Here is a 280,621-nt window from a genome sequence, read left to right as displayed (position 1 = left end):
TTGAAGAATTGAGCACACTGGTAAGAGACTACCTGAAGCCAGCGAGCAGCTTTCACATGGCCAGACACAGGTTCTACAACTACAGATGCTGTGTGGGCCAGAGCATACCCGACTTCGTGGCGGAACTTTGGAGGTTGGTTAGTTTATGTGAGTTCTCCGATGAACTGAGGAGAGAAATGCTGAGAGACTTTTTCATTGAAGGAATAGTCCACGCAGACATATTCCGAAAGCTCGTCGAGACCAAGAACCTGACCTTAGAGGCAGCAGCACTGGTTGCACAGACATTCTTGGTTGGGAAAGAAGAAACAAGGTTGATTTACAATGCAGGTACGACAACTAACGAAATATCGGAAGAAGAAGTTCACAGCACTGAACAAGCTGCTACCCCCACACAGAGACAAAACCGGGAGAACAGGCTCTCGACAGCAGGCAGAAGCCATCAAGGGCCACAGGAACGGCCGTTCACACCTCATCAACCCACAATGCGAGCAATCAACTACAAACTGAGAGAAGCTCAAGAGCGATCAGCCAGACGCAGCTCATTCTTTGAACAATGGAACAGGTCTGTGCTGGAGGTGTGGGGGTGGGCACTCGTCAAGGGGATGTCGATTTCAGCAAGCTATTTGCAGAAATTGTGAATATACAGGGCATTTGGCCCACATATGTAAAAAAATGGCAGCTCGGCTGGTATACGAATCGGATGGGTCGGAAAGCGGACCAGAAGATGGTGGGGACAGTACCCGGGACACCACGATCAATGGCCGCTGCTCCTACAACAGGACGCCTCCTATAATGATGAGGTCCTACTCAATGGGATATCTGTCAACATGGAGCTGGATACAGGAGCGAGTCAATCTCTCATGGGCGCTCAACAATTTGAACAACTGTGGCCGCATAAAAGAGACAGACCAAAACTCACAAGGGTCAACACCACACTAAGGACCTATACCAAAGAAATCGTACCAGTCCTCGGCAGCAACATGCTCTCTGTCACACACAAAGGGACAGTGAACCGACTTCCCCTGTGGATTGTCCCCGGAGACCCCCCAGCACTGCTGGGGAGAAGCTGGCTGGCAAAACTAAACTGGAAATGGGATGATGTCCATGCCATGTCATTAGAGGAACGGACCTCCTGCTCAACAGTTATAAAGCGATTTGAACATCTCTTTCAGCCAGGTGTGGGCACTTTCAATGGGGCCAAAGTCAAAATCTACATCACACATAATGCTAGACCGGTCCATCACAAGGCCAGAGCAGTACCCTATGTGATGAGGGAAAAGATTGAACACGAACTAGACAGGCTTCTGCGAGAAGGCATTATATCACCTGTGGAATTTAGCGACTGGGCAAGTCCCATCGTCCCAGTCATGAAGCCTGATGGATCCGTATGAATTTGTGGGGACTACAAATCTACCATAAACAGAGTCTCCCTACAGGACCAGTACCCGCTGACCAGAGCGGAGGACTTATTTGCCTCATTGGCTGGAGGTAAACTTTTCTCAAAATTAGACCTCACATCTGCGTATATGACGCAAGAATTGACCAAGGAATCCAAGCTACTCACCACCATCAACACACATCGAGGCCTTTTCATGTAAAATCGATGCCCATTCGGCATCAGGTCGGCAGCTGCCATATTCCAGCGCAACATGGAGAGTCTGCTCAAGTCCACCCGGGGACGGTTGTATTTCAAGACGACATACTTATCATGGGCAGGGACACCGACTCCCATCTCCGTAATTTGGAGGAAGTACGAAAGTGGTTGGATCGGGTAGGCCTACAAGTCAAGAAATCCAAGTGCCTGTTTCTCGCACCCGAGGTTGAATTTTTGGGCAGAAGGATTGCCGCTGATGGAATCCGCCCAACAGAGTCCAAAACAGAAGCAATTCGCCTGGCACCCAGGCCCCGTAATGTCTCAGAACTGCGCGCCTTTCTCGGGCTACTCAATTACTTTGGGAACTTTATGCAGAACTTAAGCCCGCTGCTGGAGCCTCTCCACGTGCTACTCAGGAAGGGGTGCGATTGGTTTTGGGGGGACACCCAGGAACGCGCCTTCAATAAGGCAACCTTCTGTGTTCCAACAGTGTTTTGACTTTCTTTGACCCAGGTAAAAAGCTAGTTCTCACATGCGATGCGTCAGCATATGGGGTTGGGTGCGTTTTGCAACATGTCAACAGTGCGGGCAAATTACAACCCATAGCTTATGCCTCCAGGTCACTTTCGTGGGCGGAGCGCGGGTACGGAATGGTAGAGAAGGAGGCGCTCGCATGCGTGTATGGTGTCAAAAAGATGCACCAATACCTTTTTGGGGCCAAGTTCGCGTTAGAAACCGACCACAAGCCCCTCACGTCCCTCCTATCCGAGAGCAAGGCAATAAACGCCAACGCCTCAGCGCGAATTCAATGGTGGGTACTCATGCTGGCGTCCTACGATTACACAATAAGGCACAGACAACTGTGCCGACGCGCTCAGCAGGCTACCCCTGGAGACCACGGAAGGATCTGACGAACAGGACTGTGAGATAGTCATGGCAATCAATACCTTTGAGTCCACAGGTTCGCCCATGACGGCTTGCCAAATCAGAGCCTGGATGGCCAGCGACCCCACGTTATCCTTAGTAAAAATATGTGTCCTAACCGGTGACTGGGCAGAGGCTCACGATGTCTGCCCCGAGGAATTAAAACCCTTTCATAGGCGCATGCATGAGCTATCACTACAAGCAGACTGCCTGATGTGGGGCAGCCGAGTAGTCATGCCTCTGCGAGGCAGAGAGGCATTTCTCTGGGAGCTCCACCGCGAGCACCCGGGGATCGTTCTCATGAAGACCATTGCTAGATTCCACGTCTGGTGGCCTGGTATTGACGCGGCCTTGGAGCTCTGCGTCCGAAGGTGCACCATTTGTGCCCAACTCAGCAATGCCCCCAGAGAGGCTCCACTGAGCCCCTGGCCCTGGCCTACCAAACCGTGGTCGCGGGTGCACGTAGACTATGCGGGCCCATTCATGGGCAAAATGTTCCTCGCAGTTGTATATGCAATTTCAAAGTGGATCGAATGAACCATTTTAAACTCGAGCACAACCTTCACCACTGTGGAGAGCCTCGCAACCATGTTTGCAATGCACGGAATCCCTGACATATTGGTCAGTGACAATGGTCCATGCTTCACCAGCGCAGAATTCCAAGATTTTATAATTGACCACGGCATAAATCACATCAAGACGGCACCGTTCAAGCCAGCCTCCAATGGCCAGGTGGAGGGAGCAGTGCAAATCATTAAACAAGGCATGCTTAAAATCCAAGGTCCCACGCTGCAGGGTCGCTTGTCGCGACTGCTGCTGGCATACAGATCTCGTCCGCACTCACTGACTGGGATCCCCCCCGCGCAACTGTTGATGAAAAGGACTTTAAAAACAAGGCTCTCATTAATCCTCCCAGACATGCACGAAATCGTTGAGGCAAAGCGTCGTAAGCTGACTGAGTACCATGACAGAAATTCGAGGGGGAGATGGCATGAGACAGGGGACAAAGTGTTTGTACTAAACTATGGCAGGGGTCCCAAATGGCTTGCAGGGACAGTAACGGGCAAGGAAGGAAACAGGCTACTGGTAGTACAAATGGACAATGGCAAAACCTGCCGGAGGCATGTAGACCAAGTCAAAAGCAGATTTACCAACAACACTGCGGAACCAGAGGCAGACTACAATGTGGAACTCGCACCACATCTGGTGGACAGACAGAGGGAACAACCTGAGGAAAGGGCAATCCCAACAGACAGCCCAGGCGAGTCAACAACAATCACACCAATCGAAACAGACAGCCCAAGCGAGATACCAGCAACCACACCCAAAGAAAAACAGACACCAAGGCAAACAACTGAACCACAATTCAGACGCTCCACGCGAGAGCGTAGACCACCTGAGAGACTGAACCTATAAAGACAATAAGACCTTGGGGGAGGGTGATGTCATGTATCTTACATTATTATATATAACTGTATCCTAACATGCTATACATGACTGTGATAAGATATGACCTGTAACCACCAGCATACCTTACCACCAGGGGTGCACTTGCAAGAGACAGGTATATAAGGACAGGTCTCAGGCAAGTGCAGCATTCCAGAGCTGGGAAATAAAGGTGCAGGCCCAGAGTGACCTTGACTTCACTACATGCCTCGTGTGAATCTGTACTGAGGGGACAGGACTTTACAATGTTTTTGACACTTAACTGCCCTCTGTGTTCAAGAAGGCGAATCACCACCACCTTCTCAAGGACAATTAGGGATGGGCAATAAATGCTGGCCTTCCCAGCGATGCCATGAACAAAAAAAAAACCCAGCCATAATCTCAGAAGAATGCGTACTGCAGCAATATTACTAGTTCCAGCAGGAACAGTGTTTGTCTGGCAGGGGCCCTCTGCAAAGATTCGGTTCGGGGCCCTTACATTTTACTAGACAATAATAATGACCAGTACCTACTCAATCTGGTGTCAAATACGATTGTGAAAAGGCATGTTTGCAATAGGTAATATATAAATCTAATTGACAAAATGATCCGAGATCATCTATTGCCTTTCACTGGATCTGCTCAGGCCATTGAGCAATGGCATGGTTTGCACGGTCTCAATGTCACCCTCCCACTCCACTTGTAATTCCACGTCCCACGGCAACTATTCTGTGACCTCGGACAAGAGATTGCCACATAAGTAACAAATTAGGTAAGCAGTTGTGTGGTGCGGGCTGAGATGTGCCCAAACTCATTTCACAGCCGGCTTCAAAGGAAACATTCATTGCATCAGTCTGAAATGGCAATGAGCCCAGATCCCAGAGGTGAAAGGTTAGTGTCTAAATCTTATGTGCCCAAAGGAAATATTGTTATTTTACAACTCGGCACATCATAGGCCAGATTCATTCAACAGGAGACAGTGAGTGCGTTATAAATGTGACAAGTTATGTTTTGTAATGCATCTGTGACTGGAGGTTAGTGGGTCAAAAGCCAATTATGTGCCTCCAGCGACAGTCACTGTTCACGTTCTCAGTTCCTCACTCCCCTCCCCCACTTAGTGCCCGGTTTGTAACATGAAGTCCACAAAGTTTCACTCTTCCTCACTTCTATGATTGAGTGCATTCTGTTCTCAGACATTAAGGAGACTAAGGGAAAAATTTCTATCTGCGCTATTAATTCATCTATTTTGTTGTGAATGCTTCACGCATTCAGATATTGTGCCTTTAGCTTTGACCTTTTTCTATGTTTCCCTGATGTCACCTTAGTCACTGATGCCCTATTACCTTTGTTACTCTCTCTGTCCCTTCCTGACCCACTTTGCTTATTTTTACCCAAAACTCTGCTCTGCTCTCGAGCCTTGACATTTCCCTCGCTGCTTTTAAATGTGCTCTTCCCTGAATCCTCCCCCCTTCCCTTCATTAGTTTAAAGCCCTGCAACACGCAACCTCATCCTGCTGTGCCACTCATCACAACCCCATCATTCTGCCTTCCCCACCCTACTCCCACACATCCTTACTCACACCAGCTTACCTTGCACCTCCACCCATCCCTCTCGATCTACATTATCACATCTCCATTTTACCGGCCACCCCTCACACTCACCCTTGTCCAATTATATCAACAACAACACAAGGATAGGCACTTGGGCCCTTTATCCAATGCTCATGTAAAGTTTATGTTGATGTGTTGTCAAACATTGAAATCTTTATTTTCAACACTTTGCATTCTTGGACAGACTTGTAATGCACCTTGGAAGTGACTTAGTGAGTTGTAGTGAATGGTGAGACATAAGGGTGCCCCCCCCACCCCCCCCCCCACCCCCCCAGTGGTGAGGATTGTGAAAGAAATGGCTTGGACATTGCAGGGATGCTCTATGGAACTGATGTGGGGTGGTGCCAACCTGGTGCATCATGTGGCAGCTAGGGTCAAGTGAAGTAAATGTGGCCATGGTAAGGCCATCCTTGGCATCCCAGGCAGCAATGTGGTCGGGTGCTGATGCCCTGTGTCCTGTGCAGCATCAGGTGACTGCGGAGAAGGTTGGTTATTGTTGTTGGTGATGCTGGTGTGTTCAGTGATGTTGGTGTTGGGGCTGATCGAAGTCGGATTCTGAGGACCAAGGTGAGATTTTTTTCAAGGGCTCCAATGCTGCTGGAATAGATGGCAGGTGAGGTTAAGATAGAAGCGATCTGTCAATGGTCAGAGAGGTTGCTCCAAGGAGGTGACAATATGTTTTAGTGCTGTTGATTGAGGAATAAAAGTTCACTGCAAACATTTCCAAATTGCATACAACGCAAAAGTGTCTTCCAAATCCTGAAGGCTTCAGCTTCTGACATTGGAAAGTGAACAGCTGTGAAATGGTAGCTTTTATACCACTTCTGCAGGTGTCAACTAGTCGAAGCAATGGAGAGTCATTGAGAACCCGTCACACTTACTTGGTGTGTTCCCCGGGGACGGCAAAATCGTCAAAAGCTTGGTAAAATGTTAAAAGTGCCTGGTTAAAATCCTTTTAAATACCTTTAAAGTATCTGTTAAACATCTTAATTGACTGGCCCGCCGCTTGCTGTTGGGTCTGCGATCTGCACGCAGACCTGCCACTCGAGAAACTGACACGGAGGCGGGTTCACAGCGGACATTCAACCCGCTGTCAATCAGGGCTACTTTGATAGCAGGCCTGCCTCCAAAGCTGCACTCGCAGGGCTGGTAAGGTTCCGGCCTGTGTGTGGTGACCAGTGTTGTGGTTTATGTTCTGCCAGGATCACTGGGCAGTAACCAGGAAAGCTAACTGATTTTTCTTCCCCCCACCTAGTTTAGGGATCCTGAAGGTAATAGTAGCCCAATAATTATGCAGGAGAGATCAGCTAACTTAGCATTGTCTGGAAATTGAACCTCGGACATTCTGGGCCGAATGGTACCAGCTTTACCAGCTAGGCGTGTGGCTGTAACAATCTTCATTCTAAATTTATCTAGATACACCTATGAATTTAACATAAGAATTCTACTCTAACGCAGGCACAAATAATTTACATAATTTGGCCATATTTTAGCTCAGTGGTAGCATTCTCACCTCTGAGTCAGAGGTGATGGGTGTCACTCCAGAGATTTAGCACATAAACTGACACTGAGAGATGTAGATTTTAAAATGAGGCCCTGTCTGCCTGCTCAAGTGGACGTAAAAAATCCCATGGCACTGGTAGATGATGAGCAGGGGAGTTCTCCTATTGTCCTAACTAACCTTTATTCCTTAATCAACAGCACTAAAACATATTGGCCTGGATTTTATGGTCAGCGGCAAAGGTTTGACCCTCGCCATTCACCTCGCTGACAGCAGCCCACAAAGCTTTTGCAGGCTTTAGAGCAGAGACTTGCTCTCATCTTCTAAAGGAATGAGACTCCACACTTGTAAAATAAATTTTTCAGGGCCAGAGAGGTTGTTCGGCAGAAATTATCACACCGTTAAAAACTCACTTACTCCTGAATGCAACAACACTAACTTTTTCAGCTGTCTTTAGTGAGGAACGTCATCATCATAGGCAATCCCTTGAATCGAGGATGACTTGCTTCCACGTCAAAAAGTTCACAGGTGTTTCAATGAAGGACCTAAGATTCCAGGTCCGAACTAAATCCTGAAGGGTGGAAGGTGTCTGTGTGTGTGGTGACCGTTGCACACCAACCACCACACGGGCTTGACAGAGCTAGGTCTTGGTCCAGTGGCAAGGATTAACCAAGACGACTGGAGGCCAGCCCTCCTGCACGGACCTAGTGCGCACACATATCACAGTGTGGGCTGGCCCGTGCTGCCCCTGGGCCCTCGCCTCTTCTACGCCCCAAACCCACGCCTCTCCTGGGCCCCAATCACGCCCCTTTACAATCTCTCGCCGCTCCTTCGTCCTGACCTCACTGCTCCTGCTGTATCTGCCCACGCTCCAATCACCGACCTGGACCTTGGTGACGTCACTCTTCACTGCCGTTGCTCTCCTGCTCCAACACGTGCTGCTCCGATGGTGGCGGCCTAGCCCAGCAGGCTGAGCGGCCCCTGGCCTGCAAGCACCTTCGGAGCAGGCCGAGGAGCAGAAGGAGCAGCGTGGCGGCCTAGCCCAGCAGGCTTTAGTGAGAAACTAGTGGGCAAGTACAGCAAGTTCATGCTGTAGCATTGATTTCAGTACCGAGTTTATCGGCGAGGACTGCAACAGAGCACCCTGTGGAGGAGTGGGGTACCTCCGACAGCAACCTCCGGATTTCTGCATTTAACTGCCCATATGCGGATGCCAGACTTTGCTGTCTGATTTACCCTGTTATAACGGTGAATGCTGTTAGCCTCACCATTATTCTTATTGCAGAATCCGGCCTATTATCTAGTCACTTATCTCATTGCTGTATATGGGACCTTGCTGTGTACAAATTGGCTCCTGTCTTTGCCTACCTTACAACAGTGACTGCACTTCCAAAATACTTCATTGGCAGTGAAGGGCTTTGGGACGTCCTGAGGATGTGAAAGGCGCCATATAAATACTAGTTCTTTCTTACTCTTTCATCTATACTTGGTCACTTAATAATGGTTAAAATTTAGGCAGACAGTTTCATCATGAGAGCTGGGCTTACTGAATGTAGTGAAAACGTTCATTAAAAGCTGTGTAGCCATAAGCTGTCTTTAATCCTCTTCAGAGAATGACGTATGCATAAAGAGAAAAGAGCAAAAAGATGTACTGATTCTGATGTTAGGAATTATGCAGCAATCCTGAGACAAGTTTTGAGCACTGGTGTCTAGGAATAAGCAAGAAACACAGAAATGCAGCGGGTTCCTGCTGAATGAAAGGACTAGAAGTGAAGTTACCAGCTGTCCAATTTTCTGTGGGCATTCTGGAAATTCCTAAATTGTAAACCAGGCACCAAAATCTGTTCTCTAAAACAGAAGTCTGGTTATCCCACTGGAGAACATTAATTTCTAAGGCTTACAATGAATTTTCAGCACCAAATAAACAAATATCAAAATTCAAGCCATGGCCCCACACCATGCCCCATTCCTACCACATTCCCACTCTCTCCCCAGGCAACCTTTGACCTGCTAACCCTAACTGTAGGAACTGTGACAGCACTGCATGTCCAGAAAAAGTCAATTGTGATCTAAACCAGCCCAAAGCCAACTGCCTTGAACACACAAGGGCCGTTAAGAAGAGAAAATGGCAGCCAACTTGCTTCCACCCACTTCCGGTGGGTCCCACGGCAGTTGCCATGTTGGGCAGGCCAATCGCGCTGCCATTGCCTGCGCTCGCTGCAGAGATTTAGATTAGGCAGATCGTGACATCAATGAGTGTGCAACGCTGATTTGATGCGCAACCTGCCATTTGGACATCACCGCACCACTTAGAATGTGTTTGGGTGATGTGCCTGCCATGGTTGAATAGCTGCCAGCGTGTGCAAGGTGTGAGATGTGGGTGTGTTGCAGCAGTGGTAAGTGTGTGAGGGTGAAGTGACCAGCCATGTGAGGTCACTAAACCTTTTGTGGCGCTGGATCCAGGTCCTGGGGAGAACACTGGTGGCCATGACGAATTGTGCAATCTCTTCCGAAATCCTTCTGCTGATGAGCTTCGCTGGCCTCTTGCCTCCTTGAGGGTAAAGGGCAGCCCGCCGTCGTCCCACCTCCGGGATCAAGGCCTCCAGTTCAGCATCGGAAAAACGTCTCGCCCTCTCTCTTCCCTGCTGGGCCATTTTGCCTTCTCATCTGACGATGAGATGCTTCTGCAACAAAACACCTCCAGTTTAAGCAGTGCAGAGAGCCCAGGCCAAACTTTATTGGTCAGTGGACTGCGCCTGATATTGCAACCCCCTCCCTCCCTGTTGAGCGTTCCAATCATGTCAATGAGCAGGCAACATGAATTTTCCGTGCTGCCTGCACCACTTAGAAGAGGCACAGATAAATAGCTCTGGCCGGTGCCCCCGCCCCTTATCCAACTCACCCTGTTTAGACTTAGCGGCTCCCATGCCGACCGAGAGCAGGGAGGCTTTCAGCTCTGGGCCTTCCAAAGGCCCCAGACCAGGTGAGGTGCATAGGAACCCAGCATAGAAGCATGGTGGGAAAATCATTTTTCTTTATACTTCAATCTTAGGTCTGATAAGGCCTCTGGCTCCATTCCAATTTTTTTGGCCTCTCTCTTTGGGGCGGCTGCCTCTGTTGCATCTCTACAGGCGTGGGCCACCCACCCTGACATTAAAGTGATCACTTGCCTGGGATTTGGGACTGAGTCAATGACCTTGCCAAGTGGCAGACGGAAAACTCTGTGTTTCCAGTGGCAGAGCAGGAATCTGTCAATTTAGGGCCCAGGTCTCTAAGTTTACAAATCGGAGATGATCTTCCTGGACATGCCAATTGCAATTTCTGCCCCCAACTCTCCACCCCCACCCCCCAGATCCGGCAACTCCAAACTAAGGAATTGATGGAGCTGCATCTGTGCATCAGCATGCTTACATCATGTCATTAACTGAACTAAGATGAGTGTGTTCAGTGGGCCAAGGACCAGTTTGTCGCTCCAGCAGCAGATCTGGGAGCGGCACACGAAGAAGCGGGTGTTTGCTGCGGTTGTCGTGGTTTATAATTGCCTGTGCTGTGCCCGTCAGGGGTTGAGAACGCTGCATTCACGTAACACTGCCTTCTATTCACTCTATTAAATTGCTCCAATATTGCTAGACCTGCAGCCATCAGTACTTTACAGTAGTGCTTACACTTCTGGATTACAGGGAATGTTTGATTCTGGAGATTCTAGCTGGCCAGCAGGGGGCAGCATTGCTATTAACTGCTACTAAGAGCTGCCTGTGGAAGTTAATTGAGGAGGTGCCACCTTTTACATAACCAGACAGATGTAGTGAGCTGGGGAGAGGGAGGAGGCGGGTGATGGGGTGCTTGTGGCTAGGAGTATGTCTTAGGAAAGCACAAAAAATGATATTGAGGCAATTTATTTTCAACTATTGTGTGAGCTCAGCTAGTAAAGGGATTTATTGACTCAATGCAGTCCCTCTCTCATGACAGGATTTCCTGGCTTTTGCCTGTTTACCAGCTCTTTGCTTAGGAGCTGCAGATTTAGATGCAGTATCATCAACTCCCGGAACTGGCTGCCCCTCTCCTTGGTGGTGGCACTGAACTTCATTTTGAGGTCCTGATCTTGCAGTCACAGGAGTAAAAATTGGTTTGTTTTTGCTATTTTGTTGCAAGCTTCACACTACCGACAAAAGAATACTGCCAAGGACCGGATGAAAACCTGAAAAACCAACGTTTTGCTGACCAGTTTACATAAAAATAAGAAATGGTACATAAATAGATGGATGCCAACTTACCGCTTCCATTTCTGTTGTGGAACTTTGATGATTCTACTTTCTTATGTTAACAAAGCTGGAGGATTAAACTCTGCTATTTCAGCTAATGATCCATGAATGTGATTGTACATCATATTATGAATAAAACATAATTTATCGACTTTACTGTACAAGTGAGCAATATGCTGTTCCATTAAAAGAATAGAAGGGTTTTGAGGAACGTGAAAAGGCCATTAAACAAAACCATTCTGCTCACCATATCCTCAATCCCTTCTGTGTCCAGAAATGTAGACAGTTATTTCATAACCTTTTCATACTGCCCGCTTCAATGTTCTTCTCTGGTACCTTATTCCACAACTGTTAGTCTTTGAGTGATAAGTTTCTGCCTGACTTCCCTTCTTACTCCTAGATTCTTAATTTTTAACTTCTGTCTCCAGTTACTCGAACCAACCACCGCAGTGAACAATTTATACAGATCAATTTTGTCAATTTTCTCAAAATCTTAAAAATGTCAATTAGGTCATTATAAAGTCTGTTTTCCAAATAAAAAACCTGTAACTTTCCCTCAAAAATTACGAACTTTCCTCATTAAAAAAATTGTTATTTCATGTAAGTTCATCTCTTTAAATGTTCCTAATATGGTTGAGATCTTTTACAGATTTATTTGTCACAATGCAATGTTACTGTCTAGCAATCAGCTGATCGAGTGTTACTGATTGGCTTAAAAGAGGTAGTATTTTTAAGTTTAGTTAAAGTTTCCAGATTGATCTCGTTCTTTCCCAGGACCGCTCAGGTACTGACGTGCACAAACATGGCAGCAAGGGCATTGAGGTTACAATAGGTGAAAGGTCAAATTAGGACTAATGTCAGGAAGAACTCCTTCACGCGAAGAGTGATCAATACTTGGAATAGTCTTAACAGTAGGTTAGTGCAGACAAAAACCTTAGACTCAAGATCCAGATGATGGGAGGTTGGGTGAGAGTGTGGCGGGGGAGGGGGGGATGGGGACACTAGTTGTTTCCTGGATGAATGATGACGACCTCAGACTATCTTCTGATTCAAAGTACTGAATCTAAAGAAGTTGCCACATTCTCCACCACTTAAGATTGTAGAAATAGTTTGGCCCAGAAATCCCACAGGCCAATCATCTTGGTGCTAATGCCAGGATGTTGCTGACTGGTGACCTCTGGCATTGACTCCACCGGGGTCAGGAGAGGTCACCTACTTTGCATGCAAGCAACCGGCATCCACCCAACTGGCTGTAATACTAGCGTAAAGTGCCAGTTCTCCCATCCCAGGAAACAACCAAATATTACCCTCATGACTCCCTTTATAAAGAAATTGAAAATTACTTTGTGATCCTCTTTGGTCTCCGGGAGTCCTAGACCCAGAGTTCGACAACCAAGGTGGATCCCCCTTCTACCAATGAAGAGACCACTACTCCTTTTCCTCCTGTTTTTGCCAGCCTCCAAAGATAAGAACATAAGAAGTAGGAGCAGGAGTAGGCCATAAGGCCCCTCGAGCCTGCTCCGCCATTCAAAAAGATCATGGCTGATCTGATCATGGACTCAGCTCCACTTCCCTGCCCGCTCCCCATAACCCCTTATCCCCTTATTGTTTAAAAAACTGTCTATTTCTGTCTTAAATTGATTTAATGTCCCAGCTTCCACAGCTCTCTGAGGTAGCGAATTCCACAGATCCAAAACACTCAAAGAAGAAATTTCTCCTCATCTCAGTTTTAAATGGGCGGCCCCTTATCCTAAGATCATGCCCTCTAGTTCTAGTCTCCCCCATCAGTGGAAACATCCTCTCTGCATCCACCTTGTCAAGCCCCCTCATAATCTTATACGTTTCGAGAAGATCACCTCTCATTCTTCTGAATTCCAATGAGTAGAAGCCCAACCTACTCAACCTTTCCTCATAAGTCAACCAACTCATCCCTGGGATCAACCTAGTGAACCTTCTCTGAACTGCCTCACAGCAAGTATATCTTTCTTAAATATGGAAACCAAAACTGCATGCAGTATTCCAGGTGTGGCCTCACCAATACCCTGTACAGCTGTAACAAGACTTCCCTGCTTTTATAATCCATCCCCTTTGCAATAAAGGTCAAGATTCCATTGGCCTTTCTGATCACTTGCTGTACCTGCATACTATCTATTATATATGTGGACTTGTATTTACTCTGTACAGCCATCAGAGGGCTCATTCCCCGGAGTCCCAAGGGATCCCATAATCCCTTGGGAGCACAGGTATTTAAGAAGGCTTCACGGGTTGGAGAGGTACTCTGGAGGCCTGCAATAAAAGACTAAGATCACACTTTACATTGAACTCACAGTGTTCAGTTTGACTCTTTCTCCATACACTACAACTGGCGACGAGATACAAATAGCGAACCCAAAGATGCAGAGGGCATCCTGGAGAAATTTTCAGAGGGAGATGATTGGGAAACTTTTGAGGAGTGACGTGACCAATACTTCATGGCCAATGAGCTAGATGGGGAAGAGAGCGCTTCCAAACGAAGGGCGATCCTCCTCACCGTCTGTTGGGCACCAACGTATGGCCTCATGAAGAATCTGCTCTCTCCAGCGAAACCCACGGAGAAATTGTAAGACGATTTGTGCACACTGGTCCAAGAGCATTTGAACCCGAAGAAAAGCGTTCTGATGGTGAGGTACCGGTTTTACACCGAAAAAGGTCTGAAGGCCAGGAAGTGACGGGTTACGTCGCCGAGCTGAGACGCCTTGCAGGACATTGCGAAGTTGAAGGACATTTGGAGCACATGCTCAGAGACTTTTTCGTACTTGGCATAAGCCATGAAACCATACATCGCAAGCTTTTGACTGTAGAGACACCAACCTTGAGTAAGGCCATAGCGAAAGCCCAGGCATTCATTGCCACCAGTGATAATACGAAGCAAATCTCTCAACACACAAGTGCTGCTACAAGTACTGTGAACAAAGTGATGTTGTTTTCGAATCATAACGTCAAGGCAAGTCACACATGCCTGCAGCTGCACGTCCACAGATGTCTCAGAGTCCACCATCAAGGGTGATGAATGCAAGGCCATTAAAACCTTGTTGGCGCTGCGGGGGTGATCATTGTTTCCATTCATGCCGATTCAAAGGATACGTTTGCAAGGGCTGTGGAACAATGGGACACCTACAACGAGTGTGCAGGCGAGCTGCTAAGCCTGTTAAACCTGCAAACCACCATGTTGCAGAGGAGGACAGATCCACGGAGGATCACGATGAACCAGAGCCTCAGCAAGAGGAGGCAGAGGTACATGGGGTACACACATTCACCACGAATTGTCCCCCGATAATGCTGAATGTTGAACTAAATGGACTCCCGGTGTCAATGGAGCTGGATACAGGTGCGAGCCATTCCATCATGGGCAAAAAAACTTTCAAAAGGTTGTGGTGCAACAAGGCCTCAAGGCCAGTTTTAACTCCAGTTCGCACGAGACTAAGAACTTACACTAAAGAAATGATTCCTGTAATCAGCAGTGCCACCGTAAAGGTCTCCTACGATGGAGCGGTGCACAAGCTCCCACTCTGGATGGTACCGGGCGATGGTCCCACGCTGCTCGGCAGGAGCTGGCTGGGAAAGATACGCTGGAACTGGGCTGACGTCCGAGTGCTATCGCCCGCTGACGACACTTCATGTGCCCAGGTCTTAAACAAATTTTCTTCACTGTTCGAACCAGCCATCGGGAAATTCCAAGCAGCAAAAGTGCAGATCCACCTAATTCCGGGGGCGCGACCCATCCATCACCAGGCGAGAGCAGTACTGTACATGATGAGAGTAAGGGTAGAGATCGAGCTAGACCGGCTGCAACGAGAGGGCATCATTTCACCGATCGAGTTCTGCGAATGGGCCAGTCCTATTGTCCCAGTCCTCAAGGGAGACGGCACCGTCAAAATCTGTGGCGATTACAAAGTAACTATCAATCGTTTCTCCCTGCAGGACCAGTACCCACTACCAAAAGCCAACAATCTCTTTGTAACGCTGGCGGGAGGAAAGACGTTCACGAAGCTGGATCTGACTCCAGCCTACATGACGCAGGAACTGGAGGAATCATCGAAGGCCCTCACCTGCATCAACATGCACAAGGGTCTTTTTGTTTATAACAGATGCCCGTTTGGAATCCAATCAGCGACATCGATATTCCAGAGAAACATGGAAAGTTTACTGAAGTCGGTCCCGCACACCGTGGTCTTCCAGGACGACATCTTGGTCACAGGTCGGGACACAGTCGAGCATCTGCAGAACTTGGAGGAGGTTCTTAGTCGACTCAACTGCGTGGGGCTCAGGTTAAAACGCTCTAAAGTGCGTTTTCCTGGTGCCTGAAGTGGAGTTCCTGGGAAGGAGGATTGCGGCGGATGGCATCAGGCCCACCAACGCAAAGACGGAGGCAATCGAGAACACACCTAGCCCACAGAACGTGACGGAGCTGCGGTCGTTTCTGGGACTCCTGAACTACTTTGGTAACTTCTTACCGGGTCTCAGCACACTGTTAGAACCACTGCATGTCTTACTACGAAAAGAGGGCGAATGGGTTAGGGGCAAAAGCCAAGAAAATGCATTTGTAAAACCGAGAAAATTGTTATGCTCAAACAAATTGCTTGTGTTGTATGATCTATGTAAGGGTTTGGTACTAGCATGTGATGCGTCATCATATGGCGTCGGGTGTGTATTGTAATAAGCTAATGATTTCGGGAAACTGCAACCGGTTGCTTATGCATCCAGGAGTCTGTCTAAGGCCGAGAGTGCCCACAGCATGATTGAAAAAGAAGCGTTAGTGTGTGTCTATGGGGTAAAGAAAATGCATCAATACCTGATTGGGCTAAAATTCGCATTGGAAACCATAAGCCACTTATATCCCTGTTTTCCGAGAGTAAAGGGATAAATGCCAACGCATCGGCCCGCAGCCAGAGATGGGCGTTCACGTTGTCCGCATACAACTACGCCATCCGCCACAGGCCAGGCACAGAAAACTGCGCCGATGCTCTCAGTAGGCTGCCATTGCCCACCACGGGAGTGGAAATGGCGCAGCCCGCAGATCTAGCCATGGTTATGGAAGCATTTAAGAGTGAGCAATCACCCGTCACTGCCCGGCAGATCAAAACCTGGACAAGCCAGGACACCTTATTATCTCTCGTCAAGATCTGTGTGCTTAATGGGAGCTGGTCCAGTGTCCCAGTGGAAATGCAGGAAGAGATAAAGCTGTTCCAGTGGCGCAAAGATGAAATGTCTATACAGGCAGACTGCCTTCTGTGGGGCAATCGAGTAGTGGTCACCAAGAAGAGCAGAGACACCTTCATCAATGACCTCCACAGTACCCACCCAGGCATTGTAATGATGAAAGCGATAGCCAGATTCCACATGTGGTGGCCCGGTGTTGATGCAGACTTAGAGTCCTGCGTTCACAGATGTAATATATGCTCGCAGTTAAGCAATGTACCCAGGGAGGCGCCGCTAAGTTTATGGTCGTGGCCCTCCAAACCGTGGTCTAGGGTACACGTCGACTATGCAGGCCCCTTCTTGGGTAAAATGTTCCTTGTGGTTGTAGATGCATACTCCAAGTGGATTGAATGTGAGATAATGTCAGCTAGCACGTCCGCTGCCACCACTGAAAGCCTGCGGTCCATGTTTGCCACACACGGTTTACCTGATGTCCTGGTGAGTGACAGTGGGCCATGTTTTACCAGTGCTGAGTTCAAAGAATTCATGACCTATAAAACATGTCACATCTGCCCCGTTTAAACCAGCGTCCAATGGTCAGGCCAAGAGAGCAGTGCAAACTATCAAGCAAAGCTTGAAGAGGGTAACTGAAAGCTCACTGCAGACTCGCCTATCCCGAGTCCTGCTTAGCTACCGCATGAGACCTCACTCACTCACTGGGATCCCACCTGCTGAACTGCTCATGAAAAGAGCACTTAAGACAAGGCTCTCGTTAGTTCACCCTGATCTACATGAACAGGTAGAGAACAGGTGGCTTCAACAAAGTGCATACCATGATAGCGCAAATGTGTCACGCGAGATTGAAGTCAATGATTCTGTATTTGTATTAAATTACGGACAAGGTCCCAAGTGGCTTCCCGGCACTGTCGTGGCCAAAGAAGGGAGCAGGGTGCTTCGGGTCAAACTTTCAAATGGACTCATTCACCGGAAACACTTGGACCAAATCAAACTCAGATTCACGGACTGAGCAACCCACCTTTGGACCCTACCTTTTTTGATCCCCCAACACACACACCAGTGGCAACCGGCACCACGGTTGACCACGAAGCAGAACCCATCATCCACAGCAGCCCAGCAGGGCCCAACACACCAGGCAGCCCAGCAAGGCCAGCTGCACAGCAGCCCAGCGAGGGCCCAACAAATGATTCAACAACACCAGCTTTCACACCGAGACGATCAACCAGGGCAAGAAGGGCCCAGATCGACTCACATTGTAAATAGTAACACTATTGACTTTGGGGGGAAATGTTGGTATATATGTGGACTTGTATTTACTCTGTACAGCCACCAGAGGGCTCATTCCCCGGAGTCCCAAGCGATCCCACAATCCCTTGGGAGCACAGGTATTTAAGAAGGCTTCACAGGTTGGAGAGGCACTCTGAAGACCTGCAATAAAAGACTAAGGTCACACTTTACTTTGAGCTCACAGTGTTCAGTCTGACTCTTTCTCCATACACAACACTATCCTTTTGTGTTTCATGCACAAGTACCCCTCGGTCCTGCTGTACTGCAGCACTTTGCAATCTTTCTTCATTTAAATAATAACTTGCTCTTTGATTTTTTTCTGCCAAAGTGCATGACCTCACATTTTCCAACATTATACTTCATCTGCCAAAATCTTGCCCACTCACTTAGCCTATGTCCTCCTCACACATTACCTTTCCTCCCATCTTTGTATCATCAGCAAACTTGGCTACGTTACATTCAGTCCCCTCTTCCAAGTCGTTAATATAGATTGTAAATAGTTGGGGTCCAAGCACTGATCCCTGAGGCACCCCACTCGTTACTGGTTGCCAACCAGAGAATGAACCATTTATCCCGGCTCTCTGTTTTCTATTTGTCAGCCAATCTTCTATCCATGCTAATATGTTACCCCCAACCCCGTGAACTTTTATCTTGTGCAGTAACCTTTTGTGTGGCACCTTGTCAAATGCCTTCTGGAAGTCCAAATACACCACATCCACTGGTTCCCCTTTATCCACCCTGTTCGTTACATCCTCAAAGAACTCCAGCAAATTTGTCAAACATGACTTCCCCTTCATAAATCGATGCTGACTCTGCCTGACCAAATTTTGCTTTTCCAAATGTCCTGTTACTGCTTCTTTAATAATGGACTCCAACATTTTCCCAACCACAGATGTTAGGCTAACTGATCTATCGTTTCCTGCTTTTTGTCTGCCTTCTTTTTTGAATAGGGGGCGTTACATTTGCATCTGCTGGGACCTCCCCAGAATCCAGGGAATGTTGGTGAATTACAACCAATGCATCCACAATCGCTACTTCTCTTAAAACCCTGATGTTTCTGAGAGGTCGAGATTGCGGCAACTCCCAGCCTAGGAAGTCCTTGCCCCTGCCCTGGTCTTGCCCTTTCCACATCATTGGCCTTTTAAGGGACAGGTGGAAGCTGCACCTCTTACAAAGCTTTCTGGTGACTCCAAACATAGGCCAGGACCCAGCCTATTTTCTGGCCCTATCACCACACTCCTGTTGGAATTAACAGCAGGAGTGCACTGAAGATTTTTGGCCCTTTGTAACTAACACTATTTTTGTTAGTCTCCCTCCATCAATTTTCCCCACTCATCCCTGTAGTTTAATACTCATTGAACCATTGTAGCAGCATTCTCCGCCATTTAACATGGACCCTGTGCTAGACTAGTCTTTCGATCCTCCAGTTTTGTGATGGTGGCTTCATTTCAGGGGAGGTACAAATGGCCTCGGTGTCTGGGCTAGAATGTGAGGAAAAATAGCCAGGGTTCCCACTCCTAATTGCTATCTAACAATTCCTACTGAAAGGATAAAATTGGAAAAAGAAAGTCTAAGATTATAATATAAATTCAGACACATTTGGCCTCATTTGATCTCAGTTTGGTCGAGTACCAAATCTTCCAGCTTTCCTTTACACTATTAGTTGTTTCTTAAATTAGTCTAGTGCCGTGGCCTCAACCATCCTTCCTGGCAACCCAATACCAGCTTATGATCAACTTGTGTGTTAAGAAATACCTCCTGACATCTGTCCTAAACTAGCCATTCACAAACCTGAGCCTGTGCCCTCTCTTCTGCTGCTTTGGTGTATCTGAAAATGTTGTTGTTTGTTTAGTTTCTGTAACCTAATTAAATGTCTTTTAGGCTTCAAAAGGTCCCTCCGTGATGTCTTTTTTTGAAGCTGAAGAACTCCAGCCTATTGTAGTTCTTCCCACTAACACTGAAGAATGGCCTTGCTCCTCTACATATAGATTCATGGAAACTGCTTCACAGAAAGCCAAATGGTCCATTCTGCTTATTCCAACTCTTCAACTGAAGCTATGTACTCCAATCCCAACTCCCTGTCCTTTTATGTTCTTGACTTTCATATACTTATTCAATTCCCTGTTAAATTATATTATAGTCTCATTCTCAGTGGGAAAGAAATCCACTATCTAATAATTCTGTGGAAAAACTTTTCACACAAAGTCCACACTTTCCAGTAAGTGGGTCATTGGACAACAATTTGAAGCAGGAACTCTGGTTGATTCCTTGCCCCCTCATAGAAGAAATAACTTGCATTTATATAGTGCCTTTCATGACCACCGGATGTCCCAAAGCATTTTACAGCGAATGAAGAACTTATTGACGTGTAATCACTGTTGTAATGTAAGAACCCATAACCAAATGTGTTGAGGTTAATTGACCTAACTGCTGCTTTGACTGTTATCAGCTCATTCAGTACAGGCCAATGACTGACCTGGCACCTTCTAGTCTATAGAGCTCAGCTGAATGTTCAGTTTATCAACTATAACAAACTTGACTGAGTTCTTTGATGAAGTAACAGAGAGGGTTGCTGAGGGTATGCGGTTAATGTTGTGCATCTGGAATGTCAAAAGACGTTTGATGAAGTACCAAATAATAGACTTGTTAGCAAAATTGAATCTCATGGGATTAAAGGGGCAGAGGCAGCATGGATATGAAATGGGCTAAGGGATAAAAAATAGAGAGTAATGGTGAACAATTGTTTTTCAGACTGGAGCGAAGTATACAGTGATGTCCCCACAGGTCAGTATTTGCACCATTGCTCTTTTTCATATATATTAATGACCTGGACTTGGGCATACAGGGCATAATTTCAAAGTTTGCAGAAGACACAAAGCTCAGAAATGTAGTAAACAATGAAGAGGATAGTAACAGACATCAGGAGGACACAGACTGACTAGTGAAGTGGGCAGACACGTGACAGATGGAATTTAATGGAGAGAAGTATGAAGTGATTCATTTTGGAAGGAAGAATGAGAAGAGGCAATATAAACAAAATGGAACAATTTTAAAGGGGGTGCAGGAACAGAGAGACCCGGGGTGTACGTACACAAGTCTTTGAAGGTGGCAGGACTAGTTGAGAAGGCTGTTAAAAAAGCATGTGGGATCCTTGGCTTTAAAATAGAGGCATAGAGTACAAAAGCAAGGAAGTGATGCTAAACCTTTATGAATCACTGGTTAGGCCTCAGCTGGAGTATTGTGTCCAATTCTGGGCAGCACACTTTAAGAAGGATGTTAAAGCCTTGGCGAGGGTGCAGAGAAGATTTAATAGGATGATATCAGGAATGAGAGACTTCAGTTATGTGGAGAGACTAGAGAAACTGGGATTGTTCTCTTTAGAGCAGGGAAAGTTAAGGGGAAATTTAAAATTTTGAGGTGTTTTGATAGAGTACATAGGGAGAAATTGTTTCCACTGGCAGGAAGAATGGTGACCAAAGGACTCAGATTTAAAGTAATTGGCAAAAGAACCAGAGGAGGAGATGAAGAAATTGTTTTTTACGCAGCCAGTTATGATGATCTGGAACGCACTGCCTGAAAGGGCAATGGAAGCAGATTCAATAGTAACTTTCAAAAGGGAATTGATAAATACTTGAAAAGGAAAAATCTGCAGGGCGATGGAGAAAGAGGAGTCGAACTAATTGGATAGCTCTTTCAAAGAGCCAGCACAGGCACGATGGGACTGATTGGCCTCCTTCTGTTCTGTATAACAAGACTGTTATAGAACATGAGGGATATAACTGTTACTGCTGTATAAAAGTAAGGTTTAGACTAGAAACACATTGTCAAGGGTTTGCATATATCAGCATTTCAAAGAGGTGGGTTTCAAGAGCTCATTTACTGCAGTAGCAGATTAACTGCCATTCATTTCATTACTATTTGTACAATCTTGCAGTGCAGAAAAAGGCTGTTGCATTTGACTAGGTAGCAATTCACTGCACTTTAAAAAGTTATTTGTTGTATGAATCATTGAGATATTTAAATTGAGGAGGTGCTATATTAATGCAAGTATTATTTATTAAAGTTTAAACCCTGACTCTAGATTTTCAACTATAACTTGAAACTATCCCAAATACAGAGATTATAAAAGTGAAACTAGAAATACTGGAAATGGAAGTCAGTTAGTATCTTAAAGTAAAAAAAAAGGCAGTTTCATCAGAATGAGTAGGCCTGCAGCAATAATCGATCTTTTTCCTTTTCAGATCCTGTGAGACCTGCTGTTTATTATTACTATTTGTACTTACTGAGTGCTCAAGCCCTGTCCTTGAGCAATCAGACAGCAGCTCTTTCACAGTTCCAGTATGCAATCCTTTTAGAAGTTGTACCATCTATGGAAGAAGTTGGAACACAAAGTATGGCGTATTAAATATCATGAATGCTTGCCGTTCCAGATGTTTAAAATACCAGCATCAGGGCCGGCTTTCGGTGAACAACACTTTGATGGGAAACAGAACGATTATTTGCGGCCCAAAGGAATGTTGTTGCATCAAATATGACATACAAAGAAGGGCTTTGTATATGAATACAAATGAAAGAATTTACTGGGGTCATTTTAACCTAAGCTGCCCAGTGGGAAAGTTCGAATCGGACACCCATTTTACACCCTACCCAATTTTCGGCTCCCATGACCCGTGTCCCATTCCCATCCAGCGGTTCAGGTTAAAATGACCTCCTATGGTTTCTTATAGCACAGTCACCATTCCTGCCACTTCCCAATGAGCAAAAACCTAACTTATGTCAGTCTTAGCCAGAATAAATTTTTAGGAACCCAAATCAACAGAATTGGGGAACAGTGGCCACAATACATTTCTTTTTACGTTGTTTTCAGTGGTACAGGTATTTCATTACCTCCCAAATGTAAGATTTTGCCATAAGGCATTGTCTTGCTCAGTTAAAGTTTTCACTGTAACATGAACCCTATCTTAGAGACCTTGGGCTCAATTTTCCCCAGTGACTTGCGCAGTTTTTTGAGCGCGCGCGCGCGCTTTTTTTTGGCATAAGTTAGAAAATTAAAGTTTCCCCAAGGAATGTGCACCAGTGTAACTCAGTTAGTTACGATTTTTTTAGATTAGTTTTTTTTTTGTGCCATAGAACTTGATGTCTGCGCCAGTTTCTCTCAATTATGTAAGTTTGCCCCCCAAAAATTTCTTCTTGGTCGGCGTATGTGACCACTCCCGAAAAACCTGCTAGTGAGTTAAAAAAGCAGTGCACCTTGAAGAGTCGGCACAGAAAAGACACCATTGGTTTTCAGTGACGTTTTAGAGGGAGTCAAGGATACTTAAATATGCATAATAAAGATTAAAATTTTTACCTTATAAAGCAGTAAATGGAAGTTTGATGGAATTCTGTAAGTTTTCATTTTTTTTCAACTGACACACCATCTCCGAACGTCTGCAACAGAGCTCGAGGGTCGGAGCGTCTGCCGGCAGAATCGGTCCCCTGCCCGGACAAAGAGGCTCAGGGCTCGGCTGCAAAAGAAGCCCGGGGGTGGGTGGGGCCTGTGGAAGGCATTCGGAAGGCATCAGAAGCCCGCACTACACATGAAATGTAGCCCGGGGGGGGGGGGGTTTGCTGACCACTGCGCTTGCTCAGACCGGGTGTGGTCCATACAGACCTTGTGGGGAGAGATAACAAATAACCTTGTCCTGCCCGCCTGCCATTTTCAGCTTCTTGCAAAGGTATAATTTAAGCATGGGAGCAATACTATCAACGCCACACCTTGTGCAAGTCTTTTGCATGATGGTGCTGCGGAGGAGACAATTGATTCGACGTCATCGCATGAGGAACCTCAGAACACGTAGGGTGATGGGCAGGAGGCCTTACCCAAATCGGGTATATCGAGACAGGCATTCGTACCTGCACCTGAGTAGTGCAGACCGTGTGAGAAGTCTACGTTTCCACAAAGAAGTTGTAACTGAGACCTATGAGTTAGTAAAAGCAGACATGCAACCTAGAAGCATTAGGAGGACTGCTTGGTCAGTTGAAGTGAAGGTTACAGCTGCACTTTCATTCTATGCATCTGGATCGTTCCAGGCCATTACTGGGGATGTGTGCGCCATTCCTCAACATGCAACACATGTCTGCATTCGACAGGTGACTGCTGCACTATATGCCCAGAGGAATGACTACATAAAGTTCCCCATGACTGCCCAGGCAATGTGTGACAGAGCTGTGGGCTTCTCCAGGATTATTGGCTTCCCAAAGGTACAGGGCTGCATTGATTGTACCCACATTGCCTTGCGAGCACCTTTAGAGGATTCCGAGATGTACAGGAACAGAAAAGGCTTCCACTCCATTAATGTACAGCTTGTGTGTGACGACATGCATCGCATCATGTCAGTTGATGCAAGATACCCTGAGAGCACCCATGGTGCATTCATCCGACGCGAGAGCGTTATATCTGACATGTTTCAGCAGCAGCCAGAAGGGCAGAGCTGGCTACTGGGAGACAAAGGGTATGGCCTCGCCACCTGACTCATGACGCCCCAAAGCTGACCGGGAATACAACATGTTGCACATTGCGATGCGCAGCATAATAGGGACCATTGACATCTTGACACAGAGTTTCCAATGCCTGGAACATTCTGGAGACTACTTGCAATACTCCCCTGAGATTGTCGGTCAGTTCACTGTTGTATGCTGCATGCTGCATAAATTAGCCATCATGAGGCAGCAGCAGCTGGTAGTAGAAGACACACCGGAGGTGAGAGTGGCTGATGATAATGATGAGGAAGATGCAGATGATGGAGGACGAGGAGGAAGATGAGGAAGCCATGTAACTCCTGAACCCAGAGTACGACGGCGGAGGAAGGCGGGCTGTTGTGCCCCTTTAACGATTGCTCGAGCCTTGCGCCAGCAGCTCATCCGTGAACACTGTGCTGCCTGAAGGCTCAGTGGCAACTATTCCACATGTACCATGTTTACTGTTTGGACCTGTTCCGTAATGTGTTGTGTTTATTGTGTTCCTAACACAGATGAGGCTGCACACAGGGAGGTTAAAGTAACAGTGACCTCAGTCTTTAATAAGACACTCCAGAGTGAGGAACAGGCCTTAGGGGCCGGCTTATATACAGTGCTCCCAAGGGATGCTGGGATCCCTTGGGACTTCAGGGGATGAGCTCCCTGGTGGCGGAACATGGGAGTGCATGCTTTACAGATACACAACATCACTCCCCCCCCCACCCCCCAAAGTCAAAGTGAAAACTATTTACAAGGTGAGGCGGTTGGGAGCTTTCTTCCCCTGGTGGACCGCCTCGGTACAAATGTCTGTTCTGGTGTGTTGGCTGTGCCCTCGCTGGGCTGGCGTGTTGTTGGCCCTGCAGGACTGCTGGGTGAGCCTGGCCTTGCTGGGCTGTTGGGTATGCTGGATTCGATTTTCTGGTTCGGGGTGGTGTCGTTGATCCTTTGGGTGTGTGTTGTGGGCTCGAAAAAGGTGGTGTCTGCTGTGGGTTGTTCAGGGCAGTCTGTGAACCGCAGCCTTGTTTGGTCCAGGTGCTTTCTGCAAATTTGTCCATTGTCTAGTTTGACTACAAACACCCTACTCCCTTCTTTAGCTATCACCGTGCCTGCGATCTACTTGGGCCAATGTCTATAGCTTAGCACATACACAGGGTCATTCAGATCAATTTCCTGTGACACAATGGCGCGACTATCGTTTACATTTTGTTGCTGCCGCCTGCTCTCTACCTAATCGTGCAGGTTGGGGTGAACCAGCGAGAGTCTGGTTTTAAGTGTCCTTTTCATGAGTAGCTCAGCCAGGGGCACCCCTGTGAGCGAGTGGGGTCTTGTGCGGTAGCTGAGCAGTACTCGGGATAGGTGGGTTTGGAGTGAGTTTTCTGTGACTCGTTTGAGGCTCTGTTTGATTGTTTGTACTGCCCGCTCTGCCTGCCCATTGGAGGCTAGTTTAAACGGGGCTGAGGTGACATGTTTGATCCCATTGCGGGTCATGAATTTTTTAAATTCGACATTGGTGAAACATGGCCCGGACTGACCAGTATGTCAGGCAGGCCGTGGGTGGCAAACATGGCCCTTAGGCTTTCAATGGTGGCGGTGGCGGTGCTTCCCGACATTATTTCACATTCAATCCATTTTGAAAAAGCATCCACCACCCCCAAGAATATTTTACCGAGAAACGGGCTCGCATAATCGACATGGATCCTCGACCATGGTCTGGAGGGCCAGGACCACAAACTTAGTGGTGCCTCTCTGGGCGCGTTTCTCAACTGAGCACATATGCTGCATTGCTGTACACAGGACTCTAAGTCAGAGTCGATACCGGGCCACCATACGTGGGATCTGGCTATCGCTTTCATCATTAATATACCCGGGTGTGTGCTGTGGAGATCCGAGATGAACATCTCCCTGCCCTTTTTTGGTAGCACTACGCAGTTACCCCACAACAGGCAGTCTGCCTGAATGGACAGCTCGTCCTTTCGCCACTGGAACGGCTTGCTTAGCTCTTACATTTCAACGGGGATGCTGGCCCAGCTCCCATGCAGTACACAGTTTTTTACTAGGGACAGCAGAGGATCTTGGCTGGTTTAAGTCCTAATCTGGCGGGCCGTGACAGGTGACTTATCATTTTCAAACGCTTCCATGACCATCAACAAGTCTGCGGGCTGCGCCACCATCAACAAGTTTGCAGGCTGCGCCATTTCCACCCCCGTGGTTTGCAATTGTAGCCGACTGAGAGCATCCGCAAAGTTCTCGGTGCCTGGCCTTTGGCAGATGGTATAGTTATATGCTGATAGCACGAGTGCCCACCTTTGTATGCGGGCTGAGGCATTAGTATTTATCCCCTTGTTTTCAGCAAACAGGGATGTGAGGGGCTTGTGATCGGTTTGCAGCTCAAATTTGAGGCCAAACAGGTATTGATGCATTTTCTTTACCCCGAACACACGCTAATGCCTCTTTCTCAATCATGCTGTAGACCCTCTCGGCCTTAGACAAGCTCCTGGAAGCATAGGCGACAGGTTGCAACTCCCCCGCAACGTTAGCTTTTTGTAATACACACCCGACTCCGTACGACGACGCATCACATGCTAGCACAAGTCTTTTACACGGGTTATACAATACAAGCAGCTTGGTGGAACATAAAATGTTTCTGGCTTTCTCAAAAGCACTTACTTGGTTTTTTCCACATATCCAGTTCTCACCTTTACACAATAACACATGTAGGGGTTCTAAAAGGGTGCTTAACCGCGGTAGGAAGTTACCAAAATAGTTGAGGAGTCCCAGGAACGACCACAGCTCCGTGACGTTCTGTGGCCTGGGGGCGTTCCTGATAGCCTCTGTCTTGGTGTCTGTGGTCCGCATGCTGTCCGCTGCAATCTTTCTCCCCAAAAACTCCACTTCTGTTGCCATGAAGACGCATTTCGACCTCTTCAGCCGCAGCCCTACGCGATCCAGTCGCTGGAGGACATCCTCCAGGTTTTGTAGGTGCTCGGCGGTGTCCCGACCCGTGACCAATATGTCGTCCTGAAAGACCACCGTGTGTGGTACCGACTTGAGTAGGCTCTCCATGTTTCTCTGGAAAATCGCTGCAGCTGACCGAATTCCAAACGAGCATCTGTTGTAGGTGAACAGTCCCTTGTGCATGTTGATGCAGGTGAGGCCCTTCAAAGACTCCTTCAGCTCCTGCATCATGTAGGCCAAAGTCAGGTCGAGCTTGGTGAACGTCTTGCCTCCTGCCAGCGTCGCAAATAGGTCGTCTGCCTTAGGTAGCGAGAAACGATTAATAGTTACTTTATAATCGCCGCAAATCCTGACCGTGCCATCACTTTTGAGTACTGGAACAATCGGGCTGGCCCACTCGCTGAATTCCACTGGGGAGATGATGCCCTCGCGTTGCAGCCTGTCCAGCTCGATTTCCACTCTCCCTCATCATGTGAGGTACCGCTCGCGCCTTGTGATGAATGGGTCATGCCTCTGGGACCAAGTGGATCCGCACCTTCGCCCCGGAAAAGTTTCCAATGCCTGGCTCAAAAAGGGAAGGAAATTTGTTAAGAACCTGGGTACATGAGGGCTCATCGACATGTGATAGTGCTCGGATGTCATCCCAGTTCCAGCGGATTTTGCCCAGCCAGCTCCTTCCAAGCAGTGTGGGGCCATCGCCCGGGACAATCCAGAGTGGCAGTTCGTGCACCGTGTCCTCGTAGATGACCTTGATCATGGCGCTGCCCAGGGCAGTGATAAGCTCTTTGGTGTACGTTCTCAGTTTCATGTGGATGGGTTTCAGGGCTGGTCTGAATGCCTTGTTGCACCACAGTCTCTCAAACATCTTTTTATTCATGATGGATTGGCTAGCGCCAGTGTCCAGTTCCATGGCTACGGGTAAGCCATTCAATTTTACATTTAGCATTATAGGTGGACATTTCGTCGAAAATGTGTGCACCCCGTGTACTTCAGCATCTGCCTCCTCTCTGAGGCTCGAAATTGCTTTGATCCACCATGGACCGATCTTCCTCTGCTACGTGGTGGTTAGCAGGTTTTGCAGAGCTTGCAGCTCGTTTGCAAGGTCGTTGGAGGTGCCCCATTGTTCCATAGCTCTTGCAAATATACCCTTTGAAGTGGCATGAATAGGCTGAATGGAAGCCTCCACAACACCAACAAGGTGTGAATTGCCTTGCATTCATCCTTTGTTGGGGACTCTGTATCATCTGGGTCATCTGAGGCCTGCTGGCAGCTGCAGACTCATGGGTTCTGCCCTGTACATTTCTGCTCGCAAACACAGTTCCAGTTAATTTATGAACATTGCTAGCACTTGTGTGCTGAGAGATTTGTTTGGTGTTATCACTGGTGGACATAAACGCCTGTGATATCGCAATGGCCTTACTGAGGATTGGTGTCTCTAGAGTCAAAAGTTTTCGTAGGATGGTCTCGTGGCCAATGCCCAGTACAAAAAAGTCTCTGAGCATTTGCTCCAGGTAGCCATCAAACTCACATTGTCCTGCAAGTCGACTTAGCTCGGTGACGTAGCTCGCCACTTCTTGACCTTCAGATTGCTGGCACGTGTAGAACCGATACCTCGCCATCAGAACGCTCTCCCACGCGTTAAGATGCTCATGAACCAGTGTATACAGCTCCTCATATGACTTATCTGTGGGTTTCACCGGAGCTAGAAGATTCTTCATGAGGCTGTAGGTCGGTGCCCCGCAGACTGTGAGGAGGACCGCTCTCCTTTTTGCAGCGTTTCCTTCTCCGTCCAGCTCGTTGGCTACAAAGTACTGGTCTAACCGTTCGACATAGGCTTCCCAGTCCTCACCTTCCGAGAACTTCTCCAGGATGCCCACAGTTTGCTGCATATTTGCGTTGGATTCGTATTCTCGTCGCCAGTTATTGTGTTCCTAACACAGATGAGGCTGCACACAGGGAGGTTAAAGTAACAGTGACCTCAGTCTTTAATAAGACACTCCAGAGTGAGGAACAGGCCTTAGGGGCCAGCTTATATACACTGCTCCCAAGGGATGCTGCAATCCCTTGGGACTTCAGATAATGAGCTCCCTGGTGGCGGAACATGGGAGTGCATGCTTTACAGATAATGGAAATTATTCTTGTTTACTTCAAAAAGTTGTGTTAATAATGGAACAAATAATGGAAATGATTCAGTTATAACTTAAAAACTATTTTATTCAAAAGGTTAATAAACATTTTTTTGTACTTAACTTGCCTCTGCCATGCATTTGCCCACTCATCTAACCTGTCCAAGTCACCCTGCAGCCTCTTAGCTTCCTCCTCACAGCTCACACTACCACTCAGCTTAGTGTCATCTGCCAATGTGGATACATTTCATTCAATTCCTTCATCTAAATCATTAATGTATATTGTAAATAGCTGGGGTCTCAGCACTGAACCTTGCGGTACCTCACTAGTCACTGCCTGCCATTCTGAAAAGGAACTGTTTATTCCTACTCTTTGTTTTCTATCTGCCAACCAGTTCTCTATCCACATCAATACATTACCCCCAACACCATGGTGCTTTAATTTTGCACACTAATCTCTTGTGTGGGACCTTGTCAAAAGCCTTTTGAAAGTCCAAATACACCACATCCACTGGTTCTCCCTTGTCCACTCTACTAGTTACATCCTCAAAAAATTCTAGAAGTTTTGTCAAGCATGATTTCCCTTTTATAAATCCATGCTGACTTGGACCGATCCTGTCACTGCTTTCCAAATGCACTGTTATTACATCTTTAATAATTGATTCCAACATTTTCCCCACTACCGATATCAGGTTAACTGGTCTATAATTCCCTGTTTTCTCTCTCCCTCCTTTTTTAAAAAGTGGGGTTAAATTAGCTATCCTCCAATCCTTAGGAACTGATCCAGAGTCTATAGAATGTTGGAAAATAACCACCAATGCATCCACTATTTCAACGCCACTTCCTTAAGTACTCTGGGATGCAGACTATCAGGCCCTGGGGATTTATCGGTCTTTAATCCCATCAATTTCCCTAACACCATTTCCTGACTAATAAGGATTTCCTTCAGTTCCCCCTTCTCGCTAGACCCTCGGTCCCCTAGTATTTCCGGAAGGTTATTTGTGTCTTCCTTAGTAAAGACAACACCAAAATATTTGTTGAATTGGTCTACCATTTCTTTGTTTCCCCATTATATATTCACCTGATTGTGACTGCAAGGGACCTACATTTGTGTTCACTAATCTTTTTCTCTTCACATATCTATAGAAACTTTTGCAGTCCCCTGTTCCCTGCAAGCTTACTCTCATACTCTATTTTCCCCCTCCTAATTAAATGCTTTGTCCTCCTCTGCTGAATTCTAAATTTCTCCCAGTCCTCAGGTTTGCTGCTTTTCTGGCCAATTTATATGCCTCTTCCTTGGATTTAACACTATCCCAAATTTCCCTTGTTAGCTACAGTTGAGCCACCTTCCCCATTTTATTTTTACGCCAGACAGGGATGTACAATTGTTGAAGTTCATCCATGTAATCTTTAAATGTCTGCCATTGCCGTCAACCCTTTAAGTATCATTCGCCAGTCTATCCTAGCCAATTCACATCTCATACCATCGAAGTTACCTTTCTTTAAGTTCAGGACCCTAGTCTCTGAATTAACTGTGTCACTTTCCATCTTAATGAAGAATTCTACCATATTATGGTCACTCTTTCCCAAGGGGCCTCGCACAACAAGATTGCTAATTAATCCTCTCTCATTACACAACACCCAGTCTAGGATGGCCAGCTCTCTCGTTGGTTCCTCGACATATTGGTCTAGAAAACCATCCCTTATACACTCCAGGAAATCCTCCTCCACCGTATTGTTACAGTTTGGTTAGCCCAATCTATATGTAGATTAAAGTCACCCATGATAACTGCGGTACCTTTATTGCACGAATCCCTAATTTCCTGTTTGATGCCATCCCCAACCTCACTACTACTGTTTGGTGGTCTGTACACAACTCCCACTAGCGTTTTCTGCCCTTTGGTGTTCTGCAGCTCTACCCATACAGATTCCACATCATCCAAGCTAATGTCCTTTCTTACTATTGCGTTAATCTCCTCTATAACCAGCAACGCTACCCCACCTCCTTTTCTGTTGTGTATGTATATACCATGTACACTCAATGTACAGTTACATAAAACCATTGAATGTATCCTCACACTGTATACAATATGCCTGTACCACCAGAGGGTGCAACTGGTGGAGACCTACAGGTCACCTGCACACCGCAGGTAACCAGGTATAAAAGGGAGCTCACCTTACTGTAACCTCATTCAGGAGCTGCAATAAATGGACTAAGGTCACAACAGTTCAAGTGCAATACCTTACCTCGTGGAGTCATTACTAGAGTGCTTACAGACACAACATTTTCCTTTCTGTCTATCCTTCCTGAATATTGAATACCCCTGGATGTTGAGTTCTCAGCCTTGGTTATCATGGAGCCATGTCTCCGTAATCCCAATTACATCATATCCGTTAACAGCTATCTGTGCAATTAATTCATCCACCTTATTACGACTGTTCCTCACATTGAGACACAGAGCCTTCAGGCTTGTTTTTTTTAACACTCTTTGTTCTTTAGAATTATGTTGTAATGTGGCCCTTTTTGATTTTTGTCTTTGATTTCTCTGCCCTCCACTGTTCCTTATCTCCTTTCTACCTTTTGCTAAACTTTTAATTTGAGAACAGCTACAACAGTAACAACAATAACAACAACAACAGCAGCAAAGAAAGGCTGCACCCATCTCTCCTCCACCTTATTCTAAGACCGCCCGCTGTGCTTGGTCTTGGTGATTCCACCCCTGCCCGCAGGCAGCATTTCTCAAGTTGGTACCAAGCTTATTCTTTCGAACAACTCGGGTAATGCGCACTTCTTGATGGGGGGGGCGGGGGGGGGGGCAGGAGGGGGCGGCGTAGGGGGCGGGGGGGGGCAGCGTGGGGGGCACACGGTAATGTGGAGGGCCTGGCTTGGGCCTCCTCAGAGGCTGGTCTGGGGATTGGAGTGGGAGTGGCAGTTGATTCTGTCAATGGGTGCGGAGTCTGGTCGTTATCCCTTATTCCAGCAGCTAACTCCAATATTCCCTCCCTCATGTTCACCGACAGTGTCCCCCCAGCTGTGACATGCCCTCCCTCATGTTGAGCAAAAGTGTCAACTACCTGCAACATTCCCTCCCTCATGTTATTGAGTGTGTTTGAACTATCTGCGACATTCCCTCCCTCATGTGCACCGACATTGTTTCTGCTGACTGAGATATTTCCACCTTCATGTTCCTGGACAGCGTTCCCATTTCTCGTGAGAGCGTTGTTACTTCTCCCAACAGTCTCGATAACTCATCACCCATCCCACTGATGGTGTCCAGGAGCGATTGGGTAAGGTGAATGCTCTCCGCACTCATTGCCATCACATGAACCACATCTGTTAGATCCTGCACCTCAGGAGAGTGCGGTCGAGCTCTCCTTCCCCTCCTCACCCTGGGTGTGTCTCGTTGAATCCCACTGGGACCCGCAGCCTCGGACGGTGGGGCCCTGGGTGTGCCTTGTTGCATCCTACTGGGACCCGCAGCCTCGGACGGTGGGGCCCTGGGTGTGCCTTGGTGCATCCCACTGGAGTCCCCAGCCTCGGACTGTGGGAAACCATGGAATGTCCCATCAACACTCAAACCACTAATCAGGGAAGGGGTAGCACCTCAGTGGGCAGCACCTGCACCTCCTCCAAAATGAGTACATCATTGCGGACTTTACTCATCCCATCCCCCTCACCCCCATGCTCTTGGTCTGGAAGGTGGGATTGGAAGATGTTCTCCTCTATAGGCTCATCCTCATCTGAATCTTCTTCTGCATCGTCAGGATTGGCTTCAATTTCTGCAAAATATAACAGAACATACAAATGGTTAGCAGCAGAGGAGGGGGAAGGGTGGGTGGCATGAGTAGGCTCACAGCGCAGGCAGCGGGCTGATTTGAAGGACCAAAATGTATGATAGCACATTGTATCAACTGAAGCGTAGCTGACGGAGACATCCCCGTGAACTGAAGCATGGCTAGCCCGCGCAGTACTTAACATTTAGGAAAGTCAGACTGGGGAATTTGCAGGACTTGCCCCCCTCCCTCGAATGTGGGCCCAGTTTGTGCAGTGGTGGTTGCTTTTCTCCAGGCAAGACTCATAAATGCAGCGACCCTCTCTTCCAAGGGTGTCAGTGGGTACAGATTTGACGGGCCTCCACCTGTTCGAGTTCTTTCTCATTTGTTGTGTGCCACTTTCCTCTGCAAAGATGAAAATATAACTTTTTAGAGAGGGTGTCTTTCTGCTGGGTGGGACATATACAGATGGTTACATTTACAATTGCAATTCCAGTGAATAAATGAAAATATTACTTCCACTAACTACTTAACCAAGGTCCTGCTGTTTTTTTTTGCACTGGCCTCCATACCTTGGAGTGGTCACCATTGCACAGAAATCTTCTGCAAGTTGGTTTCTGCATTTCATCATTTCTTTAGATGGAACTTTTACGTGACTTCTGCTGGTGTCCAGCTCGTGCCATCTGGCCTCAATTACAGTAACTAGTGCCTCCACTTCATCCTGTAAGAAATTCTTGGTCCTTGAGCCGCGTTGCATATTGTATTGTAGCTCTGATTTTCCAATGAGAATTAACGTTCTCACACAAAACTAGCTCTTTAAAAATGGTCAAATGCAGACCGAGCGTTGTACTGGCCATGTGCACCCATAGCAGTCACATCCAAAACATCCTTTTTTTTTGCGCATGCGAGAAGGGGCAGCATCATTTTTTCGGTGCAGACATTTGGCTCCACCCAGAGAGGCTACAGAACAGGCTGCGTGGCGCCAATTCTAAAAAATAGAACGGGGAAACTTGCCGCATTTATTTTTGGAGTAGTTGTAGCCTAGAAAAATAGGCATAACTCTGGCAATACGCCATAAAATGGCTTTGGGCAAAATTGAGCCCTTTGTACTGACCACCCCACATCTGTAGAGGTGCAAAATTGTTGGAAACCCCCCCCCAGTGTTTGGACTCATTGGAAAGGAAATTTAACTTGGAACTATCTACCAGAAAGTTTGAAATCCTAAAGTGCTTATGGAAGAAACTATGAACTTTAATCGAATTTGGGATTTTACAAGACAAATTAAGTCTGTGGCCAGGTCTAGAGAACTAAAGAAGCCAGTTTGATTATTGAAACTGTCTGGGGCATTGAGACTAAAGTAAATTATCTGGAAAATGGATACTCAAAAACCCTTCTCCACAAGGCACATTAACATTGCAACAATTAACTCAGAGATGGCCAGCCATCAACCTGAACCTGGAAAGCCATTTTCAGCCTATGCATAAAAACAAAAGGCCCACTCCAGCCTGCATGCAAAAACCAAGCACAAAGAACATTGCGATTACCAAGCTAATATTTCCATCAAGAAACAGATTTAGAAGATCAACCCACCTGAGACATATTAACTTTTAACAAGCCCGCCAAAATATGACAAAGAATTCTCGGGCCCGCCAAAATTAAACAAAGAATTCTGAACTGATTTGGCACAAAGATTAGGACAGCTCAAAACAGTATAACTGGCCCATGTTTCAACAAAGGGTATGCTACTGCTTATGCTACTGCATCGAGAGACACTGCTTGTACTAGTGCTAGTGCCATACTACGCCTATGCCATCAAGAAGGGAGAGAAACCAAAGCGGCAGTTGTAAACTAACTTCTCCAGCCTCGACGTCCTGAAATCGAAAAGGAAGGAAGAACATCACCATTGCGGCAGCAACCGAGCACAGCCAACATGATACCACTAAAAAACACCGAGACCGACCAACCTCGAAACAAAACTTCACAAGGAAGAAACCGAAGAATAGGAAGTTTCCACTCTACAATCTAAGCCTGACTACCAACAAGTGAAAACGTTACCTAAAAAGGACTTTGAACCCTATTTCTAACGAAAGAAAACGGGTACTTACCCCACAAATTCAAAACGCGCCCTACCGCATCAGCGGACTCAACCCAACTGAAGATTGCGCAGTAAGAAGTCCTCTCCGACGTTTGGGTACGGCAAGCAGAACGTACAGAATCCAACAAACCCTGAAACAGCGAACTACTGCTAACTGACCAGAAAGGATTGGTAAGCATAGTCCCTGTCTGCCCTGGAGTCTAACCTAGCCAGTATTAGGTATTTGGGAGGTGGGAGGTGTAATTTTCACCCCTTTGAATGTGTGATGTACTGTTCTTTATTAGTGTAATTATAAGTGTGACATTGTATTTTCTTATCCTTATTAAAATCAAAGTTCTTTTGCACCAAACCAGTGGTCTTTTGCACTTTATCACATCCCCCAAATAAATCCAGAGTCTAGAACCCAAGGGAATGGGAGTGATTCAAATCGCTCAAGTAGGTCAGAGGTTAACCTGACCCCTGAGACCACCCCCTTACACATCAGTTTCAGCAATCAACGAAGCACAGCATTTTGTACCCGTGTTTGACCACATGAAGCCAAACCCAAACCCAAAGTCCATTTTAACCCGAATATTTTCTCGTCCTATTCTGAAGGCGCTGGCTGTCTTTGGGCTATGGCTGCATGGGTGCAGGTGATACTTCACCAAGTCCTTCGTCTTTGTATGTGAATTTCAGTAATGAATATGAACAGGCTACTCTCCATTGAGAGATTCAGTGGCCAAGCCCCATGTTTTCCTCACCCAAAGTCCACACATGGGCATTTTTCATCAGGAAAATGACCGAGACAATGACACAAGACACTTAGGCTAAATGTAGTGTCCCAACGGCTGTCCTTGCCATTACAGACTGGTGATCAAACTTACCTTATAAGGGGAAATTTGGACTCAGTTTTAAGACAATAATCAACACAAGGTGTGATTTTAATTCTACCTGCCCGACAGTGAATGAGTGGGCTGGCATTCAAAATCGGTCAGGTAACTTACCACCGACGTCCTGCTCCGCTCCCATTGTCTGGAATTTTAGCCTGCTCTTCTATGCAGGCAGAAAGGACACACATTTGAAGCCAGCTGGGTCCTTCTTTAAATATGCAATCGGGGCTCAATGACATCATCGACCTGTGACTGCAATTTTAACTGATGGACTGAGCAGGGATGTTGTAGTGGCTTTCTCACCAGGTAAAGATGGCGGGAACAGAATCTGGCACCAGAAGAAGCCCAAACAGGTAAGCTGGCATTATTGGCTCTTGCAATATAAGAACAATTTGATGTATTTTTGTTGTGATGGAACATGGCTGTAAAAGCTTGTTGTAATGTGAGAAATGCAGCAGCCAATTTGTGCACAAGCAAGCTCCCACAAACAGCAATGTGCTAATGACCAGATAATCTGTTTATTTTTTGTTATGTTGGTAACAACATAAGAATATAAACAATAGGAGCAGGAGTAGGCCATTTGGCCCCTCGAGCCTGCTCCACCATTCAATAAGATCATGATCTGATCTGATCATGAACTCAGCTCCACTTCCCTGCCCGCTTCCCATAACCCTTTACTCCCTTATCGCTCAAAAATCTGTCTATCTTCGCCTTAAACATATTCAATGATCCAGCCTCCACAGCTCTCTGGGACAGAGAATGCCATAGATTTACAACCCTGAGAAGAATTTTTTCCTCATCTCAGTTTTAAATGGACCCTGTGTCCTCTAGTTCAAGTTTCCCCTATGAGTGGAAATATCCTCTCTGCATCCACCTTGTCGAGCCCCCTCATTATTTTATAAGTTTCAATAAGATCACCTCTCATTCTTCTGAACTCCAATGTGTATAGGCCCAACCTACTCAACCTATCCTCATAAGTCAACCCCCTCATCTCTGGAATCAACCTAGTGAACCTTCTCTGAACAACCTCCAATGCAAGTGTATCCTTTCTTAAATACGGAGACCAAAACTGTACACAGTACTCCAGGTGTGGCCTCACCAATACCCTGTACAGTTGTGGCAGGAGTTCTTTGCTTAATTGAGGGATAAATATTGGCCAGGACATCAGGGATAACCCCCCCCCCCCCTCTCTTCTTTGAAATAGTGCCATGGAACCTTTTACATCCACTTGAAAGAGCAGACAGGGCCTCAGTTTAACATCTCATCTGATAGACAACACCTCCGACAGTGCAGCACTCCCTCAGCACTGCACTGGGAGTGTCAGCCTAGATTTATGTGCCCGAGTCCCTAGAGTGGGACTTGAACCCACAACGTTGTGACTCAGAGGCGAGAGTGCTACCCACTGAGTCACAGCTGACACATTTACAGGCTTTTAAATGTGGGTTACCTAATCACTACTTCCTGGTACACTGCTCTTCTTTCTTGTTGTTAAAGCATGTTTTAATCTCAGTGATGCTGTGCACTGTGACCTTTGGCTTTTAATCTAGGTTTCTTAATGATAAAAAAAAACAATAAGCATGCATTTCTTGTGAGCCACGAAACAGATGAGGAACATGTGTGGCGCAGAGCAGGGAGATGTTTACACACTTAATCAGCGTGTTACCCAGCAAGACTTTTAGACCACAGCTTCATGACTGCAGGTCAATAAGCAAAACATTAATGGATCAAAATTTGGTAGCGCCACATTTGGCACTAATGGCCTCAGGGGGGCGCTGCAGGGGCGCTATTACCGGGGCTGCACCCAATTTCATTCAGCGATAATGAGGCTGCTATTCATTCCAGTTCTTAAAGGGGATGTCGTTTCAGGCAGCACCTGGTCAATCCCATCATTTGTTCACTTGATTAGGAGCACTCGGTTCAGCGACCTGGTGGGGGCAGTCGAGTGACAGAGGGAGGTATCGGGCAGTACGATGGAGGATAGAACCCTCACCCAGTGTCGCAAGAAATTCAACAGCCTCACTCGTGCGGTCAAAGTGAGTACATGTTTCCACAACTCTAACAGACCAGCCTCTGAGCCTCTGTCAGTACTTAATCCAGCAGGCAACCACTAATCATTTGTGCCTACTCACAGTCACAGCCTCATTTCACACCTTGCTGACATTCACAGCTATTTAACCACGGCAGGCATATCTTCCACCTACGTAACTGGACTCTTACTCACACAGCTTCCTTTCTTTTGCAGGCCAAGATGGCACACAACAGAGTGGAGCAGACTGGAGGTAGGGGGGCGGGGGGGTGGGGGGGAGCTGAACTGCGTGAGCTTTCCGACCTGGAGGAGCAAGTGCTGCAGCTCATTAGCCCACAGGTGGTGGGCGCCATGGCCGGCGGAGATGTCGAGCCCGCTGGGGGCACCAGTGGTATCTTTACCCCTCTTCTCATCCCACTTCTCCCTTAAACCAGAAGAGCATCACTTTCCACCTTCTCATTCTGTCTGCCTTCCTTGCTCCATTCCTGCCCCCCTGCTCTAACCTTAACCCAACTCTTGTGCCATTTATGCTTTCAAATAATGAGGCAGCAGCCTGTGTCTGAGCATCGCCCCCCACCCCCCCAATCAAGTTATGAGGGAGAAGAACAGGAGGAGGAGAAGGGGAAAGAGAAGGTCAGGAGTCATATACCTGGAGGGCGAATTCACACTCGAGTTCTGCTGCATAGGACTCAGATGAGGAGCTTGATGGAGAGGGGTTCACACATGGCCATGCATTCCGACATGATAGGTGCAATGGCAAGTGTGCCCGAGAGCCTGTCGACAGTGGTAAGGAATGTGGAGGAGTCCGCCTCCCGCATTGTACAGAGCTCTGTGCACATCATGGAGCCCGTCATTGCCAGTGTGCAGATGATGGTGGCCTCTGACAGACCGTGCGGATTTAGACCTCGTGACTCGTATCATGGGTAATGTTGCAGCTTCTATTGTGGCACAACTGGAAGCAGTGCAACATCTTGGTGCTGCAATAGAGTCAATGGTTGCTCGCATGGAAGCTCAGACTGCTCTCATGCAGTCTCAGCTTGACGCCACGCAATGTCTCGGTGATGTCATGCAGTCTCAGCTGCATGCCACGCAAGCTCTGACTGCTGCCATCGTCGCTGGGTCCACCACAGTCGACCGGGGATCACACAGTGTCACAGCAGCCCAGCAATCTGTGCTCCAACAGAGTGGTGGGGATGCTGAGATGCTGTCCCGGAGGAGTGGCAGTGGGTCAGTGGAGCAGGAGCCACTTGTCGCTGCCTGTCACCCAGGCAACCCAGACTGCCGCCCCCCCAGCCTGAGGTGCTGCAGTCTGCAGCCAGGCCTTCCAGGTCCAGAGCTGTCATTCTACAAGGCCATCTGTAGTCTCTGGCCCTGACATACAGCAGCCTTCCACCAGCCATGCTGCAGCCACAGGGCAATCACGACAGAGAAGTATTAGAATAGGTGGATGAAAAAGGGGCTGCAAGGGCGATAATATCATACATGTTATTGTTGTTTGATAAATGGTGATTGGAATGTTTAATGTTTGCTGTTGTCTCTCATTACCGTGTTGGGGATTTGGTATAAAAGGGCAAATGAATGTGGTGATGGGGACGTCCACAGGAACCGGGAATGGGATGGAAATCAGTGAAATGAGCTGTGATGAGACGGTCGCGGACCTCCCTTGCAAGATCCGATGGAGTCGCTGCCTCCTCCATCGTGGCTGTTGCTCATCCTCCTGCTCCTCCTCCTCCTCCTGAGGTGCTGTGGCAATGCCTGGTAGCAATAGCTGTGCCCTCATGATGGCCAGGTTGAGCAGCATGCAGCAGACGACGACGATGAATAAAGATACCCGCTCAGACAAGAACTGCAGGACTCCTCCCAAGCAGTCAAGGCAGTGGAACCGTTGCTTCAGCACTCCGATGATCTGCTCAATGATGATCCTGGTGGCAGCATGGCTCGCATTGTACGACCTGCTGGGCAGAAGTGTTGGGGTTGCGGAGGGGAGTTATGAGCCAAGTGTATAGCGGATAGCCCTTGTCTCTGAGCAGCCAGCCATGAGCTGGAAGAGTGCTGGCACACAGGTCTGGCACAGGATGAAGGCATCGTGGCTGATGCCAGGAGAGCGGGCAGTCACGGTCATTATTCTGCGTGTGTGGTCACACACCAACTGGAGATTGAGTGGTAGCCTTTGCAGTTATGGAAGATCTCTGGATTGTGAAGCGGTGCTCTCAAAGTGATGTGGATGCAGTCAATGGCACCCTGCACCATGGGGAAGCCCGCTATCCTGGCAAAGCCCCATGCACGCTTGTGCTGCTTCTCCCTGCTCATGGGGAAAGAGGTGTAGTCCCTCCTTCTGTTCAGAGCATCTGTGACTTCATGGATGGAGCAATGGATGCCAAAAGGGAGATGTTGGAGATGTCTCCTGTTGCTCCCTGGAAAGATCCATTAGCGTAGAAATTGAGAGGGATTGTGACCTTGACTGCCACTGAGAGAGCCGTCCTCACCCTGGTGTGAGGCTCGAGGTCCCGTTACAGCAGTTGGCAGCGCTCTGTGACCACGCCCTTCCTGAAACGCAGCCTTTGCACACGCTCAGTGAAATTAATGTCGGAGAACTGCTGGCGGAATACCCGGGGAAAGTAAGGCCTTCTCTGTTGCCAGCCCTGTGGTGCTTTCCTTCTCTGGCAACATCTCCAAGTGCTTCTCCCAGTGTTGCTGGATGTACTTCTCTCTCCCTCTCCTTCTCCCTGTGCCTCGCTCCACGAGCCTCTCCATGTGCCTCTCCCTGTGCTGCTCCCTCTCTTTGTCGTAGCCTTTCTCTCTCCCTGTCTCGATGCCTTTCCCTCTGCAATTGGCGTTGCCATTGTCTTCGGCGAAGCATCGTCCGACGGTGACTGCCAGCACAAACCCCATGAAGCGACAGAAATGGTGCAACGCCAAAAGTGCCGTGAGAGACACAGGGGGAAAGGTAGGAGGCAGAACAATGGTTGAGCAAAAGGTCGCGGAGATCGGTCCAGCAGCCACTCTCACTAACTGTTGCAAACTAGAAAAAAAACGTTGCAAGATAGCGCTGGCGCATCCAGTTCCCGACTGCAACTTGACAGCTCAAGCTGTCGTCGTCATCGCCAGGTGCTAAGATCGCTTGCGTGGGGCAATTTCACTTCCGTGGTAGTAAGGGGACAATGCACACGCCGATGACATCGTCATTGCCGTGTGCCGTCGAGCGGGACACTCTCGGCAGGAGCGGGGTGCTGTAGTGCCTCTGCAAAACCACTACCCAATTCCGCACCGGCCGATTTTTCTCGCTGTTTCAGGCAAAATCTATTTTGCACCCCATTAGCGCTAAGCAGCCGTCGCTAAAAAGGGTAATTTCGGCCCCTAAATCTTTATTACTTCGTCAAGATAGTACTACACAACTAGGCAAAATACTGCCAAGCATTGAACTGTTAGAATACATCACTGTATTATAATTTTTTTCCCCCCCCCGTTTTCTCTCATCCTGCTGTGAGGGCGGCAATTCTGGCTGGGGTTAGGTTTCATTGGCACTGACAGCCCTCTGTTACCTTGCACCTGTGGCCATTCTTCATCTGAGAGTCTAGATAATGGGACCGAAATTACCGCGGGGTTTGGGCGGCTGATTGAAAAGAATCGATCGGCCGCCACGGTCGGTCAGGTGATTTTCCCTCCCCGAGCCATATTCAGCTCGGGGTGGGGAGGGATTTGAACGGTGCGCACTTTCGCTGGAACTGGCGCTGTGAAGTCGCTGTAAAGGTAGGTTTCCAACATTGAGCTCAGCAGCGTGCGGGCCACTGAAAAGCAGCCAGGACAGGGATGGAGTTTTGCTGCAATTGAGGCCCTTTGGTAGGGAAATAGTTTTTATTAATTTTATGTGTTTTTAAGTCAGATTCCATCATCCGCAGTATTTAGCTTTTCATACAGTTTTATTAATTGTTTTGGCTCCATTAAACCCACTGAGTGCTGCTCAGAGGTTTGCACATATTTTTGTACAACTTTCAGGTCTGATTCTTTCGTGGCGGCCTGTGGGCTGCAGAGACCTGCTTGGCAGGGTTCACCCTGAGGATGAGAGGAGTATTGGGAGGGAGACACCTGGTCAGAAGCAGGGTGGCACGCAGGGGAAGGCATTGCCGTCAGCACCGTGCAGACAGGCAGCGGGCAAGGGAGGCAGCAGCCATGATTCGTTCATTCTGCACCAGACCAGTGTTCTTGTCATCTTCACCGGCCCGAATCAGGATTGCGGTTGGCTGCTTGGGAACAAGGGATATCCCCTGTCCACTTGGTTGCTCACTCCACTGCAGAACCCCAGGACAGTGCCAGAGCATGCCTACAATGACGCTCATTGTGCCACCAGGTACATCATCGAGCAGTGCACAGGCATCCTTCAGCAGAGGTTCCGGTGCCTGGACTGCTCTGGTGGCACCTTGCAGTACTTTCAATGGCTCTCCATATTCGTCATGGTCCGCTGCATGCTGCACAAGCTGGTCATCATGAGCGGACAACCGCTGGAGGTCGAGTCAGCAGTACCGCCTGAGGAGGAGGTGTCGTCGTCAACCCATCCCGCCACCCTGGAAGGGCCGGGTGCAGACTGACCAGCACCCTCCTGGGAGGGTGCGTCCTCACATATATGGAAGTGCCTGACACCTCCCCTGCAATCTCCCTCCATGCATTATGTACTGGTGGTCTGCCAGGTCTCCCCACGTCTGGAAACAGTATTCTTCTTCTGTCCTCCACACCGTCCATCAGTGTCTCCAGCTCCATGTCAGTGAACCTGTTGGCTCTCTTTGCACCTCTTACACCAGCCAGCCTTCCAACCTCCATCCCCCCTCAGGGCCTTGCTGCAAACCCCGGTCTTTAAAAAAGGCCAGGGAGCAGCTGTCTCATTAGAAATCCTTACCTGCATGCTGAATTTCTCAGTGGTGATGATGCTCAAATTAAGACAGCCACACCGCTGAAAAATCCACTTTGGAAGGATTCATTAGCCCTGGAACCCATTTGTTCACTTTGAGCTGAATATGGGATGGCCCAGCCACGAAAATTTGTTGGCGCTAATGGCCACAAAAAGGTAGGGGAGTGCCAGCTTTCCAGCGGTACTGAATTTCGGGCCCAATATGTTCTTGTCGGCTATTAAACTGTGGAGGGCATCAGATCCAAGCCCAATCCCATCTTCAAGCAATGTCCAGACATACTCATCTCCCACCAAGGTCAGCAGATAGCAATGGGAAGCTGGATGGTTTTTCCACTCCCTGGCCCACTCTGTGAGATCAGCTAATTCAGTACAGTGTTGAGGGTTTGAGTTTGGGATTCTTTGGTCTGTATAGCTCAGTATTACACTGACACGATGTTTTAACTCATTTTTAATAAAGCTTCATACATTTAAAAAAAACTTTAGTGTTCATTAGTTGTAATAAATATGGTGCTCTACAGTATTCTTCATAATGAGTAACATTTAAGGTAATTAATAGCTCTGATTAAAATGAATGCAATAGCTTAACATTTGATTCAGCACTGTACACTATACAATCATTGTTGTTCATGCAGGAATGAAGAAACGGCAATATTTTCAATTAAAAATTATAAACATCTTCTATGACATTGAGAAATGTGTACCATTGTAAAAAAAGAATCCAAATGCACTACATGATAAATGGAATGTACCAAAGCAACAGGTTTGAAAGCTGTACTACCTCGGTCTCACTGGGACTTAATAAGTCATATAAAGAGTCAGGAAAGGAAATAGATAGCTAAGCAAATAATCGCCTGGCCCAATGGCAGACATTAAGAAAAAATGAGGAATTTTTACAATTAAAAAAAAAACGTTTTCCCCTTGCTCTGCTGGGTTTACTAGGATACAGTTAGTTACACAAGTGTCAACAGTCCTCCTGTATGTCAAGTAGCCATTCTTTTTGCGTGAGCCCAGGCAATAAGTATCGCCAGGCTATTTAATCATGGATTGATTTACAACCAAGCCGAATTTTGCTCTTACCTGATATCCATGCACATACACTTTCCATAAGGAGTTACTGGATATCAAGCAGGAGCAGGAACTTTGGCTTCTCCCTAGCCTAGGGGGAATTATGCTAATTATAACACCCCAAAGACTCTTGATTTCAGGAAATCCAGAACAAATTGATAATTGAACCTGGGGCGTCTTGGTTGGCATGGCTTAGTACTATACTTTTAAACACAGAGCCATTGGGAAATCATTTTTTTTGATCAGTCAGGTGTCTGCCACATCTGATTGCTGAGGAAAATCACCACCAAGAGTCCCCAAACCAAGAAAATCTATATATGTAGAGTTTCTGATAGCCTTGTGCTATCAGAACATAGGGACACAGCGCACTTGCCAAAATCCACAGTGCTTAGGTGCAGGTTGCCAGTGTCATCACTTATGGGCCTCCAAGTGTATGCTGGAGTTTAATCAACTGAAACCCTGCAGCTTCCCAGTACGGTGCACTAGTAATCTTCCCAGTGCTTGTTCAGTTAGCTCGACTCTTTGTGTAAATCACAGTGTGCCAGGTTGGTTGGTCAATCATAAACTTCAGGCCTGCTTGGTTCAGGTATCAGAGCAGAAAATCTTTGGTGCCATCTTGGAACCAGCTCAGTATCAAAGAGACAGCACTTACAAGCTGAAGGTGTTTACGCTGGAGTGAAACAATGGAACCTGTGGTGAAACTTGTAGGATGTTTAAGGTTAAAAAGGATGCTGTGAGACAGATTATGGTGATACAAGTCTAGAAATTAATGTTTGCAATATTAGCATACACAAGCTCAGCACATTCCTCTATCCACTATTTTAACAGGCATTAATCACTTAGCTCCTCTATTAAAATAATAGATGGAGGAATGTCATACAAACATTTAGGAGTTTGTCTGCTAACATCTTAAACAGTAAGTTCTAGGCTATAGTAATAGTGCTGGTGCTCAACATACATATGTACCACCCATAGCATCTTTTATGCAGGAACTGGGTTTATCAGTAGCAAATTACGAAGGCTGACCTGGTTTACAAACGTGTGATAAAAATAACTGTTAGAAGGTTACATTTTCAGACATAAGATTCATCTGTAAAAATTATCTTTTCAAAGTCTTCTAATTGTGAATCACTGCACCGTCTGCTTTGCCATTCTTGTCTGCTCCTAATTAGCTCACTCTCCACTGTCGTAGTGTCTCTGAGGCAGTGTTTGGCCTCATTATGAAGGAAGTAGTCCTTAACAGTAGTTTGAACAGAGGGAGGTAATATAATACGAATAGTATGCCTTCTATTACTAGTGTTATTGCTGCATTGCTGAGGAGATACAGGCTGAATTGAGCAGTCCAATAACTGCTTGTCACTCTGTGAAAGAGAATCGCTGGAAGAAGTTCTTGTTAAAATATCGTCAGGTACAATGTTTTGCTGAAATGTCTTGGATCCATCAAATATCTGTCTTCGCGCAACAGATTGGAGAACCAAGGGCGAGTTCTGTCCATAAAATACAGTTTGTGGGATGTGGACCTTCAAAGTCTGCCCTGATCGTCTTGTACTTTCTTTGCTGGGTAGTGACAGCCTATAGGGACTATTGTTGTCTTGTGCAGAATTGTTAACTTCAGGGTCCTGCCTCTCTTGATCGCCCATATGCTGTATGGTTAACACCTTTCCTGGTGCCATGTAGAATGTTATTTTAGTGCGCTTAACATTCTTACTATAAGGAGGCACTACAGTTGGCTCGTTAGGTGACGGGCCAAATTGTGTTGTATTGGGAATAGTCAACCTATTCTTTCTTTCCTGAGAACTGTCTCTGTTTAACTCCTCTGTATCATTTTGGATAAAATTCGACCCAAGTTGATCATGTCCTATATGGGCCACACTTGTAAAACATTCAACATCCTTTTCAGAACTTTCAACATCCACAGACCTTTGACCTTTTGAACAAGACATGTGCTCCATTGATAGTTGGGCTGAATCCTCTTGCTCCTCATTCTCACAATCCACATCCTCTTCTTTTTCAGCTTCTTCATTGTACCAATCCAAATCATCAAGACAACAAGCCACTGAAGATGGTAACGTCCCAGGTAATTTACCAGTAAGCCTACTGGAGATACAAGGTGAGGATACCTGGCTTCTTCCAGAATTCCCAAACATACAGGGCAAAGCGTCACTGCGACCAAACACTGATGAGTCAGAATAAGAGAAGGCGCTATCTATTGAACTTAGGGAAGACTCTGAGGGTGATGTGGTGGGAGAAGACAGACTAGACAGGCTTGACCTTGTTGACAGATTCATTCTATGTGAACTAGGCTGTCTCAGCCTGGTATTAACCTGAGGGGACCTCCAAAAACTATATCTCGTTTTGTTAGAACCAGGGCCTTTCCCATCATCCAATAGCTTCTGACTTTCAATCTGAAGTCTTTTCAACTGTTGTAAGTAATCAATGTGGCCATGAGTCATGGCTGCATCACAGCTCGACTGGCGGGCCACTGGCTCATGAGACAAGGCAAGATGGTGTGACAGGCAGACACTGGGCTCCGATGAGCAACGGTCTCGTGCTGAGTCAATGCTTTGGATAGCTGCAAGTGAGGAGACGGAGGAGCAGGAATATAAAGACTCATTTTCCAACTGCTCGCAGAGGTCTCCACTGTCACTCTTCTCCAGGAATTTCTTACACAAAGCTTCTTCATTGAAGAAGCTCTGCTGGCTCCAAATATCTTTGGCTTCTTCAGTAGCATACAGTGTAGAATCATTCAAGGTGATGAAGATGGAGTTACTTTGCTGGTCTTCTTGAACTTTTTGCCTTTTTTGATCAGACAATGCCGAGTCCATATCGTCAGATGAATACTGCGGCTGTAACAAGTCCACATCTGCAAAAGTAACATTGAAAGAAAGATCAGAATTTTATAACCTTTCCACATGGTCTTATGCTCTTATCTGAAGGTGCTGAGTCTTGCTGCAATACTCCTCTGCGGGTGTTCGACGTCTCAGTCATTCACTGTGTGTGGTGTAGACAGGTGTAAAATGGTGGGCTATTCAATAGTAGAGGTCCCCCATTTGACATCTTTACATTTTGCAGCAGAAATGACTGAATAAGCATTTCGAGCAAAAATGTGTGGTACAGGGACACTCTACCTTCTTTCTAGCCAGCCTGACTGAGATCAGCAAACTCAGATCATGGATTGAACATTTGGTCCTTATGGTTTAGTTCTGCACCATACAACACCTTTACCTATTAAGGCATTGGTATAACTAGGATGAGGCATTAAAGGAATACACAGTCCAGTTTAGGTTTTGGGGACAGACACAAGAGGTTTACAATATAATCGAACAATTCAGCAATAAGAACATAAGAAATAGGAGCAGGAGTAGGCCAATAAGACCATGGCTGATCTGATCATGGACTCAGCTCCACTTCCCTGCCAGCTCCCCATAACCCCTTATCGTTGAAGAAACTGTCTATTTCTGTCTTAAATTTATTCAATGTCCCAGCTTCCCCAGCTCTCTGAGGCAGCGAATTCCACAGATTTACAACCCTCTGAGAAAAGAAATTTCTCCTCATCTCTGTTTTAAATGGGAAGCCCCTTATTCTAAGATCATGCCCTCTAGTTCTAGTCTCCCCCATCAGTGGAAACATCCTCTCTGCATCCACCTTGTCAAGCCCCCTCATAATCTTATACGTTTCTATAAGATCACCTCTCATTCTTCTGAATTACAATGAGTAGAGGCCCAACCTACTCAACCTTTCCTCATAAGTCAACCTCATTATCTCTGGAATCAACCTAGTGAACCTTCTCTGAACTGCCTCCAAAGCAAGTATATCCTTTTGTAAATATAGAAATCAAAACTGCACGCAATATTCCAGGTGTGGTCTCTCCAATACCCTGTATAGCTGTAGGAAGACTTACCTGCTTTTATACTCCATCCCCTTTGCAATAAAGGCCAAGATTCCATTAGCCTTCCTGATCACTTGCTAAACCTGCATACTTTCTGTTGTGTATCTGTAAAGCATGCACTCCCATGTTCCGCCACCAGGGAGCGCATCCCCTGAAGTCCCAAGGGATCCCAGCATCCCTTGGGAGCACTGTATATAAGCCTGTTACTCACTCTGGAGTGTCTCAATAAAGACTGAGGTCACAGTTACTTTAACCTCCCTGTGTGCAGTCTCATCTGTGTTAGGATCACAATAACTGCCGATGAGTATACGAATCCAACGCAAAGATGCAGCAAACTGTGGGCATCCTGGAGAAATTCTCAGAGGGTGAGGACTGGCAAGCCTATGTCAAACGGTTAGACCAGTACTTTGTAGCCAACGAGCTGGACGGAGAAGGAAGCGCTGCAAAAAGGAGAGCGGTCCTCCTCACAGTCTGCGGGGCACCGACCTACAGCCTCATGAAGAATCATCTGGCTCCAGTGAAACCCACAGATAAGTCGTATGAGGAGCTGTATACACTGGTTCGGGAGCATCTTAACCCGAGGGAGAGCTTGCTATGGCAAGGTATCGGTTCTACACGTGCCAGCGATCTGAAGGTCAGGTAGTGGTGAGCTACATCGCCGAGCTAAGGCGACTTGCAGGACAATGTGAGTTTGATGGCTACCTGGAGCAAATGTTCAGAGACTTTTTTGAACTGGGCATTGGCCACGGGACTATCCAACAAAAACTTTTGACTGTAGAGACACCGACCCTCAGCAAGGCCATTGCGATAGCACAGGCATTTATGTCCACCAGTGATAACACTAAACAAATCTCTCAGCGCACAAGTGCTAGCAATGTTCATAAATTAACTGGAACTGTGTTTGGAGCAGAAATGTACAGGGCAGGACCCACGAGTCTGCAACTGCCAGCAGACCTCAGGTGACCCAGAATCCGCAACAAAGGATGAATGCAAAGCAATTCACATCTTGACAAGCTGCAAGCTCTGCAAAACCTGCTAACCACCATGTGGCAGAGGAAGATCGATCCATGGTGGATAAAAGCAATTTCAAGCCTCAGAGAGAGGAGGCTAATGCTGGAGTACACGTGGTGCACACATTTTCGACAAAATGTCCACCTATAATGCTAAACGTAAAATTGAATGGCTTACCCGTAGCCATGGAACTGGACACTGGCACTAGCCAATCCATCATGAGTAATAAGATGTTTGAGAGACTGTGGTGCAACAAGGCACTCAGTCCAGCCCTGAGTCCCATCCACACGCAACTGAGAACATATACCAAAGAGCTTATCACTGTCCTGGGCAGCGCCATGGTCAAGGTCACCTACGAGGGCACGGTGCACGAACTGCCACACTGGATTGTCCCGGGCGATGGCCCCACACTGCTTGGAAGGAGCTGGCTGGGCAAAATCCGCTGGAACTGGGATGACATCTGAGTGCTATCACATGTTGATGAGGCCTCATGTACCCAGGTTCTTAACAAATTTCCTTCCATTTTTGAGCCAGGCATTGGAAACTTTTCCAGGGCAAAGGTGCGGATCCGCTTGGTCCCAGAGGCACGACCCATTCACCACAAGGCGTGAGCGGTACCTCACATGATGAGAGAGAGAGTGGAAATCGAGCTGGACAGGCTGCAACGCGAGGGTATCATCTCCCCAGTGGAATTCAGCGAGTGGGCCAGCCCGATTGTTACAGTACTCAAAAGTGATGGCACGGTCAGGATTTGTGGCGATTATAAAGTAACTATTAATCATTTCTCGCTACAGGACCAATACCCGCTACCTAAGGCAGACAACCTATTTGCGACGCTGGCAGGAGGCAAGATGTTCACCAAGCTCGACCTGACTTCGGCCTACATGACGCAGGAGCTGGAGGAGTCTTCGAAGGTCCTCACCTGCATCAACACACACAAGGGACTGTTCATCTACAACAGATGCCCGTTTGGAATTTGGTCGGCTGCAGCGATCTTCCAGAGAAACATGGAGAGCCTACTCAAGTCGGTACCACGCACCGTGGTTTTTCAGGACGACATACTGTTACGGGTCGGGACACCGTCGAGCACCTACAAAACCTGGAGGAGGTCCTCCAGTGACTGGATCGCGTAGGGCTGCGGCTGAAGAGGTCGAAATGCATCTTCATGGCAAAAGAAGTGGAGTTTTTGGGGAGAAAGATCGCGGCGGACGGCATTCGGCCCACAGACACCAAGACAGAAGCTATCAGGAACGCGCCCAGGCCACAGAACGTCACGGAGCTACAGTCGTTCCTGGGATTCCTCAACTATGTTGGTAACTTCCGACCGAGGTTAAGCACCCTCTTCGAGCCCCTACATGTGTTATTGCGCAAAGGTGAGAACTGGGTATGGGTAAAAAACCAAGTCATTGCTTTTGAGAAAGCCAGAAACATTTTATGCTCCAACAAGCTGCTTGTATTGTATAAGCCGTGTAAAAGACTCGTGCTAGCATGTGATGCATCATCGTACAGAGTCAGGTGTGTATTGCAACAAGCTAATATTGTGGGGAAGTTGCAACCTGTTACCTATGCTTCCAGGAGCTTGTCTAAGGCCGAGAGGGTCTACAGCATGATTGAGAAAGAGGCATTAGCGTGTGTGTTCCGGGTAAAGAAAATGCATCAGTACCTGTTTGGCCTCAAATTTGAGCTGGAAACTGATCACAAGCCCCTCATATCCCTGTTCGCTGAAAACAAGGGGATAAATACTAATGCCTTAGCCCACATACAAAGGTGGGCACTCGCTCTATCAGCGTATAACTATACCATTCGCCACAGACCAGGCACCGAGAACTGTGCGGATGCTCTCAGTCGGTTACCATTGCCCACCACGGGGGTGGAAATGGCGCAGCCTGCAAACTTGTTGATGGTGGCGCAGCCCGCAGACTTGTTGATGGTCATGGGAGCGTTTGAAAATGATAAATCACCTGTCACGACCCGCCAGATTAGGACTTGGACCAGCCAAGATCCTCTGCTGTCCCTAGTAAAAAACTGGGTACTGCATGGGAGCTGGGCCAGCATCCCCGTTGAAATGCAAGAGCTAATCAAGCCGTTCCAGCGGCAAAAGGACAAGCTGTCCATTCAGGCAGACTGCCTGTTGTGGGGTGACCACGTAGTGCTACCCAAAAAGGGCAGGGAGACGTTCATCTCGGATCTCCACAGCACACACCCGAGTATAGTAATGATGAAAGTGATAGCCAGATCCCACGTGTGGTGGCCCGGTATCGACTCTAACTTAGAGTCCTGTGTACGGCAATGCAGCATGTGTGCTCAGTTGATCAACGCGCTCAGAGAGGCACCACTAAGTTTGTGGTACTGGCCCTCGATCATGGTCGAGGATCCATGTCGATTATGCGAGCCCGTTTCTCGGTAAAATGTTCCTGGTGGTGGTGGATGCTTTTTCAAAATGGATTGAATGTGAAATAATGTCGGGAAGCACCGCCACCACCACCATTGAAAGCCTGAGGACCATGTTTGCCACCTACGGCCTGCCTGACATACTGGTCAGTGACAACGGGCCATGTTTTACCAGTGCCGAATTTAAAGAATTCATGACCCACAATGGGATCAAACATGTCACCTCGGCCCTGTTTAAACCAGCCTCCAATGGGCAGGCAGAGCGGGCAGTACAAACAATCAAACAGAGCCTTAAACGAGTCACAGAAGGCTCACTCCAAATCTGCCTGTCCTGAGTACTGCTCAGCTACCGCACGAGACCCCACTCACTCACAGGGGTGCCCCCGGCTGAGCTACTCATGAAAAGGACACTTAAAACCAGACTCTCACTGGTTCACCCCAACCTGCATGATCAGATAGAGAGCAGGTGGCAGCAACAAAATGTAAACGATGGTCGCGTCACTGTGTCACAGGAAATTGATCTGAATGACCCTGTGTGTGTGCTAAACTATGGACATGGTCCCAAGTGGATCGTGGGCACGGTGATAGCTAAAGAAGGGAGTAGGGTGTTTATAGTCAAACTAGACAATGGACAAATTTGCAGAAAGCACCTGGACCAAACGAGGCTGCGGTTCACAGACTGCCCTGAATAACCCACAGCAGACACCACCTTTTTCGAGCCCACAACACACACCCAAAGGATCAACGACACCACGCCGGACCAGGAAATCGAACCCATCATGCCCAACAGCCCAGCAAGGCCAGGCTCACCTAGCAGCCCTGCAGGGCCAACAACACGCCAGCCCAGCAAGGGCACAGCCAACACACCAGAACAGACATTTGTACCGAGGCGGTCCACCAGGGAAAGAAAGGTTCCCGACCGCCTCACCTTGTAAATCGTTTTCACTTTGACTTTGGGGGGGGGCAGTGATGTTGTGTATCTGTAAAGCATGCACTCCCATGTTCCGCCACCAGGGAGCGCATCCCCTGAAGTTCCAAGGGATCCCAGTATCCCTTGGGAGCACTATATATAAGCCGGCCCCTAAGGCCTATTACTCACTCTGGAGTGTCTCAATAAAGACTGAGGTCACTGTTACTTTAACCTCCCTGTGTGCAGTCTCATTGTGTTAGGAACACAAAACTATCCTTTTGTGTTTCATGCATAACAACCCCCAGGTCCCATTGTACTGCAGCACTTTGCAATCTTTCTCCATTTAAATAATAACTTACTCTTATAAGCAACTGAAAGGAAACGACTTGCATTTATACAGTGTCTTTCATGATCTCAGGATCTGCCAAAGCGTTTTATAGCCAATGAAATACTTTTTGAAGTGTAGTCACTAATGTACTGTAGGAAAATACGGCAGCCAATTTGCATTCAGCATGGTCCCACAAACAACAATGACACCAGATAAACTGTATTAGTGATGTTGGTTGAGGGATAAATATTGGCTAGAATTGCTCTTGGCCAGAAGTCTCTTGCTCTTCTACAAATAATGCCATAAGATCTTTTAGATAAACCTGAGAAGACAGGGGGGGGCCTCAGTTTAACGTCCCATTTGAAAGACGGCACCTTGGACAGTGCACAACTCCTTCAGTATTGCACTGAAATGTCACCCTGGATTATGTGTTCAAGTCTTTGCAGAGGGGCTTGAACCCACGACTTTCTGACTCAGATGTGAGATTTGTACCACTGAGCTAAGGCCTGCTAGAAAGACACCGGAGTAGAAATTAGTGTGCCCTCGTTATTGGGTCCAGACTCAGCCCTGTGCAACCAGGCCACGCCCAAAGCAAGAGGCTTGAGGATCAATAGAAATTGATTCTCGAGCTTCATCAGCTTACTTCTGCATCCGTTTCCCCCCGAGAAAACTGGCACAATGCAGACCGATTTCTACCTTTATTATTTCATTTTGTGTCAATGATAAATAAGAATGGGGTGACAAGTTAACAGATGCACAGAGGTTTATTGTGCATGAGCATTCCAGGCCCAAATTTCCATCTCAACATCTAAAGATGTGACTTATATGGTGCTATCAACTGAATCACAATAAAGCTTATATGGTAACCTCGCACATATTTAACCTTTTGTAAATGACTGCCTGGCTAACAGAAGTTCAATTATGAAATGGTGATGATAAATCTCTGGGCTCAATTTTCCCCAGTGATATGCGCCGTTTTTTTGGAGCAGGCTGCTTTTTTTGACCTAAGTTTAAAAAAAAAACAGTTTCCCGGATCAATTTGCTCAGTTAGTTATGATTTTTTTTTTTAGGTAATTTTCTTTTTCAGCCAAAGGGGGCGTAACCTGCCGCCTGCACCAATTCTGGCCAGTTAGGCAAGTTTGGCCAGCTGAGAGTTACTCCAGTTCTGTTTAGGCCGGCGTAAGTGGCCTCTGCAGAAAAACGTCCTGGAGAGTTAAGGAAATCGGCGCAGGTAAGGAAATCGGCGCAGGTAAGGAAATCGGTGCAGGTAAGGAAATCGGCGCAGGTAAGGAAATCGGCGCAGGTAAGGAAATCGGCGCAGGTAAGGAAATCGGCGCAGGTAAGGAAATCGGCGCAGGTAAGGAAATCGGCGCAGGTAAGGAAATCGGCGCAGGTAAGGAAATCGGCGCAGGTAAGGAAATCGGCGCAGGTAAGGAAATCGGCGCAGGTAAGGAAATCGGTGCAGGTAAGGAAATCGGCGCAGGTAAGGAAATCGGTGCAGGTAAGGAAATCGGTGCAGGTAAGGAAATCGGCGCAGGTAAGGAAATCGGTGCAGGTAAGGAAATCGGTGCAGGTAAGGAAATCGGCGCAGGTAAGGAAATCGGTGCAGGTAAGTGCAGCAGATGCCCGGACAGCAGCAGCAGGAGAGGTAAGAGAGAGGGAGAGAGGGTGGGGGCAAGCCATTCAGTATAGTTCGGTGTGGGGATCGGGAGGGAGGAGGCCACTCGGCCTGGGATAGGGGCGGGGGAGCGGACCGGGAGACCCATCAGCCAGGGCTAGGGGCCGGAATCGACACTGGAAGGTGGGGGGGGGGGCGGGCCTTTAATAATTGGAGGTGAGTTGCTGCAATGTATTTTAATGTGTTTTTAAGTTGCTGCAATGTATTTTAATGTGTTGTGAGCTGGCTGGATGTTTCACTTTGCAGCCTCAGCCAGCATTGTGCCCCTGGTTACCATGGCAACCTGATTTTTTTGGCGCAGATCAAGGCTCCGCCCCCAAAACTAAAGGACAGGTTAGGCTGTGCCAAAATGAAGAAATTAATTGGGGAAATGTAGAACATTTTTTTTGGTGTACTTGGGGCCCCCAAAAAATAGGTGTAACTCTTCAAGTATGCCAAAAAAAAAGCTTTGGGGAAAGTTGAGCACTACGTGTTAAGATTTAAACACATATTTTGAGGACATCTGCAGAACTTCAGAGAAAACAAAAATAAATCCACAGAATGCTTTAGTCAAAGCACTGACATGTGTAACAAGCACAGCTCTGTTCGCCTGAATATCATCTATAAAATACTAAGCCAGTTGGCTTTGATGATCACTATTCTTATTCTAAGTAGATAAACACATTTTGCTGCTGGGGCTTTTGAAGCTTTGTATTTGTTCGTATTTTGCGGATAATTATTGCATCTGGTGAAAATGTGTTTACTCTTGCGAACCAGTCAAACAGTGTCTATAAAAACATAATGAGGAAAAGACCACCAACCCAGTGAATCCTCGGAATTTCCCCGCTGGACGTCTCGTGATCCCCCAAAGAGAGAATTCAGCCCACTACCAAAGATTCGGGAAGAGTTTTCAATCATGAACTGGACAAGGATGGCCACCTGGAAAAAAAGCACAAAGTCCCAGATGCATCACCACATTCAACAACAGTAACTTGTATAAAGCCTTTAATGTAATGAATTGTCCCATTGTCTTTCACACAGGGTGTAGCGAGAGAAGAATTAGGGGAGAGTTATAGGAGCAGGGAGATAATTTGGGGGCAGAAATTCAGGGTCTCAAAGAGACCCTAGTGCCTGATTGCAGTGGCCATTCTTAAAAATTGAATGGCCGCCGCTTTGGGGTCAACAGGCCGACCCGATCTAAATTCAGGTTGTGATTTTTCGGTCTGGACCCCGTACCGCCCAAGTGGTATCACCACCAATAAATTCAATAAAAATAGGTTTCTCTGTCGATGCACCTCTGCAGAGTGACAGTGGGCCGCAGCGCGGCTGCCCTTAAAGGGGAAGGCCCACTGCCTCAGCCGCAAGAATTTTTGCCAGCCGACTTGCCGATCGGCCGACAAAATACTGGCCCCAGGTTCAGCCAGGCCACCAGCCCAGCCAAAACTCTCCCTGGTGGCCTAGTGGCCAAAGTTAATAATTATCGCATCTCTTCCCTTTAACGGAGGGGAGAGAGCGTGATGACGCACACACGCTGTGACGTCACCACGTTGATTGACAGCGGCAGATGGGCCTTGCGACCCATTTCAGCCAGTCAGCCTGGCTTTGAGCCTAAGACCCACCCCATTATGATCCATTTCCTGTAGTACTTTGAAAAAAATTCAAAGTCCTGAAAATGGATCTACAAATGGATCTACTCACCGCACCAAGGATTCCAGCGGTGAGTACCAGTTAAAAACTCATAGGGGCACCAGCTTTCAGCCGCACCTGAATTTCGGCCCCAATGATTAAGTTGTAGAAGGCAAAGGTTAGGTCACAGTTAGAGTACTGTGTACATTTTTGAGCAACCCATTAAAGAACATTAAAACCTTACAGAGCATCTGTAGATATGTGAAGAGAAAAAGATTAGTCTCTAGATACTTGAAGAGAAAAAAAATTAGTGAAGACCAACGTAGATCCTTTACAGACAGAATCAGGTGAGTTTATAATGGGGAACAAAGAAATAGCAGAACAATTGAACAAATTATTTGGATCTGTCTTCACTAAGGAAGACACAAATAACCTTCCGGAAATACTAGGGGTCCGAGGGTCTAGCGAAAAGAAGGAACTGAAGGAAATCCTTATTAGTCAGAAAATTGTGTTTGGGAAATTGATGGGATTGAAGGCCGATAAATCCCCAGGGCCTGATAGGCTGCATCCCAGAGTACTTAAGGAAGTGGTCCTAGAAATAGTGGATGCATTGGTGATCATTTTCCAACATTCTACTGACTCTGGATCTGTTCCTATGGACTGGAGGGTAGTTAATGTAACACCACTTTTTAAAAAAGGAGGGAGAGAGAAAACGGGGAATTATAGATCAGTTAGCCTGACATCGGTGGTGGGGAAAATGTTAGAATCAATTATTAAAGATGAAATAGCAGCGCATTTGGAAAGTGGTGACAGGATCGGTCCCAGTCAGCATGGATTTATGAAAGGGAAATCATGCTTGACAAATCTTCTAGAATTTTTTGAGGATGTAACTAGTAGAGTGGACAAGTGGATGTGGTGTATTTGGACTTTCAAAAGGCTTTTGACAAGGTCCCACACAAGAGATTAGTGTGCAAAATTAAAGCACATGGTATTGGGGGTAATGTACTGATGTGGATAGAGAACTGGTTGGCAGACAGGAAGCGGAGAGTTGGAATAAATGGGTCCTTTTCAGAATGGCAGGCAGTGACCCGTGGGGTGCCGCAGGGCTCAGTGCTGGGACCCCAGCTATTTACAATATACATCAATGATTTAGATGAAGGAATTGACTGTAATATCTCCAAGTTTGCAGATGACATTAAGCTGGGTGGCGGTGTGAGCTGTGAAGAGGATGCTAAGAGACTGCAGGGTGACTTGGGCAGGTTAGGTGAGTGGGCAAATGCATGGCAGATGCGGTATAATGTGGATAAATGTGAGGTTATCCACTTTGGTGGCAAAAAACAGGAAGGCAGAATATTATCTGAATGGTGACAGATTAGGAAAAGGGAAGGTGCAACGAGACCTGGGTGTCATGGTACATCAGTCATTGAAGTTTGGCATGCAGGTACAGCAGGTGGTGAAGAAGGCAAATGGCATGTTGCCTTCATAGTTAGAGGATTTGAGTATAGGAGCAGGGAGGTCTTACTGAAGCTATACAGAGCCTTGATGAGGCCACACCTGGAATATTGTGTTCAGTTTTGGTCCCCTAATCTGAGAAAGGACGTTCTTGCTATTGAGGGAATACAGCAAAAGTTCACAAGATTGATTCCTGGGATGGAAGGACTGACATATGCGGAGAGACTGGATCAACTGGGCTTGTATCCACTGGAGTTTAGAAGAATGAGAGGGGATCTCATAGAAACATATAAAATTCTGACGAGATTGGACAGGTTAGAGGCAGGAAGAATGTTTCCGTTGCTGGGGAATTCCAGAACCAGGGGTCACAGTCTAAGAATAAGGGGTAAGGTCCGAGATGAGGAGAAACTTCTTCACTCAGAGAGTGGTTAACCTGTGGAATTCTCTACCGCAGAAAGTTGTTGAGGCCAGTTCGTTAGATATATTCAGAAAGGGATCAAGGGGTATGGAGAGAAAGCAGGAAAGGGGTACTGAGGTTGAATGATCAGCCATGATCTTACTGAATGGTGGTGCAGGCTCGAGGGGCCGAATGGCCTGCTCCTGCACCTAGTTTCTATGTTTCAAATGGTAGCAGTCAGACATCTATTTTACAGTAGTGATTAAGTGTAGCTCGTTCCTTATATAATAAATAGTTTGCCACTACTATGTTAAAGTATAATATAAATAATATCCTTACATAGCAGTAGTTTAGCTTGTCTCACCATCTATGGGAGCTATCTGGCCTGACTATCTCTTTTTGAAAACCACGGACAAATTGTCTGATTTGAAATAGACAGATCAATAAATACCTTCAGTAAATTAACCACAAACCAATAAATTGAAATAGCTGTTTAATTCAAAAAGAGCTGCCAATCAAAATTATATTTGAACAAATTAATATCCTCGAGGAAGATTTTCACTGGCTCCATTGAACAAAAAAGAGGTGGTAGTGCCTCAAGAATCATGTAGAAAACTTAATATCCCGTTCCCATTCCCAATCTGGCTGATGACATTCTAAAAGCATTTACGACCATCTTCAGCCACAAGTGCCAAGCGGATGATGCATCTTGGCCTTCTTCTGAGGTCCCCACCATCACAGAGTCAATCTTCATCCAATTTGATTCACTCCAGGTGATATCAAGAAATGGCTGAGCGCACTGGATACAGCAAAGGCTATGGGCCCCGACCAAATCCCGGCTGTCAGGATGAAGACTTGTGCTCCGGAACTAGCTGCGCCTCTGGCCAAGCTGTTCCAGGACATCTACAACACTGGCATCTACCCGACAAAGAGGAAAATTGCCCAGGTATATCCTGTCCACAAAATGCAGGACCGATCCAATACGGCCAATTACCACCCCATCAGTCTACTCTCAATCATCAACAAAGTGATGGAAGATATTGTCGACAGTGCTATGAAGCGGCGTTTGCTCATTAGTAACCTGCTCACCAATGCTCAGCTTTGGTTTCGCCAGGACCACTCAGCTCCAGACCTTATTACAGTGTTGGTCCAAACATGGACAAAAAAGAGTTGAATTCTAGAGGTGAGATTAGAGACTGCCTTTGACATCAAAGTAGCATTTGACTGAGTGTAGTATCAAGGAGCCCCAGTAAAATTGAAGTACTTGGGAAATCAGGGTGAAAACTCTTCACTGGCTGGAGTCATACCTAACACAAAGGAAGATGGTTGTGGTTGTTGGAGGCCAATCATCTCAGTCCCAGGACATCGCTGCAGGAGTTCCTCAGGGCAATGTCCTAGGCCTAACCATCTTCAGCTGCTTCATAAATGACCTTCCCTCCATCATAAGGTCAGAAGTGGGGATGTTCGCTGATGATTGCACAGTGTTCAGTTCCATTCGCAACTCCTCAGAAAATGAAGCAGTCCATGCCCGCATGCAGCAAAACCTGGACAACATTCAGGCTTGGGTTGCGAAGTGGCAATTAACATTTGCGCCACACAAGTGCCAGTCAATGACCATCTCCAACAAGAGAGAGTCTAGCCACCTCGCTTTGACACTCAATGGGATTGCCATCACTAAATCCCACACCATCAACATCCTGGGGGTCACCATTGACCAGAAAGTTAACTGGACCAGCCACATAAAGGTGAAGAAGAGGAGGTGAATATGAGGGGGACAGGATGAGAAGCCATTACTGGAGATTTGCTGGCTGAATTAGGACAAGTATGGGTGGAACCACCCAAGGAGGTTTTTCCAGAGACAGAAAATTGGAAGAATGTGAGTAGTAAAGAAATTGAGGAAGTGGTTAGAGATAGTCTTATCGATAATTTACTTCCCAGACGTGAAGAGGCTGCTGAGAACAAAGGGGTGGATGTGGATGTTTTGGGTCGAGAGTTTATGTGAAGGGTGAGATTGAGTGAGAACAACAGGGTAAAGAAGTCAGGGGAGAGGAAGCTAGGAAAGTGATTTCAACAAATATCTAAATTTAGAGGCTAAGGCAGGAGAGTAGGAAAGAAGTCTCGATGTTGATGTTGTAGGGCGTGGGAGAGCAGTAGATGATATTCTTAAATAAGAGTTGGGAGAAATGACACAGGGTGAGATGCTCAAAGCAAAAAGTGCCAAAAGAATAAGGGGTGAAGCTGAGTTTGGATTGGTGATAAAAACTATTTCACTGCCATGGCATTTGAGCGGCCAAGTGATATGCTGTAGCTAAATAAGGAGGCTTTGCTGAATGGGAACAGATCACAACCCCTAAACTAGCTCTGTGGGGCCCAGACTATCAATGGATTCATCTATGATGAGGTGGGGGATGGTGAAGCCCTTGTTCATGAATCAGTAAAAATCTGGAAGATGGGAGTGAGGCAGGAGTTGCTGTAATGGTAGAATTGTAGGCCCTTCCTAGATTGGCCAGTTGGCCTCCCTCATCTGTGTCTGTCTTGTGCCTAAGAGTAGCTTGATGTTCTATTCAGTAGAAGCAGTGGAAATACATGAGTGTCTGTGTGCCAGGGTTAGGGAGTTAAAGGTGGATCAGCTATGAAAGAATGTATTGGCTCGCACAGTGAGCCACAGGATAATTCCCTGCTCTTTAAGTGTCAGTTTCATTCAGTTGGCAACATTCTTGACCTGCTATTGACTTGAGAACATAATCTAGGCTGACACTAAGGAATGATTCAATATGCTAGGGAGTCTTATGGAGAAGATGTTTATCTGAGGTCCCAACTGCCTGTTCGGATGGACAGAATTTTCATCATTTATTCATTTGTTGCTTGTGGGACTGTGCTATACGCAATTTGACTGTTGTTGCTAACTATGACTGAACTTCAAAATTAATCTATTAGAACATAAGAACATAAGAATTAGGAACAGGAGTAGGCCATCTAGCCCCTTGAGCCTGCTCCGCTATTCAACAAGATCATGGCTGATCTGGCCGTGGACTCAGCTCCACTTACCCGCCTGCTCCCCGTAACCCTTAATTCCCTTATTGGTTAAAAATCTATCTATCTGTGATTTGAATACATTCAATGAGCTAGCCTCAACTGCTTCCTTGGGCAGAGAATTCCACAGATTCACAACCCTCTGGGAGAAGAAATTGGTTGCATAGCATTTTGGAATGGTCTGAGGACAGAATAAAGTGCTATATAAATTTAAGTTCTTTCTTTAGTTGGCCATGCTACTGCTAGTACAAGCAAGCCAATTCAGAAGATGAAATAAACAAGGACAGTGATCCCAGTCAACTGGAGCACTTAAGCAGATTAAGCAGGATCCTTGTGTCCACCAGCCCAGCTGAAGCCAAAACCAAGACCAAGACAAAACAAAGTGCTCCAAATCCGATGTACCTTTGTACTCCTCCCACAAGCCACAGTATAATGAAAGCCTACGAAGTATTCACAAAATACGTGTATGCCTGGCGACACCTGCAAATGCAATGTATAAAAATAGTAATCATGTAGATTAAAAATAAATTGGTCAGGCAGGCCTGAACTGTTTACCCTTGCTAAGTGCACATAGAAATGGCCAAGGGGTCCTCGAGTTTGAAGTTATGTTGTGTGATACAGGTATTAGTAGCAAATGCATTAATGCATTTGCATGAGGTTTTTCTGTCCCCTGTCAGTGAGACATTAACACATTTACTTTAAATGGATTAACATTCTTATTAAAATAGCAGACGGATGCATATCTTACAAACGTGTTCATGAATTTGTTACTAACATCGAATAATATGATTTCAACCTATGTTTCTGGATTCAGAATTGCTTTGCAGTATCCAATAATTTTTACCAAAACATTCATTTGAACACCACCCACTAGATAAATGTATCAAATCTAACGCTTGTGTGAAATATTTACATTTCTTGTTTGTAATTGCTGGAAGGAAATGAAGACGTTTTTTGCTAGGAACTGCACCATTAATGTTGCCTATCTTACACCTGCTGCTGTCCGCTGAGAAAAAATAAACCCACTAAACAGAAAGAAGAGACTCAAGATAACACAGTCTGAAATCAGCAGCCATAAGTACTATATATTGCAATAAGGATTACAATTACGTGAGTGCTGTCAGTGCTCTGCTATCTTGCCCAAGTGGTCATTTTTCATTTGTGAGCCGAACAGTAGGGAAGCTTAGATTTTCTTCAGCCGGCCAGTCATTGTAGTGACGTGGATCAGGAGACCCGCTGTAACTTTTACATCCCTATTGCTATCCTGGCTGAGATCGGTTAACTCACAAAAATAAAATTAATAATTGGTGATTCTGTGCTGCTAGCTTTCAAATGGAGCATGGATTGACGATAGGTAGCTCTGATCTTCAGCCCACGTTCCTGTCAAATGTGCTTCCCCAATGGAAGCACAGGATTGTGGAATCAACCCATTAATCCAATCGCCGAGTTCCGAGAATCAAATTCAACCAGTGTCTTATAACCTGGATCAATTTGGATTCAACTTTATCAGGCGGTTGCAAGAAATTCCAATTTCTAATTGTAAGAGTCTTTACCAAAGAATAGAAGAGCTATAAATATCTCATGATTACAATCTACAACTGTTTTAATGATCAAAGATTATGGGGAAATGTCGACTGGACTAGTATAGACAAAATATTTTATTTTAAGATTAACAATGATAATTTGTTGTTATACATGGAGAAAAAGGCTTCCTTTCAACCACTTGCCAAGCATATGATTTATATTAAATTTATAATGTTATTGTTCGTCCTGCTCTTCCCTCCCTCCCATCTCCCCCTCCCTACAAATATTTAAGGCCTGGGTGTAGGACAAGCAGTAACATTATAACACCTGGAGTATTGTGTACAGTTTTGGTCTCCTTACCGAAGGAAGGATATATTTGCCAGAGAGAGAGTGCAACAAAGGTTCACTAGACATATTCTTGGGATGGGGGGATTATCCTATGAGGAGAGAATGAGTAGTCTAGGCCTATGTTCTCTAGCGTTTAGAAGAATGAGAGGTGGTCTTATTGAAACATACAATATTCTTAATGGCTTGACAGGGTAGATGCAGGAAGGATGTTTCCTCTGGCTGAGGAGCCTAGAACCAGGGGTCACAGTCTCAGAATAAGGGATAGGCCATTTAGGACTGAGATGAGGAGATATTTCTTCACTCAGAGGGTGGTGAATCTTTGGAATTCTTTACCCCAGAGGGCTGTGGAAGCTCAGTCGTTGAGTATATTCAAGACAGAGATTGATAGATTTTTGAATATTAAGGGGATCAAGGGATATGTGGATAGTGCAGGAAAGTGCAGTTGAGGTAGAAAATCAGCCATGATCTTATTGAATGGTATACTCGGAGGCCGAACTCCAAGCCATTGTCAACACCTTCACCGAGGCGTATGACTGAATGGGCTTTACACTAAACATCTGTAAGACAAAGATCCTCTACCAACTTGCCCCCACCACACAGCACTGCCCCCCGATTATCAAAATCCACAATGAGGCCTTGGACAGTGTGGACCATTTTCCATTCCTCGGGAGCCTACTGTCAACAAGGGCAGACATCGACGACGAGGTCCAACACTGCCTTCAGTGTTCCAGTGCAGCCTTCGGGCGCCTGAGGAAGAGTGTGTTTGAGGACCAGGACCTCAAACCAGGCACCAAGCTCGTGGTCTACAGTGCAGTGGTGATACCCGCCCTCCTGTATGGCTCAGTGACATGGACTATGTACAGCAGGCACCTCAAAATGCTGGAGAAGTACCACCAATGCTGCCTCCGCAAGATCCTACAAATCCATTGGCAGGATAGGCACACCAACATCAGTATCCTCACTCAGGCCAATATCCCCAGCATCGAAGCACTGACCACGCTCGACCAGCTCCGATGGACGGGCCACATCGCCCACATGCCTGACACGAGACTCCCAAAACAAGCACTCTACTTGGAGCCCCAGGTGGGCAGAGGAAACGCTTCAAGGACACCCTCAAAGCTTCCTTGAAAAAATGTAACATCCCCACCGACACCTGGGAATCCCTGGCCCAAGACCGCCCAAAGTGGAGGAAAAGCATCCGGGAAGGCGCTGAACACCTTGAGTCTCTTCACCGAGAGCAAGCTGAGGCACCCCACCCACCTGTTCCTTCAACCACCATCTGCCCCACCTGTGACAGATTGTAGGTCTTGCATTGGATTCTTCAGTCACCTGAGAACTTATTCCTAGTGTGGAAGCAAGTCATTCTCAACTCTGAGGGACTGCCTATGATGATGAGTGGTGGAGCAGGCTCGAGAGGCCGAATGGCCTACTCCTGCTCCTATTTTTTATGTTCTTATGTATAGAGAGACAGAGATCATAGAGCAATCAGTGAGATAAAGCTGGTAGACTGCTGCCCCATAGTCCACTCCTCCAGTCAGCACTATTGAGTCTGTGATCTGTGTATTATGGAAGGGTATTGCACAGCCTGGTGGACCCTGTATGTTCAGTTGATTTTAAGCTTAGAGGTTGATGAGTTATATACACTGAAACAGATCTTTATGCTGGAGATCCACAAGGAATGTGGCCATAGGGAATTCCATGAGGAATTTAATAAAAAATAATAATTCAAATAAATAATTGGTCTCTATTTTCATCACCTTCTAGGAAGTGTTGTTCTTAATGACTTGTAGTGTATAGGGGGACTTTCTATAGCAGGCCTGTGAATCTTTGCTAGCTTTGGGGGTTCTATGGCTCTTATTATAGAGACTACCAAACTAGGAAGAGTATTTACAGAATATGGAAGTGGGCTGAACAATAACAGATCAAATTTAAATACAGGCAAGAGTGAAATACTGTACATAAGAAAAAATAAGCGATCTGCACACACCATGTATGGCATCTGTGAGTACTGAGGGAGAGGTTAAGGGAGTACAGGAGAGCAATGAAATTAGACGAGAGAGAGCAAGACTAGTTGAGATGGAGATTGAAATGACCAAGGATGAAGAGTCGAACAGTGCAGAGATTGAGGGAGGAAAGGAAGGAGGATATCTCAGTGAGAAACCTGGTGAAGTTTTGAAGATGCAGGTGAGGATGGTCGTAGTCGACAACAAGGATTTTAAAGGAGCAGTGAAAAGGTGGAACAAAGTGAGCTGCTCAGAAGAGAGGGGGAGAGACGAAGGCATAACTTAGTGATAAAGGCTACACCACCACCGTGGCAGTTTGGGTAGGGCAGGAGATGGAAAAGTATGGTCAGATGATGAGGCTTCAGTAAGGGGCAAGGTATCGCCACCCATCAGCCAAGTTTCAGTCAAAGCCAGGATTTTAATACAACCATCGATAAAATGGTTGTGATACAAAGGAAATTCTGATGACAGGGAGGAGGGAACTATTCTAGTGTCGTGGCCAAATTTTCCCCTTAAATAACTACATCAAAAGAAGATTCACCAAGTCATTCATCTCATTGTTGTATGTGGAATTTTGCTTTTTTTTATTCATTCATGGGATATGGGCATAATTGGCAAGGCTAGCATTTATTGCCCATCCCTAATTGCCCTTGAGAAGGTGATGGTGAGCTGGCTCTTGAACTGTTGCCGTCTATGTGGTGAAGGTATTCCCACAGTGCTGTTAGGGAGGGAGTTACAGGATTTTGACCCAGAGACAATATAAGAACGATGATATATTTCCAAGTCAGGATGGTGTATAACTTGAAGGGGAACTTGGAGATGATGGTGTTCCCATCTGCCTGCTACCATTGTCCTTCTAGGTGGTAGAGGTAGTGGGTTTGGGAGGTGCTGTCGAAGAAGTCTTAGTGAGTTGCTGCAGTGCATCTTGTAGATGGTACACACTGCAACTACGTTGGGCTTGTGGTGGAGGGAATGAATGTTTAAGGTGGTGGATGGGGTGCCGAACAAGTGGGCTGATTTGTACTGGATGGTGTTGAGCTTCTTGAGTGTTGTTGGCATTGCACTCTTCCAGACAAGTAGTCAGTATTCCATCATACTCCTACCTTGTGCCTTGTAGGTGCTGGAAAGGCTTTGGGGAGGTGAGTCAAGTGCTGCAGAATACCCAGCATCTGACCTACTCTTGTGGCCACAGTATTTATGTGGCTGGTCCAGTTAAGCTTCTGGTCAATGGTGACCCCCAGGATGTTGATGGTGGGGGATTCAATGATGGTAATGCCATTGAATGTCAAGGGGAGGTGGTTGGAGCTGGTAATTGCCAGACACTTTTGTGGCGTGAATGTTATTGCCACTTATCAGCCCAAGCCTGTATGTTGTTCAGATCTTGTTGCATGCAAGCATGGACTGCTTCATTATCTAAGGAATTGTGAATGGCACTGAACACTGTGCAATCGTCAGAAAACAGCAGAACATAAGAAATAGGAGCAGGAGTAGGCCATTTGGCCCCTTGAGCCTGCTCCGCCATTTAATAAGATCATGGCTGATCTGAAGTTGGGCTCATCTCCAATTCCCTGCCCGCTCCCCACAACCCTTCACTCACTTATCATTCAAATATTTGTCTATCTCCGCCTTAAATATTCTATGACCCAGCCTCCATCGCTCTCTGGGGCAGAGTATTCCACAGATTTACGACCCTCAGAGAAGAAATTTCTCCTCATCTCAGTTCTAAATGGGCGGCCCCTTTTTTCTTAAACTATGCCCCCTTGTCCTAGATTCGCCCATGAGTGGAAACATCCTCTCTGCATCTACCTTGTTGAGCCCCCTCAGTATCTTATATGTTTCAATAAGATCACCTCTCATTCTTCTAAAATACAATGAGTACAGGCCCATTTTTCTTCATAAGTCAACCCCCTTCATCTCAGGAATCAACCGAGTGAACCTTCTCTGAACTGCCTCCAATGCAAGTATATCCTTCCTTAAATACGGAGTCCAAAACTGTACGCAGTACTCTAGATGTGGTCTCACCAGTACCCTGCATAGTTGTAGCAGGACTTCTCTGCTTTTATACTCTATCCCCCTTGCAATAAAGGCGAACATTCCACTTGCCTTCCTGATTACTTGCTGTACCTGCATACTAACCTTTTGTGTTTCATGCACAAGGACCCCCAGGTCCCTCTGTACTGCAGCATTTTGTTATCTCTCTCCATTTAAATAATAATTTGCTTTTTTATTTTTCCTGCCAAAGTGGATAACCGCACACTTTCCCATATTATACTCCATCTGCCAAATGTTTGCCTACAGCCACCAAAGAACTCACTTCAGGAGTGGAAGCAAGTCTTCCTCGATTCCGAGGGACTGCCTATGATGATGATGTCCACTCACTTAGACTGTCTATATCACTTTGCAGATTCTGTGTGTCCTCCTCACAACTTGCTTTCCCACCTATCTTTGTATCATCAGAAAACTTGGTTACATTACACTCGGTCCCTTCATCCAAGTCATTATTATAGATTGTAAATAGTTGAGGCTCCAGCACTCCACTAGTTACCGTTTGCCAACTGGAGAATGACCCATCTATCCCGACGGTAGCCCGAGGAAGAGAGTGTTTGAAGACCAGGACCTCAAGCCTGACACCAAGCTCATGGTCTACAAAACAGTAGTGATACCCGCCCTCTTATATGGCTCAGAGACATGGGGCCTGAAATTCAGTACCGCTGGAAAGCTGGTGCTCCCCTCACCTTTTTGTGGCCATTAGCGCCAAATGTTTTTGTGGCTGGGCCACCCCATATTCAGCTCCAAAAGTGAACAAATGGGTTCCAGTACTAAGGCACCCTTCCAAAATGAATTTTTCAGTGGTGTGGCTGTCTTTATTTGAGTGTTATCACCACTGAGAAATTCAGCATGTATCTAAGAGTTTCGAGCGAGCTAGCTGCTCCCTGGCCTTTTTAAAGGGCAGTATTTGCAGCAAGGCCCTGAGGAGGGGGGGGAAGGAGTTTGGAAGGCTGGCTGGTGTAAGAGGTGCAAAGAGAGCCAACAGGTTCACTGATTATGGAGATGGAGACACAGATGGACGGTGTGGAGGACAGAAGCAGAATACTGTTTCCTGACGTGGGAAGACCTGGCAGACTGCCAGTACATAATGCATGGAGGGAGATTGCTGGGGAGGTGTCAGACAACTCCACATATGTGAGGACACAACCTCCCAGGAGGGTGCCGGCCAATCTGCATCTGGCCCTTCCAGGGATCCTCCTCCTCCTCCTGCGCCTCCTCCTCCTCCTTCTCAGGTGGTCCTGCTGGCTCGACCTCCAGGGTCTGTCCCCTCACGATGGCCAGGTTGTGCAGCATGCAGCAGACCACGACGATTATGGGAACCCATTGATGCAAGGTGCCAGCAGAGCGGTCCAGGCACCGGAACCTCTGCTGAAGGATGCCTATGCATTGCTCGATGATACACCTGGTGGCACAATGAGCATCATTGTATGCATGCTCTGATGCTGCCCTGGGGTTCTGCAGTGGTATGAGCAGCCAAGTGGACAGGGGATATCCCTTGTCCCCAAGCAGCCAACCGCAATCCTGATTCGGGCTGATGAAGACGGCGGGCACACTGGTCTGGCGCAGAATGAACGAATCATGGCTGCTGCCTCCCTTGCCCGCTGCCTGTCTGCACGGTGCTAATGGTGACGCCTTCTCCTGCATGCCACCCTGCTTCTGACCAGGTGTACCAGGTGTTAGATGTCGTCCTTACTACTAGGGGCATCAAGGGGTATGGCGAGAAAGCAGGAATGGAGTATTGAAGTTGTATGTTCAGCCATGAACTCGTTGAATGGCGGTGCAGGCTCGAAGGGCCGAATGGCCTATTCCTGCACCTATTTTCTATGTTTCTATGTGTCGCCCTCCCAACACTCCTCCCATCCTCAGGGTGAACCCTGCCAAGCAGCTCTCTGCAGCCCACAGGACTCCATTAAAGAGTCAGACCTGAAAGTTTTACAAAAGTATGTGCAAATCTCTGAGCAGCACTCAGCAGGTTGAATGGAGCCAAAACAATTAATAAAACTATTAAAAGATAAATACAGTGGATGCTGTAATCTTAAATAAATATACTAAAATCAATAAAACTATTTCCCTACCAAAGGGCCCCGATCGCGGCAACACTCCAGCGGTGTCCCATTCGAGCACCGACTCGAATACCTCGCAGGGCACTGCTGGGAAAAGTCTTACCTATCTGCAGCTGAAAATCCCTGTCCTTGCCGCTTTCCAGAGGCCCTCACGCTGCAGAGCTCACCGCTGGAAAGTTACCTTGACAGCAGCTTTATCGCGCCGTTTCCGGCAGAAGTGCACACCGCTCAAATGCCCCCCATCCCCCGAGCTGAATATGGCTGACCGAGGGAAATCATCTGACCGCAGCGGCCGATCGATTTTGATGGTGAATTTCGGCCCTATGGACTATGTACAGCAGGCACCTCAAAACAAGTACCACCAACGCTGCCTCTGCAAGATCCTGCAAATCCATTGGCAGGATAGGCACACCAAACGTCAGTGTTCTCACTCAGGCCAACATCCCCAGCATCGAAGAATTGACCATGCTCGATCAGCTCTGTTGGGCGGGTCACATCGTCCGCGTGCCTGACATGAGACTCCCAAAACAAGCGCTCTACTCGGAGCTTCGACACGGCAAGCAAGCCCCAGGTGAGCAGAGGAAACCCTTCAAGAACACCCTCAAAGCCTCCTTGAAAAAGTGCAACATTCCCACCGACACCTGGGAATCCCTGGCCCAAGACCGCTCAAAGTGGAGGAAAAGCATCTGGGCAGGCGCCGAACACCTCGAGCCTCTTCGCCAGGAGCAAGATGAAATCAAGCGTAGACAGTGGAAGGAGCGCACGGCAACCCAAGCACCCCACCCACCCGTCCCTTCAACCACCGTCTGCCCCACTTGTGACAGAGACAGTAGGTCCCGCATTGGGCTCATCAGTCACCTGAGAATTCATTTTTAGTGTGGAAGCAAGTCATCCTCGACTCCGAGGGACTGCCTAAGGAGTTAGCCAATCCTCTATCCACGCCAATATATTACCCCCAACCCTGTGAGCTCTTATCTTGTGCAGTAACCTTTTATGTGGCATCTTGTCGAATGCCTTCTGGAAATCCAAATACATGACATCTACTGGTTCCCTTTTATCCACTCTGCTCATTACATCCTCCAAGAGCTCAAGCAAATTTGTCAAGCATGATTTCCCTTTCATAAAACCATGCTGACTCTGCTTGACTGTATTATGCTTTTCCAGATGTCCTGCTACAGCTTCCTTAATAATGGACTCCCAGCATTTTCCCAACGACAGATGTTAAGCTAACTGGTCTATAGTTTCCTGCTTTCTCTGTCCCTCCTTTTTTAAATAGGCCGTTACATTTACGGTTTTCCAATCCACTGGGACTGCTCCAGAATCCAAGGAATTTTGGTAGATTGTAACCAATGCATCCACTATCTCTGTAGCCACTTCTATTAAGATCCTAGGATGCAAACCATCAGGTCGAGGGGACTTGTCCACCTTCAGTCCAATTATTTTACTGAGTATTTTTTCTTTAGTGATAGTGATTGTTCAAGTTCCCCCCGCCCTTGATTATCTATTATTAAGATGTTTTTAATGTCCTCTACCGTGAAGACCGATATAAAATATTTGTTCAAAGTCTCTGCCATTTCCCTGTTCCACATTATTAATTCCCCAGTCTCATCCTCTAAGGGACCAACATTTACTTTAGCTACTTTCTTCCTTTTTATATACCTATAGAAACTCTTACTATCTGATTTTATATTTCTTGTTAGTTCACTCTCATAATCCATCTTCTCTCTCTTTGTTATTTTTTTATTTGTCCTTTGCTGGTTTTTTTAAATTCCCAATCCTCTGGCCTCACACTAATCTTGGCAACACTGTATGCCATTGTTTTCAATTTGATACCATCCTTTATTTCCTTAGTTAGCCAGGGATCGTTCTCCCTTCTCTTAAAGTCTTTCCTTCTCACTGGAATATATTTTTGTTGAGAGTTAGGAAATATCTCCTTAAATGTCTGCCACTGCTCATCAACCGTCCCACACTTTAATCTATTTTCCCAGTCCACTTTAGCCAACTCTGCTTTCATACCTTTGTAATTGCACTTCTGACCTTATGATGGAAGGAAGATCATTCATGAAGTAGCTGTAGATGGTTGAGCCTAGGACACTGCCCTGGAGGAACTCCTGCAGCGATGTCCTGGGGCTGAGATGATTGGCTTCCAACAACCACAAATATCTTCCTTTGTGCGAGAGATGGCTCCAGCCAGTGATGAATTTTCTCCCTGATTCCCATTGACTTAAATTTTACTGGGGCTCTTTGGTAGCACACTCAGTCAAATGCTGTCTTGATGTCAAGGGCAGTCACTCTCACCTTACCTTTTCGTTCAGCTCATTTGTCCATGTTTGGGCCAAGGCTGTAATGATGTCTGGAGCTGAGTGGTCCTCGCAGAACCCAAATTGGGCATCGGTTAGCAGATTATTGGTGAGTAAATGCTGCTTGATAGCACTGTCAACTACACCTTCCATCATTTTGCTGGTAATTGAGTGTAGGCTGATGAGACGGTAATTGGCTGGATTGAATTTGTCCTGCTTTTTGTGGACAGGACAAATTCAAATTCCACTTTGTAAATGCCAGTGTTGTAGCTGTACTGGAACAGCTTGGCTGCAGGTGCGGCTCATTCCGGAGCACAAGTCTTCAGCACGACTGCCGGGATGTTGTCTGGATCCCTAGCCTTTGCTGTCTCCAGCGTGCTCAGCCATTTCTTGGTTGCATGTGGAGTAAATTGAATTGGCTGAAGACTGGCTTCTGTGTTGGTGGTTGATGTCTGGAGGAGGCCGAGATTTATCATCCACTTGACATTTTGGCTGAAGCTGGTTGCAAACGCTTCAGCCTTGTCTTTTGCACTCACATGCTGAGCTCCCCCATCAGAGTCTGTGGAACAGCTCTCCCAATTTTGGCCCAAGTCTCTAGATGCTAGTGAGGTCGACGCTGGGTGGCCCATCCGGTTTTATTCTGAATATACTTTTGCGTCGCGGTTGGATACAACTGAGTGGCTTGCTAGGCCATTTCAAAGGGCAGTTAAGAGTTAACCACATTGCCAATCCTACCCCTGAACATCCTTACTCACACCAACATACCTTGCACATCCACCCATCCCTCTCTCTCTATCTACGTTATCACATCCCGATCTCACTAGCCACCCTCACACTCACCCTCATCCTAGTGCAATCATACCAACTAACAACACACAAGGAGGCCGCTTGGATGTTTTAACCAATGTTTATGTAAAGTTTCCGATAATGTGCTGTCAAACATAAAAATCTAATTTTCAATACATTAGACAGATTTGTGTGCACCTTTGTAAGTGACTTAGTGAGTTGCAGTGAATGGTGAAACATAATGGTACAGTACCACCCCCCCGCCCTCCCCCCAAACCCTCCCCCTCCCCTCCACTCACAATGGTGGTGAGTGTGAAAGGAATGGCTTGGGCATTGCAGGGATTCTTTATGGTGTTGCTGTGGGGTGGTGCCAACCTGGCGCATTATGTGGCAGCCTTATGGGTGTACAGCATCAAATGAAGTCAATCTGTATGATGAGGTCACCCCTAGCCCCCGGGCAGCAATGTGGTCAGATGTCCTGTGCAGCATCAGATGATTGTGGAGAAGGTTGGTGATGGTTTTTCTGGTGTGCCTGGAGCTGCTGGTATTACGGCTCATTGTGGTCAAATTCTGAGGACCAAGGTGAGACAATGGGCCAAAAATTCTGGCCTCGGACGGACGGACGAACCGACGGACAGACCCAGCGAGGCCTTGCAAAAGCCGATTTATCTGGGTGCGATGCGCATGCTTTTCCGATCTGTCAAGATTTCTCTGTACAGATCCTCCGCATCCCCGGGAGAAGGACATCCGCGCGGCAGAGATTGGGCTATTTGCCCAACTCATGTCCTTCAAACTTTTACGCCTGGTAAAAACAGGCGCATAGCTTACTTTTACCAGCGTAGCACTTTTAAAACATATAAAAATTAAATTTAAATGCTCATTTTTATATTAAAAACCCTATCCATTAAGGTAAGTTTATTTTTAACCTTATTAAAACACATTGGCCCAGAAATTCCTCTGGGGGTCTTCCCGCGGACAATTGCCTCCTCGCTGGATATTTTTTTACGAATTTACCTGGTGGTCTAGGAGGCATCCTGATTTCTGATGGGGAGGCCTTCTCCTTCTGCACTGCAAAGCACGTTCCCGTGCAGAGGGTCCCGACACAGAAGATGCAGTCATGTGTGACTGCTCAGCCAATCAAGTAAGTATTTCACAGGTTCCCGTTAATAGCACTGAGACTCGCGTAACTACGAGTTCTCAGTTCTATTAATGGGAACAAAAGCAATCATACAAAATAATAAAAAATAAAAAACAGACCACACATATTGAAAATTAATTGAAATTAAAGTTATTATGTCTTATAAAAATAAAATATGTTCCCGATTTTTAAAAATGTTTTTTTAAATTATGGTTAAAAGTAACCTTACTGTAGTGGGGAGGGTTTTTAACAATAAACTATGTGTTTTTAATTTTATTTTACAATTCTTTTTGTGTGTTTTAAAACATTTGCACCTGTAAAAGTAGGCTATGCACCTGCTTTTTCAGGTGCAAGATTTTTGAGGACATTTGCCGGGCAAGATATGGGTAAATAGCCCAATCTTGCCTGTACAAATGTCCTCGCTCCCGATCTGGCTACAATCTGTCAAGCTCCAGTATTGCGCGCAGAAAGCCAGCTTTTCCGATGCATTCCCGGGTCCATAGAAACTTCGTACAGGCCCAGGACATTGGAAATTCTGCCCCATTAAAAAAAATTCCAAAAAAAAATTTTTTTTTTAAACATTTAATTACATTTAATTTCAATTAATTTTAAATATGTGAGGGTATATTTATTTATTATGCTGTGTTACGGTGTTTTAGGGGTTTTTCTCATTGATAGCAATGGGAACTCAAACAACCGGAGTTCCCATTTTTATCAATGAGAAGACTACATAGTGTTTGGTGATCCAGGCCCACGTGACTGCAGCATGGACATACGTACATGAACAACATCTCCCCGTGTGCTGCAAAGCGAATCTAGGCCTCCGACTGGAATCCTATGTTCCTCCGTGAGCACCAGGTACTTTGATAGATTTTTTTCGGGTCGGAGGTGTTTGTACGAAGGAAGCCTCCGACTGCAATTTTCCCCCCACTATAAACGGCACCCATGCTGATGGACTAGATGGCAGGTGAAGCAGAGCTGACAGAAGCAATCTGTCAATGGTGAGAGAGGTTATTCCAATGAGGTGACACTGGATAGAGACTTTGCTGGAAAGATTGCAGTCTGCAGGATCAATGCAGGGAATGCAATGAGAAACAGGCTCTGCTGAGGAAAGTGATCATCTGTCAGGTGGGAGCTTTTATATTACATTTGATACTGTCAACTAATCAGCTGGAGCAATGGCCATTGAACTCCCACCTCAGGTTGACAGACGTGGTTCCCAAGCAGCATGTTTCCTGTGGCCATGCAGTTGCATTTAAACTGCTAAGGTGAAAACCGCTCTTAAGAGTCTGACAACTAGCTACTAAATAATTTAAATTGAGTCGCCCGCTTCAGCTGGTCAGGTCACTGCCGCACTGACAGACACGCCTGGGAGAAAGGCGTGTGGGAGTGGGATGACAGCCAGTACCAGACCCGCTCCCAAAAATAACAACTTTCTCACCAGACCTGCCTCCGATCACACCTGCTACTACCCCAGAAAATTCTGGCTGTAGTCTTTTAATCTAACCTTTCCTTTAAAGAAGCTAGAGACTTTGTCCCAAACTTCTGGCAGTGGAAGGACTGACACAAGGTGTAAACCATCTTAGTTGGGACAGAAGGAATTGTCAAAATGGCACAGGTCCTGTGGTATGCAGAAGTAGGAGACAATAGGCAGCATTGCCTCTCCCCAACATCATTACAACATTATATAAGTGCTAAGCACATGGCTTCTCCATAACTTATCAATTTAGGCTATGTTCCTAATGTATATGGTGGATGCAGAATGAAGAAGAATAGAAATTTAAAATTAATAGAGCTCTTTAACGACCCATAACATTTAGATTCATCTCCTTGCTAATTTATCATCTAATAAGATCTTGTGATTACTGAACAGCCTGCAGAATTATGAAAGTCCAAAATGAATAGTTACCTTTCTTGTGCACTTGCTCTCCTCCTCTGGGCCCATGGGACTAGGAAGCCATAGCATGTTTGGAGCAATGCAAAGAGCCAGATTAAAAGCCGTCATCTGGTTTTCTTCTGCGTTTTTCTCAATACGATGTAGAACACCAAACAAGTGACGAAGAAGAAGAACATTTGCTTCAGGAAGCTCCTCCACCAACCTGCAACACATCAGAAATAATTCATGTTCTGGTTACCTTGCCCTTTTACCTTAAAACTCAGAATTCCTGTACAGTAACTATAACTCATCTAAAAATCACAATATATTAGAGTCGATTTAGTTTCTCCATTCCATCAATAACTGTTTTATACAGCACTTATTCTCCAAAGAAACTGTGGGCTAGACTTTCCACATCACATCGCCCATATATCGTCCAAAACGGCCTTTCATTGCCCATTTTGCCGAAAAAGTGGAAATTCAGGCTGGAGCATCGGCGAAAAATTATCCCCCTGATTTTCGGCTCACATCACCGAGCTGATCGCTGAGATGGTCGCCCACACATCGCCCATCCCAACTTTCGGCACATCGCCGGGCTGATAGCTCGCCGAGAACATCGCTGGAGAATAGTTGCTTTTTCCTGGCCTTCCTCACAGAACTCGGCACTACGGACGTCATTTTGAACGTCGGAGGAAGGGAGAAGGCTGCTAAAACAAGGGGCTTTTAACATCCTTTTACTGATAGATCCACTCACATTTATACTTATATTTATATCTAAATGTACAACTGTCTCATTAATGTTTTAACTTAACTTTACTTACGTTATTAAAAGACAATGCACAACAATTGTAAGATTCAACTTTATAATTAACAATTTCAATTTTAAACACCACCAGCCCCCACCCAGCCCCCCACCCCCCCCAGCTCCCATTCCCCAAGCCCCCACGCCCTCCCCATCTCCCCAGCCCCCACCCACCCAGCTCCCTTCACCAAGCCCCACCCTCAAGCCCCCACTCCCCCCACCCAGCCACCCAGCCCCCCCACACCCAGCCACCCAGTCCCCACCCACCACCCCGCCAGCCCCCCCAGCCAACCCCCCACACACACCCCCAACTCCTGCCACCAGGCCCCCCCCCCCCCAACAGTAACAGTAACAAGAAGAAAAACAGTAACACCCCCCCCTCCCTACCTGCGGCCACGTTTCCTCCAGAACCTGGACCCCCACCCCCCTGTGTCTTAACCCCACCCGCCCGTTTTGGTCCCCCGGTACCGAGACGACGCGGGCATGCAGCGGGCAACGCTAAGACTTCCTGCCGTGGTTGGGGTGATGGTGGCACGATCGGCTGTTGAGGGGGTTGTTGGAGGGGATGAAGAAGCACGGGCAGGGGCATTGTCTTCCACGTCAGAAGGAAGTGCTTCCTCCTGTCTCGCAAGTGGGCTGGGGGTTGAGCTTCAATCGATCACGGCACCTTGGGGTGCAGCGCCGAGCTCAGCCAGCAACACACGCGGTAAGGCATTGGTGGCGGCGGTCTGTGCACGCATCTCCTCCAGCATCTGCTGCATTGCCTCCGCTTGGGCAGCAGACACCCGGGAAAGTTCCTGCGCGAACCGCTGGAGGTGCTCGCGATTTATCGCGACCGCCTCCTCGCACAGGGAGATCAAGCCCTCTACCCGATCATCCACTGCAGGCGAGTGCTGAGCTCGCTGCTCCGACCTCCGTGGGGTTGGCGTGCGCACTATAACGTGCCTTGGCATTGCCGGCTGCATGCCGCTTGGTCCCGGTGCCTCTTCTGTCGCAATAGCAACTTCTACGCTGGCTGCAGGTTCATCCCCCTCTGTGGCTTCCTCTATTTCTTCCTCCTCCTCCTCCTCCTCCTCTGGCTCGGTCGTATCCTCCTCCTCCTCCTCCTGTGCGGCCTCCACTTGTGCCTCTGGTTGACCTTCAAAGCACAATTGAGCCTATTGAGCTTATTAGAACAGAAGGGTACACATTACCGACAAGACTTTACATATTAATGTATCATGTGGATTTAACTGCCCCAGAAAAGCTGCCGCGGCTGCATCGGTCTAGGATGGACACGGGTTTACGGGAAGCGCACAGAGAAGGGGACAGTTGGCTTGATGACCCTCCCCTGTTCTTTTTGCTTATGTCCTTATGTTGTCAACCTGAGAGTAACACAAAGGCTGCATTCACGACATGACATGATATCATCCGTACATTGCATTTTAATTAAATGATGTTACATTACTTTAAAACTGTTTCACACATTGCTCACGTGATGCATGGGAGGGTCCCGCAACACCACGGATGGTGGCCGAGCGACTGGTGGTCCCCACCAGTGCTGCTGCATGGTCCTCCAGCTTACTTAAAGTCTGCATGTGAGCAGGGCCCCTCCGGTGCACCTCCGCTGCGCCCTGTTGTCAGATATTTTCTTCTGCAAATGTGAAAATAGCATGGCATAAGCTAATTGACTAGGTAGTTTCTTGGAAAAACAACAGTTTCAAACGTTACATGCAAATGAGATCCACAATTGATGCATGGTTATAACAAAGATCGGCGTGTTTTGGATCTACGTATGTATATATGCGTATGTATATATGTATGTATGTAAGAATTTACAACATTTTATTCAATCCAGGAGATTTACTATTACAGTTTTAGTTACAATCTTCATCAAAACAATATAAAATGTGTACTTACTCTAGCTGACGCCACAAAGCTGTTCCAGCACTTCCGGCACTGGTCGGGATCCCTCGCCTCCTGGGACGCTGAGGAGACAACATCTGCAATCTCGGACCACAGCTTCCTGTACGCCCGGTGTGGAGGTTTGCCCTTAGCAGCCCGGGTAAGTTCTGCCCGCCTGGAGTGGACCTCCTTGACGAGGGCCTCGTTGGCCTTGTCCGAAAACGACTTTGCCCTTTTCCGTCTCCCAGCCATACTCTCGGATGATGATGGTGATGACGACATCTCTACAATTTATCCAAATCTCCCAACGGCAAAAAACTCCACAAAACTCCACAAATCTTCTCCCTCCAACAACTCTCTCCTTTACCTCTCCTCTCTCTCCCCCCACAATCGGCCTTACTGCGCATGTGTGGATGACCCCAGAGCTCCCGAAACGCGTGAAATGCTTTCAACCGGAAAAAAAAAATCGCACGCGCAGAAGCCCGTTGCGAGGGAAACCTTTGCCTTCCACATCGCTGACCTTTTGCATCGCCCATTTGACATCGCTGGCCTATCGCCGAGTGCAAAATCGCCATCCAAAAAATGGGTGATGAACCAGCGATCGATAAGACAGCAAAGTGGAAAGTCTAGCCCTATATCCCCTTCACGGTAAAAGCACTGAGCCATACAGACCAGAGGACTCCAGGTTTGATTCCAGTTCTGTGCTGAGTTGAGTGATCTCTGTCAGGTTAGTAGCTGCTGTGCTAAAGTTGGACTCAGAGTTATTTGACTAGGGAGCAGAAGGTGAGCCAGGATTCTAGTTCCAGATTGATGGAAAATGCATGTGTATGGAAGGTTGACGAAGGTAGGAGTTTTCTCCCCTTCTTTCCTGAAAGCACTGACTCTTGCTAGATTATGGTGCTGGCCACCCTCTGGTACATTATCCAAACGGCCAGTCATCATTTGTGAATCTAACGAGGAGTGCTGTGGAGAGGTGGTGTTCAGTCACACAGTCATCAAATGCTGATCAGTAGCAGGAACCCTGACTTATTTTCTCCACCTAGTCCAACAGTGCTGCAGCCAATTACAATGCCCAAATTGTTGAGATCAATTAACTCAGCTCATCACAGATTGAGAGATAGATAGCAGGCAGTCATAGGCTAGTTAATTGTCAAAATGAAATGTTTCTCTCACTTCTTCATGGACTGTATCTTTTCCTCTTCATTCTCATTTTCTATTCCTTCCATCCACTTCTCATACAGTTCTGATGACAGAACACTGCCAGGGATGTTACGTAGAAAATCCTACACAAGAAAATAACAGTTATCAAGTTTTTCTCAATCTTTATCTTAAATATTCTCTTAGGTATTTTAATTTAAAAAGTCCTCCAAAATGTTTTTCTGATTTTACTAAGCTCAATAAAAGCAAAGATGAAGAATAGCAACACTAGTGTCTTATTCGAGCAACTCTGACAAACGCAGACTGCTGCAAATACTACAAAAGCAAATGAACAAAAGTCTTAAGCTGTTCTCTAGATAACTCCCAATTCAAGTAGCTAGGTATCTGTTCTTGTTTGATCTTATTTTTAGATGTTCTGAGTCCTCACCAGTGATAGGTCAGTTGCCTCACTTTGGACAAGGACTCATAAAATCTACCTTTTCATTCTTTTTGCCTCTATTTCTCCCTTTTCATATATTTTATAACTGCCGATAACAGATTTTTATGTCCCCAAGAGAAATCATTAAGAATTATCATTTATTTCTATCTTACTTATAGTATTAGTTGCCACTAAGAAAACAGACATGAGTTCCCTGTATTGAAGGCTGAGTTCAGAATTTTTTGAGATTGCTAACTGAGTGTGTTATTGGTAGTCCTTAATATGCTACTGTTCATAAAACATGTTCTTAGTAGTTAAATATCTTGCATGAATGTGACTGAGTTGTCAAGTGCTGTGCACTAAGGGATATTGCTACCCCATTAGTCTCTCATTGCTGTTTGTGGGATGTTGCAAAATGGCTGCTGCATTTGCCTAGATAACAATACACACTACACCCAAAAGTAATTAATTTCCCTGTAATGGTGCAGTCAGTGAGTTAAAGGCAACCCGTTTGCAAAGGAAGGTTCTGGTGTGTGATAACAGGGGAGGTGAGACATATAGCTTTTGAAAACAAGTTTATAAGAGATATGCTGAGAATCAGTGACATTTGTGTTCCTGGAATGGTTCCTGGAAAGTTTGAACCACATAAGATTTAGTGTGCGAGGGATACACATTAGATGCAATAATTTCAATTAATAAATTTCCTGTGGTATTGCCCAGAGGCATTTGACAAATATAATGGGGTTTCTTTTTGTGTACTGGATGACAATGAAGTTGGGAGTGAGACTTCAGATACTCGCTCCTCAGAGGCATCTAGTGGCCAGAGCCTGTAACTACATTGTGACCACTGACATAGTAAAATTCAATGGGAAATGTTGACAGAAAAGCTTGATGAAAAACATAACAGGAAGCATGGAAAGGCCATATATAGCCAGTGCATGATCTTTACTTTTATATATATATATATATATATATATATATATATTCATACATATATACATACATACATATATATACAGATTTTCTTTCTAATTGCAATACTAATTCAATGGTACACTGGAGTTTAGAAGGATGAGAGGGGATCTCATAGAAACATATAAAATTCTGACGGGACTGGACAGGTTAGATGTGGGAAGAATGTTCCCGATGAACCAGGGGACACAGTCTAAGGATAAGGGGTAAGCCATTTAGGACCGAGATGAAGAGAAACTTCTTTGGTTCCATGCTGTAATGGTGAGCACTCTGGGCTTTGAATCTAGCGATCCGAGTTCAAATCTTGGTAAAACCTGATTTCTTGTTCAGAAGAATGAGAGGGGATCTCATCGAAACATTTACAATTCTGACGGGTTTAGACAGGTTAGATGCAGGAAGAATGTTCCCAATGTTGGGGATGTCCAGAACCAGGGGTCACAGTCTAAGGATAAGGGGTAAACCATTCAGGACCGAGATGAGGAGAAACTTCTTCACCCAGAGAGTGGTGAACCTGAGGAATTCTCTACCACAGAAAGTTGTTGAGGCCAATTCACTAAATATATTCAAAAAGGAGTTAGATGAAGTCCTTACTACTAGGGGAATCAAGGGGTATGGCGAGAAAGCAGGAATGGGGTACTGAAGTTGCATGTTCAGCCATGAACTCATTGAATGGTGGTGCAGGCTCGAAGGGCCGAATGGCCTCCTCCTGCACCTATTTTCTATGTTTTCGATGATCCGATCTACCCTAGTTCTCTTTTTTCAAGGTTAAAATCCCTGACACATATTTTTGACTGGAATGATAAATAAACTCATACCGTGATAACAGCAGCTGCCACAAAGACAGATTCTCTGTCCATATGCACCTCATTTCCAGAATTCAGCTTCTCCTTTAGCTCCTTGCAGGTCTTGGCATTCGCTGAGCGCCTGAAAATCCCTTTGGTGGAGGGGCCTTCATGGTATAATAGGACAAGCATATCCTGCAGAGAAATAGCACTAAAGTTCATTAAAACATCAGTAGCCACTTGATTAATATTAAAAGTAGTTGTGTTACTTTCACAGACAGCTATGGTGCAGTTAACAAGTGGCTTGGTAGCAAATTACTTTGTACAGCTGAACGCATTTGAAATTTTAATGAGGCGGCGAACTTCAAGCCTATCTTTAACCTGAACCCTAACCCAAGCCCAAGGAGAAGGCTAACCCTAACCTTATTATAGAATCCTAACGTGGAGCCCTAACCCGAATATATGCACATTTCCTCCCGTAAAACAACAGTCAGTAGCAAAAAGATTGAGCAACAAAGGAAGAAGAGAAAAAAAAAGAGAAGAGAAAAAAAAGAAAAGAGGAAAAAAAAAGAAAAGAAAAGAAAAAAACGTGCATTTATATAGTGACTTTCACGTCCTCAGGACGTCTCTAAGCTCTTCAGAGCCAATGAATTGCTTTTGGAGCGCAGTCAATCGGCAGCTGCATTCCTTACCATGATCGGCTTGGGAAGGGTGCCATTCTTACAGATGGAGGGGAGGGACAGACCAAAGAGTTTCCTTGGTGTAACTGGAGATTCCGAGATAGGACTGCTGTCTGACTGGTTGCTGGAGCTGCGGCGGAGAGCCCAGTCTATCAACGACTTCTTCTTTTTAAGAGTTTTTGGAGTTGATTCTGGAACAAAACATGGAAATAAAAATGGGATTACATTGACTCGAGTGCTTAACTAACCTTTAAAGTAAGGGCTGATTAGAGATCAGCAACAAGAGAGAATGGGAAGCAGCACATAGAATGCACATCAAGTATATTTTTGTCTCATCACATATTATTCAAATTTACTCGTGAATAACTGACTCTTTGCTCCTCTTGCCTGCACCTGATGAAATACTTACTCTCTTGCAGTATGTAACATGAGAAGGTTTGGGTTACGTACTGACCCGTCACTTCTGGGACCTGTATACAGATCCAACCCTAGACTAATGGGATTATCATGTTCTGTCTCTGCAGCTACAAGAGTCTCACATGGAATACACATTAGGCAGTGTCAATCCCGTTCCTGCTGGAAATGGACTCCAAGCACAAAACTGCCACAATTTGGTACTAAATCAGGTATCTCACTTAGAGAGACATAAGGAAGGACAGTGTGGGAAATCTAAGGATGTTGCAATGAATAGGGAGTGCTCTTCGGAGATTGGGGCGGCGGTATATTTTTGGGGTAGAGCATATGTTTAGGCTGCAGCTAATCTGACCGCAGAGTGTTTGATGCTGATAGAAAGTGTCTGAAACAATAAGTGTCCCATTTTCCAGCACGAGCACTCCTCAACTTAATGAGAACAGAGAATAATGTAACACAACGGGGGATAAATTACGCAAGGATTCTCACACTTGTCTGCCGTAACTTTAATGGAAAAGTCTTTCCTCATAACTCACACCCCTGACACTTGGGATTGCCTGTTATATATGTGGATTTGTATTTACTCTGTACAGCCACCAGAGGGCTCATTTCCCGGAGTCCCAAGGGATCCCATAATCCCTTGGGAGCACAGGTATTTAAGAAGGCTTCACAGGTTGGAGAGGCACTCTGGAGACCTGCAATAAAAGACTAAAGTCACATTTTACTTTGAGCTCACAGTGTTCAGTCTGACTCTTTCTCCATACACAACAACTGGCGACAAGATACAGATAGTGAACCCAAAGATGCAGAGAACAGTGGGCATCCTGGAGAAACTTTCAGAGGGAGATGATTGGGAAACTTTTGTGGAGTGACTGGACCAGTACTTCATGGCCAATGAGCTAGATGGGGAAGAGAGGGCTGCCAAACATAGAGCGATCCTCTTCACCGTCTGTGGGGCACCAATGTATGGCCTCATGATGAATCTGCTCACTCCAGCGAAACCCACGGAGAAATCATACGACGATTTGTGCACACTGGCCCGAGAGCATTTGAACCCGAAGGAAAGCGTTCTGATGGCGAGGTACTGGTTCTACACCTTCAAAAGGTCTGAAGGCCAGGAAGTGGCGAGTTATGTCGCCGAGCTGAGACGCCTTGCAGGACATTGTGAATTTGAAGGACATTTGGAGCACATGCTCAGAGACTTTTTCATACTTGGCAGTGGCCACAAAACCATACTTCACAAGCTTTTGACTGTAGAGACCCCAACCTCGAGTAAGACCATAGCGATAGCCCAGACATTCATTGCCACCAGTGACAATACGAAGCAAATCTCTCAGCACACAAGTGCTGCTACAAGTACTGTGAACAAAGTGATGTTATTTTCAAATCGTCACGTACAAGGCAAGTCACACATACCTGCAACTACACGTCCGCAGATGTCTCAGAGTCCACCATCAAGGGTGATGAATGCAAGGCCATTAACACCTTGTTGGCGCTGCGGGGGTGATCATCGTTTCCATTCATGCCGATTCAAAGGATATGTTTGCAAGGGCTGTGGAACAATGGGACACCTCCAACGAGTGTGCAGGTGAGCTGCTAAGCCTGTTAAACCTGCAAACCACCACTTTGCAGAGGAGGGCAGATCCACGGAGGATCACTACGAACCAGAGCCTCAGATAGAGGAGGCAGAGGTACATGGGGTGCACACATTCACCACGAATTGTCCTCCGATAATGCTGAATGTTGAACTAAATGGACTCCCGGTGTCAATGGAGCTGGACACGGGCGCAAGCCAGTCCATCATGGGCAAAAAGACTTTCGAAAGGCTGTGGTGCAACAAGGCCTCAAGGCCAGTCTTAACTCCAGTTCGCACAAGACTAAGAACTTACACTAAAGAACTGATTCCTGTAATCGGCAGTGTTACCGTAAAGGTCTCCTACGATGGAGCGGTGCACAAGTTCCCACTCTCGGTGGTACCGGGCAATGGTCCCATGCTGCTCGGCAGGAGCTGGCTGGGAAAGATACGCTGGAACTGGGATGACGTCTGAGCGCTATCGCCCACTGACGACACTTCGTGTGCCCAGGTCTTAAACAAATTTCCTTCACTGTTCAAACCAGGCATCGGGAAATTCCAAGCAGCAAAAGTGCAGATCCACCTAATTCTGGGGGCATGACCCATCCATCACAAGGCGAGAGCAGTACCGTACATGATGAGCGAAAGGGTAGAGATCGAGCTAGACCGGCTGCAACGAGAGGGCATCATTTCACCGATCGAGTTCAGCGAGTGGGCCAGTTCTATTGTCTCAGTCCTCAAGGGAAACGGCACCATCAGAATCTGTGGCGATTACAAAGTAACTATCAATCATTTCTCCCTGCAGGACCAATACTCACTACCAAAAGCCAATGACCTCTTTGCAACACTGGCGGGAAGAAAGACGTTCACGAAGCTGGATCAGACTTCAGCCAGGAACTGGAGGAATTATTGAAGGCCCTCACCTGCATCAACACACACAAAGGTCTTTTTGTTTATAACAGATGCCCGTTTGGAATCCGATCAGTGGCGGCGATATTCCAGAGAAACATGGAAAGTTTACTGAAGCCGGTCCTGCACACCGTGGTCTTCCAGGACGACATCTTGGTCACAGGTTGGAACACAGTCGAGCACCTGCAGAACCTGGAGGAGGTTCTTAGTCAACTCAACCACATGGGGCACAGGTTAAAATGTTCGAAGTGCGTTTTCCTGGCGCCTGAAGTGGAGTTCCTGGGAAGGAGGATTGTGGCGGACGGCATCAGGCCCACCAACACGAAGACGGAGGCAATCGAGAATGCACCGAGGCCACAGAATGTGACGAAGCTGCGGTCATTTCTGGGACTCCTGAACTATTTTGGTAACTTCTTACCGGGTCTCAGCACACTGTTAGAACCACTGCATGTCTTACTACGAAAAGGGGGCGAATGGGTTTGGGGCAAAAGACAAGAAAATGCCTTTGTAAAAGCGAGAAAATTATTATGCTCAAACAAATTGTTTGTGTTGTATGATCCATGTAAGTGTTTGGTACTAGCATGTGATGCGTCGTCATATGGCGTCGGGTGTGTATTGCAACAAGCTAATGATTTCGGGAAACTGCTTATGCATCCAGGGATCTGTCTAAGGCCGAGAGAGCTGACAGCATGATTGAAAAAGAAGCGTTAGCGTGTGTCTATGGGGTAAAGAAAATGCATCAATACCTGTTTGGGCTAAAATTCGAATTGGAAACTGACCATAAGCCACTTATATTCCTGGTTTCTGAGAGTAAAGGGATAAATATCAATGCATCAGCCCGCATCCAGAGATGGGCGCTCACGTTGTCCGCATACAACTACGCCATCCGCCACAGGCCAGGCACAGAAAACTGCGCCGATGCTCTCAGTAGGCTGCCATTGCCCACCACGGGGGGTGGAAATGGCGCAGCCCGCAGATCTAGCCATGGTTATGGAAGCATTTGAGAGTGAGTAATCACCCGTCACTACCCGGCAGATCAAAACCTAGACAAGCCAGGACCCCTTATTATCTCTAGTCAAAAGTTGTGTGCTTCACAGGAGCTGGTCCAGTGTCCCAGTGGAAATGCAGGAAGAGATAAAGCCGTTCCAGTGGTGCAAAGATGAAATGTCTATACAGGCAGACTGCCTTCTGTGGGGCAATCGAGTAGTGGTCACCAAGAAGAGCAGAGACATCTTTATCAATGGTCTCCACAGTACCTACGCAGGCATCGTAATGATGAAAGCGATAGCCAGATCCCACGTATGGTGGCCCGGTATCGATGCGGAATTAGAGTCCTGCGTTCACAGATGTAATACATGCTCCCCAGTTAAGCAATGTACCCAGGGAGGCGTCGTTAAGTTTATGGTCTTGGCCCTCCAAACCGTGGTCTAGGGTACACGTCGACGATGCAGGCCCGTTCTTGGGTAAAATGTTCCTTGTGGCTGTAGACGCATACGCCAAGTGGATTGAATGTGAGATAATGTCGGCTAGCACGTCCACTGCCACCACTGAAAGCCTGCGGGCTATGTTTGTCACACACGGCTTACCCGATGTCCTGGTGAGCGACAACGGGCCATGATTTACCAGTGCTGAGTTCAAAGAATTCATGACCCGTACGGGATCAAATATGTCACATCTGTCCCGTCTAAACCAGCGTCCAATGGTCAGGCAGAGAGAGCAGTGCAAACCATCAAACAAGGCTTAAAGAGGGTAACTGAAGGCTCACTGCAGACTTGCCTATCCCGAGTCCTGCTTAGCTTACCGCACGAGACCACACTCACTCACTGGGATCCCACCTGTTGAATTGCTCATGAAAAGAGCACTTAAGACAAGGCTCTTGTTAGTTCACCCTAATCTACATGAACAGGTAGAGAGCAAGCAGCTTCAACAAAGTGCATACCATGATAGCGCAAATGTGTCACACGAGATTGAAGTCAATGATCCTGTATTTGTATTAAATTATGGACAAGGTCCCAAGTGGCTTCCCGGCACTGTCGTGGCCAAAGAGGGGAACAGGGTGTTTCGGGTCAAACTTTCAAATGGACTCATTCACCGGAAACACTTGGACCAAATCAAACTCAGATTCATGGACTACCCTGAGCAACCCACCTTGGACCCGACCTTTTTTGATCCCCCAACAAACACACCAGTGGCAACCGACACCACGGTTGACCACGAAGCAGAACCCATCATCCACTGCAGGGCCCAACACACCAGGCAGCCCAGCAAGGCCAGCTGCACAGCAGCCCAGCGAGGGCCCAACAAATGATTCAACAAGACCAGCTTTCACACTGAGACGATCAACCAGGGCAAGAAGGGCCCCAGATCGACTCACATTGTAAATAGTTACACTATTGATTTTGGGGGGGGAATGTTGTTATATATGCGGACTTGTATTTACTCTGTACAGCCACCAGAGGGCTCATTCCCCGGAGTCCCAAGGGATCCCATAATCCCTTGGGAGCACAGGTATTTAAGAAGGCTTCACAGGTTGGAGAGGCACTCTGGAGACCTGCAATAAAAGACTAAGGTCACACTTTACTTTGAGCTCACAGTGTTCAGTCTGACTCTTTCTCCATACACAACATCGGCCACGTGGCTCAGCACTGCATTGCCTCCAATGCTCGAGTGTCTCCCTTGTTTCTTGGCAATCAGAGCTGGGCCTAGTACTAACGGTACTGTTTGACCAGAGCACTGTAAAGTTTGATCACAACTGCCTCTGTGCAAATCACTGCTCCCAGCCTCACCTCACCTGTCAATTTATCTCCCCTTCATTACCATCCAATCCTCTTTTCCTTTCCTCCTCATTGCCTCTCCTCCTCTCTCCCATTAGTGCCACTAGTGTTGTTTTTAAATGGAACTGATTCCAGCCAGTGCACACTGTAGGAGGGAATTCTTGCCGACAGTAGGCAGTGCTGGAGTCACTTGCATGAGAAGCTGGATTCAAGAGGAGCTGTATTGCGAGGAGAGGGGCTTAGCTTGCATGGACTTTTGTCTGCAAAAGCTGACATGTGGACCATGTGCTGAAACCCTGATCATTGTTATAGATGAATCTAAACTGACACTCCACTGCAATAGCGAGGGAGTTCTGCATTGTTGGAGGTGTTGTACTTTCAATGGGATGTTAAACCAAGGTCATCAATATGGTCCAGGTGGATGTTAAAGATTCCACAATACTATTCAAAGAAGAGTAGGACATTCTCCTGTTGTTCAGTCTGACATTCCTCCTTCAAACAACAATCGAGAACAGATTAACTGATCATTCATCTTATTGTGGTTTGTGAGATCATGCTGTGTGCAAAGTGATTGCCATGTGTGCCACAAAACAACAGCCTCAGTTCTTCAAACTAATGCACTGTATGGGAAATATTTGGAGGCATTTAAGAAAGATCTAATTGGATGCATTTTAAATGAAAACCTTTCCTTCTTTAAATGTTTTTGATTATTTCACTCTTCACTCACCTCTGGTCACCTGGACCTCTGGCTGGGGTCTTGGCTTCAGAATAAACTGACATTGTTTGGCCTTTGGGAGATTCTCAAAGAGGGCAGTTCTAGTGCTAGCCCGGGATTGAACGTTCGTATCAGATCGCTCGACATGCGCAGTAAAGTCTCTGAGGCAATTCATTATTACACTAAATGGCTGCTCGTGTCCTGAAACACAAATTGGAAAACTTAGTCGTTCAACTTGGAACAATAAACATTTTAAACTACTGATTGCTCTCTGATTTCTAAACAGTATTAATACAATATTAGAACCCTCAACTCACAACTGTCTAAGGAAAATAGATGTAAATGATTCCCTGGCACTATTCAAAGAAGAGCACAGAGGTTCTCCCGATATCCTAGCCAACATTTATCCCTCAACTAACAAAACCTAAACAATTAACTAGTCATTTATCTCACTGTTACTTGTGGGACTTTGATATGTGCAAATTGGCTGTCACATTTTCCTGTATATCAATAGTGACTGTTATGGAGGGTTTAAACTAGCTTGGTAGGGGGATGGGAACCTGAGAGTAGATTCAGAAAGGAGAGAAGCAAAGTTGGAAATAAAAAACAGAAAATTAGTAAGTGAGTTTAGAAGGCAGAGGAAACAAAGGCTAGACAATGGAATATACTTTAAAGTAAGGAGTCTAATGAATAAGGTAGATGAGCTGAGGGCACAAATAGACACATGGAAATATGCTATCATAGCTATTACTGAAACATGGCAGAAAGGGCAGGAATGGCAAATCAACATTCCTGGTTATAGGGTTTTCAGACAAGATAGAGAGGAATAAAAAAGGAGTGGGTCACAATATTTTTTAAAGAAACAAGTACAGTTGTGATGATGGATGTTATGTTAGAAGGAACATGAAATGAGGCCATATGGGTTGAACTTAAGATAAAAAGGGGCAATCACACTGCTGGGAGTGTACTATAGAATAGTCAGAGGGAGATAGAAGAGCAAATATATAGACACATTTCTGAGAAGTGCAAAAACAATAGGGCAGTTTAGTAGGGGATTTTCAACTACCCTAATATTAACAGGATAGAAATAGTGTAAAAAGGTATAGAGGATGCAGAATTTTTAAAATGCATTCAGGAGAACTTTTTTAGCCAGTAGGTAGCAAGCCCAACAAGAAAGGAGACAGTTCTGGATTTGGATTTAGGGAATGAAGCTGGGCAGGTGGAAGGGGTATCAGTGGGAGAGCATTTTGGTGCTAGTGATCATAATTCAGTTAGATTTAGGGTAGTTATGGAAATGGACAAAGATAGACCAGGAGTAAAAGTTCTCAGTTGGGGAAAGGTCAACTTTACTAAGCTGAGAGGTGATTTAGCAAGTGGACTGGAAACAGTTACTTGAAGGTAAATCAGTGTCAGAGCAGTGGGAGGCATTCAAGGAGGAGATAGTGAGGGTTCAAAACAAAAATATTCTCACAAAGAAAAAGGGTAGGACTCCGAAATCTGGAGCCCCTTGGGAAAAAAGGGAAGCTTATGTCAGATAGTGAGAGCTAAATACTGTAGAAACTCAAGACGAGTATAGAAAGTGCAGGGGTGAAATTAAAAAGGAAATTAGGAAAGCAAAGAGAGGGCATGAAAAAATATTGGCAGTTTAAATGAAAGAAAACCCAAAGATGTTTTATAAAATGTATAAAGAGCAAGAGGATAGCTAAAGAAAGGGTTGGGCCTATTAGAGACCAAAAAGGTAACCTGTGTGTGGAGACGGAAGACGTGGGTATGGTTCTTAATGAATACTTTGCCCCTGTCTTCATAACATAGAGGGACAATGCAGACATTGTAGTTAAGGGTGATGAGTGTAAAATATTAGATGAGATAAACATAGTGAGAGGAAATATTAAGGATTTTAGCATCTTTGAAAGTAGATCATCATCATCATAGGCAGTCCCTCGGGGTCGAGGATGATTTGCTTCTACACTAAGAATGAATACTCAGGTGACTGATGAACTCATTTTAAATGGTAGAAAATGCCTGTGCGTGAATTCTTTTAACATGGGGTGCCCGTTGCACACCAGCCACCACATGGCCTGAAGGATAAATCGCAAGAGGCGGATGAAATGTATCCCAGGCTGTTAAGAGAAGCAAGGGAGTTAATAGAAGAGGCTTTGACCATAATTTTCCAACCTCTCGGGCTACAGGTGTGGTGCTGGAGAACTGGAAGATTGCTAATGTTGTACCATTCTTTAAAAAGGGAGAACGGGATAGACCGAGTAATTACAGGCCAGTCAGGCTCACCTCGGTGGTGGGCAAATTATTGGAAAAAATTCTAAGGGACAGTATTAATCATCATTTAGAAAGGTACAGATTAATCAAGGACAGTCACATGGAATTGTTAAGGGAAGGTCGTATTTGACTAAGTTGATTGAATTTTTTGAGGAGATAACGAGGAGGTTTGTTGAGGGTAGCGTGCCTGATGTAACTAGAGCAGGGAAGTTATCCCCGGTGTACTGGCTAATATTTATCCCTGAAAGGTGCTATATATAAATCAAAGTCTTTCTTTTTTTTACATGGATTTTAGCAAGGCTTTTGACTAGGTCCCATTGGTCTGAAAAGTAAAAACCCATGGGATACTCTGGAAAATTGGCTCAGTGGCAGGAAGCAAAGGGTAATGGTCGATGGGTGTTTGTGTGACTGGAAAGCTGTTTCCAGTGGGGTTTCACAGGGCTCAGTAATAGGTTCCTTGCTTTTTGTGGTATATATCAATGATTTAGACTTCAATGTAGGTTGCATGATTAAGAAGTTTGCAGATGATACAAAAATTGGCTGTGTGGTTGATAGTAAGGAAGAAGGCTGTAGACTGCAGGAAGATATCAATAGATTGTACAGATAGACAATAAAGTGGCAAATGGAATTCAATCTGGAAAAGTGTGAGGTAATGCATTTGGGGAGATCTAATGAGGCAAGGGAATACACATTAAATGGTAGGACACTGAGAAGTGCAGAGGAATAGAGGGACCTTGTAGTGCATGTCCACAGATCACTGAAGGAAGCAGGATGGGTAGATAAGGTGGTTAAGGCGGCATTCGGGATACTTTCGTTTATGTGACGAGCCATCGAATATAAGAGCAGGGAGTTTATGCTTGAACGGTATAAACACTAGTTAGGCCACAGCTGGAGTACTGCGTACAGTTCTGGTCACCACACTACAGGAAAGATGTGATTTCACTAGAGAGGGTACAGAGGAGATTTACAAGGATGTTGTCAGGACTGGAGAATTTTAGCAATGAGGAAAGACTGGATAGGCTGGGGTTGTTTTCTTTGGAACAGAGGAGGCTGAGGAGGGACCTTATTGAGGTGTATAAAATTATGAGAGGCCTAGATAGAGTGGATAGGAAGAACTACTTCTCTTAACAGAGAGGTCAGTAACGAGGGGAGATAGATTTTAAGTCATTGGTGGAAGTGAGTTAAAGATAAATTTTTTTCACCCAGAGGGTGGTGGGGGTCTGGATCTCACTGCCTGAAAGGGTGGTAGAAGCAGAAACCCTTAACGCATTTTAAAAGTATTTGGATGTGCATTTGAGGTGCTGTAGCCTACAAGGTTAAGGACCAAGAGCTGGAAAGTGGGATTAGGCTAGCTAGCTCTTTTTCAGCTGGCACTAACTCAATATGCACTCCTTCTGTACTGTAAACTTCAATGATTCTATGGGGGAGAAATTCGGGAGCACCCCGTTGGTGCGCTAACTTTTAAAAGTTGAAAAAGTTAGCGCCGGGCTAAAGTTTTTTCAATTTTTTTTTAAATTTGGGGTTTGCGCTCCAGCAAGGAAGTGGAGCTCTAAATCAACAGGAGCAGGCGTGCAGCGCTGTACACTGAGCCATGCAGCACTGCCGCGTTGGAAAACTCCTTCCCTCCCTTAAAGGGAAGGGCCATCGCTGCAGGCTCGGCAAGGGAATAACTTACCTGGCCAGCAACCGCGATCTGGCCCATTGAGCCCGATGCACTGCAGCAGTGTGCCGGGCTGATCGATCGGGATGGAAGAGGCTTAAAAAAAAAATCGAGTTAGAATTATTTTTTTTTTTTACTTACCTTGGCTACCTCGTATTTAAGCATTGCCCCCGAAGCGGCCAGCCTCCCAATGAACGCCTGCTGCAGCTGCCAGTGTTTTCACCCGGCAATGCTGCAGGGGGCAGAATCGAAGTTCGGGTCCGGGGCGTGACCGGGGCGATGCGCACGGCGCTGGCGTCACGATCTCCGGGCGAAGGAGATCGGGGCGCAACGTCCTACCGCCACCGTAAACCTCCCGCCGAGTATGGCGGGAGTCAATCATCTCGCGGGGCGATAACCGGACGTGCTAAGGAGGCCAATTTCTAGACCTATGATTCCAACCATCTCAAGAAAAAAAAAACAGTATTAAAGAGAGCACTTACCAATCAGTGGGTAGGGTGTAGCCTCTTTTCCCGAAATCACCCAAAGCTGATAATTACTAGCTCTGTCCTGTTTGTTTTTAGAAAGAAAGTAAGGAATCAATCAATATTAGCATCAATTGTTGCCTATTCACAGAAACATGGGATGACAAACAGTACCTCAAGGAACAGGACGAGCACACAATAAATGGGGGAAATCAAGCTTAAATAACTTTAAGGAAACTAAATCCGATCCATTTTCAGGATTTAGTGGAGGGAGAGAGGGAATGTTTTTCTACCCATGTGGTGGGGTGGGGAGACAGGGGGATAACATTAGAGGGTAGATTTCAGCTCAGAGTGCAGGGTGGTTCTGAGTGTCAGCCATGGCTCAGTGGGTAGCACTTTGCCTCCCTGGGTTCAAGTCCCACTCCAGAGACTTGAGCTCAAAAATCTAGGCTGACACTCCAGTGCCATGCTGAGGGAGTGCTGCACTGTCGGAGGGGCTGTATTTCAGATGAGACGTTAAACCGAGGCCCCATCTGCGTTCTCAGGTGAACATAAAAAGATCCCATGGCACTATTTTGAAGAAGAGCCCTGAGGAACTCCTGCAGCGATGTCCTGGGGCTGTGATGATTGACCTCCGACCACCACAACCATCTTCCTTTGTGCTAGGTATGACTTCAGCCAGTGGAGAGCTTTCCAACCCCTGATTCCCATTGACTTCAATTTTACTAGGGCTCCTTGATGCCACACTCAGTCAAATGTTGCCTTGATGTCAAGGGCTGTTTGATTTCAAATAAATGTATCTATTGACTTACAATGAGCAGTCTGAGCTGCAGCCCAAAACATTTCAAACTGCAGAGTTCCCTCACCATCAACAGCTAAACTCTGAGTGACATCAGGCTGTATTTACATATATGATTGGACTTTATAGTCTTAAAGGAAGAGGGCAACAAATAGATCTCCACCACTGAAGCAAAATAAAACATTCTGTATTATTGATAGAGAATTCAAACAGGCTGCATTCAGTCAGACCCCCAGTCAAAGCTGCTACGTGCAACTCAGCATGTTGCATTAAGTCATCAATCAACTTGACATTTTAGGACCTTGGGTAGCGAGTCAATTAAAGGTTAACAGACTATCAAATGAGCCAATAAGGTCAAAGAAGGCGAGTTCTTTTCTGTAAATTGAACCAGGTATAAGTACAGCCATTTTGGCCATGTGGTCTCAGAAGGACAAAGTCCTGGCTTAAAGCCAAGAGCTTGTTGCTGCTGCCAGAATAAAGTTACATTAAAACTACAACCGGAGTTCGTATTTCATCGGGAATTAAGAGATCTAACAATTATATACTATAATACTCCGAACATTATAAATCAACACATCACTGAACAATCAGTGAGCAGCAAGCGGAGTGCAAACCACCAATCATGTTCATAGAACTATGAATCAAAATTGGTCAAACAGCAACATCTACGAATAAAAGAAAGGAAAAGCTGAAGCAATTAAAACATTCAGAAATTCAGAGCCACCACTTTGGATTTCCCATCTGTTGAAAATTGTAACATTTATAACCTCAACCTCGCCCTCTTGGGAAAGTGTAACCTCGAACTCACTGTGAGCAATGCCAAAGAAGATCTGCTGGTTTATATATAACAATTCTGCATCTAGCACCTGTCCAGCATTTATGAGCTATCACACTCTAAATATCACACTTTGTTACAGGTGCAAAATAATCTTAAAACATAATGTCACTCACTGACTGGCACCTGAAATTTACAAGTTTACAATGGCCCTTTGATAGACCTCAGACCTTAAGTGGCTACAATCTGGATTTACCTATTCAGACGAGGTTAGTAGCTAAACATCATCACTTCAGATTCAAAACCATCTGCGAGCAACACCATGGGAGACCAACTAATGCACTGTAAAGAATATTCAGTATGTAATGGTTTCTAAACAATCACAGATGTACAGACTTAAAGCAACTCAACTTACTTTTGCATTGAGCTGTTGAGTTGCCATTTTAATGACCTTTTTCGCTGTATCCGTGTTACCCACCATCAGAGTTAACGCCTAGTAAATTAAAAACAAATATCCACGTCAGTTTCATAGTTTCATCTTTGTGCTTTTAAAGGTGAAAGGTGTTCGTGCTAGGGGATGGAACACTTTCCATTGTAAGCACTCCTAGGTCAGCTGTAACACTTCTCGATGTGGTGAAGACCCCTCAACTCTGCCCCAACGATATACTTAAGGGGCTGAAATTGCCCCTCCTGATAAGGCCCCTGGCCACCTGAAAGCGGTTGCCGCTGACTCTCTGCGGAGGTGCCGCCATTTGTAAATTGCCCTTGGTGAGTTTTGGAGCAGTGCCCGGAATTGCTCTGCCTGCTTTCCCACCGTGGTATGCACGCGCTGACCCTTTACCGACTGCCGGAGACCCCCCCCCGCGAAATTGGCTCTCGAGAAATGGTCTCCTTCCCAGTATTGCCCCACGGGAGCGACCCCGCTGCCGATCGGTGCCCCTGACAGATTTTGCTGTTGGTGCACTCTCTGTAGCATGGCGGCCCGGCTGCCCTTAAAGGGGAGGGCGCACTGCCGCGGCCGCCATGTTATATTATTTTGTCCGCCGACTGCCAGGTCGGAGCCAATAATCATGCCCCCTCTTGGGTGCCAGGCCATTGGGCCTGGCCGAAACCCTCCCTGGTGGCCCAGTGGACCTAACTTAAAAGTATGCAGAGCTCGCAGCAGCCCTCCCCTTTAACTGAAGGAGAGAGACGTTGTGATACGTCAGCGTGACGCGGTACGTTCGCGTCGCGGTGATGACTGGTCGGGGCGGTGGACCTGCTGCAAGGGCACTTCGGCCCCGAGCCAAAAGAAACCTCAAAGTGCCGAATATCAACATGGGTTGCAGCGGAGAAAAACGTCAAAAACACGGAGGGTGCGTCCCGTTTCAGGCAGAGGTCCATTTCTACCACTTAAACTCCAGCTTCACTAGAGCACCAATTTGGCATTTTTACACTAGCCGCCTAATGGCTTCTCTTGACGGGAATTGTTAATTTAAGACTTAATGTTATGAAATTCCAGCGTGGAACCGTGCCTGCTGGGAATGCACATGGAGAATTTGGGCTTGTGCACCCCCCCTTCACCCTCCCACAGTTCTCCATCTAATGATTTTAATGAACAGAAACTCATGGGGACTATACACTCAAGTTCATATAGAAACATAGAAACATAGAAAAATAGGTGCAGGAGTAGGCCATTCGGCCCTTCTAGCCTGCACCGCCATTCAATGAGTTCATGGCTGAACATGCAAATTCAGTACCCCATTCCTGCTTTCTCGCCATACCCCTTGATCCCCCGAGTAGTAAGGACTTCATCTAACTCCCTTTTGGATATATTTAGTGAATTGGCCTCAACTACTTTCTGTGGTAGAGAATTCCACAGGTTCACCACTCTCTGAGTGAAGAAGTTTCTCCTCATCTCGGTCCTAAATGGCTTACCCTTTATCCTTAGACTGTGACCCCTGGTTCTGGACTTCCCCAACATTGGGAACATTCTTCCTGCATCTAACCTGTCTAAACCCGTCAGAATTTTAAACGTTTCTATGAGGTCCCCTCTCATTCTTCTGAACTCCAATGAATACAAGCCCAGTTGATTCAGTCTTTCTTGATATGTCAGTCCCACCATCCCGGGAATCAGTCTGGTAAACCTTCGCTGCACTCCCTCAATAGCAAGAATGTCCTTCCTCAGGTTAGGAGACCAAAACTGTACACAATACTCCAGGTGTGGCCTCACCAAGGCCCTGTACAACTGTAGCAACACCTCCCTGCCCCTGTACTCAAATCCCCTCGCTATGAAGGCCAACATGCCATTTGCTTTCTTAACCGCCTGCTGTACTTGCATGCCAACCTTCAATAACTGATGTACCATGGCACCCAGGTCTCGTTGCACCTCCCCTTTTCCTAATCTGTCACCATTCAGATAATAGTTTGTCTCTCTGTTTTTACCACCAAAGTGGATAACCTCACATTTATCCACATTATACTTCATCTGCCATGCATTTGCCCACTCACCTAACCTATCCAAGTCACTCTGCAGCCTCATAGCATCCTCCTCGCAGCTCACACTGCCACCCAACTTAGTGTCACCCGCAAATTTGGAGATACTACATTTAATCCCCTCGTCTAAATCATTAATGTACAGTGTAAACAGCTGAGGCCCCAGCACAGAACCTTGCGGTACCCCACTAGTCACTGCCTGCCATTCTGAAAAGTACCCATTTACTCCTACTCTTTGCTTCCTGTCTGACAACCAGTTCTCAATCCATGTCAGCACACTACCCCCAATCCCATGTGCTTTAACTTTGCACATTAATCTCTTGTGTGGGACCTTGTTGAAAACCTTCTGAAAGTCCAAATATACCACATCAACTGGTTCTCCCTTGTCCACTCTACTGGAAGCATCCTCAAAAAATTCCAGAAGATTTGTCAAGCATGATTTCCCTTTCACAAATCCATGCTGACTTGGACCTATCATGTCACCTCTTTCCAAATGCGCTGCTATGACATCCTTACTAATTGATTCCATCATTTTACCCACTACTGATGTCAGGCTGACCGGTCTATAATTCCCTGTTTTCTCTCTCCCACCTTTTTTAAAAAGTGGGGTTACATTGGCTACCCTCCACTCGATAGGAACTGATCCAGAGTCAATGGAATGTTAGAAAATGACTGTCACAGTAAGTACTCCTGTCACTCAAGACTCTGAACTGGGAGTGAAATTTCATTAAACTACCACTTTCGTGCTGAATTAAACTGTGCACATGCCTAGTAGGAACTGGATTGCATTTGCCAAAGTTCATTTTGCATAGGACCATTATAGTCAGCAGGCTCTGCTCTCCCCTTGAAGGCATTGTATTTGCTGGTGCATGTCCTATAGATCCAGTAGTGTTTGGGAGGGCACTGGCAGCCTCTGGTACGCCGCTGAAACTTTTGAGTGCCGATGTGGCTTAGGGATAGGATTGGGTTCACCGCTGATGCTCCTGACCTGACCTGCTGATCTTGGCTCCTGTATGAAAAGTGACCATTTATGAGGTACCGGAAGGCTGTCAGTTAAATATATGATTAGGTGGGGCCAAGATACTTACAGGACTGTGGACTGGATTTGATCCCAGATCCCAGAAATGAATGGCCAGTGTCCGATCAATGCCAATGAGCTGACCCAGACATGAAGTGATGAAGCCTCAGTGGTGGAAAACTTTGGGAACCATGGGCTGGATTTTTACTCGGAGGCGGGGAGGAAGCGGGGTGGGCAGCTGAATTGAGGTCTGGAAAACCGGAAGGACAGGTTTCCCTCCGAATTTAATGGCAGGACCCGATTAACATTTCCTTTCTCTGTTTCCGGGCCGCAGCCAGCCAGACTGAGAAGCTGGCTGTCTTGTTGGGCTGGTAGGCCTTTGGCACAAGGCCACAACCAGGGAGCGGAGAGGAGGGACAGAGGGATCAGAGGCCGGCGGGGTGTTGGAGATCGGAGGCTGGGCCAGGCTGGGGGTTAGGGGTGGGGGTGGGTGGGGGGGGGGGAGAGGCGGATGAAGGTCAGATATCGGAGTCTTGAGGGATCGGAGACCTCGGGGGTGAGATCAGAGGGCAATTGAAAGGGTTGGGAGAGGGGGTCCTATCACAGGGGTTTGGCGAGGCAGGTGTGCTGGATCCAGCAGGTAAGTGGATAGGCACTTCCCAAGGTCTGGGAAATCCTGCTGGCCGGAGTTAAATTTGAAATTGCAGATCAATATGAGGCTCTCAGCCTTATTATTAGATTTAAATTGTCAAACCGCCTCCTGGGAGCAGGTTGGCTACCTGCCCCCGTCCCACCTCCGTTGAAACCGAAAATGGGCGGGTGAAGGCAAGATTCAGATTTTTAACACTTTAACCTCCCACGCAACCTAACCTGCCCATTTTGGGCGGTTAACCCCTTTCCCCAGCACAGGTACAAACTCACCTGGGCCACCTAAGCATGCTACACTTACCACATTTTTCTGATTTTTTTTTTTTTGTGCATCATTTTCTTTAACTATTCCTATTTCTGAGAATCTGCACATATTTCGACCTAAGAACTCTTCCCCTCACCACCCCCTGGTGGATAAACACACTGCCTAAGCTTAGCACTAGTACTCTGTACACTAATTTCTGTGCTGAGTTAGCTGATCTCAGCTGTAGGGGCAGCAGCAGGGGAAGCTACAATTGGCCTCAGTATCCCAGGTTAAGGAGATTAAAAAAAATAAGCCAAGTCTCCGACCTCCGACCTCCGACCTCCGATCACTAGCCACTGCCTCGTTGTAAAGTGCACATGCAGATACCCAGCAAGAACGGGATCAGCCTCAGCCATGATGTCACACAGCCTCCCACCATTCACTGTGTAGACCCATACATCACAACTGGCCGCTTGGGTAAGTTGTTAGTAGCTGTGGAACCGTGCTACAACAAGCAGTGTCTCCAGGAAACAAGGGGAGACAATTGGAAAGAAAACAAATGATGGTTTACAGCATCCTTTAAAGCTTTTTCCAAACATAAGCCATTTATCTACATTTAGCAATACCCTCAAAACATTCTAAACCCCAACAAACCCAATGTTTCTTTTTATTTGTGTTTTTTATAGATACAGCATAGAAGTGACAATACATACTGAGGCGTCACTCTGTGTTGTCATCACTAGCATTTTCATAGATATTTTCTTTGGATGTTCATCCTGCTTCATCTCTTTGATTTGCCTGTACACAGATCAAACAGCCATGATTAGTATCTCTCCACATAAACTGCTAAGAACAAGCTGACATCTGTGAACAATCTGTTTTTATCTTGATCGATCAAAGAAGGACTGAAAGTGTTCCACAGGTAAAAAAAAAACATTTTTTTCAATTAAGTAATTGTTTCTTCTAACTTTCTTCCCTCTCTTCCTCAAAGGGGTACAGTTTTATTGGTGGTGGACATTCTCCAGTACCTTGACCAAGTAGCCATTCTTCATGTGTCAGCCAGCAGGCCATTTTACTCTGTCATTGGGCAAAGCTCCATCCTCTGATTATCAGATGTTCACATGAGCTTTCCAGTACAAGTCCTTGGAATCCAAGAAGGAACAGGAACCCTGGCTGATATTTCGTCTCCTTAGCCCTAGTCTAGCGCCAAATGTGCTTCAGCGGAGATCATTGCAGATCAGGGATCATACCTGAGACCTTCCTGGCCTAACAAATGATGGAGCTTTAAAAATACACTAAATACAAAGGGGCCAAAATTGCCCACTGCTGGAAACATAGTGCACCTATCCTGTTTCAGCTGTTTTTACCAGCGCGGTTGATGCGGTGGACTCTTGAGCGAAATTCGGCTCTTTGGCTTTTTTTCCCCAGCAGCTTGGAAGTCAGTCATAAAGGGGGCGGATGGGCAGTGGTGAGCGGAAGTTCGCACACTAGAGGGGCAGAAGTTGGGGGCGGGCGGACTGTCCTCTGCTGTCATTCATCAGCGTAGGGCGTTACCACGTCGCTCCCCTTCACTTAAAGGGGAGAGCCGCTGCCATTATTTAAGTTAGGGCCACTGGGCCACCAGGAAGGTTTTCAGCCGGGCCAGCAGCCTGGCACCCAAGAGGGGGGCCGAAGCCGGGGGCATAACTGCCAGCAAAAATAAGGCGGCGACACAACAGTAGGCAGTAGGCCCTCCCTTTTAATGACAGCCGCATCACCATTTTGAGCACATTCCAAGCACAAGTGCACCGGCAGAAAAAGCTGCCGGTGGCATTGAGCGGTAGGAGCAAGATTTTCCCGGCGGAATTTCACAATCGGGTGGGGGGGGGGGGGGGGGCGGGGAACATTGGAGGTGCGTGCTCTGATGATGCACTTAGGATGGATCGGCAGCAGCGGATTGGTGGGGGGGGGGGGGCGGGTCACCGCCGGGATACCGCAGGAGTGGAATTTCCAAAATGGTGGCCATTCCACGAAAAATTGGCGGCCATTGCACTCCGCAGCATGGCCGCCGATTTCTGACAGTAACAGGCCTAAAGGCAAGGGGAAATTCCGGCCCCAAAGAGTGAAGAGAATTCTCGTTACATTGATCACAGCTCACTTTTTAAATTTTTGAACTTGATTCTCTGTTACTTCATAATGTTATTGTGGTGTTCCTGCACCTTACTACAAACTCACATGAGACATGTGCTGCAGACACAGTCACTACGTGACCTTAACCTTTATTCCCAGGACCAAGGAGTGCTGATCCTGGGTGGAACCTCCCCTTTTATACCTGGAAACCCAAGTGAGGAGTGTCTCCCACAAGTTCACTCCCTGTGGTCAGGGTGTGCATTTCTAGGGTATAAGTACAGTGTACAGGAGTTGCATGAAGGTTACAGTTGCATGAAGGTTACTGTTGCATGATGGTTACATACATGACATCACCTCCCCCCTTACGTCTTTTTGTGTCAAAGGTTAAGTCTTTCAGGTGGTCGACGCTCTCTCGTGGAGCGTTGCAGTTGAAGCTCTGGTGGTTGAGCCTTGGCATGCGTCTCTGTCACCTGAGGTGATTCCAGCCTGTCCGGGCTGGCCGCAGCGAATGTGCATGCTGAGGACTGTCCTTGCTGCTCGTCCATTGGCAGTGGTGTGGGTGACATCTCTTGCTCTTCTTCAGGTTCCTCCGTGTCTATACTGAACCTTTTCTTTACTTGATCCAAGTGTTTGCGGCATATCGGCCCATTGTTTAGTCTGACCACGATGACCCTATTCCCTTCTTTGCCAATTACTGTACCCTCAAGCCACATGGGTCCCAAAGCATGGTTAAGAACAAATACCGGGTCATCAATTTCTATATACCTCCCCCTTGAGTTTCGATCATGGAACTCGGTTTGGGACTGGCGCTTGCCCTCAACAATGTCTGCCAGGGCTGGGTGAATGAGGGACAGCTGCGTTTTAAGTGTGCGTTTCATGAGGAGTTCCACTGGCGGGACTCCCGTGAGCGAGTGCGGGCGGGACCTGAAGGCCAGCAGGAGACACGATAGGCGGTATTGAAGAGAGGGTCTTTGGATGCGTAGCATGCCCTGTTTTATGACTTGGACCGCCCGTTCCGCCTGGCCATTGGAAGCCGGCTTGAACAGTGCTGTTCGGACGTGTTTGATACCATTGCCTGACATAAACTCCTGGAATTCATGGCTGGTGAAACACGGACCATTGTCGCTGACCAGGATGTCCAGCAAGCCGTGGGTCGCGAAAACCGTATGCAGACTCTCCACGGTGATGGATGTTGTGCACGAGTTTAATATGATGCACTCGATCCATTTCAAGTATGCATCGACAACGATCAGGAACATTTTCCCCATGAACAGGCCCGCATAGTCTACGTGAATACGTGACCATGGCCTGGTGGGCCAGGGCCACGGGCTGAGTGGGGCCTCCTTGGGGGCATTGCCCAGCTGGGCACATGTCATGTACCTGCGAACCCAGTGTTCCAGGTCTGAGTCAATCCCCGGCCACCATACATGTGACCAGGCAATGGTCTTCATTAACACGATGCCAGGGTGCTCGCTGTGGAGTTCCCTGATGAACTCTTCCCTTCCTTCCTGGGGCATGACTACCCGGCTACTCCATAGCAGGCAGTCGGCTTGGATGAAGAGCTCATCCATCCGTCTCTGAAATGGTCTGATTTCCTCAGGGCACGGCCCGTGTGCGGGTGCCCAGTCCCCAGTCAGAACACATTTCTTTATCATGGATATGAGGGGGTCTCTGTTGGTCCAGAGTTTGATTTGGCGGGCTGTGATGGGGGAGCCTGCGGTCTCAAAAGCCTCAACGGCCATGACCATCTCAGCGCTTTGCTCCGACGCCCCCTCAGTGGTGGCCAGTGGGAGCCTGCTGAGCGCGTCAGCGCAATTTTCGGTACCTGGCCGGTGCTGTATGGTGTAATCATACGCAGCCAGCGTGAGGACCCATCGCTGTATGCGAGCTGACGCATTGGCATTGACAGCCTTGCTGTCGGACAACAGGGATGTTAACGGCTTGTGGTCCGTTTCTAGCTCGAATCGTCTGCCGAAAAGGTACTGGTGCATCTTTTTCACACCATAAACACAAGCGAGTGCTTCCTTTTCGACCATGCCGTATCCACGCTCTGCCTGGGAGAGCGACCTGGAGGCATAAACCACCGGTTGGAGTCGGCCGTCATCATTACTCTGCTACAAAACACATCCAACCCCATAGGATGACGCATCGCATGTTAAGACCAGTTTTTTTACAGGGGTCATACAAAGTCAACAGTTTGTTGGAACACAGCAGGTTCCTCGCCTTATTGAAAGCCCGTTCTTGACAGTCCCCCAAAGCCATTCACAACCTTTACGCAGGAGCATGTGTAACGGTTCCAACAATGTGCTTAAGTTTGGCAGAAAGTTCCCGAAATAGTTCGAAAGTCCCAGGAATGATCGCAACTCTGATGTGTTGCCGGGCCTGGGCGCCCGGCGGATTGCCTCCGTTTTTGATTCAGTGGGCTGGATCCCGTCTGCGGCAATCCTCCTGCCCAAAAACTCGACCTCTGGGGCCAAAAACACACACTTGACCTTTTTCAGTCGCAAGCCTACCCGGTCCAGTCGGTGTAGCACCTCCTCCAGGTTGTGGAGGTGTTTCTCGGTGTCTCGACCCGTTATTAGGATGTCGTCTTGGAATACGATTGTTCCAGGAATGGATTTGAGCAAGCTTTCCATGTTTCTCTGAAAGATGGCTGCCGCCGAACGAATGCCAAACGGACACCTGTTGTAGATAAATAAACCCTTGTGTGTCGTGATGGTGGTCAGAAGCTTGGATTCTTCAGCCAGTTCCTGAGTCATGTAGGCCGAAGTGAGGTCCAACTTGGTGAACAGCTTGCCACCTGCCAGCGTGGCAAAAAGGTCCTCTGCTCTCAGGAGCGGGTATTGGTCTTGCAGCGACACTCGGTTGATGGTGGCCTTGTAGTCGCCACAAATCCTGACCGAGCTATCTGCTTTAAGGACAGGAACGATGGGACTTGCCCAGTCGCTGAATTCAACGGCCGAAATTATGCCTTCTCTGAGCAGCCTGTCCAATTCACTTTCAATTTTCTCACGCATCACATATGGCACCGCTCTGGCTTTGTGGTGCACTGGTCTGGCGTCCGGAGTGATGCGTATCACTACTTTGGTGCCCTTGAACGTTCCGGGTTGAAACAGTGACCCGAATTTTTGTAGGACCCGTGAGCATGAACTTCGCTCCACAGCTGAAATGGCGTGAACATCCCCTCATTTCCAATTCATCTCGGCTAGCCAACTCTTCCCCAAAAGCGCGGGGCCATTTCCCGGGACGATCCAGAGTGGCAGCCGGTTCTGTGATCCATTATGTGTTACCACCAAGTTTGCACTGCCTAGCACTGGGATGATCTCTTTGGTGTATGTCCATAGCTGCGTGTCAATGCGTTCCAGTTTGGGCCTGCTAGCTCTGTGTGGCCATAGTCTCTCAAATTGTTGGGCGCTCATAAGTGACTGGCTAGCTCCTGTATCCAGCTCCATGCGCACCGGGATGCCATTCAATAAAACTTTCATCATGGGTGGCGTTTTAGTGTATGAGCTGTGGACATCAGTCACATGAACCCGCTGAACTTCAGCATCCATGGCTTTCCCCCAGGCATCATCCTGCATTGCAGACCCCTCGTCTGGTTCCTCTGTCTCGCAGATTAGCCTCGCTACAGCCTTTTTGCACATCCTGGTCAAGTGTCCACTGACATTACAAATCCTACAGGTATATTGCTGAAACCTGCAGCTTTTCGCAGTATGTCTACCCCCGCATCTCCAGCATGAGCTGAGATTGTTGTTAACAAAAGGACTGTTACCAAGCATTCCTCTCTGATTGCCCATTTAGTTGTTTCTAAGCACTCTGATGGTGGATGTTAATGGTCCCATCGCGGGACGCATTGTTCCTCGTGATGGCGTGAATTGCCGATCCCCTTTCCATTGTCCCTGTTGCGGGCCCACCCGAGAGTCTGTTGCTGCCTGGGCGGTTTCGAAATGCCCTTGCCTGCCTGCGGGGTCCCAAGCCGTGTTCACCATGTTAATTCCCTGGTCCATCACCACGTTGGGACCAGGGCTGCGTGCGTAAATTAGCTTGGTCTCCTCTTCCCCTGCCATGAAGGTCTGAGCTATCAATGCCGCCCCTTCTAAAGTCAAGTCCTTGGTTTCTATGAGCTTCCTGAAAATCCCGGCATGATTAATGCCCTCAATGAAGAAATCCCTTAACATCTCCCCCCTGCAGGCGTCTGTGAACTTAGAGACTGGCCAAGCGCCGCGGGTCCGCAACGAAGTCCGAGATGTTTTGCCTCTCCCGACGCCGGTGTGTGTAGAACCGGTGCCGGGCCGTGTGTACGCTACTTGCCGGTTTGAGATGCTCACTGATCAGCTGGCTGAGCTCTTCAAAGGACTTGTCCGCTGGCTTTTGGGGTGCGAGCAGGTCTTTCATCAGCGCACACGTCTGTGGACCACAGCTGGTCAGTAGATGTGCCCTCCGCTTGTCAGCCGTTGCCGCTCCCAGCCAGTCCTTCGTGACAAAGCTCTGCTAGAGTCTCTCCATGAAGTCATCCCAGTCCTCAGCCACACAGTAATGTTCCTCTGTGCTCCCGGTGGCCATCCTCATGGTTCGGTGATTCCCGTTTCTCGTCGCCAAATGTGGTGTCCCTGCACCTTACTACAAACTCACACGAGGCATGTACCACAGATACAGTCACTCTGTGACCTTCACCTTTGTTGCCAGGACCAAGAAGTGCTGACCCTGGGTGGGACCTCCCCTTTTACACCTGGAAACCCAGGTGAGGAGTGTCTTCCACAAGTTCACCCCCTGTGGTCAGAGTGTGCATTTCTAGAGTATAAGTACAGTGTACAGGAGTTGCATGAAGGTTACAGTTACATGATGGTTACATACATGACAGTTATAATGCAGCATTTACCAACATGGTACTGACAGTATTTGAGCACAAATTTATTCTTTTATAAACAGGATCATAAGTGGCAGAATAATATGTCGCATTGATATTATTAAAAGTATTTATGGTGCGTGATAGCTCTAGACTGAATTCTTGGCCCGTTATGACACTCTACACAGACTATAACAGTGACCGTATTTCAAAAGTAATTAACTGTTTGTGATGTGATTTGGGAAATTCTGCATGATGTAAATTAAATGTATTTTTTTAATGTAGCAGCATAGGTTATTTAAGGGGTGCGTGTCCTACTTTGTTGCAGTAATGCATCGCTGGCCCGTAAGATTCATCTCACCCAATCTGATGGATAGGCTGAGCTGAATAATCTGGGGAATTTATTTAAAGGTGTGCAGATTCAACATTTGTCCCATGTTGTAGGTTTTTGGCCACTATGGTGACTGCAATCAACATTCTACCAGCACTGGACTTTGCAGAGAAGGAGCATTATTGCTGTTGGGGAGGGTTTAAACAAGTTGATAAGGGGATGAGCACCACGGTATAGCATTAGAAAGGAGAAACAAAATGCACAAAGGATTGGGAGTGATGGATAGCACTAAAGCAAGAAATAGTAAGGTCTTAGGTGGGGTCAGACTAAGAGAGAACACAAGATGGTCTGAGATAGGTTTACAGTGTATGTATGTGAACGTACTAAGCATGGTAAATATGGTTGGTGAGCTGCAGGTGCAAATAGCCACATGAGAATATGATGTCATGGCTCAAAAAAGGGGAGGATTGGGTATTAAATATTCCTGGATATAGGGTGTTCAGGAAAGATAGGAAAGGAAAGATAGGAGGTAGTGTGGCAGTATTGGTTAAGGAGAATGTTAGTGATGTAGAGAGAGGATATCCTGGAGGGGTCAAGGAGAGAATCTATATGGCAAGAGTTAAGAAATAATAGAGGTGCCACTACACTACTAGGTGTATTCTATAGGCCATCAACTAGTGGGAAACATATGATGGAACAAATTTGCAGAGAAGTTACAGAGAGATGCAAGAGCTATAGAGTAGTGATAATGGGGGACTTCAACTTACCTAATATAAACTGGGATAATAGTGTAAAGGGTAGGGAGGGGGAAGAAATCCTATTCAGGAGAACTTTCTTGATCAGTATGTTTCCAACCCAACGAGAAAGGAGGCATTGCTGTATCTGGTTCTATGGAATGAGGTAGGTCAAGTGGAACAAGCGCCTTCAGTGTGCCAGTGCAGCCTTTGGTCATCTCAGGAAGACAGTGTTCGAAGACCAGGATCTCAAACCTAGCACCAAGCTCATGGTCTACAGAGCAGTAGTGATACCTGCCCTCCTATATGCCTCAGAGACATGGACTATGTACAGTAGGCACCTCAAAGCACTGGAGAAGTACCACCAACGCTGCCTCCGCAAAATCCTGTAAATCCATTGGCAGGATAGGTGCACCAACGTCAGTGTTCTCTCTCAGGCCAACATCCTCAGCATTGAAGCATTGACCACGCTCAACCAGCCACATTGGATAGGCCACGTTGTCCACATGCCCGATACTAGACTCCCGAAACCAGCGCTCTACTCCAAGCCCCAGGAGGGCAGAGAAAATGCTTCAAGGATACCCTCAAATCCTCCTTGAAAAAGTGCAACATCCCCATTGACGCCTGGGAATCCCTGGCCCAAGACCGCTCAAAGTGGAGGAGAAGCGTTCAAGAAGGCGCCGAACACTTTGAGCCTCTTCGTCAGGAGCACACGGAGGCCAAGTACAAACAACAGAAGGAGCGTATGACAAACCAAGCACCTCACCCACAACCTGCCCCACCTGTGACAGAGACTGTAGATCCCGCATTGGTCTCATCAATCACCTTAGAACTCATTTTAGTGTGGAAGCAAGTCATCCTCGACTCCGGGGGACTGCCTAAGCAGAAGAAGAGTAGGTGAACATTTAGGGAACAGTGATCATAGTATCATAAGGTTTGGATTAGCTATGGAAAAGGACAGAGAGCAATCTAGAGTAAAAATACAATTGGAGGAAGGCAAATTTCAGTGGGATGAGAACAGATCTGGCCTGGATAAATTGGAATCAAAGATTGGCAGGCAAAACTGTAGTGGAACAATGGGCTGCCTTTAAAGAGGAAATAGTTTGGGTACAGTCGAGTTACATTCCCACTGGGGTAAAGGTAGGGAAACTAAAGTCAGAGCTCCCAGGATGAACAAAATAGATAGAGTAAGATGAAGCAGAAAAAGAGCACATATGGCAGATGTCACATTGAGAATACATCTGAGAATCAGGCAAAATGTAGAAAGTTCAGAGGAGAAGTGAAAAATAAAATAAGAGGGGCAGAGAGGGTATGAGAATAGAATGGCAGCTAACGTAAAAGTTAATCCAAAAGTCTTCTATAGGCATATAAATAATAAACGGGTAGTAAGAGGAGGGGTGGGGCCGATTAGGGACCAAATAGGAGACCTATGCATGAAGGCAGAGGGTATAGCTGAGGTACTAAATGAGTACTTTGCATCGGTCTTCACCAAAGGCATAGTAAAGGAGGAGGTAGAGGAGATACTGAATGAGATAAGAATTGATAAAGACAAGGTAAATAATCACTAGGACTGGATGGGATGCATCTTAGGACGCTGAGGGAAGTGAGAGAAGAAATCACGGAGGTACTGGCCATAATTGTCCAATCCTCCTTAGAAACGGGGGTGGTACCAGAGGACTGGAGAATGGCAAATGTTTCATCCTTGTTCAATAAAAGTGTGTAAAGATAAACCCAGCAACTATAAGTCGGTTAGTTTTATCTCTGTAGCAGGCAAGCTTTTAGAAACAATAATCAGGGACAAAATTAACAGTCGCTTGGACGTGTGGATTAATTAAGGAAAGCCAGCATGGATTTGTTAAAGGCAAATCGTGTTTAACAAACTTGCTCGAGTTTTTTGATGAGGTATTAGAGAGGGTTGATGAGTGAAATCCAGTTGACGTGGTGTACATGAACTTTCAAAAGGCTTTGAGAGTCCTCAACATTGACGCCGATCACCATGAAGTCTTACGGCTTCAGGTCAAGCATGGTTAAGGAAACCTCCTGCTGATTACCTACCGCCGTCCATCAGCTGATGAATTAGTACTCCTCCATGTTGAACACCACTTGAAAGAAGCACTGAGAGTAGCAAGAGCACAGAAGGTACTCTGGGTGGGGGACTTCAATGTCCATCATCAAGAGTGTCTCAGTAGCACCAATACTGACCGAGCTGGCCGGGTCCTGAGGACATAGCTGCCAGACTTGGCCTGCAGCAGGTGGTGAAAGAACCAACAGGAGGGAAAAACCTACTTGATCTCATCCTCACCAATCTACCTGTCGCAGATGCATCTGTCCATGACATTACTGTTAGCAGTGATCAGCACACAGTCATTGTGGAGATAAAGTCCCGATTTCACACGGAGAACACTATCCATCGTGTTGTGTGACACTACCTCTTTGCTAAATGGGATAGATTCAGAACATATCTAGCAGCTCAAAACTGGGCATCCATGAGGCGAGCAGCAGCAGAATTGTATTCCACTACAATCTGTAACCTCATGGCCTGCATATCCCTCACTCTACCATTACCATCAAGCCTGGGGAACAAGCCTGGTTCAATGAAGAGTGTAGAAGAGCATGCTAGGAGCAGCATCAGGCATACCTGAAAATGCAACAGGAAGTTGCAACCCAGGACTACATGCACGCTAAACAGCGGAACAGCATGCTATAGACAAGACTAAGTGATCCTACGACCAACGGTCAGATTAAGGCCCAGTAGTCCTGCCACATACAGTCATTAAACAATTAACGGGAGGAGGAGGCTCCATGAATATCCCCATCCTCAATGATGGCGGAGCCCAGCACATGAGTGTAAAAGAAAAGACTGAAGTGTTTACAATCATCTTCAGCCAGAAGTGGATGATCCATATCGGCCTCCTCCTGAGGTCCCCACCAACACAGAAGCCAGTCTTCAGCCAATTCGATTCACTCCACGTGATATCAAGAAATGGCTGAATGCACTGGATACAGCAAAGGCTATGGGCCCTGACAACATCCCGGCTGTTGTGCTGAAGACGTGTGCTCCAGAACTAGCCGCACCTCTAGCCAAGCTGTTTCAGTACAGCTACAACACTGGCATCTACCCGACAATGTGGAAAACTGCCCAGGTATATCCTGTCCACAAAAAGCAGGACAAATCCAATCCGGCCAATTACCGCCCCATCAGTCTACTCTCAATCATCAGCAAAGTGATGGAAAGTGTCGTCAACAGTGCTATCAAGTGGCACTTACTCATCAATAACCTGCTCACTGATGCCCAGTTTGGGTTCTGCCATGACCACTTGGCTTCAGGCCTCATTACAGCCTTGGTCCAAACATGGATAAAAGAGCTGAATTCCAGAGGTGCGATGAGAGTGACAGGCCTTGCCATCAAGGTAGCATTTGACCCAGTGTGGCATCAAGGAGCTCTAGTAAAACTGCAGTCAATGGGAATTGGGAGGGAAAACTCTACACTAGTTGGAGTCATATCTAGCACAAAGGAAGTTGGTCGTGGTGGTTGCAGGCCAATCATCACAGCCCTAGGACATCACTGCAGGAGTTCTTAGGCCCAACAATCTTCAGTTGCTTCATCAATGACCTTCCATCATAAAGTCAGAAGTGGGGATGTTTGCTGATGACTGCACAGTGATCAGTTCCATTCACAACTCCTCAGATAATGGAGCAGTCCATGCCCGCTTACAGCAAGACCTGGACAACATTCAGGCTTGGGCTGATAAACGGCAAGTAACATTCGCGCCATACAAGTGCCAGGCAATGACTATCTCCAACAAGCGAGAGTCTAACCATCGCCCCTTAACATTCAACGGCATTACCATTGCTGAATCCCCCACCATCAACATCCTGGGAGTCATCATTACCAGAAACTTAACTGGACCAGCCACTTAAATACTGTGGTAACAAGAGCAGGTCAGAGGCTGGGTATTCTGCGGCAAGTGTCTCACTCACCTCCTGACTCCCCAAAGCCTTTCCACCATCTGCAAGGCACAAGTCAGGATTGTGATGGAATACTCTTCACTTGCTTGGTTGAGCGCAGCTCCAACAACACTCAAGCAGCTCACACCATCCAGGACAAAGCAGCCCGCTTGATTGGCACCACATCCACCACCTTAAACATCCACTCCCTCCACCATCAGTGTACCGTGGCTGCAGCGTGTACCATCTACAAGATGCACTGCAGCAACTCACCAAGCTTCTTCAGCAGCACCTCTCAAGCCCGCAACCTCTACCACCTAAAAGGACAAGGGCAACAAGCACATGGGGACACCACCACCGTCACGTTCCCCTCCAAGTCACACACCATTCTGATTTGGAAGCATATTGCCGTTCCTTCATTGTCGCTGGGTCAAAATCCTGGAACTCCCTCTTGAACAGCACTGTAGGAGTACCATCGCCACACGGACTGCAGCGGTTCAAGGAGATGGCTCACCACCACCTTCTCAAGGGCAATTACGGATGGGCAACAATGCTGGCCTTGCCAGTGATGCCCAGATCCTGTGATGAATTTAAAAAAAAATAGGCTTGCCAGCAAAGTTGAAGCCCATGAAATAAAAGGGACAGTGGCAGCATGGATACGAAATTGGCTAAGTGACAGGAAACAGTCGTGGTGAATGCTTTATGATTTTCCAAATGTCCTGCTACTGCTTCCTTAATAATGGACTCCAGCATTTTCCCAATGACAGATGATTGGCTAACTGGTTTATAGTTTTCTGCTTTCTGTCTCACTCCTTTTTTACATAGGGCCTTTTTTACATTTGCAGTTTTCCAATCCGTTGGGACCGCTCCAGAATCCAGGGAATTTTGGTAGATTGCAACCAATGCATCCACTATCTCTGCAGCCACTTCTATTAAGACCCTAGGATGCAGGCCTTCAGGTCCAGGGGACTTGTCCACCTTTAGTCCCATTATTTTACCGAGTATTTTTCTTTAATAGTTTTAATTTCCCCCTCCCTATGGCCCCTTTATTATCTATTATTGCTATGTTTTTAGTGTCTTCTACCGTGAAGACCGATACAAAATATTTGTTCAAAGTCTCTGCCATTTCCCTGTTCCCCATTATTAATTCCCCAGTCTCATCTTCTAGGGGACCAACGTTTACTTTAGGTACGCTCTTCCTTTTTACATACCTGTAGAAGCTCTTACTATCTGTTTTTGTATTTCTTGCTAGTTTACTCTCATAATCCATTTTCTCACTCTTTCTTATTTTTTTAGTCGTCCTTTGCCGTTTTTAAAAATTTCCCAATCCTCTGGCCTCCTAATAATCTTGGCAACATTGTATGCCATTGCTTTCAATTTGATACCATTGTTTATTTCCTTAGTTAGCTAGGGTTGGTTCTCCTTTCTCGTAAAGTATTTCCTTCTCACTGGAATATATTTTTGTTGAGAATTATGAAATATCTCCTTAAATGTCTGCCACTGCTTGTCAGCCAGTTTACACTTTAATCTATTTTCCCAATCCACTTTAGCCAACTCTGCTTTCATATCTTTGTAATCGCCTTTATTTAAGATCAGGGCACGGGTTTGAGACTCAACTTTCTCACCCTCGAACTGAATTTGAAGCAGGAGGCGGCTGTCAGTCATCAGTGTTGCGCTGATAACGTCATCATGTTGCCGCATCACTGCGTCTCTCCCCTTCACTTAAAGGAGAGAGCCTGCGTGATTTTTTTAAGTTCGGTCTACTGGGCCACCAGGGAAGGTTTCGGCCAGGCCAGCAGCCTGGCACCTAAGAGGGGGTGCCAGGCTGCCTGTTGGCGGCCCGGTCGAACCCGGAGGCATAATTGTTGGCCCGACTTGGCAGTCGGCCGACAAAAAAAAAACATGGCGGTAGCGGCAGTAGGTCGTCCCCTTTAATGGGAGCCGCACCACCATTTTATCAGGACTGGAAGCTCACTGGACTGGCACAAAAAGCTGCTTTTGGCTTCGCGCGGTGGGAGCAAGATTTTTTTCGGCAGAATTTCGCCATTGTGGGGGAACCTCGGTGGTGCGCGCTCTGATGACCCACTTAGGATAGATCGGCAGCAGCAGAGCGGTAGTGGGGGGAGCAGGTCACCACCGGGATACCGCAAGAGTGGAATTTTCAAAATGGTGACCGTTACATGAAAAAATCGGCGGCCATTGCACGAATACTTAATTAGCAGCAATATCAGCAATCCAGACTGGTCGACCAGTCACCGACTCCAAATGCCTTCCATGCAATGCCAGAGCTACACTGGCCCAGAAATCCGTACGCACCCGAGAAGGCATTGCAAAAGTCAGTTTTCAACGCACAATGCGTGTGTGCTGAAAATCGGCTTTTCCGATCTGTCAAGCTCCAACATAACAGATCCTCCGCATCTCGGGAGCGAGAACATTTGCAAGGGCAAGATTGCGGCATTTACCCATATCTTGCCCAACAAATGTCTTGAAAACTCTTGCACCTGATAAAAGCAGGCACATAGCTTACTTTTACAGGCATAAGAGTTTTAAAACACACAAAAACATAATAAAACATTTTAAAAACACATTTTATTGTTAAAAACCCTGCCCACTACGGTAAGTTTATTTTAAACCATAATTAAAAAAACTTTTTTAAAAATTGGAATTTTTTTTCGAATTAATTTATTCACTTTAATTTCAATTAATTTAAATATGTGAGTTGTGTTTTTAATTTTTTATTATGGTGTTTAGTGTGTTTGTTTTTTTTTCTCATTAATATCAATGAGAACTTGTAGATACGGAATTCTCATTGTTATTAATGAGAAAGCTGTGGAATACTGTACCTGATTGGTTGAGCAGTCACATGTGACTGCACCTTCTGCGTCCGAACCTGGAGGACGGAAGCGCACTTTGCAGCACGGGAAGAGAAGGATTCCCCACTGCAATCACAGGCACTTCCGGGACCACCAGGTACTTTCATAGAAATTCTCCGGTCGGAGGCACTCGTCCGAAAGAAGCCTTCGACCGGAATTTTAGGGACACTACTTATTAAAGGGGCAAACCAAACCTGCTAAGTTAGTGTCCAAACCACTTTGACCTTCCCTTTCATGTTTAGTTCTTCAAGTACCATCTATTGCCATCTTATGTTCAGCTCCTGCTATTTTGTAACCAATAATAATATTTGAATCAATGTGAAGCATTTGTTTTCTCCACGTTATGGGTGAATATTACCAGCTAGCTTTGGCACAGTGGTGCTTGTGCTTTATTTCCGATGTGTGATATTAATCCACCGCTCCTTCCAAGTCATTCCTTTGTGGATGTAGTAAGTCTGTTGGCAAGCAACAGATGTGCACTGACAATCCAATGGGAATCTCGTAGCCCTGGACCTCAGCCAATTGAATAGCCAGTTGATACTCACTGTCTAGACTCGCTCATGAAGAATGTCCCCATGGCGAGGTAGCAGAGATTGGCCGATACCAGTGGAACTGTACCCCACTTCAAAAAATAAATCAAAAATGTTAATGTCCATTTTAAGGTGTTGTTGTCAGAATCATACCACAGAGACATCACTCTGCACCACATAAAACAGCACATGTACCATTAGATAGGATTACATAGGATATACAGCAGAAACAGGTCATTCGCCCAAACATGCATGCCCACGTTTATGCCCCAGTATGGCTTAAATAAGATTTGAACTTCTTACCATTGCAGTGCTGAAAGCCATTTTTCCTTCACTTCTGAAGAACTGAAAGATATTTAGGAAAGATTAGATAAGTTTTTGACTTGTTGCATTAAAGTCTCTCCATTACACCCTCCCAGGAAAATTGCAAAAAGACACAGAAAGTTGCAAAATGATCTTTCACCTAAAGGTGATCACGCAGTTAGTTGTGGGCCATCCGATGACAAAGGAATTTTCTGGAGTTGTTTTCCTCTCACACACTTCATCGATGCAGAAGGCTGTCCACATCTCACACAACCTGACCTGGTTCTTCAGCTTTAAGTTTGTTGATGACCTGTGAGGTATTAAGGAATGGAAAATGCAATCAAGTTTCTTGCAGATGATGGGTATCCAGTGAACTCTACTGGAAGGTATATGTGTGAATGTTGGTTGAGGGTAGGGCTTGGCTTTGATGCTCCCACAGTTGAATAGCTGGGTGGCACTCATTGTCTAGGCTCACACATGAAGAATTGATACTAGGGTAGAGTAATGGAGGGCTGCCAGTTCGCATGGAACTGTAGCCCTACAAGGAATCAGTGCTTTGGGAAAATAAAGAAATAATGGTGGTGCCTAATTGGAGGTGTTTGCTTATCTAATTTCCAGGACAGCTATGTATGTACTCTACCTCTATGCTGTTTGGTAGTCTTAAACCATAGAGGCTACCCTACTCCATGCATTTACATTCTACAGTCCTTAAGTACCAAATGTGCTTGTATATGAAAAGTAAATGTTTGTATCCATTTCATAATGAGAGTAGCTGACCCATCATATATGCAGGCTTGGCTCCAGGTGCAGTACTATAAATTTCTGACTGTACTTGCAACACTATGTTAGGGCACATTATCACAAGTTACAGTTGGCAGGTACAGTGCTGCACCCAAAGAGAGCAATGGGAGGCTGGTGCCAGGAATTAAATTATTTAGCATTTTAGATAAACCAGAGAGAGGGAAGCGGTCGAGGGGAGCTGGGGATTATCATTTATGGTGTGCTTGTAATATTGTTGTTATGTTTGTTGTTACCTTTATGGCTTAAGTTTGATAAGTTTTAAAAAGGAACAGTATACATCATTTTTTCATGCCCCTTTATGCTGTACAGATACAACATGACACTGTTGACGAGGAGGTTACTGAATGAATAAGAACATCTATCTCCAGGACTAGTCTCTCTCTGCTGGTTAGATAAGTAATTACATACTATTGAGATAACCAAGACACAAAGACCTAGAAATTTGATACCTGTGGGGCGGCCATTACTGGTTTGCTGCAAAGAAAGGCGACCACCACACTTCCGGTTGCCTCTGACGTGCGCCCTGACATCCGCCATTTTGGTAAGGATCATTGCGCTGCCATTGACAGCGCTAATCCCTGAAATGTAAATGAGCAGAGCGTGACGTCAATCAGCGTGCAACGCCGGACTTGACGCCACGTCTGCAAACTTCAAATGTTCTTGCTCTGTTTAACGCTGGGTCCTAAGCATGTTCAGAAAAACATGCATGAAGCAGCCCTGCAGAGACGCAGTCAGCGCTTCTTAAAGGGACACACACATATTTCAGGTATGTTTGGATTTAAGCTTTTGGACTTTTAAAATATTTTATTGAAGTCGTTGCTTGGTATAATAAAAGTTTTCAAAGTGTGCAGGGACTGCTGCTGGGTGCTTGCAAGGCTTTGGATGGTAAAGGAAGGACTCTGAGAAGACAGAAAATGCTGGAAATACTCAGCAGGTCAAGCAGCATCAATGGAGAGAGAAACAGAGTTCACATCTCAGGTCAATATTCTGTCTGACCTGCGAAGTATTTTCTACTTTTATTTCAGATTTCCAGCATCCGCTTACAGAGTGGGGGGGAAGCAGCAGAAAAGGAAGACGCAGAAGAGGAGGAAGCGGAAGGAAGGATACAACGCAGACAGCCCCTTTCTGGTCAGGATATTCAGGACGGCATTATCTGCCAGTGGTACACATGACACAACCCCAATTCTCCTTTCCACATTTGTCCCACACTTCACCTTCCCTCTGTTACTGACCACCTTGGCTGAAATAAAAGCCACCATAAAGCAAACTTTCCAATCCAACTTTATCCATATATGCATCCAAATGTGACATCAAGAAATGAACTAATCACCCTTATGCATTCGCTTGTTACCCCAGTGGCTACAGCATGGCTGGTGGAAGGCTGCTGACTTTCAGTGGGGGACATTGCAAATGGCCTTGCAGGCCAGCCTTGAGGAGCTGGTAGCTGGGAGTGACAAATCGAATGACAGTGTTTCTTCTTCTTCATTTACCTCTCCCTCTTCTTGGTCAACCAGTGGGGGGTGGGCAGGCTGCATTTCTTGGGTGTGTTAGAGTTGTGGTGAGGGAGGGCAGGAAAGCAAGAGCTGCATGCTTACACCATGCGCACCGTGTAAATCAGAAGACATTGAGGGATGAGGGAGAAGTGGGATGTGAGGAGGAGGATAATGTATGAGGATACCAGCACCTTGCATCCTTTTCGCCCTGCCACTGGCCAAGGGGCTAGCCGGGTCCCTGCTAAGAATAGTCAGCACCATCTCCTCCAAGGGGGTGAGGTGAAGCTAGGAATGGGAGACGTGCCTCAAGTTTGGACCAGATTGTGGGTAGGGGTGTGATGGTGGTGGGCCAGGGGATGTGTAATGAGCAGTGTGTGAGACTAGTGGAGCAGGTGGTAGGAGATAGCTTTTGAAGATTCATTCACTGACCTTTATCACTGGTCTGAGGTCAGCAAGCTTCTTTGGCCACTGGAGCCAAGTGGTGGGGACAGTGATAGTCTCGGTGATCTGATCCCACATCGTTCTTTCTGGAGGGCCTCCTGGTCCTTGTAGGTAGTGGACCTATCTTGTAGTGTTGACCTCCTGCACAAAAGCTGGAGTGTTGCATGTGAGACCTTGGGTGGCCATTCCCTGGCTTGTTGAGCCATTTGTTAAAGCACTTTTACCATTTTTTTGAATGTGCGGAAGGCACCTCAGCTTTAAGAGCTGAAGACTGCCATTTTGTATTTATTTTTAATATTTATTTCTTTTTCAGAAGGCAGTTGAACTCTAAGGGCTGAAGACTGCCTGTTTTAAATATTTTTTTTCATTTGAGTAGTCAGTTCCCCTTTAAGGGACCGACACTGCTTTTGAAAATGACAAGCTGCTAGCTTTAAAGCAATGTTGCTCTTGCTTTAGGGACCCTACGTCCATGCTACATTGGGTCTCCTATTGAGACTACTGCTGGAAAACACTGTTCTAATTTAAATTAGCAGCCAGCACCAAAATACCGGTGCTGGCTGCTCTATTAGTTCGAGCGTCCGTTAACTTTGGCCCGCGGTGGGTTTCCGGCCTACTTCAATTTCTAGGCCTCAGTTCCTTTTTTCCATATTACCTTTCACAGAGTGAGAAATGGGGATTTTGGGGTAGGGGAGTCAGCAGCTATGTAGATGATTAATCAAGGTTAACTGTTTTAAGTGTGGTGCAGATAGCAATCGGATTGAATATAAAAACATAAGCAATAAGGAGGAGTAAGCCATTTGGCCCATCGAGCCTGCTCCACCATTCAAGAAGATCATGGCCGATCTGATCCTGGCCTCAACTCCACTTTCCTGCCCGCTCCCCATAACCCTTTACTCCCTTATTGTTCAAAAATCTGTCTATCTCCACCTTAAATATATTCAATGACCCAGCCTCCACAGCTCTCTGGGGTAGAGAATTCCAAAGATTTATGACCCTCAGAGAAGAAATTCCTCCTCATCTCCGTTTTAACTGGGCAACCGCTTATTCTGAAACTATGCCCCGTAGTTCTAGATTCCCCCACGAGGGAAAGATCCTCTCCCGATCTACCCTGTCAAGCCCCCTTAGAATCTTATATTTTTCCATAAGATCACCTCTCATTCTTCTGAACTCCAAAGTGTATCGGCCCAACCTGCTCAACCTTTCTTCATAAGACAACACCTTCATCTCCGGAATCAACCGAGTGAACCTTCTCTGAACTGCCTCCAGTGCAAGTATATCCCTCCTTAAATACGGAGGCCATGGGCTCAATTTTCCCCAGTGATCTGCACCTTTTTTTGGCCTAAATTAAAATATCTAAATTTCTCCAAAGATTGTGCGTCAGCGTAACTCAGTTCGTTACAATTTTTTTAGGTTCGTTTTTTTTTTGCGTCATAGGGGGCGTAACCTGATGTCTGCGCCAGTTTTTTACATTTAAGCAAGTTTGCCCAACTTACATTTTTCCTAGGACGGCGTATATGACCACTCCCAAAAAACCTACTGGGCATTTAAGAAAAAGCAGCGCACATTAAAAAAATCGCCGCAGAAAGATGCCAATGTTTTTCGGCGAAGATTTGGAGGGAATGAAGAACACATTAAATATGCATCATGGAGCTTAATTTTTTCAAACTTAGAATGCAGAAAATGGAAGTTTAATGCAATTCTTTAATTTTGTTTCCCCCCCCCCCCACCACCCAAAGTGCCACACCACCACCGAACGTCTTCAAACCGGGCTCGAGGGTTGGAGCGTCCACCGGCAGAATCGCTCGCCTGCCCTGACACAGGGCTTGGCTTCAAAAGAAGCCCCGGGGGCAGGGGCAGGGGCAGTGGGGGGGGTTGAGGGGTGTGGTAGGTGGGGGTGAGGAAGCAGAACTGAAGGGCTGAGAACTCTTACACTATGCTGCAGCATCAAAAGAAGCCCGGAGGGGTTTTTACCGAGCCCGTGTCCGGGCGACAGAGCGATTCTGCCGGCCGACCCTTGAGCCTGGTAAGGAGACGTTCGGTCTGTGGCGGGGTGGTACTCTGAAAAAATTCTAAAATTAAAAAATTGCATAAGACTTGGTTGCCCCCCAAATGTCATTATTTGAATGCCTAGCTTCCCGTTCTAAGCAAGCCTATTGCGCATGCGCAGAGTTGGGTGTGGTCCATACTAGGGCGTCGACCTTGGGGAGAGAGAGAACAAAGAAGCTCGTCCTGCTGTTTTGAGCTTCTTGCAAAGGTATAATTTAATCATGAGGGCAATACTAACAATGCCATATCTCATGCAAGCCTTCTGCATGATGGTGCTGTGGACGAGACGATTGATGCGACGTCATCACAGGAGGAACTTCATATCCCGTAGGGTGATGGGCAGGAGGCCTTACCCACATCTGGTATAGCGAGACAGGCATTCGTACCTGCACCCGAGTGATGCAAACTGTGTGAAAAGGTTGCATTTTCGCAAAGAAGTTATAACTGAGATCTGTGAGTTAGTAAAAGCAGACCTGCAACCTAGAAGCGTCAGGAGAACTGATTTGTCTGTTAGAAACATAGAAACATAGAAAATAGGTGCAGGAGTAGGCCATTCGGCCCTTCGAGCCTGCACCACCATTCAATAAGATCATGGCTGATCATTCACTTCAGTACCCCTTTCCGGCTTTCTCTCCATACCCCTTGATCCTTTTAGCTGTAAGGGCCATATCTAACTCCCTCTTGAATATATCCAATGAGCTGGCATCTACAACTCTCTGTGGTAGGGTCAAGGTTACAGCTGTACCATCATTTTATGCATCTGGATCATTCCAGGCCACAACTGGGGATATGTGTGCCATTTCTCAACATGTAACACATATCTGCATTCGATAGGTGACTGCTGCACTATATGCCCGGAGGAATGACTACATAGAGTTCCCCATGACCGCCCAGGCAATGCATGAAAGAGCTGTGGGCTTCTCCAGGATTGCTGGCTTCTCAAAGATACAGAGCTGCATTGATTGTACCCACATCGCTTTGTGAGCAGCTTTTTAGAGGATTCCGAGATGAACAGGAACAGAAAAGAGTTCCACTCCGTTAATGTGTGTGACGTCATGCATCATATCATATCATTGGATGCTAGATATCCTGAGAGCACCCATGGTGCGTTCATCCTACGCGAGAGTGCTATATCTACTATGTTTCAGCTGCAGCCAGAAGAGGAGATCTGACTACTGGGAGACAAAGGATACGGCCTCGCCACCTGGCTCATGACGTCACTACGTGCAACCTGGATGGAAGCTGACCGGGAATACAACATGTCACACATTGTGACGCGCAGCATAATAGAGAGGAACATTGGCATCTTGAAGCAGCATTTCCGATGCCTGGAACATACCAGAGGCTACTTGCAATACACCCCTGAGATTGTCGGTCAGTTCACTGATGTGTGCTGCATGCTGCATAACCGAAGCAGCAGCAGCTGGTAGTAGAAGACCCACCTGTGGTGAGAATGGCTGATGATGATGAGGAAGATGCAGATGACAAGGAGGAGGAGGAGGAGGACAACGAGGAAGCCATGCAACTACCTGAACCCGGAGCATGATGTGCCCCTTTAATGATTGCTCGAGCCTTGCGTCAGCAGCTCATCCAATGAACGCTCTGCTGCCTGAAGGCTCAGTGGCAACTATTCCAAATGGACCATGTTCACTATTTGGACCTGTTCCGTAATATTGTGTTGTGTTAATGGAACAAATAATGGAAATGATTCTTCATTAGTTCAAAAAGTTGTGTTAATAATGGAAATTATTCAGTTATAATTTAAAATATATTTTATTCAAAACTTTAACAAATACTTGTTTGCACTTAACTTAAATAAAAATATTCTTGTATCAAACTTTAAAGTTTTCAGTTTAAACTTGTAAATTTACATAACTTACAAAAAACGTTTAATTTAAACAGTTACAACAATAACAACAACAGCAAAGAAAGGCTGCACCCATCTCTCCTCTACCTTATTCAAAGATCGCCCGCCGCGCTTGGTCTTGGTGACTCCATCCCTGCCCGCAGGCGGTGGTGCAGCGTTACTCGGGTTGGTACCAAACTTATTCTTTCGAACATCTCGGGTAATGCGCACTCCTTGATTGGGGGGGGGGGAGAGGGGGGGGATGTGCAGGCGGTAATGTGGATGGCCCGGCTTGGGCCTCTTCAGAGGCTGGTCTGGGGATTGGAGTGGGAGTGGCAGTTGATTCTGTCAATGGGCGCAGGGTCTAGGCGTGTTCCCTTGATTGCAGCAGCTAACTTTGACATTCCCTCCCTCATGTGCCCTGACAATGTCTCAATTAGCTCCAACATTCCCTCCCTCACGTGCCCTGACAATGTCTCAATTAGCTCCAACATTCCCTCCCTCACGTGCCCTGACAATGTCTCAATTAGCTCCAACATTCCCTCCCTCATGTGCCCTGACAATGTCTCAATTAGCTCCAACATTCCCTCCCTCATGTGCCCTGACAATGTCTCAATTAGCTCCAACATTCCCTCCCTCATGTGCCCTGACAATGTCTCAATTAGCTCCAACATTCCCTCCCTCACGTGCCCTGACAATGTCTCAATTAGCTCCAACATTCCCTACCTCATGTGCACCGACATTGTATCAGCTGCTTGCAACATTCCCTCCATCATGTTCCCGGACAGTGTTCCCATTTCTCGTGAGAGTGTTGTTACTTCTCTTGACAGTCCCGATACCTCATCACCCACCCCACTGATGGTATCCAGGAGTGATTGTGTAAGGTCAATGCTCTCCGCACTCCTTGCCATCATCTGAACCACAACTGTTAGATCCTGCACCTCAGGAGAGCACTGTTGAGCTCTCCGTCCCCTCCTCACCCTGGGTGTGGCTTGCTGCACCCCACTAGGATCCGCAGACTCGGACTGTGAGAAACCATGGAATGTCCCAACTCTCGTACCACTCAGGAAAGCGCCTGGCAATTCAGTGGCCGGCACCTGCATCTCCTCCAGAGTGAGCACAACAGTGTGGGCTTCATCCATCACCTCCCTCCCCCCCACGCTCTTGGTCTGGAAGGTGGAATTGGAAAATGTTCTCTTCAGGCTCGTCCAGGTCTGAATCATCTTCTGCATCGGCTGCAGCCTTGTCAGGGTTGGCCTCAAGTTCTGCAAAATATAACAGAACAGACAAATGGTTAGCAGCAGAGAAGGGGGCAGGGTGGCATGAGTAGGCACACACAGCGCAGGCAGCAGGCTGATTTGGAGGACCACGATGAATGTTAGCACACTGCATCAACCGAAGCGTTGCTGACGGAGACATCCCCATGAACCGAAGCATGGCTAGCCCGCGCAGTACTTAATATTTAGGAAAGTCAGACTGTGGAATTTGCAGACTTACCCTCTCCCTCGAGTGTGGCCCATATTGTGCAGTGGTGGTTGCTTTTCTCCAGGCAGGGCCCATCAAAGCAGCGACTCTCTCTTCCAAGGGTGTCAGTGGGTGCAGATTTGCTGGGCCTCCTCCTGTTTGAGTTCTTTCCCTTTTGTTGTGTGCCACCTCCTTCTGCAAAGATGAAAATATAACTTTTTAGAGAGGGTGTCTTTCTGCTGGGTGGGACATATACAGATGGTCACATTTTCAATTGCAATTCCATTGAATAAATGAAAATATTACTTACACTAACTACTTGACCAAGGTCCTGCCACTTCTTTTTGCACTGGCTTCCAGACCTCGGGGTGATCACCATTGCACAGTGATCTTCTGCAAGTTAGTTCCAACGTTTCTTCATTTCTTTTGGTGAAACTTTTATGTGACCTCTGCTGGTGTCCAGCTCATGCCATCTGGCCTCAATTACAGTAACTAGTGCCTCCACTTCATCCTGTAAGAAATTCTTGGTCCTTGAGCCACATTGCATCTTGTATTGCAGCTCCAATTTTTCCAATGAGAATTAAAGTTCTCACACAACTCTGGCTCTTTGAAAATGGCCGAATGCAGCCTGGGAGCTGTATTGGGCTTGCAAGCCCATAGCAATCACGTCAAAAACATCCTTTTTTTTCCCGCGCATGTGCAGAAGTGGGGGCATCATTTTTTTCAGCGCAGCCATTAGGCTCCACCCCTCCGAAGCTAAAGAACAGGCAGCACAGCGCCAAATTCAAAAAATAAAATGAGGAAACTTACGAATTATTTTTTTTTTAAGGAGTAGTTGGGGCCAAGAAAAATGAGCTTAACTCTTGCAGTGCGGCAAAAAACAGCACTGGGGAAAATTGAGTCCCATAACTGTACTCAGTACTCTAAGTGTGATCTCACCAACACCCTGTACAATTGTAGCAATACTTCCCAACTTTTATACTCCATTCCCCTTGCAATAAAGGCCAACATTCCATTTGCCTTCCTAATTACTTGCTGTACCTGCATGATAACATATTGTGTTTCCTGTACAAGGATTGGGAAATTTTTAGAAACCAGCAAAGGACAACTAAAAAAATGATAAAGACAGAGAAGATAGCCAATGAGAGTAAACTCGCAAGAAATATAAAAACAGACAGTAAGAGATTCTACAGGTATATAAAAAGGAAGGGAGTAGCTAAAGTAAACGTTGATCCCTTAGAGGGTGAGACTGGAGAATTAACAATGGGAAACAGGGAAGTGGCAGAGACTTTGAACAAATATTTTGTATCGGTCTTCACGTTAGAGTTCAGTGAGAGGCAGGAGTTCCGGGGATCGGAGAGGCCTACAAAAAGGCCAGTGAGACCGGGAGCAGCATGAGTTCGGCGAGAGGCGGGAGTTCCGGGGATCGGAGAGGCCTACAAAAAGGCCAGTGAGACCGGGAGCAGTGTGAGTTCGGCAAGAGGCGTGAGTTCCGGAGATCGGAGAGGCCTACAAAAGGCCAGTGAGACCGGGAGCAGTGTGAGTTCGGTGAGAGGCGGGAGTTCCGGGGATCGGAGAGGCCTACAAAAGGCCAGTGAGACCAGGAGCAGCGTGAGTTCGGCGAGAGGCGGGAGTTCCGGGGATCGGAGAGGCCTACAAAAGGCCAGTGAGACCAGGAGCAGCGCGAGTTCGGTGAGAGGCGGGAGTTCCGGGGATCGGAGAGGCCTACAAAAGGCCAGTGAGACCGGGAGCAGTGTGAGTTCGGTGAGAGGCGGGAGTTCCGGGGATCGGAGAGGCCTACAATAGGCCAGTGAGACCAGGAGCAGCGTGAGTTCGGCGAGAGGCGGGAGTTCCGGGGATCGGAGAGGCCTACGATAGGCCAGTGAGACCAGGAGCAGCGCGAGTTCGGCGAGAGGTGGGAGTTCCGGGGATTGGAGAGGTCTACGAAAGGCCAGTGAGACCAGGAGCAGCGCGAGTTCGGCGAGAGGCGGGAGTTCCGGGGATTGGAGAGGTCTACGAAAGGCCAGTGAGACCAGGAGCAGCGTGAGTTCGGCGAGAGGCCTGTGCAGCTACAGGGGGAAGGCAAAAAAGAAGCAGAAAGAAATAGAAAGGTGACGTCACAGCCAAGGGGGTAAGGGATTGGCTGGTGATTGGTGAGTAATTTTTCTTTTTTCTCTTCTATATCAGGAAGTAACCTTTAGCATTGTTGTTGTCAATTTAAGTTAATCTAAGGGTTAAGTCATGGCAGGAGAGCTCGGACACGTGTTATGCTCCTCCTGTACTATGTGGGAAATCAGGGACGCCTGACGACTACGTGTGCGGGAAGTGTATCCGCTTCCAGCTCCTGATGGACCGCGTTGCGGAATTGGAGCTGAGGGTGGATTCACTCTGGAGCATCCACGATGCTGAGAATAACCTGAGTAGCACGTGTAGTGAGTTGGTCTTACCGCAGGTAAAGGGTCCATAGCCAGATAGGGAATGGAAGACCAACAGGAAGAGCAGTGCAAGGAAGGTAGTGCAGGGATCCCCTGCGGTCATCCCCCTGCAAAACAGATACACCGCTTTGAGTACTGTTGAGGGGGATGACACATCAGGGGAGAGCAGCAGCAGCCAAGTTCATGGCACCGTGGCTGGCTCAGCTGCACAGGAGGGCAGGAAAAAGAGTGGGAGAGCGATAGTGATAGGGGATTCAATTGTAAGGGGAATCGATAGGCGTTTCTGCGGCCGCAACCGAGACTCCAGGATGGTATGTTGCCACCCTGGTGCAAGAGTCAAGGATGTCTCGGAGCGGGTGCAGGACATTCTGAAAAGGGAGGGTGAACAGCCAGTTGTCGTGGTGCATGTTGGTACCAACAATATAGGTTAAAAAAAGGGATGAGGTCCTACAAGACGAGTTTAAGGAGCTAGGAGCTAAATTGAAAAGTAGGACCTCAAAAGTAGTAATCTCGGGATTGCTACCAGTGCCACGTGCTAGTCAGAGTAGGAGTCGCAGGATAGCTCAGATGAATACGTGGCTTGAGCAGTGGTGCAGCAGGGAGAGCTTCAAAATCCTGGGGTCTTGGAACCGGTTCTGGGGGAGGTGGGACCAGTACAAACTGGACGGTCTGCACCTAGGCAGGGCTGGAACCAATGTCCTAGGAGAAGTGTTTGCGAGTGCTGTTGGGGAGGAGTTAAACTAATATAGCAGGGGATGGGAACCAATGCAGGGAGACAGAGGGAAACAAAAGGGAGACAGAAGCAAGGGACAGAAGCAAAAGACAGAAAGGAGGTGAGTAAAAGTGGAGGGCAGAGAAACCCAAGGCAAAAAACAAAAAGGACCACTTTGCAGCAAAATTCTAAAGGGTCTAAGTGTGTTAAAAAGGCAAGCCTGAAGGCTCTGTGCCTCAATGCGAGGAGTATTCGGAATAAGGTGGACAAATTAACTGTGCAGATAGCAGTTAATGGATACGATGTGGTTGGCATCACGGAGACATGGCTCCAGGGTGACCAAGGCTGGGAACTCAATATCCAAGGGTATTCAACATTTAGGAAGGATAGACAGAAAGGAAAAGGAGGCGGAGTGGCGTTGCTGGTTAAAGAGGAAATTAATGCAATTGTAAGGAAAGACATTAGCTTGGGTAATGTGGAATCGGTATGGGTGGAGCTACGGAATACCAAGGGGCAGAAAACACTAGTGGGAGTTGTGGATAGACCTCCAAACAGTAGTAGTGATGTTGGGGAGGGCATCAAACAGGAAATTAGAGGTGCATGCAATAAAGGTGCAGCAGTTACCATGGGTGACTTTAATATGCATATGGATTGGGCTAACCAAACCGGAAACAATACGGTGGAGGAGGATTTCTGGGAGTGCATAAGGGATGGTTTTCTAGACCAATATGTCGAGGAACCAACTAGGGGGGAGGCCATCTTAGACTATGTGTTGTGTAATGAGAGAGCATTAATTAGCAATCTCGTTGTGCGAGGCCCCTTGGGAAGAGTGACCATAATATAGTGGAATTCTACATTAGGATGGAGAATGAAACAGTTAATTCAGAGACCATGGTCCAGAACTTAAAGAAAGATGACCTTGACGGTATGAGGCATGAATTGGCTAGGATAGATTGGCGAATGATGCTTAAGGGGTTGACAGTGGATGGGCAATGGCAGACATTTAGAGACCGCATGGATGAACTACAACAATTGTACATCCCTGGCTGGCATAAAAATAAAAACGGGAAGGTGGCTCAACCGTGGCTATCAAGGAAAATCAGGGATAGTATTAAAGCCAAGGAAGTGGCATACAAATTGGCCAGAAATAGCAGCGAACCCGGGGATTGGGAGAAATTTAGAACTCAGCAAAGGAGGACAAAGGGTTTGATTAGGGCAGGGAAAATAGAGTACGAGAGGAAGCTTGCAGGGAACTTTAAAATGGACTGCAAAAGCTTCTATAGATATGTAAAGAGAAAAAGGTTAGTAAAGACAAACGTAGGTCCCCTGCAGTCAGAATCAGGGTGAGTCATAACTGGGAACAAAGAAATGGCAGACCAATTGAACAAGTACTTTGGTTCGGTATTCACTAAGGAGGACACAAACAACCTTCCGGATATAAAAGGGGTCAGAGGGTCTAGTAAGAAGGAGGAACTGAGCGAAATCCTTATTAGTCGGGAAATTGTGTTGGGGAAGTTGATGGGATTGAAGGCTGATAAATCCCTAGGGCCTGATGCTCTGCATCCCAGAGTACTTAAGGAGGTGGCCTTGGAAATAGCGGATGCATTGACAGTCATTTTCCAACATTCCATAGACTCTGGATCAGTTCCTATGAGAGTGGAGGGTAGCCAATGTAACCCGACTTTTTAAAAAAGGAGGGAGAAAGAAAACAGGGAATTATAGACTGGTCAGCCTGACATCGGTAGTGGGTAAAATGATGGAATCAATTATTAAGGATGTCATAACAGCGCATTAGGAAAGAGGTGACATGATAGGTCCAAGTCAGCATGGATTTGTGAAAGGGAAATCATGCTTGACAAATCTTCTGGAATTTTTTGAGGATGTTTCCAGTAGAGTGGACAAGGGAGAACCAGTTGATGTGGTGTATTTGGACTTTCAGAAGGCTTTCGACATGGTCCCACATAAGAGATTAGTGTGCAAAGTTAAAGCACATGGGATTGGGGATAGTGTGCTGACGTGGATTGAGAACTGATTGGCAGACAGGAAGCAAAGAGTAGGAGTAAATGGGTACTTTTCAGAATGGCAGGCAGTGACTAGTGGGGTACTGAAAGGTTCTGTGCTGGGGCCCCAGCTGTTTACATTGTACATTAATGATTTGGACGAGGGGATTAAATGTAGTATCTCCAAATTTGCGGATGACACTAAGTTGGGTGGCAGTGTGAGCTGCGAGGAGGATGCTATGAGGCTGCAGAGTGACTTGGATAGGTTAGGTGAGTGGGCAAATGCATGGCAGATGAAGTATAATGTGGATAAATGTGAGGTTATCCACTTTGGTGGTAAAAACAGAGAGACAGACTATTATCTGAATGGTGACAGATTAGGAAAAGGGGAGGTGCAACGAGACCTGGGTGTCATGGTACATCAGTCATTGAAGGGTGGCATGCAGGTACAACAGGCGGTTAAGAAAGCAAATGGCATGTTGGCCTTCATAACGAGGGATTTGAGTACAGGGGCAGGGAGGTGTTACTACAGTTGTACAGGGCCTTGGTGAGGCCACACCTGGAGTATTGTATACAGTTTTGGTCTCCTTACTTGAGGAAGGACATTCTTGCTATTGAGGGAGTGCAGCGAAGGTTTACCAGACTGATTCCCGGGATGGCGGGACTGACATATCAAGAAAGACTGGATCAACTGGGCTTGTATTCACTGGAGTTCAGAAGAATGAGAGGGGATCTCATAGAAAAGTTTAAAATTCTGACGGGTTTAGACAGGTTAGATGCAGGAAGAATGTTCCCAATGTTGGGGAAGTCCAGAACCAGGGGGCACAGTCTAAGGATAAGGGGTAAGCCATTTAGGACCGAGATGAGGAGAAACTTCTTCACCCAGGGAGTGAATTCTCTACCACAGAAAGTTGTTGAGGCCAATTCACTAAATATATTCAAAAAGGAGTTAGATGTAGTCCTTACTACTAGGGGGATCAAGGGGTATGGCGAGAAAGCAGGAATGGGGTACTGAAGTTGCATGTTCAGCCATGAACTCATTGAATGGCGGTGCAGGCTCGAAGGGCCGAATAGCCTACTCCTGCACCTATTTTCTATGTTTCTATGTTTCTATGTTCTAGAGGACATTAAAAACATCCCAATAATGAATAATCAATGAGGTATTGGAGTGGGGGAGCGGGGGGACTTAAAACAATCACTATCACTAGAGATAAAGTACTAGGCATCTAATAGAACTAAAGCTGGACAAGTCCCCTGGACCTGATGGCCTGCATCTTAGAGTCTTAAAAGAAGTGGCTGCAGAGATAGTGGATGCATTGGTTGTAATCTACCAAAATTCCCTGAATTCTGGAGAGGTCCCAGCAGATTGGAAAACTGCAAATGTAACACCCCTATTTAAAAAAGGAGGGAGACAGAAAGCAGGAAACTATAGACCAGTTAGACTAACTTCAAGTCATTGGGAAAATGCTGGAGTCCATTATTAAGGAAGTAATAGCAGGACATTTAGAAAATCATAATACAGTCAAGCAGAGTCAGCATGGTTTTATGAAATGGAAGTCATCTTTGACAAATTTTCTCGAGTTCTTTGAGGATGTAACGAGCAGAGTGGATAAAGGGGAACCAGTTGATGTTATGTATTTGGATTTCCAGAAAGCATTCGATAAGGTGCCGCACAAAAGGTTACTGCACAAGATAAGAGCTCACGGGGTTGGGGGAAATATATTAGTGTGGATAGAGGATTGGGATAAATGGGTCATTTTCAGGTTGGCAAACTGAAACTAGTGGGGTGCCACAGGTATCAGTGCTAAGGCCCCAACTATTTACAATTTATTAATGACTTGGATGAAGGGACCGAGTGTAACATAGCCAAATTTGCTGATGATATAAAGATAAGTGGGAAAGCAAGTTGTGAGAATGATGCAAAGAATCTAAAAAGGGATATAGATAGGCTCAGTGAATGGGCAAAAATTTGGTCGAGGGACTATGATGTGTGAAAATGTGAGGTTATCCACTTTGGTAGGAAAAATAAAAAAGCAAATTATTATTTAAATGGGGAGCTATTATAAAATGCTGTGGTGTAGAGGGATCTGGGGGTTCTTGTACATGAAACGGAAAATGTTAGCATGCAGATGCAGCAAGTAATCAGGAAGGCAAATGGAATGTTGGCCTTTATTATAAAGGGGATGGAGTACAAAAGTAAGGAAGTCCTGTTTCAACTGTACAGCGTATTGGTGAGACGACACCTGGAGTACTGCGTACAGTTTTGGTATTTAAAGAAGGGTATACTTGCATTGGAGGCAGTTCAGAGAAGGTTCACAAGGTGAATCCTGAGATGAAAGGGTTCTCACATGAAGAAAAGTTGAGCAAGTTGGGCCTATACATTGGAGCTAAGAAGAATGAGAGGTGATCTTATTGAAACATAAAAGATTCTGAGAGGGCATGACAGGGTAGGTACAGAGAGGATATTTCCCCTCATGGGGGAAATCTAGAACTAGAGGACATAGTTTCAGAATAAGGGGTAACCCATTTAAAACAGAAATGAGGAGGAATTTCTTCCCTCAGAGGGTCGTGATTCAATGGAATTCTCTACCCCAGAGAGCTGTGGATGCTGGGTCTTTGAATATATTTAAGGTGGAAATAGACAGATTTTTGAATGATAAGGGAGCCAAGGGTTATGGGGAATGGGTGGTGAAGTGAAGTTGAGGCCAGGATCAGATCAGCCATGATCTTATTGAATGGTGGAGCAGGCTCAAGGGGCCAAATGGCCTGCTCCTATTTATGTTCTTATGTTCTTATGTAGGACCCCCATATCCCTCTGTATCGCAGCATTTTGTAGCCTCTCTCCATTTAAATAATAATTTGATTTTTTATTCTTCCGACCAAAGTGGATAACCTCACATTTTCCCACATTATACTCCATCTACCAAATTTCTGCCCACTCACTTAAACTATCTACATTCCTTTGCAGATTCTGTGTGTCCTCTTCACAAGTTGCCTTCTCATACTGGCTCCTCGGAACTTCGATGTTGTGTATGTATGCCTGTTTACTGTGTGATGTCTGTAACCCTGTTATGCAACACTGAATGTACCCTTACACTGTACACACCTTGCCTGCACACCAGCGGGTGCTGCTGCTGGAGACCTAAGGGTTACCTGCACACGGCAAGTAACCCAGTATAAAAGGGAACTCACAGCTTGTTGTCGTCACTCAGGAGCTGCAAATAAAGGACTACAGGTCTGCACAGTTTAAGTATAATACCCTGCCTCATGGAGTCATTACTAAAGGTGCCTACATACAGAATAACTGGCGACGAGGATGACCTGGACGGGGACACACCGGCTACACTACCGAACAAACGCAGGGCCATCCTTAGCAGTTGTGGGTCCACCATCTACGGTCTCGTCAGGGACTTACTAGCTCCGGAGAAGACAACCACCAAGAGCTATGAGCAACTTGTAACAATCATACAGGAACAACTAAAACCGAAAGAAAGCATCCTCACAGCCAGGCACCGGTTCTACACTTACCGGCGACCTGAGGGCCAAGAAATTGCCAAGTATGCTGCACACTTAAGAAGACTAGCTGCACCGTGTGAGTTTGGCGACCACCTTAATGAAGCACTAAGGGACATATTTGTCATCGGAATCGGCCACGAGGGCCTCCGACACAAATTGCTCTCGGCTGACATCACGGTCACCCTGCAGAAAGCAATTCAAGTGAGCCAGGCCTACATGGTTTCGGCCAGTGACTCCAGGCGAATACTGACCCAGGACTCTAAACCAGCGAGCGCAGTGCACCGCATGGATACTTCTAAAGGCAGAATTGCTGCCCCGAGTCCTGGAACCTTGAGTCCGCCACATGGGGAAAACCGGATTGCCCCGTGCTGGTGCTGTGGAGGAAACCACAGAGTCCACCAGTGCCGCTACAAAGACTATGCATGCAAAAGTTGCAAAGAGAAAGGGCACCTTCAGAGAATGTGCAGAAAAGGCTTTATTCACCGCGTCTCTGATGAGTTGGCTGATCACCGGGGCTCCGACAGAGGAAGGTGAAGTTGCTCAATCCCTGGAAGAAGAGTATGAAATTTATACCTGCTCCACCGAAAGTTTTCCATGGGCGATGAAAGTAGACGTCGACAGGGTCCCGGTTTCTATGGATAGCGACACAGGGGCGAGCCAGTCTGTGATGAGCCAAGCGACCTTTGAAGAACTTTGGATGAATCCCGCCAATCGACCACAACGGTATCATACCCTGCCTCGTGGAGTCATTACTAAAGGTGCCTACATACAGAATACTCGATGTGACAAACCCTTGAGCTTCCTCCTAATCACACCCAACAGCACATCTCACTGAGGTGTGAGCTGGCGAACGCTCCTCCCCCAGTCAATGCAGGTCAAGGCACTTTGAAAAATTGTCCAATCCGAAACTATAGTATGCTTGCCGAGGCCCATCTAAAGCAAACTCTCCAAAATCTGGTTCCTGTTCTTGACCTACTGCAACAGGTGGCCAGCATACCCTCAGTACTTCTCACATTGCCCAAACACTGTGGGATACATGTACCAACCCACCCGCCCATGGAAATTCACAAAGGTGCACCACACAACCAAAACATTCATTAATAATCAATATTGGTGTACACTTAGAACCAATACTAATTACCAATATCACTCACCAACACTAGTCCCTTCGGTTGTTTTTAAGCTGCTTTGTAAAGATTAACCTCTACCACATATAATCAACTATATATACTGGAATTGCTTTTTCAAACAGCCAGATAGCTAGACACATACTGGAGCCCACCACAATACTTACGAGTCTCCAAACCAAAGTACTGAAAATGCACATAAGGAGGGTTCCCATTTGTCTGATACACAATGCACAATTTCTCCCTGTAGTGATATACTCCACTAACCTAAACCTAAGGCATTGGTTGTCAAGAACCAAGGCTTAGGAGACCCAAGTACGCAAATACTCACCAACAGTGTCATGTAATAGAGGAACAATGAAAATAGGTAAGAGAATCGCAGAGTTTGCCACATGGTGAAAAGTTCAACAGAACTGAGTCTGACATTCACTTACTTTAAGTGCAGCAAAATGTATAATTTGAGGTGTTATTGAGTGTGTATGAAATTCTTACTTTGATTTTGCGATCACCAAGACATCACTAAAGAGGAAGAGGTGGCGCTCCTGTGTCTGCAGTCCTGTCGTGAGCTGCACCCGTTCATCCATGATAAAGGCTGTAGTGGGGCTGCTGAAGGACCGAACAAGTGATTTGCTGTCAGGAGACGTAGGGGAAATCAGTCCATCTCTGTGCAGAAAAACAAGTTGTCAAAAAAACTGGTCGAAATGGTAGAAAAGCAAATGATAATTATAAACATTTGTTCCAAGGATTTTTGGTCCTTTTCAAGTGGTACATTAAGAAAGTATGATATACCATTTTATATTATGGCCTACATCAGAGAGCCCCTCACCATCATCTTCTTTCGTATTGTAGTAGCAAAACCAAAGTAAATATCAATATCTAAGTCAGATATCCAGGCCAAAGCTTCTGGTATAACAGCATGGATCTCTTGTAGGCTGCCTGTGAATTCCCGGAGGGCAGCGTTCCCCTTATAAAATGCCTTGGGATGTTGTGTTACATGCAAGGCACATTATACATATAAACTGCTGCAATCTGTGATATATTCTTTACGGCATCACTAAGCACACTACACACAAGATGGCTCTACAGGAACTTGTCACGTGACCTTGTCAAATGATCCTATTATATTATACATCAGTAGCTGCATTACCACCGTAGTCCAGTAGGTGGAGCTCTATATTATACTCCCTCCTTAAATGAAGACGTAATCATAACAAAATAATCATACATAACTTGTATGGTTTTACACAACAAAATATATATTTTTCCATATTTATCAAACTTAACCATTGGTTTTCTGTCTTGAAGAGGATACCTTCACTCTCAAACAGAATTGTCCAAACTTGGTGTCGAACTTAGACTCATTCTAGGCTGATCCTGAGGAGAGTTTTTCTCCAAGGGCAACTCTTGATCTACATTTTGACTCTCCACATTTTCAGACTATTTGTCTACCTGACTCAGACTTAAATTCTAACCTTCCCTTGAACTTGTTTCTAGTATGTCTGATGTAAGAATTGCAACTACTACTCTACTTTTAACAAGATTATCTGACTAATCAGAAATAATTGAATCATTCCAACTTTCAATTCCTTCCACATCTGTAGGTAAAATATGATCAATGTGAACAAAACAAACCTAAACTTTCCATGGTCAAACATCCTTGACCAAATATGTGTAAGGACCACATATCTTCACTACTCTTTGTGGTAACCATTTTAACCATTATGGTTCTTCACTCTAACCTGATTTAATTACACACTTCTCTTTCTTACTTTAGCTCTATTGAAAGGATGCAAAATTCCCGAGAACACCCACCCCCCCACCCCCACCCAGTGTTTGGGCTCATTTGAAAAGAAATTTAATTTGGGACTATCTACCGGAAAGTTTGAAATCCTAAAGTGTTCATGGAAGAAACTACAAACTTTAATCAAATTGTGGACTTTTAAAAGACAAATTCAAGGCTGTGGGCGGGCCTAAAGAACTAACAGGAGACAACTTGATTATTTGAATTGTCTGGGTGTTGGGACTAAGTTAACTTGTCTGGAGAAATGGGTATTCAAGAATCCTGCTCCACAAAAGACATTAACATTACAACAAATAACCCAGAGATAGCTAACCATCAACCTAAATCTGGAAAACCATTTCAGCATATACATCACAAAGAGGCCCAATCCAGCCTGTATGCGATAAACTCACAAAAAGACATTACCAAGCTAATACTTCCATCAGGAAACAGTTTTCGAAAATCAACCCACCCAAAACATATTAACTTTTAACGAGCCCACCAAAATATTACAAAGAGTCAAGCCCGTCAAATTTAAACGAAGAATTCTGAATTGATTTGGTGCCAAGATTAGAACAACTCAAATGGTATAACTGGCCCCCTATTTTAACAGAGGGTATGCCATACTACACCAGGTGCTATACTGCAAGTATGCCATCAAGACAAGGAGAGAAACCAACGCGACAGTTGTAAACTAACTTCTCCAGCCTCGAAGTCCTGAAGTCCTGAAGGAAGGAACAACATCACCATTGTGCCAACAACCGACCACAGTCAATGTGGGCGCAATGAAAAACCACCGTGATCGACCAAATTCGAAACAAAACTCCAATGGGAAAAAAAAACAAAGAATCGAAAAGTTTCTACTCTACAATCTAAGGCCTGACTACCAACAGGTGAAAACATTACCTAAAGAGACTTTGAACCTATTTCTAACGAAGAAAACCGGGTACTTACCCCATAGATCCAAAACACGCCTTACCGCATCAGTGAACTCAACCCAACTGAAGATTGCGCAGCTAGAAGTCTTCTCCGACATTTGGGGTATGGCAAGTAGAACCTACAGATTTCAACGAATCCCGAAATCGCGAACTACCGCTAACTGACCAGAAAGGATTGGTAAGTATAGTCCCTGCCTGCCCTGGAGTCTAACCTAGCTAGAATTAGGTATTGGGAGATGGGAGGTGTAATTTTACTGTAACCCCCTTTGAATGTGTAATGCATGGTTCTTTGTTAGAGTGATTATAGGTTTGACATTGTAATTTTCTTGTATTGTTCCTTATTAGAGTAATTATAAGATTGACATTGTATTTTCTTGTCCGTAATAAAGTCAAAGTTCTTTTACACCAAACCAGTTGTCCTTTTCACTGGACAGGTTGGATGCGGGAAGAATGTTCCCGATGTTGGGGAAGTCCAGAATCAGGGGACATAGTCTTAGGATAAGTAGGCCATTTAGGACTGAGATGAGGAGAAACTTCTTCACTCAGAGAGTTGTTAACCTGTGGAATTCCCTACCGCAGACAGTTGTTGATGCCAGTTCATTGGATATATTCAAGAGGGAGTTAGATATGGCCCTTACGGCTAAGGGGATCAAGGGGTATGGAGACAAAGCAGGAATGATCAGCCAAGATCTTATTGAATGGCGGTGCAGGCTCGAAGAGCCAAATGGCCTACTCCTGCACCTATTTTCTATGTTTCTATGTTTCTATCACATCCCCCAAATAAACCCAGAGTCTAGAACCCAAGGGAGTGGAAGCGATTCGAACCGCTCAAGTTGGTCAGAGGTGAACCTGACCCCCGGGACCACACCTTATACTATCATGATTCTCTTTATGTTTTAATTGTTTCTCTTCTACTGACTATTCCAAGTTTGGCTTTAACAACGAGAACCTGGTTCATGGCTGGCATGGAGAAACAACTCTGCTGGTGTTCTACCAGTAGTTGTATGGGGAGTATTACGATAAGTAATTCGAAAGTTTGCCAATTTATGGTCCAACGACAACTGCCATTTCTTTGGATTTGGATCCAACATTTGCTTGATGAGGGCACGTATTACAAATTGTACAGTGCGCTCTGCTGCACCATTTGAAGCAGGATGGTATGGTGGAACCTTGGTATGTTTCAAACCGTTTCTGCTCATGAACTGTGCAAATTCTTCTGAACACAATTACGGCCTGTTATTAGACAATTTCTTCTGGGAGGCCATATGAAGAAAACAATCTTCGCAAATTGTCTAGTGTTCAATCACAATGAACAATTGTTGTCCTTCTAGCTCAGCAAAATCTACATGTAACCTTTGCCACACGCTAGGAGGCAATTTCCATGGCTGTAATGGTACTGATGGTGGTTTCTTCCTTACCGATTGACATGTCGTACACTGACTTAATCACGTACTCCATATCTTTATCTAAACTTGGCCACCATAAGTAACTGCATGCAAAATTTTTGGTCAAGCACATTCCCAGGTTCTGGTCCTGAAGATATCCGAACAATTTGGACCTGAACTTATTTGGAATAACTATTCTTGCACCCCACATAATACAATCTTTATCCACTGATAATTTAATTAATTCCTACCAAGTAATGATTGATATCTTCCTCTGATACCTGGTTTGGCCAGCCATTTGCTATGTAATCATATACGTTTGACATAACTGGGTCACATTTGGTTGCTCTACCAATCTCTTCAGCTGTAACTGGCCGTTCATCAAGGAACGAAAAATAGAACACTTCTTCCCTATTGGGTGAAACTTGTGATGGGGATGGCAAACTGGACATAGCATCAGCATTACCATCTGATTCAGGTTCAACAACAATGAAGATAGCCCAATTACTTAGATCTAGCTTAAAGATTATGTTCTCAGTTTCTAGTCTCGAGTTCTTGCTCAATATTCTCCTGGAGTGTGTATGGTACGGGACGTGGCTTGCAGTAAACTGGTCTAGCGTCCTTCTGCACTCTGACACTTGCCTTGATGTCTTGGATTGGACTGCCTGTTTCATGGAACACCTTATGATATTGCTTGATATCATCTTTTGATGTAAATCTCGTTTCAACACGAAAAATCTCATTCCAATCCAGCTTCAGTGATCCCAATCAATTTCTACCCATCAAGGCAGGCTTGTCTCCTGACACTACTAAGATAGGCAAGTTCAGAAACTGATCCTTGTATTTCACTGGTATGGTGATACATCCTACAACTGGAATTTGCTCTCCTGAGTAAGCTCACAGCTTTCTCTTCGATTTCTCAAGCGGAAAGTCATGCAACTTGTCGAGATATAGTGATTCCGGTACTACACCCACAGATGCACCAGTGTCAATTTCCATGGGTATCCTGGTTCCTGCAAGGTCAACTTGGATGACGATACTTCGCGAATCGTTGTTAGATACACGTGTGCTCCTGATGACGTGTATCTCCAGAACCTCCTTTTCCTGTTGCTTCTCTTCAATGCTATGAAATCTCTGGCAATTTCTACTTATAGCATTGAAAGTCAGTTTACTCTTCAGTCGGCGTACTTTCGCAAGGTACCTATTTTCTTGAAAAAGAAACACTCTGCCTTCACATATGCACAACTTTGAGCAATGTGTTTTCCCAGGCACCGATAGCACAATTTCAATGTATTGTTACCATGGCCAGTTGCTGAGGTCTTGGGGCCCAACTGCCTTTTACTTTTAACCTGCAGGCGATTCACCTCGGTTGTCTGACGACTGGAAATGATTCGAAGTTCTCGGGAGTAGTGGTCGGCCATATCCATCGACATAGCTGTCTGTCAAGCTAAATCAAAAATCAAGTTAGAGGTTGTCAACAACTTTCTTCTGATTGCTTCATTTTTCATCCCACAAACAAAGTAGTCACGCAATGTTTGGTCCTGAAAGTTTCTGAAATGACAGTGAATGGATAGCTTTTTTAATGCTACAATGTAATCACTGATATTCTCATCAGTTAATTGATTTTGTATTCCAAAACGATAATGTTCAGCAATTTCCAAGGGCTCAGGACAGTAGTGCTGTTCAAACTTGGTTAGAATCTCTGTCAGTGGCGTGTCCTTCGGCTTGCATGGAACAAGCACATTTTTCAGGGTTTCATACACCTCAGGCCTGCTTCAGTCAGGAAAATAGCCTGTTTCCTTCTAAAACCACCTGGTTACGGTTTTCATTATCGGGGACTTCGATGATACTATTCGTGGTGAAAAACATTTCTAGCTGCTCCACGTATGCTCCGAAAGTCTCTTTGTCTCAGTGGAACTCACCCAAGCGCCCTATTATTCCTATAGGCATGGCCATCTAAAATTTACAAAAATTTCAGCTAGGGAATCAGATTATCCCATCCTATGTCGCCAGTGATATATTCTTTACAACAAGGACACCCTCAAAGCCTCCCTGATAAAGTGCAACGTCCCCACTGACACCTGGGAGTTCCTGGCCAAAGACCACCCTAAGTGAAAGACGTGCATCCGGGAGCGCGCTGAGCACCTCGAGTCTCATCGCCGAGAGCATGCAGAAATCAAGCACAGGCAGCGGAATGAGCGTGCGGCAAACCAGTCCCACCCTCCCCTTCCCTCAACAACTATCTGGCCCACCTGTGACAGAGACTGTGGTTCTCGTATTGGACTGTTCAGCCGCCTAAGAACTAATTTTAAAGAGTGGAAGCAAGTCTTCCTCGATTCCGAGGGACTGCCCATGATGATGAGACTAAGCACACTACACACAAGGTGGCTCTACAGGAACTTGTCACGTGGTCTTGTCACATGATCCTTTTATTATACATTAGTAGTTGCATTACCACAGTGTTGGAGCAGTAGTCCACTAGGTGGAGCTCTATATTACACAATCCTACCCCACTGTCATACTTGAGCACGACCCTCAGGAATGCTGCACTACAGAATGATTGCTTGTATCTATGGTTTACCATGTGATGAGCACCCAATTCTAATCGGTGCTGTAGATGGTGACCAAGTAAAGTGCAGGCACTTGCCCACAGAGGAGAGAAAAAAAATGACAGGTCGATTCTATGAAATAGATTCAATTAATCGATACTGAGTAATCATACTCACCTGTGTGTGAAATTAAACATGTAGCACTGGTGTGTTAATGGGTGCACTTCTAAAATTAGGATTAAGAACAGATTCCTACAGAAGATCGTTGATTCAGATTCAACGGACCCCTTTAAATGGAAGTCGGATTGATATTTGTTGAGAAGGGTAATGGAAGGTTAGAGAGATATTAATAGCGCTGCTTGGTTGTGTTTCAAGGGAAGTAGGGGAAGGAAGTTAGTGTTCCTTAAAATAGAGCACCAACAGGTGTTGGTAGTGGAGAAGGAGGGGGGTTGAATTTTGTGATCGAGCAATTATACATGGATTCCGAAAGGTCCAGGCTCGAGCTAAATGACCCTTTTCACTCCAGAATTTCTCAAATTCTTAAAATGGTGGAACATTGAAGTGGGAGATTTTGCTTTGCATCTAACCAATGCTATTCATGCTTGATGCAGACACTGGGATAATCTATGGAAAATGTTCCATTCCTCCAACATTGAAATATTTTCATTTGAAAATGCATTTCTCCTCAACAATTTTATTTCATGGATTGAAACGGTCACTGGGTTAACATAAAATGCAGCACCGATTCATCAAAGCTGTTCTGCAATCTCTCTTTAAAAAAATATCTATTGGCCTGTGACGGGGGAAATACATGCCTCTCTGGTTCTGTGTGTGGCACACCAGCCAGATTAACAGTTTCAGAATGTAGCACTTGCACTGTTGCATTAACTGCTAACCTACGGACAGGGTCATACCTTATGGACGTCTACCTCACACAATTGTGTTCAATTTGTCAACTGTCATCAACTTTAAACTTCCAAAGTCTGCATAAGCTCATGGAATTCACCCATTTCAACCACCACAAGAATCTGACAAGTCACTGATTGTAAATCATCCCCATCAAGTCTGTCATCTCCAGTGTAAGCTAAGCGGGCGGTGGGTGGGGACATGTACTGCACATGCCTGAAGGAATTGGTGTTGGGCCTATGCCCTATAGGCAGCTCACTGATTTGGAGGGCAAGACATCTGGTGGACTGGCTACTACATAAAGGCATCCCACAGCACCTTAAATTGGAGATGGTTTTTACGGTGGTGGGTAGTGGGCAATACGATTGTGCAGCAGCAAGTAAGATGACTTTAACCAGGACCTGGAGGTTTTTTCATGCATTGGTGGAGGTGCTAATTGACCAATTGAGCAACAGGAATGAGGTCTTCTTCCTCTTTGATGGACAACAGGTGCCAAGACAATTGGTCAACAGGCATGAGGAGAGGTGGCAAAGCAGGTCAATGGCATCCCGAGGTCCTGGCTGCAGTGCAGGAAAAAAATTAATGATCTGACCAGGTCTGCCAAAGTAAGTTTCCCTTCACCTCTCTCATACACTCTGCATAGCCGCGCACACCCATCCTTTAGATTTAGCACCATCAATCCTACCCTTTGCTGCTTCCCATGGTTCTCCAAGTCAGCATGCAACACTTCACTGCATCTCCTTTCTGCTGGCACTCAGTCTCAAAGCCTGATACTGCGCTCACAATTATTTCTCCCTCTTGGCCACATTTGATGCTTCTTCCAGTCATCAAGCACACTATCCTAAACTGCTTCATATATCTTGAAAAGCTTTAAACTGGGGGCGTGTTAAGTACTTCCAGAACAGAAACAAAAGTGTGATGGAAGAAGCTCTTAAGAGTTCAAAATGTTCTACAGTAATTATGAGCAGTGTGAAATTGTCAAAACAACAAAATATAGGCCAGAATTTTCTGTACCTGGGCAGGTCAGGCGCAGGTGATCGCCGTGGTGGGTCGACACCCCATTCTTCATTTCATCCAGCTTCTGAGATGGACTTTCTCGAATGGCACCTATTAAGGCAGTCCTGCGCGTTACCCGACCCTTTTAAATGGTGCGGATCTGATGACATCAATGATGTGTTTTCAGCTGGGATATTTAAAGGTGCCATGGCCACATTGCTTTTGAAGGTTCATCAAGGATAGTGCAGGCACTGCATCACCAAGGATAGTGCAGGCACTGCATCACCAAGGATAGTGCAGGCACTGCATCACCAAGGATAGTGCAGGCACTGCATCATCAAGGATAGTGCAGGCACTGCATCACCAAGGATAGTGCAGGCACTGCATCATCAAGGATAGTGCAGGCACTGCATCACCAAGGATAGTGCAGCCACTGCATCATCAAGGATAGTGCAGGCACTGCATCACCAAGGATAGTGCAGGCACTGCATCATCAAGGATAGTGCAGGCACTGCATCACCAAGGATAGTGCAGCCACTGCATCATCAAGGATAGTGCAGGCACTGCATCACCAAGGATAGTGCAGGCACTGCATCATCAAGGATAGTGCAGGCACTGCATCATCAAGGATAGTGCAGGCACTGCATCATCAAGGATAGTGCAGGCACTGCATCACCAAGGATAGTGCAGGCACTGCATCATCAAGGATAGTGCAGGCACTGCATCACCAAGGATAGTGCAGCCACTGCATCATCAAGGATAGTGCAGGCACTGCATCACCAAGGATAGTGCAGGCACTGCATCATCAAGGATAGTGCAGGCACTGCATCATCAAGGATAGTGCAGGCACTGCATCACCAAGGATAGTGCAGGCACTGCATCACCAAGGATAGTGCAGGCACTGCATCATCAAGGATAGTGCAGCCACTGCATCATCAAGGATAGTGCAGCCACTGCATCATCAAGGATAGTGCAGGCACTGCATCATCAAGGATAGTGCAGGCACTGCATCACCAAGGATAGTGCAGCCACTGCACTGCACCATTGGAGTGATGGAAAGAGTGGCACACATGACAGAGGGCTGCACCCTGGTTCTCAGAGTGAGGGAGTGAGAGCATGCAGGGAGGTCCTTTTCCCTTCTCATAGGAGGAAGAGATCTCATCAGCAGACCAAAGGAGCCTGGCTCCAAATAGCAGAGGAGGTCAACAGCAGAGGTTTTGTCAGGAGGACCTGGGTGCAGTACCAGGAACATTTCAATCATCTCATTGGATCAGGAAAGGGGAGTTCAAAGCCACACTCAACTTAATTCTGCTGTGCCTCTCATCACATCCCCATGACTCTGTCTTCCCAACCCTACTCCTGCACATCATTACTCACACCAACATACTCACATCCCCATCTGACTAACCCCCCCCCCCACCCCTCACACTCACCTCATCCTAATGCAATCATACCAACTAACAACACAGAAGGAGGCTACTTTGCATTGGCACCCCACTCCATCATAGTCACCCTCTAAAGATGTAACCCTTCCATTCCTCTCACTCAACCTTCTCTTCTTTCCCTCCTTGCAGGAGAAGGGAGTCCACAATATGAGTGAGAGGGAGAGAACTGGAACTGGCCAACCAACATTGGCCACTTTAACAGCAGCAGAGAAGGTGTCAGGAGTGTCAGAGTTGCACAGCAGCTGAAGGTGGGAGATGGAGAGAGGGGGACATCTCAGCAGCCTGGTGACAAACTTACATCTCATACAGCCACATGACATACAGCAGTCATTTATATGGGGATGATGTCAGCAGCAAGTGAATGGTCATTATGTGCATAATGGTATCTGTTGTATATGCAGACTATGGATGTACGCTCTGTGTAGTCACTGTGTGGTTGCATAAGATGGAGACTTGTTTACCTGATGTACTGTCAATAAGGTTTACATTGTGTATATACATGATGGCACCACTAGAGGGTGCAACTGGTGGAGACCGGGGGTTTCCTGCCCTGGTGGCAGGGCCCAGTATAAAAGGCTGCCCACCATGCTTGTGCCTCACTCTGGAGTTTGGAATAAAGGACCAAGGTCACCTCAGTTTGAGTACAACACATTGCCTCGTGGAGTCATTCATAAGTACATTGCAGACATAACAGTATCTGTGGCCATTCTTGAAGTGAGCAGGCTGCCTCTACCTCTGCTGAAGCCATAGGGGTAGCACCTCATTGAAGCATGTGTAGGAAAAAGATGAAACACAAGTAGATGCACAAGGGTAAACATTTCAGTGTTTTAATAAATGTTTGCGTAAAGTTTCTGTGATGTCACTGATAAAAATATTTATTTTCACCACTTTCTGGTCATGGACAAATTTGTGGGCAACTTTGGAAATGGCTTAGTGAGTTGGAATGAATGACGAGACATAACATTACCTCCAACAATGGTAGTCAGTGTGAAAGCAATAGTTTGGTTATTGTAGGGATGCTTTATGATGTTGCTGTGGGATGGTGCGAACCTGGTGCAGCACATGGCAGCCGTATGGGTGTAACTTGAAACTTACAAGATAATGAGGGGGCTCGACAAGGTGGATGCAGAGAGGATATTTCCACTCAGAGGGGAAACTAAAACGAGGGGACATCGTCTTAGAATAAGGGCACGCCATTTAAAACTGAGATGAGGAGAATTTTTTTCTCTCAGAGGGTTGTAAATCTATGGAATTCTCTACCACAGAAAGCTGTGGAGACTGGGTCATTGAGTATATTTAAGGTGGAGATAGACAGATTTTTGAGCGATAAGGGAATAACGGGTTATGGGGAGTGGGCAGGGAAGTGGAGCTGAGTCCATGATCAGATCAGCCATGATCTTATTGAATAGAGGAGCAGGCTCGAGGGGCTTACTCCTGCTTCTATTTCTTATGTGCTTATGTTCTTATGTAAAGCCTGGTTAAGTAAATCTGCCATTAGGAGGCCTTCCCTGGCAACAATGTGGTCGGGTGCTGGTGGGATCTGGACCTGCGGTTCCTCCTCCTTGTCTTCCTGCTGATTCGCCTCCTGCCCCTCCTCCTCTGAAGAGGCTGTGTGCAGAGCCTTGCTCCTCATGCAGCGCCAATCCTCACTGCTGAGCTATGGTGTGCAGCGTGCAGCAGACCACGACGATTCTGGAGACTGCTGCCTGGTGCGTACTGAAGAGCTCCTCCAGATCTGTCAAGGCATTTGAAGAGCATTTTCAGCATGCCCATTGTCTGCTCACAGAACACATGTGGCGGAAATGTGGCTTTCATTATATCTCTCCTGGGCCTCAGTACTTGGCCTCCTCATGAGCCAAGTCTTCAATGGATAGCTCTTGTCTTTCAGCAGCCAGCCGGAAAGTCTGTTTGGAGAAGGGAAGAGCAGAGGGAGGGTGGACTGGCACAGGACGAAAGAATCATGCAGCTGCCAGGGAATTTGGCACACACATACATGATGATCTTTTTATGGTTGCGGACAAGCTGCACATTGAGGGAGTGGAAGCCCTTGTGGTTGGCAAAGACTCCTGGGTGATGATGGGGTGCCCTGGTGACCACATGTGTGCAGTCGATGTCGCCCTGCACCTGTGGGAGGCCAACCAATGCGGCAAAGCTGAGCTCCCGCTCAGTAACACTGGCTTCATCAGTGGCAAAGTTGATATAATTGGCTGACTTATCAAACAGGGCATCGGTCATCTGGGTGATGCACCTGTGGACGGCCGACTGCGAGATGCTGTAAATGTCTGCTGCAGATCTCTGGAAGGAGCCTGAGACGAAGATGTTGAGGGCGCTGGTGACTTTGAAAGCCACTGGTACTGCATGTCCACCCACTCCTGTGGGCTGCAGGTCTCGCTCCATTAATCTGCAAATGTCTGCGACAATCTGCCGCGGTAGCCTGAGCCTCCTTTGGCACTGGTGCTCAGTCATGTTGAGAAAGCTCATCCTCTGCCTGTATACCCTGTGTTATCGACTCTGGTACAGTGCAGTCCTGCGTTGATGCCCTCTGTTTTGTGCAGAATCAGATGGTTGAGGAGAAGGTTGGTTGGTATGGTTGGTGCTTCTGGTGTGCCTGGTGCTGCAGCTGTTGGGGCTCATCGTGGTCCGATTCTTGGGACCAAGGTGAGATAGTATACAGGGCATCCATGCTTATGTAATAGATGGCAGGCCAAGTAGAGATGAGAGAAGCAATCTGTCAATGGTGTGATAGATTGTACCAATGAGGTGACAGTGGATCCCGACTTTGCTGATAAGATTTGCAACCTCTAGAAAGCTCAATCTGTGCTGACAATGAACTCAGCAGCAGCATCTACCTTAGGAAAGTGACCAGGTGTCAGGTTGGCATATTTATTGTACTTTTCATGCTGTGCCAGGTGGATCAGTGGCCACTCAACTTCCGCCTCAAGTTCACAGACGTGGTTCCCAAGCAGCGTGTTCCTGTGGTCATCCAGAGAAATTTGAAAGGTAGGATTAAAAAGAAGCTTTAAGGTTATGACAAGTACCGCCTCTGCTGTTCAGGTCACTGCCGCGCTGGCAAACGCTCCCAAGGGAAAGACGCATGGGGGCGGGATGACAGCGGGTTCCCAACCCGCTTCCAAGATATTTAACATTTCCCGCCCGACTCGCCTCCATTCGCGCCCGCAAGGACGCCAGAAAATGCCGGCCATAGTATCTGATGCAAGCAAAAATCTACAGTTTTACCCACGAGGATCCCTTTAAACATCACTGGAAATGGCTGCCCCGACTTGTACCGCCCATGGTTTGTGGACAGGAGCAGGAAGTGGTGGTAGTCTTGCAAGCAGAGACAAAAATGGTTCAGGCGATCGTAACCAGGTCATTTGTACTGATTCGTATTTATTAATGTGGCTTCTGCCTGTCTCTAGATTTTAGCCTGCTCGAAAATTGGAACAGGTGGAAACCAAGTTGTAAGTTGTAAGTTGGCACTTCATCCAAGCACACGGTTGTGCTACCGTCACGTTTTGTCGCACAAATAGGGTGGTTGCAGCTCCGATACATCTTATCTTATGATAAAATACCAATGAAATCCACACAAACCAGAAGGTCTCGGGTTCGATTACTGCTCTGTGGTGAGTTAGCAGACCTCCGCTGGGCCAGCAACTCAGGTGCTACAATTGGACATGGAAGGGCGAAAATGTGCCAGGGTCCCTGCTCTTGAGTTTTTCTCCAGTGGCACCTGCTGGAAAGTGAGTGTGTAGACATCAGGTGACGATATGATCGGAGGTTTGGATGTGATGGCCTTTAGGATGCTCGAACCTGCCAGAACATGGAATCATAGAATAGTGCAGCACAAAATTAAACCATTCGGCCCATCGAGTCTGCGCTAGCTCTTTCAAAGAGCAATCCAGTTAGTTCCACTCCCCTGCTCTTTCCTCATATCCCCATATTTTTTTCTCCTTCAAGTATTTTTCCAATTCTCTTTTGAAAGTTACTATTGAATCTGTTTCCACCACCTCATCAGGCAGTACATTCCAAATCCTAACCACCATTTCTCATCTACATTTTGCCCCTTGGCGACATTATCCGAAAACACGGCATCAGTTTCCACACGTACGCTGATGATACCCAGCTCTACCTCACTATCACTTCTCTCGACCCCTCCACAGTCTCTAAATTGTCAGACTGCTTGTCCGAAATTCAGTTCTGGATGAGCAGAAATTTTCTCCAATTGAATATTGGGAAAACAAAAGCCATTGTTTTCAGTCCCCGCCACAACCTCTGTTCCCTAGTCCCTGACTCCATCCCTCTCCCCAACTTCTGTCTGAGACTGAACCAGACTGTTCGCAACCTTAGTGTCATATTTGACCCTGAAATGAGCTTTCGACCACATATCTGCAACATAACTCAGACTGCCTATTTCCACCTCCGTAACATCACCCGTCTCCGCCTTTGCCTCAGCTCATCCACTGCTGAAGCCCTCATCCATGCCTTTGTTTCCTCTAGACTTGACTATTCCAACACACTCCTGGCTGGCCTCCCACATTCTACCCTATGTAAACTTGAGGTCATCCAAACCTCGGCTGCCTGTGTCCTAACTCGCACCAACTCCCGCTCATCTAGCACCCCTGTGCTCACTGACCTACATTAGCTCCCGGCTAAGCAACGCCTCGATTTCAAAACTCTCATCCTTGTTTTCAAATCCCTCCATGGCTCACCACTCCCTTTCTCTGTAATCTCCTCCAGCCCCACAACCACCGTGCTCCCCCTCCGCCATCCAGAGATGTCTGCACTCCTCTAATTCTGCCTCTTGAACATCCCTGATTATAATCGCTCAACCATTGGTGGCCGTGCCTTCTGTTGCCTAGGCCCTAATCTCTGGAATTCCCTGCCTAACCCCCTCCACCTTTCTTTCCTCCTTCAAGGTGCTCCTATATCAATGATTTGGATGAGGGGACCAAATGTAATATATCCAAATTTGCTATTGGTACAAAGCTAGGTGGGAATGTAAGTTGTGAGGAGGATGCAAAGGGACTTCAAGGGGATTATAGACAGGCTAAGTGAGTGGGCAAAGATATGGAAAATGGAATATAATGTCGAGAAATGTGAAGTTATTCACATTGATAGGAAAAATAGAAAAGCAGAGTATTGTTTAGATGATGAGAGATTGGGAAATGTTGGTGTTCGGAGGGACCTGGGTGTCCTTGTACACAAATCACTGAAAGTTAACATGCAGGTACAGCAAGCAATTAAGAAAGCAAATGGAATGTTGGCCTTTATTACAAGAGGATTTCAGTACAAGAGTAAAGACGTCTTACTGCAATTATATAGGGCCCTGGTGAGAGTGCCCCTGGAGTATTGTGTACAGTTTTGATCTCCTTACCTACAGAAGGATATAGTTGCCATTGAGGGAGTGCAACGAAGGTTCACCAGACTGATTCCTGGGATGGGGGGATTGTTCTATGAGGAGAGATTGAGTAGACTAGACTTATATTCATGATAGGTAATCTCATTGAAACATACAAAATTCTTACAGTGCTTGACAGGGTAGATGAAGGGAGGATGTTTCCTCTGGCTGGGGAGTCTAGAACCAGGGATCATAGTCTCAGAATAAGAGGTCGTCCAATTAGGACTGAGATGAGGAGAAATTTAGAATTTTGGATATTAAGGGAATTGATACGTCCTTACTACACAGTATAAATGCACACGAGGCCCATGCTTGAGAGAAGGTCAGTCTGTGACCTGTCCTTTATTCCTTAGCACTCAAGTGATGAAGGTGGGTGGAGCTTCCCCTTTTATACCTGAAGGTCCAGGTTAGGAGTGTCTCCCACCTAGTGGTCAGTGCTCTCACGGTGTACAACTTAGGTCAGTTTATACATGGGTTACAATGCTGGTTGAATACATGACAGGAATCAAGGGATATGGGGATAGTGCAGGAAAGTGGAGTTGAGGTAGAGGATCAGCCATAATCTCATTGAATGACGGAGCAGGCTCGAGGGGCTAAATGGCCTACTCTTGCACCTAATTCTCATGTTATGTTCTTATGTTAAAACCTATTTCTTTGACCAAGCTTTTGGTCACCTGCCCTAGTTTCTCCTTATGCGGCTTGGTCAAATTTTTTAATCTCATAATACTCTTGTGAAGCACCTAGGGATGTTTCACTACATCAAAGGCGCTATATAAATACAAGTTGTTGTTGTGTAAAATAGAATTTCCTCGTATCACCTCTGGTTCTTTTGCCAATCACCTTAAATCTGTGCCCTCTGGTTATTGATCCTTCAGCCATTGGAAACAGTTTCTCTTCCCAATACATACTTAGTCGTACATGAAGAATGGCCTCTTGAGCAAAGTGCCGGAGAGTGGCTTGTGCATGTAGAATCATACCTCAGCAAGAGTCAATGAATTTAGGACAGGAAGGGAGAGGTGCAGGGGGAAGAATAGTATTTGAGATTGAAAAGAAGAACAGGTTAAATAGACTAATGAGGCAAAATAAAACAAGCTTTTAATTTACAAGGCATACTGTTAGTTCTGGAAGGGTAAACTCCTGTTTTTTTGATAACCAAGTTTGTGCACAAAATTTGCACAAGTTTTTTTTTAATTAAAAATATTTGGGTAAAATGCCAGATCTTGTAAAAGTTAGTGATTACCAATAATGGTTCTTGCAGTTTTCCTGTGCGTCAGTACAGCATCAAATCATTGACAGTGAAAGGCTGAACCTGCTTTTACGTTGCATAAATTCTGGCTTCTGTAAACAGATCAGGAGCAAGAAAATTCCACTAATGCTCTTGTAGACTAAGCCAAACTGACAACAGTTCATTATGGTACAATATATCAAAGCAGCTGTTTAGACTTTTCAGTCGTAGTTTCCAGGATTGAGAGAAGGTTTGCACAGCCATTTGCCAAATAAAGTCAAGAATTTCTGAGAAAGCAGTGAGGACTGAAAGCTCGCTCAGAGCCTCAGCTGCTGGGGACACTGCAATGCTACTGAGCATGTGCAGTACATTCCACAGGGAGCAGGGACCCTGGGATTGATGCATTTTATAGACGGAGGACAGTTCAATGTAAACTCCACCATCAATGAATTCCAGCTTTCAATTACGCTATCTACGCACATAATCCTGATGATAGGTATATGATAGAGAAAGTCTATGCATATATATGGCTAGGTACAATACAGGACAGATATTAGATTACATGGATTGTCAATTAGTTCTTAGTGGGGAAAAAACTTTTTAAAGGGTAATTAGTAATCAATAGAAACCATAGGCAGTTCAAAAAGCTATTTTATGTCAAAGGATGACAGCCAATTCAGATATAACTCACAGATAACATAGAATCATAGAATGGTTACAGCGGGTAGACAGGTAACTTCAAAACCAAATACGTACTTTTCTCAGAATAATCAAAACACTCGTGAATTAGGAGATCCACTTTGTTTCCAATAAATATTTGAGAAGACAGAATAAAACAAAAATAACTTTACTCTGGAAGTAAGTATCTCAATAAAGGGCTATGATGGGATATATTTTTCCATTTAATTGTCCTTCCAGTTTTCTCCCTTGCTTCTCTCCGGAAGGCACTGGCTCCCTCACTGGAGTATGATTCCGTGAGCAATGACCACCCAGCGGTACATTATCAAAGTGCAGCTTCTTCACCTGCAAGCTTTGACAAAACGAATGCCAGCAACTATTTGACTTTGGAAGGCAGTACAGCTGAGCCTGAACCTCTCCTCACCTGACATTTGCAGACATGTTCCAGTAGGGTTTTAATTATGACAATCAGCAGTGAGAATATGACTGATTTTTTTCCTTTCCTCAACTCAGGAGTGCTGAGGCCAATCGTAGCTCCCCCTACAATCAGTCCAAGTCAGCATGGATTTATGAAGGGGAAATCATGCTTGACAAATCTTCTAGAATTTTTTGAGGTTGTAACTACTAGAGTGGACAAGGGAGAACCAGTGGATGTGGTGTATTTGGACTTTCAAAAGGCTTTTGACAATGTCCCACACAAGAGATTAGTGTGCAAAATTAAAGCATATTGTATTGGGGGTAATATATTACCGTGGCTAGAGAATTAGTTGGCAGACAGGAAGCAAAGAGTAGGAATAAACAGGTCCTTTTCAGAATGGCAGGCAGTGACTAGTGGGGTACCGCAAGGTTCAGTGCTGGGACCCCAGCTATTTACAATATACATTAATGATTTAGACAAAGAAATTGAATGTAATATCTCCAAGTTTGCAGATGACACCAAGCTGGGTGGCAGTGTGAGCTGTGAGGAGAATGCGAAGAGGCTGCAGGGTGACTTGGACAGGTTAGGTGAGTGGGCAAATGCATGGCAGATGCAGTATAATGTAGATAAATGTGAGGTTATCCACTTTGCTGGCAAAAACAGGAAGGCAGATTATTATCTGAATGGTGACAGATTAGGGAAAGGGGAGGTGCAACCTGGGTGTCATGGTATATCAGTCATTGAAAGTTGGCATGCAGGTACAGCAGGCGGTGAAGAAGGTAAATGGCATGTTGGCCTTCATAGCGAGAGGATTCGAGTATAGGAGCCGGGAGGTCTTACTGCAGTTGTACAAGACCTTGAATATTGTGTACAGTTTTGGTCTCCTAAACTGAGGAAGGACATTCTTGCTATTGAGCGAAGGCTCAGCAGACTGATTCCCAGGATGGCAGGACTGACATATGAAGAAAAACTAGATCAACTAGGCTTATATTCACTGGAATTTAGAAGAATGAGAGGGGATCTCATAGAAACATATAAAATTCTGACGGGATTGGACAGGTTAGATGCAGGAAGAATGTTCCCGATGTTGGGGAAGTCCATAACCTGGGGTCACAGTCGAAGGATAAGGGGTAAGCCATTTGTATAGGGTATTGGTGAGGCCGCACCTGGAGTACTGCGTACGTTTTTGGTCACCTTACTTAAAGAAGGATATACTAGCTTTGGAGGGGGTACAGAGACGATTCACTAGGCTGATTCCGGAGATGAGGGGGTTACCTTATGATGATAGATTGAGTAGACTGGGTCTTTACTCGTTGGAGTTCAGAAGGATGAGGGGTGATCTTATAGAAACATTTAAAATAATGAAAGGGATAGACAAGATAGAAACATAGAAACATAGAAAATAGGTGCAGGAGTAGGCCATTCGGCCCTTCTAGCCTGCACCGCCTTTCAATGAGTTCATGGCTGAACATGCAACTTCAGTACCCCATTCCTGCTTTTTCACCATAACCCTTGATTCCCCTAGTAGTAAGGACTTCATCTAACTCCTTTTTGAATATATTTAGTGAATTGGCCTCAACAACTTTCTGTGGTAGAGAATTCCACAGGTTCACCACTCTCTGGGTGAAGAAATTCCTCCTCATCTCGGTCCTAAATGGCTTCCCCCTTATCCTTAGACTGTGTCCCCTGGTTCTGGACTTCCCCAACATTGGGAACATTCTTCCTGCATCTAACCTGTCTAACCCCATCAGAATTTTAAACGTTTCTATGAGGTCCCCTCTCATTCTTCTGAACTCCAGTGAATACAAGCCCAGTTGATCCAGTCTTTCTTGATAGGTCAGTCCCGCCATCCCGGGAATCAGTCTGGTGAACCTTCGCTGCACTCCCTCAATGGCAAGAATGTCCTTCCTCAGGTTAGGAGACCAAAACTGTACACAATACTCCAGGTGTGGCCTCACCAAGGCCCTGTACAATTGTAGCAACACCTCCCTGCCCTTGTACTCAAATCCCCTCGCTATGAAGGCCAACATGCCATTTGCTTTCTTAACCGCCTGCTGTACCTGCATGCCAACCTTCAATGACTGATGTACCATGACACCCAGGTCTCTTTGCACCTGCCCTTTTCCTAATCTGTCACCATTCAGATAATAGTCTGTCTCTCTGTTTTTACCACCAAAGTGGATAACCTCACATTTATCCACATTATACTTCATCTGCTAAGCATTTGCCCACTCACCTAACCTATCCAAGTCGCTCTGCAGCCTCATAGAATCCTCCTTGCAGCTCACACTGCCACCCAACTTAGTGTCATCCGCAAATTTGGAGATACTACATTTAATCCCCTCGTCTAAATCATTAATGTACAGTGTAAACAGCTGGGGCCCCAGCACAGAACCTTGCGGTACCCCACTAGTCACTGCCTGCCATTCTGAAAAGTCCCCATTTACTCCTACTCTTTGCTTCCTGTCTGACAACCAGTTCTCAATCCATGTCAGCACACTACCCCCAATCCCATGTGCTTTAACTTTGCACATTAATCTCTTGTGTGGGACCTTGTCGAAAGCCTTCTGAAAGTCCAAATATACCACATCAACTGGTTCTCCCTTGTCCACTCTACTGGAAACATCCTCAAAAAATTCCAGAAGATTTGTCAAGCATGATTTCCCTTTCACAAATCCATGCTGACTTGGACCTATCATATTACCTCTTTCCAAATGCACTGCAATGACATCCTTAATAATTGATTCCATCATTTTACCCACTACCGATGTCAGGCTGACCGGTCTGTAATTCCCTGTTTTCTCTCTCCCTCCTTTTTTAAAAAGTGGGGTTACATTGGCTACCCTCCACTCCATAGGAACTGATCCAGAGTCAATGGAATGTTGGAAAATGACTGTCAATGCATCCACTATTTCCAAGGCCACCTCCTTAAGTACTCTGGGATGCAGTCCATCAGGCCCTGGGGATTTATCGGCCTTCAATCCCATCAATTTCCCCAACACAATTTCCCGACTAATAAGGATTTCCCTCAATTCCTCCTCCTTACTAGACCCTCCGACCCCTTTTATATCCGGAAGGTTGTTCGTGTCCTCCTCGGTGAATACCGAACCAAAGTACTTGTTCAATTGGTCCGCCATTTCTTTGTTCCCCGTTATGACTTCCCCTGATTCTGACTGCAGGGGACCTACGTTTGTCTTTACTAACCTTTTTCTCTTTACATATCTATAGAAACTTTTGCAATCCGTCTTAATGTTCCCTGCAAGCTTCTTCTCGTACTCCATTTTCCCTGCCCTAATCAAACCCTTTGTCCTCCTCTGCTGAGTTCTAAATTTCTCCCAGTCCCCGGGTTCTCTGCTATTTCTGGCCAATTTGTATGCCACTTCCTTGGCTTCAATGCTATCCCTGATTTCCCTTGATAGCCACGGTTGAGCCACCTTCCCTTTTTTATTTTTACGACAGACAGGAATGTACAATTGTTGTAGTTCATCCATGCGGTCTCTAAATGTCTGCCATTGCCCATTCACAGTCAACCCCTTCAGTATCATTCGCCAATCTATCCTAGCCAATTCACGCCTCATACCTTCAAAGTTACCCTTCTTTAAGTTCTGGACCATGGTCTCTGAATTAACTGTTTCATTCTCCATCCTAATGCAGAATTCCACCATATTATGGTCACTCTTCCCCAAGGGGCCTCGCACAACGAGATTGCTAATTAATCCTCTCTCATTACACAACACCCAGTCTAAGATGGCCTCCCCCCTAGTTGGTTCCTCGACATATTGGTCTAAAAAACCATCCCTTATGCACTCCAGGAAATCCTCCTCTACCGTATTGCTTCCAGTTTGGTTAACCCAATCTATGTGCATATTAAAGTCACCCATTATAACTGCTGCACCTTTATTGCACGCACCCCTAATTTCATGTTTGATGCCCTCCCCAACATCACTACTAATGTTTGGAGGTCTGTACACAACTCCCACTAACGTTTTTTGTCCTTTGGTATTCTGCAGCTCTACCCATATAGATTCCACATCATCCAAGCTAATGTCCTTCCGAACTATCGCCTTAATTTGCTCCTTAACCAGCAATGCTACCCCACCTCCTTTTCCTTTTATTCTATCTTTCCTGAATGTTGAATACCCCTGGATGTTGAGTTCCCAGCCCTGATCATCCTGGAGCCACGTCTCCGTAATCCCAATCACATCATATTTGTTAACATCTATTTGCACAGTTAATTCATCCACTTTATTGCGGATACTCCTTGCATTAAGACACAAAGCCTTCAGGCTTGTTCTTTTAACACCCTTTGTCCTTTTAGAATTTTGCTGTACAGTGGCCCTTTTTGTTCTTTGCCTTGGGTTTTTCTGCCCTCCACTTTTCCTCATCTCCTTTCTGTCTTTTGCTTTTGCCTCCTTTTTGTTTCCCTCTGTCTCCCTGCATTGGTTCCCATCCCCCTGCCATATCAGTTTAAATCCTCCCCAACAGCACTAGCAAACACTCCCCCTAGGACATTGGTTCCGGTCCTGCCCAGGTGCAGACCGTCCGGTTTGTACTGGTCCCACCTCCCCCAGAACCGGTTCCAATGCCCCAGGAATTTGAATCCCTCCCTGTTGCACCACTGCTCAAGCCACGTATTCATCTGCGCTATCCTGCGATTCCTACTCTGACTATCACGTGGCACTGGTAGCAATCCTAGATTACTACTTTTGAGGTCCTACTTTTTAATTTAGCTCCTAGCTCCTTAAATTCGTTTCGTAGGACCTCATCCCTCTTTTTACCTATGTCGTTGGTACCAATGTGCACCACGACAACTGGCTGTTCTCCCTCCCTTTTTAGAATGTCCTGCACCCGCTCCGAGACATCCTTGACCCTTGCACCAGGGAGGCAACATACCATCCTGCAGTCTCGGTTGCGGCCGCAGAAACGCCTATCTATTCCCCTCACCATTGAATCCCCAATCACTATTGCTCTCCCACTCTTTTTCCTGCCCTCCTGTGCAGCAGAGCCAGCCACGGTGCCATGAACTTGGCTGCTGCTGCCCTCCCCTGATGAGTCATCCCCCTCAACAGTACCCAAAGCTGTGTATCTGTTTTGCAGGGGGATGACCACAGGGGACTCCTGCACTACCTTCCTTGCACTGCTCTTCCTGTTGGTCTTCCATTCCCTATCTGGCTGTGGACCCTCTCCCTGTGGTACGACCAACTCGCTACACGTGATACTCACGTCATTCTCAGCATCGTGGATGCTCCAGAGTGAATCCACCCTCAGCTCCAACTCCGCAACGCGGTCTGTCAGGAGCTGGAGGCGGATACACTTCCCGCACACGTAATCGTCAGGGACACCGGAAGTGTCCCTGAGTTCCCACATGGTACAGGAGGAGCATAACACCCGACCGAGCTCTCCTGCCATGACTTAACCCTTATATACACTTAAATTGGCAACAACAATGTTAAAAGTTACTCACTGATATAGAAGAGAAAAAAGAAAAACTACTCACCAATCACCAGCCAATCACTTAAAGGCAGAGAGGTTGTTTCCACTGGTCGGGGAGACTGGAACTAGGGGGCACAGCCTCAAAATACGGGGGAGCCAATTTAAAACCGAGTTGAGAAGGAATTTCTTCTCCCAGAGGGTTGTGAATCTGTGGAATTCTCTGCCCAAGGAAGCAGTTGAGGCTAGCTCATTGAATGTATTCAAGTCACAGATAGATAGATTTTTAACTAATAAGGGAATTAAGGGTTACGGGGAGCGGGCGGGTAAGCGGAGCTGAGTCCACGGCCAGATCAGCCATGATCTTATTGAATGGCGGAGCAGGCTCGAGGGGCTAGATGGCCTACTTCTGTTCCTAATTCTTATGTTCTTATGTTCTTTACCAGCTGTTTGTGGGGTCTAATCAAATTCAGAATTTACCATTCTTCTTATCAACAATCAATAATGAACCTTTCAATTCCATTGGTTATCTTCTTTGAATTTGACCTGTAAGTTCTCTAGTCTGTTAAGTCCAATTTTAAATTTTTAGTGTAAATGTGCTTTTCTGCATGGGTGTATTACTGGATTCATTGATCCTCCGACAAATAAGCTAATACTTGAAATAGTTTCTTGCATTACCATATAAGTGCTCCATAGTCTGTTTTATTTTGAAGATCTTTACACACTATCAAGCTAAGAGGCTGCATGTGGGGGCAAATGTCCTGCTACAACTGTACAGGGTATTGGTGAGGCCACGCCTGGAATACTGGTTACAGTTTTGTTCTCCGTATTTAAGGAAGGATATACTTGCATTGGAGGTTGTTCAGGGAAGGTTCACTAGGTTGATTCTGGAGATGAGGGGGTTGACTTATGTGGATAGCTGTTTGTGGGGGTCTAATCAAGGGGCCGAAATTCCCTATCGCCCCGGTTGGGGCCTGGCGCAGAAGTCCCACCCCGGAAGCAAAATTCCGGTTACCACCCCTCACAGGAAGTGGAGCGCAATGTTGCGTGCTCCACTTCCTGTCGGGGCGGGATCGGGGGCACTGCCCAGGTGAATTGCAGAGCACTATGTGGCCTCTCTGCATAGCACTGACGCGATTCAACAGTCCTCCCCTTCCGTTAAAGTGGAGGGACGCTGTGAGCTCTGCAGGCCCTTTGATAGCCTCCACTGGGCCACCAAGACTGCAACGGAGAGGGGCTGCATGATCGCGGCCATGACCCCACGACATCCTTCAACTGTGGCTCGGCTGGTGAGACAGGGCAAAAAAAATGGCGGCGCACAGCACAGCGCACCTCCTCTTTAAGTTACGCCCCGCAATGGGTGACCGGCCCAGTTCGTGACCCACGAGACTGGCGCCCAGTTGGAAGAACAGTGGGATAAACCTGGGTCCTTCCTGCTCAGTAAGACTCAGCGAGGGGCCTAAACCTGCCACAGGAACAGCTGTAAACAGCCAGGACTTTGACATATCATGTTCCAGCCTTAAACCAGGGTCTGTGGGATCGACTTGTAGGGGCAAAGCCTTTGCCCACCCCAACAAGACCATCAACATAAGTGTGGTAGAGCTATGGGGAGGAGGAGGGCAGTGAAGACTCCCTAAGTTGGGAGTTCCTGTGTCCAGATCGTCATGTCAGGACACCTGAAGATGACCAATGGCAAAAATGTTTTATATTTTTCTTCTGAAATAAAAAAAACACAGGTTAATGTTACTGGTGTAGTTGATGTCTTGGAACCTGAGACCATCCCCTGTCTTTCTCTTTTCAAATGCTGATGGAACTGCTGTGTGTAATGATATAGTATGAACATTTATAGATGTACCCATGCTTCAGTAAATGTCAGTGTTTAAAATTAGTTTGAGTATGTAAATTAGAGACATTCTCTTAACTATTCATATCTAACAATTTATCGATTAGCCAGCCATTGTGAGGCAGATTACTCCAGTCAGAGCTAAAGATGGAGATTCTAAGCAGAGCTAAAATTGCTGAATGATTCAGTAAATAATGTTATTTTAAACATTAATAAAATTATTCTTTTTTTTTTCCATTCAATCTTGGATTATAAAGAAGCTTCAAACAAGTTCAAAATTTAAAAAAAAAACATTATTTGCTGGTAGAAATAGTTGATTAAAGAAAGTAACAGTAAAAGTACTACAAGTCAAAAACTTGTACAGTGAAAGAAAAGCAGTGGAATGGAGAAATGCAACCACTACCTAACATCTCAGTGATGGCCAATCTTGGAACAAATTGGAAAAGTTTACACAATGGTTCTAATTGCTTATATCAGCTATTGGAGCAGATGAAAAAGTGAAAAGATGAAAGCATCCATTTTCCTGAATGTTATTGGGAAGAAGCATCAGATATTTGTAATAATTTCAAGGTTGAGGAAGGAGAGAATTTGGCACTGGATGTAATGATGAATAAATCTAAGAACAAAATGTGATGTATGAAAGGGACAGATTGGGAGAAAACATTGATCCAGCTGAATGCAGCTGAATTTAAGAATCACAATAAGACATGCAAATTTGGTAAAATAAAATGACCACTGGTAATGGGCAGAATGATTTATGTAATACTGGAACATTTTCTGAGAGAAAGACTACAGCAAGTGACAGATCTGACATTAGACACAGCATTACAAATTCTTCTGAGCCATTGGTGCCAGATGTCAAATCAGTTAGTCAGCTGTCCATAAATGCATCAAGCAAGTGACAGAGAGCCCCCCATTTTAACCTCCCAGGACGGGCAGGAGAGGGGCCGGGGAGTTAAACATTCAAAAATCTGAAAGCCGATCCCAGCCCACCTATTTCTAGTTTTAGCGGAGGTGGGGTGGGAAGACGGGAGACTAACCTGCTCTCCAGAGGCTGGTGCGTCATTTAAACATTTTAAAGAGGCTGCGTACCTTTAATTTAACCACAGTTCTGGATTTAATGGGTGCACGGCCAGGCTTCTCAGGGCTCGGGGAACCTGGCAGCCGGAGTGAGGGGAGAAGAGCCGGCCGGATTTAACAGGGAAGTGCCTTTGCAGCACTGCTTGTGAGCCACAATCGGAACCCCCTCCGGCCACAGCTTTGTACCGCAGGCTTTCCCGCACAACCACCAACCAACTCACCACCTTCGTCTCTTCCCTCGCTCGCATGCTAACAAAGGCAGACAAATATTTAAAATTAATTTAGTAGCTTTACAAAAGCTGAAACAATATTTATATTCAGATGTTAAAAGCTGGGTTTTCCTGCCACCAGGGGGAGCGACCGTCGGAGGTCATTGGGCCACAGACACACACACAGGTGCAGCCCTTATATATAAAGAAAGCCTCCATGTTTAATCCTCACTTTGAGAGCTAATAGAATAGTCAGGTCGCACCTGATTTGAGTTCACGGTACTAAGCCGAACGAGTTATTGCATACGCAACATTTGGCGACGAGGCACAATACGAACTTTCACGCACAAAAAAAAAAAATGAGCACCATTGGAATCCTGGAGCGATTCGTGGAGAGAGAAGACTGGGAGGATTTTACAGATCGCCTCGACCAGTACTTCGTGGCCAACAAGATGGATGAAGACGCTGACGCAGTTAGGCGCAGGGCGGTTTTCCACACGGTTTGTGGTCCAAAAATCTATGGCCTCAAAGAATCTGCTCTCACCTGCACGTCCAACGGAAAAGACCTATGAGGAATTGTGTGCTCTGATTCGGGACCATCTCAAACCTAAAGAAGGCTTCATTATCTCGAGATATCGCTTTTACAAGCATGTTCGTTCTGAGGGCCAGGATGTGGCGGAATTTGTTGCCGACCTGAGACGTCTCGCTGGGCCGTGTAAGTTTGGAACAGCGTTGGAAGACATGCTGTGTGACGTCTTTGTAATCGGCATAAACCACGAGGTGATCCTGTGGAAGCTGCTGGCTGTGGAGACGCTGGATCTGACCAGGGCCATCACGATCGCCCAGGCTTGCCTGACCACGGTCGATAGTACAAAGCAGATATCCTCGCAGAGCCAGAACTCCACGGTAAGTACTGTGCACCAGATTGTGTCGTCGGTTGGCAGAGCTGCACCTGGCAGGGCCTACCCGACTGTGTTTGCGAAACCTGTAGCTACTCGAAGTCCGCCATTGGGCACGAATCCGATTTCACTCTGTTGGCATTGTGGGGGCAATCATCGGCCTCATCAGTGCCGTTTCAGACAGTATATTTGTAGAGGCTGTGCAAAAATGGGGCACCTTCAGTGGATGTGTCCGCAGCTCAGCAAGCGTGCTGCGACACACCACGTGGATGATGATGACCGATCCAGAGCAGATCCGGCAATGCAACCCAAGATACCCGAGGAGGAAGTGTATCGTGTACATTCGCTCCTGACAAAGAGCCAACCAATAATGATTGAAGTAAAATTGAATGGCATGCCGGTATCTATGGAATTAGACATGGCTGCGAGTCAGTCAATTATGAGCCAGAGGGACACCAAGGCCGTGAAACCCAAGCTGAGTCCAGTAAATGCAAAATTGCGTACCTACACCAAAGAGCTCATACTAGTGATTGGCAGTGCAGCAGTCACGGTGTCATACGATGGGGCGGTTCATGATCTATCGCTGTGGATCGTTCCAGGCAATGGTCCAACGCTGTTCGGCAGAAGTTGGCTCGAAAAAATTAAGTGGAAAGGGAACAATATTAAAGCTTTGTCATTGGTGGATGACGCTTCGTGTGCTCAAGTGCTGAGCAAATTTCCCTCGCTGTTTGAACCGGGCATCGGCAACTTCACGGGAGCCAAGGTCCAGATCCACCTGGACTCGGCTGCAAGACCCGTCCATCACAAAGCCCGGGCGGTCCCATAGATGATGAGGGAGAAGGTCGAAATCAAACTGGACAGACTCCAACATGAAGGGGTCATTTCACCGGTCGAATTTAACGAATGGGCTAGTCCCAGTGTTCCTGTGTTAAAGAGTGAATGGCACTGTCAGGATTTGTGGAGACCACAAGGTTACGATCAACTGAGTTTCGAAACAGGATCAGTACCTGTTACCAAAGACTGATGACCTGTTTGTAATGCTAGCCGGGGGAAAGTCGTTCACCAATTTGGATCTGACATATGCCTATATGACACAGGAGCTTGTCGAATCGTCGCAGGGCGAAGTGGGGCTCAGGCTGAAACGTTCAAAGTGCGTCTTTATGGCACTGGAAACCGAATTCCTGGGAAGGAAGATTGCTGCAGACGGCATCAGGCTTACGGACTCAAAAACAGAGGCCATCAAAAATGCACCCAGACCCCAGAATGTGACGGAGCTGCATTCGTTCCTTGGTCTTCTCAGCTACTTTGGTAATTTCTTACCTAATTGAGCACATTATCAGAGCCATTGCACATGCTGCTCAGAAAAGGCGACAACTTTGCGATGTATCTCAAAACAGGGCCTTCGAGAAGGCTAGAAATCTGCTTTGTTCCAACAAATTGCTGGTACATTACGACCCGTGCAAACGTTTAGTATTGGTCTGCGATGCTTCATCACATGGGGTTGGTTATGTGCTCCAACATTCCAATGACTCGGGCAAACTGCAACCCGTTGCATACGCGTCGAGAAGCATGTCTAAAGCGGAAAGAGCCTTCGGCATGATAGAGAAAGAAGCTTTAGCCTGCGTATATGGGGTTAAAAAGATGCACCAGTATCTGTTTGGGCTTCGTTTCGAGCTTGAAACCGATCACAATCCGCTCATATCTTTGTTTTCAGAGCATAGAGGTATCAATACCAATGCGGCGTCCCATATCCAGAGGTGGGCGCTGACATTATCTGCCTATGATTATATCATTCGCCATAGACCTGACACCGAGAATTGTGCCTTGCATTGAGCTGTTTACTGTTGCCCACACCGGAGGTGGAAACGTCACAGCCCGCACACCTACTGTTGGTCATGGATGCCTTTGAGAGTGAAGGGTCGTCTGTCACTGCTCAACAAGTTAGGACCTAGACCAGCCAGGATCCGATCTTACTGGTTGTAAAACGTGTGTCCTTAGTTGTGATTGGTCAGCCATTCCCACGGAATTGTGTGATGAGACCAAAACTTACAACCGTCGCAAAGACGAACTATCCATTCAATCTGATTGTTTGCTGTGGGGTAATCGTGTTGTTATGCCCAAGAAAGGCAGGGAGAGATTTGTACAGGATGTACACACTACCCATCCTGGTATTGTGATGATGAAGACCATTGCCAGGTCTCACGTTTGGTGGCCTGGCATTGAGTCTGATTTGGAGTCATGTGTGCATCAGTGCAACACTTGCATGCAGTTAAGCAATGCACCAGTGGAATCTCTGCTAAATCTGTGGTCGTGGCCATCTAAACCATGGTCGAGGATCCACATCGACTATGCGGGTCCTTCCCTGGGCAAAATGTTTTTGGTGGTGGTGGAGGCATATTCCAAATGGATAGAATGTGTAATCATGTCATCCGGCACATCCACAGCCACCATTGAGAGCCTTCGTGCTATGTTCGCCACTCATGGTCTGCCCAACATCGTTGTGGGCGACAACGGATCGTGCTTCACGAGTTTGGAGTTTCAAGAGTTTGAGAGTCAATAGTATCAAGCACGTAAGGTCAGCACCATTCAAACCCGCGTCCAATGGTCAAGCGGAGCGGGCCGTCCAAACCATCAAGCAGAGCCTGAAATGCGTAACTCACGGTTCTTTGCAGACTCGCTTGTCATGCATTCTACTTAGTTACAGGACGAGACCCCACACGCTTACCGGGGTGCCCCCTGCTGAACTGTTGATGAAGAGAGGTTTCAAGACCAAGCTCTCGCTTGTCCACCTGATCTTAACGATCACGTCGAAAACAGACGTCAACATCAGCAGTGGTATCGTGTCACGCAACATCTCTATTAATGATCCTGTGTATGTGCTAAATATTGGTCAAGGCCCCAAGTGGGTCACTGGCACTGTTACGGCCAAGGAGGGTAACAGGGTGTTTATTGTCAGGCTCACTAATGGGAAAACATGCAGGAGGCACATTGATCAGACGAAATTGCAGCACACAGACGAACTGGAACAGCTTGAAGAACACACCATCAATGACCAACCGATTCATATCCAGCCATCAGAAGACCCTGCTGTTGTCAATGAATCTGGACCTTCAATCCCCGACATGGACACAGCCACTCCCATTAGATCGGCTACCCAGCCTCAAGTCATGAATGACTTGGAGAGCCCACCCAGATCTGGAATTGAACTGAGACGATCGACTCGGGAGCGGAAAGCCCCGGACCGCCTCAATTTGTAAATAGGACTGATACCAAGATCTTGCAGGGGGGGAATGATGTAATGTATGTATGCCTGAGTTTACCTGCCACCAGGGGGAGCGACCGTCGGAGGTCATTTGGCCACAGACACACAGGTGCAGCCCTTGTATATAAAGAAAGCCTCCATGTTTAATCCTCACTTTGAGAGCTAATAAAGTAGAGGCAGATCGCACTTGATTGAGTTCACAGTACTAATCCTAATGAGTTATTGCATACGCAACAAAAGCTGAAACAATATTTAAGAACATAAGAAGAACGTAAGAACATAAGAAATAGGAGCAGGAGTAGGCCATTTGGCCCCTCGAGCCTGCTCTGCCATATAATAAGATCTTGGCTGATCTGATCATGGACTCAGTTCCATTTCCCTGCCCGCTCCCCATAACCCTTATCCCTCAAAAATCTGTCTATCTCCTCCTTAAATATATTCAATGACCCAGCCTCCACAGCTCTCTGGGGCAGAGAATTCCATAGATTTACAACCCTCAGGAGAAGAAATTTTTCCTCATCTCAGTTTTAAATGGGCGGACCCTTATTCTAAGACTATGTCCCCTAGTTTTAGTTTCTCCTATGAGTGGAAATATCCTCTCTGCATCCACCTTGTCGAGCCCTTCATTATTTTACAAGTTTCAATAAGATCACCTCTCATTCTTCTGAACTCCAATGTGTATAGGCCCAACCTATCCACATAAGTCAACCCCCTCATCTCCGGAATCAACCTAGTGAACCTTCTCTGAACAACCTCCAATGCAAGTATATATTTCCTTAAATACGGAGAACAAAACTGTATGCAGTATTCCAGGCGTGGCCTCACCAATACCCTGTACAGTTGTAGCAGGACATTTGCCCCCACATGCAGCCTCTTAGCTTGATAGTGTGTAAAGATCTTCAAAATAAAACAGACTATGGAGCACTTATATGGTAATGCAAGAAACTATTTCAAGTATTAGCTTATTTGTCAGAGGATCAATGAATCCAGTAATACACCCATGCAGAAAAGCACATTTACACTAAAAATTTAAAATTGGACTTAACAGACTAGAGAACTTACAGGTCAAATTCAAAGAAGATAACCAATGGAATTGAAAGGTTCATTATTGATTGTTGATAAGAAGAATGATAAATTCTGAATTTGATTAGACCCCACAAACAGCTGGTAAAGAACATAAGAATTAGGAACAGGAGTAGGCCATCTAGCCCCTCGAGCCTGCTCTGCCATTCAACAAGATCATGGCGGATCTGGCCGTGGACTCAGCTCCACTTATCCGCCTGCTCCCCGTAACCCTTAATTCCCTTATTAGTTAAAAATCTATCTATCTGTGACTTGAATACATTCACTGAGCTAGCCTCAACTGTGTCCTTGGGCAGAGAATTCCACAGATTCACAACCCTCTGGGAGAAGAAATTCCTTCTCAACTCGGTTTTAAATTGGCTCCCCCATATTTGAGGCTGTACCCCCTAGTTCTAGTCTCCCCGACCAGTGGAAACAACCTCTCTGCCTCTATCTTGTCTATCCCTTTCATTATTTTAAATGTTTCTAGAAGATCACCCCTCATCCTTCTGAACTCCAACGAGTAAAGACCCAGTCTACTCAATCTATCATCATAAGGTAACCCCCTCATCTCCGGAATCAGCCTAGTGAATCGTCTCTGTACCCCCTATAAAGCTAGTATATCCTTCCTTAAGTAAGGTGACCAAAACTGCACGCAGTACTCCAGGTGCAGCCTCACCAATACCCTGTACAGTTGCAGCAGGACCTCCCTGCTTTTGTACTCCATCCCTCTCGCAATGAAGGCCAACATTCCATTCACCTTCCTGATTACCTGCTGCACCTGCAAACTAACTTTTTGGGTTTTCATGCACAAGGATCCCCAGGTCCCTCTGCACCGCAGCATGTTGTAATTTCTCCCCATTCAAATAGTATTCCCTTTTTTTGTTTTTTTTCCCAAGCTGGATGACCTCACACTTTCCGACATTGTATTCCATATGCCAAACCTTAGCCCATTCGCTTAACCTATCTAAATCTCTTTGCAGCCTCTCTGTGTCCTCCACACAACCCGCTTTCCCACTAATCTTTGTGTCATCTGCAAATTTTGTTACACTACACTCTGTCCCCTCTTCCAGGTCATCTATGTATATTGTAAACAGTTGTGGTCCCAGCACCGATCCCTGTGGCACACCACTAACCATCGATTTCCAACCCGAAAAGGACCCATTTATCCCGACTCTCTGCTTTCTGTTAGCCAGCCAATTCTCTATCCATGCTAATACATTTCCTCTGACTCCGCGTACCTTTATCTTCTGCAGTAACCTTTTGTGTGGCACCTTATCAAATGCCTTTTGAAAATCTAAATACACCACATCCATCGGTACACCTCTATCCACCATGCTCGTTATATCCTCAATAAGAATTCCAGTAAATTAGTTAAACACAATTTCCCCTTCATAAATCCATGTTGCGTCTGCTTGATTGCACTATTCCTATCTAGATGTCCCGCTATTTCTTCCTTAATGATAGTTTCAAGCATTTTCCCCACTACAGATGTTAAACTAACCGGCCTATAGTTACCTGCCTTTTGTCTGTCCCCTTTTTTAAACAGAGGCGTTACATTAGCTGCTTTCCAATCCGTTGGTACCTCCCCAGAGTCCAGAGAATTTTGGTAGATTATAACGAATGCATCTGCTATAACTTCTGCCATCTCTTTTAATACCCTGGGATGCATTTCATCAGGACCAGGGGACTTGTCTACCTTGAGTCCCATTAGCCTGTCCAGCACTACCCCCCTAGTGATAGTGATTGTCTCAAGGTCCTCCCTTCCCACATTCCTGTGACCAGCAATTTCTGGCATGGTTTTTGTGTCTTCCACTGTGAAGACCGAAGCAAAATAATTGTTTAAGGTCTCAGCCATTTCCACATTTCCCATTATTAAATCCCCCTTCTCATCTTCTAAGGGACCAACATTTACTTTAGTCACTCTTTTCCGTTTTATATATCTGTAAAAGCTTTTACTATCCATTTTTATGTTTTGCGCAAGTTTACCTTCGTAATCTATCTTTCCTTTCTTTATTGCTTTCTTAGTCATTCTTTGCTGTCGTTTAAAATTTTCCCAATCTTCTATTTTCCCACTAACCTTGGCCACCTTATATGCATTGGTTTTTAATTTGATACTCTCCTTTATTTCCTTGGTTATGCACGGCTGGTTATCCCTTCTCTTACCGCCCTTCTTTTTCACTGGAATATATTTTCATTGGAATATATTTAAGGAAACATTCAAACTTTCAACATGAGAAATTTATGATACAGGATGCTAATGCATTAATATTTTAGTAAGTTAGTCGCATCTTCATGTTTCTTGGTAATAATCGGTAAATGCACTAACCACCACACCATTAAGTTACACAACCCAGACCTTTTCTGATTCGATTCCTTTTTTAAAAAAAAACATAGAATTTACAGCACAGAAACCAGCTATTTTTCCCAACAGGTCCAAGCTGGTGTTTATGTCCTACACGAGCCTCGTCATCTCACCCTTCATGTGGATTACACTGACTTAGCTGGATAACAGTTGCCCCCAACTATGGAGAGGTAAATTAGTTTGAGTTACTAATTCGGTGACCTGTGATGGAAAGTGCACGTGTGTGGACACTAGGTGTGGACAGCATTAGGCTTGGTTACGATGCTATCAAGACAGAAAGTGAGTAGATTAGGAGCAAAATAAGTTAGCATTCAAAATATTTGCAGCCATGTGTGTAAATTTAGCATCTCTCCTATAGTCAACAATAGGGATTGGAGTATTGGAGAAAATGATGATGATAAATAGTTCATATAGATTTGTTGTGATGCACAATTGCAGTCTGCTAACATTCAAATCCTCAAAGGGTACAGCTGGTCAGTTAATACCTAAAAGAGAATACTTGGTTAATATTTCAGGTTCAGGTGTAGTAGACCTGCTTTCGATTGGAGTTTTTTAATTGACACTTCCGGCATTGAAGACTTTTCTTTTCACCATCCTGTTAAATTTGTGACGTATTTTCTCTGGTATTCTGCGCCACTGACTCAATGACGTCAGTAAAACCACTCAAATGTTTACCATAATTTAATTATTCAGGAAATAAAAATCTCACCTGGATGGTGTTCTCGATTTGCTGAGTGCTTTACTGATGGCCATAGTGGGTGCTGAGCGTCTCCTCTCGATTACAGGCTTCATTCTCTGTCTGAGAAAAAGAGAACAATAATTACATATCGTCATCTTTGCTTTTTAAGATTGATCTGCAGTCCACAGTATAAAATCCCTGTACTATATTTCCATTTCTTATCACAACCTCATCATAAATCCAGTATTTTCTATGAAATTGCAAATTCTGCGATATATAAATGTTAACAGGAAAATGTAGAATAATTCTATGAATGATATGGTACAGTACATTCCCTTTAAGCATACAATTAATTGACTGTTTTATGAAAGATTATCGACCTGAAGTGTTAACTCGGTTTCACTCTTCACAGATGCTGCCTGACCTACTGAGTATTTCCAGTATTTTCTGTTTTTATTTCAGAATTCCAGCATCTGCAGTATTTTGCTTTTGATTAATTGACTATCAGTTTTTAAAATCCTTATACACTTAAGGTGAAGAGATGCAAAGACTATAGTTTGTAGTCTTTGCAATCGGTGGGGAAAAAGAGAGGACAGTTCAAAGAAGGTAGACTTAAATGGGGTTTATACATGGACTCCATTGTTCAATCTGTGAGGTAACACGCTTCAGTGATTATCACTGAAATGCTTTCATTTCTGTGTGCAGCCCTAGAATTCATAGGTGATTTCAGAGGTGGGCACCGGAGGGACTGGAGTGCATCATCACGCCCGGCAACCAAATTTTAATTTGATTTTACGTTTTAAAGTTTAATTTGTTTTAATTGCCGGTGCTTTTAGTGTCCCCTTCCCTTTTATAGGGGGCACTGGGAAAATTGTGATTTTAGTGCCCCAAAAAAAAAAGAAAAACACAAAAAAACCAAAAAAAGGAAAAAAAGGGCCTTGTAAATGTCTGGTGTGTCACCCAGGTCGGGTGGCACGGTTTAATGTTTTATGTTTTGTAGGTAGACTCTAAAAGAGTTTCCTAGGTGATTTCAACCCAAATCAGCTGGTTCTTCTTCAACCACAACCTATAGCAGATGAGACATTAAAGTGAGACTCTCAATGGGCTTTTTAAAAGATCTCATGGCATTATTTGAAGAAAAGCAGAGGTGGCCTTGTTAACATTTTTCCCTCAACCAACACCTAAAAAAACAGATGATCTGGTCATTTACTTCAATGTTGCTTGTGGGACCTTGCTATGCACAAAGTGGCTGCCATGTTTCCTGTTGTCTCAAATAAAGCAATGTGACTGAGTACTGTAGACTTGAGTAAGTGTGACCTTAGTCTCTTTATTCTGACTTCAGAGTGCTGGCATAGCATGGGAGACCTGCTTATATGCAGTGCTCCCAAGGGATGCTGGGATCCCGTGGGACTCCAACAGATGCGCCCTCTGGTGGCGGTAGAATGCTGGTTACAAGGTGTTGCATACATAATATCACTTCCCCCCCCCCCAAAAGTCAATAGTACACGTATTTACAGGGTGATACGATCTGGGGCTTTCCACTCCCTAGTCGATCGCCTCGGTACAAACACAGGTGCAGGTGAGTTGATTGGGCCTTGCTGGGCTGCTGGGGATGATGAGTTCAGCTTCATGGTCAACCGTGATGTCGGTTGCCACTTGTGTGTGTATCGGAGGGTCGAAGTTGGTGGTGTCCTCTTCAGGTTGCTCGTGGCTGTCTGTGAAGAGCAGTTTGGTTTGGTCCAAATGCTTTCTGCAAGTTAGTCCATTTGCAAGTTTGATCTCAAACACCCTACTCCCTTCTTTGGCTGCGACAGTGCCAGCAAGCCGTTTGGGACCATGTCCATAGTTGATTACAAATACAGGGTCATTGACTTCAATATCGCGTGACAAATTTGCGCAATCATGGTACATGCTTTGTTGATGCTGCCTACCCTCGACATGATCATGGAGATCAGGGTGGACTAGAGAGAGCCTTGTTTTGAGTGCCCTTTTCATGAGCAGTTCGGCAGGAGGAACCCTGGTGAGCGAGTGGGGTCTTGTGCGGTAGCTCAGCAGGACTCGGGACAGGCGGGTCTGTAGGTAGCCTTCTGACATGCGTTTCAAGCTTTGCTTGATGGTTTGGACTGCCCATTCTGCCTGGCCATTGGATGCGGGCTTGAATGGGGCAGATTTGATGTGCTTGATCCCATTGCGGGTCATGAATGCCTTGAATTCAGCGCTGGTGAAGCACGGCCCATTGTCGTTGACTAGGACATCAGGCAGGCCATGCGTGGCAAACATGGCTCGTAGGCTTTCGATGGTGGCCGTGGACGTGCTTACAGACGTTATTGCACACTCAATCCATTTTGAATAAGCAGCAACAGCAACCAAAAACACTTTGCTTAGAAACGGGATCGCGAAGTCAACGTGGATCCTAGACCACGGTTTGGAGGGCCATGACCACAAACTTAGCGATGCCTCCCTGGGTGCATTGCTCAGTTGAGAGCAAGTGTTGCATTGGCGCACGCAAGACTTCAAATCTGAGTCGATGCCGGGTCACCACACATGGGATCTGGCTATAACTTTCATCATTACTATGCCTGGGTGGGTACTGTGTAGGTCGCGTATGAATGTTTCCCTGCCTTTCTTAGGCAAAACCATGTGATTACCCCACAAAAGACAGTCCGCCTGTATGAACATTTTGTCTTTGCGCCGCTGGAATGGCTTGATCTCTTCATGCATCTCCACTGAGACGTTGGACCAGCTCCCATGGAGGACACAGTTTTGTACAAGGGACAGTAAAGGATCCTGGCTGGTCCAGGTCCTGATCTGGCAGGCCTTAATGGGTGACTTTTCGTTTTCAAATGCATCCATCACCAAGAGCAAGTCTGCAGGCTGTGCCATTTCCACCCCGGTGGTGGGCAATGGTAGCCGACTGAGAGCATCAGCGCAGTTCTCTGTGCCTGGCCTGTGGCGAATTACATAGTTATATGCAGACAGCGTAAGTGCCCATCTTTGGATGCGAGCAGAGGCATTGGTATTAATACCTTTGCTCTCTGAGAATAGAGATATGAGCAGTTTATGGTCAGTTTCTAACTCGAACGTAAGCCCAAACAGATACTGGTGCATTTTTTTCACCCCGTAAACGCATGCTAGAGCTTTTTTTTCAATCATGCTGTAGGCCCTTTTGGTCTTGGACAAACTCCTAGACACATAAGCGACCGGTTGCAATGTTCCCGATTCGTTTGCTTGTTGTAACACACACCCGACCCCGTACGAAGATGCATCGCAAGCTAGCACTAAACGTTTACATGGGTCATACAGAACAAGCAGTTTGTTGGAACATAACAGATTCCTGGCTTTCTCAAAAGAAGTCTCTTGTGATTTCCCCCACACTTAGTCATCTCCCTTGCGTAGCAAGGTGCTTAACCCGGGTTGAAAATTACTAAAATAATTGAGGTGTCCCAGGAACGACTGCAGCTCCATCACGTTCTGTGGTTTCGGCGCGTTCTTGATGGCCTCCGTCTTGGCGCGGTGGGTCTGATGCCGTCTGCCATGATTCTTCTCCCTAAGAACTTGACCTGTGGTGCCAGGAAAACACACCGAGCATTTCAACCTGAGTCCCACACGATCTAGCCGACTTAGAACCTCTTCCAGGTTCTGCAAGTGTTCGATGATGTCCCGACCTGTGATCAATATGTTGTCCTGGAAAACCACGGTGCACGGAACCGACTTTAGCAGGCTCTCCATGTTCCTTTGAAAAATAGCCACGGCCGATCGAATCCCAAACAGGCATCTATTGTAGATGAACAGACCTTTGTGCGTGTTGATGCAGGTGAGGCCTTTCGACGATTCCTCCAGCTCCTGCGTCATGTAGGCCGAGGTCAGGTCCAACTTGGTGACCGTCTTTCCTCCAGCCAGGGTCGCAAATAGGTCGTCTGCCTTGGGTAGCGGGTACTGGTCCTGCAGCGAAAAACGGTTAATCGTTATTTTATAGACCCCACAAATTCTGACGTGCCATCGCCCTTGAGAACTGGAACAATCGGACTGGCCCACTCGTTGAACTCAACCGGCGCGATGATGCCTTCTCGTTGCAGCCTGTCCAGCTCGATCTCCACTTTCTCTCGCATCATGTATGGCACCACACCTGCCTTGTGATGGATGAGTCGTGTACCGGGAACCAAGTGGATCTGCACCTTCGCCCCAGAGAAATTTCCAATGCCTGGCTCAAACAATGACAGGAACTTGCTCAAAACCTGGGCACATAAGGCGTCATCGACAGACAAAAACGCTCGGATGTCGTCCCAGTTCTAGCGGATTTTTCCCAGCCAGCTTCTGCCGAACTGTATGGGGCCATCTACTGGTACAATCCATAGTGGGAGTTCGTGCACCGCTCCATCATAGGAGACTTGTACCAGTGCACTGCCAATTACAGGGATCAGCTCTTTAGTGTAAGTTCTCAGCTTTGTATGAATAGGGCTCAGCTTGGGCCTTTGTGCCTTGTTGCACCACAGCCTCTCGAAGGCCTTTTTGCTCATGATAGACTGACTCGCACCCATGTCCAATTCCATGGATACTGGAATTCCGTTCAGTTCAACTTTTAACATGATCGGTGGACATTTCGTGGTGAAGGTGTGTACACCGTACACTTCTGCCTCCTCGGTTCGAGTCTCTAGTTCAGTTTGATCTGCCATGGATTGGTCTTCCTCTGCAACGTGGTGGTTTGCAGGGTTTGCAGCTCATCTGCACATTCGCTGGAGGTGTCCCCTTGTTCCAAAGCCTTTGCACGCATAGTGTTTGAAGCGGCATTGATGAGCTCGATGATCACCTCCACAGCGCCAACATTACCTCGCATTAATGCTTGATGGCGGACTCTGAGTCATCTGAGGTCATGCAGCTGCAGACATGTACGTTCTGCCATATGCATTCCTGCCTGAAAACGACGTTACATTGTACACAGTACTTGCTGATGCATCTTTATGCTGCAAAATTTGTTTGGTGTTATCGCTGGTGAACCTAAGCTGCTTTGCTTAGGTTCGGTGTTTCAACAGTCAATAGTTTGCGAAGGATAACCTCATGGCCAATGCTAAGCACAAAAAAGTCTCTTAGCATTCGCTCCAGGAATCCATCGAATTCGCAATGTCCTGCAAAGCACCTTAGTTCGGCGACGTAGCTCGCCACTTCCTGACCTTCAGACCGTTGACATGTATAAAATCGATACTTTGCCATCAGAATGCTTCAGATTTAGATGCACCCGGACCAGCGTACACAGTTCTTCATACGATTTGGTTGTTGGTTCACTGGGGCAAGATAATTCTTCATGAGGCCATAGGTTGTTGCCCCGCAGACGGTGAGGAGGATCGCCCTTCGTTTGGCAGCGTTCTCATTCCCTTCCAGCTCGTTGGCCACGAAGTATTGGTCGAGTTGCTCCACGAAGGCTTCCCAATCGTCACCTTCTGAGAATTTCTCCAGGATACCAACAGTTCTCTGCATTTTTGTGTGATGGTTCGTTATCTATTACTCGTCGCCAGTTGTTATGTCTCAAATAAAGCAATGTGACTGAGTACTGTAGACTTGAGTAAATGTGACCTTAGTCTCTTTATTCTGACTCTAGAGTGGTCGCATAGCATGGGAGGCCTGCTTATATGCAGTGCTCCCAAGAGATGCTGGGATTTCTTGGGACTCCAACAGATGCGCCCTCTGGTGGCGGTAGAATGCTGGTTACAAGGTGTTGCATATATAACATCTCCTACATTATAACAGTGATTACATTTCAAAATTACTTCATTAGCCGTAAAGTCCTTTGGGATGTCCTAAGGTCATGAAAGACACTATATAAATGCAAGTTCTTTCTTTCCTTACTTACTTACTTTTGCAAAGCATCTTTTTTTTGTCTATGTCTTTGGTATAAACAAAATACAAGTGGGGACTCACTACATACAATATTTATCTAGTGGGCTGCTGATGTATATCCTTCATGTACACTTTGGTTAAGTGGAGTGGACTTTACTGTAAATCATCTGTCTCGGTCTACTTCAAAACTGCAAACATCTAACTCTATTACAACACTAATAAATGATATACAATATCTGAATGGTACCCATTAACCAAGAGACATTGAAACTCTGAATCTCAATGGACTCTCCTGCCTCCAGAAAGAGTTGCACACAGGATCGAGATCACCCTTGGGTCTGGACATTAGCCTGACTGCTCAAATGTTCTGACACTCACCTTGCTTTCTCTCACTGAGAAAGCAAGAGACAACTATGGAGGCAGAACTATCCCAGTGGTCACTATCGTGTTACTTAATGCCCTTTATTAAAAGTATAGGTCCTCTTGTTTTATTGTAAGGTGTTCACTTTTGGGATGAAGATGGAATAGTCTTGCATCCATAACAGTCTCGCAAATGCTTTTGCTCTCGATAAAGGACAAAATAAACGGCAAGAATACTTGAAAATCTCACAGCCAGGTCGCCTGTGAAGAGACAGAGGGGGCAAAATTTGGTAGCGCTGCGTTTGAGGCGCTAAGTTTTATATGTTTGAACATTTAGCGCCCGGCGATATGGTTGGCAATATTATGGGAAATGGCCTCAGTGGGGCGCTGCAGGGGCGCTATTACTGGGGCTGTACCCAATTTCAGCTGACTTTCATTCACTGATAATCAGCCTGCTGCTCATTCCAGTTCTTAAAGGGGATGTCATTTCGGGCAGCACGTGCTCATTCTCATCATTTCTGGAGTTGACTGAGAGCTGCAAGGAAGGTCTGCGGTGGCTGCTCCAAGACCTCATGCAAGGGCCACTCGTTTCAATGACCTGGCATTGGAGACACTGGTGGGGGCAGTGGAGAGAAGGAGGGAGGCACTGTTCCCTCCATCTGGGAGACGGCCAACGCCACAGGTTTTTAGGACCATGTGGGCAGAGGTGGCTGCGGAGATGTCAGCCTCAGTCGGGTGGTCAAGGTGAGTACATGTTTCCACAACTCTTACATACCAGCCTCTGAGCCTCTGTCTGTGAACAGTCTGCAAACCAGCACTTAACCCAACAGACAATCACCAAACATTTGTGCCTGCGCACAATCACATATTCATTTCACGCCTTGCCTATATTCACAGCTATTTAACCATGGCAGGCATATCTTCCACATAGATAACTGGACTCTTACTCACACAGGTTCCTTTCTTTTGCAGGCCAAGATGGCACACAACAGGATGGAGCAGCAGCGGACTGAAGGGGGTGGGGGGGAGGAAGCTGAACTGCGGCAGCGGACTGATCTGGAAGAGCGAGTGCTGCGGCTCATTGGCCCGCAGGTGGTGGGCACCGTGGCCGGCGGAGATGTCGAGCCCGCTGGGGGCACCAATGGTATCCTCATCCCCTCTTCTCATCCCACTTCTCCCTTAACCCAGAAGGCCTTATGACTTTCCAGCTCCTCATTCTGTCTGCCTTCCTTGCTCCATTCCCGCCCCCTGCCCTCACCTTAACGTGACTCTTGTGCCACTTAAACTTTCAGATAATCAGCCAGCAGATGAGCAACCTGTGCCTGAGCCACCCCCCCAACCTAGTCACGAGGGAGGTGGAGGAGGGGAGGAGGAGGAGGAGCCGAGCACTGCGTCACTGCTTCTCTCACCTGCAGGCACCAGCTCAGATATTGGCACTACGCAGTCTTTGGAGGTTAGCTTAGTGCAGGGTTCTGGGTGATGCAGCGGGCCCATGTAGCAGGCTGCAGCACAGTCAAGGGGAAAGGGAAGCTCGGGGGGCCATCTCCCTGGAGGGCGAATTTGCACGCGAGTTCTGCTGCACAGGACTCAGATATGGACCTCGATGGGAAGGCGTTCACACAAAGGGTGATTGCCATGCGCTCTGACATGATAGGTGCAATTGCAAGGTTTCCCGAGAGCCTGGCGGAAGTGGTAAGGAGCGTCCCGCATTGTACACAGCTCTGCACAGACCATGGAGCCCATCATTGCCAATGTGCGGACGATGGACTCCCAGACAGACCGTGCAGATCCAAACTTCGTGACTCATGTCACGGGCGATGTGGCAGCTTCCATTGTAGCACAGGCGGAAACAACGCAAATCTTGGTGCTGCAATAGAGTCAATGGTTGCTCGCATGGATGCTCAGACTGCTCTCATGCAGTCTCAGCTTAATGCCACGCAATGTCTTGGTGATGTCATGCAGTCTCAGCTGGATGCCACGCAGGCTCTGACTGCTGCCAGTGTCGCTGGGTCCACCACAGTCGACCGGGGCTCACACGCTGTCACAGCAGCCCAGCAATCTGTGCTGCAGCAGATTGGTGGAGATGCTGAGGTGCTGCCCCGGGGGAGTGGCATTGGGTCAGTGGAGCAGGAATCTGCTGTCCTCTCTCAGGATGACAGCATTCCTGATCCTACAACTGCCATTCCACCATTGCACTTGTCGCTACCTGTCACCCAGCCAGCCCAGACTGACGCCGCCCAGCCTGAGGTGGTGCAGTCTGCAGCCGGGCCTTCCAGGCCCAGAGCTGGTCGAAGGTGTCCTACAAGGCCATCTGCAGTCTCTGGTTCTGACACACAGCAGCCTTCCAGCAGCCATGCTGCAGCCACAGAGGAATCACTGCGGAGAAGTATTAGAATCGGTGGACGAACAAGGGGCTATAAGGAAATGCACAAGGGCGATGAATAAATAGACAGATATAAATGTTATTGTTGTTTGATAAATGTTGATTGGAATGTTTAGTGTTTTCTGTTGGCTCTCATTTCAGTCTTGGGGCTTTGGTTTGGGAGGGAAATTGATGTGGTGATGGGGATGTCCACAGGAACCGGGAATGTGATGGAAATCAGCGGAAACGAGCTCTGATGAGATGGTCACGGACCCACCTTGCAGGATCGCGATGCCTCCTTCATTGCGGCTGTTGCTGCTCCTGCTCCTTCTCCTCATCCTCCTGTTGCTCATCCTCCTGTTCCTCCTGGTCCTCCGCCTGGCCCTCCTCTTCCTCCTCCTCCTGCTGAGGTGGTGCGGCTATGCCTGCTGGCAATGGTTGTGCCCTCATGATGGCCAGGTTGAGCAGCATGCAGGAAACAATGTCGAATAGGGACGCTCGCTCAGGCAAGTACTGCACTATTCCTCCCGAGTGGTCAAGGCAGCGGAACCGTTGCTTGAGCACTCCGATGGTCTGCTCAATGATGTTCCTGGTGGTGGCATGGCTCTCATTGTATGAATTCTGGGAAGGAGCAGTGGGATTGCGGAGGGGAGTCGTGAGCCAGGTGGCTAGCGGATAGCCCTCGTCTCTGAGCAGCCAGCCGCGAGCTTAATTTGGGAGCTGGAACAGAGCTGTCACACCAGTCTACCACAGGATGAAAGCATCGTGGCTGCTGCCAGGATAGCGGGCATTCACGGTCTGTATTCTGCATGTGTGGTCCCACACCAAATGGACATTCAGGGGTAGCCTTTGCGGTTATGGAAGATCTCAGGATTGTGATGCAGTGCCCTCAAACCGACGTGGATGCAGTCAATGACACCCTGCACCATGGGGAAGCCCGATATCCTGGCAAAGCCACATGGTTGCTCGTGCTGCTTCTCTCTGCTCATGGGGAAGGAGATGTAGTCCCTCCTCCTTCTGTACAGTGCATCTGTGACCTCGCGGATGGAGCAATGGAAGGCAAATTGGGAGATGGTGGAGATATCCCCTGTTGCTCCCTGGAACAATCCATTGGCATAGAAATTGAGCGCGATGGTGCCCTTGACCGCCACTGAGAGAGCCGTCCTCACCCTGGTCTGAGGCTCGAGGTCTGGTTGCAGCAGATGGCAGAGCTCTGTGACCACGTCCTTCCTGAAACACAACCTTCGCACACACTGCTCCTCAGTGAAATTAATGTAGGAGAACTGCTGGCGGAATACCCAGGGAGAGTAAGGCCTCTTGTTGCCAGCCCTGTGTTGCCTTCTTCCTCTGGCAACATGTTGATGTGCTTGTTGCTGTGTTGCTGCCTGTGTTTGTCTGTCCCTTTCCCTTTGCCTGTCCCTTTCCCTCTCCATGTGCCTCCCCCTGTGGTGGTGCCTCTCTTTGTCATTGCCTTTCTCGCTCCCTCTCGCGATGTCTTCCCCTCTGTAATTGGCGGCACCTTTGCCTCCGGCGAAGTATCGTCTGACGGTGAAGTCAGAGCAGGAGGTCGAGTGCCAGCACAGCCCACATGACAGAAATGGTTGAACGTTGAAAATGTCAGGAATGATACAGGGGGAAAGGTAGGAGGCAGAAGAACCTTTGAGCTATAAATCGCTGCAATTGGTCCACCAGCCACTCTGCCTAACTGTTGGAAAGCAAAAACAAGTAATGGCCGACAGAAAATAGTCCAAGGTGGCGCCTTTAAATAGCGCTGGCGCATCCGGTTCCCGACTGCAACGCGACTGCAAGCTGTCGTTGGCATTGCCAGGCCATAAGGTAGGTTGCGTGGGGCAATTTAACTTCCGGGGCGGTAAGAGGGTGATGCGCATGGCGATGACATCATCGTCGCCGCACGCAGCTGAGCGGGGCGCTGCCTCATCACACCTCCACAAAACCCTCGCCCAATTCCACGGGGGACGATTTTTGCGCTGCGCCCGGGCGCATTCTATTTAGAACCATCGATAATTTCGGCCCCAGAGAAATATAGAAAAAATCAAAGAAAGAGAAAAGGAATAGAAAGAGAACACGTCAATACAACTTAACCATCTCCTGTGCCCCTGGGACAAACACAGCTTGCTGCTTTTAACAATGGTGTAAGTGGATGTCTTATATTCCTTTGCTAGGATTCTGCCAAGATTGACAGTGTGCCTGTGCCTGTGTGCCTGTTTGCTGCTTAGAGTTTCAGGCTGAGTGTTGCAAGATCTACATTGTTGCACCACTAGGCTTGGCATCTATCTGTTAAGCAGTTATAATGATGACATTTTTTTATATTCAATTTTCTTCCCTCCTCAACATGTTTGGCTACCGACTATTCTTTGCAAAATTGTCAGAAGAAGTACCACTCATCGCTGATAATCTTGCTCTGGCAAATAACATTGAGCTCTTAAGAGGTTTTCCACTATATGTGCTGATTAATCACAAATGTATTGTAACTGATATGTTAGTTAATAAAAAGTCTATCCACCCGAAGAAGAATCCATTGTGAAACTGAAAGTTTGGGCATACTTTCATTCTTATGGTAGTAATAAGAAAACATTGGTGCTTCCCCCCATGAAAATGCTGACAGGCTATTGAACTACAATGGGCATCAGAGCTGAGTTTGATTGTATTGTCACCCAATGTCCACACAGTTGCACCTTTCAGCAGAAGTAGCTGGATAACATTCAGGACGTGGAACCCGGACTGATTTGATCTTTCACTCTGTAACCGGTTGCTGTGCTCCAGCTCCTGCCTCAGCTGAACTCTGAAAACTCAGCACAGACTGAAGGCCAAGCGTGGCATGTTCTAAGTGCATTACTGGGACATTCTTTTTGTAGTCTTTACCGATAAGACCAAAATCTTTTCAACAGACTTGATAAAGTTAAAATATCTGAAAAATCTAGAAGAGGTGTGGTCAGATTCTGAGAACGCCTTCCTATGTATCTGAAGAGACTGGCAAGGCTCTGGAAGCAGCGGAAAAAAAGAAATGGAGTACTTTCATAATGCCTTACCATATTGTCAAAATGTCTCAGGGTGCCTCGTGAATGACTCACTTTTGGTGTAGAGACCGTTACTATATAAGCAAAAGCAAAAATGTGAGGCTTGTAGGAAAATTTGTTCCTTAGAACCCAACCAGAATCAGTCACCTCATAAAAGTTCCATGTTCATAGTTCTAATTTAATCTTTTCATTTGCTGAAAATCAGTCAGCAGCGCGTGTGAAAACCACTGCGCATGCACCAATGAAAGTCCATAAACTGCCCGATTACAAAGGATTGATGGTTCTTGCCCCTATTCATCGCGCTGGTTCCCAGATGTCCTGTCTCAAGCCAAACTCAACAGCACTAAACAATTCAGGCAGGATGGACTTCTCCAGATTATGTAACATATGCACTCATTTAATTGCTTGGAAGCAATTTCTATATTTTCACAGATACATAAACTAAATTGAGATGTTATTCCTCAATAACATAAGGGAAGTTGTATCGACCTTATGACTACTGAACTTCCTCTGGATCTTGTAGCACAGATCCAATAGCTGCTAATAATGCAAAGTGAATTTCAATTCTGTATAATTAAACTAAAGGAAACAGAAATTATGAAATACAAAGATAATTTCTTTAATACCTATGGAGACATGAATGCCAAAGAACCTTCTCTGAAAGAAAAAATCATTGCAGCCTATAGAAAATGTGCTGGCTAGCTATTGGACCATGGAAGGCACATTCTGTAATCACTTGATCCTATTCTCACTCAACATCAGCACACATGTGCTTTCCAGCAGGGGTCAGTAGATCATGGTCAGGAACAGGAATATTGACGAATGTTTCCCCTCCTAACCCAGGCAAAGTAGAACACTTCACTGTCCTGAATGAGATCAGCAAATGGAATTCAATGGGAGATCGCCTGGTCTGTGTAGCTCAGTAAAACACTGGGCTCGATTCCGCCCAACACCCCTGAGTGGTGATCGGGTGATCAGCAGAATGCACCTACCAGCTGCACGATAGTCGATGGTTGGCCCAATCCATTTTGTGGGCCGGGCCTTGTTAGCATAGAGCCGACAGCCTTACATCAGAACATAAGAAATAGGAGCAGGAGTAGGCCATTTGGCCCCTTGAGCCTGCTCCGCCATTTAATAAGATCATGGCTGATCTAATCTTGAGCTCAGCTCCACTACCCTGCCCGCCCCCCATAACCCTTCAGTCCCTTATCGTTCAAAAATCTGTCTATCTCCACCTTAAATATATTCAACGACCCAGCCTCCACAGCTCTATGGGGCAGAGAATTCCACAGATTTACAACCCTCTGAGAGAAGAAATTGCTCCTAATCTCAGTTCTAAATGGGCGACCCCTTATTCTTAAATTATGTCCCCTATTTCTAAATTCCCCCACGAGTAGAAATATCCTCTCTGCATCTACCCTGTCGAGCCCCATCAGTATCTTATATGTTTCAATAAGATCACCTCTCATTCTTCTAAACACCAATGAGTATAGGCCCAACCTGCTCAATCTTTCATCATAAGTCAACCCCCTCATCTCAGGCATCAACCGAGTGAACCTTCTCTGAACTGCCTCCAATGCAAGTATATCCTTCCTTAAATAAGGAGACCAAAACTGTACGCAGTACTCTAGGTGTGGTCTCACCAATACCCTGTACAGTTGTAGCAGGGCTTCTCTGCTTTTATACTCCATCCCCCTTGCAATAAAGGCTAACATTCCATTTGCCTTCCTGATTACTTGCCGTTCCTGACCACGATCTACTGATCCCTGCTGGAAAGTGCATGTGTGGTAAAGGAGCACCCCGAGGCTGCCCGCCAGGTCCCGCTGCAATATCAGGCCATCTGTGAGCCGGAAGAAGTTAGATCCGGAAAGAGTCCTTTCTCGGGAGGGAGGAGGGACCCAATGTGGCAGCAGACCAAGTTGTTTATGTGGAGTCTGGAGGAATAGAAAATGCAGGTTGAAGTAGTGAAGCTTGCTGCATCTTTGCTGAGATGAATGAAGGGTTCCAAGTAATATGTAAACAGCCTGCTTATGTAAGACACCAGCCTCGCCTTTCCCAATGTTCCTCCTGGCTTAGGCTAATCATGTTGGATGATCCCCCCCCTGGTCTTGTTCCACTGCTTCATGTTCTGTGCCATCATGCCCCGCAGAAAGAGATGATGAGAGTTAATAAGTGGCTGTTTAAGGGGAGATGCGTTGGGTTGGTGCATGTAGTGCATGTGTCGGAGGTGTAGAAGAGGCAAGGTGAAATGAGGAATAGGGATGTGCTGAATGTGAAGGGAGGTGTGTGCAATGTGGTGAGGAAGGAGTGGTGGGAAGAGTTGGCAGTTGTGCAAGTGGTAGAATGTGAGACCGAATGGTGTTAGTGTGTGGTGTGAGGAGAGCAAAGGAAGAGGTGAGCATGCTTGTGGTAAGAAAGAGAGGTGTTGCAGTATGATAGGAAGTTGAAGGATATGATGAAGGGGAGGCAATTGTTGAGAGTTGTGGGGAGGGGGTGAAAGGAGTGTTGCGAGGTGCTGCTTGAGAGGGGTGATGAGATGAAAAAATGTACTCACCCTTGCTTCTCATGTGAGGTCATTGTACTTCTTTCGGCATTGCAGATATGTCCTGGGAGTAATGCTGGTGGCATTGACCCTGTCCATGACCTCTGTCCAAGCCTGGACCATTGTTGTCCTTGGGACATTCTTGCCGGTGGTGAGGAAGAGGACCTCTCTCCTTTTCCCGATTTCCTCAAATACAACCTGCAAGGTGGCGTCGGGGTGTGTGTGGGGGGGGAGGGGGGGGGTGGTGGGCGCCAGCTCTTCTGCTTATCTCTCTCTCTCTTTCTGTGCCAAGCACTGCAGTTTCGGGAAAGTCCTCTTCCCTCCCAGACCAATCAAATGAAGTTACACAGCAAGAAATGCAAGCTGGGATGATCTAACTCAATGGCGGAACATGTTTGAGGGGTTGAATGGTCCACTGCTGTTCCTATGAACTTCATGAATGATGGTTTTCATTCCTGTTTGCTACTTGCTGATTTGTACGTGCCCTTTCTGATTTGTGACTGTTTTAGGAATTAAATGTTTAATCCAATCAGCTGTGAGAAACCTGCATCTTCAGCATCATCATCGTAGGCAGTCGCTCAAAATCGAGGAAGACTTCCACTCTAAAAGTGAGTTCTTAGAGTGGAAGTCTTCCTCGATTTTGAGCGACTGCCTATGATGATGATGCTGAAGATGCAGGTTTCTCACAGCTGATTGGATTAAACATTTAATTCCTAAAACAGTCACAAATCAGAAAGGGCACGTACAAATCAGCAAGTAGCAAACAGGAATGAACAGTCCAATACGGGAATTACAGTCTCTGTCACAGGTGGGACAGACAGTTGTTGGAGGAAAGGGTGGGTGGGACCAGTTTGCCGCACGCTCTCTCCACTGCCTGCGCTTGTTTTCCGCATGCGCTCGGCGATGAGACTCGAGGTGCTCAGCGTCTTCCCAGATGTACTTCCTCCACTTAGGGTGGTCTTTGGCCAGGGACTTGCAGGTGTTGGTGGGGATGTTGCATTTTATCAAGGAGACTTTGAGGGTGTCCTTGAAACGTTTCTTCTGCCCACCTGGGGCTCACTTACTGTGTAGGAGTTCCGAGTAGAGTGTTTGCTTTGGGAGTCTTGTGTCAGGCATGCGAACAATGTGGCCTGCCCAGCGGAGCTGGTCGAGTGTGGTCAGTGCTTCGATGCTGGGGATGTTGGCCTGATCGAGGACACTAACGTTGGTGTGTCTGTCCTCGCAGGGGATTTGCAGGTATTTCTCCAGCGATTTGAGGTGTCTACTGTATATGGTCCACGTCTCTGAGCCATACAGGAGGGTGGGTATCACTACAGCCCTGTAGACCATGAACTTCGTGGCAGATTTGAGGGCCTGATCTTCGAACACTCTTTTCCTCAGGCGGTCGAAGGCTGTGCTGGCGCACTGGAGGTGGTGTTGAGAACCTCATCGTTGATGTCTGCCCTTGCTGATAATAGGCTCCCGAGGTACGGAAAGTGGTCCACGTTGTCCAGAGCTGTGCCGTGGATCTTGATGACTGGGGGGCAGTGCTGTGTGACTGACAAAGTACATGCTATATGATAATGCTTACAGTAAGATGGATGGAAAGGAGTGTTGTACCATGTAATGTACAATATATTTTCCTTTAAAGGCGGGCCTAATTCCCCGTAAGGCCACAGGGTCTAAATATTGTTAAGTAAGCAGAGTCATGATTAATCATTTGTCAGGAACGTTGCAGAATGTTCTTATGATTAGCAGACTGCAATTTGGAAGTTTCCAGCATTTTAAGACTCTGTGTCTGTAACAAAGTGACATCTGAAATGAGACGTAAGAAATGTGGTGCCTCCATAATAGGAATACCATTTTTAATATATTACTAGCAGATCTCCCACATTGCTCACAGTTCATCAGAGGTTTATAAGAACAGGAGTTTTGCCAAGTAGTATTGCAAGGGATATTGAGTTACCAGCATTGGGGATGGTCCTGGCTTCAGGTAAAACAGGATTAGACGTCCCTGTGATGCCCTCCATGGGAACCTGCTGGGGACACTCACTGTTTAAGCTCACATAAGAAGAATGGGCACTTTGATGAGGTACTTGATGCGCAACCAACAACAGGACTCAAGCCAGAATCAGCATCTTCTGGAGCGGATGCAATCGGGAAGAAGAGAAAGAGCAAATAGAGCCCAGAATTTTTGAAATACCTACTTTAGTTCCAAGTTATAGACAAGACCCATATTGTCCCTTGCACTATAAGCATGGTGAGATAACACAAGGAGAAACTTTCTTAGAATATTTGCAGTTTAAATGTAAACCTGGATCCTCCTACGGAAATGAAAGAAAAAAACTTTATTTTATTCATCCTCGGGATATGGGCGTCACTGGCAAGGCCAGAATTTATTTCCCATACCTAGTTGCCCTGGTTTGATACAACGTGGTGGCTCGCTAGGCCATTTTAAAGGAGAGCTAAGAGTTAACCACGTTGGTTCTGGAGTCATATTGACATTCCAAAGTACTTTGCAGCCATGAATGACCTTTGAAGTGTAATCACTGTTGTTTTGTAGGCAAGTGTGGCAGCCAATTTGAGGCCTCAGTTGAATTGTGTATTAAAATGTGATTATCAGAGATTAAAATAATTTTTCAGACGTAACTTTCGTACTCTAACACCCAATATTTTTTGCCCTGGAGACAGTATGTATATTTTACGCTAACAGTTGCATTTAAACCAGCATTGGATCATCATCATAGGCAGTCCCGCAGAATGAGGAAGACTTGCTTCCACTCTAAAAATGAGTCCTGAGGTGGCTGAACAGACCAATACGAGAACCACAGTCTCCGTCACAGGTGGAACAGATAGTCATTGAGGTAAAGGGTGGGTGGGGCTGGTTTGCCGCACGCTCTTTCCGCTACCTGCACTTGATTTCTGCATGCTCTCGGCGGTGAGACTCGAGGTGCTCAGCGCCCTCCCGGATGCACTTCCTCCACTTAGGGCGGTCTTTGGCCAAGGACTCCCAGGTGTCAGGGGGGATGTTGCACTTTATCAGGGAGGCTTTGAGGGTGTCCTTGAAACATTTCCTCTGCCCACCTTTGGCTCGTTTGCCGTGAAGGAGTTCCGAGTAGAGCGCTTGCTTTGGGAGTCTAATGTCTGGCATGTGAACAATGTCGCCTGCCCAGCAGAGCTGATCAAGTGCCTCAGGAAACAGCATTGAATAGAATGAAGGTAAAGAGCAATGTAAGTTAGATGTGTGAAGTCCTTACACAATACCACAAGTCCACACGAGGCACATTCTATGGACAAGGTCACTCTGTGACCTGCACCTTTATTCACAGGACCAAGAAGTGATGACCCTGCGTGGTACCTCCCTTTATATACCTGGATGACCAGGTAAGGAGTGTCTCCCACAAGTTCACCCCCTGTGGTCAATGTGTGCATTTCTCAAGTATATACAGTATTGCAGTGTTGTTACATGAAGGTTACATACATGACATCACCTCCCCCCCCCCCCCACCCCCCCAACATCTTATTGGGATCATAGGTTAAGTCTCTCGGGTGGTCTGCGCTCCCTCGTGGAGCGCTGCAGTTAGGGCTCTGGTTGTTGAGCCTTGGCCTGAGTGTCTGTCACCTGAGGTGATTCCGGCCTGTCCGGGCTGACCACAGGGACTGTGCATGCTGCTGAATGTTCTTGTTGCTCGTTCACTGGCGGTGGTGTGAATACCATCTCATGATCTTCCTCAGGTTCCTCAGAGTCCATGCTGAACCTTCTTTTTTACTTGGTCCAGATGCTTGCGACATATCTGCCCATTGTTAAGTTTAACCACTATGACCCTATTCCCCTCTTTGTCTATTACAGTACCTTCAAGCTATTTGAGCCCCAAAGAGTGATTGAGAACAAATACTGGGTCACCAATTTCTATACATCTCCCCCTTGAATTACGGTCACGGTAATCATTTTGGGACTGGCGCTTGTCTTCAACAATGTCGGACAAGACAGAATGAATGAGGGACAGCCGAGTTTTCAGTGTACGTTTCATAAGGAGCTCTGCGGTCGGGACCTATAGGCCAGCAGGAGGCGTGATAGGCAGCATTGAAGGGAGGGACTTTGAATCCTGAGCATGCCTTGTTTTATGATTTGGACCGCACGTTCCGCCTGGCCATTGGAGGCCGGCTTGAACGGTGCTGTCCTGACATGGTTGATGCCATTACCCGACATGAACTCCCGGAATTCGTAGCTAGTGAAGCATGGGCCATTATCGCTAACAAGGATGTCCGGCAAACCGTGGGTCGCAAAGATCACACGCAGACTCTCCACAGTGGTGGATGTCGTGCACGAATTCAAAATGATGCACTCGATCCATTTCGAGTACACATCAACCACGATGAGAAACATTTTCCCCATGAACGGGCCCGCGTAGTCTATGTGAATGCGTGACAATGGCCTGGTGGGCCAGGGCCACGGGCTGAGCGGGGCCTCCCTGGGGGCATTATCTAGCTGGGCACACGTCGTGCACCTGCGAACACAGTGTTCCAGGTCTGAATCAATTCCCGGCCACCAAACGTGTGACCGGGCAATGGCCTTCATCAGCACAATGCCTGGGTGCTCGCTGTGGAGTTCCCTGATGAAAGCTTCCTTGCCCCTCTGGGGCATGACTACCCGGCTGCCCCATAGTAGGCAGTCGGCTTGGATGGAGAGCTCATCCATTCGCCTGTGAAACAGTCTGACCTCCTCGGGGCATGCTCCGTGTGCGGGCGCCCAATCCCCAGTCAGGACACATTTCTTAATCAAAGATAGGAGGGGATCTCTGTTGGTCCAGATTTTTACCCGGCGGGCTGTGATGGGGGAGCCTGCTCTGTCAAAGGCATCAACGGCCATGACATCTCAGCGCTTTGCTCCGCTGCCCCCTCAGTGGTGGCCAGTGGAAGCCAGCTGAGCGCGTCAGTGCAGTTTTCGCTGCCCGGGCGGTGATGGATGGTGTAGTCATACGCAGCCAGCGTGAGAGCCCATCGCTGTGTGCGAGCTGACGCATTGGCATTGACAGCCTTTCTGTCTGACAACAGGGATGTTAATGGCTTGTGGTCCATTTCTAATTCGAACCTCCTGCCAAAAATGAACTGGTGCATCTTTTTCACCCCATAGACACATGCGAGTGCTTCCTTCTCAACCATCCCATATCCACATTCTGCTTGAGAGAGCGACCTGGAGGCATAAGCCACAGGTGGTAGTTGTCCCTCAGCATTATACTGCTGCAACACATACCCAACCCCATAGGACGATGCATCACATGTCAGAACCAATTTCTTACAGGGGTTGTACAGGGTCAACAACCTATTTGAACAGTGTAAGTTACGCGCCCGATTGAAAGCCCGTTCTTGACAGTCCCCCCAAAACCCATCGCAACTCTTACGCAGGAGCACGTGTAGCGGCTCCAACAATGTGCTTAAGTTCGGCAGAAAGTTCCCGAAATAGTTCAACAGTCCCAGAAATTAACGCAACTCCGATGTGTTGCAGGGCCTGGGCGCTCGTCGAATCGCCTCTGTTTTGGATTCGGTAGGCCGAATCCTGCCTGCAGCAACCCTCCTGCCCAGAAACTCGACTTCGGGAGCCAAAAACAGACACTTAGGTTTCTTGAGTCGCAGGCCTACCCGGTCCAGTCAGCGTAGCACCTCTTCCAGCTTGTGGAGGTGTTCCTCGGTGTCCCGACCCGTGATGAGGATAGCATCCTGGAACACGATCATTCCAGGAAAGGATTTGAGCAGGCTTTCCATGTTTCTTTGAAAGATCGCGGCCGCTGATCGAATGCCAAACAGTCCCTTGTGTGTGGTGATGGTGGTCAGTAGTTTGGATTCGTCGGCCAGTTCTTGGGTCATGTAGGCTGAAATGAGGTCCAACTTGGTGAACAGCTTGCCGCCTGCCAGCGTGGCAAAAAGATCTTACACTCTCGGAAGCGGGTGTTCGTCTTGTAGGGACACCCAGTTGATAGTGGCCTTGTAGTCGCCACAGATCCTGACCGAGCCATCCGCTTTTAGGACGGGAACAATGGGATTCGCCCAGTCGCTGAATTCAACGGGCGAGATGATGCTCTCTCTCAGCAAACGGTCCAATTCGCTCTCAATTTTCTCCCGCATCACATACAGCACAGCTCTGGCTTTGTGGTGCACTGGACTGGCGACCGGGGTGATGCAAATCACTACTTTAGTACCTTTGAACGTCCCAACACCAGGTTGGAATAGCAACTCAAATTGCTGTAGGACCTGTGAGCATGAACTTCGCTCCACAGATGACACTGCGTGCACATCGCCCCATTTCCAGTTCATCTCAGCTAACCAGCTCCTCCCAAACAGTGCGGGACCATTGCCTGGGACAATCCAGAGCGGCAGCCGGTTCACCGATCCATTGTGTGTGACAGCCAACATTGCACTGCCTAGCACTGGAATGATTTATTTGGTGTACATCCGTAGTTGAGTCTCAATGCGTTCTAGTTTGGGTCTGCTGGCTTTGAGTGGCCATAGCTTTTTGAATTGTTGAACGCTCATGAGTGACTGGCTGGCCCCCGTGTTCAGCTCCATGCGTACCAGCATGCCGTTTAATAGGACCTTCATCATCATAGGTATATGAGCTGTGAATGTTTGCCACATGAACCCACTGAACTTCAGCGTCCATTGATTTGCCCCACGCGCCATCCTGCCTCGCAGACCCCTCTCCTGGTCCATCCGCCTCGTAAATTAGCCTTGTCGCAGGCTTCCTGCACATTCTGGCTTAATGGTCAGTGAGGTTACAATTTCTGCAGGTGAACTGTTGAAACTTGCAAGTCCTAGCAGCATGTCTGCCCCCACATCTCCAGCATGAACTGAGATTCCCATTGTTGTGAACAAAAGAGCTGTTACCAAGCATTCCTCACTGATTGTCCTTTTGACTGCTCTTGAGCACCCTGTTAGTGGGTGTCAATGGCCCCATCCCGGGCCGCATTGTCCACTGGGGGCGCGTAAATGTTCGTTCAGCCTGCCATTGTCTGTGTTGAAAACCTGTTCTGGGGTCTATTGCTGCCTGGGGTGTGTCGAACTGCCCTTGCCTGCCTACTGGGCTCTGAGTCGCGTTTATGATATTGACCCCCTGATCCATCGCCACGTTGGAGTCAGAGTTGCGCACGTATATTATCTTGATTTCCTCCTCCCCCGCCATAAAAGTCTGAGCCAGCAATGCCGCCACTTCCAAGGTCAAGTCCTTGGTCTCGATTAACTTTCTGAAAATTCCAGCATGACCGATGCCCTTAATAAAGAAATCCCTTAGCATCTCCCCCCTGCAGGCGTCTGTGAACTTACAGAGGCTGACCAAGCGCCGGAGGTCCGAAACGAAGTCCGGTATGCTCTGGCCTTCCCGATGTTGGTGGGCATAAAATCTGTGTCGGGCCATGTGTATGCTGCTCGCCAGTTTGAGGTACTCACTGATTAGCTCGCTGAGCTCTTCAAAGGTTTTGTCCACCGGCTTCTCGGGTGCTAGCAGGTCTTTATGAGCGCGTAAGTCTTAGATCCACAGCTGGTCAGTAGATGAGCCCTTCGCTTGTCGGCCGCTGCATCTCCCAGCCAGTCCTTCGTGACAAAGCTCTGCTGGAGCCTCTCAATGAAATCATCCCAGTCCTCACCAACACAGTACCATTCCTCTGTGCTACTGGTGGCCATTCTCATGGGTCATTGATTCCCGTTTCTCGTCGCCACTGTAAAGTCCTTACACAATACCACAAATCCACACGAGGCACATTCTATGGACAAGGTCACTCTGTGATCTGCACCTTTATCCACAGGACCAAGCAGTGATGACCCTGCGTGGGACCTCCCTTTATATACCTGGATGACCAGGTGAGGAGTGTCTCCCACAAGTCCCCCCCCTGTGGGCAATGTGTGCATTTCTCAAGTATATACAGTATTGCAGTGTTGTTACATGAAGGTTACATACATGACAAGATGCACAAAAACTGCTCTGAGTGACCACGAGCTCACAAGCACGAAGCTGACATTAAAGTGTTGATATTGTGGTCCCAGTAAAGTGGAGTTGGGCCTAGAACACTCTTTATCGAGGTCCATTTTGCCAGGTCAGTCAAGTGCATAAAGTATCCCATCCTAACTTGTGCGTAGCCAGGAACTCACCAAAGAGGGGACAGAAAATCGGGCAAGCCATTAAGGGGGTACTGGGAAAATTAAAGAGAGGTGTCCTAAACTAAGTGGTTGCATGTGGTCGCAAGCATTTATTTAACCTTTGATTCGTTCGTAAATATTTAAAGGGCGAAATTCAGTATCACCTCATTCGGGGGCGGCAACAGAGCAAAGTGCCGGGCTGCACCATCGCGGCACGGACCCCGCGAAATGGGCAACGAAAGGCCGAACCGATAAGTCGGCCGAGCAAAGAAAATGGCGCCGTGCACCTCCCCTTAATTTTTCGCTGCACAAGCGGAGTGCGGCCCGGTTCGCGACCCGTGAGGCTGGCCCTGACATCGCCCCGCGGCGACCTCGCGGGGCATTACCCAATTTCCGCCGCGGGGCGAAAACAGGTCGCTGCACACGCCGATGACGTCGTCACCGCCAGCAGAGCGACCCGGGGTGCCAGCCGCAGGAGCGCGGCACGGCTGGCTTGCGCCTCCGCTAACTCCCGCGCAGCTTTGCAGGAGGCGGCAGCGCCCTCCCGCCCTCCCAGGCCAGAAAACGTTTGCGCCCCGGGATGCACGGACTATGCAAATTTCTCCCCCAACAAGTTTATATTTCAGGCTTTCCAAAGGCTGTTTGGAGCTGGACAAAAACTCAGTGGCTAGCGAAATAAAAGGCACGAGACAAATGTTTGTGGGCAGGTGAATGAGCAGCACAGCACCAAACCTTGGGGCCGAAATTCAGGCCCACCAGAAAGCTGCCGCAGTTACCATTTTTCATGTGCTTTTACCGCCGTCTCGGAAGAGATCAACTCTTGATCACTATTCATATCTTTGTCTTTTTTCTCTCGAGCGGACTGGAAGTCAGTCATAATGGGGGTGGAAGTGCAGCAGTAAGTGCTGGTGAGGGGCGGAAGTGGAGGTGCGATGGATTCTCCGCCACTGGCACTCAGCGGCGGAGCGCTGGTGACATCATTGCGTGTCTGCGTCACCATGTATCTCCCCTCCTTTAAAGGGGAGAGAATCGGCGAATCTTGAAGATCAGCCACTGGGCCACGAGGGAGGGATTTGGCCGGGCCAGCGGCCTGGCATCCAAGAGGGGGCCTGCCAGGCTGCCTGTTGGCGGCCCGGCCGAACTAGCGGGCACAATAGTCCGGCCAACATGGAAGTCGGCCGGCAACAAAAAAAAAATGGCGGCGGCATTGGACCCTTTGCCTTTAATGGCCGCCATACAGCCAGGGCTCACAGAGGGAATGAAAGGTGCACCGACAGAAAAAGCTGTCAGGGGCATCGCTCGGCAGGCATTAGATTTTTCGGCCTGAATATCGACGGAGATGGGGTGTCCCAGCGGTGCGCGCACTGATGACGCACTTACAGCCGCTCAGCAGTGGCGGGGTGGAAGTGGGGAACACCAGAAAACCTCCCCCTGCCGAATTTGGCTGGCAGCTGTCCTTCGACCAGAAATCGACGACCACCGGATTCCGCCGCCTGGCCTCCGCTTTCCGGCAGTAACTCGGGACACTGAATTTTGTCCCCCTTCTGTTTAAAGGTTGGGGGAGTGGAGGTCCTGCTGTATAAGGTAGGTGCCAGGAGAGTTATCTGCATGACACTCCAATGAACCCTCCCCAGAAGACAGCAATTCAATGGCAGGAAGTAATGGCCAGGCTCAGCACTGTGTACCCGTCCTGTGGAGCCTGAAAACAGGTGCAAGAGAACAAGTCATACTCAAAGCATAAGCCAAAGTAAGGTTGCTCAACAGTACCATATCGCCCTGGATAGCATGCCACAACATGTTGCCTGTAAACCTATTCCACATTTACTGTTTGCCCATGCCAAGCCTCCACACAATCTCACCGCTCTTTCATAACATCCCATGTATACGCATACTTCAGCAGGGCGCAGATTCAAGCTGCAACTTACAATTAAAAACCTTGTTACATTGACATTTTCACACATCAAGTCATTGTAACACAACTCTACATATTCACTGACTGACACTCAGGATGGGTGCAGGCTGGGTAGATGTGTGCACTTGTATACACTTCTTTAGTTTACACCATTTTTAGAATACTTCTCTGTTTGCACAACAAGAGGGCACACACTGCAAGAAAACAGACTAGAAGTGGAGAAGGGCTCAGAAAACAGAAGCCCTTGGCACTCTTGAAGAAGGTAACCATAAATATTCCTGCATGTAAGAGCAGAGGAAGGTGAGATACTGGCCTCCGCAATCCCTCATCGTCATGAACACAAAATGATTTCCCCCACAAAAAAAAAACTTGATTCCTGTCTTCCTGTCTTAGTTGTTATACTAAGCTTTTTCACATGTTGTTTATATTGGCCCGGTACCTCTCAGTGTCATTAACAACATCTTGAAAATGTTAACACTGCACTGGGAAAACTAATAATTGAAATAACTGGATGGTAGCTAGTTGAGCTCTGCCAGCTCACCCCCTCAAAGGCGCCTTGTTGCTAGTTTCCTACCACCAGCATTGTATATCAGAATTAAAATTATTTTTCATAGGTCTCTAAACCCCATATTGTGATTGTGCCAGATGCAGAAAAGACTTTGAATGGATTCACATAAGCGCCAATGCCCAGAATAAATAAAACAGCTAAATTATCTAAATGCATTTTTTTCACTTCAAACAAACAATTTCCATAATTCCTTCCAGAATCACAGTATTTACAAGTAAATCCTAGAATATTCTACCAGAAGGCTATCTCCCGTCAGTAGAGGCATGGAGCCCCCAGTTGAAACTGTTCTCTTTCTTTCCCCTGGTTTTCTGAATTGCAACTTCCAAGGCTAAGAGAGGAGTATCAGTAATTAGTTACTTCTGCTGGCACACAGCACTGGTCGTTTCAGAACTCAGCCCTTCCCCATCTGCTCTATATTAACCTAAGCCATTAATTACTTGTGTCTCATAAGCATCAGATCAGTGTTATAATTCTTCAGACTTGTTAAACAAAAAACCTTCAGCTAGCTAGAAATCTCTGATTTATCTGCTACAATCCGCAATGTCTTCATTTCAATGGCAGATAGTTATTGTGTCAGCACATAGTCAAACAAGCCAGTTTAAAATAAAACGTACCCTGACCAGCTTGTTTGTAATAGCCATCTTTGCTCCTATGCAGTTTTGTGAGTTGATGTTTAAGCATTTGTAAAGCCAAAGAGTGGAGTTGTCCAAGCTGAGAGCAATTGCACAAATAACATTGATGTAAAAATAAATCATGGGCTCATACCCTGAATGGTTCCATGCTAGACAGCCATTAGAAGCATAGGCACTGTTACTGTTCAGAGAGATGCCTTTGACTTCATAGATGTTCTATAAATCAAACTTATGTTTATGTTTTCAGTGCCAGATATGGACTCATGATAGACACCATGTCACCTGATTGGCCAAGTAGAGTGTTTCAGTGTACAGTTTGTGGACCTTGAACATAAATCCTCTGCTAAATAATCATGGAACAACAATAGTAATGGAATTAATGGTTCAGAAGAGGTAGCTTGGGAATGAAAATAGGACAGTGAGAGGTAAAGGCGAGGGCACTAAAAAGATGGAAATGGGAATAAGATAAGAATAAGTACATAAGAAATAGGAGCAGGAGTAGGTTATTCGGCCATTTGAGCCTGCTCTGCCATTCAATAAGATCTACCGTAACTCCAACCGGATCAATGCCACAGTACATGTTATAACAGCATTTTAAAAAAGGTTAATGACTTTACATTTTGCACTGGGAGGCATAAGAATATTTAAAGGTGATGTCTTGGAAAGACTGGATAATGCAGTGGTTAGATAGTGACCATTCACCTATGGGACTTGGGCCAAAATCAAATGCAGTTTAATAGGATGTAAGTCCCTTTTATCTGCTGGCTGTGAGGATCCTACCTAAAACAAGATTGGAGAGTTTCAATCCAGTTCCTAGGCAGCACTGACATTGGGGTATAGTAGAGAGAGCTTTACTCTGCATCTAACTCTAGAATAATGAACTAAGGGTGATTGCCACTAAACTGGGAGCTTGAAATGGGAAAGTATTCCACTCACCAACACTGACATTTCTCACCTTGATTAGCACAGCATTCACAAAAAGGGTTTTAGAAATACTGATTTCTTGACACTGACAACCAGGTCTGTTGTCAATGACTAGGAGTAGATCTATTTTGCTTGGAAGGTAGGTTTTCTAATACTACTTAAAAATATGAAAATAACATTGCAAAATACAGCTGCAAAACCCAGAAGTAACAGAGGTCAATTGTTGTTTGTTTGTTAATCTGAACTTTCATAAATCAAAGGTCGAAAGGAATGTGATATTTCTGACATTGGATAAGAAACTAGAGACTCAGAAAATAGTGGTGAGTTCAAAAGGTTCTGAAACGTGCATAACATGTGGAGCAAGAAAGAACAGATGTTTCAATCTTGATGTCTAACAAACCAGAGAGCCTTTGTGTATGACATAAAAACAAAGAACGAAACTTGAGAATAGTTTGGATCCACAGCAACATCTCATGAACATTGATTGCAATGCACTATTCCAATAACTACTCTGGTTAAGTGTTAGGTAACAATAAATATTTGCTCTGCCCCAATCATTTAGTGTGTCAATGCACGAGTCAGTAACAAGACCTCTGGCTGCAGCTGCAATTTGTATTAAGTTAACTGGTCTGAGGCAGGGCAGTGGTTGAGGTGAGGTTAGGGTTAAAGCCTCAGGAGGTTTTGGCTCGGGAGGGAACAAATCAGCCAGTGCTCCCAATCCTCACCTAGTGATCCCAGCTGGAAAGCAACAGTACGTGAGTATCAAACCAGGTCAGGTTGGACTCAGCTGTGCATAGCTTGGGTACACTCACAGATTTAGGTTGACACATAAAGAATGTCAAAGCTACCGAAGGATGCTGGTACCAATGGAACTGTACCTCAGGAAGAAATCAGCATTTAAAGTCAATAGAATCATAGAATCATAGAAATTTGCAGCACCGAAGGAGGCCATTTCGACCCATAGTGTCCACGCCGGCCAACAAGAGGTTATCCAGCCTAATCCCACTTTCCAGCTCGAGGTCCGTAGCCCTGCAGGTTACAGCACCTTAAATGCACATCCAAGTACTTTTTAAATGTGGTGAGAGTTTCTGTGTCTACCATCCTTTCAGGCAGTGAGTTCCAGACCCCCACCACCCTCTGGGTGAAGAAATTTCCCCTCAAATCTCCTCTAAACCTTCTACCAATTACTCTAAATTTATGCCTCCTGATTGTTGACCCCTCTGCTCAGGCAAATAGGCCATTTCTATCCACTATATCTAGGCCCCTCATCATTTTATACACCTCAATGAGCTCTCCCCTCAGCCTCCTCTGTTCCAAGCCTATCCAATCCAATCTGTCCTCATAGCTAAGATTCTCCACTCCCAGCAACATTCTCGTAAATCTCCTCTGTACCCAACTCCAGTGCAATCACATCCTTCCTGTAATGCAGTGACCAGAACTGCATGCAGTACTCTAGCTGTGGTCTAACCAGTGTTTTATACTGTTCAAGCATAACCCCACCCCACCTCCTGCTCTTGTATTCTATGCTTTAGCTAATAAAGGCAAGCCTTCCGTATGTCTTCTTAACCACCTTATCTACTTGGCCTGCTACCTTCAGGGATCTGTGGACATGCACTCCAAGGTCCCTCTGTTGCTCTACACTTCTCAGTGTCCTACCATTTAATGTGTATTCCCTTTCCTTGTTAGCCCTCCCCAAATGTATTACCTCACACTTTCCAGATTAAATTGCATTTGCCACTGTTCTGCCCACCTGACCGGTTGATTGATATCTTCCTGCAGTCTACAGTTTCCTTCTTCATTATCAACCACACAGCTGATTTTAGTATCATCTGCAACCTTCTTAATCATACCCCCTACATTCAAGTCTAGATCATTGATATACACCACAAAAAGCAAGGGACCTAGTACTGAGCCCTGCAGAACCCCACTGGAAACAGCCTTCTAGTCACAAAAACACCAATCAATCATTACCCTCTGCTTCATACCTTTGAGCCAATTTTGGATCCAACTTGCCACTTTGTCCTGGATTCCATGGGCTTTTACTTTCCTGACCAGTCTGCCATGTGGGACCTTATCAAAAGCCTTGCTGAAATCCATATACTCTACATCAAATGCACTACCCTCATCAACCCTCCTTGTTACCTCTTCAAAAAATTCTATCAAGTTAGTCAGACACGACCTTCCCTTAACAAATCCGTGCTGACTGTCCTGATTAATCCATGTCTTTCTAAATGAAGATTTATCCTGTCATTCAGGATTTTTTCCAATAATTTTCCCATCACTGAAGTTAGGCTGACTGCCCTGTAATTACTCGGTCTATCCCTTTCTCCCTTCTTAAACAAAGGTATCACATTAGCAGTTCTCCGGTCCTCTGGCACCACACCTGAAGCCAGAGAGGATTAGAAAATGATGGTCAAAGCCTCTGCTAGTTCCTCATTTGCTTCACTTAACAACCTGGGATACATTTCATCCGGGCCTGGGGACTTATCTATTTTCAAAGCTGCTGAACCCCTTAATACCTCCTCTCTCACTATGTTCATCTAATATTTCACCCTCCTCCCCGATAGCAGTGTCTGCATCGCCCCTCTCCTTTGTGAAAATAGACACAAAGCATTCATTAAGAGCCATACCCAAATCTCCCACCTCCACACACAGATTACCCTCATGATCTCTAATAGGCCCTACCCTTTCTTTAGTTTTCTTCTTGCTCTTAATATATCAAGGATGAGAAAGGTTATTCGGTCTATCAAAGCTTATACATCTAGTACTCTATCTCTCCAGGCAGCATCCAAATGTACAGTGAACACTCCTAGCATGTTTGACATTACTAACATGCCAAGCAGATTACTCCAAACATTTATCACTCTTTAAATAAAGATGTTCCTCCTAAATTTAAATTTATTTCCTCCGGTCCTACATTCCTGGTTTAACGTGACATATTAACCAGGGCTTACTTTATCTGTACGAGTATTATTTTTGGTACACGGATGAGACTTCACCGATAACCTTTTCTGTAGACCTTGAGCTCTCTAACTTTTTCTCATAATTTCTCTTTCAATTTGGGATAATTCTTGATGTTCTTCTCTGTGTCCTTTCCAATACATGTCCTTGCTTTTTGTGGTGTTATGAGCAGAACTGAATGCAATACTCAATAAAAATGTTCTAACTTTGTACAGTCTCAGTATTTCTGTAGAGCTTAGCTGTTATGGCTATATATCCCAGTTTTGTTTAACTGTTTCCTCACATTGCCGTTATATAGGTGTTAAAAGTGATGTATAATTCAATTTCATTCATTGTATGACTGAAGAAAAAATGGAAGAGCAAGGAAAAAGAGAAACATAAAGCAACGTCTAACTGGAAGAAAAAGGAGTGTAAACAAGAAAGAAAATAAATAATTGAAATCAAATGGGATGATATTAGGGGAACGTTTGAATTGAATTGAGATCGCCCAGTTACGCTGCAGAGTTATATTGAAAAACAACAACTTCCATTTATGTAGCACTTTTAATGTAGCAATTAGGTCAGGTGATCAAAAGCTTGGTAGAAAAGATTGATTTTGAGAAGGTTCTTAAAGGATGAGAGAGAGAAGTTGAAAGGCAGAGGGATTTGGTTAAAGAGTTGTGGAGTCGGGCCGAGGCTGCTGAAGGCTCTGCTGCCAATGGTAGAGCTAAAGGAAGGGGATACACAAAAGACGAGAGACAGAGGATCTAAAGACACAAGAGACGGTATAAAGTTGGAGGTAGGGCCAGAGTGAAACCATGAAAGGATTTGAAGAAAATGTATTTTTGATCCACTGGGAAATAGGAAGGCAATGGAGGTCAGTGAGGAGGAGGGTGATGAGTGAGAAGGAGGTGGTCAGTGAGTGGGGGGGCAGTGAGGGGGGTCAGTGAGGGGGGGGTCAGTGAGGGTGGGTCAGTGAGGGGGTCAGTGAGGGGGGGTCAGTGAGGGGGGGGTCAGTGAGGGGGGTCAGTGAGGGGGGCAGTGAGGGGGGTTCAGTGAGGGGGGTCAGTGAGGGGTGTCAGTGAGGGGGGTCAGTGAGGGGGGAGGGAGGGGTCAGTGAGGGGGGCCAGTGAGGGGGGAGGGAGGGGTCAGTGAGGGGGGTCAGTGAGGGGGGTCAGTGAGGGGAGGTCAGCGAGGGGGGTCAGTGAGGGGGGAGGGAGGGGTCAGTGGGGGGGGTCAGTGAGGGAGGGGTCAGTGAGGGGGTCAGTGAGGGGGGATCAGTGAGGGAGGGGTCAGTGAGGGGGGGCAGTGAGGGGGAGGGTCAGTGAGGGGGGTCAGTAAGGGGGTCAGTGAGGGGGACAGTGAGGGGGGGTCGGTGAGGGGGGTCAGTGAGGGGGGGTCAGTGAGGGGGGTCAGTGAGGGGGAGGGAGGGGTCAGTGAGGGGGGTCCATGAGGGGGGAGGGAGGGGGGTCAGTGAGGGGGGTCAGTGAGGGGGGGATCAGTGAGGGGGGTCAGCGAGGGGGTCACTGAGGGGGTCAGTGAGGGGGCAGTGAGGGGGAGGGTCAGTGAGGGGGGTCAGTAAGGGGGTCAGTGAGGGGGGCAGTGAGGGGGGGTCGGTGATGGGGGTCAGTGAGGGGGGGTCAGCGAGGGGGGTCAGTGAGGGGGGAGGGAGGGGTCAGTGAGGGGGGTCCGTGAGGGGGGGAGGGAGGGGTCAGTGAGGGGGCTCAGTGAGGGGGGTCAGTGAGGGGGGAGGGAGGGGGGTCAGTGAGGGGGGGGTCCGTGAGGGGGGTCCGTGAGGGGGGTCAGTGAGGGGGGCCAGTGAGGGGGAGGTCAATAAGAGGGGGGAACAGTGAGGGGCGTCAGTGAGGGGGGTCAGTGAGGAGGGGGTCAGTGAGTGCGGTCAGTGAGGGGGGGGTCAGTGAGTGTGGTCAGTGAGGGGGGGTCAGTGAGGGGTGGAGGGGTGGTCAGTGAGGGGCGTCAGTGAGGGGGGTTCAGTGAGTGCGGTCAGTGAGGGGGGGTCAGTGAGTGCTGTCAGTGAGGGGGGGGTCAGTGAGTGCGGTCAGTGAGGGGGGGTCAGTGAGGGGTGGAGGGGTGGTCAGTGAGGGGGGGTCAGTGAGGGGGGCGGGGTGGTTAGTGAGGGGGGGAGGAGGGGTCAGTGAGTGGACTCAGTGAGGGGGGGTCAGTGAGGGGGAAGGGGGGTCAGTGAGAGGGGTCAGTGAGGGAGGAGGAGGGGTCAGTGAGGGGGCTCAATGAGGGAGGGTCAGTGAGGTGGGGAGGGGGTGATGAGCGAGTGGAACTTAGTGCTGAACAAGATACAAGTAGCTAAATTTTTGACAATTTGGAGCTTATGGAGGCTGGAGGGTGGGAGGCTGGCAAGTAAAGTGTTGGGGAAATTGAGCCTCGAAGTGACAAAAACGTGAATTGCGGTTCCAATGACAGAGGGGCTTAGGTCGGATCAGAAAGGGAAGCAACGTTGCAAAGGTGGGAGTGAGTGATCTTGTTGGTGGAAAGGATGTGGGGCTTGAAGTTCATCTCTGGGTTAAATATGACACCAAAGCTTTGCATGGTCTGGTTCAGCCAGAACAAGACTACCGGGAATGGTTGAAGACAGGCAAGGCAGCAAAGTTTACGGTGGGAATGTAAGATGATGGTTTTTACCTTCCTGATATTCAGTTGACCTAAGTTTTGACTCATCCATGAGGTCATGTTGGACAGGCAGTCTGACAGCATGAAGGTGGTCATGAGATTGAAGGAAGCAGTGGAGAGCTGGGTATCATTTGCTTATATATGAAAGCTGACCCTGTGCCTGTGGATGATGCCACGCATAGCAAAGGATGAGGAGAGGCCCACGATAGATCCTGGGGGGACTTTAGGTGAGATAGTGTGGGAGGTGGGAAGAGTTGCCATTGTCATTCAAAATGCTCAGAGAAGCAACTCCTAAATTTGATTTTTACTAGATTAAACCTTTGACCCATTGTCCTACTCTTACAATTTAGTGTGAAGTAATTTTCTGGATTTACCTTTAAAATACTGAATTACTCATGGGTTTTGGTGACATCACCCAGTCGCCCTCCTCGAAGCCGTCGTCCTCCTGGAACGGCATGCACTGTATCTTGAAGTGGCATGCTACTCCTCTTATACCCCCGACCTGGTGTTTCCTCGCAGGTCGGGGTGCCATGCTGATCGCCGATTGAAGCATGGGCAGGAACTTTGGCAGGGCCCAGGTACAGCAGAGGTGCGGCAAATGATCGTGGCAGAGATGCGGTGAATGACCGAGGCAGAGGAGTGGAGAGAGATCGGGGCCCAGAAGAGGCGAGGGCCCAGGGGCAGCACGGGTCAGCCCACACTGCGATATGTGTGCGCACTAGGTCTGTGCAGCAGAGCTGGTTTCCAGTCGCCCTGGTTAATCCTTGCCACTGGACCAAGACCTAGCTCTGTCAAGCCCGTGTGGTGGCTGGTGTGCAACGGTCACCACACATTAAGAAAATCCACATACAGGCATCTTCCACCCTTCAAGATTTAGCTCGTGACCTGGAATATCAGGTCCTCATCGAAACACCTGTGCACTCATCTCTTTTTGGTGTGGAAGCAAGTCATCCTCGATACGAGGGACAGCCGAAGAAGAACTGTATTACTGTGTTATATACCTCAGGAATATCAGCTGTCAGACATTTCCTTTCTAAGCTGAAAAGCCCCATGATTCCCCAGTCTTTTCTCACAACTCAGACTATAACACTGGGGATCATCCTTGTTGGTGTCTCAGTGACCCAGAATCAGAGCCAGTCTACGAGGTGTGACCTGAACAGTGCATTATACAGTTTGAGCATGAATTCCATTCTACTAGTTCAGCTCTCTATTTGCAGTGTTGATTGTTGCTCTTCAGCAAATGGACAAACTAAATATCTTAGGCCTTATACTTAGCTATTTCAACACCATTCGTAGGTTGCGTGTGCCACCCATTTTCCACTCTTACCTGCAGTACATTACACTTGCCTATGCTAAATTTTATCTACTGTTGTTCTACCCACTGTTAATTATAGCTAGACCAAACTCATGAGGAAACGATAAACATTAGCGTGTACAACTTAAAAGCAATTCAGCACTGAAAGTGATTGCCACTGAATGCGATAGGTCAGGGATGTCCTGTCTTTTGGGGCTAGGGAGATGGATACACAGAGCACAACCAATGAGTGGATTGTATGTGATTATGTAGAAATGTAAGAACCCATAGACAAAAATACAGGAAGGTACATTCACGAAATTTGCTATGGCCATTGATTTTAGTACTGTTCCGGCGAGGATAATGGTAGAACGGTGCAAATGACCCAAGAGGTTTTGGTGTGGCATAAGTAATGGCATAAGTCACTTACACCATAATTTGCTGAAATATCTGCACTAGAATAAGGACCAGAGATGCCCCGTTACTATGGTGAAAGTTTTCAGGAAGTTAAAGGCCATCATTTTTTTCACTGCTGATCCAAAATCAAGAAAGTCCTATTGAAGCAAAATAGCATGAAAGGTAAAAAGTAGAATAATTTGCCTTTTTTAAATTATAACATATTTTACACTGAACAATCTACTACCTATATGTGATTGTGTATCTGAGTTATTATTACAGCATATGAACTCTGTTTTTAACACCAGAATGGACTTCACTGGTGTAATGTATGCACCTGTGAGTATGCTCACAGGTTTGTAGAGCTGTTGGTTTTAGTGTCCCCCTCCCCTTTTATAGGGGGCACTTGTAAACTTTATGATTTTATTGCCCAAAAAAATCACCAAAAAAAAAGTCCAAAAAAACCAACAAAAAAAAAGAGGGCTGGTATAAGTGTCTGGAGTGTCCCCCAGATCGGGGGGCACTCGATCTAATGTTTGTTTTGTACTCCCTAAAAGAGTTGTAGAGCTGTTGGCTCTCTATGCGGGAGTCTTCCCTTTATTTATTGGGGACTTGGCCTGGAGGGTGGTGCACGGAGCAGTCCCGTGCAATAAGTTTTTAAGTCAGTTCACGGGCTCCCAGGCCGCCTGTAATTTCTGCGATCTAGAGGAGTCCGTGTTCCATGTTTTTATTGAATGCACGAGGTTGCAGCCCCTGTTCCATTATTTAAAGGGGCTGCTCCTCAAATTCTGGCTGCACTTCAGTCCCACACTCCTGATCTTTGGGCACCCTGTGCGGAGCGGAGCGGGTAGGTCCGAGGGCCTCCTCATAGGACTGCTCCTGGGCACGGCCAAGGGTGCCATCAGCCGGTCCAGGCAGCGGGCAGTCGAGGGGGTCGTTCAGCCTGACTGCCTGCCTCTCTTCCGCGCTTACATCCGGGCCAGGGTGTCCCTAGAGATGGAGCACGCGGTGTCCACCGGTACGCTCACGGCCTTCCGCGAGAGGTGGGCGCCGGAGGGACTGGAGTGCATAGTCACCCCCGGCAACCAAATTTTAATTTGATTTTATATGTTTTAAAGTTTAATTTGTTTTAATTGCCAGGTTTTTAGTGTCCCCCTCCCCTTTTACAGGGGGCACTTGTAAAATATATAATTTTAATGCCCCAAAATAAATCACAAAAAACAACACAAATAAAAACAAAAAAACAAAAAATATGAAAAAAGAGGGCAGTTAAAAGTGTCTGGAGTGTCCCCCAGATCGGGGGGGCACTTGATTTAATGTTTATTTTATTCCCCCCCCCCCCCAAAAGAGTTGTAGAGCTGTTGACTCTCTATGCAGGAGTCTTCCCTTTATTTATCGGGGACTTGGCCTGGAGGGTGGTGCATGGAGCAGTCCCGTGCAATAAATTTTTAAGCCGGTTTACGGGCTCCCAGGCCGCCTGCAATTTCTGCGGTCTGGAAGAGTCCGTGTTCCATGTTTTTATGGAATGTGCGAGGTTGCAGCCCCTGTTCCATTATTTAAAGGGGCTGCTCCTCAAATTCTGGTTGCACTTCAGTCCCACACTCCTGATCTTTGGGCACTCTGTACGGAGGGGAGTGGGTAGGTCCAAGGGCCTCCTCGTAGGACTGCTCCTGGGCACGGCCAAGGGGGCCATCAGCCGGTCCAGGCAGGGGGCGGTCGAGGGGGTCGTTCAGCCCAACTGCCTGCCTCTCTTCCGTGGTTACATCCGAGCCAGGGTGTCCGTGGCGATGGAGCACGCGGTGTCCACTGGTACACTTGCGGCCTTCCGCGAGAGGTGGATGCCGGAGGGACTGGAGTGCGTCATCACCCCCGGAAACCAAATTTTAATTTGATTTAAGTTTACTGTCCAAATTTTAATTTGTTTAATGTATCGGTTTTGGTGCCCCCCTTTAATCAGGGGGCACTTGATTTACAGATCAACAACAAAATAGTTGTAGAGCTATTGAGTTGTGAGTGACTTAGCCAGTCACGTGGTGTTCACAGGACTCAACAAAACCCCAGCCAGTTGGGATCGGGGGATCCACGATGAGGCAGGTGGTTGTGAGCCTGTGGATGAACTGGTAATGTATAGTGTGATTGTTAAACCTTTGCTAATAAACCAACTAGTTCTTAATAGCAACATGTTACTATGAATTCTTAAGCAAAGAACCCATGAAGCAAATATATTACAACTGGATAAATTAGTTGTGACTGATGACAGCAAAAATAATTTTTGAGTGACTTTTGGAGCCCTAAATCCACTTGCCCTTCAGCTTCCTAAGTTTTGATCCCTCTTGGTGTTTTATTTTTCAGTAAATCACCACTGTCTGTCATTTAGCCTCTATGAAACACTGTCTTAAGCTATTAGGTCATGTTTAACACTGTGTGCTATAGATATGTAGTCATTTTACATTCTGATTGATATGTTTTATCACTTGATGTTATTCCAGCTCGTGTCTAGTTCTTTAAACAGTGGAAACTTTATTGCAATGGTTACCATAGAAATAGTAATGGATTAATAGGACAGGCCAGACTTTACCTGAGCAACATGCACTTTCAATTTTTATTCCTGAAAAGAAAGTTCCTCGGAGATTTTCAGGCTTCATTTTGGACTTTTCAAGAGTAGGTAAAAATCAGAAGAGAAATACAAAAGGCAAAGGTTTGATGGAAATTGGAGCAATCCACTATTGTTGAAGTAAACAGTGTGTCTGTCACTATTCATTCACAGTGTATTCTCTGCCATTTTGCCCATGCTGCGATGGAGCGAGAGGAAGTCACTGATTAGGAATTAGAATCGACAGGAAGCAATATTCTGAGCTAGAAAAGGAAGTAAAGGATTTTTGGGAAGCCAGAATCCACATCTGTAGTTTTACCCAGGTACAAGCAATAGACAGAAAAGTTTCTACGGGAGAATAAAGAAACATAAAAAAAGATGAAAAATTAGATCAACTGAAATGCCTGAGGTGAAAGAAAATGGAAATTTTTTGGTGAAAATCAGTAAAGACCACCAATGTGGAGCTCTATATATACAATTTATATTAATAGTCTTGTCTCAAATGCAAGAAGAATACAACGTTAACATAAGATAAAAACTAAAACTGTGAATGTTGGAAATGCGAGCTAAAGTAAAAATGGTGGAAATTCACAGCTTGCCTTCAGTATCTGTAAAGAATAAAAGACAGACTAATGCTGATACGGTCATAATAAAGGATGAAACTGAGTACTGTGTACAATGAGTGTAACCTTAGCTCCTTTAATAAGACTCCAGGGTGCAGGTACCTCGTGGGTGGCCTGCTTATATACAGTGCTCCCAAGGGATGCTGGGATCCCTTGGGACTCCAACAGGTGGGCCCTCTGGTTACAAGGGGTTAAATACAAAACAAATGCTTCTGTTGGAGACATTCACTGGCATTTTCTGTCTTTATTTTGCAATTGCATTTATGATACGGGAGGGAGGTAACATGAAGGACCTATCTGTAAAGTTACTTATGGAAATGGTAGCAGTTTGGCTCCTTTGATCATATGGTTGGCTCAAAGTCAGAAGATTTTGGCTTTAAACCCCATCAATACTGAAGCCATAATCTAGGCTGAGACTCCAGTACAATACTGCATTATTGGAGTTGATTCCCTTTCAATTTTATGTTAAGCTGAGGTCCTATTCAACAACAGCTGCTTTTTTATTCTTTTAATTCAGCTTCCAGGAGCCAGTGTCCAGAGTTTAGCCTATTAAATCCGTTTTTCACAGCCCAGTGAAAGAGTTGTAGAACCAAATAAAGTTGGGTCTATAAGTCTTTCACTTCATTATGGAAAACAGATTGAACAGCATAAATGCTGGGAGCAGACTTCTGGATGCTAACCCCTGGAATCCAAGAACAACAGTGTAAAAGCAGCGAGGGAGTTTTTCTGGTGCTCTGGCCAACATTTCTTCCTCAAAACATGCACCAGAAACAAGTACTTACTGGTTATTAATGTTATTACTGTTTGCAAGGTGTTGCAATGTTTGCCTACATAACAATAGTTGCTGTGTGAAATATCTTGAGTTTTTTTTGATGATGTGATTAAGGTGCATAGAATTAAAAATACTGTTTATGTTTCAACCCCATTGTCGCTGCTGAGCTGATGGACGGGGTGTTAGTAATAGCACTGTTCATGTTATAGTGCTTTCGATAAGGGGGGAGCTTTTACAGGTAAAGTATAATCCTAAGGAAAACCAAAGAAATAATATCGCCCCGCAATATCCACAATCCTGCCTCACTGCCATAACTATGATGAGGCGGAAACTGTACCCCACCACTGAGATGTGAGACTGACCTTGCCAGGGTTTCTGGGGGTCAACCTATTTGAGTTCATGAAGTGTCTCTTTGCTGCCCAATGGAGGGTGGGGGAAACAAAAAGCAATACTTGCATGCGGCGTATAGGCAAAGCCAGCAGGACCGGTTGAAGGTTCACTGGATATCAGACAAGGACAGGAGTGGATTTGAGTGTGATGGGGCCCACAGTTAAATAGCCTACCAACATCACACTTTAGATTTCCAGCCATTAGATGATCCGCCACTGAAAGGCTGCATGAGTGAATGCGTGATGCCCCGACCTGCGAGAGACCATCAGCGGCAGGTCAGGACCATAAAAGGAGTGGCGAGCAGCGGCCATGGGCAGTGTGCAGGCATACTACTCCGGGAGCAACGCGAGCTGGTGCAGGAGGGCAACTGCAGCGAAGAGTGACGTCATCAAGGTCCAGGTCGGTGATTGGAGCGTGGGTAGATACAGCAGGAGTGGCGAGGTCAGGGCGAAGGAGTGGCGAGAGACTATAGAGGGACGTGATGGGGGCTCAGGGGAGGCGAGAGTTCGGGGCCCAGAAGAGGCGAGGACCCAGGGGCAACACGGGCCAGCCCATGCGATATGTGTGCACACTAGGTCCGTGCAGCAGAGCTGGTCTTCAGTCGTCTTGGGTAATCCTTGCCACTGGACCAAGACCTAGCTCTGTCAAGCCCGTGTGGTGGCTGGTGTGCAACGGTCACCACACGTTAAAAAAAAATCCACGCACAGACACCTTCCACCCCTTCAGGATGTAGTTCGAGTCCTTCTTGAAACACCTGTGTTTCATTATGTTTTGGCGTGGAAGCAAGTCATCCTCGTTTCGAGGGACTGCCTATGATGATGATGATTAGATTTCACACACTGTCTAATGTTAATTTCTATCTCACGTATGAAGGATAGTCACTTGAGTCTTACACAAGAGTGTCGCCAGTACCAATAAACTGTAACCTAGCAACAGTTAATAACTTTGCATGAAGGGAGACAATTGGAAAGCAAAAATATTGAACTGATCAACTGGAGTCTGCACTGTAAGACAGGGTTTTACATTTAGTATTGGGCCAGTGTGAAGTTGAAGTGAAAATATACCTTTGATCAAAGAGAAGTTGCCTCATGTCCACTTGGAGTTCAAAATCATATTCGAGTGCTTTTTAATCTGTGTGGTGAAAGAAATGTCCTGCTCTCTCAGCAGCAATAATTTTTGAATGTTTTTGTCAATTTTCACATCCTTACCAAATGTGCTGTTTATTCACAGAAGGAGCCAATACACCACCTGCCACTTAGTCAAACTTTCTGACATTCAGGGGTAGATAACTTTTCGTGCAGGGCTGAAAAATGGCAGTAGCCAATTGGCGCCTGTTATACAACTCACCCACTTTTCTTTGCCATTGACTCCCGTCAGTTATCCGCTGGCAGTAAAAGTTCAAATCTACCCCCTCGAATTGAATTTCCCCTGAAATTACTAACTGAGGTGAACTCAGTTGAGTTACACAATGGTAATCTAATTGAGTGGTTCAGGTCATATCATAAGGCAAAAATAAGTGTATTACTTGTATTTGAGAGAAGTACTGGTTCATTCATTATGACATGCTAATGGTTAGGATATCTAGAGTAGAAAGTAGGAAGCATTGTTTTTTACACACCAATTTCTCCTCCTGAAAGAGTTGACTTATTCCTGGGGATAGCTCACTCTACAATCCCTTACCCATTATCTTTGTGCAAGTTTTGATAGAAAATGTTAGCAGGCCATTTCACCGTCAGAGGTAATACTAGCCCTGATGTCCACACAGTCCAGGAGGAATCACTGGATAGCATTCAAGTGTTGGAACGCTTGCTAACCCAGGGACCCTGTGCTAAGTTCCAACACTTCTATTGCCACCCCAACTGAGATTAACGAACTCAGCACAGCATTCCCCAAGTCACACACCATCTTGACTTAGAAGTATATCGCCGTTCCTTCATCGTCGCTGGGTCAAAATTCTGAAACTTCCTAACAGCACTATAGGGGCACCGTCACCACATGGACTGCAGCGGTTCAAGAAGGCGGCTCACCACCACCTTCTGAAAGGCAATTAGGGGTGGGCAATAAATGCTGGCCTTGCCAGCGATGCCCACATACCATGAACATAAAAAAAAGACTATGGGCTAAAACCTCCACTTTTTTTGCATGCTTAACGCCCACTTAACACCCATTTTACCGCTGAAATGACGTATAACGCCCATATATCACCCATTTTGGCACAAAATAGAAACTGACAGGCATTTTTAGGAAACTTATCGGTGAGCGTTACTTTCCCCATCCGCTTAACGCCGGGAAAAAATAATACCGCCCGCCCACTTTTTTTGGGTGGAATCATCAGAATGGGCAAAATCAACACCCATAATATCGCCCAACGTTAATTTCCGCACTGATTTAACGCTGAGATTCAATAATACCACCTGCCCACTTTTTTTTGTCGTAAGGAGCATATTTACCGAAACTAGCGTCCATGAGATCGTCCAGCGTCATTTTCACCACCTCGCACACATATCAGCCACAATATCACTCGCCCAAAAAAATGCCCAGAAATAGTGGAGCTAACCGGAACTAATCACAGTGTTATGGACGCCATGTTCTACATCACGTGTCGCATCCTTTAAAAGGCTGCTATACTTTGGGTGAGTTCGGATGTACTCTGGAGTTCGTTGGAGTTGATGTGAACATCTCTACAAATATCTTGACCATACTGCGACCGATTGGAATTTAATAGGTGTCTTCGTCGAGACATTCATTCTTTGTGACCAATCGGTGGAAAAGAGAGAGTTATTGCAATGGGGCCTGTCCTTTCTCAATCTCTCTTGATGACCAATTACATGCAGCAGACTCAAGATGGCCAAAGGTATGCTCCACGGCATTATGTGCCCAATGTAAGACATGCCAGACTGATGAGGAGGACCAGATGTTACACCCTCCGCAAGTACAAGGAAAAGCAGTCTTACATCGACTTGCCTGACATGACCTGCCTTCGGAGACTGTGCTTCCACAAAGAGGTTATCACTGAGGTATGCCAGCTGATAAGGGGAGATCTGCAGCCTGCCAGCACCATCAGTACTGCACTATCCGTCGAGGTCAAAGTCACCGCGGCACTGTCGTTCTATGCCTCAGGTTCTTTTCAGGCCACAGCTGACGACATTTGCGGACTTTCTCAGCATGCCACATATTGCTGCATTAGACAGGTCACTAAAGCCCTGTATGCACATAGGAGGAACTTGATCAGCTTCCCTATGACCAGGGAGGCACAGAGTGAGAGGGCTCTAGGATTCTCCAGAATTACAAACTTCCCCAAGGTGCAGGGAGCAATAGACTGTACGCACATCACGATACAGGCACCTTTTCAGGATGCAGCGGTTTTCAGGAACCGCAAGGGATTCCATTCCCTGAATGTCCAACTGGGTCGAACACCAGCAAATTATACTGGCAGTGAATGCTCAATTTCCGAGCAGCATCCATGATGCTCACATCCTGCGTGAGAGCACTGTATCTGACTTGTTTAACAATCAGCCACAAGGTCAATGCTGGATGCTTAATGGCAAAGGATATGGCCTTGTCACCTGGCTGATGACCTCCCTGTGTGATACCCACACCGAAGCTGAGAGGCGATACAACGAGAGCCACAAATCCACTCGCAATATCATGGAGAAAACCATTGGAGTGCTGAAGCAGCGCTTTAGATGCCTGAACCACTCAGGAGGCGAGCTCCAATACCACCCTGAGCAGGTAGCTCAACTCGTGGTGGTGTGCTTCATGCTACACAACTTGGCTATCAGGAGGGGACAAGAATTGCCTGATGAGTTTGACAGTCCACCTCACCAGAGAGAGGAAGAGGAGGACAAGGAGGCAAAAGCTAACATCGGCCCAGACAATCAGGCTGACTCTGAAGTCATGCCCCCGCCCCCCTGTAGACCGCATGAAAGGGCCCTTCGTGGCATGATAGCTGCAAGAGCTTTACGTCAGGAGCTCATCAATGAGCATTTTGCCTGAAAGAACGTTGGTGTTATTTACAAGGTTGACACACTGCTGGGTGTGCAGGTGATACATCAATGGTGGGCAGTTAAAGTTTAAGTTGATTGAAGTTAAGTGTTATTATACCCTTTGATGTTAAGGAAACACCATCGTGTAACGGTGCAGCTATCTGAGCCAATGCACAACAAGGTTTTGTTAAATAAAAAACATTTAAACCGAACATTAGTCTGAAATCATCAGTGTTTCTGTAAAATACAACCCTTCCTCCCCCCTCCCCCCCCCCCTCCGCCCCTGCTTCCCCTCCCCACCTCTATCCTTTCCCCTTCCCCGCCTGACTCCAAGCCGCCTGGCCGAGGAGCTCCTCAGACGATGCTTCATTGGCGGGGGGGGGTTTGACAGCCAAACCGCTGCTTGGATGGATATGGGAGAGGACGGTCCCAAGGTGGGAATGTGCTCCAAGCCAGAAGCAAGATATTGCTGCTGGCTCTCGTGTGGTTGGCAATGGGGATGCGGCACCTTGGGGTGCAGTGCCGCGCTCCGGGACCACTGGGAGCCCTTTGCCACCAGTGTTCCTGGCTACGAGCTCCAGGGCCTCCTCCATCCCTTCCATGTTATATTTTATTTGTTGGACAAAAACTCAGTGCCAACTATGTTCTTGGTGCTTAGTCGGCTTTTTGCTGCTGGTGAATCTCCCTCGTGCCTCCCACAACAGCCAAACAAGCACACACCACACCCACACACGCTTTCAGTCCCTCTGAGCTCTCCCTCTGTCTCTGTCTCCTCTTCTGCGCATGTCATGATGACCCTTGACCTCCTGAGTCGTGGGAATCAAGCGTTGCCATGCCATTGCTAAGGACAGTGACACATTACAGCAGAAGGTCAGCGAGATTTAACGCTACTGCCCATTTCATATCGCTCGCGGTAACTCCCATTTTATAAAATAGAGATATAGAAACATAGAAACATAGAAAATAGGTGCAGGAGTAGACCATTCGGCCCTTCGAGCCTGCACCGCCATTCAATGAGTTCATGGCTGAACATGTAACTTCAGTACCCCATTCCTGCTTTCTCGCCATACCCCTTGATCCCCCTATTGTAAGGACTACATCTAACTCCTTTTTGAACATAATTAGTGAATTGGCCTCAACAACTTTCTGTGGTAGAGAATTCCACAGGTTCACCACTCTCTGGGTGAAGAAGTTTCTCCTCATCTCGGTCCTAAATGGCTTACCCCTTATCCTTAGACTGTGACCCCTGGTTCTGGACTTCCCCAACATTGGGAACATTCTTCCTGCATCTAATCTGTCTAAACCCGTCAGAATTTTAATCGTTTCTATGAGATCCCCTCTCATTCTTCTGAACTCCAGTGAATACAAGTCCAGTTGATCCAGTCTTTCTTGATCATCTCAGGAGCATCTTAACCAGAGGGAGAGTGTGCTGATGGCGTGGTATCGGTTCTATATGTACCAGCGATCTGAAGGTCAAGAAGTGGCTAGTTACGTCGCCGAGCTAAGGCGACTTGCAGGACAATGTGAGTTTGATGGCTACCTGGAGCAAATGCTCAGAGACTTTTTTGTACTGGGCATTGGCCACGAGACCATCCTACGAAAACTTGTGGTTGTAGAGACCTCAGTAAGGCCATTGCAATAGCACAGGCATTTATGTCCACCAATGATAACACCAAACAAATCTCTCAGTACACAAGTGCTAGCAATGTTCATAAATTAACTGGAACTGTGTTTGCGAGCAGAAATGTACAGGACAGAAACCAAGAGTCTGCAACTGCCAGCAGGCCTTAGGTGACCCAGATGACTCAGAGTCCGCAACAAAGGATGATTGCAAGGCAATTCACACCTTGTTGGCGTTGTGGAGGCTTACATTCAGCCTATTCATGCCACTTCAAAGGGTATGTTTGCAAGAGCTGTGGAACAGTGGGGCACCTCCAACGAGCTGCAAGCTGCAAAACCTGCTAACCATCACGTGGCAAAGACAGGTCCATGGTGGATCAAAGCAATTTCGAGCCTCAAAGAGAGGAGGCAGATGCTGAAGTACACGGGGTGCACAAATTTTTGACAAAATGTCCACCAAAAATGCTAAATGTAAAATTGAATGGCTTACCCGTAGCCATGGAACTGGACACTGGCGCAAGCCAATCCATCATAAATAAAAAGATGTTTGAGAGACTGTAGTGCAACAAGGCATTCAGACCAGCCCTGAGCGCCATCCACACGAAACTGAGAACGTACACCAAAGAGCTGATCACTGTCCTGGGCAGCGCCATGGTCAAGGTCACCTACAAGGACACGGTGCACGAACGGCCACTCTGGATTGTCCCGGGCGATGGCCCCACACTGCTTGGAAGGAGCTGGCTGGGCAAAATCCCGCTGGAACTGGGATGACATTCGAGTGCTATCACATGTCGATGAGTCCTCGTGTACCCAGGTTCTTAACAAATTTCCTTCCTTTTTGAGCCAGGCATTGGAAACTTTTCCGGGGCGAAGGTGCGGATCCACTTGGTCCCAGAGGCACGACCCATTCACCTCAAGGCACGAGCGGTACCTCACATGATGAGGGAGTGTGTGGAAATCGAGCTGGACAGGCTACAACACGAGGGCATCATCTCCCCAGTGGAATTCAGGGAGTGGACCAGCCAGATTGTTCCAGTATTCAAAAGTGATGGCACGGTCAGGATTTGCGACAATTATAAAGTAACTATTAATCGTTTCTCGCTACAGGACCAATAGCCGCTACCTGCGACGCTGGCAGGAGGCAAGACGTTCACCAAGCTCGACCTGACTTCGGCCTACATGACACAGGATCTGGAGGAGTCTTCGAAGGGCCTCACCTGCATCAACCGCACAAGGAACTGTTCATCTACAACAGATGCCAGTTTGGAATTCGGTCGGCTGCAGCGATCTTCCAGAGAAACATGGGGAGCCTACTCAAGTCAGTGCCACGCACGCTGGTTTTTCAGGACGACATATTGGTCACGGGTCGGGACACCGTCGGGCACCTACAAAACCTGGAGGAGGTCCTCCAGCGACTGGATCGCGTAGGGCTGCGGCTGAAGAGGTCGAAATGCGTCTTCATGGCAACAGAAGGGGAGTTTTTGGGGAGAAAGATCGCGGCAGACGGCATTCGGCCCACAGAGGCTATCAGGAACACGCCCAGGCCACAGAATGTCACGGAAAAAAAACAATTGATTGCTTTTGAAAAAAAGCCAGAAAAATGTTATGCTCCAACAAGCTGCTTGTATTGTATAACCAATGTAAAAGACTCATGCTAGCATGTGATGCGTCGTCGTACGGAGTCGGGTGTGTATTACAACAAGCTAACGTTGCAGGGAAGTTGCAACCTGTCGCCTATGCTTCCAGGAGCTTGTCTAAGGCTGAGAGGGCCTACAGCACGATTGAGAAAGAGGCATTAGCGTGTGTTCGGGGTAAAGAAAATGTATCAGTACCTGTCTGGCCTCAAATTTGAGATCAAAACCGATCACAAGCCCCTCATATCCCTGTTCGCTGAAAACAAGGAGATAAATACTAATGTCTCAAGTCCGCATACAAAGGTGGGCACTCGCGCTATCAGCGTATAACTATACCATCAGCCACAAGTCAGGCACCGAGAACTGTGCGGATGCTCTCAGTCGCAGCCCGCAGATTTGATGATGGTCATGGAAGCATTTGAAAACGATAAACCACCTGTCACGGCCCGCCAGATTAGGACTTAGACCAGCCAAGATCCTCTGCTGTCCCTAGTAAAAAACTGTGTACTGCATGGGAGCTGGGCCAGCATCCCCGTTGAAATGCAAGAGCTAATCAAGCCGTTCCAGCGGCGAAAGGACGAGCTGTCCATTCAGGCAGACTGCCTGTTGTGGGGTAACCGCGTAGTGCTACCCAAAAAGGGCAGGGAGACATTCATCTCAGATCTCCACAGCACACATCTAATGATGAAAGCGATAGCCAGGTATCGACTCTAACTTAAGAGTCCTGTGTGCAGCAATGCAGTGTGTGTGCTCAGTTGAGCAATGCGCCCAGAGAGGCACCACTAAGTCCGTGGTCCTGGCCCTCCAGACCATGGTTGAGGATCCATGTCGAGGAACAATATGTATGAATATAAAGGGACTGCAGGAGGGGTCAAAACTAAAAATCATGGTTTAAAAACTAGTATTAAAACACTCTACCTAAATGCATGCAGCATTCGAAATAAAGTAAATGAGTTGACGGCACAAATTATTACAAATGGGTATGATTTGGTGGCCATTACAGAAATGTGGTTGCAGGGGGGCCAAGACTGGGAATTAAACATATAGGGGTATCTGACAATTCAGAAGGATAGACAAGAAGGGAAAGGAGGTGGGGTAGCTCTGTTAATAAAGGATGATATCAGGGCAGTTGTGAGAGACGATATTGGCTCTAATGAACAAAATGTTGAATCATTGTGGGTGGAGATTAGAGATAGTAAGGGGAAAAAGTCACTGGTGGGTGTAGTTTATAGGCCCTCAAATAATAACTTTACGGTGGGGCGGACAATAATCAAAGGTATAATGGAGGCATGTGAAAAAGGAATGGCAGTAATCATGGGGGATTTTAACCTACATATCGATTGGTCAAATCAAATCGCACTGGGTAGCCTTGAGGAGGAATGCATAGAATGCAGACAGGATTGTTTCTTAGAACAGTATGTTACAGAACCTACAAGGGAGCAAGCTATCTTAGATCTGGTCCTGTGTAATGAGACAGGAATAATAAACGATCTCCTAGTAAAAGATCCTCTCGGAATGAGTGATCACAGTATGGTTGAATTTGTAATACAGATTGAGGGTGAGGAAGTAGTGTCTCAAACGAGCGTACTATGCTTAAACAAAGGGGACTACAGTGGGATGAGGGCAGAGTTGGCTAAAGTAGACTGGAAACACAGACTAAACGGTGGCACAATTGAGGAACAGTGCAGGACTTTTAAGGAGCTCTTTCATAGTACTCAACAAAAATATATTCCAATGAAAAAGAAGGGCGGTAAGAGAAGGGATAACCAGCCGTGGATAACCAAGGAAATAAAGGAGAGTATCAAATTAAAAACCAATGCGACAGGTGCTTTGAGAATGTGCAAGAAGCCGGCGATCTGAATACCCTTTTTTTACCACCCACGCCGGAAATAACGCCCATTTTTGGGCGATTAGCCCTAAGGATGGAACCTGTATGACTCAGGTATAACTGGATAAACTGATTGAGTCATTGGAAGGACAGTGGAACTTTTAATGAAGGTGCCATTAAAATTCATTCCAGCTTCAAAACTTCCACTGAAATGCTACCATGATGGCCCCAAATGTAAATTCACACCACAGCCAATACTACATTTGATGTACCATGGGACTGTTTAAAGTTGTTCTTAATGTCAATCAATCAATGTTTTAGAATTGAGCTCTTTTGAGCAAGTGGTGTTACTTTAATACCATTTTAAATTAAACATAAAATTGAAATATTTGAGCTTTTCAAAGCCTGGTATTTAAAATTAAACTAACAAAATATAGATTTGTAACTTCAGCTGCAATGCAAAACCAACACATTTTCCTATTTCCCACTCGCCTCCTTGATGTATAAACAGTAAATTGTCTCGGAAATTTTTTGCAGCATGAGGGGCCACCAGCCCCTTTAAGAAAATATAGCAGTGGAGAGACTGAAGCCTTCCCAGCGACAGGGTGACGGGAGCAAGTCTCCAAGCACTTCCTGCCAGCAGTGCCAAGGAAAGAAGCAGAGATTCCTGCCAACATTTAAAGGAACAAGTCCACAAACACAGTGAGAGAGAGGGGAAGGTAAAATGATTTCTTTGCTTCAAACTGCAGAACTGAAATGTAGGCACACTGGGGCAGGGTACTGAACTCTTCTAATAACAACTTCTTTCCAATTTTCGTTCTTTTTTTTCTCTCGCCTCTGATAGGCTTTGACTTGCACTGGAGTTTCAGTTCCTCCGACAGCAGCACTTCTTGGTAACACTCCTAAGTCCCCACTCTTCTTTTGTGTGAGCCTAGACAATAAGGGACCGAAATTGCCCCCCCCGCCTGAAACGGGTCGCACCTCGCGATTTTTAATGGTTCTATCCGCCCCAAAGCATGGGGCTGGCAGTCTGGAGAAATTTAGGTATTTGTTTTTTTTTGAGCGGGAACGGAAGCGGTGTCATCATCGGGGCGGTAGTGCGGTCGGGTCAGAGCGGCTGTTGCTCCGAGTCATCAGCGCCACATCGCGCTGACACATCACGTCGTCACGCCCCTTCAGTTGAAGGGGAAGGCCGCTGCCAACTCTGCAGCCACTTTGGTGGCAAACACCAGGGAAGGTTTCGGCCGGGCCATCGGCCCGGTACCCACCAAGAGGGGGGTGCCGGGCTTCCTGTTGGCGGCCCGGCCAAACCCGTGGCCGCCATTGTTGGGCTGGCCCGGCTGTCGGCTGACAATTGAAATAAAATGGCAGCTGCGGCAGTGCGCCCTCCCCTTTAAGGGCGGGCGCCCCACTCCAGGCACACACAGCTGCCCACCGGGAAAAGCTGTCGGTGGCACCGATCGGTGGCCCGCGAGGCAATGTCCCACGCTGGGCAGAAAGGGGGGTCCTGCCGATCGGTAAGGGGTCGACAGGGCGGCAACATGGGCAGAGCGGGCGGTCCCTCCGCACCGACCGAGCGGGTAGCGCTTACCTACCTGTGGCCGCCGCTTTCAGGCAGGCATGGCTCTTATAGAAAGGGGCAATTTCAGCCCTCACGTATTGGCAGGCTATAGGAACATGGGGTATATCATGGATGAGCTCTATCCTTACCTGATGCCCATTCATGCACACATTCAAGCAAGCAATTATCAGGAGTGAGAATCTTGTCAGATCTTCACTTCCCTAAACGTCTGGCAGAGGACAATGGTAGCATTTCAATTGTTACCCCCCCAGCTGAGATCAGGACTGAATGGAGATCAATTCTGGTCCATATGGTTCAGCTACTTACTACCTTAAGCATGGTGCAGCATGCAGATTAACAAAAAGGGACATGCTCCGTATTTTGTACATTACGGTTTACTCTCCCACTCTGGCTAACCCCCCCACACCTCCTCACCCTCCTCCTCGCCCGCCCCTCGCCCTCCCCCCCCCCCCGCCCCATGCTATGTGACTATTTCTGGCAATGAAAGATGTGCTGATCACTAGGGGCTGTACAAGAGTGGCAAAGTGGAGACACTTTCCAATTTGTGCACCTTCCCTGCCTCCCTCACCTCTGCTGGGCACCTGGCAAGGACGTGCAGCTCACCGTCTGATCAACTACAAGAGAAAGCTCTTCTTTCCATCTCATGTCACACTGTGTTACAGCAGCGATACATCGAACCATGTAGCACTGAGCCAAATAGAGGGGAGCAAGTTTGCTTCCCAGTCTGTGCTGTGTTAACCGATTTCTGCCTGTCAGCAGCTGGGATGCTACAATTGGCCTCTGAGCCCTGGACAAGGCAGGGGGAAAAAAAATCAACCAGATTTGCCACCCATAATCTCTGAGCAGTGGCCCCACGGGGAACGTCTGCTGGTGGCCATGTCAGATGAGAATAGGGTCGGCCTTGGCTCTGATCTGATCTGCTATTTGTCCCTACCCTAGCCTAGAGTCACTGAGGCCAACTGTAGAACCCCAACTGCTTTTGCATCTGAGATCAGCTATTCCAGCACAGACCAGGAATTGAAATTTGGACTTTCTAATCTTTGTAATTTAATGCCACAATGACTAGAACCTCTACCCACTAGGCTTCCAATGGAGCCCTGTAGTGTTAAGTTTCTAATAGTGAAGCACATTTCAGTGCCCCTTTACAGTACAGCGCAATGACCTGGCAGCATTGTTACATTGCTAATACACTGTCAGTAACAGCCACACGATAATCTCACCACTGCCACCCATCAATGTAGAGAAGGCAAACTCTCCCGATGGCATCCAAGACCTGAATTTTTATGGGTCCTGAGAGCTGCTGTTTGAGGCAGCACAGTATTTAGGCCTCCATCCCATTCCCACAATGCAACAAAACTGGATGTCCACATCAGTGCCCCCCTCCTGAGTCCTAAATTACGACATAAAATAGCCAATCAGTGTTCTGACCCACTGTACCATTCAGTACTCCTACAGAAGGAAAGGCATGTTTAAATAAAATGATTCATCCCAGCTGTGCCTCACAACTTACCCCAGGATTCAGTGCTGTTACAATGAAACCATTTGTCTCTCCCTTGGCACACAACTGAGAAAACAGTGATTTGGTGAAATTTAATTTAAAACCTACCAAACATTTTCCAGACACAAAAATCAAATCCAACTCATTAATAAAAGATGACATTGACATATTTCCAGTACTGGTCATTGTTAACTCATTCACTATGCACAAGTGTTGGGCTGGTATTTGATACAGCCTCTTACCACACTACACAATGTCAATAATAGTGCCTGTATGCACACAATACTGCTGAAATAATTATAGCAATTGGCACCTTTTTTGGACCTGTGAAGTGTCAGCAACAGCCACATTTATATTTTACTGGCATTGTTAGTTTTATTCGGTTTGTACCACTTTTGCCCCTGGGTGAGAAGAATTGTGAGTCAATTCTTCACTCCATGATTAAAACACATGGGCCCAGAATTTCCTCAGAGCTGCTCTAGGAGAGTTACGGCAGTGGAGCAGGAGCAGCTTCGAGGATTGCTGGGCCATAATCTATTGTCACTCCACTGTCAGTCATAGGCAGTCCCTCGGAATCGAGGAAGACTTGCTTCCACTCTTAAAATGAGTTTTTAGGTGGCTGAACAGTCCAATACGAGAACCACAGTCTCTGTCACCGGTGGGACAGATAGTCATTGAGGGTAAGGGAGGGTGGGGCTGGTTTGCTGCACGCTCTTTCCGCTGCCTGCGCTTGATTTCTGCATGCTCTCGGCGATGAGACTCGAGGTGCTCAGCGCCCTCCCGGATGCACTTCCTCCACTTAGGGCGGTCTTTGGCCAGGGACTCCCAGGTGTCAGTGGGGATGTCGCACTTTATCAGGGAGGCTTTGAGGGTGTCCTTGTAATGCTTGCGCTGCCCACCTTTAGCTCATTTGCCGTGAAGGAGTTCCGAGTAGAGAGCTTGCTTTGGGTGTCTCGTGTCTGGCATGCGAACTATGTGGCCTGCCCAGCAGAGCTGATCAAGTGCTTCAATGCTGGGGATGTTGACCTGGTCGAAGAGGCTAATGTTGGTGCATCTGTCCTCCCACTGTAGTACATTATTGGAGGTACCTCCTTTCTGTGAGACATTCAACTATGGATGCATCTGGCAGTTCAGACTCAAGATTTGAAGAAGAACAGGGTATTCTGCCAGTACCATCACTACCATTACTCCCTCAACCAACACCACTGTGAACCTGGTCATTCATCTGATTGGTGTTTGTGAGATCCTGTGTGGAAATGGCTAGTGTGTTTGCCTACATAACAGTTGCTAGACTTCAGTCATTTTTGTTTTTTCTTTATGCAGGTACCCTTCTTATACTCTGGGCAAAATGCAAAAGAAAGCTTATGTCCTGATAGGTGATTCACTATTTTATCCCTAGCCTCCAACCTTTCTCTCTCCATCACAACACCACACACTATTTGATCAACACTACTATGGTCATCTGAACCTTTCTCTCCTTCTAAGCTGCAAATATGCTACTACAGATGCTCTTCCTCCTCATATCTTCCCTGCGTTGAATTCAAGACTTCTCGTACTCTCTTACTCATACTCATTTTTTCCAAGAATTTCAAAATCACAGAACTCTTTACCTCCTTCAGTGTTCAAGCTTTTTTAAACCCAAGCGTGGATCATTTAATCACCACTTTTTAGATTCACCTCATTTCTTTTCAGCCCTTTCAATCATTCAGCACTTTGGGCTTTAGATCTTCATCACATTTTTTTAAACTCTCTTGTTGCTGAATGTACTATCCAGGAGCCAATTAAAGTGCAAACTTAGAAAGTATGTCAATAAATAAATAAATCCCTTTTTCAATCGTCATTGTTGACGTACTCAATATTTTATCAACTTGAAATTACTGAAGCCCTGGCAAAGACCAAGGAATATGCTTTCAAACATAGTTATCTAAACACAGCTAACATCACTGACACTTTAACTGCAGATGCAACTTAACTGTAAAATTCTAAGATAAATATTGGATTTGGTACAACTGTACATATTAGATTTGGCCCATATTTTATTATATTTCTCAACAAGAAACTGCAGTGTCAATATTAGCGTGTCCCTGTGACCATTTTAATTTTTTTCCATTTCTGCAATCTCTGAAAGTGTTAACCTTTTTTGAGCAAAGTTGGAGCACTATTCCCAAATGTAGGCTGATAACCACATGAAGGTTCCTTTGTAGAAATAGCTCAATAAGTGTGCAACAAGCCAAAAGGTTTTTTTCACAAGTGTACAGCAAGTTGGCCACTGCATCTTAGTTGTTATTGATAAATGAGACGTTTAACTGCGTCAGTACAAAGCTTCGATTACACAGCACTCAAGCTATGAACTTGGAACTGCAAATAAACTTATAGCCATATCTACTTTTGTGCTTATCAAGATGAAAGATTTTACTACAGAGAAATGGAACACTTTTTCCCTACATAACGAAGGTCACTGCACTCACTGCATGAAATGTTTTGAGATGTTTTGACAATGTGATTCAGTACTATACGAATACAGAGTTTCTTTGCTTCTTTTTTTCTATTTTCGGCACCCGGTGTCAGCATCAAATACTTTAGGTGTCACACAGTTAGGTGTAGACTAAAGCTGCCACTGCTCTGTCCAGGGCCTGTGCCTTCGCCACAACTTCAGAGCAATGTCCCTTCTGTCACCTGTTTCCATTTCTGACATAAACCAGTCCATGGCAGCTCTGTGAGGTTACTAAGAGAATGTTTTTTTTGCTGTGGTACTATATCCAACTGAATTGACACTGCTCAAACTTAATTCACTTAGGCTACCTTAGGCAAATAAGTGGTAAAGAAAGACCTTTCATTTAATCATTTGGGTTACATTTGAACTTGGATCCCAGAAGATGAAAAGCCATTCTTTAGCTTGCTGTGTATCTTTGAATTCACACCTCAGTTGTATTCATATTTTGTATCATTAAAAATATTTGTCACATGACAATCTCGTTCTGTATTAAGTACATGAATAGCATTTTCACACTGTATAAAGAGCCATTAAGGACAGATATTTCAGTTATGTGACTGGTGTACATATAGTAATACTACTGCAGTATTTTTTAAATTCTCATCAGTGTTGTCACTAGGCTTAATTAAACTGACACCCCAGTGTAGTCGTCATCATAGACAGTCCCTCGAAATCGAGGAAGACTTGCTTCCACTCTAAAAGTGAGTTCTCTGTCATAGATGGGACAGGCAGTCGTTGAAGGAAAGGGGGAGTGGGGAGTTTGGTTTGCTGCACGCTCCTTCCGCTGCCTGCGCTTGTTTTCTGCATGCTCTCGGCGATCAGACTCGAGGTGCTCAGCGCCCTCCCGGATGCACTTCATCCACTTAGGGCGTTTTTTGGCCAGGGATTCCCAGGTGTCGGGGGGGATGTTGCACTTTATCAAGGAGGCTTTGAGGGTGTCCTTGAAACATTTCCTCTGCCCACCTGGGGCTCACTTGCCATGTAGGCGTTCCGAGTAGAGCGCGCGCTTTGGGAGTCTTGTGTCAGGCATGCGGACGATGTGGCCCGCCCAACGGAGCTGGTCGAGTGTGGTCAGTGCTTCAATGCTGGGGATGTTGGCCTGAGCGAGAACACTGACGTTGGTGTGCCTGTCCTCCCAGGGGATTTGCAGGATCTTGCGGAGACATCGTTGGTGGTATTTCTCCAGCGATTTGAGGTGTCTACTGTATATGGTTCACATCTCTGAGCCATACAGGAGGGCGGGTATCACTACAGCCCTGTAGACCATAAGCTTGGTGTCAGATTTGAGGGCCTGATCCTCGAACACTCTCTTCCTCAGGTGACCAAAGGCTGTGCTGGCGTACTGGAGGTGGTGTAGTCATCATCAGAGGCAGTCCCTCGAAATCGAGGAAGACTCTCATGCTCAACAAGCTCCCCGCTGGAGTGGAACTAAACTATAGAACTAGTGGGAACCTGCTCAACCTTCACCTCCAGGCTAGATCCAAGACAGTCCCATCCTCTGTTGTTGAACTACAATATGCGGACGACGCTTGCGTCTGCACACATTCAGAGGTTGAACTCCAAGCCACCGTCAACATCTTCACCGAGGCGTACGAAAGCACGGGCCTTACACTAAACATCCGTAAGACAAAGGTCCGCCACCAACCTGACCCCACCACACAGCACTGCCCCCCCCGGCGTGGTCTTTGACAACATGGACCACTTTCCATACCTCGGGAGCCTACTATCAGCAAGGGCAGGTATCAATGATGAAGTCCAACACCGCCCAGTGTAGTACTGAGGGAATGATGTGTCATCCCCAGAATGATGTGTAAACTGAAGCCTTATAAGCCTGTTTAGGTGGATATAAAAGATCCCATAGCAGTATTTGAAGAACAGGGAATTATTTCACTGACCTAACCAATATGCCTCCTTTAACCAGCACCAGCAGATTAACCTGGTCATTCCTCTCAATGCTATGTGATCTTGCCATTGCCAAATGGTTGCTTTGTTTGGCTACATAACCACAGTCACTGACCTCAAAAAATAATTCACCTGATACTCTTTAACATAATAAGGAAGTGAATAAATACCAATATTATTAATATTTAGCATATTGGTGCTAATGAGGTATGGGGACAATTATCTTTAAGCTGGAACCTTTAATGTCTGGAACTCACTGCCTGAAAGGGTGGTAGAGGCAGAAACCCTCACCACATTTTAAAAGTACTTGAATGTGCACTTGAAGTCCCGTAACCTGCAGGGTTATGGACCTAGAGCTGGAAAGTGAGATTAGGCTGGATAGCCTCTTGTTGGCCGGCGCAGACACGATGGGCCGAAATGACCTCCTTCCGTGCTGTGAACTTCTATGATTCTATGATTCTATGATTCTATGATGTTTTGACAATACAGCTGGATGATTTATTTCCTTCTTTTTCCATAAATTCAGTGTTTCCACTGAAATGTTAAATCAAGGCTTCGTCTGCCTGCTCAGGTGGGAGTAAAAGGTTCCATGGCAGTATTCGAAGAACAGAGGAATTCTTCTGGTGTCGTGACCAAAATGTATCTTTCAACCAACACCACGAACACAAATTATATGGAAATCTATCCATTGCTACTTGTGGAACCTTACTGTGCGCAATTTGGCTGCCGCGATTGCTAGAGTACAACAGTGACTGCACTTCAAGAGTAATTCATTGGCTGTGAAGCACTTTGGAACATTCTGAAGACATGAAAGTCGCTATATAAATATAAGTTCTATCTTTCTTTCAATTATCTGTCCTCCTTTCATACATGTACTAAATTATTGCTGAGTGTAATTCCATAACCACCCAACAGGCAGTTAACAGGCCATTCAATCATGCATTACCGTCGAACTTGATCCTATCATTAGACTTCAACAAACTGGATAATGATCAGGAATGAGATCTTTCGCTCCTGAACCCAAGGGTGCTAAAGCCAATCCAGTACCCTACCACTTCTGTGGCTGAGATCAGCTAACTCAGCACAGACTAGGGGGCAGACCTAGGATCTTCCTGGTCTGCATTCCACAGCTGATTTAACTCGTTGAGTCACTGGGGAAGTCTGTGTGACACTCGTAATTCATCATCTCAAAATGTTTGCACTATCGAAGACAGACATGTAGCCACCAGTACTTCAAGCTAATATTAAATAGCATGAGAAGCTCTCATAGACAAAATCCAAGCTTGAAAGGGACAAAATCTATAAACTAACAGTACGGCGAGGCATTTTTCCCATATTTCAAATGACATAGCACAAAGATTTCACACACCTACCATCACGTTTTGCTGAAATCCTAGCAGCCACATACTATTCATTCTCTTAGTATTCAAAATTAGAGCACCAAATGCGATTCTACATGGTGGAGACTAGAAGTCCCGGAGAGGCAGAAGGAAAGGTGTAACAGGTCAATTCGTGGCGTTGGTCCTTAGTGGGTTTAGGAATTTCCATAAACCGCCCACCGCACAATAGCAATCTAGAGCAGGATACGTCCGAGAATGCAGCCACTCTCTCAGTGTGATCACTGCACGTGTGGACAGCCACGTTCAGATCTGAATACAAGCTGGGCTGTTCCCAGTTTAAATTTGTGTATTTATGTCATTTAACCAGTTTTGTTCAATTACAACACTTTCTTTCCTAATTCTTTCATATCCCGAAAGTGCAGAGATCAATTCTATGTTCAGAAATAAAGCAAAGCTGATACTGCAATCTGAAAATAAATGGCACTAAAATCAAGCAGGCTAAAAACATCTGATGCTGTCACACTGGTGTTAACAATATTACAACCTGAATTCAGAATTTAGACTCTGTCCTCCTTTGGCAAGCTAGTGCCCAATGCCACCAGAACAATACAAGCTCCCCCCCTCGCACCCCCCCTCGCCATCCCCCCCCACCCCCCGTCACCGCCCCCCCTCCCTCCCCCCAACTTCGTCCCAGAAGGAGGGTACCATTAATAAAGAACAGACACCCTCTACAAACTAAAAATGTGTACTAATGGTTTCAAGTTACGATTTGGTCAACTTTGCTATTTAAAGTTGAAATGCAATGCCCACTGACTTTGGAAGATTTTTAATTAACTGCTTGACTGTACTTGATGGTCAGCTGGGCATGTACTAGAGTTTGAAATATGGGCAAGCAGACTGAGAGACCATCCCTGCTAATCCTTAGCATCCTGGATCGGTGGATGGTTGCTTATTCCAAGCCCAGGAGCAGACCAAACCTGGAGTGCCTCCAATCTGCTTACCCCGTGCACCAAGGTGACAAAAATGAAGAGTGAGAAAAGTTTGCATTTATATAGTGTCTTTAATGTTTCAGGACACACAGAACATGTTTCACCCAATGAATTACTTATCTTTGAAGTGCAGTCACGAATATTTTTAGGCAAATGCAGCACTCAATTTGTGCACATTATGATTCCACAAACAGCTAAGAGATTAATGACCAGCAAATCTGTTGTTGGTGATGTTGGTTGAGAGATAAATGTTGCCAGGACCAGGAGAAATCCTTTTCTCTTCTCTTAATAGTATCACAGAATCTTTTACATCAACCTGAGAGTGTAGCTTAACATCCGAAAGAAGGCACCTCCGACAATGTAGCAGTTCCTCAATACTGCACCAGATTATGTTCTTAAGTCCTGTAGTGGGCCTTAAACCCATCAACTACTGACTCAGGGGTAAGAGCCAAGACTGACACTCAATGTGGGGAAGAAGTGAAACCAAAAATTGTGGAGCAGCCCCTTCAGGTAGTGGAAGAAGGGCCGCAATCTCTGGCACTGTGTGTAAATATGGAATGCAGTTTCATCCTGGTTACAGAATAGCTATTTGACCAGGAAATCTGCAAAGTGGCCCTTGCACTAATTGGAGGTGACTGCATGATGCAGCACTCTACACACAGGATCCCAGTGGTGCTGGGAAGGATCCCTGAATACAGAGCCTAAATGGGGTTGCTAATGGTACAACTGTTTGTCGGGTGTATCCTGAAAATGAGGAAGTGGAGAATTTGCGGCAACACGAATGCAGGAAATCCCTCCGTACAGAGTGGAATGGCACGGAGGATGTCTGCAAGTGTCATAGAAACACAGAAACATAGAAAATAGGTGCAGGAGTAGGCCATTCGGCCCTTCGAGCCTGCACCGCCATTCAATGAGTTCATGGCTGAACATGCAACTTCAGTACCCCATTCCTGTTTTCTCGCCATACCCCTTGATCCCCCTAGTAGTAAGGACTACATCTAACTCCTTCTTGAATATATCAAGTAGTGAGATCGAGGAGCTTGACAGGGGTTTCGGGCCTTGTGCTGATGAGCAGCTCTGTCCAAATGGGCGTAAATTTGGACAGAACTGCTCCACACCATGAACCTTTGTCAAAGTTATATATAGGAGAGGTGGTTCATAAATTTGGATTGTTCAATCACACTAACAGAGCCTGTCTGTAAGTTACTGATGGGTCAGTCACACTAACAAAACAGTCCATAAGTCATCAATAGGTTAACTTCACTAACTGGGTAGTCTGTAAGTGGGCCAGTCACACGAATAGAGGCAGTCAGTAAATTATCACTGGATTAGGTTTTTCAGCTGCTTACCAGTTAGCAATCGGTTAATCACACTACAGAGCTAGTCTATAAGTTATCAATAGGTTCATCACACTACAGAGCTAGTCTATAAGTTAGCAATCGGTTCATCACACTATAGAGCTAGTCTATAAGTTATCAATAGGTTCATCACACTAGAAAGAGACAATAAAACATACACTTTTACCATTTGCTCTCTCTGTAACCTCTGTATTAAACATTTTAATCTGATATTTTCAGTTGTTAAAATTGAATTAAAAAAGTGCAGTTAAAAATATTAAAAACAAAATATTCTCTGCATCTCAGTTACCAGTGATTGTTATGTGATAGAGAATCTCTCCCTGATATTTAGCAGTCTTCTCTGAATCTCTTATTTACTGTACTTATGGGATGTTATTTATATTATAAAGAACTTTCTATGGAAAAATCTAAAAGTATAAAGGGAAAATTCTTCATAATGCTTCAAACTCTAGCTTGATTCCTGATGTAAAACTACCACCTTAAAATGTGAACTTTAAAAAAATTTACCTCTGTGGTTGGGAATTATCTTTTCAAACCAACCTTTTCTGCCTCTGATGTTTTAAACATTCGATGTCCACTTTCTGCTTTTTGTTTCCTCTGGACTCCGTTATTCTGCTGGGGAGTCATGATGCTGACTCGATCCTTCAGTGCACATGTTTCTTGCTTCCCATGTCCAACAGGAGGAATGATTTGTGTACAGTATTTGCTCTTGCAATCTGCATAAATCCCCTGATAATGTTCTGACTGGACTTGCTGTTTGATCTCTGATGAGAGTTGCACAGTTTTCCTTTCCACTGAGCTGGGACAGAGTCCTATTCTGATCCATGGGCTGTTCCTCCTCACTGACTAAATAAGGTCATCCTCATCTAGCTGTGCCTTACTCTACTGTAACCCTTTAGTGCTGATGGCACAGCAGTCTGATTTACTAGCTCGCATCCTAACTCTAAAAGTGGATAGTCTGAAAAGTGGTGCTTTTCTAATTCCCAATATTCACCAGCTTAGTTAGCCCTTTGTATTTTTAATAATAACATTAAATTAACTAACACACCAGTTGGTAAGTGATTCTGATCACAGTCCCAGAATATAAACAACTGGCAGTGTTAATTTAATGATGCTAGTTCTCTGATAGCTCAGTGACTCGCAGGTTCAATCCCCAGTCTGTCTTGAGTTAGCTGATCTCACAAGGGGTAGCAAAAGGAACAATTCAATCTGGCTTCTCCCTCCTGACCTCAACTCAGTGACCTTCTTTCGTGCTGTAACCATTCTATGATTCTACGATGGCTGCATGCATGAGGACATTGGGTGAGGTCAGGAAAAGTCTCGAGTGTTATGCCCTACATGGTTAAATAGTCTACTAACACTCGAGGGTCGACTTTTGGCTGAGATCGTGCGTGGCTGACCTGACAGGGGAGTAACCACCATGGCCCCGGGGTGGTTCTCCCTGGATCAGGAAGGTATATGCTTGCTTTTTTGGAAATAGGAGGTGGGTGGGGTGGCTTGACCCATCCACCTCCACGGAGGTGTGTGGGGGACCTGGCCCATCCACCTCCGTGGCGCGAGCCTGGTGTTGCGGTGCTTCCAGGAGCGGTGCGGTGGCTCTGGGCCTTTTGGCTAGGAGCATTGGCGCAGAGTGATCCTTGAATGGGGCCAGGGTGACCTCTGGCGTTTGTGATTTGACAGGGAGTTGGAGCGATTGGCTACGAATTTCAAAAACAAAAAAAACACTCGAGGGTCGATTTTAACTGTACCCTCTTGGCGGAAACCGGGCGGGTGGGCAGTTAAAATCGGTCAGGTGACTTACCCACTAACGCCCGTACTGATCCCGCTGTCTGGAATTTTAACCTCCTCCTCTGAGCAGGCAGAAAGGACACCCGCCAAAAGTCAGCGGGGTCTTCTTTAAATATGCAGGTCCGGGTCGGATGACATTATTTGAACTGGTGGCTTGAGCTGGGAAACAGCCAGGTGAAGACAGCGGGATGAGGAAAAGGGAGACAGAAGAAGGCCAAACAAGTGTACTTCTTTTACTTTACTTATGGCCAGGAGGAGCAAGGGTGCTCCTCTGGGCCCCACACGGAAGCCTTAGGCCTCCTCTGCGACCCCCACCCACTTCCCTCCCATGAGACCCTCCGGAAACCTCTTCCCCAAGATTTACCTTGTGGTCAGAGACCATTCCTTCAGTACCAGCTGCCTGCCTCTTGCTGCCTGAAGGTCCACTCCTGCCCGCCGGCCAGCTGCCGCTTCTCATCCATCTTGGGCAGGCAGCTGACCAGCCGCATGCAGACCAGGCCACGTGGTAAGGTCGCCCAGGCCTCAGGTTCCTCAGGTCGGGGGAAGGGCGAGCGGGGGGGTAGGCGGGGTGATTGGCCTTTGCTTTGCCCCTCGCCCGGCCGATTTACGCTCCTGGTTAAAATCGGGACTTGACTGTTCAGGCTGGTGTATGGAGAGAGGGTATTGTGGCCAGGCAACAGAGGATGGCTGGCCCTCATTGGGCCATATCCCAGTATGAGTCAGCCCATTCAGGAAATGGGGGGAGAAAACACTGGGGAGGGGGAAGAAAAGTAAGTGCTTTTTTTAAAAAAAAAAAGCTTTTAATGCTCACAACCTAAATCATAATCACTCGTCAAAGTAAACAGTCATTTCAAGCGCTCTGCAGGGTGTAAGTAAGACAGATGGCGATGATTTTTAAACTGAAGAATAAGATGAATATCTGAGCATTCCACATTTCTCGTGGAAGTCACATTATACATGTTAGCGATTAACTGCAATTTATATGCATTTAAATATGTGATCGTGGGAATATCCATCTACCTAAAGCATTTCAAGTATCCCCTAATATGTAGTTTATAAAAAGAAACGGTCACACACACACATAGGAAACTCAAGAATGTGAAGACTGAACTTTGAGCCTCCCTGTGAACAGGAAAGCTGAACTGGATGACTGGCGTGTTTGGATTGGGCTCTGACTTTTATACCGTAGTGTTTAATTACATGTTTCTGGGGCAGTGTGGAAAGCAGTGTCAAATTTCACTTTGAGCTGTTTTGGTTCATTCACATTTCTTTGTAAAACTCCTATACTCATCGTTGCATTTACTTCAAGTCTCAATTTGGGGCGGGTTTTAAAACATTTTGATTACTCTGAGCCCTCTGCGGCATTGTAAAGAATGAGGGGGCGAAATTTTGTAGTGCTGCGTTTGGGGTGCTAAGTTTTATCTGTTTGAACATTTAGTGCCCGGCAAGATGGTCTGCAAAATTATGGGAGATTGGGCACTTTATCCTCAGAAATGAAGGGAGGCGGTGTCTGAGGTGCTAATGGCTTCAGTGGGGCACTGCAGGGACACTTTTAAACTCTTTTAGGAGTAAACAAAAAACATTAAACCGTGCCCTCCGATCTGGGGGAAACACCAACATTTACAAGGCCCTTTTTTTATTTTTTGGGCACAGAATCAAATTTTTTTTTCCCAAGTGCCCCCTATAAAAGGGGAGGGGGACACTAAAAGCACCGGCAATTAAAACAAATTAACTTAAAAACATAAAATCAAATTAAAATTTGGTTGCCGGGCGTGATGATGCACTCCAGTCCCTCCGGTTTTAACTCTTTTTGGAGTTCATCTGCAAAACAAAAAACATTAAACGGTGCCACCCGACCTGGGTGACACACCAGACATTTACAAGGCCCTTTTTTTTTCCCCTTTTTTTTGGTTTTTTTTTTTGTGTTTTTCTTTTTTTGGGTTTTTTTTTGGGCACTAAAATCACAATTTTCCCCAGTGCCCCCTATAAAAGGGAAGGGGGACACTAAAAGCACCGGCAATTAAAACAAATTAAACTTAAAAACGTAAAATCAAATTAAAATTTGGTTGCCGGGCGTGATGATGCACTCCAGTCCCTCCGGTGCCCACCTCTTCCCTCCGGTTTTAACAGAGCTGCATCCAATTTCAGCTGATGTTCATTCAGCGATAATCAGCCTCCTGCTCATTCCAGTTCTTAAAGGGGATGTCGTTTCAGGCAGCACCTGGTCATTTTCATCACTGCTGGAGTTGACTGAGAGCTGCAAGGAAGGTCTGTGATGCTGGCTCCAATACCTCTTAGAAGGGCCACTCGTTTCAATGACCTGGCATTGCAGACACTGGTGGGGGCAGTGGAGAGAAGGAGGGATGCACTGTTCCCTCCATCTGGGAGAAGGCCAACTTCACAGGTTTTTAGGGCCATGTGGGCAGAAGTGGCCGCGGAGGTGTCGGCCAGCACCGAGGTCACTCGAAACCCTGCATAGTGCTGCAAGAAATTCAACGACCTCAGTCGGATGGTCAAGGTGAGTACATGTTTGCACAACTTTTAAATACCAGCCTCTGAGCCTCTGTCTGGGCACACTCTGCGGACCAGCGCTTAACCCAGCAGGCAACCACCAACCATCTCTACCTATTCACAGTAACATTCCCATTTCACGCCTTGCCTACATTCACAGCTATTTAACCACGGCAGGCATATCTTCCACATGCATAACTGGATTCTTACTCACACAGGTTCCTTTCTTTTGCAGGCCAAGATGGCACACAACAGGATGGAGCAGCAGCAGAAGGTGTGGCGGGGGGGGCAGAAGCTGAACTGTGCCAGCTTACTGACCTGGAAGAGCGAGTGCTATGGCTCATTGGCCCGCAGGTGGTGGGCGCCGTGGCAACAATGGTATCTTTATCCCCTCTTCTCATCCCACTTCCCCGTTAAACTTTCCAGCTCCTCATTCTGTCTGCCTTCCTTGCTCCATTCCTGCCCCCCTGCCCTCACCTTAAGGCGGCTTTTTGTGCCATTTATGCTTTCAGGTAACCATGCAGCAGATGAACAGCCTGTGCCTGAGCCCCCTCCAACCCAGTCCCGAGGGAGAAGTAGAGGGGGACGAGGATGAGGAGGGGGATGATGAGGAGGAGCCAAGCACTGCGTCACTGCTTCTCCAAGCCGCAGGCACCAGCTCCGATACTGGCACTACGCGGTCCTTAGAGGATAGGTTAGTACAGCGGTCTGCACTGGGTGATGCACCGGGGCCTAGTGGGTTGCAGCACAGTCAAGGGGAAAGGGAAGCTCGGGAGCCATCTCCCTGGAGGGTGAGTTTATATGCAAGTTCTGCTGCACAGGACTCACATGATAGGTGCAATGGCAAGCATGCCTGAGAGCCTGTCGGAAGTGGTAAGGAACATGGAGGAGTCCGCCTTCCACATTGTGCACACCATGGAGCCCACCATTGTAGTATGCAGACGACGGACTCCCAGACAGACTGTGCGGATCCAGACCTCATGACTCGTGTCATGGGTGATGTGGCAGCTTCAATTGCGGCAAAGGTGGAAACAACACAACATCTTGGTGCTGCAATAGAGTCAATGGTTGCTCGCATGAATGCTCAGACTGCTCTCATGCAGTCTCAGCTTGATACCACGCAACGTCTTGGTGATGTCATGCAGTCTCAGCTGGATGTCACGCAAGCTCTGACTGCTGCCATCGTCGCTGGGTCCACCACAGTCGACCGGGGATCACACAGTATCACAGCAGCCCAGCAATCTGGGCTGCAGCAGATTGGTGGGGATGTTCAGGTGCTGCCCCAGGGGAGTGGCACTTGGTCAGTGGAGCAGGACCCTGGCTGTCCTCTCTCAGGATGACAGCATTCCTGATCCCACCATTGCCACTCCACCATTGCACTTGTCGCTGCCTGTCAGCCAGCCAGCCCGGACTGTCGGCGCCCAGCCTGAGGTGGTGCAGCCTGCAGCCAGACCTTCCAGACCTAGAGCTGGTCAAAGGCATCCTGCAAGGCCATCTGTAGTCTCTGGTCCTGACACACAGCAGCCTTCCACCAGCCATGCTGCAGCCACAGGGGATACACTGCAGAGGAGTATTAGAATAGGTCAATAAAAAAGGGGCTATAAGAAAATGCACAAGGGTGATGAATAAATACACAGTTATACACGTTATTGTTGTTTGATAAATGTTGATTGGAATGTTTAATATTTGCTGTTGTTTCTCATTTCAGTCTTGGGGCTTTGGTATGGAAGGGCAAATAGATGTGATGATGGAGACGTCCACAGGAACCGGGAAGTGGGATGGAAATCAGTGGAAACGAGCTCTGATGAGACGGTCGCAGACCTCCCTTTCAGGATCGCGATGGAGTCGTTGCCTCCTTCGTCGTGGCTGTTGTTGCTCCTGTTCCTCCTCGTCCTCCTGCTGTTGCTCATCCTCCTGCTCCATCTGGTCCTCCTGCTCCTCCTGGTGGCAATGGCTGTGCCCTCATGATGGCCAGACGACGACGAATAGGGACAGCTGCTCAGGCGAGTACTGCAGCACTCCTCCCGAGTGCTCAAGGCAGCGGAACCGTTGCTTGAGCACTCCGATGGTCTGTTCAATGATGTTCCTGGTGGCATCTCATGGCTCTCATTGTACGAGTGCTGGGCAGGAGTGTTGGGGTTGCGGAGGGGAATCGTGAGCCAGGTGGCTAGAGGACAGCCGTTGTCTCCCAGCAGCCAGCTGAGAGCATCATTTGGGGGCCGGAACCGAGCTGGCACACCAGTCTGGCACAGGATGAAGGCATCGTGGCTGCTGCCAAGATAGCGGGCATTGACGGTGAGTATTCTGCATGTGTGGTCGCACACCAACTGGACATTCAGTGAGTGGTAGCCTTTGCGCTTACGGAAGATCTCAGGATTGTGATGCAGTGGCCTCAAACCGACGTGGATGCAGTCAATGCCATCCTGCACCATGGGGAAGCCCACTAACCTGCCAAAGCCCCATGCACGCTTGTGCTGCTTCTCTCTGCTCAAGGGGAAGGAGATGAAGTCCCTCCTCCTTCTGTACAGAACATCTGTTACCTCGTGGATGGAGCAATGGACGCCAAACTGGGAGATGTTGGAGATGTCTCCTGTTGCTCGCTGGAACGATCCATTGGCATAGAAATTGAGTGCGATGGTGACCTTGACTGCCACTGAGAGAGCCGTTCTATCTGTTAGTATACAAGAACTCCACGAGGCTGAGTACTGTGAGCTAAATTTAGTGAGATCTTAGTCTTCTTTATTACAACTCCAGAGTGCCTAAACAACATGGCAGCCAACCTTTTATACTGGCCCTCCACATGTGTGCAGGTGACCATTAGGACTCCAACAGTTGCCCCTCTGGTGGCAAGTATTACATAGTTACATACATAACATCACTCCCCTCCCCCCGACCCCCCCCCCAAAGTCTTCGGTACAAGTTATTTACAAGTTGAGGCGATCCGGAACCCTTCACTCCCTGGTTGATCGTCTAAGTTTAAACCCTGACGTGTGTGAGTTGGTCGGATCATTGCTACACTGCACTGCGGCTGGTCTGACCGGACAGTCAGGAACAGTGGGTTCAATCTCATGATTGACAGTGAGGTCGATTGCTGTTTGGGTGTGTGTTGGTGGATCGGCGATGGTGATGTCCTCTTCAAGTCGTTCCTGGTTGTCAGTAAATCACAATTTGGTCTGATCTAAATGCTTTCTGCACCTTTGGTCATTTAACAGTTTGATTATAAACACCCTATTCCCTTCCTTGGCCAAAACAGTGCCAGCATCCCACTTGGGACCATGACCGTAATTCAGAACAAACACAGGGTCGTTAACATTAATGTCACGTGAAACAGCCGTGTGATCGTGGTACCTGTTCTGCCGGTGTCGCCGGGTTTCCACGTGATCATTGAGATCTGGGTGGACTAGGGAGAGCCTGGTTTTGTGGGCTCTCTTCATTAACAATTCTGCCGGGGGAACCCCAGTGACCGAGTGGGGTTGTGTCCAGTAACTGAGCAGAATGTGAGACTAGCGGGTCTGCAGGGAGCCGTCTGTCACGCGTTTTATGCTCTGCTTGATTGTTTCGACTGCCTGCTCCGCTTGACTGTTAGACGCGGGCTTAAATGGAGCAGACCTGACATGCTTGATGCCATTGTGGCTCATAAACTCGTGAATTCCGAGCTGGTGAAACACGGTCCATTGTCGCTGACAAGGACATCGGGCAAGCCATGAGTGGCGAACATGGCCCGGAGGCTTTCAATGGTGGCGGTGGACGTGCTGGATGACATGATTACACATTCAATCCATTTGGAGTAAGCGTCCACAACTACTAAAAAAATCTTTCCTAGAAAGGGGCCGGCAAAATCTACGTGGATCCTGGACCACAGTTTGGAGGGCCATGACCACAGACTCAGTGGAGCCTCCCTTGGTGCATTGCTCAGTTGCGAGCAAGTGTTGCACTGATACATGCATGACTCCAAGTCCGAGTCAACGACGGGCCACTAAACATGCGACCTGGCAATTGCCTTCATCATGACAATGCCTGGGTGGGTACTGGATAGGTCGTGTATAAACAGTTCCCTGCCTTTTTTTGGCAAAACCACACAATTACCCCATAAGAGATAATCTGACTGGATGGACATTTCATCTTTGCATCGGTGAAATGGCTTAATTTCATCTTGCATTTCGCTGGGAACTGCCGACCAGTTTCTATTTAGGACACAACCCTTCACTAATGATAGCACAGGATCCTGGCTGGTCCAGGTCCTGATCTGGCGAGCCGTGACGGGTAACCCCTCGCTCTCAAAAGCATCCATGACCAGTAACAAGTCTGTGGGCTGCGCCATTTCAATCCCAGTGGGTGGGTAATGGTAGCCGGCCGAGAGCATCGACACAGTTTTCAGTGCCTGGTCTGTGGTGGATAACATCGTCATAAGCAGATAATGTTAGTGCCCATCTTTAGATGCGGGACGAAGCATTGGTGTTTATACCTTTGCTTTCTGAAAACAGCGAAATGAGCGGCTTGTGGTCAGTTTCAAGCTCAAACCAAAGTCCAAATAGGTATTGGTGCATTTTCTTAACCCCATATACACATGTTAATGCCTCTTTCTCGACCATACTATAGGCTCTCTCAGCCTTAGACAGACTTCTAGATGCGTATGTAACCGGTTGTAGGTTGCCCGATACATTGGCTTGCTGTAACACACAGCCGACTCCGTACGATGAGGCGTCACAAGCTAGCACTAAATGTTTACATGGGTCATCGTGTGCAAGTAACTTATTTGAACATAGCAGGTTCCTGGCCTTTTCGAAGGCTGTGTCTTCAGATTTAGAAATATAGAAACATAGGAAATAGGTGCAGGGGTAGGCCATTCGGCCCTTCGAGCCTGCACCACCATTCAATAAGATCATGGCTGATCATTCACCTCAGAACCCCTTTCCTGCTTTCTCTCCATACCCCTTGATCTCTTTAGCCATAAGGGCCATAGCCAACTTCCTCTTGAATATATCTAACGAACTGGCATCAAAAACTCTCTGCGGTAAAGAATTCCACAAGTTAACAACTCTCTGAATGAAGAAGTTTCTCTTCATCTCAGTCCTAAATGGCTTACCCCTTATCCTTAGACACATGAGCCCTGGTTCTGGACTCCCCCAACATTGGGAACATTTTCCTGCATCTAACCTGTACAGTCCCGTCAGAAGTTTATATGTTTCTATGAGATCCCCTCTCATTCTTTTAAACTCCAGTGGATACAGGCCCAGTCGATCCAGTCTCACCTCATATATCAGTCCTTACATCCCAGAAATCAATCTGGTGAAACTTCGCTGCACTCCCTCAATAGCAAGAACGTCCTTCCTCAGATTAGGAGACCAAAACTGAACACAATATTCCAGGTGAGGCCTCACCAAGGCCCTGTACAGCTGCAGCAAGACCTCCCTGCTCCTTTACTCAAATCCCCGAGCTATGAAGGCCAACATGCCATTTGCCTTCTTCACCGCTTGCTGCACCTACATGCCAACCTTCAATGACTGATGTACCATGACATCCAGGTGTCGTTGCACCTCCCCTTTTCCTAATCTGCCGCCATTCAGATAATATTCTGCCTTCATGTTTTTGCCACCAAAGCGGATAACCTCACATTTATCCACATTATACTGTATCTGCCATGCATTTGCCCACTCACCTAACCTGTCCAAGTCACCCTGCAGCCTCTTAGCATCCTCCTCACAGCTTACACCGCCACCCAGCTTAGTGTCAATTGCAAACATATTACTCTCAATTCCTTCATCTAAATCATTGATGTATATTGTAAATAGCTGGGGTCCCAGCACCGAGCTCTGCAGCACCCCACTAGTCACTGCCTGCCATTCTGAAAAGGACCCGTTTATCCCGACTTCCTGCTTCCTGTCTGCCAACCAGTTCTCTATTCACGTCAATACATTACCCCCAATACCATGTGCTTTAATTTTGCACACTAATCTCTTGTGTGGGACCTTGTCAAAAGCCTTTTGAAAGTCCAAGTACACCACATCCACTGATTCTCCCTTGTCCATTCTACTAGTTACATCCTCAAAAAATTCTAGGAGATTTGTCAAGCATGATTTCCCTTTCATAAATCCATGCTGACTTGGACCGATCCTGTCACTGCTTTCCAAATGCACTGCAATTTCATCTTTAATAATTGATTCCAACATTTCCCCCACTACTGATGTCAGGCTAACTGGTCCATAATTCCTTGTTTTCTCTCTCCCTTCTTTTTTAAAAAGTGGTGTTACATTAGCTACTCTCCAGTCCATAGGAACTGATCCAGAGTCGATAGACTGTTGGAAAATGATCACCTATGCATCCACTATTTCTAGGGCCACTTCCTTAAGTACTCTGGGATGCAGACTCTCAGGCCATGGGGATTTATCGGCCTTCAATCCCATCAATTTCCCTAACACAATTTCCTGACTAATAAGGATTTCCTTCAATTCCTCCTTCTCGCTAGACCCTCGGTCCCCTAGTATTTCTGGAATGTTATTTGTGTCTTCCTTCGTGAAGACAGAACCAAAGTATTTGTTCAATTGGTCTGCCATTTCTTTGTTCCCCATTATAAATTCACCTGATTGTGACTGCAAGGGACCTACGAATGTCTTCACTAATCTTTTTCTCTTCATATATCTATAGAAGCTTTTGCAGTCAGTTTTTATGTTCCCAGCAAGCTTCCTCTCATACGCTATTTTCCCCCTCCTAATTAAACCCTTTGTCCTCTTCTGCTGTATTCTAAATTTCTCCCAGTCCTCAGGTTTGCTGCTTTTTCTGGCCAATTTATATGCCTCTTCCTTGGATTTAACACTATCCCTAATTTCCCTTGTTAGCCACGGTTGAGCCACCTTCCCCGTTTTATTTTTACTCCAGACAGGGATGTACAATTGTTGAAGTTCATCCATGTGATCTTTAAATGTTTGCAATTGGCTATCCACCATCAACCCTTTAAGTATCATTCGCCAGTCTATTCTAGCCAATTCACGTCTCATACCATCGAAGTTACCTTTCCTTAAGTTCAGGACCCTAGTCTCTGAATTAACTGTGTCACTCTCCATCTTAATAAAGAATTCTACCATATTATGGTCACTCTTCCCCAAGGGGGCCTCGCACAAGATTGCTAATTAGTCCTTTCTCATTACACATCACCCAGTCTAGGATGGCCAGCCCTCTAATTGGTTCCTAGACATATTGGTCTAGAAAACCATCCCTAATACACTCCAGGAAATCCTCCCCCACCGTACTGCTGCCAGTTTGGTTAGCCCAATCAATATGTAGATTAAAGTCGCCCATGATAACTGCTGTAAGTTTCCCTGAACCCAATCATCACCCTTATGTAGCAACATGTGCAAAGACTCTAACAATGTGATCAACCGGGTAGAAAGTTACTGAAATAGTTGAGGAACGAACGCAGCTCCGTCACATTCTATGGTCTGGGTGCATCCTTGATGGCCTCTGTCCTTGAATCCGTGGGCCTGATACCATCTGCTGCAATCTTTCACCCCAAAAATTCGACTTCTGGCACCAGGAAAACACACTAGGAGCATTTCAGCCTGATTCCCACTCTGTCTAGGTGACTTAGAACCTCTTCCGGGTTGTGTAGGTGTTCGATGGTGTTACGACCGGTGATCAGGATGTCGTTTTGAAACACAACTGTGCGCGGAACAGATTTCAGCAAACTCTCCGGAAAATGCCTGCAGCCGAGCTAATTCCGAAAGGGCACCTGTGGTATATAAACAGCCCTTTGTGTGTGTTGATGCACGTCAGTCTTTTCGAAGATTCAGCCAGCTCCTGTGTCATGTAGGCAGGGGTTAGGTCCAACTTGGTGAACGACTTCCCCCCCACTAACGTTGCGAACAGGTCATCTGCCTTGGGCAGCGGGTACTAGTCCTGTAGTGAGACTCGGTTAATCGTTACCTTGTAATCTCCGCAGATTCTGACCTTGCCATCGCTTTTCAACACCGGAACAATTGGACGGGCCCACTTGTTGAACTCGACTGGTGATATGATTCCTTCACGTTGGAGTCTGTCCAGTTTGATTTCAACTTTCCCCTTCATTATGTACGGAACCACCCGAGCCTTGTGATGGACGGGTTGTGCATCGTTGCCGAGATGGATCTGTAACATGGCGCCTGTGAAGTTGCCGATGCCTGGTTCAAATAGCGAGGGAAACTTGCTCAGCACTTGAGCACACGAGATGTCATCCACTGAAGATAGTGTTTTGATATTGTTCCAATTCCATCTAATCTTTTCTAGCCAGCTTCTGCCGAACAGCGTTGGGCCATTGCCTGGAACAATCCACAATGATAGGTCAGGCACAGCTCCATCATACGATACCTTCACTGCCGCACTTCCAATGACTGCTATGAGCTCTTTGGTGTAGGTACGCAGCTTTGCATTAATCGGGCTTAGTTTGGGCCTTTGTGCCTTATTGCCCCACAGTTTCTCGAAAGCCTTCTGGCTCATTATTGACAGACTCGCACCCGTGTCCAACTCCATGGATACTGGAACTTCATTTAATTTGACTTTCAGCAATATAGGAGATCTGTTGGTGGTGAAGGTATGTACCCCATACACTTCCTCCTCGGGTTGAGTTGCCTGTGCTGCGTGATCTGCGCTGGATCGATCATCCTCTGCCACGTGGTATGTCGCAGCACGTTTGCACATTCGCTGGAGGTGCCCCATCATTGCACAGCCTTTGCACACGTAGTGCTTGAATCGACATTGATAGGCCCAATGATTACCCCCGCAACACCAACACCGTACTAATGGATTCACATTCACCCCGATGGCGGACTCTGAGTCATCACAAGTCTTGCGGCCGCAGATGTATAGGCCTTGCCATATGCAGTTTGGCCTGCTAGCGACGTCATTTTATGCACAGTACTTGCCGGTGAGCTTCAATATTGAGAAGATATCTGTTTGGTGTTATTGTCTGTAGCCATGCATGCCTGGGCGATCGCAATGGCCCTGCTCAGGTCTAGGATTTCGGCAGCCAGCAGCTTTCAAAGAATGACCTCGTGGCTGATGCCGAGCATGAAAAAGTCCCGCAGCATTTCCCCCAACGCAGCTCCAAAATCGCAAGGTCCCGCGAGGCGTCTCAGGTCAGCGACATAATCCGCTACGTCCTGGTCCCCGGAGCGATGGTGCGTGAAAAAACGATACCTGGCCATGAGGATACTCTCCTTCGGCTTGAGATGGACCCGAACCAGTGTGCACCACTCTGTATATTCCTTCTCTGTTGTTTTTGTCGGTGCGAGCAGATTCTTGATGAGGCCGTATATTTTAGGCCCACAGACGGTGAGGAGAACCATCCTGCTCTTGGCTGTGTTAGTGCCTCCTTCCAGCTCATTGGCCACAAAGTACTGGTCGAGCCGCTCGACGAAGGCTTCCCAATCATCACCCTCTACGAATCTCTCTAATATTCCAACGGCAGCCATGGTTGCGTGAAGGTTCGTATTCTGTTACTTGTCGCCAATTGTTAGGTATACAAGTACTCCACGAGGCTGAGTACTGTGAGCTAAACTTAGAGTGGCCTTAGTCTTCTTTATTACAACTCCAGAGTGCCACGCACAGCCCTTGTAGCGCCTTTGCAAAACCTCGCTCAATTCCACATGGGGGATTTTTGCGTTGTACCCAGAGACACTAACGGCCATCGATAAAAGAGGCAATTTCACCCCCTAATTCTTTCTAAATTTCTAATGGTACATACTGTATTACAAATATAGAGCGCTATATTGATTCATCCAACCTTCATAACTTTACCAAATTGTTCATTCTTTTTTAGTTAATAAACCCAGGTAAATAGCAAAGGCCCATAGTGCAGGGCAGTACCATGGTTGGAAAGAATAAGGCAAGTTGATGCCAAGCTTGGGTTTCAAAAGCTTGTAGATTGTAGGAAGAAGGGATTATTGTCCGAGTACATTTAATCATTTATTCTCTTAGCGCTCATTATCAGCATCAGAACTAAATAGGGTCAGAATACTAAACTCGACCAAGCAATTAGATATTCATAATGTGAGATGAGTTTCTGTCATTTTCAGTTGTCTTGTAACAGGTTATGCTAATGTTCTGCTATGTTTCTTTTTGTCCAAGCACGGGATGTGGGCATCGCTGGCAAGGCTGGTATTTATTGCCCATCCCTAATTTCCCTTGAGAAGGTGGTGGTGAGCCATTGGTTTGGAAGGTGCTGCTGAAGAAGCCTTGGCAAGTTGCTGCAGTGCATCTTATAGATGGTACACACTGTGGATACGGTGCGCTAGTGGTGGAGGGAGTGAATGTTTAAGATGGCGGATGGGGTGCCAATCAGGCAGGCTGATTTGTCCTGGATGGTGTCGAGCTTCCTGAGTGTTGTTGGAGTTGCACTCATCCAGGCAAGTGGAGAGTATTCCATTAGACTCCTAACTTGTGCCTTGTAGATGGTGGAAAGGCTTTGGGGAGTCAGGAGGTGAGTCACTCGCCACAGAATACCCAGCCTCTGACCTGCTCTTGTAACTACAGTATCTATGTGGCTGGTCCAGTTACGTTTCTGGTCAACGGTAAGTCCCAGGATGTTGACAGTGGGGGATTCGGCAATGGTAATGCCATTGAATGTCAAGTGAAGGTGGTTAAACTCTCTCTTGTTGGAGATGGTTGTTGCCTGACACTTGTGTGGCGCGAATGTTATTTCTACTTATTGACCTAAGCCTGAATGTTGTCCAGGTCGTGCTGCTCTTGTTGGCCTTTTTTTAACCACTGTTTCTTTTTAACAAATCTTGCATCAGTTGTTTGATTGCTGAGCTTTTAAAATATATTCATCTTTTCAAAAGAACATCAAATGCTATCATCAAGAAATTTCTACAATTAAAGATTGTAAAGCAGAGTTACATAAATTACTTACTACTATTAAAAGAAATGTAGATATTTTAAGCTGGTCCTATTTATTTTCCTTCATACAGTTTTTTTCCAGTTTTCTCCCTGAATTTAGCTTCGGTGTAAAGGGGAAAATCACTTCACACCAACAGTAAACTTGAAGTATAAATCTATTGCCAAGACCCGAGCTGACCCAGAAGCAAAATGGAGTGAGATTGCTTTATATCGATGCTACGGTGTCAATGCACCCTTACAGTCATGTTATCAACTGTAGCGCCGCTAATGTCACCCTGCATGAGATCAGCTAACTCAGCACACACCAGGGATTAAAGCTGCGACATTCTGGTATTGGATTGCTTAATATTGCACTGGGTGAAGACTTTACCTGGAGTTGCTTTGGTGTTTTGTTCCAATTAATTGCAAATATTTTAAACTGGTTATTTTGCATGAAAAAGCTTTATATTCATGTAAGAGTTAATATTTAAAACTGATGCCTTCCCTTTGTTGTTTTATCTGTCTGTACTTCTATACTAGGACTGAGATTACAACCTGAACTATGTTACACACAACAGAGGAATGCAGATAATGAAGAGATAATTCCTGGTCAAGATGAATATCAGCAGCAGGAGCCTTCACCAAGAGCCCTCACCATCCATCCTCTGTGATCTGTATAACATAGTCATCTTAATCAGTTTAAGTTTGAGCATCGGTTTTGAGCAGGGGAGTTAGAATGTTGACACTCATATGTTTAAGTCAATAATCTGGTACTAATTTAATGTTACTGTTGCTAATTGACGATGGTGTAAGTGGCTTCCATTTTGAAATCTTTAACCTTTTCAAGCCTATTTTCTCATAAAGCAAAGTTTTACATTCTTCTATTTGATGTGCACTCCTTTACAGTGGTAGAAGTGATGACAACTAAATGAGTACAGGTATAACGTTAATTGAGTTTTGCCTGATAAAAGTAGGGTCATCCCATGTTATTTCCTACCTTTTCATTATACATTAAGATACTGTAGGTTGTTTATGTGTAACTGCAGAGGAGCTTGAGCAAAACTGGACAGAATACAATAAAAGTTTGATGTCTTGATAGTTGATGCCTCCCTCACCTTATTTCTGAATAAAGCTTCACAGAGTAGTCTAAAATACTGTGTGACTGTAAACCTGGTTTAAACCATTTACGTAATAAGATGGCTGACCACCTTATATTCCAGGAATTTCAACTCTAGCAGATACCAAGGTATATAATGTTTCCCAGATAAGAAATAGGAGCAGGAGTAGGTGGTACGCCCCCTCGAGCCTCGAGCTGTTGATTATATCAGTATCATTACAGGAACAAGCTATGATCAACCAAGTAGATACCAATTAATTTCACACATTTTCCTTCAGGTGTGTAGAGTTGTACCATAATTTAAACGATAAATCCCCCAGTACAATTCATAATAATACTGGAAGAAACCTGTTTGTATCAGAATTTAACAACAAGGGTGATGTTAGGAATTTATACTATTTAAGTTCTGAAGAAGAAGTTACAATTTAAGGACATTTGTTCCCCCTCCAATTTTCTCTCAATAACAACAACATGTATTTATGTAGCGCCTTTAACGTAGTGGAACATCCCAAGGTGCTTCACAGGAGTATTATGAGATAAAAAATTTGACACCGAGCCGCATAAGTAGAAATTAGCGCAGGAGACCAAAAGCCTGGTCAAAGAGCAATGTTTTAAGGAACGTCTTGAAGGAGGAAAGAGAGGTAGAGAGGTGGAGAGGTTTAGGCAGGGAGTTCCAGAGCTTGGGGCCTAGGCAACAGAAGGCACGGCCACCAATGGTTCAGCAATTATGATCAGGGATGTTTAAGAGGGCAGAATTAGAGGAGCACAGACATCTCGGGGGGGGTGGGAGGAGGGGGGTTGTGGGGCTGGAGGAGATTACAGAGCTAGGGAGGGGTGAGGCCATGGAGGGATTTGAAAATAAGGATGAGAATTTTGAAATCAAGGCATTGCTTAACCGGAAGCCAATGCAGGTCAGTGAGCACAGGGGTGATGGGCGAGCAGGACTTAGTACGAGTTAAGACATGGACAGTCGGGTTTTGGATCATCTCTAGTTTACGTAGAGTAGAATGTAGGAGACCAGCCAGGAGTGCGTTGGAGTAGTCAAGTCTAGAGGTAACAAAGGCATGGGTGAGGGCTTCAGCAGCGGATGAGTTGAAGCAAAGGCAGAGACGGGCAATGTTACAGAGGTGAAAATAGGCAGTCTTAGTTATGCTGCGAATATGTGGTCAGAAGCTCATTTCAGGGTCAAATATGACACTAAGGTTGCAAACAGTCTGGTTCAGTCTCTGACAGAAGTTGGGGAGAGAGATGGAGTCATTGGCTGTGGAACGCAGTTTGTGGCGGGGACCAAAAACAATGGCTTCGATCTTCCCAATATTCAATTGGAGAAAATTTCTGCTCATCCAGAACTGGATGTCGGACAAGCAGTCTGACAATTTAGAGACCTTGGAGGGGTCGAGAGAAGTGGTAGTGAGGTAGAGCTGGGTGTCATCAGCGTATATGTGGAAACTGACATTGTGTTTCGGATGATGTCGCCAAGGGGCAACATGTAAATGAGAAATAGGAGGGAGCCACGGATAGATCCTTGGGAAACACCAGAGGTAACGATGTGGGGGCGGGAAGAAAAGCCACTGCAGGTGATTCTCTGGTACGATTAGATAGATAAGAATGAAACTAGGTGAGTGCAGTCCCACCCAGCTGGAGAGGTGTTGGAGAAAGATAGAGTGGTCAACCGTGTCAAAGGCTGCAGACAAGTCAAGAAGGAAGAGGAGGTGTTGACCCTTGCTGTGGTACAATTCTACCTCACAGTATGTCTAGATAGTGAGTGTCAGTAACAATTCAGCTGTGAGGGAATATTCCAGCCTGTCTTCACCCATCATGTGTATACATAAACTTACCAATAGAGTTTATTTGCTGCAGTAGAACTTTAGAATCGATTGCCGTCAATAGAATGGAGTATAAGATAGACCAGTGAATAGGTTACCCAATGAGGCAGGTTCGTGCTGTTTATTAGTCCATTTTTTCTTCTTAAGGATTAGATCAAAATCACGATATTTTGAATTGTAACTGATACATATGCTTTTAATTTATGGCACAAACGATGTACAGCATTATGTAAAGTAAGATGTGTGGGCTTAATCAGTATCAAATTGTTTCGGACAAATAATATTCCAGCAAATTTACTCAAGTTTCTGTTAAAAAAAAAGGCTCATATGCTAGATTGGAATTATTATCAGGTATTTGAGGATTTTCTCTCCATTTAAAAAGTAAAGAAGCTGTTTTTCATTGACACAGCTGTGCAATTTTCAGGAACCTTGAAGTTGACTCTCATTATGCAAAGATCCTGAAAATCATAGTTTTTCCTTCCATAATTTGAAGGTTGCAATGTTACTTCCTGCCTCAAAAATCCATTGTTTACTGCAGGACAATGAGGGGAAATGACTGTTTTCACATGACCCTCTTCCCTGCCTCCCCCCCACAACCCCCAATGCACACACACATACACATTCCATGTCTTGAGAATTTTAAACCTTGCTGAGAAACCAACATTTAATTTAATGAAGTTTCTAGCAGTGCCTTTTTGTTTTGCTTATTCTAATCTAATATGGCAATACGAAAACTGTGCAATTCTTGGTAATACTTTCTGAAGTCATTATCATACATCGGTTATAGTCCAAGCATGTGAGTCAAAATGTAAGAGAAAAAAATTGCATTTATATAGTGCCTTTCACATCCCCAGGACATCCCAAAGTGCTTGGCATGCAATTCATTATTTTGAAGTATAATCAGTGTTGCAGTCAACAGTCAAACACAGTAGCCAATGCTGATCTTCCTGGCTCCATTTATATGTCACACCTTTCCATTGCGGTTTCTTGGCACCCGCCCCCCATACACACATGCTTCTTCTCCCCTCACACCTTCTCCCGCAGAAGGCTGCACGGGTCTGCTACTATCTGCCAGAGAACCTGAGCCTCCTTACACGTCGCTCTCCGATGAGCTCCTGCTAATTGATTCTGAGTCTATAGACCCTGCGTGAAGGGTAGGGTGGGCTCTGGACAATCCCCCTCCTACGTGGCGATCTGACAGCACCTGCTGCACCTCCAGCATGTTCTCCTTGCAGAAGCACTCACCACTTTTGTCTGTAGGTGCTTGCCCCTTTAAATCAGGCTCCTAATTGCTGATTCTGGCCTTTACCGCCAAGAATTACTAAGCGGTTCCTCTCCTCAGTGCTACTTCTGTTTAAGCCACTTAAACCTCTCCGCCTCTCTACCTCCGATTCAGGTCATAAGACCTCAAAATTGCGTAAGATTATTAGCCTACTGCTGTGCTCAGACAATTACCCAAGCCACCTGAATTGAAAATGGCACTAGCAGTATCTTCAACAGAAATGTGGCAGTAAGTCCTACCCCCGATTTGTGGGGCACGACTGCCCCATTTCTGCCAGAAAGGTGGCTTCGAAAGTTACCCCATTGAGTCTGATAGTGTAAGGTTCATGCTTGTCTGGTAATATTATATGCTCCTTTCTTTCTTTCTGGGTCAGGGTGGCTACAGGGGCAGGGGTGCACAGGGGCTGTTGCCCCTTGGGAGTGTTAGGTTGGGTAATTTGTGATGACTGAAACAGATGCTGGTGTACTCTTATCTCCCTTCTCGTACAAGCCTTTCCCTCACTCTGCAGAGTGGAGTTGAGGAGTTGTAGAGTTGATGATTCTGGGGTGGGTCGGGGGTAGGGGAGGGGTTGGTCTCGTTCTTTCGGCTCCTTAAATATGACGTTGAGAGAAGGCTTTGCCACTTATTGTTGCCTATAGTCTTTAATCTTTGGAGTTAAACAAGTGGCCAAAACCACTTGAATCAGTTTTTAATTGGCCAATTCTAGCCAAGGAATGAACATTTGTGAGTCATCCAAAGCAAATAGCCATTAAAAAAAGATGAAAGAAGAGGAACATTAATACACTTCAATTGCAATCTGCCTGTCCTGCTTTACACAGGATAATACATACAACAGGAAAGGGGCTTCGATTCCAGTCAGTAGTATTCACAGTCATTGTAGAAGCTATTCATAAGTAGGCTATTAAGTGGTGTATCAAGAGGTCAGTTTGATGTGTAAATCGAGAGAACTGCTTGGAATTCCACAAAAAAACTTCAAGACAAATTCTGTCACATTGCAAATATGAAGAAATGGTTTATTCTGAAGTGTTTAAAGTTGACCTTAAAGTACAAAAACAAACTCCATGTGAGTTAATGTTACTGCTCATCATTCTAATGGATATAGCATGGCTTTTTGACATTCACTAATAAAATAAAGATTATAAATGTCCACAGTTTTCTTCCCTCGTCTTTCCCACATTACAACAGTGACTGTGCACTTCAAAAAGTAATTCATTGGCTGTAAAGCACCTTGAGTCATCCAGTGGTCGTGAAAGGTACTACATAAATCCAAGGCTTTCTTTTCTTTCTTTGAAGGTATTGACTCTGCTTGGGTACGGTTCCATAAGCACCAGTCAAACTTCAGAGTGTCACCAAAGTGGCCACTTGAGCCTTGACAGTCTGTATCGCAGGCTGTTTGACACTGGGGCATCATACCTAAATCTGATCCACTTCTTACCCAACATCCACATCCATACACTTTAAAGAAAGAGTGGCTGGATCGATATAAGGAGCAGGAAGCCTGGCTGATTTTTTTTCACCTCCTTAGTCCAGCTAGCCTCAGGCCAATTGTAGGTTCTCACCAAGTGGACTGCTGAGATCAGTATAGATCAGGAATTGAACCCAGAACCTGGTGTTCTAGTTGGCTCGACTTGACAGTGCCTTCATCTACTAGACCATTGGAGATGACTTGTTTGATGCAAATTAATTTTTAAAAATCCACTTGATTGGAGGACAGCTTCATGGGCACTGGATGCCCTTCAATACCTTGGCCAAGTGGCCATCATTCAAGTCCGTGTCTTGACAACTGTGAATGACATGACTCCCAAACCCAATCTTGTCCTCGCCCAGCATTCATGTGCAAACTTTTCAGCAGGAATCAGAAGCTGGATATTATTTTTCCTTTTCAATCCCAGCTCATTAACCAGAAAAAAAGTCATGCTTTCTTCCACTTCAGCTAGAATGAGATCTGATTGTGTTGAGCATCCCTGATTATAATCGCTCAACCATTGGTGGCCATGCCTTCTGTTGCCTAGGCCCCAACTCTGGAACTCCGTGCCTAAACCTCTCTGCCTCTCTTTCCTCCTTCAGGATGCTCCTTAAAACATACCTCCTTCACCAAGCTTTTGGTCACCTGCGCTAATTTCTACTTATGCAGCTTGGTGACAAATTTTTATCTCATAATACTCCTGTGAAGCGCCTTGGGATGTTTCACTACGTTAAAGGCGCTATATAAATACATGGTGTTGTTGTTGTTGTTACTTAAAGTGCTTTGGTTACAAATCACATGTAACTAGTAACTAATTATTAGGAACCTGCAAAGCCTTGTAAAGAATATTGGTTATTTTAGGTTTACGGTCCCAAAGAAATGAAAATTAAGGCAGAAATGAAAATCATTCCAACTTCCTGTTCAATATAAAAAGGAAGATACTAAGAATAAAAAGTGTGGCTGACTAGATGCTGTACCTGGGGCATAGCTTACTTCGAAACACAGAGGCCCACGAGAATTCCACCAACCAGAGGCCCTGCACTCAGTTGTTTTTGTAACTAAATGCAAGTCTTTCTAAGGGATTTCCTGCCCTCACTTACTCCAAACGTAAATGCACACCATGGTGTGAGCTGAATCAGTGGTGGAAACACAGAGAAAATGACAGCTTACGAGGAAAATGTTTTCAAACAGGAAGAGTAACACCATGGGGTTGGGGTGGGTACTCTGAAATGACTCGTTAATCATTTTCAGCAACTACTATTCTTCTGGGCTCTAATCGCTAACTCCTCATGCTGATATATCCAGAGTTATTTGTAGAGCCCTGAGCGGAGTTGGCTGACAACAGGTTGTTATGACCCATCTATGACTGCACAAGCTTTACATTAACTTTTTAGAGCCACAGGGATTCACTCCATAATGCATTGCATAGTATATACCATTAAATTAAGAAAAATGAACTTATATGGTATATTACCACATTAAAATATCTCGAAGCATTTCACACCATGAATTACTTTTGACTATGTTGTTATGTAGGCAAGTGCTGCAGTCATCCCATAAAAAATGAGATGAATGTTCAGTTAATCTCTTGCTGGTGGTGTTGGATGAGAGAAGAATGTTGAACAGGACGCCAGAAGAACTCTCTGCTTCTCTTTGAATAGTGCCACGGGATCTTTAACATCCATCGGAACAGACAGGCAAAATTTCAGTTTAATGTCTCATCTAAAGGACGGCACTTCTGACAGCTCAACACTCCCTCAGTACTACACTGGAACATCAGCCAAGGCTTGAGTCCATAACCTTCTGACTCAAAGCAAAATGTACTATCAATTGAGCAAAGCTAAACATGTTTACTTAATGCACAGTGAACACCTGGGATAGGAATTTTTAACAATATTTTAAAGCAAGCCATTTTAACAGATTTTTTTAAGTTTTACAGTACGTTAGATAAACCTTATTGGTGAATTTTACATAAATCTGCTGAACATTGCAGTGAGATCCTTTCATTCAAATTTAACAATGTCATTTATTTGATGTATCTCGATCTTAAACATTAATGTGTTTGTTTAAGTGGCTTTGGAATTTATCTCATTCTTTTTAATCATCAATCTCACTCACAATACCTCTCCATGTTTGACAGCTTTGCTTCTATTACTCAGCTGTATTAATACGAAGCAGTTTCAGCATTGCATCAATACAAATTGTATAATGTAATTTGGAAGTGATGTTATCAGAATTGCTTTTAGGAAATATGTGTTAGACCGTGCATCTTTGGACTTCACAGTGACTGCAATCAAGACTGAAGCAGAAATTCCCAGGTGATACAATTACATTCATATTTAATGTATTTAATATAAGCTCAGAGCTGATTGCCCTGTCAGAGCTGGCAGTATCATTCCTGTTCATTGGTTTTGCGTCACTTTAAGCAGGTGCTGGTCACAATTCTCTCCAAAAATCAAACTTAGGAACCACAAAGTTTACACTGTAGAACAGCTTGACACTCAAATCTGTCTACAACAGTTCAGTTGCAATTTTTAAACACTTTGTCAAATTGCTGAAGTACTTCCAGACTACAGGCCGGATTTTCAGCTTTCGGGGTCTTTCGTTGAAAGAGTGGAACTTACCGTTTTCACTGCGCTACCGTTTTTAGCCCGAACTTTCGGCCTTTATGTCTGCGCTAGAGGCGCATCAATAAAGGAGGCATTGCACAAGCATTCGCGGCGCAAAACGCGAGTTTTGGCAACTTTAGTCCGGGGCCGGGAGGGCTGCGAGAGAGGCCTTGGGGAGGGCAAAAAGAAAAAGAAATCCAAAAAACATTCCAAAAACATTTACAAGGCCCTTAAACTTTGTAATCGCTGCAAAAAAATTAAAAAATAAAAACTTTAACTTCCCTTTTTTGCAGATCTTCATACTTACCGCTGCTGGCAGGACTGCACCGGCAGGTTTGGCCTGTCGCGATTCTGGGTGCAGCTTACGGGTCGTTGCAATCCGAGTCGTTGCACGTTGGCACACCTCTCCCCAGCGGTACTTGAAAGTGCCGCCGCAAACAAGTACCCAAGGATCCCGCCCGGGCTTTGCAACCGGGTTTTCGCCGCGGAGGGTCAAATCGCGGCAAAAACCCGGTCGCAAACCTGCCAAAAATCCGGCACTACAAGCACACCTTTATTTTGGCTGACCATGGAATGGCATTTGCAGTGGTTAAAGACCAACAACTTCAAATCAAATATAAACAGAAAATGCTGGAAATATACAGCAGGATCCCAACCTACAACTTCCACCACCTAGAAGGACAACGACAGTATTAGAACACCATCAACTCCAAGTTCCCCTCCTAGTCACACACCATCCTGACTTGGACATATATTGTCAATCCTTCATTGTCGCTGGGTTATAATCCTGAAACTCTCTACCCAACAACACTGTGGGAGTACCTTCACCACATGGACTGCAGCAGTTCAAGAAGAAGGCCCATCACCATCATCTCAAGGGCAACTAGGGATGGACAATAAATGCCAGGCTGGCCAGCGACACCCACATCCCAAGAAGGAATTTTAACAAACGCCCATCAGAATCTGGAAGGAAAAAGGGTGGGTTAACATTTCAGGCAGAGATCCTTAATTAAAACTGGGACTTCTGGGTTGTGAAGTTAGTAAATGTAAGTATCACCCAGCTCTGCAATTTGGACTTGTTCTACTGTTTTGTAACCTTCAAAATAAGCCATGACAGAAAAACAAATAGATTTTGGCTAAAACTGGTGAAAAATCAACTTAGGATTGACGTTTGAAAAACTATTGTAAAGAGTGAACAACATTTGGCTTATTAATATGCTGGTGCACGCAAAAGTCTCAGATTCACGCAGGATCACATGATGTGATCGGGAGAGGAGATTATGGGCTAGAAATTCCGTTTTTGGCGATATCGTTTTTTTCCCGTTATTTTACGGAAAAAATACCACTAAAAACGTCGACATTTTTTTAAGGGGGTAAAATTGGCAAATGGATACGCCCGACGGTAAAAATCGGTGTTGCATGAGGATTTGCGGTGGAAACCATGGTCCTCGCCAACTTTAGCCTGAGGCCTATCACCGCCAAAAATACAGGTCCTGGGAGGGGAGAAAACACCCAAACAATTGCAAAAATCAAAAAATAAACAATCAGAAAACATTCACTGTACACTTAACTAATGAATTGCTGAAAAAGAATTAAAAAATAAAAACTTCAACTTACCTTTTTTGTAGGTCTTCATACCTACTGTTGTTTCTGGGGCTTCAACGCAGGCTTTTCTTGGGCGTTTTTTTTCACCCTGAGTACGGGTTCACCGAACGGACAATTTTAAGTGGTGCATTTTTTGGGGCTTTGCAAGGCGTAGATCCGCTTTTCGACGATATTTCAAAACTGCCATTCGCTAATTTTGGCCAATTTAGGTGAGTACCTTTTACCGGCAAAAAAGGCGAAATATCGCCGAAAAAACATGCGCAAGGCTGACCAATTTCTCCCTCATAAGTTTTGTTTTCCTGCAAGATGAGATAAGATGGGGTGACCGTCTCCCAACCACATCCCTCTTTCAAGTTTATCTTATAGTTTGTGAATACACCACGCAAGTAAAATGTCTGGTGGAGTTTTGTCTCTAATCTAGTGAAGGAATTTAGGAGGCAAATGTGTTGCTGTTTTACAACCAACATAGTTATTGTGATGAATATGTCTGCAGACTACTTTATTTCAAGCATTTTTAAGTGAGAGATTATCAGCATTAGCAAAGATGAAAGAAGGCACTGTGCGTCAGCATAGTCTTCAGAGAGAAGGGGAAGAGATAAAGAATTAGTGAAAAAGAAACAACCAAACAAAAAATGTGGAGGTAGAAATAAAAAGAAAAAAAACGAGCGGCTGGATTTTCATCATTTAGCCCTACCACTGGTTTTCCGGTGGTATTTAGAAATCGAGTTTGTTTTACCACCGAAATACCACTCTCACTCAAAAGACGCTATTTTCATCAAATAAAACCGGTGGTAGAGCTAACTATTTCATTCTTATTTTTCAATGTGCAACACTGAAAGTAAAATGGGTGGTATTTTTGTGTATGTGTCATCAGTACCCGCCCGCTCCTCCTCTCCCTGACATGGCCTTACCTTGGGCCGGCCGTTCCTTCTCTCCCCAACATGGCCATACCTTGGGCCGGCCGTTCCTTCTCTCCCCAACATGGCCATACCTTGGGCTGGCCGTTCCTTCTCTCCCCAACATGGCCATACCTTGGGCTGGCCGTTCCTCCTCTCCCTGACATGGCCTTACCTTGGGCTGGCCGTTCCTCCTCTCCCTGACATGGCCATACCTTGGGCTGGCCGTTCCTCCTCTCCCTGACATGGCTACCTTGGGCCGGCCGTTCCTCCTCTCCCTGACATGGCCTTACCTTGGGCCGCCTGCTCGTCCTCTCCCTGACATGGCCTTACCTTGGGCTGGCCGTTCCTCCTCTCCCTGACATGGCCTTACCTTGGGCCAGCCACTCCTCCTCTCCCTGACATGGCCTTACCTTGGGTCAGCCACTCCTCCTCTCCCTGACATGGCCTTACCTTGGGCTGGCCGTTCCTCCTCTCCCTGACATGGTCTTACCTTGGGCCGGCCGTTCCTCCTCTCCCTGACATGGCCTTACCTTGGGCTGCCTGCTCGTCCTCTCCCTGACATGGCCTTACCTTGGGCTGGCCGTTCCTCCTCTCCCTGACATGGTCTTACCTTGGGCCAGCCACTCCTCCTCTCCCTGACATGGCCATACCTTGGGCCAGCCACTCCTCCTCTCCCTGACATGGCCATACCTTGGGCCAGCCACTCCTCCTCTCCCTGACATGGCCTTACCTTGGGCCGCCTGCTCGTCCTCTCCCTGACATGGCCTTACCTTAGGCCGGCCACTCCTCCTCTCCCTGACATGGCCATACCTTGGGTCAGCCACTCCTCCTCTCCCTGACATGGTCTTACCTTGGGCCAGCCACTTCTCCTCTCCCTGACATGGCCATATCTTGGGCCAGCCACTCCTCCTCTCCCTGACATGGTCTTACCTTGGGCCAGCCACTCCTCCTCTCCCTGACATGGCCATACCTTGGGCCAGCCACTCCTCCTCTCGCTGACATGGCCTTACCTTGGGCCAGCCACTCCTCCTCTCCCTGACATGGTCTTACCTTGGGCCAGCCACTCCTCCTCTCCCTGACATGGTCTTACCTTGGGCCAGCCGCTCCTCCTCTCCCTGACATGGCCTTACTTTGGGCTGGCCGCTCCTCCTCTCCCTGACATGGTCTTACCTTGGGCCAGCCGCTCCTCCTCTCCCTGACATGGCCTTACCTTGGGCCGCCCACTCCTCCTCTCCCTGACATGGCCTTACCTTGGGCCAGCCACTCCTCCTCTCCCTGACATGGCCATACCTTGGGCTGGCCGCTCCTCCTCTCCCCGCCACCTCCGGTGCTCTCTCCGAGGCCGGGGCAGCGTGCTCTCCCCCAAGTTCCCCCAATCTCCCCCCACCACCTGCACCAGGTGCTTACGAAGCCCGCCCGCCAGATGCGTTGCTCCCCCGCACCCTTGCTGACTTGGTCCCTTCGGCCAGCAGGAGAGCAGCACACAGAAATAAGGAGAGAAAATGTTGGAAATACTTTGAATAAAGGCTCTTTATCTGAAATGATAATGTGTCTTTTCTCTTCTCAGATATTGACAGACTTGCTGTATATTTCCAGCACTTTCTGTTTTCGTTCAAGTACTCTTGGAATTATATTAAACAAATGCCGTATTCAATCTGCACAGCACTTTTAATAATTTGTAAATTAAACTTCTGATGAAAGAGACCAACAATGATGTTAATAGATTTAAGTTAGATAAATGGCAAGCTTGTGCCCTTATCTATAACCTTGTTATGTCAATGAAAGTAATTATCTGTTTAACGTTTATCAAATATTTTTATCCTATCGATATAACACTTATTGATAGTAAGATAAATATTTGACGATGATAGTGTGGTTTCTGAAGTTAGACAAACAAGGGACTTGGAACAAACCAACTAGAACTGTCAACTAGTGATTTTTCTGCACTTTGAAGGAGGAGCTGACACTAGCAACACGTTCTCACAAAGCCCAACAAATAGTGACATGTGAGAGAGTCGCACAGAGGAAGTGCATGAGTCACAGTCTCAGCATTTCAATTGACGGCACTAGATGAATATGTCAAAATTTAAGCTGACCTCAGCCCTGCTGCTGGGAATGGGAATTGAAAACAAAGTGAAGTGAGCTGAAAGGACTGTGAATGCTCACGTGAATATTGTATTTGAAGAAGTCTGTACAGCCACTTAACACGTAACTGGTACTGGGTGTCTGAGGAAATAGATCCATTGGTTTGTGTTTATAACATTGTTGAACTCCAGGACATGCAGATTTCTGAAATGCCTCTTTTCACCATCTTACAACAAAGAACAATGGCCAGTGCATATCGAAATGTCTCTTTTGTTTGGTTAAGCCTGATTGCAAAGAAAGAAAGACTTGCATTTTTTATAGCACCTTTCATGACCACCGGATGTCTCAAAGCGTTTTACAGCCAATGTACTTTTGAAGTGTAGTCACTGTTGTACTGTGGGAAACTACAAAGCTACAAAGCTACATTCATACTGGGTCCATTCTAAATATACTACAATGGGGTCATCTTCTCTTCTTTGGTCAGATCGAAAAATAAGGGTATAATTTCCAATTTCCATAAAGTTTGAGCAGGAACACGTGCAGCCATATGAACTGCATAATCTTCAAGGATCGGCAGTAGTTTCGTATACACAGCAAGTTTCCAGCCTCGATTAGATTTACTGCTAGAAGCTTGCAATAAAAGGTGGGGTGGGATAGCTGGTATATTAGCAGCTCTTAAAGGGCTGCATTCATTATTTAATAAGAAACAGGCAAGTGGACGGATGTGGGGCAGAAAAAGAATTCTAGCTATCCAAAGGCTGTGTTGCAGGTACAATTGTTTGCAGCTGGAAAAAAAAAGAGGTAGCAAAACAGATGTGGTGTCTGTGGGCAGATGATGGAGTCAAACAGGCCCCAAACCCTCCTTCAGTGGATGGCAAAGTGCATTTTTGCTTGCAGAACAAGATAGCACAAAATACAAGGGAACAAACCTTAACTGAAAGGATTATCCCTTGACTCCCTTTGAGGAAGCTACCATGGAGACATTGCCAAAAGTGTATTCCGAGAGGGAGGCAAGGTAAAACTGGAGGTGCACCACAGCCTGGGGCTAATACCATCTTGTGCACTCACTCATACACAGAAATACTCTCAACTACCTAAACTGCACACATGGTAACAATGCAAGCATTGTTTAAAGGTGTGTCTTGGAACCAGCTGTGTAACATTTCTTTCCATTATCTGTCATTATAAGCCTGAAAAAGCACTCTGCCAGCAAAGCCAATGGCTCAGAACAGGGCATTACCTCATAGTATGGTGAATTCCTCTCACCAATGCTTCCAAGCACTAACACAGCTACATGCAGTTTGCTGGCAAATCAGCACTGTATTTCAGGCCAACGCATTGTCAGCAGCGGCCCTCAGATAGGTCCTGACATGGAAGGGAGGTGAGTGAGAGGGAAAGAGGTGATTGGGAGAGGGGAAGGAGGCAGCCAGGAGGCCAGGAAGTGATTGAGAGGGAGGGGACGATCGGGGAGAGGGCGATCGGGAGTGGGGGGGCACTTGAGGGGAGGTGATCTGGAGGGGGCTGAGTGGGAGTCGGCAATGGTCTTTTGCAGTACACATTCAGCTAAGTATTTTTTTAACAACTTTTAAGGACTGCTGGTTAGGCCAGATGTAGACCACATTTTCCTGAATGCAGGGAACTTTGCCCAATAGACATGCAATTTGATAATACATGGATGGTTGTGGTGATCAAGCGAAGTGATGGAAGGTAACATTGGTTGTCATCAGCATACAGATAGAAGTTGATTTTGTGCCTATAAATTATGTTATCAAGGGGGAAGCATGAAGATGGGGAAGAGAGGGGCCAAGGATAGATCCTTTTGGAATTCTGGAGGTGACTATGCAGGGACATTGGATATATGTTTATATAAAACAAATTCTGAAAGTTTCTCTGTTTGATGCATGACAAAACTCTGATCCATTACAATATTATGACCCTGTGGACCTTTTGTTTGACAATAGTTAAGGTTATTTAGTCAGTTTTCTTTTTAGATTTAATATGCAATTAAAATTTTAAAAGCTTTCCTCCCTTCTACTTCCTAAGCTTCATATATGCTCTCCTACATGCTCTTTCTTATCCCGGAGTTCTTAGTGTTTTAAAATCAAGAGTCGTTGCACAGTCTCCTTAACTGACTCATTTTTTTCCCTGGGCTTCAAAACTATGGGACTCCTTATCTCCCTGAGCCTTCCTTCCTTCTACAATCTACAACAGGCACATGTCCAAACTACATTCTGCAAGTTCGGCAGTCCAGCACGTATATATGGAAAACCACTGCTGGCTTTTTTTACCACCTTCCCCAGCGCTGCTGCCAGTTCCTACATCTTGTTGCAGCTCCAAGTAATTAAACTGTGGCCCAGAATTTTTGCAATGTTAAGCATTGCTGTCTACATAATTGCTGCAGCATTCGATCGCTTCGAGCAGAGCAGCAGGATGTAGGGGCCAACAGTGGCACAAAGAGGGAGAGAAGCCAAGAGTAGCATTGTAAGCAGAGAGTACCACCATACTCACGCCTCTCCTGGGCCCTAATCATGTCGCTCCACCGTCACTCGCCGTTCCTGCTCGTCACTCCCACTGTACCTGCCCACGCTCCAATCAGGGAGCTGGACCTTGGTGGTGTCCAATCCAGTCGCCCACTTCACAGCCGTCGCTCTCCAGCACACACTCCTTTGAAGGCCCCGACCTGTGGGGCCGCTGCACCGAATGCCAGCTCGCTGCACCTTTGAAGGAGTTCGGGGTCCAGGAGAGCCGAGGGCCCAGAGGCACACAGGCCAGCCCACACTGCGATATGTGTGCGCAATAGGTCTGTGCAGCAGAGCTGGTCTCCAGTCGTCTTGGTTAATCCTTGCCACTGGACCAAAACCTAGCTCTGCCAAGCCCGTGTGGTGGCTGGTGTGCAACGGCCATCACACGTTAAAAAAATCCACGCACAGGCATCTTCCACCCTTCAACAGTAGATGAAGTCCTTACTACTCGGGGGATCAAGGGTTATGGCGAGAAAGCAGGAAGGGGGTACTGAAGTTTCATGTTCAGCCATGAACTCATTGAATGGCGGTGCAGGCTAGAAGGGCTGAATGGCCTGCTCCTGCACCTATTTTCTATGTCTATGTTTCTATGTTTCAGGACCTGGAATATTAGGTCCTTCATTGAAATACCTGTGAACTCATCCCTTTTTGGCGTGGAAGCAAGTCATCCTTGATACGAGGGACCGCCTACGATGATGATGATGACCATCATAAATTGAGGGGAGTAATGGTTCCAGCATGAAATTGGAGCAGGGGAAAGAAAAGAATGCCAGCATGAATTTGGGGAAAGGTGAGGGGGGAAAGCTGCCAAATCATCAAAAGAACCTGAAAAGGTAATGGGGCCCTGAGCCATCCTGAGTAGCTTTGTGGTGGCCAAAAGTGATATTATATGTGACCCATGGTATCTATGATAGACAACTGAGTTACACACAGAAAAGTTTGGACAAATCTACCTGCTTTTAACACTGAAGCTTGGCTTCACCTAATCACAACTTTGCGATTTACTTTACTGTCATGTATTCAACCAGCATTGTAACCCATGTATAATCCGACCAAAGTTGTACACTGAGAACAATGGCCACTAGGTGGTGAACTTGTGGGAGACACTCCTAACCAAGACCTTCAGATATAAAAGGGGAAGCTCCACCCACTTCCTGCACTTGAGTGCTATGAAATAAAGGACAGGTCACAGATTGACCTTCTCTCAAGCATGGGCCTCGTGTGCATTTATACTGTATAGTAAGGATGTATTAATGGTGACAAGAAACTGGGATTTAAACCACACGAGCATGGCCACTAGCAATAACAGGGGCAGTCAGGGACGATCGACTGGCAAGGGACCTTTTGTTTCAAACCGCAGCTCATGCTGGAGGCATGGAGGCACACACTCAGCCGGAGTTTGCAGAGGTGAGCAAAGTACCTGCAAAAATTGCAGAAATGAACACTGGGGAAAATTGCTGGAAGCTGAAGTTCAGTGCATTCATGTGGAGCACGTATACAGTTCATACACCAGGACGCCACCGATAATGATGAAAGTGCTCCTCAATGGCATCCCAGTACCAATGGAGCTAGACACAGGGGCCAGCCAGTCCCTGATGGGTATCAAACAGTTCGAAAAGTTATGGGCGTCCAAGGCCAGGAGGCCAAAATTATCGCCGATTGACGCACAGCTACGGACTTACACAAAGCAGATCATTCCGGTGCTAGGCAGCGCCACGGTAGTCGTGACCCACAAAGATTCGGAGAACAGGTTGCCACTCTGGATTATCCCAGGGGACGGTCCCGCACTACTGGGGAGGAGTTGGCTTGCTGTCATGAACTGGAAATGGGGCGATGTCAATGCAATTTCCTCTGTGGAGCGAGTATCATGCTCGCAGATCCTGGACAAATTTGACTCATTATTTCAACCCGGAATTGGCACTTTCATGGGGGCCAAGGTAGTGATTCACATAAACCCGGACGCCAGGCCAGTACACCACAAGGCCAGAGCGGTGCCGTACGTGATGCGGGAAAAGATAGAAGGTGAATTGGACCGCCTGCTGAGGGAAGGCATCATCTCACCAGTCGAATTCAGTGACTGGGCGAGCCCGATTGTGCCGGTGCTCAAGGCGGATGGGTCGGTCAGGATATGTGGCGATTACAAGGCCACCATCAATCGGGTGTCACTCCAAGACCAATATCCGCTACCGAGAGCGTAGGACCTCTTTGCGACACTATCCAGTGGCAAACTTTTTTCAAAATTGGACTTGACCTCAGCTTACATGACCCAGGAGCTGGCGAGAGAGTCGAAGAAGCTGACCACCATCACGACACACAAGGGGTTGTTTGAGTACAACAGATGTCCGTTCGGGATTCGCTCGGTCGCCGCGATCTTCCAACGAAATATGGAAAGCCTCCTCAAGTCGATTCCTGGGACGGTGGTTTTTCAGGACGACATCCTCATTACGGGTTACGATACTGAAGAACACCTCCACAACCTGGAGGAGGTGCTACGCAGACTGGACCGGGCAGGGCTGCGACTGAAAAAGGCAAAATGCGTCTTCCTAGCTCCAGAGGTAGAATTCCTGGGGATGAGGGTAGCAGCAGACGGGATCAGCCCTACTGCGTCCAAAACAGAAGCGATCCAGAGAGCACCCAGACCCCGTAACACGACGGAGCTGCGTTCATTCCTGGGGCTCCTGAACTATTTTGGTAACTTTCTTCCCAAATTGAGCACGCTGCTAGAGCCGCTACACGTGCTCCTACGCAAAGGTCGCGAATGGGTCTGGGGGGACAGCCAGGAAAGGGCTTTTAATAGAGCACGCAAATTGTTATGTTCCAACAATCTGTTAACGCTATATGACCCATGTAAGAAACTTGTGTTAACGTGCGATGCGTCGTCCTATGGTTTCGGGTGTGTGTTGCAGCATGTCAATGCCAAGGGTCAGTTACAGCCGGTAGCTTATGCCTCCAGAAGTCTGTCCCAGGCAGAAAGGGGCTACGGGATGGTAGAAAAGGAGGCGCTCGCATGTATATATGAGGTAAAGAAAATGCACCAGTACCTGTTTGGCAGGAAATTTGAGCTGGAGACAGATCACAAACCCCTGACGTCTCTTTTGGCCGACAACAAGGCCATAAATGCAAACGCATCGGCCCGCATACAGAGGAGGGCACTCACGTTAGCCGCCTATGACTACACAATTCGGCACAGACCAGGCACCGAAAACTGCGCCGATGCACTCAGCAGGCTCCCACTAGCCACCACTGAGGGGGCTACCGAGCATGCTGCTGAGATGGTCATGGCTGTTGAAGCTATCGGAAGCGAAGGCTCACCCATGACAGCCCGTCAGATTAAAGTCTGACCCGCTATTGTCTCTCGTCAAGAAATGTGTCCTGAATGGGGATTGGGCAGCCACATACAGGGCATGCCCTGAGGCATTTAAACCATTTCACAGGCGCAAGGATGAACTCTCGATTCAGGCCGATTGCCTACTGTGGGGAAACCGTGTAGTCATGCCCCAGATGGGCAGAGAGGTGTTCATCAGAGAACTCCACAATGGGCACCCGGGCATTGTCACGATGAAGGCAATTGCCAGGTCACATGTTTCGTGGCCAGGGATAGACGCAGATCTGGAACTTTGTGTTCGCAGGTGCAACATGTGTGCCCAGCTGGGCAATGCGCCCAGGGAAGCCCCCCTTAGCCCCTGGCCATGGCCCGCCAAGCCTTGGTCACGCATTCATGTGGACTATGCAGGTCCTTTCATGGGAAAAATGTTTTTGGTTGTAGTAGACGCCTACTCCAAATGGATCGAGTGTGACATTTTAAATTCAAGCACATCCTCTGCCATGGTAGAAAGCCTATGGGCAATGTTCGCCGCCCACGGTCTACCGGACATCTTGGTCAGCGACAATGGCCCGTGCTTCACAAGCACTGAATTCCAGGACTTCATGGCAGGCAATGGAATTAACCATGTTAGAACGGCACCGTTCAAGCCGGCCTCAAACGGCCAGGCAGAACGAGCAGTGCAGATAATCAAACAGGGGATGCTCAGAATCCAAGGGGGTTCCCTACAATGCCGCTTATCACGCCTCCTGTTGGCCTAAGATCCCGACCACACTCGCTCACAGGGATTCCACCCGCAGAGCTGCTAATGAAAAGGACGCTCAAAACCCGATTATCCCTTATACACCCCATCATGAAAGAAATTGTCGAGAGCAGGCGCCAGTCACAATATGACTACCATGACAGGAATGCGAGGGTGCGATGTATTGATGTAAATGATCCTGTTTTTGTCCTCAACTACGCTGCAGGGCCCAAATGGCTCGCAGGCACTGTGGTTGCCAAAGAGGGAAATAGGATTCTGGTAGTTAAACTTACCAATGGATAAATCTGCCGCAAACATGTGGATCAATCAAAAAGGAGGTTCAGCAACCACATAGAAGAAGCAGAGGAAGAACACGATGTAGAGTTTACTTCACCACAGGTGACCGAACACCGGAACCAAAGGGAGGAGAGCCCAGTCACTGTGGGCAGTCCGGACAGGCCTGAGGCACTGCAAACAGCAGACACTCAGGCCAGCGCCCAACAACCGGAGCCCCAACTCAGGCGCTCTACAAGGGAGCGTAAACCACCAGAGAGATTCAACCTGTGATCCCAATAAGACTTTGGGGGGGGAGGTGATGTCATGTATTCAACCAGCATTGTAACCCATGTATAATCCGACCTAAGTTGTACACTATGAGAACAATGACCACTTGTGGGACTTGTGGGAGACACTCCCAACCTAGACCTTCAGATATAAAAGGGGAAGCTCCACCCACTTCCTGCACTTGAGTGCTATGAAATAAAGGACAGGTCACAGAATGACCTTCTCTCAAGCATGGGCCTTGTGTGCATTTATACTGTATAGTAAGGACGTATTATTTACCTTCTCTTTTATTCTTTTCGCTCTTGGTTGTGTCCTGCATCATTCATCTTCGCTTCTCAATAAAAAAATAAAATAGATAAATGGCAATGAAAGTGGTTATGTACTAAAAATTAAAAATAAACCACCACATAACATTGAATGCACAAAACACTTGAACCCCTGGGGCCTGAAAATCATCAACATACTGTCCACTACCGCCCACTTACTGCCCACTTACTGCCCGCTTACCACCTAAAAATGCAATTTTGGTGAAGAAACACCTACATACCGCCGGCATACCGCCCGGTGGAAAATTCATCAGTGACATACCGCCGGGTGGTATGCACACCGCCCGCCCATGCACACTGCCGACATACCGCCCAAAAGTGCAAAATTCATGACATACCACTGACATACCACCGGAAAAGCACACCATCCTGGAGACGGTGCTTTAAGTGGATCTTGTGGCCAGTATGTACACAGAGCTGACAGGTTTGTTTGATATTACACAGATCTTTATCGTTCTCCACAGTTTGATGTATTTTTAAATGGATTGTAGTATTTTCTAGTGTTAGGCAATAATATAAATGGTCTAATAAAGCCTTATTTACTCCTTTATTAATTAACTATAATAATAATTTTATTAGTCTCTCTCTCATCCCCCAGATTCTCTCTCTCTCCCAACCCCAATCTCTCTCTCTCTCTCTCTCTCTCTCTCACCTCCCCCCCCCTCAGTCTCTCTCTCTCTCTCTCTCTCTCCCATCCCCAGTCTCTCTCACCACCCAATCTCTCTCTCTCTCTCTCTCTCACTCTCCCATCCCCAGTCTCTCTCTCTCTCTCTCTCTCTCCCACCCCCCAGTCTCTCTCTCTCTCTCTCTCTCTCTCACCCCCCCCAGTGTCTCTCTCTCTCCCACCCCCCAGTTTCTCTCTCTCTCTCTCCCATCCCCAGTCTCTCTCTCTCTCTCTCCCCCACCCCCCAATCTCTCTCTCTCTCTCTCCCATCCCCCAGTCTCTCTCTCTCTCTCTCTCCAATCCCCAGTCTCTCTCACCCCCCAAACTCTCTCGCTCTCACTCTCTCCCACCCCCCAGTCTCTCTCTCTCTCTCTCTCCCCGACCCCCAGATTCTCTCTCGCTCTCTCTCTCTCTCTCACCCCCCAGTCTCTCTCTCTCTCGTTCTCTTCCATCCCCAGTCTCTCTTACCCCGCCCCCCCCAGTCTCTCTCTCTCTCTCTCTCACCTCCCAGTCTCTCTCTCTCTCTCCCACCCCCAGACTCTCTCTCTCTTCCATCCCCAGTCTCTCTTACCTCCCAGTCTCTATCTCTCTCTCACCCCCCAGTCTCTCTCACACCCACCCCCAGTCTGCCACCCCACTCTCTTCCCCCCCCCCCACAGTGATCTCAGGCCACCCCACAGCGATCTCTCCGCCTCCCCCCCCCCCGTCCCCATAGCGATCTCTCCCCCCCGTAACAGTGATCTCTCCCCTCCCTCCCACAGCACTCTCAGGCCGGCAGTCTCTGGCCTCTCGTCGGTGCCTCTCGGGGGGGGGCGGAGCTTGACAGCCGCGCGCGTGCGCACAACTCAGGAGCCGAAGATTCCCGAGTCAAAAGGCCTCCTCCGCCATACACCACCGACTACACTCCACTCCCGTCCGTTGCTCTGCGCTCAGCTTACCGCCGAGAAAAGTGGGATGAAATTCCCGCCCACTTGCCCCCAGCAGTACCGGGCAGTAAAAAAATGACGCACCACCCGGGGACCATCGAACGACGGGCGGACCATGTGTCTCACCAATTTTGGCTCCCTGGTGTTTCTCAGTAATCTGTAACTGAGAAAACATTTGTGCAGTTTTGTTGCGTATGCAATAACTCAATAGGCTTAGTACCGTGAACTCAATCAGGTGCAACCTGACTCTACTTTATTAGCTCTCAAAGTGAGGATTAAACATGGAGGCTTTCTTTATATACAAGGGCTGCACCTGTGTGTCTGTGGCCCAATGATCTCCGACGGTCGCTCCCCCTGGTGGCAGGAAAACCCAGGCATACATACATTACAAGTTTACACCACATTTTATGTGAAATCAGTCAATAATTCTAACATTGCCAGGTAGGAATAATAAAACCTTCAGGACTACACCACAGCTGGCAGCATTAAACACATTCTATGATTTAAAATATTTGCTTGGTGCCAATCAGCAGGAGGTCAGGTACAATAAAGTTTTGAGTCAATCGAGCACCAGGACCTGGAAATATTCAGTTAAATCTTTTAGGAATGGCCATAAATATTGAATGTTATTCAGTAGCAATATCAGCTCTTTTACTTCCCAAGATGTTAAAGCCAATGAAAGAACGTTTATATAGTACCATATCACACCTCTCAGAAGCAACGCAAAGCACTTCATAAATAAAATACTTTGTCATGCAGTGACAGTTGTTGGTCAGCAAATGTGGTAGCCATTTTGCACACAACACAGCACCACAAACAGCAATAATACAGGGCTGGAATTAAATTCATTTCAAGAATTTACTACCGGAACATATTTCAGATAGGACCCTTGCAGACTTCGTATCATTTTAAGGTCAATTCTGTTTGCTGTACATGTACAACACAATTTCTATTCTGTTTGCACAAGAACATTGCGAACATGCCCATGTAAAGACTGGGTCAGGTTTTCTCGTGTCTGTAGGGTTGTGTTCACCATCTGAGTTATAATTCTCAGCTGTGGGCTATCTGAGTCTGCTGATAAGGTTTCGGTTCATCCAGTATGCAATGGAATTTTATATCATGAGGCAGTTTAATCTGCCAGTGGACTTCCAGCAGGAGTTCAGGAAGGGCTGGTGTGGGTGTAGCTTCCATTTAAAAAAAATTAGGTTTCTTACATTTAAACAGATGAACTATGTGACAAAGGGGTTTCATTTCCTCTGTTTAACACATTCATGTAAAATTCCTTTGTGAACTATTATATTGCAGCCATTAGCCAGTTTTTTTTATAAAGAGATGAGGAAATGTGTTAAAATATCACATGAAGGAACTTAAAGCAAACATGGAGCAATGTGCTGCCAGAGGAAATGAAACTCCGATACCTTGCCTTACTTCTCAGTTTCAATTATTGAGCAACTGTCACCAGGATATTTAACCATGGGAGTTATCACATGAGATTCCAACTCAGTCCTCACTGGGTTCATTTTATTACGTCACAGTGAATAGCAATCAGGGAGTGGGAACTCTTGACGGTTTCTCCCCTTTGTAGCCAAGAGACTATGGGGGACTTTTTCCGTGGGGTCCACGGGCACGTTCGGTGGTGGATCGGGTGGAAAAAAATGTTTTGTCAGGACCCCGCTGTCAGCCCGCCATCAAGTGCTTTTTCCAGATGTCAACGCTAAACAGATCAGACACACAACAGCGGGGGAAGCAGTTCAGGTCATTATAACCTTGTTAACAGTCCATTAGGAAGAATTTTGAGCTCACCTTTACATTTTACGAAGTCGCCCAAGGTGTCCACGCTGCTCGGTGATCACATCAGGTAGGCAGGTCAGGAGTTATGTGACCACGGAATAGTTTCATTACTTGACAGCTGCAAATGTGCTATAAAAGCTCTCACCTCACAGCTGTTCACTTTTCAAGCTTAGAAGCTGTTGCTTACTGCATTTGGAACACTGATTGAGCTTTATGGTGGTTGGAAGTGTTTGGAGCAAACTCACTATCCAGTGTCACCTCATTGGAACAACCTCTCTCACCACTGACAGATCGCTTCTGTCATCACAAGTTCACCTGCCGACTATTACATCAGCATTGGTGCCCTTGAAACTATCTCACCTTGCTCCTCACAATCCACGATAAGCCCCAACACCAGCAGCATCAAGCACACCAGCAGCACCAACAACAACACCAACCTTTTCCGTAATCAGCTGATGCTGCACAGGACACAGGGCATCAGCACCTGACCACATTGTTGCCCGGGACTCCGGAGATGGCCTCACCATGGCCAGATTTACTTCACTTGATGATGCACACCCTGGCTGCCACATGATGCACCAGGTTAGCACCATCCCACATCAACACCATAAATTATCCCTTCAAAGCCCAGGCCATTCCTTTCACACTCATCACCATTGTGGGGGGTACCGTTATGTCTCACCTTTCACATTCATCACCATTTTGGGGGTACCATTATGTCTCACCATTCACTACAACTCACTAAGCCACTTCCAAAGGTGCACACAGATCTGATCAAGAACGCAAAGTGTTCAAAATAAAGGTTTCAATGTTTGAAAGCACATTAACAGAAACTTTATATGTTCATTGCATAAAAGACCCAAGTGCCTACCCTTGTGTGTTGTTAGTTGGTATGATTGGACAGGGATGAGGGTGAGTGTGAGGGGTGGCTAGTGAGATGGGGATGTGATAATGGAGATAGAGAGGGATGGGTGCAGGTGCAAGATAAGTTGGTGTAAGGATGTACAGTAGGATAGGGAAGGTAGAGTGATGGGGATGTGATGAGTGGCACAGCAGGATGAGGTTGAGTATGGCTTTGCAGTAACGTTTCATGATCTACTGAGATCATTGAAAGGTTTGCACCACTGCAGCCTGATCCTCCTGACCACATCCCTGCTTGTGCCCTCCTGTGCAATGTGCAACCAGGCTGCTTTGGTCTCCTGGGGAGGTCTCTTCCGCCCTTTTGAAGGTAAGAGAACCTCCCTGCTTACTGTGGTTCCCTTCATAAGCATATGGAGGGAGTCATGGGAGAGCCAGGGTACAGCCGTGCACCTTTGTGCAGTGTTTGCAGCATCTCAATGCTGTAGAACATTGACAGCACAATTGTCAAAATAAATTTCTGCATGGTCCCTTTAAGGAAACCAGCTGATGACGCATCATCAAATGATATTATCAGACCTGCTTCCTTCAGTTGGCTGGCAAACGTACTGCGCGAGCTTAACAAGCCCCATCAGGGTTAAATCATTTTGGACAGCGGGCTGGAGCCAGCAGCAAGGCCGGGAACCGCCACCGACATCACCCACCATGGTCCTGCCAAGGTAGGGGAAATCGCAGCTTATGAGGCCAAATGTAGCATTCGAACTGCTTCTCTGCTGGTGACCAGTTAACTCAGCTCAGAAATGTCATCTCTGGTGAATAGTTGTCACAGTTGAATAATGGAGCTGAATAGTTGGAGAAAATTCTAAATTTCACTTGATTACCTTTTGGCAGGGCCAAGGAGGAAATTTTGAAGCACTTTCCCTCAGGAAATTAACTTAGTGGTGTAGAGTCCATGATATAGCATATTGAACACAGTCTGTGGAAAAAATGGGCCTGATGGGGCCCAATAATGTTTCTCTTTTCAAACTTTATATTTTCATTTTATTGTTTTCATATACCTCACATTTGTGACTAGTTTTTTCTTTTTTCATTGTTGAAATATCAGACAGAAATTTGCAATGTATAGTTATAGCTTTGAACTTCAATATAGTCTTTTTCATAGTGTGTTATTCTGAAGTCCGTGACTACTTCTGGCTAATCTGATTTAGTTTGTGATTGACTTGTTTTTCTCTCCTTTATTCCCCCCCAATCCTTTCCTGAAGCAATGAAATCCTGGTCTGGTACAGTTCCACAAATATAGATTGTTCTCTCATAGCTCAACTAAGTGTCATTCTTAATGCATGAGTCTTAGCAACTAGTATTAGAAGGAAAGAACTTGCATTTATCATCATAGGCAGTCCCTCGGAATTGAGGAAGACTTGCTCCCACTCTTAAAAATGAGTCGTTAGGTGGCTGAACAGTCCAATACGAGAACCACAGTCCCTCTCACAGGTGGGATTGATAGTCGTTGAGGGAAAGGGTGGGTGGGACAGGTTTGCCGCACGCTCTTTCCGCTGCATGCACTTGATTTCTGCATGCTCTCGGCGATGAGACTCGAGATATACTCAGCGCCCTCCCGGATGCACTTCCTCCACTTAGGGCGGTCTTTGGCCAGGGACTCCCAGGTGTCAGTGGGGATGTTGCAATTTATCAGGGAGGCTTTCAGGGTGTCCCTGTAATGTTTCCTCTGCCCACCTTTGGCTCTTTTGCCGTAAAGGAGTTCCGAGTAGAGCGCTTGCTTTGGGAGTCTCGTGTCTGGCATGAGAACGATGTGGCCTGCCCAGCGGAGCTGATCAAGTGTGGTCAGTGCTTCAATGCTGGGGATGTTGACCTGGTCAAGGACACTGATGTTGGTGCGTCTGTCCTCCTAGGAGATTTGTAGGATCTTGTGGAAGCACGTTGGTGGTATTTCTCCAGCAGCTTGAGGTGTCTACTGTACATGGTCCATGTCTCTGAGCCATACAGGAGGGCAAGTATTATGACAGCCCTGTAGACCATGAGCTTGGTGGAAGATTTGAGGGCCTCATCTTTAAACACTCTTTTCCTCAGACGGCCAAAGGCTGCACTGGCGCACTGGGAGTGATGTTGAATCTCGTCATCAATGTCTGCTCTTGTTGATAAGAGGCTCCCGCGGTATGGGAAATGGTCCACATTGTCCAGGGCCGTGCCGTGAATCTTGATGACTGGAGGGCAGTGCTGTGCAGCGAGGACAGGCTGGTGGAGGACCTTTGTCTTACGGATGTTTAGCATAAGACCCATGCTTTCGTATGCCTCAGTAAATACGTCGACTATGTCCTATCACTTGTATTTATATAATGCCTTTCATGACCTCAGGATGTCCCAAACTGCTTCACAGCCAATTAAGTACTTTTGAAGTGTAGTCACTGTTGTAATGTAGGAAATGTGGCACCTGATTTATGCTCAGCAAGATCCCACAAACAGCAATAAGACAATGACCAGATAATCTGTTTTAATGATGTTGGTTGAGGGATCTATACTGGCCAGGGCACTGGGGAGGATTCCCCTTCTCTTCTTCTAATATTGCCGTGGGATCTTTACCATCCACCTGAGAGGGCAGATGGGCATCGATTTAACATCTCATCCGAAAGATAGTGCCTTCAACAGCGCAGCACTGAATTGTCAGCCTAAACTATGTGCTCAAATCTCTTTTCAGACTGTTCAATCGTGGAGTGTACCACAACTCAGCTCAATCATTTGCTCACTGACATGTGTACTTTCCAGTTGATAGTGCGGGGGTTATGTCATTGCATAGCAATCAGGAGTGGGAGCCATAGCTAATAGCTACCCTACCCACTCCAGCCCAATGTAGCTGAGACCTATTGTAGTGAACCATACTGTCATCCTGGCTGAGAGCACCACAGACCACGGAATTGAATCATGGAGTTTCTGTAAGGCCTGTTTATTTAACGGTTTCCGTAAGGCTTGTTCATATAACGGTGGGTTAATCAGGAATGGGTTACAGACTTTAAAAGCCAACATTCTAAGCATTTAATTACTATGAAACAATTCAGATAATTATTGAGAAGATGAACTGGAAAAGAATTTGTTTGGCATGCTAACCGAGCCAAATGAAAAACAGCTCCACCCATCTCTCATTCCATTGAGAATTCAGGATTTTCATTGTATTCTGAAACCCTTGTAAATATGTGGCATCGAAAACAGTGCACAATACCCAAACATCAATCTCTCATTGTTCATATCCACAACTGTACAAATACTGACTACACTTCAAGTCAATAGTCTGAACTATAACACAGCATGCTATAAATAGAAAAAGAAGGTATTTCGACATCAAGTTTAAGATAAAGGAAATATAGTAAAATGTTTTCAGAAACATTGCATAGAATCTTCCCAAGAGCTTCTTTCCTCCACATTTTCAATTATTTGACAGGAGGAATTGTATGCATGCTCAGCAAATAGATTGGGGTCAAAATTCGGTAAAGTCTTGCTTCAGGCGTGATCCCCAAATGCAAAATTCAGTGTTGACGCCTAAAGAAGTGATAGCAGCGTAAAATCATGATGTTACACACTTACCTGGATGCGCTACGCTCTGCTAAGTGGGCCGTTAAGTGCGCTCAACAACCGGGAGTTAGGCATCATTTAGAGCTGTGCCACAGACATAGTGGCCCCACCTGGATTGAATTGAAATGTTGATTGGCCGGCTCAACGCCTCGTGGAAATTTTCGCTTCCTACGCACTCACACAGACCATGAGCATGGCTTGTCAGCGAGCCCACCCGTTCACAGACGTCGCACTGGATGCACTCCTTGATGCCCTGAAGAGGTGTCAGCAGGTGCTGAGGACAGAGGCTGGGAGGAGACCACAAGCCCAAATGTATCGAAGGCTATTGTGGTAATTGCAGAGCAAGCGTCCGCGAGTGACACGGTGCCAAGGACAGCTACGCAATGCCAGAAAAAGTGGAATGACCTGACGTGGAAAGTGAGGGTGAGTATCTTTAATTTCAAACTTCAACATGTTATGCTCTGACCTCAATGTGCACTCTCTGCTCAATGTAATGTTTCTGAATTTATGCTCTAAGTGGGTGATGCCACAGTCAAGGTTCCCATTTGCAGCCTCATCCACTGCAAGGGCCCACTTGCACCGTTAACCTTGCTACTCGGTTCTGAAGACCCACCCCTCATGTTGTTGTCTCGAAGACGGTAGCCTCCCCGTTACTGTGAGGTCCTGGCACCCGAATTCAAGCATTGCCACAGCAAGTCCACGCCGCGAATGGCAGTTACATCGAGCTGTGAAGACTGTCATAGAATAAATGGTACTAAAGTATGTAAGGCACTTGGGACACACTGATAGAAGGCCTCTAACTCTGACTTTCCGTTAAATGTTACAGGCGAAGCTCGCACACAACCGACCGGAGCAAATGTGGACTGGTGGAGGGGAGCCAGATCTCCAAGTGCTCACTCCGTTGGAGGAACAGATCGCTGCCCTGATGGGTGTGCAAGTTGATGCGATGGCGGTGGGTGTGGCCGACCCCCCTCGGGACAATGACGGTACGTCGAGTTCCTTTGCAACAACCTGCAGGACACTTGGCCCTAACACCAACAACTTGGAGCTATTTCCAAGAGATTGCCATTCACTAATGCCTTTCCCGCTCCTGACCCCCACCCCTGCAGGGAACCGCTCTTCTGTGTTTGGGCTTTCAGATGACCAGCCAGATCTACTGGGGCCTTCTCGGGCACCTTACGTGGGTGCAGATGGTGGCGACAAGCCAGAGGACGAGGAGGAGCAGGAGGACGACACCTCCTTCGACCTCACGCAGGAGGCTGCACCGTCGGAGAGCGGGGCTAGCAGCGCTGCTGACCAAGGGGTGGTAGGGGAGGTGGAGGTGGGTGATGCTCCAGGACCCAAAGCCACGGGGGAGGAGAAGCCCAGGGGCCAGCTCCCCGGAGGATGAGTGCACACCTGAGTGATGCTCAGCAGCACTCTGATGATGAACCTAACCTAGAGGTTGTCGGTAGCAATACAGTGCAGGAGGATTTCCTGCAGTGTATTAGGGATGGTTTTCTAGACCAACATGTCGAGGAACCAACTAGAGGGCTGGCCATCCTAGACTGGGTGATGTGTAATGAGAAAGGACTAATTAGCAATTGTGTTGTGCGAGGTCCCTTGGGAAAGAGTGACCATAACATGGTAGAATTCTTTATTAGGATGGAGAGTAACACAGTTAATTAAGAGACTAGGGTCCTGAACTTACAGAAAGGTAACTTCGATGGTATGAGACGTGAATTGGCTAGTATAGACTGGCGAATGATACTTAAAGGGTTGACGGTGGATAGGCAATGGCAAACATTTAAAGATCACACGGATGAACTTCACCAATTGTACATCCCAGTCTGGAGTAAAAATAAAACGGGGAAGGTGGCTCAACCATGGCTAACAAGGGAAATTAAGGATAGTGTTAAATCCAAGGAAGAGGCATATAAATTGGCCAGAAAAAGCAGCAAACCTGAGGACTGGGAGAAATTTAGAATTCAGCAGAGGAGGACAAAGGGTTTAATTAGGAGGGGGAAAATAGAGTATGAGAGGAAGCTTGCTGGGAACATAAAAACTGACTGCAAAAGCTTCTATAGATATGTGAAGAGGAAAAGATTAGTGAAGACAAATGTAGGTCCCTTGCAGTCACAATCTGGTGAATTTATAATGGGGAACAAAGAAATGGCAGACCAATTGAACAAATACTTTGGTTCTGTCTTCACGAAGGAAGACACAAATAACTTTCTGGAAATACTAGGGGACAGAGGGTCTAGTAAGAAGAAGGAACTGAAGGAAATTCTTATTAGTCAGGAAATTGTGTTAGGGAAATTGATGGGATTGAAGACCGATAAATCCCCATGGCCTGATAGTCTGCATCCCAGAGTACTTAAGGAAGCGGTCCTATAAATAGTGGATGCATTGGTGATCATTTTCCTGCAGTCTATCTACTCTGGATCAATTCCTATGGACTGGAGGGTAGTTAATGTAACACCACTTTTTAAGAAAGGAGGGAGAGAGAAAACGGGTAATTATAGACTGGTTAGCCTGACATCGGTGGTGGGGAAAATGTTGGAATCAGTTATTAAAGATGAAATAACAGCACATTTGGAAAGCAGTGACAGGATCGGTCCAAGTCAGCATGGATTTATGAAAGGGAAATCATGCTTGACAAATCTAGAATTTTTTGAGGATGTAACTAGTACAGTGGTCAAGGGAGAACCAGTGGATGTGGTGTATTTGGACTTTCAAAAGGCTTTTGACAAGGCCCCACACAAGAGATTGGTGTGCAAAACCAAAGCACATGGTATTGGGGGTAATATACTGACGTGGATAGAGAACTGGTTGGCAGACAGGAAGCAGAGAGTCGGGATAAATGGGTCCTTTTCAGAATGGCAGGCAGTGACTAGTGGGGTGCTGCAGGGCTCAGTGCTGGGGCCCCAGCTATTTACAATATACATCAATGATTTAGATGAAGGAATTGAGTGTAATATCTCCAAGTTTGCAGATGACACTAAGCTGGGTGGCGGTGTGAGCTGCGAGGTAGGATGCTAAGAGGCTGCAGGGTGACTTGGACAGGTTAGGTGAGTGGGCAAATGCATGGCAGATGCAGTATAACGTGAGGTTATTCCCTTTGGAGGCAAAAACACGAAGGCAGAATATTATCTGAATGGCGGCAGATTAGGAAAAGGGGAGGTGCAACGAGACCTGGGTGTGATGGTACATGAGTCATTGAAAGTTGGCATGCAGGTACAGCAGGCGGTGAAGAAGGCAAATGGCATGTTGGCCTTCATAGCGAGGGGATTTGAGTATAGGAGCAGGGAGGCCTTACTGCAGTTGTTCAGGGCCTTGGTGAGGCCTCACCTGGAATATTTTGTTCAGTTTTGTTCTCCTAATCTAAGGAAGGACGTTCTTGCTATTGACGGAGTGCAGCAAAGATTCACCAGACTGATTCCCGGGATGGCAGGACTGACATATGAGGAGAGACTGGATTGACTGGGCCTGTATTCACTGGAGTTTAGAAAAATGAGAGGGGATCTTATAGATACACATAAAATACTGACGGGACTGGACAGGTTAGATGCAGGAAGAATGTTCCCAATGTTGGGGAAGTCCAGAACCAGGGGACACAGTTTAAGGATAAGGGGTAAGCCATTTAGGACCAAGATGAGGAGAAACTTCTTCACTCAGAGAGTTGTTAACCTGCGGAGTTCTCTACCGCAGAGAGTTGTTGATGCCAGTTCATTGGATATATTCAAGAGGGAATTAGATATGGCCCTTACAGCTAAAGGGATCAAGGGGTATGGAGAGAAAATAGGAAAGGGGTACTGAGGTGATGAGCAGCCATGATCTTATTGAATGGTGGTGCAGGCTCGAAGGGCCGAATGGCCTACTCCTGCACCTATTTTCTATGTTTCTATGTTTCTATGTCGCAAGACAATCCCTGCAGTTGCACAGTGATCTGCTGGGTGCAATAGCAAAGGTGTCACCAAGTCTTGATGCACTAGCTGTGAGGATGGAGGAGTCCATCTCAACTATTGCTCAGCCCCCCAAGCCCATCCTGGGTAGATACTGGATGCAAACAGTGGCCATGGGGTCCCAGATCTTGTGGCACAGGCTATGGCTGACATTGCAGTGGCCATTGAGCACCAGGCCGATGCTATTGTAGGCTTCCATATGCAAAAGTCATCAGTGTGTGGAGTCCTGAGTGAGCTCTCTGGTGTACTGCAGTCGCAGACACTCTTGATGCAGAGGCAAATCGATTCAACGGATGCACTGACCGCTGCCATCCTGTCTGGATCCCCATCAGTTGAACAGGGACCTAACCTTGTCGACCCAGTGCAAGCTCCGTGACCACCTCCTTGCAGAACCTCAGCCTTCTTAAGCACTGCTCCTCAGACATCTCAAGATAAGAGTAACGCGCACGGTAAACCTTGTGTTGTGATCATACTCGATTTGTTTATTACACGAACTCTCACTAGACAGGCATTAGGACCATGCGGGAGCTAGTCACAGTTGCTGTAAACATTCTGGTTCATACTGGTTTTGGGACACCATTTTGGGGAGTGGCTATAAAGGACACAGTAAGTTACATTACTCCTGTTTCAGTTAGTCTGTTTATTTACGTACACAACATAATTTGGCGACGAGGATGAATCAAATTAACCTCCCTACCCCACTCCCACCCCACCCCCACCCCCCTCACCTTTCCTCTCCACACCCGGGAACCCTCCAATTCCGTGGGCGAGTTGGATAAAAAGCTTTTCTACGTACATCATGGTGCGTGGGTTAGACGGCGACAACGTAACACCAGCTCATCGCCGTGCAATACTTAACCACTCAGCACCAACGGCCAACGCATCTTTGGCCAAATTGAAGTCACGGTGTCCTAGGACAAAGCGGTAAGCGCCCTAGAGAAATATTTTGGGCCAAAGAAAAGTATTATGTTGGAGAGATACAAATTTCATCAAAGCGGGCAAGGGCACGGTGAACCAATCAAACATTATATCATTTCATTAACTGAACTGGCCGCTACGTGTAACTTTGGGGCACTCACAGAGGAAATGATCAGGGATCAAATTATTGAGAAAACAACGATCCCCCGCATTCGGGAATGCTTGTTAATGGCAAATCAGCGCTTTCTGATTCAAAAGCGATCAGATCCCCTGCTCTCCCTGTGCGGCAGACGTCAGCTATAGCCCATGTGCAAGGCATTCGTCCAAAGCAGAAATCACAGCAGAGACCCAGGGCTAGTAATAAGCCACCCACTACGGATCGCGTGCCTAACCTCTACTGCTTTAATTGTGGGGACAAATCACATTCAGCAAAGAGACCTAACTGCCCTGCACGTGGGAAGAAATGCTCTGCATGTGGTGAAATGAAACATTTTGCTAATGTCTGTCGCTCATCTCAGCATATTTGACATGTGGTCAACCCCGATAGTGATGAGCCCAATATGGTTTACACTGTTAGTGATATTTTGCACCTCGGTTCAGGCAAATTCAAGGACTGTGATATAAACATTGACAGCAGAGAACCCTAAGGCAAAAAGCAAAAAGGACCACATTACACCAAAATTTTAAAGGGGCAAAGTGTGTTAGAAAGACAAGCCTGAAGGCTCTGTGCCTCAATGCGAGGAGTATTCGGAATAAGGTGGACGAATGAACTGTGCAGATAGCAGTTAACGGGTATGATGTAATTGGCATCACGGAGACATAGCTCCAGGGTGACCAGGGCTGGGAACTCAATATCCAGGGGTATTCAACATTTAGGAAGGACAGACAGAAAGGAAAAGGAGGCAGGGTGGCATTGCTGGTTAAAGAGGAAATTAATGCAATAGTAAGAAAGGACATTAGCTTTGATGATGTGGAATCGGTATGGATGGAGCAACGGAATACCAAGAGGCAGAAAACGCGAGTGGGAGTTGTGTACAGATCACCAAACAGTAGTAGAGAGGTTGGGAACAGCATCAAACAAGAAATTAGGGACGCATGCAATAAAGGTACAGCAGTTATCATGGGTGACTTTAATCTACATATTGATTGTGCTAACCAAACTAGTAGCAATGCGGTGGAGGAGAATTTCCTGGAGTGTATTAGGGATGGTTTTCTAGACCAATATGTCGAGGAACCAACTAGGGAACTGGCCATCCTAGACTGGGTGATGTGTAATGAGAAAGGACTAATTATCAATTTTGTTGTGCGAGGCCCCTTGGGGAAGAGTGACCATAACATGGTAGAATTCTTTATTAAAATGGAGAGTGATACAGTTAATTCAGAAACTAGGGTCCTGAACGTAAGGAAAGGCAGTTCGATGGTTTGAGGTGTGAATTGGCTAGAATAGATTGGCAAATTATACTTAAAGGGTTGATGGTGGATAGGCAATGGCAAACATTTAAAGATCACATGGATGAACTTCACCAATTGTACATCCCTGTCTGGAGTAAAAATAAAACGGGGAAGGTGGCTCAACCGTGGCTAAAAAGGGAAATTAAGGATAGTGTTAAATCCAAGGAAGAGGCATATAAATTGGGCAGAAAAAGCAACAAACCTGAGGACTGGGAGAAATTTAGAATTCAGCAGAGGAGGACAAAGTGTTTAATTAAGAGGGAGAAAATAGAATATGAGAAGAAGCTTGCCGGGAACATAAAAACTGACTGCAAAAGCTTCTCTAGATATGTGAAGAGAAAAAGATTAGTGAAGACAAACGTAGGTCCCTTGTAGTCGGATTCAGGTGAATTTGTAATGGGGAACAAAGAAATGGCAGACCAATTGAACAAATACTTTGGTTCTGCCTTTACGAAGGAAGACACAAATAACCTTCCGGAAGTACTAGGGGACTGAAGGTTTACTGAGAAGGAGGAACTGAAAGATATCCTTATTAGGCGGGAAATTGATGGGATTGAAGGCCGACAAATCCCCGGGGTCTGATAGTCTGCATCCCAGAGTACTTAAGGAAGTGACCCTAGAAATAGTGGATGCATTGGTGATCATTTTCCTGCAGTCTATCGACTCTGGATCAGTTCCTATGGACTGGAGGGTAGCTAATGTAACACCACTTTTTAAAAAAGGAGGGAGAGAGAAAACAGGTAATTATACACCGGTTAGCCTGACATCAGTAGTGGGGAAAATGTTGGAATCAATTATTAAGGATGAAATAGCAGCGCATTTGGAAAGCAGTGACAGGATCGGTCCAAGTCAGCATGGATATATGAAGGGGAAATCATGCTTGACAAATCTAGAATCTTTTGAGGATGTAACTAGCAGAGTGGACAAGGGAGAACCAGTGGATGTGGTGTATTTGGACTTTCAAAAGGCTTTTGACAAGGTCCCACACAAGAGATTGGTGTGCAAAACCAAAGCACATGGTATTGGGGGTAATATACTGACATGGATAGAGAACTGGTTGGCAGACAGGAAGCAGAGAGTCGGGATAAACGGGTCCTTTTCAGAATGGCAGGCAGTGACTAGTGGAGTGCCGCAGGGCTCAGTGCTGGGACCCCAGCTCTTTACAATATACATCAATGATTTGGATGAAGGAATTGAATGTAATATCTCCAAGTTTGCAGATGACACTAAACTGGGTGGCGGTGTGAGCTGTGAGGGGGACGCTAGAAGGCTGCAGGGTGACTTGGACAGGTTAGGTGAGTGGGAAAATGCATGGCAGATGCAGTATAATGTGGATAAGTGTAATGTTATCCACTTTGGTGGTAAAAACAGAGAGACAAACTATTATCTGAATGGTGACAGATTAGGAAAAGGGAAGGTGCAACGAGACCTGGGTGTCATGGTACATCAGTCATTGAAGGTTGGCATGCAGGTACAGCAGGCGGTTAAGAAAGCAAATGGCATGTTGGCCTTCATAGCGAGGGGATTTGAGTACAGGGGCAGGGAGGTGTTGCTACAGTTGTACAGGGCCTTGGTGAGGCCACACCTGGAGTATTGTGTACAGTTTTGGTCTCCTTACTTGAGGAAGGACATTCTTGCTATTGAGGGAGTGCAGCGAAGGTTCACCAGACTGATTCCCGGGATGGCGGGACTGACATATCAAGAAAGACTGGATCAACTGGGCTTGTATTCACTGGAGTTCAGAAGAATGAGAGGGGATCTCATAGAAACGTTTAAAATTCTGACGGGTTTAGACAGGTTAGATGCAGGAAGAATGTTCCCAATGTTGGGGAAGTCCAGAACCAGGGGTCACAGTCTAAGGATAAGGGGTAAGCCATTTAGGACCGAGATAAGGAGAAACTTCTTCACCCAGAGAGTGGTGAACCTGTGGAATTCTCTACCACAGGAAGTTGTTGAGGCCAATTCACTAAATATATTCAAAAAGGAGTTAGATTTAGTCCTTACTACTAGGGGGATCAAGGGGTATGGCGAGAACGCAGGAATGGGGTACTGAAGTTTCATGTTCAGCCATGAACTCATTGAATGGCGGTGCAGGCTCAAAGGCGAAATGGGCTACTCCTGCACCTATTTTCTATGTTTCTATGTTTCTATGTTTATACATTAGACTTTTGAAGGATGAGAGGGGATCTCATAGAAACATATAAGATTCTGACGAGATGGGACAGGTTAGATGTGGATAGAATGTTCCCGATGTTGGGGATGTCCAGAACCAGAGGACGCAGTCTTAGAATAAACAGTAGGCCATTTAGGACTGAGATGAGGAGAAACTTCTTCACTCAGAGAGTTGTTGACCTGTGTTATTCCATGCCACAGACAGTTGTTGATGCCAGTTCATTGGATGTATTCAAGAGGGAGTTAGATATGGCCCTTACGGCTAAGGGGATCAAGGGGTATGGAGAGAAAGCAGGAAAGGGGTACTGAGGGTATGATCAGCCATGATCTTATTGAATGGTAGTGCAGGCTCGAAGGGCCGAATGGCCTACTCCTGCACCTATTTTCTATGTTTCTATGTAAGCACGCCCATCTGCCTCCTCATTGACCTTGGAGCCAACGTCTCCATATTGAGCGAGGCTGTGTACAAAACCCACTTCACGCACTGTTAACTGCAGCCCGCAACTTCCACGCCACATGTGTACTCAGACTCCAAAATTGAGGTACTTGGGGTCATATCTGTCCCGATATACTACAAGGACATAACATTGGAGAACTTTTCCTTTCATGTCGTGAAGGGATGAAGCCTCATGGGTGTTGACCTTTTTGACAAGCTTGGGTTCAAAGGTTACGACCCAACCGGCACACAGTGGACTTTGACAAGCAGTACCCCTCAATCTTCACAGGGTTTGGAGTGACAACAAAATTCTGTCATCGTCCCCGCGTTGACCCTTCTGTCTAACTGGTTACGCAGCGACTTCACCGTCTCCCATTCACGGTTCACGACCAAGTATCCGCAGAAGTAACACGACTCGAATTTCAGGAAATCATTGAGAGCATTGACTCCTCACCCTGTATCTCGAACTTAGTCATTGCTTGGCGTAAAAATTGGGAGATCCGCCTACAGGCCATCAACAAGGTCAACAAGGCCATCGTCCCCGATAAGTACCCTCTTCCTACCATCGACGAACTGTCTTCAGAATTCCACAGCTCAACAGTTTTTATGAAACTTGACTTGCACCACAGTTACCTGCAAATACCCTTAGTGGAGGATAGCAAACCGCTCACGCCATTCACGATACATGATGGTCTGTTTCAGTATCAACGCATGCCCGAGAGACTATCTTCTGCACCAAATGCATTTCAGAAGATTGTCACTGCTATGCTAAGCAGGCATAGAGGGAGCCCTCAATCTGCTTGATGATATCGTCGTCCATGGATGGACAATGGAAGAACATGACCAGCGACTTCACGCAGTCATAGCAAGACTTGCTACACATAACATTACACTTAGTGCTGATAAGTGTGCATTTGCTGCTGGAGAAATAAACTTTCTGGGCTACAGAGTCACAGCACAAGGTGACAACATTGACACAATCCAGCAAATGCAGGAGACTACCAACATCAAAGAACTTTCATCATTCCTCTGCACTTGCAACTTCTATCTGAAGTTCATTCCGCACTACGCGCACATTGCCGAACAACTTCACAAGTTGCTGTGCAAGGACGTCCTTTGGGAATGGACAGATTCCTAGGCTCAGGCATTCACCACACTTAAGGAGAAAATCACATCCCCTCCTATTCTCGCGCTCTTTGATCCGTACGTCACCACGGATGCATCAGGCACCGCCATGGGTGCTGTGCTCTCGCAATAGATTGACGGCCTAGAATGCCCAGTAGTCTTTACATCTCGTACGCTCTCGTCTGCAGAACGTAAATACTCTACAGGGGAATGCAAAATACTCGCTTTCATCTATGCATGTGAACGCTGGCACATCTATCTCTATGGCTGGAAACTTACCCTCCGTACGGATCACCAAACATTAACTACACTACTCGCTACAACTGGATCTGGGCACAGATCACTGCAAAGCAGCCGATGGTTAGATCGCCTTCATCAATATAACTTTATGTACAGAACATCGCCGGCAGTCACAACCACGTAGCTGACATGCTCAGGCGCTCGACACCGCTTTCGGACTCTGGTGCTGATTTGTTCACAGATGACAACTCATATGTCACGTCAATCATCACTCAGTCCATCAGAAACCTTATCTCCTGCGACGAATTCAAAACCGAATCACAGAGTGATGCTACGCTGCAGCACGTGTGTCACTTCCTCCAGACTGAGTGGCCTAAGCAAATTCCGGAAGAGCTGAAAATCTTCCACAGACTTCACGATGTATTTTCCGTTTGGAACGATGGCTGCCTAGCTCGTGGTGACAGAGCAGTAATTCCCAAGTCACTTCAACAGCGCGTTCTCTCATTGGCACACGATTGGCACCCTGGCATTGTCGGTATGAAGCAGAGATATCGCGATTCAGTATGGTGGCCTGGGATTGGCACTCGCATCGAGGAGTTTGTCTCACACTGCGAAACATGCAGTCTGAGCGAAAAGACCATAAACATCCGACCAGCAACAATGAAGCCCATTCCATGGCCACAAAGAAATGGCAACAACTTCAGTTGGATATCTTCGGTCCAGTTGAAGCAGCTCCACAGCACCAGCGTTTCCTTGTTGTCGTACATGACCTGCATTCCAAATGGCCAGAGATCTCTACAAGTTCAGTGACCTCATCAACGATCGTCACTATTCTGCAGCGTCTATTCACGAAGTGGGGCCTCCCAAAGGTCATATTCACTGACAATGGACCACAATTTGTGTCCAACCAATTTGCGGATTTCCTCATTTGTCCTGCTATTGAGCATCGCCTTACTGCTCGGTGCAATCCTCGAATTAACCGCGTCATCAAAGAGGGTTTGAAAGCCAACCTCGCAGCAGGCCAAGCATTCGACTAAGCGGTTCAAACCATTCTCCGCACATACCGTTCGACAAAGCACTCGCTAACGGAGAAGACACCCGCTGAGCTCCTGATTGGGCGGAATCTTCGCTGGCTACTGAACATTCTCAAACCCCCAGCCAAACCTAGCGCGAAGATAACCACACTCACATCCCAGATTTCGGAACGCAATGAAAAGCAAAGTCGTACACTGACACAAAACAACACGCTCAAAAGCCCCAACTGAAGAACAGAGATTGGGGCAGAGTTAAGTGCCCAAACCTGAGTCATAAGCTCGCATCCTCACCTTAGCCCCCAAAACAGTTCAGCCCTCACAGCTACGAGCTCAATGATGGAACTCGATAGAACGCTCATAGATTGATCCCAACTCACAGGCCAACAGACCAGCAGGATGGAACCGAGGCACCGTTCTGTTTCCCAACCGAAAGCCTGAATCAAACATCGCAAGCTCCATGCCGGTCTCAGCGGATCAGAATCCTTGACTATCTCAAGGACTTTGTCTGTTCATACACTGTTTTCGGAAGGGGGGAAATATGTTGTGTTCATGCTCTATTTGTTTGTTACACGAACTCTCACTAGACAGGCATTAGGGCCCTGCGGGAGCTATTCACAGTTGCTGTAAACATTCTGGTTCATGCTGGTTTTGGGACACCATTTTGGGAAGTGGCTATAAAGGACACAGTAAGTTACATTACTCCTGTTTCAGTTAGTCTGTTTACTTATGTACACAACACCCTGCGTATGTACAGCCTCCTGCCCTGCCGTCTGGGGCCTCTCCTCTGGGGCGGATCCACATTTGCCCTAAGCTGTTTCAAGTCGACGCCACAGGACGAGGCGGTGTGGATCACTGCCCCCATCACTTGGCACAGGTTACAGTGAGGTAGAGGCTTCAAAGTTATCCGAGATGGAAGCCAATGTGTCCCAGATACTAGTAGTCAATCTGACGAGCCCGCAGCAGTGTGACGCCAACACCCTACTGTCTGCGCGAGCATCAAACGCAGCACTGACCGAGACCTCTGAGCTCCGGCTGCAACTACCTTTAAATAACACTCCTGACTTTATTTCTCCGCCTTGTGCAGTCCAACGTTTTCAGGCATCATGGACACCAGCCATTAAGTGAGGCGGCAAAAAGGGAATGCGACGAGAAAGGCGCTAAGGAGGTGCTGCATACGTACTGACGTCATGATTTCCATGGCGTTAGCCGGCGGTACGTCACGTTTTTACGCCCCTGAAAAATTTCAAGTGAATTTCACGTCAGACCGAGCGCCACACCCAGACGCCAAACTCCCAGTTAACACCTAACACCAGCGTTATCAGCATGCATTATCAACCAAATTTCAAACCCATTATGTTGATCCTGATCTGTCTAGGTC

General features: G+C 46.5%; 2 protein-coding genes across 2 annotated transcripts; both read right to left on the bottom strand.

The window, feature by feature from the left end:
• Positions 1-43,534: 43,534 nt before the first annotated feature.
• On the bottom strand, positions 43,535-225,156 carry arhgap20b (Rho GTPase activating protein 20b). The gene is made up of 15 exons (XM_070882683.1): positions 225,131-225,156; positions 166,460-166,549; positions 132,375-132,545; positions 114,162-114,311; positions 114,002-114,043; positions 99,041-99,125; positions 94,358-94,435; positions 92,387-92,453; positions 87,983-88,171; positions 81,601-81,779; positions 80,942-81,103; positions 78,752-78,861; positions 74,926-75,115; positions 55,119-55,236; positions 43,535-46,974 (listed from the first exon to the last, which is right to left on the bottom strand). The coding sequence occupies exons 2-15, from the start codon at positions 166,540-166,542 to the stop codon at positions 45,185-45,187; spliced, it is 3,414 nt and encodes a 1,137-aa protein (XP_070738784.1). The 5' UTR covers positions 166,543-166,549; positions 225,131-225,156; the 3' UTR covers positions 43,535-45,184.
• On the bottom strand, positions 121,310-122,574 carry LOC139265580 (uncharacterized). The gene is made up of 3 exons (XM_070882684.1): positions 122,403-122,574; positions 122,126-122,287; positions 121,310-121,893 (listed from the first exon to the last, which is right to left on the bottom strand). The coding sequence occupies exons 1-3, from the start codon at positions 122,469-122,471 to the stop codon at positions 121,351-121,353; spliced, it is 774 nt and encodes a 257-aa protein (XP_070738785.1). The 5' UTR covers positions 122,472-122,574; the 3' UTR covers positions 121,310-121,350.
• Positions 225,157-280,621: the final 55,465 nt, after the last annotated feature.

This window comes from Pristiophorus japonicus, chromosome 6, assembly GCF_044704955.1.
Source record: "Pristiophorus japonicus isolate sPriJap1 chromosome 6, sPriJap1.hap1, whole genome shotgun sequence".
Classification (NCBI taxonomy): Eukaryota; Metazoa; Chordata; class Chondrichthyes; family Pristiophoridae; genus Pristiophorus; species Pristiophorus japonicus.
The sequence above is the reverse complement of the archived record's forward strand: the minus strand, read 5'-3'. Positions and strand labels throughout refer to the sequence as shown.

Excerpts from the sequence above, each read along its gene's own strand:
- LOC139265580 (XM_070882684.1), bottom strand. The coding sequence starts at position 122,471 with ATGGTGATCACCCCGAGGTCTGGAAGCCAGTGCAAAAAGAAGTGGCAG. Across the intron at positions 122,288-122,402 it reads ACCTTGGTCAAGTAGTTAGT|AAGGAGGTGGCACACAACAA; the intron begins GTAAGTAATATT and ends TCATCTTTGCAG. Across the intron at positions 121,894-122,125 it reads GGCCACACTCGAGGGAGAGG|AACTTGAGGCCAACCCTGAC; the intron begins GTAAGTCTGCAA and ends TATATTTTGCAG.
- arhgap20b (XM_070882683.1), bottom strand. The coding sequence starts at position 166,542 with ATGAAGCCTGTAATCGAGAGGAGACGCTCAGCACCCACTATGGCCATC. Across the intron at positions 114,044-114,161 it reads AACTGCGTGATCACCTTTAG|TTCTTCAGAAGTGAAGGAAA; the intron begins GTGAAAGATCAT and ends AATATCTTTCAG. Across the intron at positions 99,126-114,001 it reads TGGCTTTCAGCACTGCAATG|GCAAATCAAAGAGATGAAGC; the intron begins GTAAGAAGTTCA and ends ATCTGTGTACAG.